This window comes from Bos indicus, chromosome 2 (assembly GCF_029378745.1).
Source record: "Bos indicus isolate NIAB-ARS_2022 breed Sahiwal x Tharparkar chromosome 2, NIAB-ARS_B.indTharparkar_mat_pri_1.0, whole genome shotgun sequence".
In the NCBI taxonomy this organism is placed as follows: Eukaryota; Metazoa; Chordata; class Mammalia; order Artiodactyla; family Bovidae; genus Bos; species Bos indicus.
In genome coordinates this window covers 69,393,126-69,681,483 of record NC_091761.1, presented here as the reverse complement: position 1 = coordinate 69,681,483, position 288,358 = coordinate 69,393,126, and the positions used below count along the sequence as shown (strand labels likewise).

The 288,358-nt window shown below is 43.3% G+C and overlaps 3 protein-coding genes and 1 pseudogene across 5 annotated transcripts; 2 read left to right on the top strand and 2 right to left on the bottom strand.

Annotated features, from left to right (window-relative positions):
* The first annotated feature begins 61,796 nt into the window (after positions 1-61,796).
* CCDC93 (coiled-coil domain containing 93) lies at positions 61,797-165,583 on the top strand. 2 transcript variants are annotated; one of them, XM_019973776.2, is made up of 25 exons: positions 61,797-61,926; positions 66,066-66,179; positions 68,158-68,252; positions 75,419-75,530; positions 81,492-81,590; positions 82,461-82,517; positions 95,310-95,410; positions 96,597-96,614; positions 102,788-102,824; positions 105,570-105,662; positions 106,041-106,091; positions 106,947-107,033; positions 126,827-126,943; positions 130,717-130,779; positions 140,012-140,085; positions 140,915-140,996; positions 142,149-142,220; positions 143,468-143,521; positions 145,108-145,170; positions 147,850-147,958; positions 149,939-150,021; positions 152,229-152,266; positions 153,961-154,045; positions 156,304-156,417; positions 160,892-165,583. In XM_019973776.2, the coding sequence occupies exons 1-25, from the start codon at positions 61,885-61,887 to the stop codon at positions 160,943-160,945; spliced, it is 1,914 nt and encodes a 637-aa protein (XP_019829335.1). In that variant the 5' UTR covers positions 61,797-61,884; the 3' UTR covers positions 160,946-165,583. The 2 variants fall into 2 exon arrangements, with proteins under 2 accessions (XP_019829335.1, XP_019829344.1); XM_019973785.2 differs by lacking the exon at positions 96,597-96,614.
* LOC139176482 (large ribosomal subunit protein eL42-like) lies at positions 107,040-126,817 on the top strand (annotated as a pseudogene).
* Positions 165,584-168,728: 3,145 nt separating the features above from the next.
* Positions 168,729-191,828, bottom strand: LOC109576642 (5-hydroxytryptamine receptor 5B). Of its 2 annotated transcripts, XR_011560987.1 has the most exons (3): positions 190,109-191,828; positions 172,835-173,329; positions 168,729-172,398 (listed from the first exon to the last, which is right to left on the bottom strand). XR_011560987.1 is itself a non-coding variant. In XM_019985306.2 (2 exons), the coding sequence occupies exons 1-2, from the start codon at positions 190,895-190,897 to the stop codon at positions 172,997-172,999; spliced, it is 1,122 nt and encodes a 373-aa protein (XP_019840865.2). In that variant the 5' UTR covers positions 190,898-191,828; the 3' UTR covers positions 168,729-172,996. The 2 variants fall into 2 exon arrangements, 1 of the variants encoding a protein (XP_019840865.2); XM_019985306.2 differs by having other exon boundaries at positions 168,729-173,329.
* Positions 191,829-213,923: 22,095 nt separating this feature from the next.
* Positions 213,924-230,534, bottom strand: DDX18 (DEAD-box helicase 18). The gene is made up of 14 exons (XM_019973765.2): positions 230,372-230,534; positions 227,642-228,199; positions 225,086-225,226; positions 223,584-223,719; positions 222,897-222,997; positions 222,578-222,777; positions 222,371-222,485; positions 220,398-220,537; positions 219,201-219,362; positions 218,712-218,864; positions 217,985-218,098; positions 216,573-216,629; positions 216,073-216,250; positions 213,924-215,611 (listed from the first exon to the last, which is right to left on the bottom strand). The coding sequence occupies exons 1-14, from the start codon at positions 230,454-230,456 to the stop codon at positions 215,469-215,471; spliced, it is 2,283 nt and encodes a 760-aa protein (XP_019829324.2). The 5' UTR covers positions 230,457-230,534; the 3' UTR covers positions 213,924-215,468.
* Between the last annotated feature and the right edge of the window lie 57,824 nt (positions 230,535-288,358).

Sequence of the window (288,358 nt, the reverse complement as noted above, 5' to 3'; positions counted from 1 at the left end):
ATTAATTACTCAGAATAAAAAGTAGCTTGGAATCATAAATCTATCAAAGAAAACAGAATGTTCTATTAACAGAACCACCTGAGGTTTTCAGCACCCTGGCATGAGCATCTAGGCAGATGGATAGCAATGTGTGAATGAAGGTAATCCACACAAGACAATAGTCATGACAGTGCATAAATGTTTAATGTAAAAGGAAAAGAAATGATATACACTTGAGGTATAACTGATTCTAGGAGGCTGGAAAATGGGCCAGGAAAAAAAAATGTAAAAGTGGTTATCAAGGTAAAAAGAAAAAAAAAACAAACACAACAAACAGACTGAATTCCAGGTAGGAAAATTTTCTAAGAAGGAAAGAGTAAAGTGGACCCCAAGTTTGGGAAACTGCCTAGTATCTCAGATCCTTTTAAGACAGGTCTGGTCAGAGGTAATGTCACTGAAGACTGAAATTAAGTCTCCATATTAGACTTACTTACATTTCAACATGGGTCCAGAGTTATTTTATAATACAAGTCTTAATTTTTAAAGTATCTTCATTCTTGCTCACCTTCAAAACTACTAAAGCTATTTAGTTGTGTCTTTAATGACCAAGGCCAAAGTATTTATTCAAAACTCATTTAATGATATTTTATTATAGATATTACATAATCCCTAAGTAACAGTGCTTGTTCCTCTATATCAGGATGAAATATCTCTCAAGTTTCTCCAGTATCATTATAAAGTAAAAGACATGAAAATATTCAGGAAACTAATCCTATATCAATCCACAGTAGCTACTCTACATTTTGTTATCGTTTAGTCACTAAGTTGTGCCCAACATTTTGGGACCCCATGGAATGTAGCTCACCAGGCTCCTCTGTCCATGGGATTTCCCAGGCAAGAATACTGGAGTGGATTGCCATTTTCTTCTCCAGGGGATCTTCCCAATCCAGGGACCAAACCCAAGTCTCTTATACTGGCAGGAGATTCTTCAACACTGAGCCACTTGGGAAGCACTACTCTACATTTGATATCTGCACAGATAGACGGCTCTGGGATAATGTATTACATTCTCACCGACAGCAATGCACTTTCCACTTGGTGATTATTTGTGATCATTAAGTACACACAGATATTCCTGCCAAGTAAATGGTATATAATGTTTGTTGTTTGTTTATTTATGTTAATCCACACAAATCACTGACTTTGAAATGTAGGTCATAATTTAATGAACTTGGAGTGTATGATGGAGTCATAATATACTTAAGACCAACAGTTAATGCAATTGCCAATTTCAAATTATTTCCTGACAAACTGAAATATCTGCTAACAGTAGTCTGAAAACCAAAATCATTTTGGCCCAGTTCATTAAATTATAACATCTCTTTGATTACTGCTGGTGTATTACAGTGCATACCTGGTAAAGCTATTGCTATTGGAAATCTCGAAAGCCAAAAGCTGAAAAACTGGTAGATGCCAAGCCCTTCAAGGGCTTCCCTGGTGGCTCAGACAGTAAAGAACTTGTCCGCAATGTGGGAGACCCTGGTTCAATCCTTGGGTTGAGAAGATCCCCTGGAAAAGGGCATGGCAACCCTTCATCCAACTCCAGTATTCTTGCCTGGAGAATTCCATGGACAGAGGAGCCTGGTGGGCTACAGTCCACGGGGTCACAAAAAGTCAGACACAACTGAGTGACTAACACACTTTAAGCCCTCAAAAGCCATTAGAACACTTGCCATCTAAGACTCCTGTGTTAGGATAAGTTGCTCACAGAAAGGGTTAGACTGACACTAGGTCACCTGCAACCTCAAGAAAGTTTCCATGCAATGAGGCACACTGTAAAACATCACATAATCCCCAACTCAGTGGTATTTCTCTCTTAGGTATGAGTTTGGTCCCGAGAAACCTAAAGCTTAGCTATAGAAATGAGATCCTTAAGTTCCAAAGAGTTGAGCATGCTACCTTCCAGCATACCTACTTACTTTATAGCTAAGAACTATGGTTCCAAAAGCTTTGTTTGTATCCATGCTTAGTCACTTCAGTCATGTTCACCTCTTTGTGACTCCCTGGACTGTAACCCACCCGGCTGCTCTGTCCATGGGTTTCTCCAGGCAAGGATACTGGAGTGAGTTGCCATAACCTCCTCCAGGGAATCTTCCCAACCCAGGGATCGAACCTAAGTCTCTTATGCCTCCTGCATTGACAGGCAGATTCTTTACCACTTGAGCATTTGGGAAGCCCTTCCAAAAGCTGTGGATATCTACAAAAATGTCAAAATATCACAAAGACAATCTATAAATACAATGGCCATGAAGAGTAGCATTCCAATTAGAAAAGATTACTTAATAAGTTTACTTGAAAGCAAGGACTACCAAATCAAACAAACAGAATGGAACACCTATTTTAACTGACATGCAAAAGCCTCTAAAAGGATTCAAAATTTCAAAACAGCTTTATTGAAAGATTCGTTACAAATGGCTAGTGAAAAACTGAAGACATAATAGGTACCTAAATCAAAGGACTGTAAGACTGACACCATTCCTACTACTCCCCTCTATCTTTCTTTACTTGAGTATTCATTCTACTAAGCCTTTTTCTGAATTGTCTTTATACCCTGAAGAGACTACTGCTGGGCTCAGTTGCTTCAGTCATGTCTGACTCTGAGACCCCATGGACTATAGCCTGCCAAGCTCCTCTGTCCTTGGCATTCTGCAAGCAAGAATACTGGAGTGGGTTGCCATGCCCTCCTCCAAGGGCATGACCCAGGAATCAGGCATCTCCTGCAGACAGATGTCTCCTGCATGCCCTGCATTGCAGACAGATTCTTTGCCACTGAGTCACCTAGGAATCCCATAAAGAGACTACTACATGACTATAAACAAAAGTCTGCCAAATTAGTGACCTTACAGATACTCCCATAACTACCCTCAAAAGAAGGTCCCTAGCCTGGGTCCCACCCTGAGCAGCTATAACCTGTCCCCTGTGGACAGAGACTCCATGATAAAGATAATGGCAGGAGGGAGACGGAGCTGAGTCCTACTTGGATAGAAGATAAGGAAACCACATATTTCTCATTCTTGAGGTCAAGGAGACCTCCCAAATTATGTATATGCAGAAAGGTTCCTCAGAGGTCACAGAAGGGAGGAGGCACCAGACCATAATATGTTCTTCTTCCCAGAATCCCTTGTGCTAGAATCTACTTTGGCTAAAAGATGTGTACATATGCAGTGGAGGGCCTTGAATTAGACCAAATAGGGACTCAGAGCTAGGCAAAGCAAGATAACTGGTCAGAGACTATCTGGAAGAATTGCCGCGTATAAATGATTTGAACTACTCTAAGGACACAACTCTTTCTCTAAGCCTGCCCACGTGTGTCTATCCCCATGCTTTTTTCCTAATAAACATTTTACTTCTGTTACTATTGTCTGTCTGTTGGAATTCCTTTCTCCAAAGTAGATGAGCCAAGGCTTTGTCACTAGCCACTGGTTCTCATCGTCTAGAGGTTAGGATTCAGTGCTTTTGCTGCCACAGCCTGGCTTTGATCTCTGGTCAGGCAACTGAGATCCTGCTTCTAGTCACTGTAGGCTGAGGCCACCCCAAAACACCCAGGGTTGGCAGAGCTCTGAGAAAACTTATGGTGAACTGCTACATCAGTCCATTATCAACTGTTGCCAAAATCTTGGCTCTCTGTGCACCAGTGCCAAACAGAAATACAGAGACAGAATTATGGAAAAGAAAGAAAAAGTGGCTTTATTACTTTGCCAGGCAAAGGGGGAACATAGTAGGTTAGTGCCTCAAGAACTGTGCCTCCCCTCCCTGGTGTGTAGGGAAAGGTTACATAGTCAGGCAGGAGTATACGATAAAGAGCAAGGCTGTAACAGTCTTGTATTCTTCCTTCTGCGGTTTCAAAAGGGTTGGGTTTGCTGACAAGACTGGGGTGTGTGCAGGGTCCTAGGTGGTCTGTCTTCTTTTCTTGATGAGTCTCAGCCTCAGGTAGTTTCATTGCCGCTGCTTCTTTGATTAGCAACTGTTCTGCTTTTAGAACTCAGAGAAGGTCATGGAGGCTGGAGTCTTGCCTACAAGGAATAGGGGACAAGAAGGCCTCTGTGCCCAGGAGTCCCACAGGGCCCTGCTTGACATCACAACCAAGGGGAAACTAATATTAAAATTAGTGGAAAATCTTACCAAATTCTGGAAGATGCTACAGCCTGAAGATGAGATCTTGGAAAAACTGGTAAAAGTGAGAGAAGAGTGAGAATTCTTACCAGGGTCAGCATTCCAGAATCTCTAGTGTCCTACTGAAAGAGAAAAATGAAATTTCATGTTGTCCCTTTATTTCCAAATTCACACCCACTGATTGACAGAGATTGATCCTGTGGCAGCTGCTGCCTTCTTGCTTGTTCTGTTTTGTGTCCTGAGAACTCAGCTTGGTAGCCATCAGAAATGTGGGTTGAACTCCATTTAGAGCTAGAAATCTATTGCCAGCATTCAGAGCAATTTTTTATTTGGCTATGTATGGAAGTGGCTCTGGACCTTAGAAGGGTAATATTTTTGCACCCTCTTTGGAAACACCCCTTGGGCCCAGAATCCCAGGGACGGGGGAGCCTCATGGGCTTCCAACTATGGGGTCGCACAGAGTCAGACACGACTGAAGTGACGTAGCAGCAGCAGTAGCAGCTTGGGCCTATGGAGTTGTGAATTTAAAATGCTGTCTGCCATATCAGTAAACAACATCAACATTGTTGCAACCATCAAACTACTATAGTAGCCCCCAGCAGTGCACTCTGAGAGAACTCAGGTTGGGAAAGAACAGGATACTGGCCCTAAATAACTAAGGTGCTTGTCAAAGGAATGATTTTGATGAGCCCAGAATTTCATATCTTCCCATACATGGAAACATGCTAATTTCATTAATTTGAGGTGTCTGATTTCTTTAATTAACAGTAATCTTTTGATGTTCTAACTACTGACTTTTGTTGCAAAACTCCTATATATCCTGCTTCCTCCCTTATCTCTTCAAATCAGTCTTTCAAAGTTATCTGAGAGACTGCCTCCCTGGCTTGAAGTCCTCAGAAAATCCACTGAATAAAAACATAATTCTTAACTTTTAGGTTTTGCTTTTTTTTCAGTCGACAGCTTTATTCAATACTCCCAGAAATATTTTTTGGCCTCTTCCCCTATACTAAACCAAAACTATGTACCCAGAGGAACAGAGCAAACTTCTGAAGCCTTTGTGAAAGAATTTACTGAAACATCCCAAAGACAAACAGCCCTATTCAGAACATAAAAATTTTTTGATTTCAATCTTAGTTGGATATCTTCCCCCTGATATAAAAAAGCAAATTAAAGATGATGTGGTTGGATGGAAGAATCAGCCCTATCAATTCTTTGAAGAGTTAAAGGCAACTCTCCTTATCTTACAAATCTTTGCAAGACCAGAAATGTGGCTCCAGAAAGAATTCAAAATTTACCTATGCTTTTTACCAAGCCCCAAACCTCCCCAGTACTTTGGCCACCTGATACAAAGAGCTAGCTCAATGGAAAAGACTCTGATGCTGAGAAAGGCTGAGGGCAAGAGGAGAAGGAGGAGACAGAGAATAAGATTGTTGGATGACTACACTGACTCCATGGACCTAAGTTTGAGCAAACTCCAGGAGATAGTGAAGGACAGGGAAGCCTGGTGTGCTGCAGTTCATGGGTTCATGGGGCTGCAAAGAGTTGGACAGGACTTACTGACTGAACAAAAAACTTCCGCTAATTTATCTCAAAAGGCTTGTAAATATTGTAAAAATTCTGGCCTTAGAAAACAAAACTCCTTCCTGAAGACTTGCATAGTTTCCCTGTGCCTTTGAGATGTTAAGTGTTCTATCTGGCCTTCTTCAGGAACTTTTATCTAGACCATCTCTTTGTAATAAAAATTTTAGGAAATAATTCTTATCAGAAGGAAAAGGGAACAGGTTATCTGGAATTTAGGTAAATGACAAATCTTAAGTGTTTTCTTCATAACTATTAGTAAAAAGCTTTACTATCTGAGTAGGTAAATTTATTCCATTTGCTAAAACACAATTTGAATCCAACTTCCTTTGTAAACTCTGAATTATCATACCCATCTCATGGCTATATAAGAAAAAACTGTAAGATCTCTGTTTGTGTCGGTATGTTTATGTATGCCTATGAATGGGTGTGATAATACAGTTTATAAAGGAAGTTGGATTCAAATTGTGTTCTGGCAAATGGGACAAGTTAAGGTTACGTACTCAGATAGTAAAGCTTTTTTACTAAGAGTTGCTGCTGCTGCTAAGTCGCTTCAGTCGTGTCCGACTCTGGGCGACCTCATAGACGGCAGCCCACCAGGCTCCCCCGTCCCTGGGATTCTCCAGGCAAGAACACTGGAGTGGGTTGCCATTTCCTTCTCCAATGCAGGAAAGTGAAAAGTGAAAGTGAAGTCGCTCAGTCGTGTCCGACTCTTAGCGACCCCATGGACTGCAGCCCACCAGGCTCCTCTGTCTGTGGGATTTTCAAGGCAAGAATACTGCAGTGGGGTGCCGTTGCCTTCTCCGTTACTAAGAGTTATGGAAGATAAATGTATGTTGGGCTTCCATGGTTGTTCAGACGGTAAAGAATCTGCCTGCAATGCAGGAGACTCGGGTTCAATCTCTGGATCGGGAAGATCCCTTGGAGAAGGGAATGGCAACCCACTCCAGTATTCTTGCCTGGAGAATTCCATGGACAGAGGAGCCTGACAGGCTCCAGTCCACGGGGTCACAAAGAGTCAGACACGACTGAGTGACTAACACTTTCACTTTAATGAATGTATGTTAAAGATGTGTGTTGCTAAAATTAATTTGTAAAAAGAGAGCTCTATTTAATTAACTTAAAAACAAGCACTGTATAACTTCAGTATATTCTCAAATATAAAACCTCTCCCAAATATTTTTCAAGTTCATTTGATTTAGAATAATCTTCAGGAAAGAAAAGCTATTTTAAATTTGTCGGTTTAATTAAAATAGACATGTCTTTAGAGTTATCAGCATCGAAAATAATGCAGACATACAACTTTTACTTACCTGGGTTTGTTAGTCAAATAAGTTTTCTCTGTTACAAAATGTTTCAGCAAGAAAAACAGCTTGGGGTGAATGCTGACTTTAATATCTCATGAAGGTTTTGTGGGTAGTCTAAATGTAATTGTTGGGAGTAAGTAAATTAAGTAAGTGTGAGAGGACCAAGAATTTTTAGGTGAGGTTTGCAGCAATAATTGTCTTTTATAGTATGTCTACTTTGTTTCCTTAAATTTTTTTAGTAACTTGAAACCTTAAAGTTTTACTAAGTTAAATTAAATTATGGATGCTGCTGCTGCTAAGTCGCTTCAGTCATGTCTGACTCTGTGCGACCCCATAGACGGCAGTCCACCAGGCTCCCCCGTCTCTGGGATTCTCCAGGCAAGAACACTGGAGTGGGTTACCATTTCCTTCTCCAATGCATGAAGGTGAAAAGAGAAAGTGAAGTCCGACTGAGCGACCCCATGGACTGCAGCCTACTAGGCTCCTCCATCCATGGGATTTTCCAGGCAAGAGTACTGGAGTGGGGTGCCATTGCCGTCTCTGAAATTATTGATAGTCTGTATTATTTCCTAATAAGCTAAAATATTGAAACATTAATTACTGAACATAAGTATATCCAGTGTTGGCTTCTTATTACCAAGAAACTTCAGGTATATAGTTCTATTGATAAACATGTTTTGTGCCACATTGAAATACTGTGCTATGAGAAAGCACGTTCCTAGAAATTATTAGATGTCTTTATAAATTTGCCAATTCACAGAATGCTAGTGTAGCAAACAGTCCACAATTACTTACATTTTAGCTTTCAATGGGAATTAAGGATTCTAGCATTAAGAATTTTAATTAATATGTGTAGTTAAAGCTACTTAGAAGTAATAAGGGTTAAAGGTGAAAATTGTATGAAAAGTAGATAAGAAAAGCGAAATGATGGATTGTCCCAGAATGAAAAAAAGGAAGAACATATGTTAAAATCTGAGGAAATATTTTAAAAGTTGTAGAAGTTTTGTGGAAAAGAGTCTTTGGAAAGGAATTTTATCTGTGGTCAAACTGGCTAAGACTGTAACAAATTTGTTTAAAAATAAATTTTAATATCAAAATGCACTACTGTGAAATTAGGATTTCATGCTCTCTCTCTGTTAAAAGAACAAATGTTTTGCTGGACTTTTGGTTTGTTTTGATAGGAAAATTGTGAAAGTTTGTTTATCTTTTGAGTAATCTGCCTAGACAGCAAAGATTTTCTGTCTTATCAAAATAATTTACTGTGCTTCATATTATCTTTATCAGCTCTTTGATTACTTAAGAAAATTGAATCTTCTCAATATTAAGAGCTAAGTTTTGTCCACAGCTATGTGGTCTTCTGTATTTGCCATTAACATCTTCTATTGTTACTTTGTTGAATGGATAATTTAGTATTGTTTCATAATTGTCTCTGATCTTTTTAGTCAAGGGTCCAATTTTTCTTTATATTTTTGATACTCTTGCCAAAATCAAATACTAAATGAAGTCTTTTTGACCTGAAACTAACTGTGATTTTCCAGAGGGATCCTGGAACATCTCAAAAGAACTGTTCTCTTATAAAAAGAGAGGTTAAGCTAATAAGGCTTATTTGATATGTTAAACTGCATGGGAAGCATCCACTAAAAAAGATGCACAGTGTGAGAGTTGTGAGTAAAGTTGTGTTTGGGGGAAAATGAGGACCGCAGCCCAGGACACAGCACCGCAGTTAGCTCTGAGAGACTGCTCCAAAGAAGCAGTGGGGGAAGGTCAATCAATAGACAAGATTTTGGTGAAGGGTGAGTTCAGCACAATCCAACACTCATTTTACAAAAGGTTTTCAGCTAGTCACGAGGAGCTGATGTCACCTGAAGGGATTTAGTGAATTTTAAGAAATGAGGAGATGCAAGGATTGGAATCATGAAACAATTTCTGAAAATATCTAACTATCCAAAGACCTGTTCCAATTTGGAAAAGGAGTACATGAAGGCTGTATATTGTCACTCTGCGTATTTAACATATGTGCAGAGTACATCATGCAAAAGGTCAGACTGGATGAAGCACAAGCTGGAATCAAGATTGCTGGGAAAAATATCAATAACCTCAGATATGCAGATGACACCACCCTTAGGGCAGAAAATGAAGAAGAACTAAAGAGCCTCTTAATGAAAGTGAAAGAGTAGAGTGAAAACACTGGCTTAAAACACAAGATTTGGAAAACTAAGATCATGGCATCCAGTCCCACCACTTCATGGCAAATAGATGGGAAAACAATGGAAACAGTGACAGACTTTATTTTCTTGGGCCCCCAAATCATTGCAGATGGTGACTGCAGCCATGAAATTAAACGATGCTTACTCCTTGGAAGAAAAGCTATGACCAACCTAGACAGCATATTAAAAAGCAGAGACATTATTTCAACAACAGAGGTCCATCTAGTCAAAACTACGGTTTTTCCAGTAGTCATGTTTGGATGTGAGAGCTGGATGATAAAGGAAGCTGAGTTCCAAAGAATTGATGCTTTTGAACTGTGCTGTTGGAGAAAACTCTTGAGAGTCCCTTGGATTCAAGGAGATTAAACCAGTCAATCCTAAAGGAAATCAGTCCTGAATATTCATTGGAAGGACTGATGTTGAAGCTGAAACTCCAATACTTTGGCCACCTGAAGCAAAGAACTGACTCCTTGGAAAAGACCCTGATGCTGGGAAAGATTGAAGGCAGGAGAAGGGGACAACAGAGGATGAGGTGATGCCATCACCGAGCAAGCTCCAGGAGTTGGTGATGGACAGGGAAGCCTGGTGTCCTACAGTCCAAGGGGTCGCAAAGAGTCGTACATGCCTGTGACTGAACTGAACTGAACTGAAAGACCTTTTCCACCAGTTTCCCTAGAGCACAGTGCCTCATTCTCAGCAGCTGCAGCATCACAGGCAGATGGCAAATGTTGATGTTGTTCTTCAGTCACTGGCAAATGCTCTTGGCAAGTGCCAATCTGTAGTCGACACTTCACTTCAGTTCAGTCACTCAGTCATGTCTGACTTTGTGACCCTACGGACTGCAGCATGGCAGACTTCCCTGTCCATCACCAACTCCTGAAGCTTGCTCAAATGCATGTACATTGAGTTAGTGATGCCATTCAACCATCTCATCCTTTGTCATCCCCTTCAATCTTTCCCAGGATGAGAGTCTTTTATAATGAGTCAGTTCTTCACATCAGGTGGCCAAAGGATTAGACCTTCAGCTTCAGCATCAATCCTTCCAGTGAATATCCAGGACTGATTTCCTTTAGGATGGACTGGTTGGATCTCCTTGCAGTCCAAGGGACTCTCAAGAGTCTTCTCCAACACCACAGTTCAAAAGTATCAATTCTTTGGCACTCAGTTTTCTTTACGATCCAAGTCTCACATCCATACGTGACTACTGGAAAAACCATGGTTTTGACTAGATGGACCTTTGTTGTTGAAGTAATGTCTCTGCTTTTTAATATGCTGTCTAGGTTGGTCATAGATTTTCTTCCAAGGAGCAAGCATCATTTAATTTCATGGCTGCAGTCACCATCTGCAGTGATTTTGGGGCCCAGGAAAATAAAGTCTGTCACTGTTTCCATTGTTTTCCCATCTATTTGCCATGAAGTGATGGGACTGGATGCCATGATCTTTGTTTTTTGAATGTTAAGTTTTAAGCCAGCCTTTTCACTCTCCTCTGTCACTTTCATCAAGAGGCACTTTAGTTCCTCTTTTCTTTCTGCCATAAGGGTGGTGTCATCTGCATATCTGAGGTTATTGATATTTTACCCAGCAATCTTGATTCCAGTTTGTGCTTCATCCAGCCTGACATATCGCTTGATGTACTCTGCATATAGGTTAAATAAGCAGGGTGACAATATACAGCCTTGGCGTACTCCTTTCCCAATGTAGAACCAGTCGGTTGTTTCTTGTCCAGTTCTATCTGTTGCTTCCTGACCTGCATACAGGTTTCTCAAGAGGCAGGTCAGGTGATCTGGTATTCCCATTTCTTTCAGAATTTTCTGCAGTTTATTGTGATCCACAGTCAAAGGCTTTGGCATACTCAGTAAAGCAGAAATAGATGTATTTTTGGAACTCTCTTGCTTTTTCAATGATCCAGCAGATGTTGGCAATTTGATCTCTGGTCCCTCTGCCTTTTGTAAAACCAGCTTGAACATCTGGAAGTTCACTGTTCACGTACTGTTGAAGCCTGGCTTGGAGAATTTTGAGCATTACTTTACTAGCGTGTGAGTTATTTTTGTAGTCTTAAAACTGTCCTTCTGAAAGGTTGTTGTTGAATCATGCGAATACACCGGGATTCTTGGCCCCCGGAGGAGAAGAATTCAATCCGGGGCCAGAGACGAGGCTTGATCGCTCAGAGCTTTTGTGTAGTAAAGTTTTATTAAAGTATAAAGGAGATAGAGAAAGCTTCTGACATAGGCATCAGAAGGGGGCAGAAAGGATACCCGCCTGCTAGTCTTCAGCTGGATGTTATATAGTCACTAGCAGTCTGTTAATCAAAGAAAGGAATGTCTTAAAATTCAGAATGGCACCAGGCCCCTCACCCATAAGATCATTTTGGGATAGTCTTGGCACCAAATGGTTTATCCTGGGCCATAAAATGATTAACTTGAATCTTGAAGAAGGACAGATCACCATACAAATAGTTTCATTTACATAGATTAGGAGAACAATATCCATACTGGTTTGTCAAGTAGGTTCTGGGCCAAGAGGTGGAACCAACTTGGAGACAGAGTTTGGGGTAAAGGCATAGTACATCAGCATAGCTTAACACGGACATTTCCATAAGAAAAAGGCATTGGTTATCTCTAGGCTCAAGAATAGCTAACTTCAGGCGAAACCAGGTGTCATTATGGCCACACAGTATTTTAAGAGAAACCTCCCTTTAAATTTGTATAGAGAAGGAAAAAATATTGCTAGTTTGTTTCTTCCTGACGCTTAAGAGAGATAACAATGTCTGACACTTGCAGGCTATTTCCTCCATTTGGAGAACCCTGGCCTTCCTGCCTGTTACCCTCTCACTTCCCTGAGATGGCATAGGATGAGGGGGACTAAAGATGGATAATTTGTAGCCACTGTTGAATGACCAGGCAGGTACTGATGCCAAGGGACTCATAGCGCTAACTCCCACAGCAGAAAGTTGTATTTAAAGCAGCCTGGGGAATAGAGCCTGAAGAATAATAGGAATCAGGTAGGCCACACAGGAGTTCCCTATTGTATATGCCTTTATCATGCTTTAAATAAACATGAGCAGCTATCTTTCCCAGTAAGAAACCATACTGTTTTACTGTCTGTGTAGACTAAGACATCAAGACCTGTAAATACCACACAGAGGATCAAGTAAAACTGCAAGGAGTTCAGAACAGTATCTGGGAGTGCTGCTAATGCCTTAAATTATGATCACATCTCTCAGACTGAGAGTCTGATCAACAGGATGAATTATTTAAAAAGATAAAACAGCCCCCAAATGGAGTCACCTATGCTATGCTGATTGTCACCAAACCGAGACTTGTTACCTAATTTATAGCTTCCGCCTCTCCCAGGAATGGAATCAAACCAGTCAAACTGGAATTACCTGGTCCACACTAGTGAGGTAATCACCTGATAGACCCTGCTGTCCCCTAAAGGAAGGTGACCTTGCCATAACCTGATCTTTACTAGTATAACTTCCTTGTACCTATAAAACTGCCTTCTGCCTATGAAAGTCTTTCATATATATATATTTCATATATTAATGAAGGAGGGCATGGCAACCCATTCCAGTATTCTTGCCTAGAGAATTTCATGGACAGAGAACAGTCCATATATATAAATAACTCAGTTCTCTGATGGCCATGATGCTAGGTTTTCTAATGGCAACTTGTTGGACTGAGTGGAGGGCATGGCAACCCATTCCAATATTCTTGCCTAGAGAATCTGAGAATCTCGTGGACAGAGAACAGTCCATATATATAAATAACTCAGTTCTCTGATGGCCATGATGCTAGGTTTTCTAATGGCAACTTGTTGGACTGAGTGGCCTGAGACCTATGTTCACAAGCAGGATGGCCCTGCAATGACCTAGTATTTTAATCCTGGAGGTGGCCTACATAATGAGCCTCTGCTGGATCAGAATACAAGAGGCAAACTCTTTGCATGTTATCTATTCTGAAGATTTCCCCAGCTAACGTTTGTCAGGGCAAATGAAAATCCTAAGCTAAAAGTGGTGAAAGAAGCCCTTTTCAAAAGCCAATAAGGAAATCCTCCTCATTATTAGCAGCTTTTACACACTTAGATGGAGTTAGATCAGTCACTCAAAAATGCTCATTTTAGTCAGTGCCAAGAAGTGGGTTCTGATGATCTGTGTGTGGTTGACACACACATAACTGCATTCTCATGACTCCCAGTGGTTGAATATGCTGGGCTGAGTTATGCATGCATGCTCAGTTGCTAATTTGTGTCTGACTTTCTGTGGCCCTGTGGACTGTAGCTGCCAGGCTTCTCTGTCCATAGAATTTCCCAGACAAGAATACTGGAGGGGTACACAGTCCCTTCTCCAGGGAATCTTCCTGACCCAGGGATCAAACCCACATCTCTTGCATTCCAGGCAGATTATTTACCACTGACCCACTGGGGAAGCCATGAATAAAATATGAAAAAAAAGAAACATTCTCAGAATTTTCCAGCTTCACCACTTCCATTCAGTCTGACTCATATTTGTTCCTGGAGAAATGTGAGGACTGGCTTCAGGTTAGATATGATGTGATCTTCCTCAGGTCTGGCCCTGGTTGGTGGCCCAAGCAGAAAGAGTTATGATTTTTCTAATGTGAAATTATAACAGCAGATATGTTCGAATGTATAGAAAGTTGCCCTTTTATAATACTAACAATCTTCCATAGTTAAAATTTTCATGTCTACTGGTTGAGAGGTGATAGGACTTATTCATAGCATTTACAGTCTAGTGGATTGATAAATATATAACATGTTGAAAAGGAGTTTTGCAGGAAAAGAAACATTATTTATCAGAGCTTTAGTTTCTCTTATGTTTGCCTTAAGCTGAGCAATACTGGAAGCTGTTTGATTTTTATTTATTTTACATTTATTTGGCTTTCTTTACCTAATCGAATCCAAATAAGAGCACCACTTAAGCACTTCTAAAGATGGTGTAGGGAGAAACGTGTATATCCTTGTCTTTATATTGTCTTTTGTCCCCATGCTGAGGACTTTGGAAGGCAGATTGTCGTGAGGTACTATTTTATAGCATGCTTAATGCTTATCAGTAATTTTTTCCCTCTGACCTTCTGCCTCAGACAATTAATTTTCTTGAACTGCTCACACACTAAAAGAACATTAGGGGGAAAAATAATGTTAGTACTAGTGAATATAATCTTGGAAGAAAAGCTGTGCAATTATTCAAAGACCTAATCTTATCTCTTGTTTCATTTTTATATCACAAGTCTACATTTAAAAGTATTAGATATACTGTTGTGCTGTCCCACACCTTCAAACCCCAGTAAATAAATGCTGCTAAATGCCACCAGGAGTGAAAGAGCTTGTAATGAGAAGTGTGAGGAGATATGTGCTCCATTCATCATTCTGTTCAGTCCAATATTGAGGCTCTTGTTATCAGCAGGATTCTTGGCGGTGTCATTGCGGCTGGCATAAATCTTCTGTCAGTGTGGGTCGGACTGATGCCCTATTAAAAGTCTGCTTTCACCTAATCACAGAATGACCTTTCGATGTCTTTAATTAACCTCTGACCTGAACCATGCCAAAGTCTTGTTGGTAGGTAAATCTATGGCATGACATTTGCTTATGACACTACATTTGTCTTGGTTTAATCATCCTACCCTTCATATGATGGCTTGAATGAAATACAGTTGGGATCCCTGCTAATAGTCAGATTAATTTTTAAAAGGTTAGAACATAATATTTTCTTCTGAGTTCCCAGTGATATCATTGCAGACTTTTCCCCCTGGGGAATTGGGGGTCTCCCATGAAAGTAAATGCAGGTGAGCCTTCAATTTCACCAATAATGTCATCTTTTCTACTCAAAGTTATTCCTTTAGAATGGCATAGGGAGCCTGAAGCATTCAAGATCCTATGAATGAGCAGAGGACAAAAGCTTTAAAACATGATCCATTCTTACTTGTTCAAAACAAGAGAATACAGCAGTGACATGGGATTAAAAAAAAACGAACGAAAAGAGGGAGGAAAGGAGAGAGAGAGGGAGACCTTTATCTCTCTTCTGGGAATGTGCTTTTCAACTCTGGAATCTGTGCTTCAGGCCCTGAGAATTCTTTTGATAATAAAATTTCATTCATATCTCATTCCTCCACTAAGAGGAACCCTGTAAGTGACCTCCTGTCTGAATTAGTAACTATCACAAAATATAAAATATTTATAAAGATATACACTTTTCTTATACACAAATGCACTTATACGTTGATTGGCATGGTTTCATTCATTTAATTCATTTAAATTGAGTAAGTCATTGTAAATGGCACATTGTGATTGACTTATAAATCATAACATTATTTGAATAAAAGTTTTGAGCTACCTAAGATTTATCTAATTTTATACTCAATCAGGAGCCCCATGAAGGGTATAGACTAGATGGTTTCTCAGATCTTTTTCAGTTATGAAAGTCTATGATTCAGTATCTCAGTATGACAAATTCTCAGTTTATTGGGTCTGAATTCAAAAGCTTCCTGCCTTTAAAATATAATTTAGAAGTTATATTGAAGACTTCAGAAACTGGAAAGTTTCCAAGTGTCCCACCTGCCTTTTCTCTCTTCCCAGCCTCTCTCTCCTACCTGAGCTTTGTTGACTTGCTTGTAATGTGAAGACAACAACACCTATCAGTAGAAATGCTTTAAAGAAAATGTGCATATAGCACTTAAAACAGTGCCTGGCATGCAGTGGATACTGGTGGCTCTGTCAGTATTGGCAGCGTCTGCTGATAGATTTTACCTCTTAGATTACTGCGCTGCATGCATGCTAAGTCACTTCAGTCCTCTCCAATGCTTTGTAGACCATAGTCCACCAGGCTTCTCTGTCCATGGGATTCCCCAGGCAAGAATACTGGAGTGAGTTGCCATGCCCTCCTCCAAGGGATCTTCCTAGCCCAGGGATTGAACCAGAGTTTCTTACATCTCCTGCACTGGCAGGCAGGTTCTTTACCACTAGCTCCACCTGGGAAGCCCAGATTAATGCACTAGTGTTAGTTGCTCAGTTGTGTCCAACTTTTTGTGACCCCACGGGCTATAGCCTGCCAGGCTTCTCTGTCCATGGAATTCTCCAAACAAGAATACTGGAGTAGGTAGCCATTCCCTTCTCCAGGATATCTGCCTAACCCAATCTGTTTTCTTCTAAATTTATACAGTTTAATGGTTAACAACTCTGGAGTCACTCCTGGGTTCAAATACCTGCTCTATCAGCAACTTTCTGTATTATCATGAGCAACTGACTTAAGCTTCCACAATTTATCTATGAAATGGGGAAATAATTGTACCTATTTAATGGACCTATTGAATGAGATCATGCACAAAAGTCACCACTTCTGATTTTGCTCCATATTTACCTTTATTGCCTCATATAGTACTTGGCATGCAGTAACCATTCCATAAATACTAAGATTTAACTATTAGGTATAATTATTCTATTATTTAATTACATATCAATATTACATATATATTAACTGTCATCATCATCAATGAACTTGTTCTATTTCTGTCTCACACCTTTGGTTTCACAATGGTGGTAACATTTTAACAAAAGTAAGTTTTGGTTAGGTCTTAAACTGAAGTGGGGAAGTGATGTTTATTAATGATATCATTCATTTTGCTTAATTATTCATTTATTTAAGAAGCATTTACTGAGCAGATGTTACATGTCAGGCTCTAGGGGTACAATGGAAAGCTAAAAGACACACAGTCCCTGCTGTCTTAGAGCAAGGAGTTTCTGAGAGAGAGAGAGAGACTGATATTAATCAAAGAAGGACACTAATAAGTGAAAAACTGTATAACTTTGGCAAAGATCATGAAGGAGATATATGCAATATTATGAGGGGTTTTCACATAGTCTGAGAAGTTAGGGGAGTTTGAAAGAGGAATAGCAGAGAATAAAGAAGCCTAACCATATGAGAGTTAATACGCTATGGAAGAAATTCCTTTTCTTATCCTAAATTTAATGGGAAGTAGGGGATAGTGCATGATGAGCTCCGTGTTACCAAAAGCTTACTTACTTTTATGACCATATGGAAAGTAAATCAGAAGGAGACCAGGACATAAAGGGAGATGTTAAATGTCAGTGATTTACATTGTATAAAATCCCAAAGAGTTGTCTCCATTATAAGTCTTTCTTTGAATCACAGAAAAAAATTAGGTTGATGCCTTCTTCATAGACACCAAAAGAGTAGAAAGAGAAAGGACCCCACTCCCTGAATATGTAAACCTTTCCTTTCACAGTTAGTATCAATAATAAGGACCAAGAAATACCACATAAGTCTCTGAATTCTTTCTTCTTCTCTGCTGCTTTGGCTATGACCAGAGAACAAAGCTATCTATGTTCACTGCCATGTATTACGAGCAGTCACATGCCCTCTAATTAGAGGGCTACGTGTCAAGTCAGTGACCTAGGCTCATAAAACCTACTGATTATTATACTGATGAGGCTAGGCAACAGTGCAATTTAAGTTATGAAACTCACCTCTGAACTCTAGGTCCAACGAAACCACCTCTAGCTAGAGAGAGCTCATGGCAACCAACCTCTGAAAGAGGTAAGGTGGCAAGTTTATTCATATTTCCTTCTGCAAATATTTTTTAAACTCTTATTATATAGTAGGTACTGCCTAAGTTTTAAATGGTGAACTAAGTCCAGCCTTGAGGGGGATATCTACTATATCATGTGGTTTAAAAGGAAAGACTATCATTTATGAAGCTTCTGTGTACTTAGTATTTACTATAGATTATCGGATTTGGTCAACTTTGGGAAGAGTTAGGATCTGAACCTAGACCAATCTACCATGAAGCCTTTGACCTTCCATCACACCATGCTATTCACCAAGGAGAGCCCTTTTCAGAGATAGCTCCCTGCCAAAGGCAAAGCTGGCAAGATTCACCCTCTCCCCAGTGCCCTTTTTATAACCATAGCAGGGCTTCTGAATCTCAGCACTACTGATATTTAAGACTAGATAATTCTTTGTTGTGGGACTTCCCAGGGTAAAAAAATCTGCCTGCCTGTTCAGGAGATGCAAAAGATAAGGGTTTGATCCCTGGGTCAGAAAGATCCCCTGGAATAGGAAATGGCAATCCACTCCAGTATTCTTGCTTGGAAAATTCCATGGACAGAGGAGCCTAGTGAATCACAATCCATGGGGTCGTAAAGAATCAGATACGACTGAGAGACTGAGCATGCATGAATTTTTTGTTGCATGGGGCTGTCCTGTGTATCAAAGATACTTGCCTCTACCCCTGGCTTCTACTGAGTTCCTCGCCATAGCATTCCACCTGTGATGACCAGAACTGACTTTGAACATTCCCAAATGTCCCTGGGTAGCACTATCATCCTTAGTGGAGAAACACTAATGGAAAATAAAAGCAACAGGCCAAAGGAGAGAATCTCCCTGAGGTGCACCAACATTTAAAAGGAAGGAAGAAAATAAACTATTGTGAAAAGCAAAGAAAGGAGAGCTTCAAGAAAGGGTTGAATGGTTGCCAAAGTCAGCTATTCCAGAGAACTCACATAAAATACAGATAGAAAAAAACAGCCTTTGAATTTGGTGATGAGGAGCATCTTGGTGACCTCAGGGAGATAGGTGTCAGGGGACGAAGTCTCAAGGGACTAGGAGAGGAGGGGCAGAAGCCTGGCAGGGATGTAAATGGAATGCATGGGATTGAGATAGTGAGTGACCTCTTCTTTCAGTTAACCTTGAAAATACTGTCCAAGTGATGCCATGCAAACGATGGGTGTAGAACTTAAGATATTAGAAGCTTCTGTTTTCTGTACTATGAAACACTCTCTCTGGGAGCCCCAAGCCACCATATAAGAAATCCGATCACCACGCTGTGATCACAGTCTCAACTGAAGTCAAAACTGAACGCTGCCTGCCAGCCGTCCCCGCCAAGTGGCAGGCCTGAAATCGAAGTCATCTTAGGAACTCTGGAGCAGCCCACCCACCTGAAGAATAACACTGAATCACCTATGGTAAAGCTACTTGCAGAAGAGCTCAGCCAAGTCCTGCCTAAATTCCTATGCCACAAAATTATAAGATACCATAGAATGAGAAATTTTGGGATGGCTTTTTACCCAGCAATATATACCTGGACCAGAGTGCAGTGCTAATCCCAGTTACCTTCTTCCAATTATGAGATTTAAAGGAAAAAGATGTTAATCTAACTGGCATCCTGTCCCACTGCTCTGAGAGTAACTTTAAAGGATGAGTTTTGTGTCATTAGCACTTGATGGCCAAGTACTCACGCATGCGTTCTCAGTTACTCAACTGTGTCCAATTCATTGTGACCCCATGGATTGTAGCCCAACAGACTCCTCTGTCTATGGGATTACTTAGGTGAGAGTACTGGAATGGGTTGTCATTTCCTCCTCCAGAGGATTTTCCGAATCCAGGGACTGAAGCCATGTCTCCTGAGTCTCCTGCATTGGCAGGTGGGTTCTTTACCACTGAGCCACCTTAGAAGCCCAGAGTTACACATACCCAAGTTTAATTCTTAGCTTCCTCAATGAACAAAATAGGGGCTATTAAAGCTCCTATGCATAGAAACATTGTCAAGATCCAGTAAGATGCATTTACTTAAACTTGCATACTGCCTGGAACAATAAATACTTGCTAAAATTTAGCTGTTATATAAAACAATGAGTTTTTCTATCAAAGGATAGAAAATCATCACATTCATTATAAAATAAACCTGACTTGGACACTTCATGAGAGTTTGCACTCACTTCATCCCTCCTAACAAGCAGGACCAGTGAGACCTTCTCTCACCTTCTGCTTCTTCACAAATACAACTACAAGGCTGTTTCTGTTGGTCTTCTTGTGGCTTTACCTGGTTCTCACTGTTCGACCTACAGACTTACATACACACACATACATATACACACCACGTGAGCAAGGCTCTAAACCACAAGTTATCCTGCGGGAAATGTGAGTATTAAAGGATTGACTTCTGAGTGTGTCTATAGCAACCACGAAAATTTCAGTTTCAATTTGTGTGACTTGTGATTCACTCCTGTTAAAAATAACTAGAAAGAAAGAGAGAACTAGGTGTTGAGTACAGCAAACAAAGAATAAAGGCAAAGGAGCCGTAAAGTTTTTGTAGTGAAACATTAGGAATTCTGAAGGAAACTGAAAAAAAAAAAAAAAAGAGAGAGAGAGAGAGAGAGAGAGAGAAAGGGACACCTATTTCTTCCAGAAAGCAAAGGGCTAAGCTGTGCATGAACAGGGCCAAGAGCAGAGCGAAGGCTGGAATCTTGGCTGCTGAACAGATATTTCAAATACACCAAATTAGCCATGAAGGTCACCCAGGACTTCTTCCATCTTAGGCACCCAAACTACTCTGCATTTCTGAACCCACAGGGGACCCAAGATCTTGGAGATGGGAGTTAATAATTCTGAGTCATAACATTAACAAACATTGAACAGATAGAGGATAAGACAGAGAGAGAAAATGCCCCCTAACCTGCATAGTACCCGAATAAACAATTTATAAATATCTCATTTATCTGCCCCAAGAGGGATTTCCCGTGAAGTCCCTAATAAACAATGAGTGTTAAGATAAAATTAATTATATAGCATCCATTGTAACTAATTTAAATGGATGAAACGTCACCACAAATTTTTGTGCACTCTTTATTGTTTTAAAGGGTGGCTCCTTGGCTCAGACGGTAAAGCGTCTGCCTGCAATGCAGGAGACCTGGGTTCAATCCCTGGGTCAGGAAGATCCCCTGGAGAGGACAATGGCAACCCACTCCAGTACTCCTGCCTGGAAAATTCCATGGACTGAGGAGCCTGGTAGGCTACAGTCCATGGGGTCGAAAAGAGTTGGACACAACTGAGCGACTTCACTTTCACTTACTGTTTTAAAAGAATAAAAATATAAGGTGAGTGACAAGCTCTGGCCTTTAACCTTAGTTTTCATACTGTCAAAATTCTTATCTTCTATGGGCTTTTTGAGAAAAAAAACTGAGGATTACCATCAGCATGTATAGAGGGAAGTCGGAGGAGGGGACGATAGTAGGAAGGCATGGACTTAACAGAATGGTAGCTAGCAGCCCCAGAACTCCATCAGGATCCTTCCAGCTCCATGGGTGGGAACATGCCAACTTTGTAGAAATAAATTGATTTGATGCCTTTTAAGTCAAAGTACTTAAGATGTGTCTGTCTTGCTGAGAACTATTCCCTGTGACCACAGGGCACAGAGCCACAGACCAACTGCTTTATATTTGCAGTGGTTCCTTCGAGTATTAAAATGCCTCCACTCACTCCCATTTAGACCTCCTTCCCATCAACCAGGGCTTTTCTTGGCAGAGGTCGAGTGTGAGTGGGAGGTAGGTGGGAAAGGAGCCAGATCACATGTTCATAAAGGGCCAGAAATTTATACTTTTGACATTTTCTCCAAATAAAATTATATAAACACTATACTTTTGGAATGCTGGAATACTAATTTTTAAAATGTAACCAATTAAAATCTACCATATGTGTATCAACTGTGTGTGTTAAATTACTTCAGTCATGTCCGATTCTTTGCAAACTTATGCGCTATAGCCTACCAGGTTCCCCTGTTCTTGGGATTCTCCAGGCAAGAATACTGAAGTTGGTTGCCATTTCCTCCTCCAGGGGAATCTTCCTGAGCCAGGGATGGAACCCACGTCTCTTATGTCTCCTGCATTGGCAGACAGGTTCTTTACCATTAGCACCAGCTTACTGCTCTTCCCCTCAAATGTTGAAACTTTTCAATGGAAGCCTAGATAGACACTAAGCTGAACATGGGAAGGATAAAAGAATATGTAGTAGGTACAGACATATGCAGAGGAAAATGCTAAAACCTATTCCATTGAGCTCCAATAGAAAGAATATCCCCTCAAGAGCTGGGGCTTAATCTTTCATCTTTGAATCCTTAATTCACGATATAGTGGCTAGAACACAGTAGGAACTCAATGCATGTGTGTCAAATGGCTGAATGAATGAATGAATGAACAACTCGAACCTGGACAGATTGTTCTTTATGCAATATATGATACTGTCAAATTCAACTGCCTGCAAGGGAATCATTTGTCTATGGAGTAGGCAAATTTTCAATCCGAAGCTGACTTCAAGTCATTGCTCAGACCAAGTGCCCGGCTAAAGGAACATAAATGATTTTTAATATCCTACCAAGGAAAGCCTATGTGGCAGAAGGAAATCTGCAGCTGCAAAAATGAGAGCATATTCCAAAACTAAAGAGAAATTCCTTTTGGATTGTCAATTGTTTGGGATTACCTGGGCCTGGGTTACAGATCATTGGTGTGGATAATCAAGAATCGACTGCAGATGTGGTTGTTAAGCCTGCCTGGACTCAGGCATCCCCCAGCAGCCTGATCACAGCCTCTTTCTCTCCCCAGAGCCCAGGGTAGAAATGGAGGTGTAAATACACAGCAAGCCTGGAGGCAGGACCCTCCTACTAATACCCGCAAAGATTAGTCCTTCCCAACCCCCACTTTAGGAATAAGCTGCTGCTGCTGCTAAGTCACCTCAGTCGTGTCCGACTCTGTGCGACCCCATACATGGCAGCCCACCAGGCTCCCCTGTCCCTGGGATTCGCCAGGCAAGAACACTGGAGTGGGTTGCCATTTCCTTCTCCAATGCATGAAAGTGAAAAGGGAAAGTTAAGTCGCTCAGTCGTGTCCGACTCTTAGCGACCCCATGGACTGCAGCCCACCAGGCTCCTCCATCCACGGGATTTTCCAGGCAAGAGTACTGGAGTGGGGTGCCACTGCCTTCTCCTTAGGAATAAGCTAGGGTTTGTTATAAACTCTGCGACTAGAGCAAAGAATGAATGAACAACATGCTACTGCTGCTGCTAAGTCACTTCAGTCGTGTCCGACTCTGTGTGACCCCATAGACGGCAGCCCACCAGGCTCCCCCATCCCTGGGATTCTCCAGGCAAGAACACTGGAGTGGGTTGCCATTTCCTTCTCCAATGCATGAAAGTGAAAAGTGAAAGTGAAGTCACTCAGTCGTGTCTGACTCTTCGCGACCCCACGGACCGCAGCCTACCAGGCTCCTCCGTCCATAGGATTTTCCAGGCAAGAGTACTGGAGTGGGGTGCCATCGCCTTCTCCTGAATGAACAACATAAGCCTGGACAAATTATTCCAGGAGAGAGGGCTTCATAGAGGAGAGAATCAGGATTGTTCATGCCCATTGCATTTTCCTGGGCTTTCCAGGTGTCTCAGTGGTAAAGAATCCACCTGCCAAGGCAGAAGACATGGATTCAATTCCTGGGTCAAGAAGTTTCCCTGAAGGAGGAAATGGAAACCCACTCCAGTATTCTTGCCTGGAGACTCCCATGGACAGAGGAGCCTGGTGGGCTACAGTCCAAAGGACTGCAAAAAGTCAAACACGACTGAGCACGTATGCACACACGTTGCATTTTTCTAAGTTACTACAACCTTCTAACACATCAAGTGTATGCAAAGCAGGGACAGCTATGAAGAAGTTGAAGAGTGGGGAATTCTGCTTTGGGCACTGCTGTCCCTTGTCATCACAGCCTGGTCCCTGGCACTTGGCCTCCACTTGAGTGTGCAAGCTGCTCAAGGTCTTTCCCTGATAGCTTCCCCTGGAGATGATCTACATTCCCAGCCTCTCCTCCTGCCCCACAACCAATCTCCTGATGTATACTCTGTTCTGCCAGAGGCTTGCCCTCAGTTCTCAAAGGTTAAAACTAGGATAATTTGATAAATTAATCTAGGCTTTCAGAGCAACGTGTTAACGGGCACTCCTAACAAGAGTGTTCAGAAGACCTTTCCCTATGTGTTTTGACCCACCTAATGGAGTGGTTCAAAAGGAGGGCAACAGGGGACAGGGCTGTGTGGAATCAGCCTGTGGGACAATTGGCTTTTGCGATTTCTGGTTTTCTGACTGAATCTGTCTAAGGAGGCAGGTGATGAGCAAAATTTCATGTGCTGAAGGACAAATCTAGGATGTCACTTACTATTTTTCTATTCCAGGGGGCTCCTGAGGGCATTTTGGAGGCTTTCCATTTTACTATTCTAGTTTCCTGAGAATATTTAAGCAAACACAAAGGGGGACAATTTGAGAAATTATACTTGGAGTCATAATCAATACAGAGAAAGAGGCCCACCATGAACTAAAAACTCTGTGGCCCATTCAGTGAAGCTGGGCATTGGGAACACATAAGCAGAGAGTTTGCCCCCCACCCCCGCCTCTGCTTGAGCTTTATAAAGGAGCTCTTAGCCTCACCAGGAAGAGTGGGATAATTTATAGGCTAACATTTTCTTTTAATGTGGATAGCATTTTCCTCATTTATAGTTAATTAGGTTAAGCATGCATGGGGAGCGAGGGAGAAAGGCTTTTAGTGATGCTCTAAATGATTAGTAATTTGAATAAAGTAAAAAACCTTTAAAAGATGGAGCATTGCCACATGTTAACCAGGCTGTCTTCTAAGTGCTAGAATCAGCCCCCTCTGGGGCTGAACCAGACCAGCTTCGAAGAAATCATTAAAGCTTTAAGATGAGAAGATACTGTGTTAAATATTTTAAACAGGTCTTAAACTGTGTGTATGTATGATATAAGAGACATTGAAACGAATGACTGTAGACGGAACGTATTGGATAGTTGGTGTCCTGACAGCCACCATGTTGAGCTTTGGCCCCTGGGTCATGCCAGCTGGCCATGACCCAGAGATAAAGTGGAAGTGATGTGCGTGAAATATTCTTTTTGAACTCAGTTTCCTCATTTGTAAAATGGAAATAATAATAGTCCCCCCTTAGTGTTGCCATTATGATTAGAAATAATGTATTTTACCTGGGACTTCCCAGGTGGTGCTGGCGGTTAAGAAACCACCTGCCAATGCAGGTAGATTTCAGAGACAAGGGTTGGATCCTTGGGTAGGGAAACAACCTACTGCAGTATTCTTGCCTGGAGAATCCCACGGACAGAGAAGCCTGGCCAGTGGGCCACAGTCTACATGGTTGCAAAGAGTTGGACACGACTGAAGCGAGTTTGCACACATGCATGTATTTTACCTAATGAATAAAGGGCACCAATAAGTTAATAACCAGTATTGTTATAAGATCAAAACCATTCCTCTTTTGTTGGACTATATTCAACAGCCTAGGCGTTACTTGTCTTCCTCCTCTTAACAAATCCAGACCTCTTTGGTTTATGACAGGTATCACAGACAAACAAGGTGAAACTCCTTCTATATAGTTTCCCCTCATGCTAATCCAACTGGAAGAGTTCCAAGTACTGTTTCTTTACTGAAAATTTTTAACAAGCAAAAATATAAGCAACCAAAAGCCTTTACCACAGTTTGCAGGACATCATTTGTTTCTATCACTCTGCGTTCGCTTTAGGCATTCCCATGCTGTGTGCTGTCTATGGGGTCGCACAGAGTCAGACACAATTGAAGTGACTTAGCAGCAGTAGCAGTAGCAGCATGCTGTGTGGGATAAGTCACTTCAGTCATGTCTGACTCTTTGCGACCCCATGCCAGGCTCTTCTGTAGATGGGAGTCTCCAGGCAAGAATTCTGGAGTGGGTTTCCATGCCCTCATCCAGGGGATCTTCCTGACCCAGGGATGGAATCAGTGTCTTATGTCTCCTGTGTTGGCAGGCAAGTTCTTTACCACTAGCACCACCTGGGAAGCCCCACCTGACATATCAACAAACCCTCATCCTCTGTGCAGACAGGTGAGAGGAGAGAGCCCAAGGACCTTTGTCTGTCCTGGCTTCGTCACCTCTCACCTGTGCAGCATGTGGCTATTCTTCAGACTCTCTGTACCTCTGATTGACTCTCTGCAAGATGCAGACTCTCTTCATGAACTAGATAAAATAACTTCGATGAATTAAGTCTCAATTCATGGGTCAAAGAATTGTTTTTCTAGACACAAGGTTCTAATGCCTTAACAGAAGCACCCTCTCCCCACATTTCTCTGGCGAGCTTCTCACTCTACGTCTCCTTCACCAGCCTCCTGGAGAGGGAAAACAGTGAGATGTTGAGTGGTTTTGGAGCCAGATAAGCTGACATTTGAATCTCAATGCTTCGGTTTACTGACTGTGTGAACACTGGCAAATTGCTTATCAGTCTGGGGCCTCAGTTTGTTCCCCTGTATAATTGGCTAAGGGCTTCCCTGGTGGCTCAGATGGTAAAGAATTCACCTGCAATGTGACAGACATGGGTTCAGTCCCTGGGTTGGGAAGATCTCCTGGAGAAGGGCATGGCTACCCACTCCAATATTCTTGCCTGGAGAATTCTGAGGACAGAGAAGCCTGGTGGACTACAGTCCATGGGGTCACCAACAGTCGGACACGACCGAGCAACTAACACTAACTACTGAAGTAGCACAGAGCCCACTGCCAATGTCAGAAGAAGCAGTGGATTTTCAAGACAGCCCCCGACCCGTGAACTGTCTCATAGGCCCCTGAAAATAGTCAGTGAAAAGATTATTTTTGTCTTATACACACACACACACACACACACACACACACACACCATCCCCTACTCCCATTTGCCCACTCTCCCTGGAAATGAAACCTGCATTAGACCAAGGCCCACAAGAGGGGAGATGGTTTAAAAGAGCACTGTTGAGGAGAGGGCATCACTTTCCAGATTTTTAGCCACCCTTCAGGCCACTGGCCTGATGAGAAATAAGGTGATTCTTTTTCTCCATTGTTTTAATTTAATTCTAATTGAATGAATGCCTGGAGATGCCTTAAACGGACTCTTTTTTCTGGTTCAATGTCCTCGGGGAGTGTACCCCAAGACCTCTCTCTTTGTGATAACTTATTCTGGTCAGCAGAGCCGGGGTCTCATTATTACATCTCCTGACCAGCCCCCTCCAAAGCCCGGCAGGAGGGGCCCGCTGCAGTTGCTGATGACTAGAGAATTACTCAAGTGTGAACTGTTTCACTGTCTGTCACTTTGCTCATTAGGCAAGTGAGAAAATGTATCTATGGCTCTGTCTCAGGGTCCTCATTAGCTTGGTGGCTCATTCTCACTTCCCTTATTTGTTTTAAAGATGAATGCATAAGAAACAATTTTCGGTCGGTATTCCTCAGTATAATTTTAAGGAGCAAAAGCCTGGATAATCTTATTATCTTCCCAATAATTGTGTTGTTCAGATGAGAGGGAAAGGGTAATTGCCTCTACTGCATTTCCAGCTAGGGTACTGGGGTGCAACTGTCTTAGTTGTACTAAGACTTGAAGTCCTCAGCACTGGGGTAAGATCATAGTGTTTTTGGAAAAATAATAAACAGATATGCCCATGAATCTGTTCCCTGATAATGTTGTTTTATTTGCTTCCAATACTCGAGTCCCTGTAGGTTAAAATTATATATATAATTAGCATATATATTACATACATATATATTATTAACACTACTTCTGTGTTAAATGCAATTCTATTTCCACCTGGAGATTTAGCAAAAGGTTCATTTTTGGTGGGGACAGTGATTTGGGAGGGATATGTGGGGTACATTTAAGATTTTATTTTTATGGACCATTCTTTACAAGTATTTATGGTTGTTTATCATCCCTAGATTTATTTACTGAGATGGTAAAAAAGAGCTGAGATCACCTAATATCATTCAAGAGTTTGACATCCTGGTTGCCTTCCTGATAGAAATGTGTCAGCCTATCTCTTGTTTGCTGTGTTTGACTTAGGGTGTTTAAGATCCATTTTTGTTCAGCCACATAAATGTTGTTTCAAATTCATTAGCATCTGTATGGAGTCCCAGCCACAGATACCCTGTGGCTGATGATTTAAGTGGGGAACATTCATCCCACAGGGCTAAAAGACAAAAGATGCTATGTCCTTTTCTTTACTTAAAACTTCTCACACGTATGCAGCATGTAAGAGTTGACATTTGCTGCTAGCATCAGTTCACACATAGGTATGCATGACCAAAAAAAAAAAATAGATGGACTAGATCTGCAAACATGCAGAGCATATTTCTGTTTCTTTACATTTTCAGATCTAGAGTTTAAAGTCTAAGAAGTGTGGAGAAAGAGGCATTCTCCTATTTTTTAAAAGCTTGATTCTTTTAGTAACAATGTGAGCTAAAATGCCTGATTTTCATCTCGCTCAACCATTTTCTTCATTCAGAGAAATGAGAATGCACATAACCCATTCAAGGGAAATATAATGCATTATTATAATATGACTCGGCCCAAGTAGCTAATCACTTTTTATTAACACTTTTTGGCCCAGGGAGTTGGGATTTCTCCAAGCTGACTGTCAGGGCAGGGATTCTGGGAGTCTATATTAGTAATTAGCATTACAAGATCTTGACTCCTGGGGTGATTCAAATTAATACAAAATAAAAGTGCAAATTTCCAAATAGCTTTGAAAGCCATATCTATTATTAAATTTATGTTATTAAAGCCCTTTCCAGTCAGTATGACAGGGGTCCAAAGCAGAGAGTTTCCTTAAATGTCTGCACCACTCGTCTTGGATCTTTAATAAATAAAAGAGCATACAATGAAAGATCAAAAGAATTTTCTGTACAATTGAGTTACGCCTTGGCAGTAAAGTTTTCCACCAAACCAAATCCCTACAAAGCAATATGAGTTTCATGGTCACAGTTGCTTTTGGACTTTCCTTGATACATTTGGCAGCTATCTTGAGAGCATCCAAAGAACCGTTGGCAACATCAATCACTCATTTCGTAAGCAGGCACTAAGAGGCGACAGGAGGGCGCTTGGCACATTACCATCTCTGCACCATGCAACCCCTCCCAGCTGGAGAGAAAAGAGGAACGAGAAACAGTTCAGCATAGAGACATTATGGAGTCCTCGTCTTCGAATAAGGTTCTACTAATGTGTAAATAACCTGCTTTCTCTAACCATGTCTTTAGCAGACTAAGTGGTTAATTGTTATTGATCAGCTCTGCCCACTGTTCCAATATCAGTCATTATTGAAAATAATCTCAGTATCCTTCATTAAGCATGCATCTGTTTCCATGGGAATGCATTTTAAACACGGAGAGCTACTTGAGTGTTATTGGTTTCACTGGTTGTGCAGCACCGAGGGCTGTGGTTGCCCAATCTGTCATAGTTAATCAACTCTCATCTCTTAACACTGGCTGCAGTTATCAATGAGGTAAGGATTAATATTCTGGGCGAAGCAGATGATAAATCATTTGTATATAATTAGTGTACAGCAAGGTTACAGCTGACATGAATTTTTATCTTAATTATGAGAGAAATTTGTTCCATTAATTTAATTTAGTTTGCATGAGTGGCTAGACACCTAACAAAGTTAATCTTACACCTGTCATTACAACATTAAAGAGAGAGCCTCAAGTAGAGGCGCCGGTCTCGGGTCCTCCCTTGATGAGGATAATGTTGTTCATCCTGATGTGAAAATAGATGATCGTAGACAGAAGATGTAAAGTCGACTCTCTTTAAAGTTGTCCCTGGGGATTTATGGGAGCATATAGAAGCAACTCAATAGATGTTGCAGCACTTTGGATACCCCAATCCCCTTTCAAAATTACTTTGCTCCTACCTTGTAAATCAGGTGGAAGATACCAGACGCAAGAAGAGATGTGTTATGTTTTTAATGTATATGCGTTAACTTCAGAGTTCTTGGCCAGAGAAAGCTTTGCCTTGTGACAAGCTATTATTGCATTTGTACCAAATGCACTGAATGAAGAAATGTCTGCTGTTCAGGTTGTCTACTCTAAGCACTTTGTATTTATGTTATAATTGGATAGAAAAATTCACATCACCCTTTCTACTGAATAAGAGTAATTAATTGTGCAGGCATCCCGAAGCTGCAGAATACTGCACAAATCTTAACCCTAATAATTCAGATGATTACTAAGTCTGATCTATCATATCTGATTGATAGATTAGGTGGGACTGTTCATGCAGCAGAATGTAATATTCTTTATTTTCCTAATGATTGGCTACACATTTAAGATTTTTTTTTAAGGGACTTGCTAACCTGGCTTATTTTAAATGGTTTCCTTATAGACTCACCTCTGTGAAAATTATTTGACCCTGAATGTCTGGTCTGAGGCGGGGAAATCTTTAAAGGGAGAGGGTAGGGATGTCACAAAGTCAAAATACAAAATCCTTGTGCACAGTACGACTGAGGAACAATTCCAGTTATGTTGAAACTGAGTCTTAGAAGAACCCATTTCTGAAATGGTGTATTTGTAACGTAAGTTCTAACATCCCAAAGAGTGGACGTTTGCATTTAAGAACCCCCAAATCAGCCTGCAACTGAAGCACTAATTGCACAGTAACTCAGATTAATGTATTGTAATATTAGTCCACAATTATCACTTGGAGATAGGGTCAAGGAGTGTGTAGTTGGTTATTCACAAGAAATGACTGATTTAAAAACAAAGAGCTCTAATGGAATTCAATAGTGCTTTTCAGTCATTCTGCTTGGCATCTCTATTACCTGAGATGATTCACAGTCCATTATGGGAGCTTCCATGCTAATAGAATGTCTATCTTCTGTAATACAGACACATCAGAGCACTAACTGGGAATCTGTCACAATGAATTTCATCTAGATTTCACTTCATCTCTTCATGGACTGTAAAATTTGCTCTTGTACAATGCCTAAATTTACTGTGGGTAATTGAGAGAGATCTATAGATGCAGCAGCACTCGGTAAAAAGCTGTTTTCCAAAGATCTATTGTAAATTGTGCAGCTTTGCCTCAGCTGGGGAAAGATTATGGTGAGCTGAATCTCGCCTTTACTAATGAGATGTTTTGGTGAGTTCAAAGAGAGGTAGGGGGGGTGATGCTTTAGGGGATTCTGCCACGTGGAAAAAGGAAAACAAGGAAGACACCTATCTTTCATTCCCAGGAAAGCTTTGCAAAAGGGACAAAAAAAAAAAAAAAAAAAAGTTTGGACACAGGCTTCATTACCTTCCATGGGAAGGATCAATCAGGGCTACAATACACATAATATTTTCCAAATCTAGCCGCATTTACTTGGCAGGAAAAGAATGTCTCATGCACGACGCAGCCTTCCAGAAGCTCACACTTGCCTCCTCTTCCAGCTGCAGGTAGAACAAATTCCATCTCTCATTTGCTAAACCTTCCGTTTCACAGATTGTTAATCCTAACTAAAATATTTGGTATTAAGCTATCTGCATGAATTGTTGATAAAGAATTAAGATAACACTTGAGCTATTAAATATAATGTGTGCTCATATTTTTTCAATGGATACTTGGGTTACTGCTCATAAAGTATACATGCTAACCTTTTTTTTTTTTCCTTCTTCAAACCATTTCCCTTTCTTTATTTTACTTATCCCCATCAAAAGCTAAACAGAATCACTGGGTGCCCTTAACAATCATAGCATTTAATATTTGTTAGCCAATTAGAATTGTGATATATTCTATAGCTTTTTTTCTAAGCCAGGAACTGAATAATAGCATCATGCTTCACTGGTAGTGAAGTGAGCTGAGCCTTTACATTAGGAGAAAATCAGAATGGTATGACTGCAGTTCATTACTGAAATAGGTAACTGATGAACTGAAAAGACAAAGGGCATTGTTAAATGAAATGTCATTATTAGAGGTGCTCATGTTTAACAAATGTACTGTAAGTTAATTCAGTAGTGTTTTCTATATAAAGTTCTTCACTGAATGTTCGCCACTCATTTTTACTGTCTCTGCATACCTAAAGTCTCCTTAAACATGTTTTAAAGGAAACGATGTCAACTCCCAATCATGGGAACTAATTAAACCTACATCACAACCACCTTCTGAGCACAAGTGCTTGTGTCACTGTCACTGAAGACCGCAATCAGAAACAATTGTGTTTCTGTTCCTAGATTTACAGGAGATCTGCTAGGATGTAAATAAGGCCCCCCCCAAAAAGCACAGTCATTTTGGAAAAGACGAGAAACATGTTTTCAGCTTAAAGAGAAACAAAAGCAATGAAACCCCTTTGGCATCTGTGCAAAACTGTTTGCTTGGCTCTAGAGGTGATAAAAATAATTTATGAAGGTCTACATTTTTAGCAAGAGGAAATGACCTCAGCTTTTGGCCATCTGATGCAGTTAGCAAAGCCTCTCTCTACTACTTTTATGGATTTCCTTGGGCTGCATATTCTGTGACCTGTATTTCAGATTTATTGGCAGATACATAAGCCACATTAAGTGATATAAAATGCAGTGAATGCATCAAACAACTCAGCAGGGACCAACTGACAGCAGGCAAGAGGCAGCCTCTTCGAAGAAGTCACTCCGAATCGGATACCTGTTTATGCGTCTGTCCAACCAGGCTCTGAATTTTTGTTTGAAATAAAGACATTATTTCCAAACTAAAAGAGTCTCCAGCCAAACACATAATATATTGGGTGGCAGGAAGAGGGTGCATGGCCAACTTAAAAATCTCAGCAAACTCTCAGGATTTAGAGTGTGAACACTCCAGTTATTTCCATTTGGAGGGGGAGCATGACTTCTCAGCAAGAAGCCCCCCTCACCCCCTGCCCACCATATATGGTGTTTGGTTCTGAGCCAGACAATAGAATGGCATTTTGATGCAGGAGATGTAGAATGACTGATAATGTCTTTTGGTAACTACAGACTGCCCTGATTAAGAGTAGAAATGGATCTGGAAGGAAATGGGTATCAAATAGGGCTGTACACCAAGCAGTTGAAACACAGCTGGAAGATTTTTTGTAAAACCTCTACTCCCATCTCTGATGCACTAAAAGGTAGGGGCCCAATGTGGCAAAGTGGAAAGAGGACCAGAGTGGCAGTCAGGAGGCCTGATTTGCTGGCTGGGCTCCCTGGGAATCATCTTGGGTAAACATACCCTCTCTCTGGAGCTCACGAGGGACTCCTAGCATCCCTTCTGAAACAGCATCCCTTGATTCTTGAAACAATGCAGTCCAAATGATGAATGTAGGAGAACTGAGATCACAGGAGGTGGGAGACACCTCTACCAGCAGTGAATTACTTGGAAAGATTCAGGCCCTGGCATGTGGGAAGTTTCATGGGCACTTCTGATGCACCGTCTTGTGACTGTTACATTTTGCTGTCAAGTAGTCCCTCATAAAGACAGCCTTGTGGAACTCAGATAACTTCTTCTAAAACACCTCCCAGGTGAATTCACCCTATGCTGGCCCCTCCATTCTCTAAAACAGACCGCTCTTCATACCACTTAATACTGCCCATGTGAGCAAGTAAGTAGAATGACGGCAGACTAGGATTCTCAAGTCGGATAGCCCAAGTTTAAGTCCTTGACTTTGGGCAAGTCTCCTGACCTCTCTGAGCTCCACTTTCTTCTTAAAACAGGGGTAACAATAAAACTGATTGCTTAATGAGTTCTTGTGATGATGAAATGAGGTCCAATTTGTACAACATTTAGCACAAAGCACGACAGAGTAAAGTCCTCAATTAGTATTAGGCACTATTATTATTGACATTATTATTATTCTCTTTCATGCCTTTTCTTAACAGGAGAGCAATATCATTTGTGTTCCCTGCAGTGTTGGGTTCCCATTATGTTTTCAACAAAAAAGTATTGATGGATAGAATCCTGTTTAAAGGTGGATTTAAACAAAGGACATTAAGCATAACAGCAGTAGAATAAAAAGTATTTGCATTCCTGTTGCTTGAAGAGCAGTTCTAATGATGGCCTCGATTATTAAACACTCAACTCATGCCAGATAATTTACGATATTTCCAACTACTACTCTGAGAGATGTAGTATTATCCTTGTTTCACAGAAACAAAAATTGAAGTTCAGAAAAGGTAAGCTGTATGAAGCAGGGATACATCATGGAAATGAAAGAATGGAATTCAAGCCCAGGTCAGTCAGCGGCCAATGTCCATTTCTATCGTATACCTTCTTTCACCACAAAATGCTGTCCAGTCAGACACTCAACTTCTAAGGGTGCCACAGAGCTGTTGTGTGGTGTGAAGGAATTAGAGATGAGGTCACCATAGGAGCCCTCAATGCTGAGTCACAGAGCAAAACATGTGGCAGGCAGTGGTGAAAGCTAAAAGTTAAGAGTCAGCCTTCAAAATGCACAGTATGGGGGGAAAAATGCAGAGCATAGTTGTGTGGGGCTCACACCATACCAATTATCATCACCAAGGTTCTCTTTGAACCCTAACAATGATGACTTAAAGACAAAAGGGGATAAATAAGATGGCATTGAATATGGATATTAAATAACAGTAATATGATGCCTTATACTTAGAAATGGGGCTTCCCAGGTGGCTCAGTGGTAAAAAAAAAAAAAAAAAAAAACCTGCCTGCCAATGCAGGTGGAGAAGGCAATGGCATCCCACTTCAGTACTCTTGCCTGGAAAATCCCATGGGCGGAGGAGCCTGGTGGGCTGCAGTCCATGGGGTCGCTAGGGGTCGGACACGACTGAGCGACTTCACTTTCGCTTTCCACTTTCATGCATTGGAGAAGGAAATGGCAACCCACTCCAGTGTTCTTGCCTGGAGAATCCCAGGGATGGGGGAGCCTGGTGGGCTGCCGTCTATGGGGTCGCACAGAGTCGGACACGACTGAAGCGACTTAGCAGCAGCAGCAGCAGCCAATGCAGGAGATGTGGGTTTGATTCCTGGGTCAGGAAGATCCCCTGGAGGAAGAAATGGCAACGCACTGCAGTATTCTTGTCTGGAAAACCACATGGACAGAGGAGCCTGGCGGGTTACATTCCATGAGGCTGCAAAGAGTCAGACACAACTTGGCAACTGAGCACACACACACATACTTGGAAATAACAGTCATGCGTTATACTCACAAAGCTCCTCTAAAGTGTTGACTGGCACTAAACTAAAGGTATTAAGATGGGGGGATTTACATGGGCAAAGTTGGGACATGGCCTGAAGAAAAAAGAGAGGTTGGGAGAAGCAGGCAAGACCATCCATAAAATTCCAATGCAAGTGTCAGTGCAGGTTGTGGCTTGGACTGGAGCCAGTGGAGAAAAATGCGATCCATGCAGGATATGTTGGGGACCGTACTTACAGAAAGGACGCAGTATCAGGAATATCTCTGTCTGATTGAAAGTACCTGGTCTTTCCAGGCAACTGTTTCCAGATCTGAATGTTGCCTACCCTTTAGAAATGTTTCATCCTAGACCTGAGTTATCCCCATCATTTACCCAACTGCCAAGTAGAAATGCTTGGGATGAGAAAACAGGCAGCATAGGAATCCATTTGCCTTGGGTACCCTTCCTTAAAGGGCTTCGCAACAAAGGAGTCCAGAGCTCTGCTGGCAAATTTAATGAGAGCCAAGAACCATCTTAAATAATTCAAAGCTAAAATTAGACATTCACCTGAAGAATTCAGGTAACCGAAACGAAAATGAGGGGGACTTTTGTTTATTTAAATTATGAGGATAATTGCCTCAATTCTCCAATTCCCCTCACTCGGTTAGACTTGGCTTGAGTATACCAGTATCCATGGTGACTCATCTAATAAGTAAACTGCATTAGCTCTGCTACTAGCAGAGAGGAAAGGAAAAAAGGTCTTGAAATCTATCTTTTGTGGCTTCCTTCCAGAGCAAGGGATTTCATTATATCCCGAAGACATGAGGCAGTTCAAAGAGATTTGAAATATGGAATGAGAAGAGGAGGAGGAGAAGTTTGGGCTTATACACTTGCTTTTTTAGTTTTGCTTTTATATATGAGAAGCAGACACTAGAAACAGAGACTCTAGGAGGAGGCTTTATTCTTCTGGTCCAGGATTTTATTTTTGGTTGTTCTATGGTTGGTATCTTTCCAGAGAGTTCTCACACACAAGGAAGCTTTCATGTTTACCCTTATGTACATAATTTCAAATACGGATGACAGGGATCCTTTAAAAAGATGCACATATATGACTTTATATTCTATGGCTGGCATGAAACTTGATGGAACAAACGCATAACGGTACCTGTTTAATAAAGCCAGACAGTGTGGAAAGATAATAGAAATCATTTCAGAAGAGACACTGTCATATCTTTCCAACAGGAGAACAATAACTTGCTTTGCCTCCGTCTACTTTTGAAAACCATTTTATGATTACAAGCGTGTAAGCTATTCCAATAATTACTGTAAATAATTAATCATTTCCTTTACAATCACTTATTAATTAGCTGTCATAACACTGTTGTGAATTAGGAGGAAGACAAGGATTCAATATCTCGTTATTAACACCTAATTAAAATATGCATTGTTTTCCGTATGTTGTTTATAGCTTTGCTTTCTCATGCTTGATCACAAAATTTCTTCTATTTGCTTAGCGACATCGCCACCTCTTGTCGGAAAGTGGAAAATATCCTTTTCTGGTTTTTTGTTTTGTTGTTATTTTTCACAGAAACAATAACTTAATTCTTCCTTACCTCTCCGCTTTTACTTGGAATTGAAAAAGTTTGATCCACAGTGTTCTCTTCCTGAAATATTTTTCTAGACTTTACTTGTCTTGCCACTGACTGCAGTATTCTGACTTATTTAAATAGCATCATCTCACTGGTAAAGTAAGTGAACACATTAAATTACAGTGGAATAGTCAAACTAAGCAGACACAGGTAAAGTAAAAGAGAGGGAATTAGCTAGTTAACTAATTGGCTTACATAGTCGTTATTCAAGGAAATTTATTATTGATACATCAGATCACCTACGGATTTACTCTATACTAACTCATCTTTATAGCAAAAGCCCACATTCCCTGATTGCTGAGTGCCCATCACTGTTCATTCTTGCAACAACCCAATGATAGAGACACTGTTAATGTGCTCATTTTGCAAATAAGGAAGCTGAGACACTGGGAGGTGAGAGGAATTTGCTGATGAAGTGTCAGCTACATAATTTGCAGCTCCAGTGCAAAATGAAAATATGGGGTTTCTTGCTCCAAAAGCAGGGGAAAGATGTCACTAAAGGTACTAAATATAAAGTTTTTTCCTTTCATCCCTGTCTCTCTCTCTCTCTCAACTTATGGTCTTTGTATTTGCTGTTTAATGTCATTTTAAGCAAAGAAAAATTTAATTTTAAGTCATCAGTATGAACTTTGCCATTCATTTTCATATTGTGCAATGCCAGTTTTAAATGTAAATATTTAACTCATATGCAAAATAACCAAAATTATACAAGTCATTATTTCGCCAGCTATACCTGTAGCATGTATTCTGCTCTTACCAGAGCAGTAGAAAGCCTGCACAGGACTAACTCAGCTGTTTTTACTTCACTTGATATGTGCATTCTACCAGTACTCTCCACCTGTGGCTTGCTGATGAGTAAGGAAAGACCGAAAGGGAAAGTGATTATAATTCTTTTTCCCTCTATGATATTATTAGTGTAAATGGTTGGCTGCTGCTGCTGCTGCTGCTGAGTCGCTTCAGTCGTGTCTAACTCTGTGTGACCCCATAGACGGCAGCCCACCAGGCTCCACCATCCCTGGGATTCTCCAGGCAAGAACACTGGAGTGGGTTGCTATTTCCTTCTCCAATGCATGAAAGGGAAAAGCAAAAGTGAAGGCACTCAGTCGTGTCCAACTCTTCACGACCCCATGGACTGCAGCCTACCAGGCTCCTCCATCCATGGGATTTTCCAGGGGAGAGTACTGGAGTGGGGTGCCATTGCCTTCTCCAGAGACATAAGAGAGAATGTGGTCAGGTTCCCTGTCATCCACGTTTCTTAGAATGTCACTACCTTCCTTGCATTTTCACAGCAAGTTCTGGTTCAAAGGGAAAGTCTGGCACAGACACAACACGCTTCTCTTGTCACAGTCGAAGTCTCTCTGAGTTCCCACGTGTGGCGGGTCCACCAGAAGCCTGTGCTCACGAGGCACCATGAGTTTTAAAAGGGGATGAGCTGGCAGGGAACAGCAGACACCCACACGCTCTCATCTACTCTACCTACATGCACACTCCATGTCTGGTCTGACTTCACTCACAACACATAAGGTCAAAGATAAAACTATCAAGAATTCCAAGAGATTCTGACCTAAGACAAATTAAGATGCACATTTGAGAATCATCATGTAGGCATTGTCACTAAAACCATGATGAGTGTGCAGGGTAAGGAGGTCTCTTGGAATTCTTGATAGTTTTATCTGACAGTAGAGCCTTAAACCAAGGGTGAGGCTCCCTGTCTGTGGGGTCCTATGAGACTGCACGGGTCACACAACCACAAAGTAGTCACCGAGATGATGGACACATGAAGAATCCCGGCAATCTGAATCCAGAGTCCGTGCTCTTAATCACCATGCTCTGCTGCCCCTCAATTGGTGCTCAGAGCACCGCCAAAAGATTCTATTTTATGTCCATTATTCATAGAATTAAAATAAAGATGATGGTAGCTAGAGTGCCTTAGAGATCCAACCTCCTCATTGTAAAGACAAGGGATAAAACCTCTAAAAAGCCAGGATAACAGCCCTGGTGTCCTGAATCCAGACCTCAAAATGAATGTAGTATCTCTTCTTCCCACCACATCACGACTTTCCCAGCCCACCTTTCCCTTGGGAACCCTTCTTCCCTAGGCCATATCCAGCCACTCAGTCTCTGTACCAGGCCCAGAGAAGGCACACAGGCAGGTCTGCAAAGCCATGTGCTTCACAAGGACCACATTCCAGCCATAGGGAAACAGACACCTGCTTTTTCCTCTGAGATTTGAGACACAAGGACCATGAAATGGTGGAGCATCCAGGTGCCAAACTGTCACTCTGTAGAGAGGGACTGTGGGACTCTGAGGTGGACATGGAGGAGAGGAGAGCTGAGAGACACAGAGAGAGACAAACCCCCATGTAAGTACAGCCTTGAGCATCTGAGTTGTCTCCAGTTACATCCACGAGCCAATAAATTCCCCCTTTTATTCTTAAGCAAGTTTGAACCAGATTTCTGCCTCTTGCAGCAAGGAGTCCTGCCCTAAGACAAATTAAGATGCAGATTTGAGAATCATCACGTAGGCATTGTCATTGAAACCATGAAGAGCGTTCAGGGTAAACAGGTCCAAAGGCAAGCTCTAAGGAAGTTCATGTGAGGACAGAGCTTAGGAAAAGAAGCCAGTAAAGGAGACTGGAGGAGCGATCAGGGAGTTTTCAAGAGACTCATCACAGGAGAGAATGTCCACCAGACAGGAGTGAAAATCAGATGTGGACAAGGCCAGGAAAGACAATTTAATCAAGATGGAGCTTGAAGAGTGTAGGGATCCAGCAATCAGGACAGTGGAGATACCCACCAGGAGTTCCTTGGATGGAAGGAAAGAAAGCCAGTGGGCTGGGGATTAAAGAGTTTATGTAAAAACTTTGTGTTGAAAACAGTAGGTTGGATCCATGTATTGCTCACGTTTTACTTCATCCTGAGACACGACTAAAATGGGAAAGGAAAAAAAAAGCTTAACCTGCAAAAACAATGAGCACAAAAGAGACCACAGTGAATGAAATTTGATGACTGTCAGTGAAAAATGTGATGACATTTTAGGAAGTGGGAAAACAGACAGAGAACTGGTGTCTGGTTTCAGAGTAGAGAGGAAGAGAGACCCCCTCCGAGCCCACTTGGGTTAATGTTGGGAAGTGATTTACCACCAAGAACCATGAAATCTGCAGGACTAAGGCACCAGGCAGCTTGGAGAGCAGGAGCAAGGCTCCCCGCTGACAACAGGAAGATTGTTTGAAGCCTATATGAGAGCAATTTGACATGTCCCCGGTCTCCCCCGTCTTTTACAGTTGGGTCCCTGATCCCCTGATTCCCTGATTCCCACGAGAAACCAGAGAATTAATGTCTGGAAACACTGAAACCCTGGAACCAAGGATCATGGATGAGGTTCTGTGCCACCATCTGAGGGATTAGGGTGGCTCATGGTTCAAACCCCATCTTGTCTCCTGTCTTTTACCAGGACACCAGTAGTTAGAGGTATATGCCCCAACCAAGACACTGAAAGAACTCTCCAGAAACAATGTAGAGTACAACAGTGGTAGTTTGTACTGTGGCACTTTAGCTAAGTAGGAACTACACTAAGGAGAACCCCTTGCCTGTGTGGTTCTGCATTAGGGTGACAAAAGAGGAGTCAGTGTGAAGTCTAGAAAAAAGAAAAGGGAAACAGCCCCTGTTATGCTCACCACTTTAGCCCCACACATTGTCACAGGTCTGCAGGCTCACCCTGCTGCTGCAGGGCAGTTCCTCCAGCCCCACAGATCTCCTCCGGCTTCTCCCAATTCAGGCTCATGCATGTACACAGCTCTGCGGTGGGAGGCTCCAACCTCTTTGACAGGTCACATGCATCGCTGAGGTTGAGGTGTCCAGAACCCCCACTGCAGCCACCCCGCCCCTTTTCCCATCTTACAGAGAGGGAAGTTAGGGAGAGGAGGGAAGGAGTCCTTGAGTCAAAGCTGCCTGGAAGAGTCCTGAGGACCTCTCCTGCACTCAGTCACTGGAGCGGGGTAGCGTGGGCCTGAGGCCAGTGCAATGATGGATCAGAGCCTCTGGCAAACTGCACTCACTGCAGTGGGGGATCCAGGAGGTGTGTTCTCAAAGGCACCACAAAGGTGCCCTCAGCCAGTAGGGCAGGGGGGATACCTGTGGTTTTCCTTCTTCCCACACTCTGTATTGGTTTTCTAGGTCTGCCATAACAAAGAATTGGGTTGGAGAAAAAGTCCTTTTGGGTTTTTCCATAATACTGTATGGAAAAAAAAAAAAAAACAGAAGGAACATCTTGGCCAACCCAATACAACAAGCTAGGTGCCTTAAAACAAAAGAAATTCATCATCTCACAGCTCTGGAGGCTCCAAGTCCAGATCAAGGTGTCAGCAGGTTCCTTTGAGACCTGCAGGGGAACCCGTTCTTGTCTCTTCCTGGCTTCCAGCAGCTTGCTGGCCATCTGTGCCATTTCCTGCAGTGCAGTTGCATAGCTGTATATGATTGGATTTGAGAATTTGTTTTAGCATTAGCTTCACTTCTTTATGTTCCAGGTTTTAATGCTATCCATAAAAGGAGAGAACTGCATTGCCTTTTTAAAAGGATTAACACCAACAACAATAACAACAACAACAAAACATTCCATTTTTCAGTAGAAAGTCTGGGTTCCTTCTCTTTGCCAAGCACAATCCTAAGCCCAAGGACATTCAGGCACTTGCTCTATAGCTTCTTGACGTTTACAGTATAGAAGGGATGAGAGTCAACACTATTTTTTTTTTTCAAGATTTACTTATATGTTTATTTTTGGCTGTGGTGGGGTTTTTGTGGCTGCACTCAGGCTTTCTCTGGTTGAGGCAAGAGGGGCTCCTCTTCATTGTCACGTTCGGGCTTCTCATTGCAGCGGCTTTCTCTGGTTGCAGAGCACAGGCTCTACGTGATCAAGCTTTAGTAGTTGCTTTTCACAGGCTCTAGAGTGCTGGCTCAGTAGTTGGGGCCCATGGACTTAGTTGCTCCACAGCATGTGGGATCTTCCTAGACCAGGGATCAAAATGGTGTCCCTTGCATTGCAAGGTGGATTCTTAACCACTGGACCACCAGGGAAGCCCCGAGCTGCTGCTGCTTCTAAGTTGCTTCAGTTGTGTCTGACTCTGTGTGACCCCATAGACAGCAGCCCACCAGGCTCCCCCATCCCTGGGATTCTCCAGGCAAGAACACTGGGGTGGGTTGCCATTTCCTTCTCCAATGCATGAAAGTGAAAATGAAAGTGAAGTTGCTCAGTCGTGTCCAACTCTAAGCGACCCCATGGACTGCAGCCTACCAGGCTTCTCCGTCCATGGGATTTTCAAGGCGAGAGTACTGGAGTGGGGTGCCAGTGCCTTCTCCAGAAGCCCTGAGAGTCAACAATATTTAGAATAAATAAACTGTGGTTCATTCATACAGTAAAATGCTACAGCAGTAAAATAAAATGCTGTTACACACATCAATCTGGGTGCCTCTCACAGCCACAGTGGAGAGCATCTGTAAGAAGTTCAAGAATAGGAAAACTAGCCTATGATGATAAAAGCTAAAATAGAAAATCATTTATGGAAGAAGAGAGCCCTGCCTTCTGGGATATTAGAAATGTTTTGTGCTTAACCTGGGTAGTGGTACTTTGGATTTAGAGACATGCAAAGATTTTTTAAGATTGGCCACTTCACTGGGTGTATGTTATACCACAATACAATGTTAAAAAACAACCCCATATATAGGGTGTGTGTGCCTAGTCGCTCAGTCATGTCTGACTCTTTGTGACCCCATGGACTGTAGCCCACCAGGCTCCTCTGTCCATGAGATTCTCCAGGCAAGAATACTGGAGTGGGTTGCCATTCCCTTCTCCAGGGGATCTTCCCAACCCAGGGATCGAACCCAGGTCTCCTGCATTGCAGGCAGATTCTTTACCATCTGAGCCAATAGGGACCTGTGGAGGGGTCTTCAGAGAGCCACATTATAGAATCTTTAGAAATCAGTGGGTGTTCAATGTACTTTTCCTACAGACTGAGCTGACAACTGAAGGTTTCTGTAGCAACACTTTATTTTCCAATTTGCATTTAGGGGATCCCCTGATTTAATACAGACACTCTCATTTAATATAACTTCTCTCCCACTTTTCCTGCCCATTCTGTGCATAACAACAGTGCTGTTGAGTCAAAGACTGACATGAGTATAGGATCATACATGCATGCCTCTCCCAGATACAACATCTGGGACATAAAAACCCAGACCAGCCTGCATGACAGCCAGCACAGTCCTCGAGTACACCATTGCCCAGCCAGGCTTCCATGGAAACACCAGTGCTCCAAGAGGCATCAGTCAGTCTCTACAGTCAAACACACCTGTGAAACAGACAAAACACACAGTTTTTCTATTGCAGGGCTTCCCCCGGTGTTTCCTGTGTGAACACGCATTTTGACTTTCTAAGGGTGGGTGGGTGGGAAACAATATGCAACATTTCTAAACTTATCTGAACCATGGAGCCCTTTTATGGAGTAAATAAGGTTGACAAGTCAAGGTATTATTCAATGGAACACACTCTAAGAAACGGTGATGTGAAGTCTGACAGCATAGTGTTTCAGTCCCTTTCACTAATTATGATTCATGACATTACAGCAAGCAATAGCCTCCCCATCTCAATTTATTTTTAGAATAAATACAAACAAATGACGGAAAACTAAAGTTGTTATTTTATTTTTGTCTTTCATCAAGTTCTAATCCTTCCTTCACCATCATCTGGTCATCTTCTGTATTTGTTCACTGGATGCTCATTCATCTGATTGGCTGTAGATTATTCTCCTCCTTGGTAATTTTAAGTACCTAAAAAACTTCCACCAACTCCTTATATTGTTTGAAAGAAAGTTTGTTGATCTTTAACCCTTTTTAGAAATTATCATAAAGCTAACTGGACTCAGATCCCCATCCTCTTAATGATGATACATAAAATAGTGTTTTTCATATCTCAAGTCCCAAATTGTGTTACCTGTTGTAGACAATTTTCATGAAACAGACTGAAAAAAAAAATCTAGAAAGGTTAATTCTGCTATAGCTGACATATTCAGAATTTTTAGTATTCAGCCTAAGCTTTGCATTTTCTTTGCAATTTTCAAAATGCAGAGCCTCACACTCTCTTTCACAGGCTCTGGTATTATCCAGAAGCAATTACGAAGAAAAACGAAATTACCTTTCGTCATTCTATCTACTCTGGGTCTTGGAAATGCAGACTGACAATGAACTGACAATTATATGCAATCCACTTTCAGTTAATTTCACCATAAATTGAGCCTGAGGACTGCTGACAAATAAAATATATTATTCTTCTGAAAACATTCTCTTTGGGGCTCCAGATCTTCAATCTATTTCATTAGTGGTCATGATCAAACTAAGTTGAAAACTGATTTATGCAATAGTTATCCTTCTGCAATAATTAATTAGGAAAATAATACTTTGGTGGAGCTTTGAAAAGGAGCAGTTTCTAAGGCTCTTTGATAAAATAGAAAACTTTTAAAATAATTATGAGGCAATGTTCCTAAGGGAGTAGATATGCATTGCCCTTGCCTATTTCCACAAGTCACTAGACTTAAATCGAAGTCAGAGATAGCTCCTTGAATTTCAATTCAGTTCATCTAACAATTTTTTGGTATGTGCTATGTGCCAGGCACTATATGCTAAGTCTTGGAGTATCACAGAAATGGAACACCTCAATAAGTGTACATAGGCAGGTAGCCATGCATAGTATTAACTGTCATGATAAATGTTGTAATAGACATAATAGCAAGGTGTTTGGCAGTCATAGAGGCTCCAGGGATTAATTCTACTTGAATCATTGAGGAAAGCTTCATGGGAGAAAGTGGCATTGGAACAAGTTCTAGGACAATGGGTACATTTTTTTAAAGGGGTACATTTTTAATTGGCTGAGATGAAGGGCTGGAGAGAATGTGAGTAGTTCAATTTCAGGCAGAGGGAACAGTACAAACAATTGCAAAGAATGAGGATGATTCCCAGTAGGTTTTGAGAAGAGGTGAGAAATCTAGGGTGGCTGTGTGTGGTAAGATGAGGACATGCTGGGATGAGACTGTGTAGAAGAAACAAAGTCCACAGACTACTTCTAATAAATGAGCTTTTAAATGAGGGGGCCACATTGTTCAAATGATAAATCTGGTGGCTGTGTCATAGGATGAAAGAGTACTGAAAGGTAATTGTTCTACTGAGAGGTGATAAAAAACTGTTGAAGAAGAAAATAAAGATGCAAGAAGGAGCAGAATTTAGGAATCATTTAATTCATCCCTTTAGAAGTCAAGGCATAGTGAGGTCTGAGGTTGGAAGGATCTTGGGGGCGTTGAAGTCATGGAGGTTGTGAGCCAAAGATGGTGAGGGAAAAGTATAAATTCAATGCTAAAGTCTTAAAGGAGGGAGGGAATATCATGGAAGATGATAGAGAAGGATGATATATCTTCACTATTTGACTCATTTATTCATTTAAAAAACTTGCCATTGAAAACCTACTCTACTGGGCATTGGGAATACAAGCACCAACAAAACATATTAAGACAGCAGCTTTGATCAAATGGGGGACTTATTTTCTTCAGGCAGAGGAAGGTTTCAAGGTTAGTTAACAGAAATTTAACTGAGCATATTTTTGCACCCAACAGGTTCTACTAGAAAGGAATCAAGGAAAAATGGACATCACAGTTGAGTAGCAAGTACACTTTGCATGTTTATGTTTATTTTTATTGCCCTGATTGATTAACATCTTACTGGGGTACAGATTCTATTAGATTAAAATAATTTTTCTTTAGAATTTTGAACATGCTGCTCCATTGTGATTTTAGCTTCCAGTGTTACTCTTGTGAAATCATGACATTCTAATTCTCATTTCTCTGTAATCTGGTCTTTCCTTCTGCAAAATCTTGGCATCTTCTCTTCATAGATAGTGTTCTCAAATGTCATTATACTGGGCTTTGATGTGGATCACTTTTCCATTCATTATGCCTGGCATTTGGAGGATCTTTCCGATCTTTTATTATTTCTTTGAAAATTCCATCCTCTATTGTCTTCTATTCCAATGTCTGCCCTCCTGGACATTTCCTTCTCTCTATCTTCCATCTCTTCTATTGAATTTTTTGCTGTTGTTCGGTAGTTCAATCGTGCCCGACTCTTTGTGACCCCATGGACTGCAGCACACCAGGCTTCCCTGTCCTTCACTATTTTCCAGAGCTTGCTCAAACTCATGTTCATTGAGTTGGTGATGCCATGCAACTATCTCATCCTCTGTCATCCCCATCTCCTCCTGCCTTCAATCTTTCCCAGCATCAGGGTCTTTTCAAATGAGTCAGTCCTTCCAATAAAGTGGCCAAAGGAATGGAGCTTCAGCTTCAGCATCAGTCCTTCCAATGAATATTCAGGACTGATTTCCTTTAGGATTGACTGGTTTGATCTCCTTGCAGTCCAAGGGACTCTCAAGAGTCTTCATCAATACCACAGTTCAAAAGTATCAATTCTTTGGTGCTCAGTCTTCTTTATAGTTTGACTCTCATATCCATACATGACTACCAGAAACACCATAGCTTTGACTATATGGACCTGTTAAATAAGGATAGCTCGGTGAGAAAATTTAGTGGAAAAAAGAGGCTAAATAATTCAGCCAGAAGGTGAGAGAAAGAACAACATGGGGAGACCAAGTTTTGGTGAACAAGGCCGCACTTTATTTTCCAAAGTAGTTTTTATACCTTAAGTTATGCATAGAGGATAATGGGGGAAGGGGTAGAGTCATGCAATAAGCCAGGCTTTCTTCCTGCAAACTTATCATATGCAAAAGCTTAGGTGATTTGCATCATCTTCTGGCCCGGAGGCCTGTTAACATTTTAAGACCCTTTCATCAGAAAACTTACTTTTTTCTAAAGGTAATTAGTCAGGCGCCACCCTCCAAAAGCATTAGATAAAGTTGCATTCCTACAGAGCAAAGGTGTGGTGGGCTATAACAAGAAAAAGAATTAACTCAAGGGTCCAAGGTTGCAAACATTAAAGCTACTACTTACACCAATTATATTAATCAATACACTGCCAGGGACACAGTAGGTAAGGAATATGGAGACTTAGCAGCAAACATTGACCCAACAAGTGAAAAACCCTTCCCCAATACAATTTCTAATCAATCTTTTAACTGATCAAAGGAATCTGTATTTAGACAGTTTAGAACATCTCACGCCTCTCACAGTTGGGAGGCTCTGAACAATCACATGTGGCCGGAAAAACCTATTCAGGCAGGCTAGAGGACTTCCAAAGGAGTTTGTAGGTTGAAACACTATCACACCCAGGAACTTTATTAACTGGAGCTGTAAGTTAACTCTTTTTTCAGAGAGAGGTAGTGGGGGACAGCCCCTGTAAAGTCAGAGGTGTAGGTGAGAGCACAAAGCAGAAAATAGGCAGACTCTGGTTTTGGGGGTACATGCTCGAGAATTTCCAGGGGGACTCCTGAGGCTCAATTCTGCCTTTGCGTATGCTGAGCCTCCTTCCTCATGACCTTTGCCACAGGCGGAGTTCCTCACGCTGGCTCCCAGCAACCAAGGAGCAAGCATCTTTTAATTTCATGGGTGTAATACTTTGGCCACCTCATGCGAAGAGTTGACTCATTGGAAAAGACTTTGATGCTGGGAGGGATTGGGGGCAGGAGGAGAAGGGGACGACAGAAGATGAGATGGCTGGATGGCATCACCGACTCAATGGACATGAGTTTGAGTGAACTCTAGGAGTTGGTGATGGACAGGGAGGCCTGGCGTGCTGTGATTCATGGGGTCGCAAAGAGTTGGACACGACTGAGCGACTGAACTGAACTGAACTGAGTCACCATCTGCAGTGATTCCAAGAAAATAGATTCTGTCACTGTTTCCATTGTTTCTCCATCTATTGCCATGAAGTGATGGGACCAGATGCCATGATCTTTATTTTTTGAATGTTGAGTTTTAAGCCAGCTTTTTCACTCTCCTCTTTCACTTTTATCAAGAGGCTCTTTAGTTCTTCATTTTCTGCCATAAGGGTGGTGTCATCTGCATATCTGAGGTTATTAATGTTTTTCCTGGCAATCTTGATTCCAGCTTGTGCTTCATCCAGCCTGACATATTGCATGACGTACTGGGCACAGAAGTTAAATAAGCAGAGTGACAGTATACAGCTGTGATGTACTCCTTTCCCAATTTTGAAACAGTCCATTGTTCCATGTCTGGTTCTAACTGTTGCTTCTTGATCTGTATACAGATTTCTCAGGAGGCAGGTAAGGTGGTCTGGTAGTCCCATCTCTTTAAGAACTTTCCACAGTTTGTTGTGATCCACACAGTCAAAGGTTTTAGTGTAGTCGGTGAAGCAGTAGATGTTTTTCTGGAACGCTCTTGCTTTTTCGATGATCCAACAGATGTTGGCAATTTGATCTCTGGTTCCTCTGCTTTTTCTAAATCCAGCTTGAACATCTGCAAGTTCTCAGTTCACATACTGTTGAAGCCTAGCTTGGAGAACTTTGAGCTTTATTTTGCTAGTGTGTGAGATGAGTGCAACTGGCAGTAGTCTGAACATTCTTTGGCATTGCCTTTCTTTGGAATTGAAGCGAAAACTGACTTTTTCCAGTCCTGTGGCCACTGCTGAGTTTTCCAGATTTGCTGGCATATTGAGTACAGTACTTTCACAGCATCATCTTTTAGGCTTTGAAATAACTCAGCTGGAATTCCATTACCTCTACTAGCTTTGTTGGTAGTGATGTTTCCTAAGGCCCACTCTACTTTGCACTCCAGGATGTCTGGCTCTAGGTGAGTGATAACACCATCATGGTTATCTGGGTCATTAAGATCTTTTTTGTATAGTTCTGCTGTGTATTCTTGCCACCTCTTCTTAATACCTTTTGCTTCTGAATTTTTAGTCAGCTTTTTCTTAATTGCTGAGAACTTTTTCATATTTGAATTATTAATTATAATTAATAATGAACTATAATTATAATTATATAATTACAGCATACAAGGTTGTTAAGTGAGGCTTTTAAAAATAAATTTGGAGTTGAAAACCCAGGTTTAAAACCCGGAATGTAATGTACGCCCATATTCCAAAGAGAGATGCTAGACCATCATACAAGACTCACTATGAGACAGTAAAACAGGTCTTGTTCTCTTAGTCTACCTCCCAACTCAAGTGCATATATGAAGAGAAAGTAAGAAAGAGGAGGGGAAGGAAGGGGAAAGGGAGGGAAGGAGAAATAGAGGTTGAGAGCATGGAAGAATGGAAAGAAGGAAGGAAGGAAGAGAGAAAGGAAGGAAACAAGGAAGGAAGAAAGGAAGGAGGGAAGGGAGAAAGGCTAGAGGCTTTACAGAGTGAGTCAAGATTTTTTTTAAAAAAATATATACATAGGAGTGGGAACGTGTGGATGGTTCTCCTCCCCCCACCCCCTCAGGCCCAGCAAGGAGACACTTCTCAACACACAATCAAGTCCCCTGGGATTGTCTGCTGTGTGTGGAGACCAGCATCTTGGGCCCCAGCCAGCTTCTGCTAAGCTGCAGGCCCCTGTGGGCTTGATCTACCTATGCTGCCACTTAGGCAACCAGCAAAGTTTGGGGAGAGAGAGCTTTACGGGAGAACTAGATCCATGTCCTCTGGACTTAGGGGGTCAGCTGGGTGGGGGCAGAGAGGTTAGTGCCTTCTGGTCACCTGAGACTGCCTGGTAATACTTGTGTAGGACAAATAAGAAAGTATAGTGGAAATGGTTTACATTTTCATACAAGAGAGAAGGGAAGGAAGTGGAACGGATGAGTCCTGAGTTTCAGCAACTAAGTGGAAAACCAGGCAAGTAAGAGCTTGAAAGGACCCCACCACCACCACCACCTAATAGTTCTGCACAAGCAGATGGAAACTTGAAAGGATCCCACCACCACCACCACCTAATAGTTCTGCACAAGCAGATGGAAGAACAGGGGTAATATCATGAGACATCGGCAACATGGTGTTCCTCTCAATGAAGTGTGGGAAGAACAGAACAAGGTCAAAAGTCCCTTGAAATTGTAGGCAAAAAGTACTACCAGAAGGGATCAGCTTATGTAAACCCATGGCTGATTCATATCAATGTATGGCAAAAATCACTACAATATTGTAAAGTAATTAGCCTCCAACAAAAATAAATACATTTTAGAAAATTTAAAAAAAAAGAAAACTAGTTCTATGTCAAGAAATAGTGATTGATAAAATTAAATTCTGATGCACATATTACATGTATTATGTATAAACATATGTGGTTACTAAAAATAAAGAAAAAATAATTTTATCTATGTATGGATACGTTTTGCTAAATATGGCTAGAGAAAACCATGGATGGCATACCACATTTAAAAACATGTAACCTCAGATATGCAGATGACACCACCCTTATGGCAGAAAGTGAAGAGGAACTCAAAAGCCTCTTGATGAAAGTGAAAGAGGAGAGTGAAAAAGTTGGCTTAAAGCTCAACATTCAGAAAACGAAGATCATGGCATCTGATCCTGTCACTTCATGGGAAATAGATGGGGAAACAGTGGAAACAGTGTCAGACTTTATTTTGGGGGGCTCCAAAATCACTGCAGATGGTGATTGCAGCCACGAAATTAAAAGACGCTTACTCCTTGGAAGGAAAGTTATGACCAACCTAGATAGCATATTGAAAAGCAGAGACATTACTTTGTCAACAAAGGTCCGTCTAGTCAAGGCTATGGTTTTTCCTGTGGTCATGTATGGATGTGAGAGTTGGACTGTGAAGAAAGCTGAGCACTGAAGAATTGATGCTTTTGAACTGTGGTGCTGGAGAAGATTCTTGAGAGTCCCTTGGACTGCAAGGAGATCCAACCAGTCCATCCTAAAGGAGACCAGTCCTGGGTGTTTATTGGAAAGACTGATGTTGAAGCTGAAACTCCAATAATTTGGCCACCTCATGCAAAGAGTTGACTCATTGGAAAAGACCCTGAAGCTGGGAGGGATTGGGGGCAGGAGGAGAAGGGGACGACAGAGGATGAGATGGCTGGATGGCATCACGACTTGATGGACATGAGTCTCAGTGAACTCCGGGAGTTGGTGATGGACAGGGAGGCCTGGCGAGCTGTGATTCATGGAGTCGTAAAGAGTCAGACACGACTGAGCAACTGAACTGAACTGAAACAAGCAAAATGTAGGACGTTTGTCTAAAACATTTACCCAATAAATGCCGTATTTATCTCTGTGGAAAAAAAAGAAAGAAAGGATCAGCTTGGGGCAACTGTCACACAAAGGCATCAGTGATAGGCAGGATCGCCCAATTAAATACAGTGTCCTTCCAATTTCGGCTTCCCTTAGGCATGATACTGGGAGGGGCAGAAGCATCAGTTAGTGGATGTGGGAATAAGTAGGGTGAGAGTGATAGAAGAATAGTCCATGAACCCTCACTTTCATTTTGCAGAATTCTGGGTCAGATTCATGCTAGGAAGGGGCAGAAGGTATGAATTGGATGAAAGACTGAAGGTGAGACTAGACTGAACTGTTTAATTACCCGAAAAGGAAATATTCTAACCTCCCAAAGTGCGCATAAGAGCGTATGCACAGATTTGATCCAGGTGTGGGGGAAAGGAACTCTAACAACAACTTAAAGAAGAGGGATAGGACGACACCCAGGTTGCTTCCTGCTTGCACCTTATTGAGTATAACTCATTTCATGACCTGGATATAATAGCATGTTTGTTTCCTCTTCCATTTTCTTCCATTCTCTTTGTCCTTGTGCAATCATACTCTTGCTATCATTTTATTTGGATTTCAGGGCAGAGAGAAGACAGGCACACATGTCTAGTCCCTTTTCCAACCACAAATCAATGCAACTGCATTTTTTTATTCCCAAAGCTTTTTCCAAGAATAAGCTAACCTATTGATATTTGAAATGAGAAATCAATAGATGATAGGATAGTCCCGAATTCCCATGTAAGTATTGGTGTATTTCACTTACATAAGCTTACCTCGGAGAACAGTTTTAACTGTGGTCCACCTGAACTCTTTTGCAAGATCATTGACTGTCACATCTGCCACCTGGTGGCCATTCTGATGCACACATTATGCTAATATTACCACGCCTGGCCTACAGCTTTTCTTGGTACACTTGTTCAAGGCAGGTTCGGGGTATGAAGATAAACAGAAAACACACATCCCCTGTCCTTCCTTGAGGAGCTGACAGTATAATGGGGAGACAAAAAATATGCATGCATTTTAGGGTGATTTGTAAGAGCTAAGGGACTAAGGTTCAATTCTGTATTTTTAACTTTTACTTTCTCAACTGGCTTTTCCCCTGCAATTTAATAAAAGATACTCATGTCTCTGCCATCTTTTTAAAAAATCCAAATAAACAAACTTTCCATCAATCATGTACTCCTTACCATCTTATTTCTTTCCTTTGATTCATAAGTAAACTTCTCCAAAGAGGAGTCTATACCCTCTGTCCCCTCTTTCTTGCTGATAGTTTAAAGTTTTTAATTTCATTTTCACATATATATAATATATATAATTTATTTATTTTAATTGAAGGCTAATTACTTTACAATACTGTAGTAGTTTTTGCCATACATTGACATGAATCAGTCATGGGTGTATATGTGTTCCCCATCCTGAACCCCCCCTCCCACCTCCTTCCCCATCCCATCCCACAGGGTCATCCCAGTGCACCAGCCCTGAGCACCCTGTCTCATAAATAATTAAAATATGCAGAAAATAATAATAAAGTTGCCAAATTATCACCCATCTTTATCAAATATTGACATTATATCATACTTGTCTTAGATCTTCTTTCCCCAAGAAATAAAGCATTAGAGATTGAAAAGATGCTCTGTGGTCATGCTTCCCACTCTGTTCCTGATCCATCTCCTCCCTGCCCCAAGAGAGAATCACAATCATGAGCATAATTCCCATGCAGACTTCCATGCTTTAAGTTCATATTTATGTATCCATAAGCACTGAATGACTTCCCTGGTGGCTCAGACAGTAAAGCATCTGCTTACAACGCTGGAGACCTGGGTTCGATCCCTGGGTTGGGAAGATCCTCTGGAGAAGGAAATGGCAACCCACTCCAATACTCTTACCTGGAAAATCCCATGGATGGAGGAGCCTCGTAGGCTACAGTCCATGCGGTTGCAAAGAGTTGGACACGACTGAGTGACTTCACTTTCACTTTCAAACATTGAATAATATTATTTTGAATGGTTGTAAATTCAGAAAATCATTATGAAAGTTGCTTTCCTTAAAAATTCAACTTTGTATTTTTCATATTTATCCATAGTCAAACATATAACTCTAGTTCATTTTCACCACTGGATATTAAACCATAGCATGAAGATATCCTGAATTATATATGATGAATATACATCATATATTTTGATGAATATTTGATTTTGCCTTCATTTGATGAATATTTAGGTCACAGTCAGTATTTCTATCCCAAACAATGCTTGCCATAAACAATCACGTGTATATCTCCTTGCTCACGTGTGTGGTTTTTGAAAAGAGGACCCTCTGTCTTGCCCCTGTTCTGGAAAGTGAGGAAGAAACTTCCCAAGAGTTCTCTCTATCGAGGGTCTTTGCCAGCCCATCACATCCTCTGCTGGAGACAAGAAATGTCACTGCCCTAAGCACTGGATTCAGTCCTCTATCCACACAACCTGAGAACAGAAGTTACTTACCTGCCAAGTTGATGCCACCGTGTAATGAGTCTACTTCTGAGCATCCAGAACTACAATATTATTTCTTCTCTCCCTATTAATATAATTCTGATTTCTTTTTTTTCTTACTTTTATTGCTATTAAGTAATGGTTCAAATAGGGTTTCCCTGGTGGCTCAGTTGCAAAGAATCTGCCTGCAATGCAGGAGCCACAGGAAACTCAGGTTCTATCCCTGGGTCGGGAAGATCCCCTGGAGGAAGTCATGACAACCCACTCCAGTATTCTTGCCTGGAGAATCCTGCGACCAGAGAAGCCTGGCAGACTATGGTCCATATGGTCTCAAGAGTCAGACACAACTGAATCAACTTAGTATGTATCCATGCAATCGTTCAAATAGAAGCCTATTAGAATGACAATTTTAGGATGGTATTTTATAATTTTAGATGATTTAAGTGCCAATCTTACAAATTAATGACTTCTATGTCATTCCGTTTGTAGGTGGAGCAGATTATTTTTGTTGTTTTAACAAATCCAACTAAACAATCCAGAAACATGGCTGCAATCTTTTGTCTTTTACAAGAAATGTAAAGGGTCTTAGGATAAAATTTCAGAAATATACAACATATTTGTGACTTTCACTTGTAAATTATTTCCACTTTATTTGATTTCAAGATAATGAAAGCATAATATATCTCTGCTACTGCTAAGTCACTTCAGTCGTGTCCGACTCTGTGCAACACCAGAGATGGTAGCCCACCAGGCTCCGCAGTCCCTGGGATTCTCCAGGCAAGAACAATGGAGTGGGTTGCCATTTCCTTCTTCAATGCATGAAAGTGAAAAGTGAAAGGGAAGTCGCTCAGTTGTGTCAGACCCTTCGAGACCCCATGGACTGCAGCCCACCAGGCTCCTCCATCCATGGGATTTTCCAGGCAAGAGTACTGGAGTAGGGTGCCATTGCCCTCTCCCAATATATCTCTGCTTATGACTATTTAAGAAGTCTCTCCTACTGACCCAGAAAAACTCATTTTTTGGTCTCTCTTCTAAAGTAATTTTGGATTTTCTCGTTTAGCTTCACATGGAAACTTGACGGAACTGTCATTCCTTGGAAAATGTTATATAAATGCAGTTTATTTAGAAGTATACTTCCTGAGTCAGTTGTTTCCTCTCCTACCACTTCCAGATGGTGTAAGGGTTGGGTTTCAGCTGTTGCTGTTTACTAGAATCCCCATAACATGAATGGCTTTCCATAACATAAAATGGTAGGAGTTTTACATGAGTAATCAGAGTCCATCTCTGTAGAACAAGAATTAAAGTGACTCTACTGATAAGATGAACATGTTTATGAAATACTTTTTCTTCAAACCTTCTGATACCTGTCCTTGTGCTTAGGTGAGATCCAAACACTTTGGGGTGGTCCACAAGGTACTGGGTGGGTGGGGAGTGGGGCCCCTCCATCACTGCTCTCGGGGCTCCAACCCTTCAGGCTCACCCAGCTCCTCCCTTCTCTGCCCACACAGGTGCCTCAGCCCAGAGGCTTTCCCCTGCTATCCTCTTACCACACCCAGGCTTCAGTGGATGTCACTGGAGTAATTCTCACTGACTTTCCACTTCAAACCATTCCTCCTGCTCCTCCTCTTCATTTCGCGTTTCCACCTACCATCGATGGCACTTATTTCACATACAGTCATGCAGTTTTGATGTGATTATTTGTTGACTGTGCACAGTCATCTCCATTTTGTTGATTTTATGTATCCACTATACTTCTGTCAGAGATTTGGGGGTGCTTGTGGCCTCTGGAGGGACAGTTCCTCCTTGTGTGGTGAATGTGTCAGACTACACTGTGAGGACAATGTTAGCAAACAACCTCCAAAGCTCACTGCTCACTGCAAATACTGACAGTCCTCTCAGGGCGTTGGCTGGGCTGGGTTTGGCAGGGTTGGGTCTCAGGTCCTCTCCCTTCTCTGTTTCTTGTTCAAGAGCCCAGGCAGAAGGAACGGTGACTGCCTGGGTATATTCTTATGATGGACAGAATGAACAGAAGGATTCTTAGTATCTCTGCCCAGAACCAGCACAACCTCATATCTTCCCACATTCTTCCAGCCAAATCAATTCTTTTGACTCAAAGTCAATACAGGACACTTGACATCCATAGTGGCTAGATGCTAAATTGTTGGTAATCCCTCCCAGTCACTGTGAAAACTGCAAATTCTCCTTGGGTGCTGAATCACAACCCCTCACCCCCACTGAGAACACTTCTCAGTGACTGGCACACAGCAGACATTCAGTGGATATTTGATATCCATTGGGGACAGTTTGGCAGAATTAACTTTGCCAAATTGCCCTCCAGAACCCTTGAAAATTTTACTCAATGATGAGGGAGTGTTACAGCAATTAGTTTAATGTCCTTACAACATTATTACTTCCATGCAAAGCTTACAACTTTTTAATGTGAAGCTTTGGATTTTTTTTTCTTTTCATGTACTTAGTAAAAATTGCTTTGAGTATTTCTCTATTCAAGTCTTCCGCTCATTTTTCTATTAAATTTTTCTTCCTCATTTGCAAGAACTCTTGTCACGGGTAAGGAATATTTTCCTAGTTTGTCTTTTAAATGTTTTAATGATTTTCTGATGGGCAGACATTGCTAATATTTACATAGCCTCATCTCTTACCCTTTTCCTTCCTGGTCTGCTGCAGTGAACATTTTTACTGACAACATGGTTTTGCACCAAAAGCGTATATACTATAATGTATTTGCCCATTCCCTTTTAGTGGGCTATTTACATGGTTTCCAGGTTTTTCTGTTATAAATAATATTATGATGAAGATCACCTTTTTTTTAAGGTTTCTTTTTAATGTGGACCATTTTTTAAAAGTCTTTGTTGAATTTGTTACAATATTGTTTCTATTCTGTTTTGGTTTTCCAACTGGGAGGCATGTGGGATCTTAGCTCCATGACCAGGGATCGAACCCACACCCCCTGCATTGGAAGGCAAAGTCTTAACCACTGGACTGCCAGGGAAGTCCTATGATGAAGATCTTGTACTTTAAGTCTTAGCAGTGGAAGCATCTTGTCCAAGGATATTTTTTTCAGTTCTTGATACAGTCTGTCAAATTATTACTGATACTCTGCTTTCCAGGCCCCACACTCTAGATTCCACACTTCAGATCTTCACCTCCTAGTCAGCCACACCCCAGGCCCTGCTGATGAACCCTTACCAGCCAGCCTTGTAAGGCAGCAGGCAAGGTGAGGTGGGGTGGGGGTGGGGTGGGGGAGAGTGGGTCTGGAGGGGCAAACAGAGGTTTCCAGAACACCCTAGATGCTCCTTCTTCCTGGAATGCTCTTCCCTGAGTTCTTCCCATACATAGCACCTTCTTGAGACTGGAGTCTTCCCTCAAATGGCTCCCAAGAACACTATCCTGACCCCTTTATCTAGAAGATGTACATGCTATTGGATCTAAAAGAGCCTCTGACGCCAATGCATTATTCCCTATCACATTACACTGTTTCTTTTTCTTGAAGACCACTTACATCTATCCAATACTAACTTATTAATTTACATACTTAATTGCTGTCACTAATCATCTCATCTGGTTTGCTAACTGCAGTATATCCACCATCAGGAAATAGTCTCTGGCACAAAAAGAGTGGTTCTTGGATTGGCTGCTCACCGAAGTCACCTGTGAAGTTTTAAAAATTCACTTCCTCCTCCAAATAAGAAATGTATAATGTTAAATAATTGGAGAAGGAAATGGCAACCCACTCCAGTATTCTTGCCTGGAGAATCCCGTGGACATAGGAGCCTGGTGGGCTGCTGTCTATGGGGTCTCACAGAGTCAGACATGATTGAAGCAGCTTAGCAGCAGCAGCAGCAATGTTAAATAATTTTATCAAGAAAAAGCTGGATATCATTTTCCACAGGAGATACAGAATATAACAGATGCTCTCAAGCATTTATTCATTGCTGTGTAGCTGGATCTTTGTCAAGTCCTTTCTAATGTTGCTAATAGAGTGTGGTTGTGAAAATGATGGAAACTGTTGGAATTCTTTAATAAGAGTATAATGCTTGGAAAGATGCAGTAGAACTCATTCAAGTGTGTGTGTGTGTGTGTGTGTGTGTGTGTGACATGCTGGGTTGGGTCTGAAAGCAGAGGGTGTTAGGTTTGCTTGTGCCTCTATTTTTCGTGCACAAAATAGAGTGCACTAATGGTGCACTGCTGGTCCCTCTATTTTTTACTATAGAAATATGACATGCTTAATATAGGATGTGTGTTGTAAAATTTTACTGTGTGAGAACAGATCAGCATACAATTAAGAATTTTCAAAAAGAACTCACTTAAAGACTTTTAGCTTGCTTACAGATCTTAAATTTTATGTGCCACAGTAATCTAAAAAGAAACCTAACAATAACAATGTAGTCACTAATTACTATCATGTTGCCCGAGTACATATACCTGCATTGTTTTGTGTATAAACAATATATTCCAGGGGAAAAATTCAATAGTCATGTTTCCTTCCAGATCAATTAAACCAGAATTTCTGGAGGTGGAACCCAAGGTATTGGTAACTTTTAAAACTCCCTTGGTGATTTTAAAGTGCAGCCAAGTTTGAGAGCCACTGATGTAAAAGGAATTCGGGGATATTTGTTGGATTGACGGTTGGATGGATGAATGACAGAAGGATAAAAGAACACTGTGAATCAGAAATCTGAGGCTCTAGTTCCAGCACTGCCAATAATGCGCTATGTATCCTAAACTGTGTCACTCTACTTTTATAAACACCCATAGCTGCCTTCCAAGTTCCTGCTTCAAGACTTCACAATTCCCCTTCTTGGTTATAGCAAGGGCCCTAGAGTGGAAAAGCTGCAAGAAACACAAGGACAGCGTGTTTGAGCCTTTATAAAAATGCACCCAGAATAGAGATGATCCTAACAGAAAGCTCTTTACCATGGCAAACTTTTACCTAGGAAAGGAAAGCATCTGCAAGGTTCTTGAGAATCTCACACTTAGAAGAACATCACACATCTCTGTACTGGATGTGCAGAGGAGGGACAAACTGATCCCTAATCCCCAAATATCCCAGTGGGAAGTAAAATGTGTGTATGGGTACCCTAAGCCAGAAGAAGGGGAGAGATGCGTTTATCTGTGTCCCCACAAACCTCTTTCTGATATAGTCTGTTTGAAGCCTTCTCCAAGGTAAACATGAGCTACTCAAACTTTCTTGACTGCTATCTTGGCTGACTTGCTGAATCTTTGAAAAAAAGGGGTGGGGTGGGGGACACACTGACTCTGCTACTGTTAGTCTACACAGACAGTAAAACAGTATGGTTTCTTACTGGGAAAGATAGCCGCTCATGTTTATTTAAAGCATGATAAAGGCATTTACAACAGGGAACTCCTGTGTGGCCTACCTGATTCCTATTATTCTTCAGGTCCTATTCCCCAGGCTGCTTTAAATACAGCTCTCTGCTGTGGGAGTTAGCGCTATGAGTCCCTTGGCATCAGTACCTGCCTGGTCATTCAACAGTGGCTACAAATTATCCACCTTTACTCCCCCTCATCCTATGCCATCTCAGGGAAGGACAGTTTTAAGACTACAAAAATAACTCACACGCTAGTAAAGTAATGCTCAAAATTCTCCAAGCCAGGCTTTAACAGTACATGAACCGTGAACTTCCAGATGTTCAAGCTGGTTTTAGAAAAGGCAGAGGAACCAGAGATCAAATTGCCAACATCCGCTGGATCATGGAAAAAGCAAGAGAGTTCCAGAAAAACATCTATTTCTGCTTTGTTGACTATGCCAAAGCCTTTGACTGTGGATCACAATAAACTGCAGAAAATTCTGAAAGAAATGGGAATACCAGACCACCTAACCTGCCTCTTGAGAAACCTGTACGCAGGTCAGGAAGCAACAGTTAGAACTGGACATGGAACAACAGACTGGTTCCAAATAGGAAAAGGAGTACGTCAAGGCTATATATTGTCACCCTGCTTATTTAACTTATATGCAGAGTACATCATGAGAAATGCTGGGCTGGAGCAAGCACAAGCTGGAATCAAGACTGCCGGGAGAAATACCAATAACCTCAGATATGCAGATGACACCACTCATATGGCATAAAGCAAAGAACTAAACAGCTTCTTGATGAGAGTGAAAGAGGAGAGTGGAGTTGGCTTAAAGCTCAACATTCAGAAAACTAAGATCATGGCATCTGGTCCCATCACTTCATGGCAAATAGATGGGGAAACACTTGAAACACTGACAGATTTTATTTTGGGGGGCTTGCAAATCACTGCAGATGGTGACTGCAGCCATGAAATTAAAAGACACTTGCTCCTTGGAAGAAAAGTTATGACCAACCTAGACAGCATATTAAAAAGCAGAGACATTACTTTGCCAACAAATGTCCATCTAGTCAAGGCTGTGGTTTTTCCAGTAGTCATGTATGGATGTGAGAGTTGAACAATAAAGAAAGCTGAGCACCAAAGAATTGATGCTTTTGAACTGTGGTGTTGGAAAAGACTCTTGAGTCCCTTGGACTACAAGGAGATCCAACTTGTACATCCTAAAGCAAATGAGTCCTGTATATTCACTGGAAGGACATATGCTGAGGCTGAAACTCCAGTCCTTTGGCCATCTGATGCGAAGAACTGGCTCATTGGAAAGAAAACACCCTGATGCTGGGAAAGATTGAAGGTAGGCGAAGAAGGGGACGATAGAGGATGAGATGGTTGGATGGCATCACCGACTCAATGCACATGAGTTTGGGTAAACGCCGGGAGTTGGTGATGGGCAGGGAGGCCTGGCGTGCTGCAGTCCATAGGATCGCAAGGAGTCAGACATGACTGAGCAACTGAACTGAACTTAAGAAGTTATGAAAGTGGGCACCTTAGACATTGTTTCCCTGGCTTCACAGTGGATAAGAGTAAAGTGCCACACAACACAGGCAAGACTGGTCTCATAACACCATAATTTGAATATTCAAATTTCTCAACTTACTAAATATCGTTAGCAATATTTACTAAGTATATTTTAAAAGGAAATGGTCGTTCATACGATGCTTCCAACCTCTTGGATACTCTCAGTTCAGTTGGTGATGCCATCTAGCCATCTCATCCTCTGTCGTCCCCTTCTCCTCCTGCCTCCAATCCCTCCCAGCATCAGCGTCTTTAACAATGAGTCAACTCTTCACATGAGGTGGCCAAAATATTGGAGTTTCAGCTTTAGCATCAGTCCTTCCAAAGAACACCCAGGACTGATATCCTTTAGAATGGACTGGTTGGATCTCCTTGCAGTCCAAGGGACTCTCAAGAGTCTTCTCCAACACCACAGTTCAAAAGCATCAATTCTTTGGCACTCAGCTTTCTTCACAGTCCAACTCTCACATCCATACATGACCACTGGAAAAACCATAGCCTTGACTAGATGGATCTTTGTTGACAAAGTAATGTCTCTGCTTTTGAATATTACTCTGGTTCCAGAGAAGTCTCTCCTCTGTCAAGAAAAGGCCCAGGAGGAGTGCAAAAGGCGCAGAGAATTTCTTCAAGGCAAACATTAACTGAGTACCTGCTTTTTAAGATGCTAGGGATGCAGAGAGGAACACATACGCACACACAACCTCTTTGAGTTCGAGGGACTCACAACCTCACACTCCTCACTCGGCCCCTCCCACCCAACACACTCACAGAGGAAACTTTTCTACAGGAAGAGTTTCACACGTCACCTCTTCCTTCATTGCTTAAAGAAGAAAAAAAATAATAATTATAGAGCCGGTGCCCAAGGCTTTTGGCTAGGTACATAACTTCTTTATATAAATGCCATTCTCTGGGACCAACAAGGTATGCTTCAGGTAAATGGTGTAACTACAATGACATCATTACAGGAGTTGCATCCTCAGAGATGACTTTCCTCTCAGCAGAACATGAAACGGAGGGTGGTTAGGGTGAGTGAACACGATGCACTCACTGGCTGAAGGAAGGCAGCGAGCCTAACAATCCTTTTTTGGGGACTCGGTTCCCTGGTCCGTATATCAAGAAGTTTGCCCAAGTGCGTGTAACTCAGGGGACACCCCGATTCTGAACTAGAACCAGCCCGGGTCTGAATAGCCAAGTTGATCATTGCTCAAGCCTTGATTCGGGAGCAACCGGGCTTCCGAAGTTCGGCTCACAGAGAGGACCAAACCCACTTGGGGCATCCGATGCCCGTGAGAAGCAGAGAGGGGAGGCAGGATACAAACCTTCCCCAAGATTGAGGAATAATCCTTTTATAAAGCACCTCGGATGAACATGCAGAGCCCCGGCGCGAAGCTACGCGGAACGTGGACAGCGTCAAGCGGCCCGGACTGCACCTCCTTGCCAGCGAGGGTCCGGGCCTTGCCCGGGGCTGCCCTCGCGCAGGCGCAGTCGCGCAACACTCCGGCCCCAGCGCGCATGCTCCACCGAGCTGCAGCGCTCCAGGCTCCCGGCGGCGGCGGAGGAAGTTTCCGCTCTGCACTCCACCCCGGTAGCAGCTTCGGGGCCGGGGACAGCTTCCTCCGGACGCTCGGCGGGCTTCGCTGCCGCCTCAGGGCGGTCCGACGGGATCATGGGGTTGTCAAAGGGGCCGGAAGGCCAGGGTCTCCCGGAGGTAAGGAACCCCTCCTCCCTCCCTGACACGTCCGGGTTTCCGAGCGAGGGCCGAGCCTGCGGGGTCGCAGGCACCGGGAGATCCAGCAGCGTTTAGGGCTCCCCGCCTCCTTTCTCAGATATGTCCGCTTCCCCAACACCGGCCCTGTCCTCTGGGGGCCAGGCTAGTTCCCCAGTGTGGACATGGGCGGAGACTAACTTCAAACGGTGCTGGGTCTCCTGGGACGGAGGGAGCCTTCCCTGGCCAATACCTGCCCCGACGCTGCCCCAGGCGCCCAGGAGCCTGGGGTCCCACCTCTCTGGCACCCTCCGGCAGTCTCTCCCCGACCCCCGGCTCCGCACGGCTCGCCCCGAGGACCGAGGCTCCTGCGTCCAGTAGTCACGAGACGCGCGCTGGGACGGTCCGGGCTCGGGTTGTGCAAAGGGCGGTGACCTTGTGGCGCCTATCGCCGCCTCCCCGGGCCCACGGGGTCCTGGCGGCCGGCACCCGCCGCCGTAGTGTCGGGGGGGATTGCCTCCCTGCGTTTGTCCCCACGCCGGGCCAGGCTGGCTGGAGGAAGTTTGGGAGCAGGGCGCGCGTCAGGTCGTGTCCGGCCGGGTCAGCGCACCGCGGTGTCCGCGGTGGAGACGCGCTCTCCGTCCGTGCGGAGTGGCCGGGCGGAAACGTCGCTGCTTTTCCAGAAGGTAGAGAGGCTGCCTCTCCTTCCAGAGGTGTTTGTTATTAAGCACTCAGTCGATCCCGAGGGACGGGGTGATCAGCGGTTTCTGGATTTATACACACATTATCTGGGAGGAGAGGAAAAGTGCATTTCCTTTTGGCGCAAATATTACTTAGCTAGACGTTTTGCATCTGTGCTCTCTTCCAGTTGATTTACTCAACAGCTAGTCTAGTTTACTAGATTCTTGAAAGAAATGGAGTCCATGCTGCGCCTCTGTCCCCTTCCTAAGGTTCTGAAGCAGGTATTTGTCAGAAGGACTGATTCCTTGACATGGTGCGTGGTCCCTTCACACTTAACTGCCTGGGGCCAGTCTTGCTTCTTTGCCTTCCTCCCCAAATCCTTAGTTCTTAAATCCCACTAGTACCATTTATTGAGGGATCACTGTTCTGTGCATAAAAGCTGGAGATGTAGTGATTGCAGAACAGAATTAATCTGTCAGTGTTTGCTCCCAGAATGCAAATCCATTTCATCATCTTCAGAAAACCTAGCAAGGGTAATGTCAGAACCCTTCTGTTAGGTAACACTTGACATGCGAGTTGCTTTGATGGACCAGGGTTTGTGAAGACTAGAATCTGTTCTGTGATTTGATTTTATATTTCTTTTTTGCCTTTTTAAATTCTAGGCTCTCATCAGGTTTTTTGCCTGGCACTTTGCTGTGGACTGTTTCTCATCTCCCAGGTTCTAATTTAAATCCCTTTAATTCTTTGCCCCAGTGTACCACCAGTGGGGTCTTTCTAGAAACAACAACAACAACAACAACAACTTGCACCTCCTTTGTCCTTTGTTTAACCCTTCACTGTCAGGAGACTGGGTCTAATTTGTCACTTTTCCAAGTTCCTGACAGGTAGGCAAACAGGATTCACTTAGTTCAAAGACTAGTATGTATGAATATGAATGGTATGTGTCATTAAGCTATCACTAGTCCGGTTATTTCATTAAATTTAACTTTGTAAAAGCTTGTATGTATGTGAAGGAAAGAGAGATAGCGAGACATGGCCCTGCCTTCCAGCTTACATGAACTATCGTCCAAGACAACTGACAGTTTAGTGTTCCTAGTTTAAGAGCTTACAGCATTCCTTTTTATTCGAATTTTAGTTTTAAGAGTTGGATGTGTTACCCAGCCTGGTGATGTTTATGACTTCAAGCTAGAGTATTCTTTCATTCACTGCATATTAGCTAGTGACCCTTTTGCATTTTGTTTTAATGTTAACCTATGAAGTGGATTTGGTGTCTTATTAACATTCCCCATTCATTGTCTTGTGCAAGAAAATTACTTCACAAGGTACATTGCAGAAGTACACTTCTCCATTCTGGGGTGGGTAGATGGGAAGTGTGGGCTGTATGCTCGCTAAGGTGTGGGCAGTGGGTGCCCATTAGGTACAAGGTGCGACAGGGAGGACCCTCCCGGGTTGTCCTGATGTATTGTCCTCTTCTTGGAAGTGTCTTCATGATACGTGATTGAACAAATGAAGGATTCCTTTTTTATATCCCAGGAATTTTAAGAAAATACTTATATTATCCCATTTTCCTTTTCTATTCTATTTTTGTGAACCATAACTGTTCTTTATTTTCTCTTATTTGAATCTCTCTACTTGTAGATGGTTCTCAACCATCACAGACCTTTTGCAAGGAAGAGAAGGTGTGAATAATTAATATTTATTTTTGCATATCTGCTAGGAATTAGTGAATGCTAATCTTCAGAATCTTTGCTAGCCTGGACCAGCGTCATTTGAGAGGGAAGTAAAATGAGCAGTGTCACAAGGCTTTCGCCTCCATCACCGCCTGTTGCAGGAGATAAACAGTCTCTTTAATAATTCCATGTTCAACTGTGTGTTAACATGTGTGCTCCTTCGCCTGAAAGTTTGTACTTTAAAATAAACTTGACTTTACATTATCAGTGTCATGACTATGAAAACATGTTGTTAATACATGACTGGCTTAGGTCATGGAACTTATGTGATTGATGGTAAGCATGTCATTCCATATTTAATAAGTGTGTTCTTGGAGCCTAATGCTGTTCAGAACAGAGAGAAAAACATGCGTGGCTAATAGATGGAATATATGCCACCACCCCCCCACCCAACCAGCTAATAGTCTATTTGGAAAGACAGGCATGCCACTCAGAAGAGGTTAGTAATTGTATGAATGACAGACTATAAATAAAATAGAAATGGAAAGGAATGACCATTTTAAGCTGCAGAGATGACATTAAATAGGAGCTGGAGTTTGAAGGCGGTAGCTGGGTGGTTGGAGAATATCAGAAGAGCGGTGAAGGAATGAGAATGAGCAGGGCTTGTTTAGGTTGGCCACAGCTGTGTCTGGATTGTTTTGGTGGGAGGTAAAGGATGGAGCTGAAAAGATAGTTTACAACCCAAGATCTGAATGCAAAACCAAGACATTTGGAATTTAGCTGGTAGACAATGAGTGATGCCTTAACGATGAGGGCCGGATGCTAAACTAAAGAGGGGTGATGGGAAAGCTGTGATCTAGGAAGGAATGAACAGGATAGACTATTAGGGAAGAAAGATTGAGAGGCAGTTGCCATTGTCCTGGCATGACATGCAAATGGAAGATAGGACAAATGTGAGTTGCATAATTAAGGAAGATTTATCAGGCACTGTTGGCTAAGGGAACAGTCAGAGGTGGATATGAGGCTATGAACCAGGGTATTTTGACATTGTTTTCTGTAGAGAGGAGTTGTTTATTTTCTGCAATAATGGAAGACAGGAAAGGCACAGTTCAGTAAAATGTATGGAGGCAAAAGTACTAGTGTATTTAGATATATTGAACTTGGAGTTAACAGCCTGGAGTGAAGGTAGGATACAAATAAAGACTGTTTAAATCAAATCCTATTTAAATGTATCAAGTAAATATTATTTTTAAGGCAGCCCTGTTACATGGTAGTAATAACCCTGTAATATGTCTGTGTTGAAAGCCTTCCTTGTATTTGCTGTAGAGATCAAAGTGCAGAGGGGGCCACATGATTGAATTCTTTGTTCTTGCCCCTCTTGTCAGTAACTTCTAGAACCAAGATGAGTGTAAAGTTCAAACAAAACAAACCACCTGTTCCATCTGAAAGGAGTTTATAATCCAGTTGAGAAGCTGCTATATAAGTCACATGTTAGAGAACAGGGTGGTAAATGTGCTGAAGTCTTCCTTTCCCTGGATTCCTTCAGCAGCTGCTGAACAGTCGATACACCTGTGCATGTCTTCTCCCCCATCTATGATGATTAACAGCTTGTTGAGCGGGGACCTTGTTCTGTGTGACTCTGGCAGCACTGTGTCTCCACGTTACTGCATGAACACAGTGATAATTTGCCAATATCATATGCTCCCTGGCAGTGAGTCTGTGGTATCAGGGAATATACCTGGTGTTCCTTTATTCAAGGTAGCTTTTACCAGCCTTTTGCTTTCGTTTTAGGTAGAAACAAGAGAAGATGAAGAGCAGAATGTCAAGTTGACTGAAATTCTGGAGCTCTTGGTTGCAGCTGGGTATTTCAGGGCAAGAATTAAAGGCTTATCACCTTTTGACAAGGTAAGAGGAAATCTTTCTAACCATTAGGCTAGTCTTTGTGAGGATGTCATGGTTTACCATGGCAGTAGGGTATTTTTTTGTTAGGATGGCATGGTTTACCATGGAAAAGAAGAAGAGATTGTATTTTTCTTTCTCTCTATCCATGTTGCATTTCTCCAGGATTCAGATTCATTATGGAAGTTTTTGTTTCCTATTAAAATAATCATGTATCAGTAAAATACACCTTCAGGTCATTTTGTGCACGAAGATTGAGAAATACAAATAAGCAAAATCAATAGTTTCTCCTTTCAAGGAGCTTAAAGTTTGGGTGGGAAAATAAAGCTTGTAAGATAAAGTAATTTAAGTTAATAGGGAGCTATCCCAAGTTGATAAAGCTGATAAAGAGTCTGCCTACAATTCGGGAGACCTGGGAAATCCCTGGGTTGGAATATCGCCTGGAGAAGGGAATGTCTGCCCACTCCAGTATTCTGGCCTGGAGAATTCCATGGACTGTACAGTCCATGGGGTCACCAAGAGTTGGACACAACTGAGCAACTTTAACTTTCACTTTCATCCCAAGTTGGGATGCTCACAGATAGTTGCCAGGTATTCTCTGGGCTCTGAATGCTAGGTTTGGAGAAGGAAGAAGTCGCTGTTGGATGAAGTCATTTAATTCGGCAGAACCTTGAACAGTTCTTACACATAAGGAATAGTAGTAGGGTTGAGAGCACAAGGATAAGAACAAAGACCTTGTACTCAAAGGGCCTGACTTATGAAGAGCAGGGAAGAGAGACAGTAAACCAACGCACGTAGAATAAATGGCACAATTCATTAAGTGCCACAATGAACTATGCACAGAAGTGAAGCATCCAGATCAACCAGGACATGCCAGGCAAACTTCCTGGTAGAAGGAAGCATTGAGTTCCCCCGTGGGCCAAAGCCCTGTCTGCATGTAACAGGTTCTTTTGTAATACGGATGTTTAGGTCTCAGCCTTTGAAATTCTGGTTTGCTAGGTGTGGGCTTGGGACTGGAATCTGTATTTTATTAAGCATCTCGCATGAGTCCACAGTATAGCCAGGGATAAGATTCATTGATCTTTTCTAAGATCAAGCTGTGTCTATAAAGGTTTTGTTTCAAATGGATTTTTAGCTTTGGTCTCATTTGCATCTCAGAGAAGTCCCATGACAAAATAGAGTACAGATTCTCATCTCCTTTAGGTAGGAAAAAAATGGGATGTATGGAAATTAAGTAATAAGCCACAGAATGTGCCCCTTGCTACCCACATATCTGGTCCATAAAACTCGTAACACTTCTGCTGTCTTGCACTTGACTGTAACTGGATTGAGGCTTCTCTCAGCTGAGAGTTAATGTCTGTCCCCATTGGTATAAAGAGAATCTATGCATCATACATCCATTTAATCTTAGAAGGCAGCTTCTCAGTCTTCTAGCCACATGTTTCAAGTGCTCAATAACCATGTGTGGCTGGCAGCACCATACTAAACAGTGTGGATCCAGACTGTTCCTGTCCTGGCAGAAAGCTTTATTCAGCAGTGGTGTTTAGATGGGAGAAGGCAATGGCAACCCACTCCAGTACTCTTGCCTGGAAAATCCCATGGACGGAGGAGCCTGGTGGGCTGCAGTCTATGGCGTCGCTAAAAGTAGGACACGACTGAGTAACTTCACTTTCACTTTTCACTTTCATGCACTGGAGAAGGAAATGGCAACTCACTCCAGTGTTCTTGCCTGGAGAATCCCAGGGACTCGGGAGCCTGGTGGGCTGCCATCTCTGGAGTCGCACAGAGTCGGACACAACTGAAGCGACTTAGCAGCAGCAGCAGTTTAGATGAGTTGCAATGGATGGAGCCAGGACACATATTGTCTCTCTCTGAGGATACACAATTTTGTATATAAAAACTGTTTCTATTTTATCTGCCTTGCACTTCTTCCCTTCTTCCCAAACTAGGAAGAGAAAATAGGTATTTTTTTTATGTCTTACAGGTGGTGGGAGGAATGACCTGGTGCATCACCACTTGCAACTTTGATGTGGATGTTGATTTACTCTTTCAGGAGAACTCTACAATAGGTCAGAAAATGTAAGTTATTGGGCTTTCCATGGATGAGCCTCAACAGTGAGAAAGGAGCTAAATCTTGAGCATTTGCTGTGTGCCAAAGGTTGTGTCAGATGCTTCACTCATGGACTAAAAGAAGCCAAGGTCACACAGCTAACACATGAGAGTCATCTAATATTATTATGATGTTAATAGGCTATTTCTGGTGTTTTTTGTTGATCAGAATTTCTGTTGATTGCTTGAATATCTCCTTCCAAAGGCATTGAATTTGGATGGAAGTTGGATAGTTGAAGGGAGGGGAATCTTTCCCGCCCTGTTGCCTCTGCATAAGGCAGAGCCTCACTTTGCCTGTGTCCTTGCCAATGACATCCTGGAAGGGTGCCCTGGCTGATCTTCTGTAGCTTACCAGGGACTTGATGATTTCGTGAGATCATTGGGATGCCAGTTCTGCCCAGCCCTGCCAGTGGGCAGCTGTGTGACCTTGGGCAAGCCTTCCTTTATGTATAGAAAGAGGGTTTGTGATCTCAGATCTATAGGATTCTGTGATTTACTTACTCATTTTTCTGAAGCCTTGTCCTCCCGTAAATGGATTAAAGATGGTTTATGAGCATGCATGGGGGAGCAATAATAGTGGAAAAGTTAAGCAAAGCAAAAAGGGTAAAAAAGGGAAGGAAAGGCAGAATTGAGGGTAAAGAACACAACTGTGAGGAGCCAGAAGGCCCTGTTTTCCTAAGGATGGGACACAGATTTGGCTGAAAAGAAGGAAAAAACATGAAAAGAAGAAAAAATAAATTATCCAATTTATACTTTCCATATGGTAGAAGAAAAACTAGTCCCTGGGAATCACCAAAATCCTTAACACTAAGACCAAAAGGCATTCTTGGCTCCTTGTTAAGGAGTTCATGCTGTTTGACACAGTAATACTGCTATCAGTGCCCAGCCATGAATAGTGGGTGCTGCATCCTGACACCTGTGTGTGCGGGCTATGGCATCATGTCCAGCCACCCACAGAGAAAAGTTCATTTGGGGGGTTGCAGTGGAGTCCAGGTGTGTGGCTCTGCTCCCAATGATCCAGTTCAACCCAGCAGGGGAGTGTATTCTTGTTCTTTTATTTTTATTGAGGTGTTACATACGTGAAGGTACAAGAAACATTCAGATACTACCAAAGGGAGCAAAACATGCAGTGGATGTCTCTTCCCTTTCCCATTTTACACCCTAGTTTTATTCCCTGGAAAGAGTTATCTTTGACTGTCTAGGTTTTAGATTCTTCATTGTGGTCACTAATATGTCTCCACCTTTGTATACACTGTTTCAAGTCCAATGAGAGGAAGAAGTTGGCTCACCTGTACCACTCACTACATCCCCTTTGTCTTCCAACTTCCACTCTTTTAATTATTGTCTTTCTTTTCTATGATTGCTTGCATAATTTTGCTCTATTTAAGTTTCTATTTCTTGACCCATTAATATAGTTTCTCCTGTTTATAGTCTGTTCTATAGTACCAGTTAAGTTGTCCATGCTTTATCTACAGGTAAATTCTAAAAGTAAATCTATTAACAGTATTTGCAATAAGAATTAAGATTTGTGATGGGGTCAGAAAAAGAATGGTAATTTTCTGGACCATAATGGTGGATTTATTGAACCCTTACATTCATAATGTTCTGGATGCATTAATGAAAAATGTGCTATCCTCATGGAGCTTAGAGTCTATTGGAGGAGACAGACAAAAACTAATCTAATAAATAAGTACCGTGTGTGTAGACATATGTGTTATGAAAAAAACTGAACCCAGGAAAGGGTATGAGGAGAGACGTAGGATGGCAGGCAGTTGTGGTTTAAGTTGGTGTAGGCTTCACTGAGAAAGTGATACTAGAGTTAAGACTTGAGAGATGAGGGTTCCAGGCAGAGGGAACTGCCAGTGTGAAGGCCCATGCAGAAGCTTGCCTAGAGTGTAGTGTGGTGGGGGTGGGGCTGTGGGGAGGGGGCAGCAGCAGATGGAAGTGCAGAGAGGTCATGGGACAGATCAGGTAGCACTTTGTAGGTCAGGTTTAGGACTTGGGGTTTACTCTGCGTCAGATGGGAAATCCATGGGGGTGGGGGGCGTTGAGCAGGGGAAGAACACAGTATGTTCTGTGTTTAAGAAGGACCCCTCCTCTGAATACTGAATTAAAGGAGTGAAGGTGCAAGCAGGGAGATTCTTTAGCGTGTTACAGTAATCCTCCCCTGGGCAGTGGGCCGGTAGTGGTGGCATTCTGGGTCTGTTTGAAAGGTAGAACCAACAGGGTCTCATGGCATATTTGATTTAGAGTGTGAGTAAGGGAGCGTGGAGGATGACTGTGAAGTATTTGGCCCAAGCGAGTGGAGGTGGTCACTGGAAGTCATTGAGAGTCAAGCACACTGCATTTTGCTTCATGTTTACAAAGCTTTTTTTCCCCCTTGCATTTCTGATTGCCTTTTTTTCTTGTTGACAAAGAAGCATGTACTTTTACCTGTAGCTGAGATCAGCCAGCTTCTTAATCAGTCTGTTGACTAACATGAATTCTCTGCCTTCTCGAGTACACTCTTGGTTGAAGCCTCTTTCTTTTCCAGTTTGAGCTGATTGCCTCTTACACCTGTGGCACCTCTGATGTTCTGGGATTTCTTTTGCATTCTTTGTAAGCTAGGATTCTCAGTCTGTATTTCTGAAATCTGAAAAACAGTGAAAATGTTGGTTTTTTTTTTTTTTTTCTTTGAAGTATGAATATAAAACTTTAATTGGAAGCAAAACATGACCCGACTGACTTAAGGTTATTTATGGTCTTTATTGATCCCACTTATGTGAATATTCATAAATTTTGCTACAGAAATACTCATTTCTTTGATGATAGGATGCTGCTATGGATTTCAGTGGGTCTTACATAATACATAGTGCTGCTGCTGCTGCTAATTCACTGCAGTCGTGTCTGACTCTGTGTGACCCCATAGATGGCAGCCCACCAGGCTCCCCCGTCCCTGGGATTCTCCAGGCAAGAACACTGGAGTGGGTTGCCATTTCTTTCTCCAATGCATGAAAGTGAAAAGTGAAAGTGAAGTCGCTCAGTCGTGTCCGACTCCCAGTGACCCCATGAACTGCAGCCTACCAGGCTCCTCTGTCCGTGGGATTTTCCAGGCAAGAGTACTGGAGTGGGGTGCCATTGCCTTCTCCATATAATACATAGTATATACCCCTTAATCTACTAAGCTACAACATCTAAAGAATTGTGAGTTCTGAAGCACATCTGCCCCCACAGGGTTTGGTTAAGGAGTTGAGGGTGTATTATTTTTCCTGTAAGTACTTGATGTGAAAGCAAAGCTGGGGACAGGGTTTACTTGTAAAGACCCAGCAGACTCCTAGCAGATTCATCAGGAAGTTGAGTCTCTATTATCCGTAGAAGTGTCATAGCCACAGTGCACTGAATTATCCAAAATCTTTTCTGTTTGGTTTTGGGATGTGTTCTGTGTTTGGGGTCCTCCCACAAAGTTTCTGGTTTGGTACAGTTAGTTCAGTTCAGTCGCTCAGTCATGTCCGACTCTTTGTGACCCCATGGACTGCAGCACGCCAGGCCTCCCTGTTCATCACCACCTCCCGGAGTTTGCTCAAACTCATGTCCATTGAGTCTGTGTTCTGTGTTTGGGGACCTCCCACAAAGTTTCTGGTTTGGTACAACTCAGACTAATATTGCCGTGTGCTTGCAGTGCCTCTGTGCATCCCAGCTGATGGGAGGGGGCAGCACCATCTCTAAAGTCCACACTTGCCTCACAGGGCATGCTTATCTTCCATTTGTGCTCCATTGGGGCACAGATGGGCCTCGTTTGTGGGTGGGCCTCCATTGGGCCCTCATCCTCCTTCTTGATCCTTCTTTCATGTGGGTTCCCTGAACTTCCGCTCTGCATCCCCAGTTTGTCCTAAAATCCCATCACCACAGAGTGCTATGTTCCAAGGTCCATAAATAAGATTTTAGGCTTGTAACCAAGTTCATTTCTACAACACACATCAATACATGTTTATTAGGCGCCTATGTAGAGAGCATGTGCACTTTATTATTTAACCTTCATAGCAACCTTTGAATAGGCAGGACAGGGATTTTCCCTCATGTTATGATGGTAGTGTTGGACCAGAAGGACCGGTGGCTCGCCAAAAGTACCACAGTGGGTGGTGGAGCTTGGAATTTAGACCCTGGTTTAACTCACTCTCTTTCACACTGTTTGCAGTGGAGGAGGAAACAGTGCACTGAACACTTAGAAAACGAAAGGAACCAAACTTATCTCCAGTAATGAAAAGTGGGTGTGTTAAAAGCATAGACTGGGAAACCTGTCTGGTGACCTCTGCAATTGTTATTTGCCCTGATTTTCAGAAAGTCAGAGGATCCACTTTGAGCTCCAGGGAAAAGCCAAATGGAGACTGGTAGGTTTCTGCAGGAAGTCTTTCTGACTTTTGCCCCCAAGCCGGCCTGTTTTCTCCCACATCCCCACCCCTTTGTATTAATAGTACCTTCAGCTTCTTCTACACTCTGCTGACACTGCACACTTGGTAGTCATTTCTGGGAGGCAGGTTTAACAGGGTTGTAAACCTCAAGATGATCCTGGGCATCCTTCCCTCAGGGCCTTTATGAACTGGGAGAGTGGGCCGTTTCTGAGGAGTGGCCAGGGAGAACCTTGCCTGAAGGTGGAGGGTTGGCTGGATGGTGTTGGTGTCCCAGCCTCTGATTTTTAAGCTTCTGAATGGTATGGGCTATCAGTAACCCTCCCTGCATAGAACCACAAATTTGTAGCCACTAGAGGGAGCTCACCTCCTGCCAAACCAGAACGTGACTTGGCTAGGTGGTCCCAGTGTGAGTGAATTCTTAGACCTGCCCAAGCAAGGACTGGAAGCCAGAGTGTGACCATCTTCACTTGCTAAGCTTGGAATCTGGGGAGCAGAGCCAATTAAGCACCCATTTCTTCCCCTCACAAATTTCAAAGAAATTAAGGAACAAGACATGGGAGTCTTATGGACATTAAATTAAAAAGTAAAACTTATCAGAGAGAGAGCTTTAGATAATGTTGCCAAATGAGTGTGTCAGTCTTTTCTACCAAACTGTCCCATTCGGACCCCAGGAGGAGCTGGGCAACCACAGGCTTCCCTGCTGGGACAGAGAAGATACTTGTGTCCTGAGGATGGGCTACTTAGAAAGGAGGACCCACAGGGCCTCTGGGAGTCAGATGACACTTTGCTTCCACGCCTCAGACCTTTTGGATGAATAACACCCTGCTTCTGTTTGCAGTGAACATGTCCTCTCGCATCCTCCCCTCCTGGAAGGTGGGTAGTCCTGCCTTCTGTGAGTGCATGCAGTAAGGGAGCAGACGTCTCCTCTTCACCTGTTTTTCTCTTAACGTATTGGACTTGATGTTATGATTATGACTGTTTCCACTCAGCAGCTTTAAGCTTGCTCCTGCCTTGTGAAGCTACTGTAGATATAAACATGGTTGTGTGGTGTGTTCTCTGGGGAGCCTTCTCTGGGAGCCATTTGGCTTCTGTTCCAAGGTTACTTAGTTCCTACCAAGAGCGAGGGCATGAAACGTGCTAAGGGAAACTTAAGTTAGATATTTTCTCTTATCCAGGCCTGAGTTAGGTGTTGGTCTTAAGGATGTCTGTCTCCTGGAAAGGATTGTGGAACTGCAGAAAGACAAAAGTGTGCAAGAATTCTTTGCACAAGAGATACCTTTTCGGTAGATAGACCCAAAACTTGCTGTAATTGAAGCCTCTAGTAAGAACCTGCTGACCTTATAACCATGGCCTTTATCTGTTAGAAAATAGTCTGATACTTGTAGATGAGGCCACTCTGGCTGAAATTTTTTAATGTCTTAGATGAGAATATAACCTAAACTGTCCATGTAGGCTAAGCCAGGAGCCCCCATTTCTCCGTATGGCCCCACAAGACCACAGCTTGGACTATTTCTCAGTTTCTAGGCTATGTACCATGGCTTTGTGGGTTAGCAAGCCTGCTGAAAACCTCTGTTCTCTCTCCTCTTGAATCTGATCCGACGAAGATACAAGAAATAGAAACCAGATAATCAGAGATCAAATAGCAGCTGATCACAGATTTGAATCTGTGGTGAAACGAACTTGCACACACGTCCTTTTTTCACTCCTGCCATAAAACTGTCCCACCCGGGCCAGGGCTCAGCTGGGCATCCAGTGGGGGTGGGTACTCACCTCCTGACTGAGGTCAGATATGCTCTGGGCTTCAGAGAGCCTGCCTCCTGCTCTCCTCCAGCCACTTCAGGGGAGGACCAAGCAAGGTGGAAGAGAGAGATCATGTCCCTTGTGAGAAGCTGAAAACTCGTCTTCTCTGGAAAAAGAGTGGTTCCTCCAAATCTAGGATTAATTTTAGAGTATCAAAATTAAAGGCTATTGCTTATTTCAAAAATATTTCTTAACAGAATAGAAACTTCAAAAATTTTTTTCCACACAAGCCTGAGACCTCATGTTTTGTCTTAATATTCTGGGCACCTGGCACAAAGTTTGGTAATTAATTTGTTGCCTGGATGATTTTTCAACTTCTGGTGGCTGAGACAGTAAAGAATCCGCTTGCAGTGCATGAGACCCAGGTTCAACCCCTGGGTTGGGAAGATCCCTTGGAGAAGTGAATGGCAACCCATTCCAGTATTCTTGCCTGGAGGATCCCATGGACAGAGGAGCCTTGTGGGCTACAGTCCATGGGGTCACGAAAGAGTCAGACACAACTGAGCAACTACGCACACACGAATGATATTTAGAACATTTTTAAAAAATGTTTAACCTAGTTGTTTCCAGACTTTTGGAAAAAGAAAGACAACAAAGTGAAATGTAGAACATGCAGCACTAATAGCATTTTATTTTACTGTGTAAGGATGTTTAAAAAAAATAGCTACCACCATAACATCATGAAGAAACAAAATATTTTCTTATAAAAAGTAGGATGAACATGATCTTGGAATTAAGGGTGAATGCAATTTACCTTATGTGGCCTTACATGCACACAGGTCTAAATTGTGCTTATTTTTCTGACTTTGCTGTCAGCCAGGAGAAATGTGGTCCTAGTCTGGTGTTGAGAAGCCCCGGATCCCTCTGGAATGCAGCCCAGTGGGTAGGGATGTCTTAAGAGCCACATAAGGCGTTCTCACTCTTGGCTTGTTGTTTCCCTCCGAGCAGAGCTCTATCGGAAAAAATCGTCTCCGTCCTGCCAAGAATGAAATGTCCACACCAGCTGGAGCCCCACCAGATCCAGGGGATGGATTTTATTCACATATTTCCTGTTGTCCAGGTGAGAGCGGCTGAGGGGTTTCTTGTCCTCTGAACATCGGCATTCCTGTAATGGGTCTGGCTTTTGGGCTCTCTGGCCTAGATCCTGGATCTGATGAGTGTGGCATGGATTTGGTGGCCACAGAACATGACTGCACTCCCTAATGTTGTCCTCAGAAGTTGCCAGTATTCAGTCTACCTTCATTCCACTCAGTCACCTGTTCTATCTTTGAATGTTTCCCACAAGTAGCTTTTCATTGCCCTTCTGGGAGGCCCCCATGCTCTGGTTCCCTTCTGTCTCTCCAGCCTCAATTTATTCTTTGTTTTCTTTGTTCTTTATGTTCTAGCCCCCTGGCTTTCTTTCCAGTTTCCTCCCACATACTACTTTCCTGTCGTGGGCCTTTCTCTCAGCCTGGGAAGCTCTTCCCTTCTCTCCTTTCCTTCATCCTTTCAGCTCTCAGTTCCAGGTCTCCTCAAGAAAGCTCCCCTGACCCCCAGATCTAGAGCAGGTTCTTTTGCTGTATTCTCTTACACAGCATAGTCCCTACCTTCACTGGGATCTTCCTTACCATATTTGTGACCATGTGCATCAAAGTGTCTGGTTATTTATCTCTGTCTTTCATGGGCAGGTATCAGGACTGTCCTGCTCAGTCCTGTGTCTTTGGCACCTCATGGAATGTCTGGCACTTTGTAGGCATTCAGTCCTTATTTGAGGACTAAATTTCTAATGAGACTTATCTCTAGCCTAGCTCTTTTCTGAGACCCCATAATGAAGTGGCTCATGCTGTACAGGTCCCTGTATTCTGTGTGGTTTTTGTGCCTCAGACTTTCCTCCAGGTACCACAGAGAGAGGAGGAGTAAAAGGACTCTCTCTGTTGCCTGCTATATGGACAGCACTTAGCCTCAGGTCCTAATAGAGTTGCTTGAAGCATCTGTTGTAATCCCAGTCTTACATCTGAGAAAAGTGCGACTCATAGTGGATAATCAGTTTGCTTAAGGGCAGAGAACTAGGGAGTGGAGAGGCAGATTCCTCTAAGTTTTTCCTTGTCCCTAAACCTGCACTTTCCCCCTCCACCACCGTGCAGCCACCCAGAGGAAAACCACACCGCCGCTGCTAGAGAAGTTCACTGATTCTGTGAAGGTTATGTAGTGTAGCGGTTAAGAGCCTGGACTCTGGAGACTTTTTGGGTTCAAATCTGACTCTGCCACTTTCCAGCTGTCTGATCTTGGGCAGATGTCTTAACTTCTTACCTGTTAAGTGGAAGGTAATAATAGCAGCTACCTGATAGAATGAAAGTTGAACAAGTTACCATGTGTAAAGCACACGGCTGAAGGGCTAGCGTGTTCCAGTCAGTGCTTTCTAAGTGTTATGTAGTTGTTTCTGTGGTAGTTACTGCTGCTGCGAATCTTCCCCTGAACTATTCAAATTAAATATGAAATTCGTAAATGAAATTTGTACATTTGAGGCTAGTACTTTGACTCAGGATTTGACGTGTATGTCCGTTAGAGGAATGTACCCCCATCCTTTTGTGAAAATAGGAAGTAGGGGCCCTGTGGAAATTCTTACAGAAACCTCCAACACTCTCATATTGTGAAGTTGTTGCCTTTTCCGCCTCAACCTGAATCTGTTGTGACTAGACTTTACTCAGTCCTGTGCTAGAACTTGGAGGACCAAAATGATAGTCCAAATATGAGAAGAGTGTGAAGGTGATTTTCTGCAGTTGGTTTGGGTATCCTGAGTCTCTGATGGTCTGTGTTCTGAATGGAATGCCTGGGTTTCCTGTCTGGATGTGAGAGCTTCAGCTAAATGGTTACCAGCCTTCTTAATTTTGTGGACCTGCAAAATTTTAAAGCAAAAATGGAGGTTGATCTGTGGTTGCCACCTGTATTTTGGCAGGCAAGGACATTGTTAAAAGTAACAGTTATTTTGCTTTTTCTATCATTTCTTGAAAGGCCATTTAACCCTCACTCTGAGAATAAAGAACAGTCTTTCCAACTAACTACATTTAGCACTGTGAGAAACTCACCACATGCCTGTGGTTTTGTTTCCTGTTTTGTTGGACACAAGTGAGAGAACAATTGTAGACCAGTCGCTGGGACCTGCTGAACAGCTTTCTTGTGTGGGTCTGAGGTCCACCACCCTAGTTCTTGCCATTTAGCACAGCTATGGTGACTCTGAATGCAGCGGGACAGCGGAATGACTTCCAGCTACTTAGTTCCAGGTCACATGTTTTTCTTCTACATGAGGCATGTGAATCCTGTGAAGGTAGATATTGTTCTTGAAAGCTAGGGCCCTGCGGCAGAGCTTGGCTATCCTAGAGGCTCCCTCCTCAGCTCTTCAGGTTGGGAACTCCGAAACAGAGCCATGGTGTCTCTAAGGGAATCCTGTGACTCAGTGGGCTTTGCCCTCCTCATCAGAGCATGTTCTCCAGGATCCAGCCAAGTAATAACTCAGTGTAGATCTAATTAACAGAGGCAGATTTGAAAAGGCAACAACTATGAAAGGCCAGAAAGTGGATCTCCAGGTGGGAAGGAAAGCAGAGTGAAATTGAGTTAAGCAGGAGTCAGCCTCCTGAGATGTCCAGGGTCCATGCTGGGGTGTGGGTGAGAGGCTGGAGTAGCCCCAAATGTCATCTGATCCTCAGCCCCTGCACCCCTGGATTTTAGTCAGTGCCTGAGGTTACTGTCTGGAGTTGGGGTGGAGTGGAGTGATAGAAACAGATGGAGGATTCTAGCAACAAAAGAGTACTCCTAGAGTTACTTCTGGCCACTGCTTTAAGTAGGAAAAACCACTAGACCATTCAGGTATGACCTAAATCAAATCCCTTATGATTATACAGTGGAAATGACAAATAGATTTAAGGGAATTAGATCTAATAGATAGAGTGCCTGATGAACTTTGGACGGAGGTTCGTGACATTGTACAGAAGACAGGAATCAAGACCATCCCCATGGAAAAGAAATGCAAAAAAGCAAAATGGCTGTCTGGGGAGGCCTTACAAATAGCTGTGAAAAGCAAAGGAGAAAAGGAAAGATATAAGCATCTGCATGCAGAGTTCCAAAGAATAGCAAGGAGAGATAAGAAAGCCTTCCTCTGAGATCAGTGCAAAGAAATAGAGAAAAACAACAGAATGGGAAAGACTAGAGATCTCTTCAAGAAAATTAGAGATACCAAGGGAACATTTCATGCAAAGATGGGCTCGATAAAGACAGAAATCGTATGGACCTAACAGAAGCAGACGATACTAAGAAGAGGTGGCAAGAATACACAGAAGAACTTTACAAAAAAGAGCTTCACGACCCAGATAATCACGATGGTGTGATCACTGACCTAGAGCCAGACATCCTGGAATGTGAAGTCAAGTGGGCCTTAGAAAGCATCACTACGAACAAAGCTAGTGGAGGTGATGGAATTCCAGTTGAGCTATTTCAAATCCTGAAAGATGATGCTGTGAAAATGCTGCACTCAATATGCCAGCAAATTTGGAAAAGTCAGCAGTGGCCACAGGACTGGAAAAGGTCAGTTTTCATTCCAATCCCAAAGAAAGGCAATGCCAAAGCATGCTCATACTACTGTACACTTGCACTCATCTCACACACTAGTAAAGTAATGCTCAAAATTCTCCAAGCCAGGCTTCAGCAATACGTGAACCATGAACTTCCTGATGTTCAAGCTGGATTTAGAAAAGGCAGAGGAACCAGAGATCAAATTGCCAGCATCTGCTGGATCATCGAAAAAGCAAGAGAGTTCCAGAAAGACATCTATTTCTGCTTTCTTGACTATGCCAAAGCCTTTGACTGTGTGGATCACAATAAACTGTGGAAAATTCTGAAAGAGTTGGGAATACCAGACCACCTGACCTGCCTCTTCAGAAACCTATATGCAGGTCAGGAAGCAACAGTTAGAACTGGACATGGAACAACAGACTGGTTCCAAATAGGAAAAGGAGTACGTCAAGGCTGTATATTGTCACCCTGTTTATTTAACTTATATGCAGAGTACATCATGAGAAACGCTGGACTGGAAGAAACACAAGCTGGAATCAAGATTGCCGGGAGAAATATCAATAATCTCAGATATGCAGATGACGCCATCCTTATGGCAGAAAGTGAAGAGGAACTAAAAGGCCTCTTGATGAAAGTGAAAGAGGAGAGTGAAACAGTTGGCCTAAAGCTCAGCATTCAGAAAACTAAGATCATGGCATCTGGTCTCATCACTTCATGGCAGATAGATGGGGAAACAGTGGAAACAGTGTCAGACTGTTTTTTGGGGCTCCAAAATCACTGCACATGGTGATTGCAGCCATGAAATTAAAAGATGCTTACTCCTTGGAAGGAAAGTTATGACCAACCTAGAGAGCATATTCAAAAGCAGAGACATTACTTTGCCAACAAAGGTCTGTGTAGTCAAGGCTATGGTTTTTCCAGTGCTCATGTATGGATGTGAGAGTTGGACTGTGAAGAAAGCTGAGGGCCGAAGAATTGATGCTTTTGAACTGTGGTGTTGGAGAAGACTCTTGAGAGTCCCTTGGACTGCAAGGAGATCCAGCCAGTCCATTCTAAAGGAGATCAGCCCTGGATGTTCTTTGGAAGGACTGATGGTAAAGCTGAAACTCCAATACTTTGGCTACCTCATGTGAAGAGTTGACTCATTGGAAAAGGCTTTGATGCTGGGAGGGATTGAGGGCAGGAGGAGAAGGGGACTACAGAGGATGAGATGGCTGGATGGCATCACCGACTTGATGGACATGAGTTTGAGTGAACTCCCGGAGTTGGTGATGGACAGGGAGGTCTGGCGTGCTGCAATTCATGGGGTTGCAGAGTCGGACATGACTGAGTGACTGAACTGAACTGCTTTTGTGGGCAACTGCTTCCTGGCATGTCCTTTACTTGAGTTGCCCACCGTTCCTGAGCAGGAGCCCTCTGCTGTGTGCAGCTGTGCCCTCTGAGGCAGCACAACAGCTGTATAGAAACTTCCCCTGAGATGTTGTAGCTCCCTGAAGAGAGCATGGCACACCTCCAGAAAGGTCTTCAGTAATAATGGGAATGAGTGCAGAGTCAGGAGGAAAAGTAAAGGTTGTCTTTGTACTTTGCATTCTCATGCTTAGAGTCCTTGGGCCTTCCCCAGGTTGTGGGGTGTGGGTGTGTGCAGGTAAATGTTTCAGCTCCCTGGAGCTGTAAGTCAGCAGACATGAGGAGTGGCTCCTTGCACATGTCAGCTCCGTAGATCTGGGAAGCATTGCACGAAGCCCAGACGTGCTATGTCCTGGTGGTGGACCCTCCGGGTTGTGGCCAGCAGCTGCTGGCTATGGATCACTGGACGGATTGATGTCGTCTCTCTGAGCTTCTAGTTCTGTAAAACGCGGTCAGTGCCCATTACCTTACAGTGTTGGATGAGTGCTGTGAGTGCTAAGCTACGTCTGAGGTCTGAGGCTTGTCCTTGGCACACGTGGTCTCAAATCTGAATATCCAAGGGATTTTTTCACCTATCAGACAAGGGTTACGCTGGGTATTTTCACTGGTTCTCTTTCCTTTCTCTGGTCTGTGGCACAAGCAGCACGAGATGGAGAGAGTCCATTAAGGTCTGCCATTAGACACGGGAAGCTTTGGGGAGCAGCTGTTGGGCTCCAGTAGTTACAGAGCCATCTGGGACTTGTGTCTCATTTGCTCCCGCAGTCGCTCTGTGAGGTGAAAGGAAATGATACTCTGCCCTCCACTTTAGCAGAGAAGGAAACTGAGGCCTGGGCACCTGGAGCAAGGCTCAAAGGTTCCTCTGAGGCTCTCAGCTCCAGTCCCCCTGATCTCAGCATCCAGATGCCCAGCGGCTGTTTTCCCTGCAAAGCAGTGCGTATTGATGGTTGCTTGTCACCTGGTTAGTTCATGTTCTGTGATTCAGGTTCAGGACCTGTGCCATCTCTGAGTTGGTCTTTACTTCACCGTGTTTCATCCCCATCAGCTCACATTTCTGCACTTTCTTCCCCAGTGGCTGGTGAAGCGAGCTATAGAAACAAAAGAAGAGATGGGTGACTACATCCGCTCCTACTCCATATCCCAGTTCCAGAAAACCTACAGTCTGCCTGAGGTCAGTGTTCTGCTCTTTTCTTGTCCAGCTGAGAACCTGAATGCACAGTTAGGGACCCCCTGGAAGAAACAGAATAAGTTCAGGCTCCCCTGTGCTCCTACCCAACTGTATGGCATCTCTGCACCCACCTGGTTGGCACTGAAACTGGACCTCCTGGTTCATTTGAATTGCCCTCTTCTAATGGGCACTGAGTGCCAAGCTCTGTAATTCTGTCCTTTTCTCTCAATTTTGGTACTTGATCCAGACCTTTTTTAAAATTACAAGAACATGAGCATGCTGCTGCTGCTGCTAAGTCACTTCAGTCGTGTCTGACTCTGTGCGACCCCAGAGACGGCAGCCCACCAGGCTTCCCCTTCCCTGGGATTCTCCAGGCATATTTCTGTATAATTGTATGAAGCGTTTCAAGAGACTATCTGCTTAGGATAAAACACCTGTAGTAGCAGTTGAGTAATAATCACAGCAACAATAACTGCTGATTTCTGTCAGATACCTGCTACATTCCAGTCCCAGCGCACTACATGCCTTCTGCTTCTTGATCCTTATGGTCGCTCCTGCCCCTGGAGAAGCTGAGGCTTAGAGGTGAGGTAACTTGCTGAGGTCTCAGAACTCAGAGGATTTGAACTGAGAACACTTGTCTTCGCCTCTACACTCTGTGGTTCCTTTTTTTCTTACCAGCTGTAGGGGTCTGTTTTGGAGCCATTGACAGAGGCCCTCACTTTTTTCATGCTCAGTGTATTCCAATTTGTTAGAAAATTGAGACTTTTTCAGACAAAGTTGTGATGAGAAGTCAACTAAGATTGCTGAGCAGTCTAATTGAGTCTCAGTCTTTACACAGGACTTGTTTTATCCCTGTGTATTCTTGTCTTGCAGGATGATGACTTCATGAAGAGGAAAGAAAAGGCCATCAGGACAGTTGTTGACCTCTCTGTGAGTTCCCTGCCCAAGTTCTCCTGTCAGGGAAGATCATAGGGTCATAGCTTCCAAGTAGCCCTTTGTTTTAAATTGCAGAAGCCTCTGCCCCACCCCCGACTCCCACCACTCCCTGAGGTTTCTGTCTGTGGGGATTGCCCAGCAGCTGACCTCAAGTGCGTGTGTGAGGGAGGCCCTGCCTGCTGTGCGTGCCCAGTATCTAATACTAGCGTTCAGGGTAGAACGTGCCACAACCACTGCCCTGTGTTTTCCTTACTTCCAATTTTCCAGACTCGGAGCCCTTCCTCATTTGTGCCAGTGGTGACTATAAACTTCAAACTTCACAGAGCTCCAGAGAACAGATGACGAACTAAAAGTGATACAGAGGTTATCACTGCCTTGGTGGCTTTGGAAAGGCAGCTTCTGAGCTTTGTGTGGGAAACTCCGAGTTGACCTTTTTCCCAAGTGCAGTGAGCCTCAACCACAGGGTCTGTATCCACATGCTCAGTTACCCAGCGCGAGGGCCAGAGAGAGCTTTGGGCCTTCTCTAAACATTCAGGGCCAGAGCCCAGCAGAACCTAGTCAGCGCCACCCACTCCTCACCCCCCAACCTTCCTACATGTAAATGACGCCTCAATGCCTAGGTGTAAGTTCTCTTTCTTTAGAAAATAATTTATTGAGTTATTTTGCCTTTTTTTTTCCTTTAAGAATAAATGTGCGATCTCCCCAGGCAGTTACTCTGAAAAGAGTAACAATAGCTTGATGATGAAAGACATGAAATGCTCATTTAAAAGTCTTGTCAGCTTATGGTTATAATTTGTATCTTCCCACAATTCTTTTGGGAAATGTGAGGTATGGAAAACCTTTAAGTTACATTCTGAAGCTGGATGGGGTTTTCAGATTTGGTGGCAGTATTAAGTATTAATAATAAGAATATATGATAGAACAGTAATTTTTTTTTTCCTGGTTGTGAAATAGATGTTCAGTTTAGAACATCTTTAAAGTTTTCTTTGAAAAAGTTGATCAATCAGAGGAAAAAAGGTCAACCTTAATCTAACAATACAGAAACAGCCACTTTTGGACATATTTCTTCTGTGTTTTTAATGTATATGTTTATAGTGAATTAGAATTATGCTTTGAATATAAATTTATAGTTTTTTCCCTTCTCACCAGTAGAGCATTATATTCTGTTAAAGATTTCTCCTGATCGCATTTTCATGACTAATAATAACCATTTGGTTGGGTCTGCTATTGCTTTCCCTTGTTTTAAGTGATGCTTCATTTCTGGAAAGAACTGAGAATGAGATGACAGTGTTACCTCAAATACAGGAAGCTGGGGAGCCAGGAGCAGGAGAGGAAGGGAAATTCTCTTTTCCCCATAAACTCTGTCCTATTTGAATTTTATACTAAATCTCTTATCACCTTTTCAAAAACAGTAAAGTGAAAAATTTGTTGTTTAGTTGCTAAGTCATGTCTGACTCTTTGCAACCCTATGGATTGTAGCCCACCAGGCTCCTCTGTCCATCAAATTTTCCAGACAAGAATACTGGCATGGGTTGCCGTTTCTTTCTCTAGGGGATCTTCCTGACCCAGGGATCAAATCCACATCTCCTGCATTTGCAAGCAGAGTCTTTACCACTGAGCCATCGGGGAAGCCCAAAAGTTAAAAAAACAAAATAGTTACTGTTTATTGAATATCTTCACGTATAAATCTCACTTGGAGCCCTGAAGAGAGAGTGAGAAACATTACATTTTCTGACTGTGTCACCAAGAATAAAAAGGCCAGTGTAGCTATTGATTATCCAATCAGTGAAACTGCACCTGATGTCCCTTTACCTATTAAATATTTCAGTCCTCTAGAGACATATTATTTCCTCTCTTCATTTGTAATGGAATTTTTAAAGAAAATTGTCTTCTGCTTAGCAATGTGACTTAAATTCTTAAAGGAATTTAAGGAGATAATGACAAATATGTCGTGTCCAAACATTGTTCTGAGCATTTGTATGTAACTTATCTAGTCCTTACAACAACCCTATGAAGTAACTGTATTTGTTTTTGACAGTTGAGGAAACTCAGGCACAGATTGGTTATGTAGGTTGCCCAAGGTCACATTGGTGATGACGGAGCCAGGATGCAATAAAATGCTAGATAAAATGCTGTCTGCAGCTCTTTAGAAAATAATATCAAGATACAGGAAAATGGAGAAAAAATTGGAGGTCTTCTTTGATTAATAGTTCAAATTGCTTAGTTTATTGCCTTTTTTAAATGTGTGAACTTACCCCTCAGTTGACTGCCAGTAGGTTTACTGTTGTTCAGTTCAGTTCAGTCGCTCAGTCATGTCCAACTCTTTGCGACCCCGTGGACTGCAGCACGCCAGGCTTCTTTGTCCATCACCAACTCCTGGAGCTTACTCAAACTCATGTCCATTGAGTCGGTGATGCCACGCAACCATCTCATCTTCTGTCATCCCCTTCTCCTCCAGCCTTCAATCTTTCCCACCATCAGGGTCTTTTCAAATGAGTCCTTCACATCAGGTGGCCAAAGTATTGGAGCTTCAGCATCAGTTCTTCCAAAGAATATTCAGGAGTGATTTCCTTTAGGATGGACTGGTTGGATCTACTTGCTGTCCAAGGGACTCTCAAGAGTCTTCTCCAGCACCACAGTTCAGAAGCATCAATTCTTAGGTGCTCAACTCTCACATCTGTACATGACTACTGGAAAAACCATAGCTTTGACTAGATGGACCTTTGTTTGCAAGGTAATGTCTCTGCTTTTTAATATGCTGTCTAGGTTGGTCATAGCTTTTCTTCCAAGGAGCAAGTGTCTTTTAATTTCATGGCTGCAGTCACCATCTGCAGTGATTTTGGAGCCCCCCAAAATAAAGTCTGTCACTGTTTCCACTGTTTTCCCGTCTATTTTCCATGAAGTGATGGGACTAGATGTCACGATCTTCGTTTTCTGAATGTTGAGATTTAAGCCAACTTTTTCACTCACCTCTTTCACTTTCATCAAGAGGCTCTTTAGTTCTTCTCTTTCTGCCATAAGGTTGGTGTCATCTGCATATCTGAGGTTATGGATATTTCTCTTGGCAGTCTTGATTCCAGCTTGTGCTTCATCTAGTCCAGCATTTCTCATGATGTACTCTGCATATAAGTTAAATAAGCAGGGTGATAATATACAGCCTTGACATACTCCTTTCCCGATTTGGAACCAGTCAGTTGTTCATTGTCCAGTTCTACCTGTTGCTTCTTCACCTGCATACAGATTTCTCAGGAGGCAGGTAAGGTGGTCTGGTATTCCCATCTCTTTTGGAATTTTCCACAGTTTGTTGTGATCCACACAGTCAAAGACTTTGGTGTAGTCAATAAAGCAGAAGTAGATGTTTTTCTGGAACTCTCTTGCTTTTTCCATGATCCAACAGATGTTGGCAATTTGATCTCAGGATCCTCTGCCTTTTCTAAATCCAGCTTGAACATTTTCAAGTTCTCGATTCATGTACTATTGAAGCCTAGCTTGGAGAATTTTGAGCATTACTTTGCTAGTGTGTGAGATGAGTGCAATTGTGCAATAGTTTGAACATTCTTTGGCATTGCCTTTCTTTGGGATTGGAATGAAAACTGACCTGTTCCTGTCCTGTGGCCACTGCTGAGTTTTCCAATTTTGCTGGCATATTGAGTGCAGCACCTTAACAGCATCATCTTTTAGGATTTGAAATAGCTCAACTGGAATTCTATCACCTCCACTAGCTTTGTTCGTAGTGATGCTTCCTAAGACCCACTTGACTTCACATTCCAAGATATCTGGCTGTAGGTGAGTGATCACACCATCATGGTTATCTGGGTCGTGAAGATCTTTTTTGTGTAGTTCTTCTGTGTATTCTTGCCACCTCTTCTTAATATCTTTAGCTTCTGTTAGGTCCATACCATTTCTGTCCTTTATTGTGCCCAGCTTTTCATGAGATGTTCCCTTGGTATCTGTAATTTTCTTGAAGAGATCTCCAGTCTTTCCCATTAACTTTGGAAGGCTTTCTTATCTTTCCTTGCTATTCTTTGGAACTCTGCATTCAAATGCATTTATCTTTCCTTTTCTCCTTTACCTTTCGCTTCTCTTCTTTTCAAAGCTATTTTCAAGGCCTCCTCAGAGAACCATTTTGTGTTTTTACGTTTCTTTTTCTTGATCCCGGCCTCCTGTACAATGTCATGAACCTCTATCCATAGTTCTTCAGGCACTCTGTCTATCAGATCTAATCCCTTGAATTTATTTGTCACGTCCAGTGTATAATTGTAAGGGATTTGGTTTAGGTCATACCTGAATCATCTAGTGGTTTTCCTTACTTCAATTTAAGTCTGAATTTGGCTATAAGGAGTTCATGATCTGAGCCTTAGTCAGCTCCTGGTCTTGTTTTTGCTGACTGTATAGAGCTTCTCCATCTTTGGCTGCAAGGAGTATAATCAGTCTGCTTTCTGTATTGACCATCTGGTGTTACATTACTGTTGTAATGATAAAGAATTTTTATGGATGGCCAGAGGTGGCCTTTGGGTTTTGTTTATTTATATTCTTCTTTGTCTACTGAAAGTACTTCTTATTTCCAGATGCTGCCTTCTTAGTTTTCTTAGCTGAACCCTGTTGCCATTAATTTCCTTCCTGCTCACCCACAGCTCTGCACACTCTTCCTTGCAACCTTGGAGTGAGGAACTTGTCAGAGAGTCAAGTGTGCATTCCTGTTATCTTCTTGTGACCCCTGTAAGACATAGAACAGCTTGCTGGGTTTTGTTTCTAGTCACTCTCCTCACAGAGAGTCCCTCCCCTTGTAAAAGAAATGAGTGTGAAGTGTGAAAGTTGCTCAGTCGTGTCCACCTCTTTGCAGTTCCATGGACTGTAGCCTGCCAGGCTCCTCTGTCCATGGGATTCTCCAGGCAAGAATATTAGAGTGGGTTGCCATGCCTTTCTCCAGGGGATCTTCCCAACACAGGGATGGAACCAGGTGTCCCACATTGCAGGCAGATTCTTTATTGTCTGAGCCACCAGGGCAGCAAGGAAAAGGAATGAAGTCTTTCCTACATTACCAGGGTGTGGTTCTTGGAAGTGTCAGGTTCTAAAGGATGTTTTCTTCTCCGCCCCAGTTCTGCCCTCCACATGGCTCATCACTGTTTCTTACCTGCCCCTTACAGGCCAGTCTATTCTGTAGAGTCCCAAATTTAAATTAAGGATTAAAATTCAGTTTAACATATGGTGGCAAGTTTCTAGACCCAGTCTTTTATAAAATACAAATGCAGCTACCATGTACTGATTGAATGCCTCCTGTGTGCTTGGCATGTAATTAGGTTTACAAGCATTATCTCATTTAGTTCTCATCAACACTAAAGGACTTATGTGTTATTTTTCCATTTTATAAGAAGTTGAAACTGAGAAAAGCTAGTAAAATCCCTGCACAGTTGCAGAGCTGAGAAGAGGCAGCCAGGTTTTGATTTTCCATCTGGCTCCTCAGGCACAACAGGTGCTGGTGCTTCTCTAGTTTGCTCACTCTTCACCTGGTGTCTTATTTCTCACATATCCCTGACACTAACTCTGCAGTCGTGTTCCTGACTGATTTCAGGACCTTGGGATAGTAGTCATCAGGGTCCCAGAGAGTCAAATGCATGCAGAGTGGTTGGGTGCGCTGCCCTTAGGAGGGCATCTGCTGTGCCTGCCCCACTGAAGACCGTTTGTCTAGCTGGAGAATGGATGCCAAGTGGAGACTGTTGGTTGTGTTGTCTTTTTTCCCATCTATTAACATGTTTCACTGTGCCTCAACAAGCAGACTTTACTCTTGCTTAGATATAATATCCTTTCAAAAATAAATATTAAACGTTTTAATTTTTTAAAAAATTTTTAGCTTATTCTTGTCTTTATCCATCTTTGTACGACTGTTCCAATTTTCTGCCTTTGCCCTTGGTTGTGTGGCTCATCTGTATTTTTTGGTGCTTGATTTTTAATTTTACAAAAGGTTGTTTTTCTTACATACTAGTGCTGTAGTAATAATAAGGAAAAATTAGGAAATGGAGAAAGAGTACAAAGACTAAATCACCCATGATACCACCAGCCACAGATAACCACTGATATTCAAAGTAGGAAATACAAGAGTTATGGATATTAATATAGAGAATTAGAGATTACAAAAAAAAATAGCATGATACTGTATGTTCTGTTTTATTGTGTGCTTGTTTTGCTCAAGAATATAATCAAGGTTATATTTCTATGCCAGTAAATAAGCCCCCACAGCATTTTTAGTGGTTGAACATTACACGTTGTGTGGTACTAGTTTAACTAGCTTTGTTTTTTTGGGTTTTGTTCTTTAGTTTGGGGTTTTGTTTTTTTTTTTGGCTATTATGTAGGACATCCCCATAGCTAACTTTTTTTCTTTTATCTTTAATTATTTACTTGGGTTACATTTCCTTGAAGTGAAATTGGTTCAGAGGTTATGCCCCAGTCTGTAGGACCTCTTGCCAGATTGCCTGGCAGAAAGGCTGTTGTGTGAACTTTTAACTTCTGAGCTCTTTTTGTCTTGGCCTCATTTTTCTTCCTCCTGGGGATTATTCTCAATACTTCTGCTTCGCCTTTGAAATGTATTCTTTTCTTGACTTGGTCATATCCCCGTTTTATAGAATAACTGACTGGTTTGTAGAAGGCCTGCTTGATGGGAGGTGGTATTTTCAAAGGATGTAAAAAAATGAAACTGTTGCCACCCAGGACAGTCCTCCCCTTACCCTTCCACTTCAGCATCATAATTGCTCATGTGTCTCACCTTATGTGCTCTTTTACAGCTTACTTCCTCCTTTTCTGAGCTGTCAGCCTTCCATATTCATGAAGTACCTGGGACCTGTGCAGTGAGATCTTTTACTCCCTCTCAACCTTGAATAAAGAGCAGCTATGAAATTTTATCCAGAGCCCCCAAAATATGTTTATTTACTGTTTGTTGAGCATTTTTTGGTAATGTTTAGAATTTTATATGAGACCAGAGGGGAGAGAATTTTTTTAAAAAAGAAGACTTTTTATTGGTTCTCTAAAAGACTATGTCATTTAAAACTCCACTGTACTCTTCCATAGGAAACACCATGAGGCAGGCCTTTCCACCCAGGACATAAAATGTACATATGGCAACATAAGAAAAAATACATATTAGTACATTTTATTAATAATAGAAAAACACACTTGTATGTATATCTTAACCCTTAATGTGTGTCAGATATGTTAAACAGATAGATTGACTAATCCTTATGTCTCTCTCCATATACCTGTTTCACAGGTGGAAAATGTCAGGGGTTAAAGTAATTTGCCCCAAACTGGAGAGAGAGCAAAGGGGCAAGGATTAAACCCTGTCTGTCTGACTCCATATGTTCATTCAGTAATAGTATTAATAACTAGGCATTCACTGTGTGCCCAGCTGCATTCTAGAGTGTGGGGTGAAAGTAGGGACACTGCAGCTGTAAGGGATGCAGGGGACTTTGGGGCTCATCAAGGGGAAAGATGTGATGGGTCAGGGTCAGTAGCACCACAAGCTCTGTTTAGGCAATGCTTTAACAGGTTTGCCTGCAGGGTGGGGAGGCCCTCCCAGTGTGCAGCCATCCTGAGGCCTAGGCGCAGGGGCCACAGTCCAGAAGGGGAGGAAGGAAAACAAGGGAACCTGGGGCAGGGGTGGGGGCAGGAAGCCCCTGGTGGGTTAGAGATATTTGAAGGGCAGCTGCAGTCTGGGGTTTGTATAGTCTCGGGCTTCTCCTATCTGTGGTTCAGAAATGATGGGGCAGTTTTGCAGAGCATGCAGTGTGGACAGACTGTAAACGGCCAAAACTCTGCTTAGTGGGGCATCTTGTGAATAATTGGGTGTGTAAAGAGTTGGAGGGTTTTGAGCAGTGCATCTCAGTATGCTGTGAAGAAATAAACCTAGAAGTCAATGTACAGAAGCCATCTTGGCTCATGTATACAAAACAGCAGCCTCTTTCTTACCTACTGAGTTAAGCTGTTTGGTACAGTTTGAAGGGGGTCTGAAGTGGAACTTTCGTTAGACCTCATAGAGCAGAACGCAGACCTGCATAGTGGAGCTCTTGTAAGAGAGAATAGGGAACGAACAAGATTTAAGGGATGTCTGGGGAAAACCTTCCTCCCCAGCTGACTTTCCTACCCATCGACATGACTACCATCCATCTATCTCACCATTCCATCCACTCAGTTCCCAGGGGCTTCATTTTTGTGGTGGTGGTAGTGGTGGTTTTATTAATGCAAAAATGAAGACAAACCTGTTTGTCTCAGAATAATTTTTTCTTAGAGGATGTTTTAGGGCCCTGTGCTTGCTGAAGGGGACATCAATGGAGCCCCTTTAGGTGGAAGGCAGTGTTTGTTCAGCGACCGGTGGGTGGAGGTGTCTGTTAGAGTCAGGTTTGGGCTGCCAGTTGAGCTCTGGGAAGATGAGATGTGCTTCCTGCAGAGTATGGTGTGGTCCGGCCCCCTGGAGCTCTGGAGGGCAGTGGCTGTCGGTGGCTGTCTTGCTGCCCACTGGTTATTTCATGAAGGGGTTGCCTGCCGTAGCTGAGGGGCAGTGACTGGAGCGTTGTTGCGGACACAGCTGTGGAGCTGAACTCTTCCCACCCCTTCCTTGCCATTTGGAATGTGACCCAGAGGAATGGCTCTGATGGGTGAACCTGACTTGTAGCCAGTCCTGAGAAGTGGAGAACTGGGCCACTCACTGTACACAAGTCTCTGCTTTACAGAGGGGTCACCTTAACTTTTTAACCCCAGCCACACTCGTGTTTCCTTTGCCATATGCTGAGCAGATGATCAGGGCCCAGCATGAAGGGTGATCACAGTTGAGGTAGGGCACATCATGCAGGTGCTTGAGAATCTCAGTTCTGAAGTCTTCTCTTTCATTTATTGCGTTTGTAACCATGGGCAAGCTGTTTAACCTCTGTGCCTGTTCCATCATCTGTTTACATAAAACAAGGATAACTGCCCTCATGGGTGTGAAGGTCAAGTGGGTAGCACATACAGAGCAGTATATGCCTGACACATACCACACATTCAATAAGTGATAACAATTACTATTACTGCCACTGTTAACTGCCAAAGATAAATTGATGTCATGTTTTTTAGAAAGCATAAGATCAGATCAGATCAGATCAGTCGCTCAGTCGTGTCCGACTCTTTGCGACCCCATGAATCGCAGCACGCCAGGCCTCCCTGTCCATCACCAACTCCCGGAGTTCACTCAGACTCATGTCCATCGAGTCAGTGATGCCATCCAGCCATCTCATCCTCTGTCGTCCCCTTCTCCTCCTGCCCCCAATCCCTCCGAGCATCAGTCTTTTCCAGTGAGTCAACTCTTCGCATGAGGTGGCCAGAGTACTGGAGTTTCAGCTTCAGCATCATTCCTTCCAAAGAAATCCCAGGGCTGATCTCCTTTAGAATGGACTGGTTGGATCTCCTTGCAGTCCAAGGGACTCTCAAGAGTCTTCTCCAACACCACAGTTCAAAAGCATCAATTCTTCGGTGCTCAGCCTTCTTCACAGTCCAATTCTCACATCCATACATGACCACAGGAAAAACCATAGCCTTGACTAGACGGACCTTTGTTGGCAAAGTAATGTCTCTGCTTTTGAATATGCTATCTAGGTTGGTCATAACTTTCCTTCCAAGGAGTAAGTGTCTTTTAATTTCATGGCTGCAGTCACCATCTGCAGTGATTTTGGAGCCCAGAAAAATAAAGTCTGACACTGTTTCCACTGTTTCCCCATCTATTTGCCATGAAGTGATGGGACCGGATGCCATGATCTTCGTTTTCTGAATGTTGAGCTTTAAGCCAACTTTTTCACTCTCTACTTTCACCTTCATCAAGAGGCTTTTTAGTTCCTCTTCACTTTCTGCCATAAGGGTGGTGTCATCTGCTTATCTGAGGTTATTGATATTTCTCCCGGCAATCTTGATTCCAGCTTGTGCTTCTTCCAGTCCAGCGTTTCTCATGATGTACTCTGCATAGAAGTTAAATAAGCAGGGTGACAATATACAGCCTTGATGTAGAAAGCATAGTTAAAAAATAACCTCTGACTTTAAATTACTGATGGAATTATGCTACCAACTCATTATCTTCTCAGGGTTAGGAACACAAAGAATGAGAGACTAGGAGTCTCCTTCAAAATCTGTTAGTCCAGCCATCATTGTGCAGATATGGAAAAAGGTCCACTGAGGGAAATTGCCTTTCCCAGGGTCATACAGCTTGTTAATGGCAGAGACGGGACTAGACATCAGTGTTCCTGACTCGTTTCTTAAAAGGGTGACTTAGTAATAGTTCTTTATACTTGGCCTGGGAACATTTAGGTCCTTTACTTAAGCAAAGCATTGTAATGATCCACGTGGCCACTTCACATTGTATAGTCTCATGAAAGGGCTCAGCTGGAGTGACTAGTGGCTGAGCCAAGTTAGTATAGTAGGAAACCTTGGGACTAGCAACCTGGGTACCTATTCTAGCAATCCTGGACAAATTATTTGTTCTCTGCTTGTTTAATAGCAAGGTGAAGGTAATAGCATCTGCCCTGCTTCTGCCCACAGTGTAGTTATAAAATGCAAAAAGTAAGATGTGTATGAGGTGCTTTAAAGTATAAGGAATAATTGCACAAAGGCCAACATTGTCATTGTTTGGCTGAATAAAAGGTCCTTGTGCTGTTGGTTCAAGTATGCTATTGTTTTGGAGTCATTCCTTTTTTAGAAGAACCCAACTTCCTGTCTGGGTCATTGACTCTATGAATGGTAACTAAAGAAGGTAGCAGTTAAGCTCAATTATATAGAGCTGCTGTAATAGTAGAGCTCCATGGAAATTAAATCGTACACAGTAACTGATGTCATACCAGTTTATTATGGTTTTCATTTCCTCATAAATCTGATTTGTTATTTATAGCTTCCTATTCATGTTCATGTAGGCACCAGCAGCAAACAGGAATACTTGTGGCAGCGAGTTATAACAACCCTCCAGGATCATCCCAGAACCCTGTTTCATTTCTTTTTCACAAAATAGGTGAAATTATAGATGTTACAGAAAGGATGTTTTTCTTTATGCTTGAAACTTTTCTTAATAAAAAGTGAGATGATAATAAAGTTAACCAGAATTATCAAGAGGGGAACAATTTTGATTAGCCTAAAAATACCACAGTCTGGAGAAGCCAGATAGTAGTGCTTGTCCTGGTGATATCTAAGTGGAGATTTTACGTATGTGTATGTGCTGAGTCGCTTCAGTCGTGTCCAACTCTTTGTGACTCCGTGGACTGTAGCCCACCAGGCTCCTCTGTCCATGGGATTTCCCAGACTAGAATACTGAAGTGGGTTGCCATTACCTTCCCCAGGGGATCTTCCCGACCCAGGGATCAAACCCGGGTCTCCCGCATTGCAGGCAGAGTCTTTACCATCTGAGCCACCAAGCAAACTCTGCCAGTGGGAAAGAAAAGATCCAGGGGTAAACTGAAATACCTTGCACAAACAACTGCCTACTTGTACCTAGAGCCCTGAACAAATATTGTTAAGGTATTATTTGATGCCAGTTTGCAGTCACGAAGGACATGTATTTGGGGTAGAATGGTAAACCAGATCATCTCAGGGTGACGACCTACATTAATTGAGCACCTACTACATGCCGTATACTTTGTTTAGGAAATATGTATATGCAGTTTTAGTATGTGTCCTACACAAGATGGATCTATATTTATTTCTATATTTATAACTAAATAATACTCTAATAATTTAAAAGTCATTGGAAGCTTATAATGCATTTTGTGTTTTATAAGTTTTTTTTTGAGGATAAACCTCAAACACTTCTGTAAAAATAGATATATCTCTGAAGGGTTTATATCAACTTTCCTTTTTTGGTATTAGAATTTAAGAATTTGAGATTTCTTTTGCCATGAAAGAATTTTTTTTTTTTAAGTATACTAGGTTAACATCTATATTGGTGATTGTTGCAGTTTATGTCTCTGGGTAGTAGAAAGGTCTGGATATGTAGTGTGTGTGAAAAATTTGTATTTCTTTCTGGATAATTTTATTAAGGGATGAAACAGATTTGAATAGAGATAAATCTTGCTTTTCAAGGCAAGATTCAGTATTATAGAGATGTCAGATCTTCCCACAGTAATCTATAAATTTGGTGTGATTCTAATCCAAGCTCAACAATTTTTCATAATGAACTTGACAAGCTGATACTGCAATTCATTTGGAAGAGAAAATGTGTAAGAATGTCCAAGAAATTTGAAAAAGAACAATGGATACAGGATACTCATTAAACAAGAAAAATTGCAGAGGATAATATTGGTACATGTTTTATGTGTGTATATGTTTGCCGTTTTAAATCAAGGAAAGGATAGACTATTAAATTTATGATGTTGGGGTTCTTAATTTTCCATTCAGAGAAAAATATATCTATACATACCAACTTTTCACTGTACCAGAAGAAATTCTAAATAGATTAAAAGGTTAAATATAATCTATAAAAGTAACATATAAAACAATCCCTGAGTTAGGAAAAAAGATGGTTGATGAATTTGACGGCATGAAATATTAAAGTGTTATAGGATAGAAAAAGCCCCAGCTAAGATAAAACAAAGTTGACAACAATGGCTTGGGTGGAAGTATTTGCTACAACACTTAAAAAAAAGGGCAGACTCCTTGAAGGCAGCCACCCCAGCCAGCTGTTTACCCACAGGGGAGCTGTACACCCACCACCACGGGGAGGAAGGCCCGCCCCTGACAGGCCAGATGCCTCTTCACCCTCGGTAATTCTCCACCTCATCCACTTCTTAGGATGCTTACAAACCTCGTCGGAAATACAAACGCCAGCAGGGAGCAGAGGAGCTGCTAGATGAAGAGTCGCGGATCCATGCCACGCTTTTGGAATATGGCCGGTAAAGAAGGGGACCCTGTTTATAAGCATCTATTTGATAAAACCATTGAAAAGAAAAGCTGATTTAAATCACTTCATTGGGATGAACTTGGTTAGTTCTCACCCGGTCAAGTTTACAATTTTGGGCCCGAGATTTCCAACACCGAGTACTTTTCCCTCCGGTGTTGAATGAGTCCAGTTTCTGTGGGTAGCTTCCCTGATGGTGGTAGAAGCCTAATCTCTGTAGTTCCTCCCCTGCCCCAGCTCTGCCCTCCTTAGGAAGTCAGGCCATGTGGGGGTGTTCATGGAGGCTTGGGTGGGCTACCGTCCTTGCCCCTGCCATTTGTAAACATGTTCAGGGAAACCGCAGTTAAAGCAGCTTTACTTTGTGTTAGATACTAGTTTTGGTTTCCTGTGAAGAATTGTCCTGAACAGAAAAATGAAGAATTTAGAAGTTGTTTTGTCACTTCTTAAAAATATCTCTAATTGAAAAAAAATTCTTTTGGCCTCAGTTTTCACTTAAACACACAGAAATGCCTCTCCTCGTTGGATTTTTTTTGCTTGACTCTGGATATTAACCTTCCTTTATGTCCTGAATTTTCTTTTTTTTTTTTTTTTGTTTTATATTTTCATAACACTTTAACATTTAATAGAAACTATGTACAATAATTTTTTATTTTATCTTACATAAGATAGCCACTACAGAAATTTACATAGGTTAGAAGCAAGATGGATTGTTTAGGAAGGCCCAATCCTGTGGGCTATTTTTTCAAAGACTATGGGTCAGAGTTCACTGAGGAGGAGCTTCAGAGTACCCAATAAGGATGGCAGGTGAGGAAAGGCTAAAATATAGGCTGCTAGACAGAGATAACCAACCACTGGGTCCCTCAACATCCCAAGACTTGGGAAACAGCATTACAAAAACCTCTCTTCCCTTAGGCACAGTCTCCAGGACTCTCAATCCCAGCAGCTCTGATGGGAATCACCTACCTCTCCCCCCTGCATGGAGTGGGAAGACATCCACAGCTTGTAGACACTATTGGTCCCTGCCCCCAACATTTGTTTGACTAGAGCACTCGATAACCCAAAAGAAAAACAAGGTAGTCTGGACTGTTCTTTATAGTGAGAGATGGGTCAGAAATACTTGTTTAAAGAATGGGAAATACAAATCCTCCAAAGTCAACTGGTTCCCTGAATTTTCTACTTAGGGTCACTGATTCCTTGATGTGAGTATGTCTCCTGGTGCTTTCCTCCTCTCTCATCTGAGTGGTTGTTGTGTGTTGCTCTGCTTATAACCCAGCCCTCATTGCGGGGCTGGAGCTAACGGCACCGCCACTAGCGTCTCAGAGTGAGCATCTATGGCTTCTCCCTCTAGGCTGCTGGAGAGAACCAGCAGGAAATTAAGGTTTAATTGCCTTACTAATTCCATCTCTCAAGTGGAATTGCCATTGCCACTTTTTGTTTGTTTTTGAGAGAGTAATGCTGGCTCTTAAGAATGAAAGCTAGTCCATTTCATTAAAAGGAAGTTGTTAGTTCTGGCCCTAATCTAGCTGTGAGGGCTGCCCTATGCTCACCATTTGCTGCTGTGAATTGAACTCCTCTTCTGAATCAGGTACCTCCAGACCAGCTCCTAATGTGCAGGGGCCAATATAAAATGAAAATGCAGGATCCCATGTTAAGAGTTATGAATAATGATTAATCGTTAAGAATTTCATGACAGCAACAACAACCCAAGTGTGGGGTCCTTTAGGGTGTGGGACCTTGTGCAACTGGACACTGTGATGGGGGCTTTCTAGCCACCCCCCAGCTGCAAGAGGGCAGACAAGGCTGTGCTGGTCCACATGAGCCAGAGCTGGAGAGACAGCCTCTGTGAGTCTCACATGTCCTAGAGCCAAAAAGAACTCAGGGAAATGTGTTTTTTGTTAGTTTGTATGGTTCATACCTTCATTTTTTCCAATATCCAATATGTGTCTCGGTACTCACCTTAGTTCTTGTTGGTGGGGTCATGCTGGCTCCTGATTTCTAAGCCTGGGGTAGCTGCTTGGTGAAGGCTTTTTTTTGTTTTTTAGGAGATGGGGTTATTTTGCCTTTTTTTTTTTTTTTTAGCTTTTCTGATAAGGAGAGGGTGAATTTGTGAAGGTGGGGAATTCTGATGGTTTATTCAGTTCATTCCCCTTTTTGAGAATGATGAAGACAGCTTTCACAGAGGTTAAAAAGTAACCTGCCCAAGGTCAACTGTTAACTAGTAAGAGCCTCATACTGGGAGTTGAGCTCAGGTCTGATGGACTGCAAAAGCATGTCATCATCATTATATAAAATGCGTTTGAGCCTCTGGTGATAATTTGGTTCTTGGTCATAGAAAGACAGGCCCAGTCTTTTTTGTTTGCTCTGAGACTGAACAACTAAAGAGTTATTACAACTGACAGAGCAAATTGGATGAAACTTACAGCCCAGAGAAGTCATTCATTTATTCCCCTTCCTTGGGAAGGCTCCTATCCTCCTATCTGGCTGTTAGACTCTTCTCTCAGGGTTCTAGTCAGTGCTCTCCACTGCATGGAGATCTTTCCCATTAGGTGAGGGTCATATAATAGGGTCTTTATGAGGGATTTTGATAGTCTGTTCCATGTAGAAAACAGTAAATGTCAACTATTAGATGCTATCACCACCACCACCACATCATCATCACCACCATCATCTTCATCACCACCACCATCATCTTTATTATCCTTAGCAGCAGCAGTTTTTGGTTCTCAGGCGCTCATAAATATGACTTTTGGATTCAAATGAGAATCCTATGCTGAGCCTCTCTTTTTCAGTTTTCCTTGTCCCTATGTTCTCATCCCCCCAGTTCTAGTTCTCCCTCAAGCCCATTTAAGACAAGCCTTACCCTCTTTGCCTCCCTTCCTCATCAAGCAGGGCTGGCCCCCTGCTGGTTCTGGGTCTCACTCTGCTCCTTCCAGCCTCTCCCTCACCATTGTGGCACCCCTTAATTGCTCCTCCCCACCTAGGAATCTAAATCCCTCATTTGTTGTCAGTGCTTGTTTTCCTCTTCATTTCTCCTCTTGATGAGAGGGAAAATATTTTGACTGCTACGTAATAAGGTCTGAAAACAGTGTATCCTCTTTGCAGTTAAAGGTCACTCAGCCTAGGTCCATAGAGCATCTGACTTTGAGGCCAGCATCCCAGTTTCTCCTCCCTTTTTTGACTTTCAGTTGCTCAAGGGTATATTTTGAGCCTGGACAACTATGCTGAGGGCCTTAAGGACTGTTCAGTTCAGTTCAGTTGCTCAGTCGTGTCCGACTCTTTGCGACCCCATGAATTGCAGCACCCCCTGTCCATCACCAACTCCCGGAGTTCACTCAAACTCACGTCCATCGAGTTGGTGATGCCATCCAGCCATCTCATCCTCTGTCGTCCCCTTTTCCTCCTGCCTCCAATCCCTCCCAGCATCAGAGTCTTCCAATGAGTCAACTCTTCGCATGAGGTGGCCAAAGTACTGGAGTTTCAGCTTTAGCGTCATTCCTTCCAAAGAACACCCAGGGCTGATCTCCTTTAGTATGGACTGGTTGGATCTCCTTGCAGTCCAAGGGACTCTCAAGAGTCTTCTCCAACACCACAGTTCAAAAGCATCAATTCTTTGGCACTCAGCTTTCTTCACAGTCCAACTCTCACATCTGTACATGACCACAGGAAAAACCATAGCCTTGACTAGATGGACCTTTGTTGGCAAAGTAATGTCTCTGCTTTTCAATATGCTATCTAGGTTGGTATGTCTTGTTAAAAACATGTTAAGGTATATTTCTTTAAATACTATGTTGTTGGAAAAACAAGACTCATAGTTTTGATTTTAGACTGAAACACAATGGTATCTTTGTAATATTTCAATTATATTATGGGTTCAGTAAACTTTTAGGAGCTAACTTACACACCTAACCACACTATGAAACTGCCAGTGTGAGGAAGTGCATTTTAAGTGCATGTAACATATCTCTTCTAACCTATGTCCCTTCTGAAGGCCCATGATATGTTCACAGAAGGTGTTTAGTAAATGTTCATTGAATGAACAAAGAACAGAATCCATTGTCCTTAGTATTTAGGGCTTTTTATGTCCCTGATTTGTTCTGGGTTCCAGATAATTTGATATCTGTCTTAATGTGCCCCAGGGAAGAAGACTAGAATGTTTGTTTTCTAGAATGATGATGTCCAATGTAGTGGTCACTAGCCACCTGTGACTGTTGAACACTTACAGTGTGACTAGTGTGGCTTAGAAACAGAATCTTAATAATGAAGTTAAATTTTTAAATACATGCTTTAGTTATTTGAGTATATTTAAATATGTTCAGAATAACTTGGGTAGGTGAATACTAAAGTTATATGTGTGGCGCAGCACTAGTTACACAAAGTAGTGAATACACTAAAAACTGCTGAAATATGCATTTTAAAATGAATTTTATGTTGTATGAATTAAACCTCAACTTTAAAAGTATAGAGAAAAAGAGTGAGTGGAGAAGATTTCCTCCCCTCCAGGGCTCAACAGACAGAGTGCATATAATACAGAATAATTGTACCCTATGGAGTGAGTGCGAATGCTTTTTTTGGTGTCAACACAGAAGCACATGTCCACCCAAATCCTGTAGGAGACTTTACTTAGTCAACATCCAGCATCTTTCTATCCTGTGCAGGCCAGAAAACAAGCAACTCTATTTTCCATATTCCTTTGCACCTAGAGTTGTTAATACTATTTAGGTTCTGCCCTTGAGATGCATTTTCTGGAGTTTTGAAAGTCCAACAGTTAGAGGAGGAGACAGTGAGAGCATAAGGGTAGACAGGCACAGAAGCCTAGTTTGGGGTGGTCAGAAAAGTCTTCCTGAGCTTCTGTCTTTAAGGAGAAGTAGCTTGGACCTGGGAATTGAATTTACTCATGTTTAGTTGTTTACTTCTTTATTTGGAAAATCCATAAAGTTCCCGGATCTTTGATAAGACCTGCCTGTCTGAGGGTATGTCTTCTGCCCTTAAAGGTCTCCAGAGACTGAAGGCTTGGGAAACAAAAGAATACCTGGGGTGCAAGGACACTTCAAGGAGTGGGAAACTTTGGAGAGACCCTCTGTTGGTCAGCTGGTTTGAGTCCCTGGTTCAGGACTCAGAACCCACCCACTAGTTCCAGCAGAAGGGATTGATTACGAGGGTGGATGGGAAGAGTTAAGGCATGTGATCTGGACTGAGCAGGGTTACTGCCCAAGATCACAGTAGATCTGGGCTGCCGAGGCTGCTGCTGCTGCCTCTGTGGTCAAGAAGCTGGCAGATAGCCTGTGGTGCTGGGAAGCTGGTACCACAGCTGCTGGCAAAAGAGCCACTGCTTTTTCCAAGATCAGAAAACCACTGTCACAGCTTCTGGCCCAGAATCAGGTTACTTCTGCTGTGATCCCCATGAGCACAGTGAACCCCTTATGCTCTCACTGTTTCCTGCTCTAACTGTTACACATTCAAAACTCCAGCAAATACATCTCATTGATGGAACTTAAATAGTATTCAGAACTCTGGGTACAAGGGAATGTGGAAAATAGAGCTGTTTGTTTTCTGGCCTGTACAGTATAGAAAGATGACTAAGCCAGTTCACAGAATCTGCCATTAGGTCTTGTACAGGATTTGGGTGGACACTCAGAATTGAACTTTGATCTTCTGCACTGTGGGCCTGTCGATCTGTGGATGGGCACAGTGTACCCAGCAATGACTTCTGGTCTCTCCAGTTATAAGACAGCCTATTGCAAGGACAGGTGATATATTTGGCTTCTTGATTTCTGCATTTTCTTGGAGAAGGATGCAGACATGCCAACAGTCAGCTGGACATGATTGCTGATCAGAAAGTAGGGGGAACACGTACAGGCACAGGGATAGATCAGCCAGGGCAGAGTGCTGCTGTAATTTAAAGTGTCCAACCCAAACTACACAGCCTGTAGTTTGTGTCTCCTTCTAACCCTCCTATACTGTCAGTGGTAATTTATAGAAATCATATGGAAGCTGTTTAAACAGGGCTGGAGATCATGTCTATAATACCTTATCAATGATACAGATAAGCTCAGAGAGGTGAAGCAGTTTCCCCCATGTCACAGAGCTGGCTGTCATCAGGGTGAAGAATCTAAACCCAGTGTCCTGACCTGCTACTACCCAACCTGTGCTGTGCACTAGACTCAACTATAAACTAAGCCTGTGATTTGTCAGCCCAATCCTGAGAAATCCTGTGCCCAAGTGTGTCTTTCCCTTCACACTCATCACATGTCTGGCAAAGCACTGGTCCTAGATTGAGATTTTCAGATTGAGTGGAACTGACTTCTGGAAATGACCAAAAGCATCCAAAGTGAAGTCTGGGCATGCCTCAAAGGAAGAGGTGGCTTTAGAGCTGAGATGTGAGGAGTGAGTAGAAAGGTAGGAGGAGACAGGAGAACAGCACAGTATATGCAGAACTCTGCTCGGCGCCGATGCCCAGGAGCAGGGGAGGTGAGCTGCTGGGGTGAGGCTCAGTGGTTGTTAGCTGGGTCCATGGAAAGGAGGCCCTGGTGACAGTGCCCACTAGGAGGGCTTCTGTTCTCTGCCTTGCCAGATGCGTATAAGGCCAGTAGGAGGTTGAATAAGGGATTGGGAGGGAGAGTGGAAGTGGAGGCTTGAGACAAGGGCAGAAGCCAGCACATGACCCAGCAAGTGGGGTGAGCTGTGAGTGAAGGCAGAGCAGGGTCCCTTAATTTGTTTTTCTTAAATGGTTGTGTGTAATTTTATTTCCTTATAAACCATTTAAAGGTAAGTGAGTTTGGGTGTTTTGCATTATGGTTTTTGTTTTAGATCGAATGGTTTTTGTATTGCTTAAAAGAAAAAGATATTAATTAGAACCTGAAAATAAGCTAGTTTAAAGTGCATCTGTGAGTGTCTTTGAATTTAAACTTGCGTGAAGTGAGCACACAACATTTTTGGCATTGTGCTTGGGTTGTGTTTGAGAATAAAAAGTGGGCTGGATGTGAGGTTATGAAAGTAGTCATTAGAGAGCATGTTAAGCTTGAGCAAACACATTCACATATACAGATATTTTTAAGGCTTCTAGCTTAAACTATGGATCGGTATAGTTCTGTATTCAAACAGTAGTAATCACACTTTAAGAGAATGGTGTGCTTTGCATGGAGAGTTCCCATTTATATTGATAGTATTTATGTGGCAAATTGAATGCTGGGCCCTTTATTCAAATACAGTGGAATATGTTTGTGGTTTTGGCACTTGAAACATGTTCTCCAGTCACCAAATAGCCAAAATTCTCTTTGGTGCTTTTCATATAAGAGTGCAACTAAAATTCATTTGATCACCTTTTTTGTTGTTTTGGAGTAATAATTGAGCTCCTCTCTTCTGTGGCTTGCAGGAGATATGGATTTAGCCGCCAGAGCAAAACAGAAAAGGTAAGAAATGCTTGGCTAATGGGAGAGCACATTTGAGATATGGAAGTATCCCTCTACTTTGCCTCTGTCTGACACTGACAGGCTCCCAAAAGGGATGGGACAACAAGGCTCTGGTCCTTGAGCAACCCCAGTCAGCAGGGGTGTACCAGCTGCTTTTGATCCCTGCATCTTCCTCCTGGTGTTCCCAGTCTGCTGCCTCTGCAGGTTGGGGAACTGCGACAACTCCTCATCATGGGACTGGAAATGAAGGGTGATTGAAAATCATGGCCCCAGGGTCAAACATGTGGGCTTTAATAACTCTAAAATGGGGGCCTGAGCATCCTCATCTGATGAGAGACACCCTAGATGGGTGTGAACAGCCTCCTGGCAGTGAGAGAGAGCACAGTGTACATTACAGGCTGGCTATGTACTAAGCCTGGAGTGGAAAAAACAGGAAGTCAAGATGGGGTTTTATAACTTCATAAAGGAATCGCAGAGTTTTCTCTTCATTCATATTTTTTTGTGTGTGTATGTGTTTATTCATGATTCTTAATTGCCAGCAGCAGGGAAGGCATATAAATCTTATAGTGCTACCCTTTCCAGTGTCCAGGCCCTTTGGTCAGGCTAAACAACTCTGTGAGGAAGATACTCATTCCTGTTTTTCAGATCAAAAAGCTGAGGTTCAGAGAGGCCCAGTGATTTGTCCAAGATCACACAGCTCCTAAAGTGCCATAAAAAGAATCTGAACGCAGGTCCGTGTGACATCAAAGCCTGTGCTCTTACCTACTGCCTTTTCAGTAATAATGTGCTAGCCAAAGCGGCTGGTGACCTCTTAAAGAGTCCATAGCCGAGGTCCAGTGAACCTGTTTTCTCACTCCCTACCCAACCCCTGGATTTTCTTAAGTGAGACACAGCTCCTCCCCCTACTCTCCTGCCGCCCCTCCGCTGTCTAGACCCCATTCCCGGTGCTTCCCGTGAGCCTTGCCTGACCCCAGCCTCCCTCTGCTTCCTGTGGTCATTGTCTCAGTCCTCAGAGGGCGCTGAGGTGCATATGTTCTAAGGCCAGACTGGCTGGTTTCAAATGCTAGTTCCTCCCTTTCACTGCATGATTTCCGTCAGTACACTTAATTGTTGTGCCTCAGTTTATGGCATCTGTAAAATGGGGGCAGAAGTTGTACTAGCTCACAACACTGTTGTGAAGATTAAAATGTAAAAGATGTAGAATAATCCAACTCAGAGTGCACATTTACTAAGTGTGAACTATCATCATTATTATTACCATTAATAATCATTTATGCATTCATTATGACATCTTTCTTGGTTTTCTCATTTTCGCATTTGTGTTTTCACTCAACCAAACAGCCATTTCTTCCAAAGCAAGGCGTTTCTGGATTAGAGTGTCATGGGGTAACTGTATTGTATATAAGAATTTGATATGTATGTATAATATATAATTTTAGGTCTGAAAACAATGTCTGTGTATATGACTGTATTCTGAAATAAGGCAATTTGATTATGGTTGGAAAAATTATGAGATGTCCATGAAATATTATTCACATTGGCCTTGCCTTATCATTCTCATGTCAGATGGTACATTTGAACTGGAAGTCTTAACCCCTGCAGATATACACAAGTGCTCAGGCCAGCCCCTGGAGCCACTCATATGCTTAAGCACATCCCAGAATTGGGATGGTCTCAGAGGGATATCTGAGGCCAATCCTCTCATTCAACCCCAAGAGATCCTAATATCCAGAGAAGGTAAATCTGAGATCAGTAGCTTGTGAATGGCAAAGATGGAGTTAAAACCAAGAACTCTAGACTCACAGCGCAGGCTTGGGGAGCAGCCATGATTCCAGGTGTCCTGAGTGTGGTACATTTTGAACCTGAGCTGGGTTTATAGCATGGAGCTTGAGCATCAGGACAAGCAGCTTAGAGTCTTATCCTTTAAACCTTTAAACTAGCGATTTTCAAATTTTGTTGACAGCTCTTGATAGTAGGAGTTATTTTCATCATGGTTTAGTAGACACACACACCCCCCCCCCCCACCCAAAAGCACTCTGATATGTTCTGTTATTTGTATTTAGATGCCAGTCATACCTGCTAGTGGAGACGGCAGGGGCACCCCACTCCAGTTCTCTTGCCTGGAAAATCCCATGGATGGAGGAGCCTGGTGGGCTGCAGTCCATGGGGTCACTAAGAGTCGGACAGACTGAGCGACTTCACTTTCACTTTTCACTTTCCTGCATTGGAGAAGGAAATGGCAGCCGACTCCAGTGTTCTTGCCTAGAGAATCCTAGGGATGGGGGAGCCTGGTGGGCTGCCGTCTATGGGGTCGCACAGAGTCGGACACGACTGAAGCGACTTAGCAGCAGCAGCAGCATACCTGCTAAATTGCTTTCATATCCACTCATGCACCTCAGCTGAAAAAAAGGCAGTGATCTAGTCTTAAAGAAATTAAAGTAGGGGAAGACCCAATCACAGTGCATGGATAAGTCTGGCAAAGGTCTATGGCCTGATAGGAATTTAATCAGCGAGTAGTTCAGAGACGGAGGCAGGCATTGAGCAAGCCCCAAGACTCCACCTGTTTGGCATGTGGTTGGAGTGGAGGCTGAGGTCTCTGGATTTTGCATCCTTTCTCAGGGGCTGGGTCATTTGTCCAGATCTGTGTGTTTTCTTTCACCGACTTATGGCTCTTTGCAGTGTTACCCTTTCTCTACTGTCTCCACCGATAGTGCTCAGCCACAGTTTTTACATCTTCCCTTCCAGGCTGAGGACAAGAAAACGGCACTTCCGACGGGGCTGTTGACTGCAGAAAAAGCTGATGCCCACGAGGAGGATGAGCTTCAAGCTGCTGAAGAAGTGAGTGATCCATGTGGCCCTCTAGGGTTTCTGCATAAATCTTTTGGAGAGAAATATCACTTTCTTTTTTTTTTTTTTTTAATTTAATTTTATTTTTAAACTTTACATAATTGTATTAGTTTTGCCAAATATCAAAATGAATCCACCACAGGTATACAATATCACTTTCATCTCCAGTTTTCCGGAATGGCCAGCTACCGTTGGCTGTTTTTTCACACTCTTTTCAGTCTCCTTCCATCACTTCTCATGAGACTCACCATAAAATGAGACTGGGTAAAACAGCCCTTGGATTCCACTGAAAAGCCCTGTTTAGATACCCAGCTTAAGCCTTTTGTGGGCAGACCTGCTCACTACTACTTCTCCCCATTCCTCTTTTAGCAGCGTATTCAGTCCTTGATGACCAAGATGACCGCCATGGCACATGAGGAGGTGAGGCGGGTGTGGCCACTAGGGTGGGCGTGGTGTGGAGAGGGAGATTTGGAACCAACCTGCTCTGTGGTGGAGGGCCCTCTCTTTTTAGCACTCTGCTTCTTGTTTCCTGGGATCTTTCTTTGGGGAACTTTTTATACATGCACGGTGTTGCCATTCATGGGAACCTCTCGGAGGGAGACCTGAAGGACCTTTGTGAAGACAGGATGTCCCAGCTGGATGGCATCACAGGACCCATGTGGGAGAGCTGTGGTTCAGTCCTGCTTGTCCACAACCACATGTGGCATTCAGGACAGGAGCCCCTGTCTCCTGTTTCTCTCCTATACCATCTGAGTAGATGGTAGGGCACTGAATTTATATTCCCTTTTCTCAGAGCTCACGACCTGTCCCGAAGGTTTATCCAGGTGCTTTGAAAGAGAATCCTTCTTTACGGTAGGAAAGATCTGTGACACTCAGAAGGTAGTTCAGGAATTCTGAAATCCCTTTTCCTCTCCCATTTCCACTTTCTTCCTCTGAGTCCTATGCCTGCCAAGTTCCTTTTAGGCTCTTTTTAATGATCCTCAGCAACAAAAACCATGGGATGGGGTGTAAATGGTGAAGAATGATTTTCTAGAGATACCCAGGGTCCGAGGAGAATCTTAACAGAGTTTGCTGAGTGATTCAGGAGGGAATGAGGTGAGGTAACCTTTGTCCTGAGGCTTGTTTTCTCCCTTCCTTGTTGATGAACACGTGAGGAAAAGCCAAATTACTTTTCCCCCAGGAATGTTATCTGTTTTGCTGTAGTCATGCTCAGGGTTTCCAGTGTGTGAAAGCCAGTGCATGTCCTTGAGAGCACACCCTCCCTTGTGATTGCAGAGCCGGCCGACCGCAAGCTCCGTGGGCCAGATCGTGGGCCTATGCTCTGCCGAGATCAAGCAGATTGTGTCTGAGTATGCAGAAAAGGTAGGTGGGAACCCAGCTGAAGCCATCTCCTCAGTAATGCCCAAGAATTTGTCCTTCTGCTTCCCTACCCCTCCCAGCACTGATGGAGGCAGGTTGTAATTCATCTGCCACATTTGTCAGAATATCCACCGTGTAGCGCCATCCACATTTGCCCATTAGCTAAATTCATTTTCTTCTACAGTGACTATTTTTCTATAAATATAAAGAGAAAACCTGTCTCTTGGAGCAATTATTGCATCTGATAGATGGATGCCTTAGGGACAGCACCCACATTTTTCCTTCTCTATCAGGCTTCCTATAACTTGGGCACAGTTTGGTGGATGAGGCTGAGGGATGAAGCTTTGCCACTTAGGAGATAAACCCCATAACTCAGCCAAGCCCAAGGCAAAATTTTGTGTCCTGCTTTATTAAAAGGGTATAGAATGAACAAAAGCCTGAAAGTCATATTTCAGCATTAGATTTTTTTTCCATCCTAAGAATAGGCAGCAGGACCTTGAATATTTCAGGGAGACAGTGATTAATCATTTTGCACATAACTGATTCTGGTCTGGCTGAGATGTAGTATCAGTAAAATCAGATTTACAGGGCCTTGTTTCACATCCTCCTTTCCCCAACCCTGCCCCCTCTGCCCGCCTAAAACGATGTCTGTTCAAGCATCCACTTTCAGTTTCCCTGTCTCAAAAGCCTTGACAACAAATGAGCTCTGCCCTGACCCTTTGTGCAATGGTCTTCTGAAGAGATTGCACAGATGATGGAGTTGGACAGTGGATGTCACCTGTAATCTGGGAGTTATAATCAGCTCTAAGCACAATAGTGGTCATCTCACACAAAGTGAGGGGCTTTCTGAGCAAGATTGAGTAAAATGGTACAGAGTAGTGTTTAGCAGAGGGGCAGGGGCAGAGGGAGGGTGAGATGGGTAAAGGGGATCAGTAGTATGGTGAAGGATGGAAACCAAACTTCTGTTGGTGAGCACACTTCCAGAAGTAGAAATGAAGTTGAAATAAAAATAAAAACTCATGTTACAAGTCAACTTAAGAAAAAACAGCATAGAATGTCTAGGGATGGGGTTCTCTTGTTTTCCCCACTAGGTTTTCTGACCCAACTTTCACATTAGAATCCAAAGTGAAAGAAAGTGAAAATCGCTCAGTTGTGTCCAACTCTTTGCGACTCCATGGACTATACAGTCCATGGAATTCTCTAGGCCAGAATACTGGAGGGAGTAGTCTTTCTTTTCTCCAGGGGATCTTCCCAACCCAGGGATCGAACCCAGATCTCCTGCATTGCTGGTGGATTCTTTACCAGCTGAGCCACAAGGGAAGCCCAAGAATACCGGAGTGAGTAACCTATCCCTTCTCCAGGGGATCTTCCCGACCCAGGAATCGAACCGGGGTTTGCTTCATTGCAGGCAGATTCTTTACCAACTAAGCTATCAGGGAAGCCTAATAGAATCCAAAGCATCCTTTATTTTAATTTACCACCTAGAAAAGGTGACAGTGGTTAGAGTGTCATCTGACATTTGACCAAGGATTTAGGTCATCCTGAAAGTACCAGTAGAATCAAGACTTGAAGACATAGGTGTGGAAAAGAGTGATTAATTCACTGCCCTGAGAAGAAGTGTCTTGCTTTGCTGTCAGCACACACAGACCTGGATGGCAAGGGGGTGAGCCTGTACCTGCCCATAGGTTGCCACATAGCATCACTGATTCAGTTTTTACAGAAACACAAACATACGGGGTACTCACTGCTCTTCCTCCGGGGACTCTGACTTTTATCTTTATACCTGCCCACTGTAAGTAGATAGGAGCTTAGATTATTATAAGAGAGGAAGCAAATAGGTCTCCTTCGTACACATGTCCTTGCCTTGTAGTCTTGAAGCTAACTTGTCTTCCCCATCAGCTCTGCAGTTCCATGATTCCTGCTGTATCCCTGGGCTCACTGGGCTTCCCGTCCCTCACCCTTGTGCAGTGATGTGATGGCTGTATTTTGTGTTCTGTCCCTCTGTTCTGCTCTGCCAGGAAAGAATGAAATTAGAAGTCGTTTTGGACAGGTCTTTTTCCAAGGATGTGTATAATTAAAATACTTTCCTGGTGGCTCAATGGTAAAGAATCCACCTGCCAATGCAGGAAACACAGGTATAATCCCTGGATCAGGAAGATGCCCTAGAGTAGGAAATGGCAACCCACTCCAGTATTCTTGCCTGGGAAATTCCATGGACAGAGAAGACTGTCAGGCTACAATCCATGGGATTGCAAAGAGTCAGGTATGATGGAGCACACACACATACATATAATTAAAACTTCTCATGGAGTTGGAGTTCACCAGTTCATTGCTTGATTATGTTGTTTGTATTGGGTAGATCATATATCATTAAATATGAGGGTTTTTGTAATTGAATTGATTTTAATTCTATTCCCATATGACAGTTATTTCACGTTTGCATATTTAATCCAGTATCTGTCCCAGATATCCATGGTGGCACCTAGTTGCAACCATCATGTGTGTGTAAAAGAGGCAAAACAGTGCAGTTACAAATACAGCATTCAAGTCCTGTCTTGGTTCACGTCTGTCTCCTCAGTTTCCCAGCTCTGTGATCTTGGCCACTTTATTTAATCGCTTTGCCCTAGTATCTTCATCTATAAAATGAGAATAATGTAACTCTCCTGGCAGGATGGCAGGGTATTGTGAAGGTTAAGTGAAATGTGACAAAAATGCCCAAAACAGTGCCTGGGGCACATTATAGCCATGCAGCTAATGGTAACCTTTATTTATACTTTTATAAACTGCATTTTTTTTTGTCACATTAAGTCCTAAATATTTTCCATATTTCTAGTCTTCATAATTATGTGAATACTAGATAATCTAGCACAATTCATTAAACATTTCCCTGTTGTTAGACTTTTGTTTGCCATTGTAGATAATCCTCTTGTAAAATCTGAACAAATGATTTCTTTGGAAAGATTTTGTAGGAGTCTAAAGATTGGATTCTGACTCCTCTGTGTTGCTTTATAAATAAGTTGTAGCGATATAAAATACTGCCTCCATGAAGGGGCTTCCAGGATGGTCCAAGCGTCTCCCCCTCTGTTCATTTGTCTAACTTGCTACCTTAGTGGCTATAAAATAGTACCTCTTTGGACCACTGAGTGGCTTGAACATAATTGCATGTTTTTGTTTGCTCTGTTTTCTGCTTATTTGACTGATCTATTGAAGCCTTTACTCACTTATCCTTTGGGTATCTGATGTTTTCCTTGTAAATTTGATTAAAGTCTCTATTGTAGATTTAAATATTTTGTCACAGTGATGCACATATTTCTCAGGCTGTTCTTTGATTTGTGTATTGCTTTTCTTTTCATGCAAGGCGTTGGTACCCAAATTGATCAGTCTTTTTGTTTCAAAATAGCAGTATTTTTTTTACATTGATCTGATAAGTAATTCATTACATTTCAGCTCATAATTTTTTATTAATGTTTAATCCTTTATGCTACATAGAGTTCATTCTTATTTAGTCCACAATCTGGATCCATCCTAGTTTTCCTGCTCCTATCCACTTACCCTAGTACTGTTTATCAAATAATTTCTTTATACTCATTTGGAGATACTTTGTTATTTTTTTATATTTTAGATCTAATTTAAGCTCTGTATTTTCTTGCTTTCTTGGTTTATGCTTCTGTTTTTATGAACAAACCATGATAAAATCATGTTTGCTTTTTGTTTTTCTTAATTTGCTTTGTTTGCTGTTGTCAGTGTCCTCCAGTCAAAGACCTCTGGGAACACACCCATAGTTAGACAAGTTGGGTTTATTGCTGGTTGAAGGAGACCACACAGCAGTGGGGAATCATACAGCATCTCAATAAAGAGGCCTTAGAAAAGACTTATGGGATTCAGACTTCTTTTAGGTGATTTAGGGGAAGATTAGAGAAAGTAGAGCTTTGCTCTGAGTTAGATGCATTAAGGAGGGATAATTCGATGAATCAGTGTCTAAAGAAATCTTCTCTGTGGGCCAAGGGAAAAGAATCACAGTTAAAGCTCTGTGTTCATATTAGCCAGTATAGGGGGATGTTTGATCATTTAGGGGATTTGAATAGTGTTCATGTTTTTGCCCATATACAGACATTACAGAGTGGTCATGTTTTTTTCCTTGAACCTTGTGACCCTGTCTGATGTTGATGTCCTCTGGAGTTATTTATATTTAACACAAAAGCCTCGTGTGAATGCAGCCCAGCTCCCAGCAACACCAGGGCCTTGCTGAGAGTGCCAGATTGGCTCTCAGATGTCAGGGGTTGCTTTTCTCTTTTTCTGTAAATTTAGTATGTGTTGCTACATAGCAATATTACACAAATACAGTGGTCTGAAATAACATCGTGTATTATCTCATGGTTTCTGTGTTTGGCACAGTATAGCAGGGTCCTTTGTTTCAGACTCTTACAAAGTTAGTGAAGGTGCTGGTCTGGACAGTAGTCTCATCTGAGGCTCGACTGGGGAAGGATCCACTTCCAAGTTCACATGGTTCTTGGCAGCATTCAGTCCTTTGACACCTGTTGGCTGAGGTCTGGCTGTCAGCTAGAAGCTACCCTCAGTCCCTTGCCAGCTGTGCCTCTCCAACGTTACCACTTGTTTCAGCAAGTGAAGCCCCTCCACACATTACAGTTTTATGTGACATTGATGTGCATGCAATCACATTCATCCCACCATGTTTGCAGAGACTGGGGCTCTGTCAGAGTTGTCCACCATGGTGTGTTTGTTTTTCTCTTTAATCTTACTGCCATAAATTGGACTGAAATAAGGCAATTCATCTAAAAATCCATGCCCCTACCTTCAGGGCCTCAGTAATGAAATGCTTGAAAGTAAAGATGGAATTGAAGAATGCTCAGGTGGAAAGCCTTTTGGTGGAACTTGAAAGAAACCCAAATTGGGCTGAGATCAGGATGAATTTTTGCTTAGTGAAAAAAAGGAACAATAATTTTTGGAAGATGAAAGTGTGAAAATGATTTTTGTGCCTCAGAAATGAATCAAACAGCCTGCTTGGTGCAAGTCATTAGACGGTCAGCACGCACTGAAAAATAAAAATGAAGTGAAAAACATATGCAGGCTTCTCTTTCACTGGTAAAGTTCAGTAGTTCTTATAACAGTATAACATGGTACCTAATTCATGTGTTTCAAAGCAAGTCCCTCAGATGTGTAACTCAATTTAATATGTTCCTGTAAAGCAACAGGGAAGAAGAACACAAAGAAGCTTCCATGTACATAATTCATGAGTATTGACAGAGTCCAGCCAGAGAGCTCCATCTCTGATTGTTTCCAGAAGGAGCACCCTTCCCAGAATGTGCTTGCTGAGTCATCACTGTGCCTTGTGGTACTGCTGTCTAACATGCTCCCTGCATCTTATCATTCACTGTTACAGGCAAGAGGAATATAGTACTGTGATTTGCAGAAAACTAAGGGTTTGGCTGTCCCCATAGTACTTGCACTCTACTATACCAGAAGGAAGGGGAAGGAAACAGAGCCAGGCAAGGGCAGGAAGGGACTCTGACTCAATGCCACGTGTCAACCAGCTGTACACCATTTTGACTCATGTGCAACTAAGTCTTTCCTGGTCAGCATCTCCCTGAGACAGGATATGAAAACATTTTGTAGGTCACAGGTCTGTTGGGGAATCAGAAGAATCTACCCTGCTTTTTTTCTGTGCCGTTATCGCTCTCGCAAACATGGTGAATGTTCCAAAAACCCTCCGGACTTTCTGTAAGAAGTGTGGGAAGCACCAGCCCCACAAAGTGACACAGTACAAGAAGGGCAAGGATTCTCTGTATCTGGCGTTATGACAGGAAGCAGAGTGGCTATGGTGGGCAGACTACACCGATTTTCCGGAAAAAGGGTGAAACTGCAAAGAAGATTGTACTGAGTCTTGAATGTGTGAGCCCAACTGCAGATCAAAGAGCGTGCTGGCTATTAAGAGATGCAAGCATTTTGAGCTGGGAGGTGATAAAAAGAGAAAGGGCCAAGTGATATAGTTTTGAGATTCATATTTTGTTTTATTATGAAGACAATAAAAATTTGAGGTCGTTTACTTCATTTAGTTTCAGTTGGTTTTTTGGGAAGGGAAATAAAAGTGCCATCAAAAAAAAAAAAAAAAGAATCCACCCTAAGTGCCATCTCATTGCCAGGTACTTTAAAAACACTTTATTAAATACAGTTGATTTATAATATTATATTACTTTCAGGTATACAGTATAGTGATTCAATATTTTTATAGACTGCTCTCCTTTTAAAATTATTACAAAATAATGGCTATAATGTATCCTTGATACACAAGGTACCCTTGTTGCTTATTTATTTTATAAATAGTATTAACAGTTTTGCCAAGAGAATGCACTGGTCATAGCAAACACCCTCTTGCAACAACACAGGAGAACTCTACACATGGACATCACCAGATGGTCAACACCGAAATCAGATTGATTATATTCTTTGCAGCCAAAGATGGAGAAGCTCTATAGAGACAGCAAAAACAAGACCGGGAGCTGACTGTGGCTCAGATCATGAACTCCTTATTTCCACATTCAGACTTACATTGAAGAAAGTAGGGAAAAACACTAGACCATTCAGGTTTGACCTAAATCAAATCCCTTATGATTATACAGTGGAAGTGAGAAATAGATTTAAGGGACTAGATCTGATAGACTGAGTGCCTGATGAACTATGGACGGAGGTTTGTGACATTGTACAGGAGACAGTGATCAAGATCATCCCCAAGAAAAAGAATTGCAAAAAAAGCAAATGGCTGTCTGAGGAGGCCTTACAAATAGCTGTGAAAAGAAGAGAAGCAGAAAGCAAAGGAGAAAAGGAAAGATATTCCCATTTGAATGCAGAGTTCTAAAGTATAGCAAGGAGAGATAAAAAAGCCTTCCTCAGCGGTCAATGCAAAGGAATAGAGGAAAACAATAGAATAGGAAAGACTAGAGATCTTTTCAAGAAAATTAGAGATAAGGGAACATCTCATGCAAAGATGGGCTCGATAAAGGACAGAAATGGTATGGACCTAACAGAAGCAGATGATATTAAGAGGTGGCAAGAATACACAGAAGAACTACACAAAAAAAGATCTTCACAACCCAGATAATCACGGTGATGTGATCACTCACCTAGAGCCAGACATCCTGGAATGTGAAGTCAAGTGGGCCTTAGAAAGCATCACTACGAACAAAGCTAGTGGAGGTGATGGAATTCCAGTTGAGCTGTTTCAAATCCTGAAAGATGATGCTGTGAAAGTGTTGCACTCAGTATGCCAGCAAATTTGGAAAACTCAGCAATGGCCACAGGACTGGAAAAAGTCAGTTTTCATTCCAATCCCAAAGAAAGGCAATGTCAAAGCATGCTCATACTACCGCACAATTGCACTCATCTCACACACTAGTAAAGTGATACTCTAAATTCTTCAAGCCAGGCTTCAACAATATGTGAACCGTGAACTTGCAGATGTTCAAGCTGGTTTTAGAAAAGGCAGAGGATTGAGAGATCAAATTGCCAACATTCGCTGGATCATCAAAAAAGCAGGAGTTCCAGAAAAACATCTATTTCTGCTTTATTGACTATGCCAAAGCCTTTGATTGTGTGGATCACAATAAACTGTGGACAATTCTGAAAGAGATGGGAATACCAGACCACCTGCCTAGCCTCTTGGAAATCTGTTTGCAGGTCAGGAAGCAACAGTTAGAACTGGACATGGAACAACGGACTGGTTCCAGATAGGAAAAGGAATACATCAAGGGTGTATATTGTCACCCTGCTTATTTAACTTATATGCAGAGTACATCATGAGAAACGCTGGGCTGGATGAAGCACAAGCTGGAATCAAGATTGCCAGGAGAAATATCAATAACCTCAGATATGCAGATGACACCACCCTTATGGCAGAAAGGGTAGAAATAAAGAGCCTCTTGATGAAAGTGAAAGAGGAGAGTAAAAAAGTTGGCTTAACGCTGAACATTCAGAAATCTAAGATCATGTCATCCGGTCCCATCACTTCATGGCAAATAGATGGGGAAACAGTGGAAACAGTGGCTGACTTTATTTTTGGGGGCTCCAAAATCACTGCAGATGGTGATTGCAGCCATGAAATTAAAAGACGCTTACTCCTTGGAAGGAAAGTTATGACCAACCTAGGCAGCATATTAAAAAGCAGAGACATTACTTTGCCAACAAAGGTCTGTCTAGTCAAAGCTGTGGTTTTTCCAGTAGTCATGTATGGATGTGAGAGTTGGACTATAAAGAAAGTTGAGCACCGAAGAATTGATGCTTTTGAACTGTGGTGCTGGAGAAGACTCTTGAGAGTCCCTTGGACTGCAAGGAGATCCAACCAGTCCATCGTAAAGGAGATCAGTCCTGGGTGTTCATTGGGAGGACTGATGTTGAAGCTGAAACTCCAGTACTTTGGCCACCTTATGTGAAGAGCTGACTCATTTGAAAAGACCCTGATGTGGGGAAAGATTGAGGGCAGGAGGAGAAGGGGATGACAGAGGATGAGATGGTTGGATGGCATCACCGACTCAATGGACATGAGTTTGGGTAAACTCCGGTAGTTTGTGATTGACAGGGAGGCCTGGGGTGCTGCAATTCATGGGGTCACAAAGAGTCGGACTCATCTGAGGGACTGGACTGAACTGAACTGAGTATTAATACTTCGTATCTCTTAATCCCATACCCCTATCTTGTTCCTCCCCCAACTCCTTTCCCTACTGGTAACCATTAGTTTGTTTTCTATATGTGAATTTGTTTTATTTCTTAGATTCTACATATAAATGATGACATAAAATATTTGTCTTTCTGGCTTTTTTCACTAAGCATAATACTCTCTATGTCCCTCCATGTTGTTGCAAATGGCAAAATTTCATTTTTTATGGCTGAGTAACACTCCTTTGTGTGCATGTGTATATACAGTGACATCATTTTCATTCATCTGTTGATGGACACTCAGGTTGCTTCCACATCTTGACTGTTTTAAGTAATGCTGCTGTAAACATTGAGGTGCATGTACCGTTTTTGAATTAACATTTATGGTTTTGGGGATATATACCCACAAGTGGAATTACTGGATTATATAGTAGTTCTGTTTTTAGGCTTTTGGCGAACTTCCATACTGTTTTCCATAGGTGCTGCACCAGTCTGCATTCCCGTCAGTAGTGTACAAGGGTTCCCATTTCTGTACATCCTCCCTGATATGTGTTATTTATAGGCTTTTTGATGATAGCCATTCTGATAGATGTGAGGTGATAGCTTTTTATGGTTTTGATTTACATTTCTCTAATAGTGATGTTGAACATCTTTTCATGGGCCTGTTAGCCATCTGTGTATCTTTTTTAGGAAAATGTGTGTTCAGATCTTCTGCCCATTTTTTAATTGGGGTTTTTTTTTAATATTGAGTTGTATGAGCTGTGTATTATGAACACTAATCCCTTATTGATCATATCACTGGTAAATATTTTCTCCCATTCCGACAGTTGTCTTTTCATTTTGTCAGTGGTTTCCTTTGCTTTGCAAAAGCTTTTAAGTGTAATTAGGTCCTTGGAAGGAAAGTTATGACCAACTTAGATAGCATATTAAAAAGCAGAGATACTACTTTGCCAACAAAGGTCCGTCTAGTCAAGGCTATGGTTTTTCAGTGGTCATGTATGGATGTGAGAGTTGGACTGTAAAGAAAGCTGAGCACCAGAGAATTGATGCTTTTGAACTGTGGTGTTGGAGAAGACTCTTGAGAGTCCCTTGGACTGCAAGGAGATCCAACCAGTCCATCCTAAAGGAGATCAGTCCTGAGTGTTCATTGGAAGGACTGAGGCTGAAGCTGAAACTCCAGTACTTTGGCCACCTCATGCGAAGAGTTGATTCATTGGAAAAGACTCTGATGCTGGGAGGGATCGGGGGCAGGAGGAGAAGGGGACGACGGAGGATGAGATGGCTGGATGGCATCACTGACTTGATGGACGTGAGTTTGAGTGAACTCCGGGAGTTGGTGATGGACAGGGAGGCCTGGAGTGCTGCGATTCATGGGGTCGCAAAGAGTTGGACACGACTGAGCGACTGAACTGAACTGAACTGATATAGCTAATAATAAGTACCAGGTTTGCATACATGCCTGTCTGACTTTGAAACCAGTCTCTGTGACAGAGTAGTGTCCTCAGAGGGCAGCATGACAGCCTCCTTAGCCATCCTTAGTGTCTGCCTCCCAGGCTTTTTTCAGTGACAAAACATCGTTAGACTCTCCCAATGTCTAACTGCCCACCTTGGGCTGAGTGGAGTGAAGAGGCCAGGTCATGTTGGAAACTAACCACAGAAACAAGTAAAAAGGAAAATGATGCAGCCCAAGCATTCACACACAGTCGCACCTAAGCTATTGAAAACTGTGGAATTTTCTATTTGGAGTATGTGAGTGGCTTTTCATATCACTGGAAAATGCCACATTGAAATGTTCTCATCCAGCTCTCCAGAGTGTAATATCCTAGCCAGAAGACTATCAACATCTCAATCTTATTTTAAGAAGAGGCATTTTGGGTCATCAGGAGACTTATTTTTAGAAGGAATTCTTTTTCTCGGTAGGTTCTGAAATTTTTTTCCTGTCCAGCAATTAAGAAATTCTGACACAAATTACTTCTGACCTTTTGATTCTGAGAGCTGTTCTCTTGGCAGTTCATCGGAAGCCTGTATTCTGTCTTGAAATTTTATTTTTCAAGAGCATTTGGGGCATCTCATTAGGTGATTAGGACCTGGGTGTAACCACAGAGAGGTAATAGCCATGGTCTGGTCAGGGATGCACATATAAAAACCCAACGGGAAAAAAACAAACAAACAATGGAAGGAAAGTCTCCTCTAAAGAAAGCAGACAGCCACGTTGGTAGGTGTGGTCTGCATTAAAGTAGGTTTTGTCCCCCCTCAACCATGGTCAGATTGGCTCTACATGATACAACCAGCCGAGAAAACTGCTGCAAGTTCTGTCACTCATTCACCTCAAGAGTAGCCTTCTAGGAGCCTTTTGGTTGCAAGTGATAGAAACTCTGCCTGGAATGGTGGTATAAGCAAAACAGAGCCTTTTTCAGCTCTCAGAACAGGAGGTGGGGGTGTCCATGAAGGTAGGGGTCCTAGGGACTCAGCTGCCTTGTCATCTCTCTCTGCCCTTGAAAACTTGCTTCACTCTGCCTCCCTGTCACCTGGGGGACCTCACCACAGACTGCTTCAGTCTCCAGCACCCTCCCATATATGTGTGTAAAGTCCTAAGAAAGGGTTCTCCTTTGTTGGTTACAGGCTTCCCTTGCGGCTGAGCTGGTAAAGAATCCGCCTGCAATGCAGGAGACCTGAGTTCGATCTCTGGGTTGGGAAGATCCCCTGGAGAAGGGAAAGGCTCCCCACTCCAGTATTCTGGCCTGGAGAATTCCATGGACTATATAGTCCATGGGGTTGCAAAGAGTCAGACACGACTGAGGGACTTTCACTTTCACTTGTTGGTTACGGGTCAGGTCACATACTCCTCCTCAGCCAGTTGCTCTGGCCAGGAGATGGGCTTATTGATCAGCAGCCCCTCTGGAACAAGAGAGAGAGTGGGAAACAGTGATTCCCCAAAGGTAGGGCGTCGCTGTTACTAAACCAGAGGGTGCTGAGTATTCATGATGGCTGTACTGCCATGAGCCTGTGTTCATAGAAGGTCCTTAGGGATTCTGTCTAACTACACTGGATGGCATTGACCCGCGAGAATCAATGGCTAATATGTCATCTGCCCTCCTCATGCTTTATTTCTCTGCTCTGGTGTTGTATTTCCAATTAATTTTACAAAGTCTTCTTAAAGAAAATAGCTATAATTTATAGGTATTTTAAGTCTTCAGCATGATTTCTTTTCTGCCAGACAGCTGACAGAAATAACCCCCTAGATGGAATGATCTTTTTCTTCAGCAACCATCTACTGAGCAGTACTAAGTCCCAGGCAGTTTCAGGTATAAGGACAGGGATAGAGTTATAAATTCTCACTGAGGCATGGTGCTCCCCTGAGGAGCCCCTGGGTAGGAGTCAATCAGCCTGTAAAAAGAAGAATTATGGAATAATGTAATTCATATGTTTTCAAATGGATGCCATTTGCTACTTGATTGGTGTTGCCACTCGAAATGTCAGTATCTGCCCAAAGAGAAGTGACAGTTGGGTATTTTTTATACCGAACTTTTCTCCTGTTAATAGGCAGAATGGATGACTTTAAAATTATACCCAACTGAGGTGAAATGGAAAGTAATTGTTCAAGAGGGCTGGGGACTGGGTGAAGATACCAGTCCCCAGGACCTTGCCTGAGTCAGAAGGTCATGGGATGCTAAGCAACCAGGAGTCCCTGACTCCTCTGGAGAATCTGTCCTGAGCTAGAGCCAGTGTGATTTCTGATAAGCTTGGAGGTGAATGTTTCTAATCTCATCACCTATCCCCACCCCAAAAGAAAAACCATTTTTCTAGCAACATTGGCATGCAGGATACAGGAGAAGAGCTGCCCTCTTGGGGCCCTACTACTGGGACACAGATAGAAAAACCAGGTTGGGATCATGGTGATGAGGGCTGGGGAGGGAGGGATTTTTTAAACCCCTTCCTCCTAGACTCCATTTCTTCACATAAGGTCACAGGTACTAGACAGGTCATATTCTAAATCTGTAAACTTCTGGAAGGCCAAGATTTCATCTTCCATCTCTGTTTCTGTTGCCTAACACATCATATGTGTATGCTGTGCTCAATCATATCCAACTCTTTGTGACTCTGTAAACCATAGCCTACCAGGCTCCTCTGTCCATGGAATTTTCCAGCCAAGAATACTGGAGTAGGTTGCCATTTCCTTCTCTAGGGGATGTTCCTAACCCAGGGATCAAGTCCACATCTCCTGCCTTACAGGCTGATTCTTAACCACTGTGCCACTTGGCAGATCATAACACTCAGCAGAAGCCTCTTCCAGTCATCCATCAGCCTCAGTGGAGACTCAGCCATAGCCATTACGGGTAACTCTCCCTCCTGTGGATCCTCTGATGCGTGGATCAGCTCCTGTTGTCTTCTTCGTAGCACTGCTCACAAGGCACTATTTCATTTGTCTCTGCCTCTTTCCCAGGACTAGAATGTATACTGTCAACCAGAGCTGGGAGCATTGTATATCACCTTTGCCATAATGGGGTTTTCATAAACATTTGTTGGAGGAAAGAAGGAAGGAAGGAAGGAAGAAGAAACCAGAAGACCATGCAAAACTCTCTCTTTCTCTGAAACAGGGAAGGCCTGGGGAGAAGGTGGCAGGTACAACACCTTTATTTATGAATGAGCAGGTATTACCTGACTAGACCGTGAGGGTCCAGAGGTGAGGTTTGTGTCTTTTTCCATGTTCCCAATGCTTAACACTTTGTCCTACATGTTATAGGATCTGAGTAAAGGTTAGTTGATGAAACAAAGGAAAGTGGTGAGAGAGATTTAAACCAATCCGAATTTAGAGATGAAGAAATTTCCCAGGTGGTTCAGTGGTTAACACTCCCACCTGCCAATGCAGAATATCCCAGGGTTGAGAAGATCTCCTGGAGAAGGAAAAGGTAACCCACTCTAGTATTCTTGCCTGGGAAATCGCATGGACAGTTACAGTCCATGGGGTTGCAAAAGAGTCAGATACAACTTAGCAACTAAACAACAATCAAAAAAACCCTGTAAATCTGGAAAGAATGATGCTGATAATATGTTTGTGTCTCAGAACTGCTCCAGGATTTCCTAAATTCTGACTAAGTTATGCAATATGTACAAACTAACAATGCAGGGAATGGTATTGTGGTATTAGCTAATGAATTGGCCTGGTGGGATTGTCCCAAGCCACACAGCCTATATAGCTTATACCCTTTCAGGTTCTTTAGCAATTTGGATGAAGACATAGAAATTAGCTTCATCCGATTTAAGTGTCATTTAAAGCTAGAAAAGAAAAGGTGGCTAATACATTAGAGAGTAGAATCAACATTCAAAAATATCTTAGATTGAAATTTTAAGCCCAAACTATATATTTTTTTTAAGTAAGCATGAACTCTTTTATTTCAGAAAAATAAGTTATACCAATTCAGGATTTGATGAGCATGCCATCTGACCTGACATTAGCTTGTGTGGGTAAAAGTGGGATGTTTGGGGTTTTTTACATGCCTCTGCGCATGGAGCCCAGACTTATGCTTCAAAAACTCAGCAAGGCTGCATGAATATGGGTCTTTGAAATTCATGGGATTTCATTAGTGGGAGTCAAGAATATTGAAAAGCAAATTTATGTATGCTGTTGCATTAGTGGGAGTAGAGTGTAGATAAGGGAAAGTGGGTGGTTCCATCCCAGTCTGCTGTGCTCAGATTCCATCAGGAATGCTTGAAAAGGATTATGAGCTAGCGTATATCCAGGGGAGAGCAGCCAAGATGGTGAAAGGAGCTGACATCTTCTTGTAAAGCTTGGAATGCTTCTGTATTAGAAAACTTGAACTGTTATATGAAAGTGATTATACTTTATCTCTGTGGCTTCAGGGAGAAATGAGCATGTATGTTTGAGTTTACATGTCTGTTTCTGCTCTTCGTTTCTGCTGACTTTTGCTCATGAAATTGTGTATGCTTTTGATTTTTGACTGTGAGTTCATTCTGCTTGGAAATTTCTCTATCAGACCTGGAATTGGAGCTCTATTCTTCCAGAGAGGATTTTCTTTTGCTCTTATGTGCACCTGGGCACACCCAGCTCAGGCCCACTGTGCATGTAGTAGGTTTTTGGTATCATTCAGGTAGTGTGTGTGTTTAGATTATAGAACTGCACAAGGGCATATCCGTTCTAACAAAATCTCATTGCAGACTTTTTTCCTTCCTACATCTGTGCCAAGGATTATGCAAAGCAGTTGTTGAATTCTAAAAATCAAAGCTTGAGATCAATTGGTTTTGGCAAATACTCTCAAGAAAAAGGGCTTCCCTGGTGGCTCAGATGGTAGAGCATCTGCCTGAAATGTGGGAGACCTGGGTTTGATCCCTGGGTCTGGAAGATCCTCTGGAGAAGGAAATGACAATCAACTCCAGTACTCTTGCCTAGAAAATTCCATGGACAGAGGAGCCTGGTAGGCTACAGTCCATGGGATCACAAAGAGTTGGACACGACTGAGCAACTTCACTCACGCATTCAAGAAAAAAGCCAGCCTCCATGGGTACACCTACCTCCTGGATTCTCACTTCCACTTTTTGGCTTTCTAGGATTTCTTACATATTCTAGCTCATAGATTTTTTTAAGATTAAAAAATGAATATTTTATATTGCCTGTTTACTTGTTTTCAGTGGGAGGGTTCATCAGGGTCCGACAACTGAAATTCGTCTGCTCAGTATGGAGAATTTGTGGCATCCTCTTGATATAGGGACCCCTTAATTTTTTAGGGATCCCTTATTATTGATAGCTTTAGTGGCCATATTTTAATGGGGGGACATAGGAGAGATTCCTATATCAGGAAGGTTCTGTTCAGTTCAGTTGTTCTGTCGTGTCCGACTCTTTGCGACCCCATGGACTGCAGCACGTCAGCCCTCCCTGTCCATCGCCAACTCCTGGAGTTTACTTAGGAAGGTAGATGTGTAGATATGACCCTTTGGGTGTCTTCCATTATGAAAGTATATAGTTTTAGCTAAAGTAATCATTTTTTGTTTCTCTTAGGAATTTACTTACATTGAACTGGACTAATATTATTGAATGACATTTATATCTGGTTCCCCTTAGAATAGAAGCTGCAAACCTCTGTCAGTTATTAGAAAACATTGAATCTGCACTAGATGCTATCTTAATCCACCCTGTCGTTTTGAAAGCACGTTCTTAATCTGAAATTGTTGAACAAAATTAGATTGGCATTTTAGCCCTTGCTCTAATGTAAACACAAATGGAATATTTATAGGTGGTTGGCATTCTTTGAGAGACATTGGGCTTTTCAAGTAGAAATCAGTTAACTTACCCCAAGGACTTAATTTTTTTCTGTCGAGGATTTACTATAAAGCCCCTTCTATTCTCCATCTGTCCAATGTAGTCTCATCCTTTAAGATCCAACTTGGTCAGTTCCAGTTTTCTTCTGAGAAGACTCAGTGAACAGAATGTCAAATGAGTCATACTGTTTCAGAGACCTTGGTCTAGTTCTCTTGGCTTTGAGGAGAGTATTTGAAAAATGAAAATTTTCAGTTACTTAACACAGAAAGTGTGTTTCAAATAGAGAACAATCAGCTTTCTGTTGACTAGATTAAGAACTCTCTTCAGTTCAGCTCTAGAATAAATGATTTTTTTCTGTTCTAAAACTAACTTCCCATTAAACAAGTTTGCATAGCACCATCTCTAGACCTAGGCAAATGGAGGAATTTGCAAATTTATATGCACTGTGAGCTTGGTCATGTGCATATTGTTCATTTTAATTGCACTGGAGAAATGTCAGATGTGGAAATGGCACTTAATATCCTGACATGAATGCTTTGCAGACACAAATTTAAGGGACTGCACAGAGCAATGAGAATTGCTACCTAGCAACAAGAGAAAGGATTTTGAAAGCCCATGTTTGCTTGGAACATATACTGTCTTAAGACTTGTTTAATATTAAGTTTATATGGAGACTTGAGCATCCTTTCTGTGAACTACAAATATTTTCTCTCTGGTTGGTTTGAAGCAGTTGTCTAGTAAAAGTGGAATCGGAAAACTATCCCCTCTTGGTGTTACGGATGGGCCCACTGCACTGGTAGAGCTGTGTTAGTGAGGCTGTCCCAGTTGGTGAGTTAGCTAGGCCCCTTAAAGTAACAGGACTCAAAATTTTTAGTTTCAAGAGCCTGTACGAACTCTTAAAAATTACTGCATGTTCATTCACTCAGTCGTGTCTGACTCTTTGTGACCCTATGGACTGTGACCCACCAGGCTTCTCTGTCCATGGGATTTTCCAGGCAAGAATACTGGAGTGGGTTGCCATTTCCTACTCCAAGGAGTCTTTCCAACCTAGGGATCAAACCTGCATCTTCTGAGTCTCCTGCATTAGTAGGCAGATTCTTCCCCACTGAGCCACCTGGGAAGCTAAAAATTACTGAGGAGGTCCTGAAAGCTTACATATTAATTCACTTGCAAACGATAATGAAAAATGTTTTACACGTTAGCATCAGAGCAGTGATACCATCACATGTCATATAGCAGCTGGAAAATTTCAGTGTATGAGCATGAGAGAATGAGAGAAAAAAAATCGTATCTTAGTATCATTGTGAAAAGGATTTTGACCTCAAAGAACCCTGAAAGGATCTTAAAGAACCATGTGACTAAAAATTTAAAGTGAGAGAGAGCAGGAGAGCCAGTGAGCCTGGAAGTCCTCTTTCCAGATAGCAGGATAGCTACTGATGTTCCTGTAAGAAAGTTTCTTGAAAGTGTCAAAGGCACAGTTTCCAACAAGGCTGTGTTTGTTGCCAGGTACACTGATAAGAGAGTGTGAAAGCTAGGTGGAAAATGTAGTCGGGACCCTGGCCATAAAAGCAGTTTACCAGCAGGAAGGCATGCCGAGAGTTGGAGACATCATCCAACTCATGCCAGGTACAGAATAGCACTGAATGTGTACATCCGTACCCCCTCACCCCTGCAGCCTGGAGAAAGCCTTGCTGGGAGGTGACTGAGATGGGGATACCCTGCAGCCCACTTGATCATAGCTTGGCCTGATCCAGAGGCAAAAGGACAGTCGGAGGAGGTCAGGGCAGTCAAGACATCATGATGTCAAACCTAGAGACACACCATGGGGGTAGTCCCTGTGTTGGGGAGTTAATTCCATTTCAGATATCAGTTAACCATGAGATAGAAGGTTTGTGTAAATCTTCTAGTAGAGTACTGAATAAAATGCTCCAAGGATATGCCAGTGACATTTTGGAAATCAGTATCAAGGAATCTAAGATGAAGGTTAAAACCCAAATCTGAAATTAACTATAAGAAGAAAGCTACTAAATATGTAACAAGCTAAGTGGACAAATTGATAACTTAGTTCAGGATGATGCAGTCAAAGTGGAGGAGATATAACTGGTGAGATTGTATGTGTACATGCTCAGTTTGCTCAGTCACGTCCGACTCTTTGTGACTCTATGGACTGTGGCCCTTCAGGCTTTTCCATCCATGGAATTTTCCAGGCAAGAACACGAGTGGGTTGCCAGTTCCTTCTCCAGGGAATCCCTGACCCAGGAATTGAACCCCTGATTCCTGCGTCTCCTGCTTTGTCATGTGGATTCTTTGCCACTGAGCCACCTGCAAAGCCCATGATATAATTAATTATAATTATGTTTCTGACAAGTGGCTTGAAAATCAAGGAGTGCTCTTTCCTTCCCCCCCCTTTTTTTATACTCTCAAATAATTTTCAGAAATAGTTCTTCTTCCCCAGACTACAGGTGGAAAATATCTTGATGTGCCCAATGTTACATTTTTAAAAGTTAACTCCAATATGAAGAAACTCAGATAAGCTGGAGTATGTTAGTTGACATTTTCCAAAAATTTCAGGTGTCAGGGCTAGCTGTGTTGTAATACCAAATGCTTCTTTTTTTCTGTTTCCTTTACGGCCTCCCAGCTCACAAGATGGAAAATGATGTTTCTTGCCATTTTAGGCAGCCACATCCTGCTGGTTGTCTCCCACCTCCAGAGTTGTTAAGCAGCAAAAACACTCATCGTCTGTTAACGGTGCCTCTGAATTATTCAGGGAAATTCTTAACCAATATAAATGGTGACTATACCGTCCAGTTCCTCCTTTTCACATTTCTGTCTCTTCCCCGTAACTTTCAAACTAATGATCACTGTTAAAACATGCACAGAGAATCACATATTCAAATAGTTTTGTTGCACTTGAGCTTCAGACCAGTGATTAACTTGGAATTGGGATGTTTCCAGTAAAGAAGGCAGTGCAGCTATAATGGGTGTTCATTGGCAGGTGAATGAAGCTGTCTATTCTGTGATCACCCGAGACAGGTTTTAAGGACTCCTTTTGAAATAGGGTCATCTTTCTTGTTTCTTCTTCCTGGGGCTTCCCTCTGGTGTCTTGAGGCAAGTGTTTGTTTTCATCATCTGCGCCAAGCTGCCTCCAATGGCCATCTGCCTCCTTGTTTGCATGGTTTCTTGGTATTGTTGCTCCATTCATCTCATCACCGCAACCAGAACTCTCTCCCTTCCTCCCCTCCAGTCCTGACAGTGTCTGTGTCCTGTCCAGCCCTTCTTCTTCATCCCCTCATCATTTTACACAGTTTCAGGACCTTTATCCTGGTCTCTCTCAGCAACACTCACCCCTTTCAAATCCATCCTCTGTGAACACCAGAATAGAAATAATACGTTGTCCCATGGATGGGGGAATACTTTGAAATGCTGTTTCTTTTCATTATAAGTGCTACTGAATGGTTAAACTCTTTAACCATATACTTATAATACTTTGATGAAAGTGAATCAGTTCATGATTTTTGATAGCTCCAGAATAATCTCAAGTAGATATTAAGATGACTATGTTTTTCTTCATATTTAAGATCTTATTGCTTATGTGATTATCAGCCTAACCCATTATATATCCCTGTGCTTCTGCACATGCTGTTTGCTTTGCCAGAAACGTAGATTCTCTGGATATGGCCTTTGGTCATTGTGTCACAGTCTTCGCTGGAGTGAGTTTTACACAGGACCCTGGGGCCCCATGGGCTTGGTTGTGGCCACCTGCCCAGCAGTGTTCCTCCCAGATGAGGCAGGCTGATTAGCCCACTGAGGTGAGCTAATTAAATCCTTTGGTTCTTCTGTTTGTTTCCCACAGCAGTCTGAACTGTCAGCTGAAGAAAGTCCAGAAAAGTTAGGAATCTCCCAACTACATCGGCGAAAAGTCATTTCCTTGAACAAGCAGATTCTGCAGAAGACCAAACAACTGGAAGAGGTTGGTGTTTTTTTTTCATAACTTCATTCTAGTAAAATAAAGCTATTCTTGAAGAAGGGAGAAACTAGCAAGGAGTCAAGATCTCTGAGTCAGAAAGATCAAAGGAGGCTGTAGAATAGGGGATCCATGTAATCTGGCCCTTGGGCAATCCAGCCTCCACCTGTTTTTGTAATGCATGCATGCATGCCAATCACTCAGTCACGTTCAACTCTTTGGGACCCCATGAATGGTAGTCTGCCAGTATCCTCTGTCCATAGAATTTTCCAGGCAAGAATACTGGAATGGATTGTTGCCATTTCCTACATCAGGGATCTTCCCAACTCAGGGATTGAACCTGTGTCTCCTTCATTGGCAGGCAAATTCTTTACCACTGAGCCACCTGGGAAGCCTGTTTTTGTAAATATTAATAGTTTTATTGAAATATATGCATATGCATTTGTTTACATATTTTCTGTGGCTACTTTTCAAGCTTCAGTGGGAGAATTGAGACCTACAAAACAAAATATTTTTCTACCTGGTCTTTACAGAGAACATTTCCCAACCTCTCCTCTAAAAGAAGATCACAGGGCAAGAAGAGCATTAATTAATTCACACAGATTAGCTGAGCACCGCTGTGCTGAGCACTGAAATAGGCCATGGTAGTGAAAGAAAAACAAGTTGCAATCTCTGCTCTCAGGGTCTGGAGGCAGTGATGGGAAGACATATGCCATCACTTTTTTCTGTCTTTATCAATTTAAATGCTTCAGCCCCCTTTTTTTAGATTATAGGGATAATCCAAGTTCCCTGTAAATAAACCAGCTACTATGAAACTGTATGAAGATAAAAATGAGACTCTCCTGGTACTCGTCCAGTCCTGCTCCTTAAAGCAACCCACTTTTCTAGGCTTTGCAAGCTCTTAAATCTGCTCATTCAGCTGGGGAAGGCGGGTTGTTTGGTTATAAAAACTGAGTTTGGTTTTCATTTATTTTATCACATATATCTCTCAGATATAGTAATGGCTAAAAAGGACTTTTTTTTTTTTAAGAGTAATTACAAAGTATTTTTCATAATTAACTCATTCAGTTCTCGTAACATCCTTATGAAGGAGATACTATTATTATTCTCATTTACAAGGAACCTGAGACACAGAGACGTGAAGTAGTCTTGCCTGTGGTCACACAGCTTGTTAGCGGTGGAGCCAAGACCGGAGCATGTAGATCTACCTCGTTCTTTCTGATGCTGCCTAGTGTGACGTAGTATATATGTGTTATGGCTTATTTAACCTGTTCCTCTATTCATGAGGGTTTTTTCCCAGGATTTTTTTCCCAGTTGTAAGTTTATGCTATGATAAACGTCTTTGTACAGTCATCTTTGTGCAAATATATAAATATTTCTGTAAAATGGATTTTAGGAAGTGGAACTGCTGGATCAAAAAATATATGCATTTTCAGTTTTTCTAGAAACTGTCAAATTATTCACCAATTATTTTACTAGTTTACACTTCTACACGTAATAGTATGTGAGAAAATCCAGACCCTTTAAGTCCAAGATGATCTGTAAGGTCATGTGGATCAAAGGCAACTGGGATACCCCTGCAGCCTTAGTGATGGGAGCCACAGAGCGAGTCTTAGGCCACAGAGAAGTGGGAGGAGGAGTACAATAAGGGAAGGAATGAAGAACATCTCATGGTCCAACAGGGGATATGCTGTAAAGGCAGAGAACAGGAAGGCAGCTAGTAGCTAACTGACAAGAAACCTGAGATTGAGGAAGGAGGACCCAAAGGTGGTGTTAACCAGTGGGCTAAGTGTTGGGGGGTCAGTATAGGGGTTCATGATAAATAAGAGGATGGAGGTGGCAGAATCATGGAAGACTCCAGCAAGACAAAAACTTAGCTAAGCTACTGGGACAGTTCCTGTTAGAGAAAAGATGAAGGAAGGTCTTATTAGTTTAGTTAATTAAAGAGAAGAGAAGAATCTTCCCTTCCTTAGCAAGTTCCTACTTCCCTGCCAGGATCCAGCCCTCATGGGTCTTTGTTGGTGAAGCCTTCCTTGATGAGCAAGCTGAATCTTTCCTTGGCTTCCCCAGGCCTGTCTCTGGCCAAGCTCTTCTTATACTTTAATCCTCAGCTTACTGGTTTAGCAACTTGAGGGGCAAGGTTTGTGCTGTGTTCTTTGTCTTCTACCATACACCTCATTTGAGCAGAACCTTGGGTAAATGTCAGATGGGTGGGTGGGGGTGGGTACAGGGTTGGGAGTTGGTGCAGGAAGATGGGTGAAACAGGTGGGAAATGGCAGGATCTCTTCCTGGAGCTTCAAGAGTTAAACCATTAGGATTTCAAGAGAAAAACAAACTTCCTCCAGAAATACTCTCATCCACCAGTGATACAGATAGTTTAGTAGGAGTCCTTATTGCACAGATGGCTCCCTTTGCAAAGGGAGAGGCCAAAGCTCCCAGCTTCCCCTGCCTTTATCTCTCCTGCCCTCTGCTTGTGATGGCTTCCTGAGAGGCCTGGCTGGAAATGCATCAGTCATGAAGATGGGTAACTCGAAGCACGATTTAGGAGTAATGATAGTGTAGGTGGTTTAATTCTAACTACATCTGTAGATGATGTAATTCTAATAGGTCGCTTACAGGCTCAAACATGGGCCAAGTTGAAAGTTCCCTGAAAATCCTGTGGGTAGGACTCCTTGCTCTATCTTCTGGGGCCTGGGTTCAATCTCGGGTTGGGGAACTAATAGTCTCACAGGCGGCATGACGTGGCCAGTAAATAAATGAATATATATTTTTTAATGGGATGAGTTATTTTGAAATAATTGTTGAGACATAAGATATAATTTCTCATTGTTAATTTGTATGCAAGTAACAACTGAAGTGTTTGATGAGTCTAACTGGTTTTCTACCACATCCCCTTTTCAAAAGTAGAAATGTACAAACCCTTTGAGCTTTGAATAGAATGTTTTCAGATATCTGTAAAAGTTCATAGACAGCATGGGATACACCTTTTTTGGTAAAGAAAAGGTAAATGACATTTTTGAGATATAAGTTTATGATCGTGTGATTTTGAGCAGTAAATGTAATTCACCTTCTTTCTCTTCATTGAAGTCCTGACTCCTTTCTCCAATCTGACATTATTTGCCTTCCTGTCAGATTTTATGCTAGGGCTTCCCAGGTGGCACAGTGGTAAAGAATCCCCCTGCCAATGCAGGATACATGAGAGAGGCGGATTCAATCTCTGGGTTGAGAAAATCCCCTGAAGTATGAAATGGTAACTCACTCCAATATTCTTGCCTGGGATATCCCAAGGATGGAGGAGCCTGGTGGGCTACAGTTCATGGGGTTGCAAAGAGTCACACACTGAGCAACTGAGCATGCACACACAAATTCTATGTTAGATTCTTGAGTGCAATTTGTATCCTATGAACCAGCATGTTCATTAACTGAATTGATTGTAGCCATATAGTAAACTCAGAGCTGAATTTGAATCTAAGCTTTATCAGTTATCAACTATGAAATTTTAATGATTTACCCCTTCTGAATCTTTACTTTCTCATTTGTTAAATAAGAATAATGTCTTCTTCCATTGAATGTAAGAATTCATTGTTAGGATTCATGCAGAATACCTAGTACATCACCTGACACATGGTTGGTGCTAATTGAATCTAAAATGTCCACATTTGCTCAGCTTAAATCTTTTTGAGCTCCCATTTTCTCATCTGTCAAACATGGATACTGCCAGTATCTGTGCTGTTGTGAGGATCAAATGAGAGCAGATGTCTTTTATCTTTCATTTACAGCTTCAGGCAAGTCATACTGACCTACAAGCCAAATACGAAGGAAAAAAGAAAACCCTGACAGAGGTGAGCAGATTTCCTTCCTCCATGTGTCTTGTTGGGAATTGTTTGACCTGCACTACTAACGGGACACTCACATCATCAGTCCGTGTGGAGGGGTCACGGTCTCTTTCTCAGGGCTCAGGTCCATCTGGACAAAGGGCAGTCACACAGTAGCATGTCTCGAGCCATGTTTATCCATGCTACCATGTTCTAAACCATCAGGGTCTTGGGTGGAGGGGAAGATTGCCGTGAGCTGCAGAAAAGCTTCCTGAGGACAGAGGGCCTAACAAGCAGGGTGGCCATGTGAAAGAACACAGAAGATCATTCATAGTAAATGACTCCTGCTCCCCAAGCCACAGGCTGGAGAAAGTACCAGAACACTGGACTCCTTGAGAGTGAGAAGGTCTCTTTTTGTAAAATGACACAACTACAGAGGGTATAATTTGTTGTTCAGAATTGCCAGTGATCTCCTGGTAGAATGGGGGAGGGAGTTTCTGGAGGAAAATGGGGTTGTATGTCTGTTTTGACCCCATGATCCATTTCCTAACCCAGATTGCAATGGTGCTGTCCTCCATCAGCATCACAGCATAGCTTACCCACCACTTCCAATTACCTAGGAAACCAGGTGAGAAAAGCAAATACACAAGATGCCAGCTCTGGCATGAGGGGAGTTTAGGTCTTTCTATTTCTGTCCCTGTTTCTATGGAAAGCTAGTCCTCATCCGGGTCTGAAAAGCTCTCCTCCCTGTGACTTTGGTGCTCAGGCAACAGCTATCCCTGTGAGGTCCCCACCTAGTACTTTCTGGACCATGTGGAAACAGGACTGATCTTCAGAGACATTTCTGAAGCTAAGACAGTCCCTATTTTTTTTATGTTTTTAATTTCGTATGAATTTGCACTTTTAAAATGGTAGTTTCTCTAGCAGTATGCAGCACTTAGTTCCCTGACTTATTATAAACCTGACAAAGCTTTGTGATTCTGACCTGGACTGGCCTCTTCAGTTATTGTCAGAATGTTTGAGAAGGCAGGCATGAGGATAACAAATTAGAGGAGTTTTTAAAAATTCTTTCTAAAGATGCCCGTGTTGCATTTGGACACATCCGCTTTCTTTACACTGTTCTGTGATTCCATTCCTTTCGGATTAGATGGGAAGCTCCTTGGTGGAACCCCTCCTGCTGTCTTCCTGTGCACACTCCCCAGTCCTGGCTTAAAGGATGCCAAGTCATGGACCCATCTTTGTATAACAGTCTGGAAAACATTCAAGGCAGAACATCTTGATAAAATCCTAAGTGGCTGTCAAGTCACTTTTGGTACTAAAGACTGAATCAAATGTTTTTTGAGCTTTAGTTTCCAAGCTCTTCCAAGACTCCAAGGTCTCAGTATTTCTCTTTACCTTCTAAGGTCTCATGGCTCAGGCTGGGGGCAGAGCGATGGTTTCTGCTGAGTCAGAGATCTCCATTGTATTCCTGTGCACTGGCTTTTGGAACTCAAGTAAAGGCCCTTTCATTTTGGGTGAAATTCCTCTTGGTAGATTGGATCTAGGCTGGTCTCTGGAGAGAGATCAAGCCCTGAGCCTTTGGAGTGGGAGTGCTGACTCCAAGACCCTAGACAACCAGAGAACTAATCCTAGGGAGTATCAGATAATGAGAACTCACACAAAGGAAACCGCTTGAATACAAGACCCAGCGTTACCCAACCACCAGTAGCACCATGTGCAGGACGCCTCATCTAAGCAACAAACAAAACAAAAATACAAACCCAATCATCAGCAGACAGGATTACTACCTCACTCAGCCTTGCCCATCAGAGGGAAAACAAACAAAAACTCAGCATAAATCACACCTATACAAAGCTTACACAAACCACTGGACCAACCTTAGGAGGGCAGAAACCAAAAGGAAGAAAGAATTCAAGCCTGGGAAAAGAAGCCCTCCAACACTATCAGTTACATATACACAATGGAGTATTACTCAGCCATTAAAAAGAAGACATTTGAATCAGTTCTAATGAGGTGGATGAAACTGGAGCCAATTATACAGAGTGAAGTAAGCCAGAAGGAAAAACACCAATACAGTATACTAACGCATATATATGGAATTTAGAAAGATGGTAACAATAACCCTGTGTATGAGACAGCAGAAGAGACACTGATGTATAGAACAGTCTTATGGACTCTATGGGAGTGGGAGAGGGTGGGAAGATTTGGGATAATGGCATTGAAACATGTAAAATATCCTGTATGAAACGAGATGCCAGTCCAGGTTCGATGCACGATACTGGATGCTTGGGGCTAGTGCACTGGGACGACCCAGAGGGATGGGATGGGGAGGGAGGATGGAGGAGGGTTCAGCATGGGGAACACATGTATACCTGTGGCGGATTCATTTTGATATTTGGCAAAACTAATACAATTATGTAAAGTTTAAAAATAAAGTTAAAAAAAAAAAAAAAAAGAATGAAAAGGCAGAGAAATACTACACAAATGAAGGAACAAACTAGAAACACAGAAGTCCAAATAAATGAAGAGGAAATAGGCAAACTACCTGAAAAAGAATTCATAGTAAAGATGATCTAAAACCTTGAAAACAAAATGGGGAAAATTCAAGAATCAATTAACAAAGACGGAGAAGAATTAAAGAATAAACATGCAGAGACGAACAACATAATTACTGAAATTAAAAATACTCTAGAAGGAATCAATAACAGACTATCTGAAGCAGAAAAACAAATCATTGAGCTGGAAGATAAAATGGTGGAAATAACTTCTGAAGAGCAGAATAAAAAGAATGAAAAGAACTGAAGATAGTCTCAGAGACCTCTGGGACAATATCAAACGCACCAACATTCGAATTGTAGGGGTCCCAGAAGAAGAAGAGAAAAAGGAAGGGTATGAGAAAGTTTTTGAAGAGATTATAGTTGAAAATTTCCCTAACATGGAAAAGGAAATAGTCCGTCAAGTCCAAGAGGCACAAAGAGTCCCATACAGGATAAACCCAAGGAGAAACACGCCAAGACACGTACTAATCAAACTAACAAAGACTAAACACAAAGAAAAAAGTACAAGGGAAACCCCATATGCTTAATAGCTGATCTTTCAGCAGAAACTCTGCAGGCCAGAAGGGAATGGCAGGATATATTTAAAGTATTGAAAGGGAAACATCTACAGTCAAGCTGACAGTACCCAGCAAGGATATCGTTCAAGCAAAATTGATGGAGAAATAAAAAGCTTTTCAGATGAGTAAAAGTTAAGATAATTCAGTACCACCAAACCAGCTTTACAACAAATGTTAAACGGACTTATATAGTTAAAAAATACAAGGGAAGAAAAAAGATCTACACCATGATCAAGTTGGGTTTACTCCAGGAATGCAAGGATTCTTCAATATATGCAAATCAGTCAGTGTGATGTGTGTATGTGTGTTAGTTGCGTAGTCGTGTCTGACTCTTTGCAACCCCATAGACCATAGCCCACCAGGCCCCTCTGTCCATGGGATTGTCCCGGCAAGAACACTGGAGTGAGTTGCCATTTCCTTCCCAAAAGGAACTATAGAAAGAAAGAAAGTGAAGTCACTCAGTCGTGTCCAACTCTTTGCGACCCCATGGACTGTAGCCTACCAGGCTCCTCCAACCATGGAATTTTCCAGGCAGGAGTACTGGAGTGGGTTGCCATTTCCTTCTCCACAATCAATGTGATACACTATATTAACAATTTGAAAGATAGAAACCATATGATAATATCAATAGAGGCAGAAAAACCCTTTGACAAAATTTAGCACCCATTTATGATTAAAACTCTTTAAAAAATGGGCATAGAAGGAACCTACCTCAACATAGTAAAGGCCATATATGATAAGCCTACAGCAAACATTATTCTCAATGGTGAAAAACTGAAAGCATTCCCCCTAAGATCAGGAACAAGACAAGGGTGTCCACTTTCACCACTGTTATGCAACATAGTTCTGGAAGTCCTAGCAACAGTAATCAGAGAAGAAAAAGAAATAAAAGGAATCCAGATTGGAAAAGAAGAAGTAAACCTCTCATTGTTTGCAGATGACATGATATTATATATAGAAAACACTAAAGATAGTATCAGAAAATTACTTGAGCTAATCAGTGAGTTTAGCAAAGTTGCAGGATACAAAATCAATACACAGAAACCACTTTCATTTCTATATACTAGCAATGAAAAATCAGAAAGACAAATTAAGGAGTCCATCCCATTCACCATTGCAACAGAAAGAATAAAGTATCTAGGAATAAACTTATCTAAGGAGACAAAAGAACTATACACAGAAAATTATAAGACACTAATGAAAAAAATTAAAAATGACATAAATAGATGGAGAGATATTCCATGTTCCTGGGTAGGAAGAATCAATATTGTGAAAATAACATATTACCAAATGCAATCTACAGATTCAGTGCTACCACTATCAAATTACCAAAGGCATTTTTCACAGAACTAGAACAAAAAATTTCACAATTTGTATAGAAACACAAAATATCCCAAATAGCCAAAGCAGTCTTGAGAAAGAAGAATGGAGCTGGAGGAATCAACCTTCCTGAATTCAGATTATACTACAAAGCTACAGTCATCAAGACAGTATGATACTGGCACAAAACAGAAATACAGACCAATGGAACAAGATAGAAAACCCAGAAATAAACCCATGCACCTATGGGTACCTCATTTTTTACAAAGTCGCTCAGGCGTGTCTGACTCGTTGTAACCCCATGAACTGCAGCACGCCAGGCCTCCCTGTCTATCACCAACTCCTGGAGCTTACCCAAACTCATGTCCATTGAGTCATTGATACCATCTAAAGGGAATGGCAAACCACTTCAGTATTCTTGCCTTGAGAACCCCATGAACAGTATGAAAAGGCAAAATGATAGGATACTGAAAGGAAAAGACTGTGATGCTGGGAGGGATTGGGGGCAGGAGGAGAAGGGGACAACAGAGGATGAGATGGCTGGATGGCATCACTGACTCTATGGATGTGAGTCTGAGTGAACTCCAGGAGTTGGTGATAGACAGGGAGGCCTGGTGTGCTGCAATTCATGGGGTCGCAAAGAGTCGGACACTACTGAGCGACTGAACTGAACCATCTCATCCTCTGTCGTCCCCTTCTCCTCCTGCCTTCAATCTTTCCCAACATCAGGGTCTTTTCAAATGAGTCAGCTCTTCACATCAGGTGGCCAAACTTTCAGCTTCAACATCAGTCCTTCCAATGAACACCCAGGACTGATCTCCTTTAGGATGGACTGGTTGGATCTCCTTGCAGTCCAAGGGACTCTCAAGAGTCTTCTCCAACACCACAGTTCAAAAGCATCAATTCTTCGGTGCTCAGCTTTCTTTATAGTCCAACTCTCACATCCATACATGACTAATGAAAAAACCATAGCTTTGACTAGATGGATCGTTGTTGACAAAGTACTGTCTCTGTTTTTAATATGCTGTCTATGTTGGTCATAACTTTCCTTCCAAGGAGCAAGCATCTTTTAATTTCATGGCCACAGTCACCATCTGCAGTGATTTTGGAGTCCCCAAAAATAAAGTCAGGACTTCCCTGGTGGCTCAGAGGTTAAAGCATCTGCCTGGAATGCGGAAGACCCAGGTTCAGTCCCTGGGTTGGGAAGATCCCCTAGAGAAGGAAATGGCAACCCACTCCAGTACTCTTGCCTGGAGAATCCCATGGAGGGAGGAGCCTGGTAGGCTACAGTCCATGGGGTCGCAAAGAGTCGGACTCAACTGAGCAACTTCACTCAAAAGTAAAGTCAGCCACTCTTTCCACTGTTTCCTCATTTGTTTCCCATGAAGTGATGGGACCAGATGCCATGATCTTAGTTTTCTGAATGTTGAGCTTTAGGCCAACTTTTTCACTCTTCTCTTTCACTTTCATCAAGAGGCTCTTTAGTTCTTCACTTTCTGCCATAAGGGTGGTGTCATCTGCATATCTAAGGTTATCGATATTTCTCCCGGCAATCTTGATTCCAGCTTGTGCTTCCTCCAGCCCAGCATTTCTCATGATGTACTTGCATATAAGTTAAATAAGCAGGGTAAGAATATACAGTCTTGACGTACTCCTTTTCCTATTTGGAACCAGTCTGTTGTTTCATGTCCAGTTCTAACTGTTGCTTCCTGACCTGCGTATAGGTTTCTCAAGAGGCAGGTCAGGTGGTCTGGTATTCCCATCTCTTTCAGAATTTTCCAAAGTTTATTGTGATCCACACAGTCAGAGGCTTTGGCATAGTCAATAAAGCAGAAATAGATGTTTTTCTGGAACTCTCTTGTGAAACTAGGCCATGCCGTGTGGGGCCACCCAAGATGGACAGGTCATGGTGGAGAGTTCTGACAAAATGTGGTGTACTGGAGAAGGGAATGGCAAACCACTTCAGTATTTTTGCCTTGAGAACCCCATGAACAGTATGAAAACCACCATATGACCCTCAATCCCACTCGTAGGCATATACCCTAAGGAAACCAAAATTGATAAAGACACATGTATTCCACTGTTCACTGCAGCACTATTTACAATAGCTGGAACATGGAATCCTCCTAGATGCCCATCAACAGATGAACGGATAAAAAAGTTGTGGTACATATACACAATGGAATATTACTTATCCACAGAAAGGAACACATTTGAGTCAGTTCTGATGAGGTGAATGAACCTAGAACCTGTTAAACAGAGTGAAGTGAGTCAGAAAGAGAAATACTGTATTCTAACGCATATATACAAATCTAGAATAATGGTACTGAAGAATTTATTCTCAGGGCAGCAGTGGAGAAACAGACATAGAGAATAGACTTACGGACATGGGGAGAGGAGAGGGTGAGATGTGTGGAAAGAGTAACGTGGAAACTTACATTACCATATGTAAAATAGATAGCCAATAGGAATTTCCTGTATGGCTCAGGAAACTCAAACAGGGGCTCTGTGTGAATCTAGATAGATGGCATGGGGCAGGAGATGGGAGGGAGGTTCAAAATGGAGGGGCTATAGGTATACCTATGGCTCATTCATGTTGAGGTTTGACAGAAAACAGAATTCTGTAAAGCAATTATCCTTCAATAAAAAAATATTTTTTGAATCCTTGCATGTGCTAGAAAGGTAGAAGTTTCAAATTAATAATAGGAGATACTCTCCCTATCCTCACATGATAATTGCAGCCAACATTGCGATGTGCTGGCTGTGCTGTGGGCACATCATTTGTGTTATCACTGAATCGTCCTGTCAACCCTGGCAGCACACCATTAATATCCCTGCTGTGCTGTTGGAGAAACTGAGGCAGAAAGGCCGTGCAGATTCCAGTGCTGGAGACCTGGCACCATGACCTCTCAGGGAGCTTACTATCTAGTCAGGCAGTCAAACTAATTCTTATCTGGGAAAATGGGAGGCTGTGCTGAACAATGTAGGAAGAAGCCTGATTTAGTCAAAAAACTGAAGACCGGGACCCTGAATCAGTAATGAGCTCTGCCTTTGGGCCTCAGTCTCCTTATCTGTTCACGACAAGGACTGGGCACATGAGCACTCTGAGCCCTTTCCTGCCAGTGCGCCAGGTTTTACCTCTTCAGCAAAACCTAGCGGCCCTGGAAAACAGGAAAGACCTGCCGTCCCTGGAATACAGGAAAGTAAAGCAGGGTGTGGAAGGTAGAGGGTGGGTGGCAGCCCTGACGTGTGGGGGAGGCGCTGCAGGCCCCTGCAGCAGTGGAGGGCCCCTTCTAGCCTGTGTGCTTTCTAATTTCAGCAGTCACAACTTTAATTTCTTATGTGGAGGTTGATTCTTTTTTTATATATGGAAGATCCTCTCCAGCCTAAGGGCATTGACTGTGTCTGAAGTTTTCCTTGATCTACAGACTGTCCCTTCAGATCAGAATTCATTTGTTGAGTTGATACCTTTTTTACAGTTTTGTCTTTCTTAAAATATGTGATAATTGTTAATGATGTGCTTATTTGTGATTCTGAAATTTTCTGTTATCAGCTGTGTGGATTCTGTATTCATTTTATGCAGCATGCTCCACAGAACTATTTTGGAAGGGGGGCCCTATTGTTTGGTGGGATCAGCCAGTGTAACTGATATTTGGGGTCAGGACACTGTCCCTCCTCCTGAGTCTTGCCAGCTCTCTGGGAGCTGCCTGCCTCTGGGACTCCTGCGCCAGCTCTTGGGTTAAGGGAAGCAGGCTTCACTGCACAGCCCACTGGCTGCTCCTGACACAGACCCCAGTCCTGCCGCCCAGTTCTTCCCACGCCTGCCAGATCCACACGGTGGTCCTCCACTGGCTGGTCTTACCTGCTACCATCTTTCTTGTCCCCAAGGTGCCCGCTCCTGTCATCAAACAGAATCACCTGAACTTCCCAGGACTTGAGAAAGAAGGACTTGCTGCCACTTGTTCTCAGCTAGAACTCTTGGAAGTTCTTTAACTTTTTTTTTTTTAATAGGTAGCACATTCACATAGTTCAAAATTCAAAAAGTACAAAGGGTGTCCCCCTGTAACCCAAGCAGCTACTCTATCTAGAGGGTAACCAATCACTTGTGAATCTTTTCAGAAAATTTTTGTGCATATACAAATAACGTGTGGGTTCTTTAATGCATGTGTATACAAGATATATACATGTATACCTTCCTTGATGCACATTGGAGTAATGGTTTTATGTGTTTTCTTCAACTTACAGTAAATGTTAGAGATCATCATAAAAGAACTGTTTATTCTTTTTTAATAGCAGCTTAATAGTCTATTGTATGGTAGATCTACACAGCTTAAAAATTAAAATCTGAGTTTCCTTAAAGTTTGCTTTTTAAAGTCTCCAGTGACTCAGAGAAAGAAAATGGAGTTTTTCAAGATAGGAGATTTAACCCTGCCCCTGTGAGTAGCCCCAATAGTGGTATCCTGAGATTGAAACCCAGGTCTGTCTCTCATAGCTGCTGCTTTTATTTACTTCTTCCCACTGAGAGGGACCTGCTGTCAGCATTACTTTGGCTTTCCACCCACTTGCTGCTGTGATTTAAAGGTATTGCCAAGGTTTCTTTTACTCACAACCTGTGTCAGGAAGGCTGTGGTTTTGATGTTTCTGTGCTGTCCCTCCAGCCCCATCCTGTTCCCCTTGTCCACCTGTTTTCTCAATGTACGGCCATGTCCAGTGGGCTGGGCCACCTGTTCAGAGAGGGCGCAGATGTGGGCCAGGAAGGAGAATGGAAGCCCTCGCCTCCTGTCCTGGCAAGTCTCCAGCAACGTACCTCCTTCTCTCCCATAGCTCAAGGGTCACAGTGAGAAACTGGACAAAGAGCAGACAGCTCTCGAGAAGATAGAGGCCAAAGCTGATCCGAGGTAGGAGATCTCAACACGTGGTATTTATTTTCTCTGTGAGTGTGGCTGGTGGTTAGAGAATGGGGCTGAGGAGCCCAGGTCATGGCTGCTGGCACTGTTCTGCCGGTTACTTCACTGCTGATCCTGATCCGGGGCTGCCTTCTTCCTCTTCCTCCCACTTCCCCCTGGGTCAGGAGCAGCTATGTTTTGTATTTTGTTTTGTCTGTTTTCTCGTTTTTAAAAAGTAAGTAATACATGCAAGATTCAGAAAGACATACACTGAACAGTCTTCTCCCGCCCCTGCCCCCAGCTACCCAGTCCTCCTCCCTTGGAGTCAACCATGGTTACCAGGTTTTAACAGCACTGATCTTACCCTGTCCTTCAAGAATGAAAATGTTCTTTTTTTGCCAAGACGCTGGGTTTTGGGTTGGTTTTTTTTTTTTTTTTTTTTAATTAATTGTCTTTAGACAAATTAAATAAAAGCATTTACATTTAAAATTTTAAATGGGAATTAAAATTCCGATTCTATCTGTGCTCTGAGTCTTAAGTAGTTGCTATCATTAAAAATATACAGTAATCTCAAAACACATTGATGTTTCTGCAGTTGATATTTTAATTCTATATTCTGTAACATTTGTTTGAATGTGACCCGATGGACTCAGTTTATAGATGAATAATAATGTCTGTTAAATGGTGGTCATTATCATTGGTGGGCAGCCTATTAGACACTCTTGGGAGAGACAAAGGAAATTAAGAAAAAAGTTCCTTTTTTTCTGGGGTCTTGGTTTTAAACTGTGATTCATAAAATCATAGTGATTTGTTGAAGTCAGTTGTTTTTTGGTCTTTTCAGCATCCTGCAGAACTTGAGAGCCCTTGTAGCCATGAATGAAAATCTGAAAAGTCAGGAACAGGAGTTTAAAGCACATTGTCGAGTAAGTGTTGCTTGGTGTCATCAGATGTTAACAAAGATTCTCATACAATCTCCTGCTTTCCCTCCCCTTGTGCTGCTGTGGGTCCTATCCAGGTGTGATAGGAAGAGGAGGTTCACCAGGCAGGTATGTGGTAGTGTGCACGAGGAGTAAGGTGCTATGATGTGATCAGAGGACACCAGGAATGACTTGGATGAGTAACTCTGTGTGCCAAACCCCAAACTGAGAGCACAGTCTAACAAACAGTGTTTTCTAATTTACAAATGTATTTAAAAGAAAAGTCTACAAAAGGAGTAGTATCTTAAGAAACTAGGGCTGCCCTAAAATCCTAACATGTCTCTGTGTCACTTGGTCCAATAGTCGGAGTGATGTGTGCACAGGTGACATGTGGGACACAGGAACAGAGGGCTGAGTTCTGTGCATCTAGGGGGAGAGAGGCTCCTGTGGTGTAGGAGCCCTCTAGAAGCTATATCTGACTGCAGATGAGGGTGACAAGTGGAGGAGGGCTGGATGAGGCAGGGCTCCAGGCTGGAAGGTCCCAGAAAAAGTGGAGAAGAGCTGAAAAAGAGAAGGAGGCTTGGGACTGACTCTAAGCCACTCATTCATCCCATGTCCCAGTGATTACTGCGAGCCTCACCTGCCCTTAGGGAAGAAAGACCCCTTCTGACTGAGATACTGCTGCCTCTACCCTCCTAAGAAGACGTTCCCAGGCTGAAAATCAGGGGCCTGGGGGGCTAGTTCTTTATGGACTTCTTATCCCCACATAAACTCACAAATGTGAAAATAAGACTCTGATGCTGCTGCTTCTGCTAAGTCGCCTTAGTCGTGTCCGACTCTGTGCGACCCCATAGACGGCAGCCCAACAGACTCCCCCGTCCCTGGGATTCTCCAGGCAAGAACACTGGAGTGGGTTGCTATTTCCTTCTCCAATGCATGAAAGTGAAAAGTGAAAGTGAAGTCGCTCAGTGGTGTCCGACTCTTTGCGACCCATGGACTGCAGCCTACCAGGCTCCTCCGTCCATGGGATTTTCCAGGCAAGAGTACTGGAGTGGGATGCCATCACCTTCTCCGAAATAAGACTCTAGATCAAGGTAAATTGTTACATCGAGTTACTAGCCTGTCCAGATCTTGTAAATGTTCATATTACTTTTAAAGGAGGAGATGGCACGGCTGCAGCAGGAAATCGAAAGCCTGAAGGCTGAGAGGGCGCCAGGCAGAGATGAAAAGGTACGGGCTGTGGAGGGGTGCTCCAGACTGCTGGGGGCTTTGTGACGTCCACCATGAAAAGGTTTCTAGAGGACTCCCCAGCAGAGTCTGGTGCTGAAAGGGACCAGACTTTTCCTCAGCCTTGTCCTCTGAACATTCATTTCTCAAGTGGTTTTTGTCAATATGTGTCCCTGAACTTTGTCTTCTTTTTGTGGGTTAAAGCAGCTCTGAGTGTGGACAGCAGCAAGCCCGGGGCACGCATTAGCCGGTTTACAAGCCCGGCTGCCCCTCCCCTAGGGATGGATGTTTCTGGGAACTCCTGAGCTCTGGTCCCATTTGTCCCATTTACCTCTCGACTGTGTGCCAGTTTGCCGATTTCACCCTGCACTCCTGCCCCAGGACATGGATGCTGCGGAGAGCAGCTCACTCGAGATGTGAGGTCGGGGCTCTGGTCACCTGGGAGCATACCTGGCTCAGAACATGCCCCATTGGCTCTCTGAACAGAGGCCTTGATCTTCCGAGGAACTGGTGTGGACGAAATAAAGTGTTTCTCTCACCAAATGAGACTGTAGGGATCACTGGTTTGTTTTCCCTTCTCATACTCCATTCAAAGCTTCTTTGCTGAGGCTCTCTGTGCTTAGGTCAGGGTATGGCCTCAGACCTCATTGACTGTACCCCCTTGCTTGGGGAAATGGGGAACTTGGGGCTCCGGGAAGGGAGGGGACTGGTCCAAGCAGCCAGGGCCTTCTGCCAGGGCTGGGCGTGGGCCTGTATGGACACTGCCCCGCTCATCAGGGAGACAGGCCACAGAGGTGCTGCCTCCCTATCGTGACAGGTTCTGTCACTTCAGCCACAGCCATGAGGACTGGTGCAGCAACAGCAGAGTATGGCTGGGCAGTGGGTGGTGAATTGGGACCACCCCATAGTGGGACCACCCCAACTTTCCAGTTGTTTGCAACACTGAAACTCTGAGTTCAGCTCAGCCAGCCTCTGGGTTTGTATAGAATTCAGACTTTAAGGGCGGCATTTCTCTTCTTAGCCATAACACCTTGCTAGAGGGATTGACTCGCATTCACAAACAGAGTTTAGCTTGTTAATGTGACTTATGGACATTTCAGAACAGTTTAAAATCTAGGGCTCATGTACGGGCTGTTCCCTGTTCAGACATGATCAGCAAACTGGCGGCCCACCCTTTCCTACTTCTGGACCCTCAGCTTCTTTCCTCAGAGATGATGTTTTCTTTTTTTTTCCACTTTTCCTCATTGCAGACCCTCTCTGGGGGAGAGTCACATGGTGCCTTAACCTCTGCGATGACGCACAATGTAAGTACCTGCCCATTCTCAGGACCAGTACTGTCCCCTGTGGGCATGGTGACCAGCTTTGTGTCTTCAATAGCTTCTCACACCGCTTTCCATCATCTCTGTGGCCACCTCCTCGTCTGCGGGCTCTCAGGGCCTGGCTCCGTCTTGCACACCTGCCCCTCAGGTGGAGCACAGCTTCCCTGTGGACAGCCCAGAGGCCCTGCACCTGGCTCAGGCATTCCATCTCCACCCTGGCCTCTGAGCTGCGAAGGGGAAAGCCCTGTAAGGGCCGCACCTGCCGGGCTGTTTGAGGGGCGGGCAGTGCACAGGGAGAGAGCTCTGTCTATGGGCCTGCGTTCCGAGGTCAGGGAGTGTTAAAGGGCCACTAGTGAATATTGTCAACCTTTTGGGCCAGTTTCACTCTGGTCCTCAGAGTCAATATATAAGTGAAAGGACATAGCTGTGTTCCAATAAAACTTTATTTATGGAACTAGGCACAGAGGGAGGTTCAGGGGGGAGGGGATATGTGTATACTTGTGGCTGATTCATGTTGAGGTTTGACAGAAAACAACAAAATTCTGTGGAGCAGTTGTCCTTCAATGAAAAAATTAATAAAAAAAAAACTAGGCACAGGCAAATTTGGCTCAAGGGCTGTTGGATTTAGCCGTTGGGCTGTGGTTTGCCAACCCCTGTTCTGAGTTAAAGGAGTGCTTCCAGGAGAAAGGAACAGAAAAGGAAGAGGAGGAGGAAGGGAAACACAGGAAAGCCTCTACCATTCACCTCCTTTAGGTTCCTCTTCCCTTCGTGCCCTCAGAGGCTCCCAGAGAGGGAACTTCAGGACTCCCACAGTGAAGGCTGTTGGGGTGTGCCTGCAGCTGAGCCCCATGGAGGAGCTGGTGGGGGTGTGTGTGTCTAAAAACACAGGGGGAGAGGGGCACCTCTGACGCCTTTGTAGCTTCCTCTAGCACAGTGAGCCATCCAGCCACATCTCTTACCTCACTGGGTTCAGTGAGGGGCTGGTTTCTGTCTTTTAATACTGTCCAAAAGGCCTTTCTGCAGTGGTGGAAGTGTTCTCGATCTGTGCTCTATCCAGTATGATGGCCACTAGCTGTGTATGGTTGCTGAGCATCTGGAGGTTGGCTAGGACAATTGAGAAATTGATCTTTTTCAATTTTAGATAATATGAATTTAAATAGCCACATGTGCCTGGTGGCATCACATTGGACATTGCAGCTCTAAACAGAAACATAAGCAAGCCAGCATCATCTAATACAGCAACATAGAACTGCAGGCCCTTTAAATATCAGCTATCTCCTCCTCATGGTTTTTTTGTTAAGGGAAGGAAGGGCACATGGATTTGGGGGATCCTTCACTTAAGAACCCTGGATTCAGCCTGGGTCCCAGAAGAAGAAAGAGTTATTACAAAGTGATGTGAAAGAGTGTCAAGGGTCTCACAGGATGAGGACTCAACACTGAACTCAGCCATTTCAAAAAAGAAATTTGGAGCCTCACAGTGAAGGAGATATATAAAAACTGTTCAACTTCAAAAGATTTCATCAAAAAAATAAAAATTTACAGATAATTGTGAGGGTTTTTTCCAATTTCAGGAAGACCTAGACAGACGGTATAACATGGAGAAAGAGAAACTTTACAAGATCCGTCTACTACAGGTGAGTAAAAGCAAGCTGATAAATCCATCTGACTAGCTTTGCATGTCCTATAGCAGAACAAGAGCATCTCAGTATCTAAGAGCCAGAGAGACTCAGTTATAAGGCTACTATTTGCTCTTCTGTCTGGAGTGTAACTCTGGATTGAGGTGTTGGTTATAATACCTCACATTGGTCTGTTATTTCACCAACATCTCACTTGACTTGATCATCACCTTTGCTGGAGAGTAGCTGTCAGCCTCATTTTCTGTATGAAGAAATTGACTCAAATCTGTTAAGTGCAAGCCGCTAGAAAGTGCTGGAGGCAGGATTCAAGGTTCTTGTCAAGCACTTTTCTTCAAAAATTAAGTGCCCATTTTAGCTGTTAGTTGATAACCTGGGGTGGTCAGGGGGTATATTGGGGCAGCGGGGGTGAGAAGGCTATCAGATATGGGAAAGTAAGCTTCAGAGTTGGCTTTAAATTCATGTAGAGTCAAAATTGTATTGTAAAATCTCTTCCGTTGCCTGATTCTGGCTCATGGACACTTAAAAGCCAAGAGTTAACTTGTGTTGCACTTTGACTCGGAACTTCTCTCTGCTCTCTGGGAAAGGAATGCCAGGTTCTGGTGGGAGTAGCCAAGGGGCTGCAGCCGTCGGTGCTGAAGCCTGGGCCACAGCTGGCTCAATGAGGGTGAATGGAAGTAAACTGATGGCCGAGAGGCTGAGCAGCTGTATCCATGGAACTTGGGATGGGTTAGAGAAAAAAGCAGAGTCAAAGATGGTGGAGAATTTCCAACTTGGGCATTAGCATGGATCCTTGTGTTATTCATTGAGAAAAAGCCTAAAGGAGAAAGGATAGGGCTGAAGGGAATGGGATGGTGAAGGGAAATGTTCATGAAATTTCTGTGGGGCTTTTAAAGGTTAGGGTACTCCAGCAAGTAGGAATAATCTGGGCTAGAGGTCTGGGGGTCAGCACTGTGTAGGTGGTAATCGAGGCTGTGAAGAGGGGAAGAAAGACTCCACCAGTGAGGCTTGAGACCAAGCAGGCAGCTCAAGGCCCAGGGAAAACAGGAGTCTGAGGTGTCCTGGCAGCTGAGCAGAGGGCTCAGTGGAAAGAAGGTTCAGTGTTGCCAAAAGTAAAGAGAGCTGGAGGCTGAAAATTGCCACAGGTGCACAGAGAAGGTCTGTGTGACCTTGGCGAGAGTATTTCCAGTGGATGTTTGGAGCAGCCAGCGGCAGTGGGTTGAAGGGGAGGGGAGTCAAGACGTCAGAGCCGTTTGAGTACTTGGTTTTGCGGTTTCCTTTTTTCTTTCTTTGTTTTCTGGCTGTCCTGGGTCTTCATGGTGGTGCATGGGCTCTAGTTGCAGTTCAAGGGCTTGATTGCCCCACGGCTTGTGGGTCTTAGTTCCCCAACCCGGAATCAAAGCCACATCCCTTGTATTGGAAGGTGGATTCTTAAGGACTGGGCCACAGAGAAGTCCCTGATCAGGGTTTAAGGAAGGGCCTTAAAGGGATGAGGGACTTCAGCATATTTAAATGCCAGTAAAAAGAAACCAGTAGAAAAGGAGAGGTTAAAGATGCAGTGAAAAGAATGAATGATTGTATCTATAGATTCCTGGAGGGGGGGTGGGCGGGGAAGCATAGGCGTCAGAGCCCAAGCACCTATGGGGAGTATAGCCTTGGCCAAAAGGAGAAATAGATCTGTCCCTCTACTCTAGCTCAAGCCACAGACCTGATTCTGGTTTGGTCACCAGAGCTCATAGTGGGTTTTACACTGGGAAGGGTTTTGCATGCAAATGAGTTAGAGGTCCCCATCTGCCACTGTGATAAAGTAGCTGGGAGAGGGAGGGACAGGGAGGCTCAGGAGAGGGCAACATTGAGACTGTGAATGTGTCGGGGAGCTGGACAGCCTTCTCCAGTGCTGCCCACAGGAAATTCCCCGCCTCGGAGCCCGAGATCTCCCCTGCACCCTCACGGCTCTGCCTCCCAGATGCAATCAGGAAAAGTTAGACTAATAGAGCCCAGTTCATTTCATGGGAGGGGGCAAATGCCATAAAGATGCTTTAGGAGCTTTTCAGGCAGGCTCGGGGATTTGGAAGTTGTATGGAGCAGCAGGGTGGCATCAGTTTCTCGTCATCTGGGAAGCGCTTCTGGTCCCCACCTGGCTCTGGGGAATCAGCTGCTCCAGAGTCCTTGGGGGTCTGGTGGGCTGGCCGGGGGTACCGTCCCATTCAGAATCTTCCTTCTGGACCTGTTAATTTGATGCCTCCTGTGGCTCCAGTTTAGGGGCTTCTCAGGTGATGCTAGTGGTAAAGAACCCGTCTGCCAGTGCAGGAGACTCAGAGATGCGGTTCGATTCCTGGCTTGGGAAGATCCCCTAGAGGAGGGCATGGCAACCCACTCCAGTAGTCTTGCCTGGAGAATCCCAAGGATAGAGGAGTCTGGGGGGATACAGTCCACAGGGTTGCAAAGAGTCAGACACAACTGAAGCAACTTAGCACACACGTACACTGGTGGCTCCAGTTCACAGCCACGCCTTCTCTCCGGGTTGCCAGGTGGGAGTCAGAGTCAGAGCCAGCTGGTGGTGTGTGCCTGCATTCCAGGGCTGGTTTGCAGGCACAGGGTGAGTGGGGGCAATATTTTGTGCGAACAAATAAGGCCTTTCATCAAATAGCGTTGTCTCCCCATCTCTTTTGCATTTAGGCTCGAAGAAATCGAGAAATAGCAATTTTGCATCGCAAGATTGATGAAGTGCCCAGCCGAGCCGAGCTAATACAGTATCAGAAGAGATTTATTGAACTCTACCGCCAGAGTAGGTGCATCGACCACACACTCTCCTGAGGCTGGCCCTGGGAGGGGCAGGGGACGAGGGGCTCTGACCCACTGTAGCGTGGTGTTGCTGTCCATGGAAGCCAGCCCTGGAAAGGGCTTTAGTTCATCATCAGGCCCACTCATTCCACGTAGCCCAGAATCCCAGGCACAGCACTGTGGAGCCCTGGCTCCCTCTCCCTGGACAGATGGCTTAAGCTGATTGAGCTCTTGGAATAATGCTTTCAGCCCACCCTCATCCGCATCAGCCATCGGGCTCCACTTTCCAACTTCACATGGAACTTTGTGACCCCAGCATCTCTAGATCAGTCCTCACTCATTGTCCTTCTTCTCTGTGAACCTTCTTCTCATGTGATCCTTGCCTTTAACAGCATCGTGTTCATTCAAGACTGGGTATCCCTCAACCTAAATCAGGGATCACGTCTCATCAGGTTCAGAGTGACCCTCAAAGCTGTCACTGCCTTTTTCTTCACAGTGCTTCTGCCGTATCTCTTCTTCCTTGTATCATAACCCAGTAACCATTCACTGGTCTTCAGCTGCTTCTCTGAATCCCTCTCATCCACCCATCTAGTTGTATCACTTCTCTCCTGTGACAAACCCTCACAAGCTCCCTAGACTGGAGGAAAGCTCTCTCATTCTATCCAGGATCCTCCCCAGTCTAGGTGGCCTGCCAGTGGGCCTCTTTCCTGCTCTCAGCCCTCTTCCTCCCCAGTCCACACACTGCTGTTCAGCACACCATGAACTTTGACATCCTAGGCCTTGACTCCTCCTGTTACCTGCACCTGGGACCCTTTCTCCATTCTGTTAGACAAAACCCTTCAAGAATCTCCTCACTTACCCTCAGTAAACAGGACCTAGACCGTCACCCCTTCCTTAGGCTCCACTCTTGCTTGTCTCCTGGGTACCTCAGACTTGGCAGGTACAAGACTTTGCCTCCCTCCCATATCTTTCTCCTCACTCACTGTGATTGCTCTCGAGCCCAGCTAGACCCCTGTCTTCTCTGACTCATGCTGCTCTGCCTATTCTGTTTCTGAATAGTATCATGTCTGTTTCTTCTGGAGTCCTGCTATAGCTACCTTCTCCTCACTCCTGCCTGAAGAGCTCTTTCTCACATAAGTTTCATCATTTTACACTCTTGCTTTAAAAGCCTTAATATTTCATAGCTCCCCATAACTGGATGGACAGTCTTCAGAATCCTGATCAGAGTCCTGCCTCGTCTGGGCCAGCTGGGCCTCTGCAGTCCCTGTGTCCCTCACCCCTGTGAGCTGGTCTGCGGGTCCAGGAGGCCAGGGCCCTCAGTTCCCACTTGGGAAACTCCCAGGCTTCTCTAAAGTACACCTAGTTTTCCCTTGAGATGTTGACCTTTCAGCCATCCTTCCTAGTTCTAGCTGGAGCACTGTCCCTACTCAGAGCATACGTGCTTCCTTTTATGTTTTACCCCCCACCCAGATGTTTTAGTCCTCACATTTAATTCAGATGATCAGGGTAGGTGTCAACAATGGCAGTTTCTCAGCAGAAAATTGTTTCTTCCCTAAGTTAAATCTTTCCCCTTAAGCACAGGGTTTACAAAAGTGAGCCGACTATGGCTCCTGCTCATGAGGAGCCTGGAAAGGGAGGGAGCCACACAGACAGGAAGAGCTGGCATGGGGCTGCTTCACCCCTGCCCCCTTTCTCCTGGGACCCTCACTTGGAGGAATTCAGAGAAATGCCCCATCCTGCACGCTGGCAGGGGGCTTCCTCTAGCTCCTGTCCTGGCAGGGCTATCATGGCTGCCACATGCTGCCAGCCTGCAGCAGCCCCGCACACACGGCCTCTGTGCACCATGGATGGGGTTTCCGCGCAAATGAAAGTGAGCGCCAGCCGGGCAGGTCCCAGTCCTGCAGCATCTCAGCAGGGAGAGGGCACTTGGGATCACTGACACATTTTCTCACCCATGTGCTTGCTGATTTCTCTGCATTTACAGTTTCGGCAGTGCACAAAGAAACCAAGCAGTTCTTCACTTTATATAATACCCTGGATGACAAAAAGGTTTATTTGGAAAAAGAGGTAAGAGCCTTTATAGAAAGAAGATAACATAGATGAGTGTGTGTCACGTGCCCAGTGCTGGGTACAAGGTCAGAAAGTGCATGATTCCTCGGGGCTGTCACCGTGCAGAGTGGGCAGCGGTTGTATGGTGCCCTGCGAGAGGCACCATCCTGAAAAGAAACATCCTGGAAGCACAAGAGGTGCATATGGAGAAGGGCCTGGAGTTGGTGAAAGTTGAGTTTGAGCTTTAAATGAAGGAAGGAACCAACTAAAGGAAATGGGGAAGGTGGGCCGTCAGAGCTGACCTGGGGAAATGGCTGTTTAGTCGTCAGCGTCAGACAGAGGCATGAACTGAAAGAACTGCTTTCAATTGTACAGTCGAGAGCAGGAGTGGCAGGGGTGACCATGAGCAGCTGCTCCATATTGCTCCGACTCTCACTCAGGTCAGATCTGCTGGTGATTCGGAGCTCTCTCCGTGGAAAGCAGCGGCTCGGGGCGGGTGTGCAGCTGTATTTAGAAACAAGCAGTGGCGTCTTCACAGCTGCAGCATGCAGCACAGTGTGGTGGCGGGGGTGGGCGCTCTGGAGTCATTGGGTTTGGGTTTTAGTCTGACCTCCTCACCCTCACCACATATCCTACAGTGATATAGAATGAATGAGACAGTGTCCCTGAAGTTCCTAGCACACAGTGATATGTATTAGTTCCTGCCTACCCCTCACCTTGAGGGTGACAGAATCTTTTTTTATTTCGTTGTCATCCTACAACCTGCACTAATTACCACTTTAATAAGAATACTATTACAGATGTATCTTTTACCTGAACACAAATGGAAGCCTCTGTGGCTATTGTTATCCTGACTACCTATTTTTTATTTTGGGTTTTTTTTTTTTATTGAAGGATAATTACTTTACAATATTGTGTTGGTTTCTGCCATTCATCAGCATAGTCAGCCATAGGTGGACATGAGTCCCCTCCTTCTTGACCCTCCCTCCCACCTCCCACTCCATCCCACCCCTCTAGGTTGTTCCATAGCCCCAGTTTGAGTTCCCTGTTGACTACCTGTTTTTGTCAGTCAAACCAGATCAATCTCTCTCCTCCAAGAGGCACTCCTTGAGGAGGGGTTGGGTTCTGTTTTCTCTGTATCCATGGCCTTGCACAGTGATAGACACATAACAAACATTTGATCAGTGTTTGAACAGATGAGTCCATTGAGAGGGTTTTCATCAGACCTGGGGGATCGCTCTGCTGCACACCCTGACTTGGGGGTCTTCCCACCTGGTAAGGGGAAGACTTGTCCCCTAACTCAGGGACAGGCCAGCTCCTTGTGAGAAAACCTTAAACCCCATTGACTTCCCTTCATTAGCAGTGTTTAAGGTTATTGCATTCCTTTAGGAGTGTGCAGGGTGGTGGTGGCTTTTTAATTCCAAGCCATATTAATGCAGTTAGAACTTTTCATTTGGGTAATTTGTACATTTTATTCCAAATCTATTTATACTTGTGATATTTTAGCTTTCAACATGCTTGTGGAGTCGAGGACAAGAATATCATCTCCATGTTTCAGAGTGTGAGCCTGAGTCCAAGTATAGTAAATGCTTAGTTTTGGGCTCACAAGCAAGGTCAGTGACAGAGCTGGAAAGACAACCCAGGTTTCTAAACTCCAGACTCAGAGCCCTGCCCTGGGCTGTCATCAGGGCAGATAAAGGGTCTTGGGTGCAGGCCATGGCATTTCCATGGGGGAGGGACCTTGAATGGGGCACGTACCCGTGGAGGCTCTCAGAGCTGCCTGGCAGCAGACACATTGGCAGAAACTCTGTGGGAAGGAGTAGGGTGGGCACAGTGTTCTCACCTTCCCTCCCCCACTGACTCTCCACTGGGCTGATGGCCCTGAAAATGAAGTTCAGTGTTTGGTGAGATCGAAAGGACAGTGGTGCAGCTTCCCCAAGGAGCCCTAATGTTGGCCTAGATGTGCCTCAGCTGGGGTTTAGGTCCCATCATGGAGCCCTCCTCCTATGCTACCAAGGTCTTGCTTGTTACAGCTGGAGGCTCTGGGGAAACTGTGAGGCTGAGAACACATTGCTCTTGTCTTTGTGTTACTTTTCATCTGCATGAACAAGGTGTGTTTCTTGCAGAAGCACTATCCAGAGACAGGCGCCAGGCGTTCAGTGGCTGGGGTGGCACAGGCATCTTTCGGCCTTTGCTTATTGTTCTTGTTCTTCCTTCCTCCCCAGATCAGCCTGCTGAACTCCATTCATGAGAACTTCTCACAGTAAGTGCTGTCCGTTCTCTTCCAGTCAGTATCCGTGTGCCCTACATGGCGTCGGCTCACCTCCGTTTTGCAGCAAGGCTCAGTGCCCAGGCTGGGATTCTTACACTTCCACCCCTGTTGCTGTGTGCAGATGTATCTTGGTTTATGCAGACCTTGAGTTCTTACAAAAACATAGTGATATTACAGCAAATTTTAAAAACATCAAGGAACAGCTTAGGGGGAAAGTTAGCTTTCAAATAATTTGACTATGCCTAACTACTATAATGTCTTTGTAGCTTACTTTTGTCCTACTAAGATTAGATTAATAACATTTGTTTTTGCAAACATAGAGATGCTTTAAAATTTAGATAATGAGGGAATTCCCTGGCCTTCCAGTCATTAGGACTCCGCTCTTTCACCATGGAGGGCCTGGATTCAATCATTGGTTAGAGAAAAAAGTAAATTAAAAAATAAAATATAGGTAATAAAATAATCTATATTTTTTTAAAATAGTTTTCAAATTTGGTGGTAGATTTTAAGTCATGTGCATACTCTAAATTACTGTGTTCAAATATAAATATTTTCTCTAAAAACTGAAGAGCAAAGCCCACCTCTACTCAAATCATACCAGCCCTCAAAGATGACCATTCCCTTGTCTGCCATCCAGGCAGCCCCAGGCTAGTTGTCTGTCCCGAAGACTTCATCCAGGCAGCCCCAGGCTGGCTGTCTGTCCAGAAGACTTCCTCTCTTACCAGCATGGACTCTGCTATGACCAGCAGCTAAGATCTTAATGGATTACAAGCTCTGGACTTCAAGTTTCACTTCTAATTGAAAACAAACAGCTCCATTTAATATTCAGATTCAGTTAGGGACTTACAGCCTTGTGACATTTCTAAAAATGATGCCTTCATCTGTATCTCCTGATCACTGAGAGAAGCTAGGTTGGAGTGTTTTTGTGGAAGTTCTGCTGTCTCTTGGCCCATCCTTTGAAAGATTTCTTCTCATCCTTGTATCGTGTGCTCTGATCCTTCTCGTGTCAGTCCCTCTGCAGGACTGGAAGTGAACAGGCATGTTTTAGGTCATCACTTGTTTAGCTGCTGCTCCTGGAAACAGGACCAGGTTTACCAGCCTGGTTTTAGGAAAATCTCAGAAAATGTCTCCCAATCTTGAACAGTGCCTTTTTTTAAAAAGTCTTTATTGAATTTGTTACAATATTGCTTCTGTTATTTATGTTCTAGTTTTTTGGCATGGGGGATCTTAGCTTCCCAACCAGGGATCAGACTCAACTCACTGCATTGGAAGGTGAAGTCTTAACCACTGGACAGCCAGTGCCTTGATCAGTGCCTCTAAATCTTCAGATTTTTAAAAACTAAGTGAAATTTATTCCTTAAGCAGTACCTGTCACCATTCAAAAATTTTTTTTAATTGTTAATTTCAGTCACATTTTATTTATGAAAGTACCTATTAGTAAGAAAAATTGTAGAGAGGGTTGGGGGAAAAACAGATTAATATTCATTTATCAGACCAAGCTAATTTTCATGCCTTGCTCACTGTTTAAAATCTCTGGCTGCCTGGGATCACAGGGGCCCCATGAGTCCTTCCTGCCTTGCAGAGGCCTGTCTGCCTCCTGGGGCATTATCTGGACTAACTCCTCGATTCCTCCCCTTTTCTTGAATCCTGTTTGCTGGTCATACCTCTGCTGGTCTGTCTTTCAGAGCCATGGCCTCCCCTGCTTCCCGGGACCAGTTTTTACGTCAGATGGAACAGATTGTAGAAGGAATTAAGCAAAGTCGAATGAAGGTCAGATTGCTTTTTTTCTGTAATGTGGCCAGAGTTTTACACTGGTGATGGGAGAAGGCCCTGGGGAAAGCAGGTCTCTTCCAGTTGTCCTGGGGATGTGCTCTCAATTCTGAAGACACATCTTCAGTGTCTCTACAAGGGGTCCCACTAAGGTCTCAGACCCTACCATGGGCAGGCCAGCTCCATAGGCTGCCTGCATCGGTCGTTAAGACTCTTAGCAACAGCTCTGTGGATGTAATACCTACCGAGTGTCAAGCACTGGGCTCATCCTCCCAGAAGCCCTCTTAAGTGAGTGTGTTCCCCCCGTTTCACAGATGAGGAAGCTGACTTTCACCAGCAGGCCTTCTCTCTTGCCCAGAATCAAGTCCTCACTGGCTCTCCGATTCCTGACATTCTGCCATCAGGGATCCATTCCTTACACCTCAAGAGCATTTTAGTCTCTAGGAGTTCCCTATAAAAATGCACGTAATTGTTGAATTCTGCCAAAGTGAGAGGATACTGAGCCTCATGAGAGAAAATAGGAACTGAAAGGGATGTGGGGGCTCCAGAGATCGCTTTGCAGAGAGTCGTCCAGGCTAGGGGCAGCGTGAGCATTTCTGCACTCTGGCTCCTCGCATGCACACTTTGTCAGGAGAAAAGAAAACTTGCTGATGGTCTGGAAGCCAGACATGCAGCCATAGGCTCCCACTACCGCAGCAGACGAATAAATAAATCCTAACACTTACAATGTCTCTTGCTTTTGGCCCTACTTTAGAAATGTGTCTACAGTAGGTCCTCGGGCATGGCAGTGAAACCTTCTGGGGACAAAGGGCATCTCCTTTCACAGTCCTGGGATGGAGTAGTCCAGAGAGCATGGCCAGAATGTAAATACATGAGAGAATTGCCTTAGGACCTGTCCTAAAAATCCACTCCTTCAAGCTGCCTGTAATCCCATCTCACCAGAGAAGGACTGCAGACAAAAGCTTGCCGTGTCCCTTTCCCTCTAGCAAAATATTCATCTCCTTATTAAGGATGTCAGCAAAATCATGTCCGAAGAGAAAAAAAAAGTGTCACTGGTGACAAGACTATTCAGCCACAAAAATGAGGGCAAAGTGAGACAGCAGCTGTCCGTGTGTGTGGCCACTTACCCAGGGCAGGGAGTCTGTCTTGCAGGAGAGAGTGGAGTCCCTTCTTGATGATCTGGGGTTAGAGGGAGGTGGGGAGCAGAGAACCTGGCCAACCACAGGCCTGTAACAACCCAGCCTCAGTGCAGGGACTTTCCACTCACTATGCTCATCCTCGGGGAGGTAGTCTTGCTCATAGTAAAGAACAAGAGGAAGTTATTGGGTTTTTTCCCCACTTTGGCTTCCCTTTCTGTTACTATCTGAAGCATTCCCTGGGAAGGAAATGGGCCTGACACCTTCATTCCCTCCATTCTGCCCTAAGCTTCATGATGAAGGCACCTTGGTGCTAGCCAGCAGAGGAGGCTGCTGCTGTGTCTGTACCCCCAAGAGGTGGCTGGGCACCAGGAGGGTGCTCAGGTCTCTGAATGGGGAGGGCTGTCTCCTCTCATGTCTGTGTTGCTGGTGGCTGGCACAGCACCTGACCCATGGTTGGCACCAAAGAACTCTTTGTTGAACGAGTGAATTCATTGAGTCTAAAAATAGTTCTCATTGAGGGTTCCAGGTAGGCTTTGAGTGTTGATTGGCACTGAAATGGATTAAGTCTGTCTGCTCTGCAGAACAGCACTTATTTGAATGGATGTCTTTCGTTGTGTTTGTTTAAATGAAACAAAAACACAGCCCCCTGTGTCTGGGTACCATGATGGGTTCTGCATAGATAGAGGTGGCAGGGGAGTGTCTGTGCCCCAGAGCACAGGTTCCCCCAGAACCAGCAGGTGCAGGGTGTACACAGAACAGACCAGCAGGGAGTGCAAGTAATAGAACAGGTGTCTGTGGCCTGTGGAAGGGTTCCTGAGTAAAGAGGAAACTGCCTACCTGTTTCTTGTGAAATTGTACTCACACATACACACACAAACACACACACACACAGAGTTAAATGAAGCAGTTAATGCTCAGTGATAGGACAATTGCTGAACAGATTATAGTTCCTATGCCGTATCATGCAGATAAATAAAAACAACCTCAGAAATGATGCATAGAAGGAAACTACTGGAAGGAAATCCATGAGAAGTTAGTAATAGTTTCCTTCTGGACCTTGTCAGCCACCCTTGGTCAGAACATGGCTTTTCATCACTGCTTCCCAAAATGTTTCAACAGATGGAGAAGAAGAAACAAGAAAACAAGATGAGGAGAGACCAGCTGAACGACCAGTACTTGGAATTGTTAGAAAAACAGAGGCTGTACTTTAAGACCGTGAAAGAGTTCAAGGAGGTAAGAGGGGGATGGGGCCCTTGAGGCTGGGCAAGATTCTTGTTCAGCACCACCCCCCACCAAGATGAACCTCTGCAAACCAGAGCATTTCTTTGGTTTTCCACTGGTCTGAAATGGAAATAGCAAGTGGGCAGTTGACCTGACAGTAAAGTGTACATCTAAGTAGTTCACGATTGTGTTGTTTTGTGGCCCATCTTGAAGCTCTAACTGAACTTCAGTTCTAAGAAACATCACTTCATCTTCTTGACACTCTGTAGCCACATTAAGCTCACAAGTAAAATGGCATCGCAGGGCCACCTGGAAACAGTGGTTGGTATAGATTCACGTCTAGCATTTCCCTTCCTCCCAATCTTAAGCTGCGGGGAACCTTGAGAAGCCATGTGTGAGGGGAGTGAACTGTGAGTGTGACAGGCTTGGGTTCACATCCTGCCACTGGCCTACTATGCACATGGGTAGGGACCAGCTGTGCACGTGTCTGGCACCTGTCACACCCACCCTCTGCCAAATGTTGACCCCTGTCTTTTCTCTTGCACTTGGGCAGGATTACTGTCCATCATTCCAGAAAGGAAAGTGCCCTTTTCTTAAGAGATTTTCCAGAAAGCAGACTTCATTCTGTCATTTGCCAAGATTTCATCAGCTTTATTTTCAGGACTTCTTTCCCCTTTTCTAATATAAATCTGTGTGGTTTTTTCTAATATAAATCTTTGTGGTTTTAGTGAATTTAGAAGATACAGGGAAGCTAAAGGTAGTTGTATCCTGGCATGTGGTCAATGGAATAAAAAACAGTCTTTCCATACCAACGTTTTTGTTCTTACATGTTTTCTGTGGCTCTTCGCTCTTCCTTCCTCCCTTCCCCAGTTTTCCTTCTCTGCTGCTTCTTCCTATTATTGTAACGTAACTTTTGAGAGCCACAACTGTAGGCATTTCAGAATGTCTCATCCTTTCAATAAACGAGTAATAACAAATCAGAAGTAATTCCACCCTTTGCCTTGAGGGGACTGATGTAGCGGGTATGGGCAGGGAAGGCCCCTCCCCAGTGAGAACTTGGTCTTGGGCAAAGTGACCAGGTGAACTGCTCCGCGTTTGGAAGCCTCTGGTCAGCAGGGGTTGGAGCCAAAGGGCCAGCAAGAGAGCTACAGGAAGTAAACAGGGACCCACCGCTCCCCACCTGAGCTCTTTTTCCCAAATAACACACAAAGAGAAAAGGCCCAGAGGAGAAGAGTTACACTTAAATGTTGCTTGGACACACCAGCACTGCCATTTTGACAGCAGAAGCAAAGAGCAAATGAATTGGGAGGATAAGTATAAGCTGTCAAAATCAAAGCAAATAAAAGTGAGATGGAAAAGCTCTTTACTACACTGCAGGCTCTTGGAGTGAAGACTGGGGGTCATCTCTGAAGGAAGCAGTTCCCTCAGGTATGTTAAGGTCAAGATTTCCATGTTCCCGCCTCCTTGGCACAGTTACTGTCACTCAGAGACCGAAGGTGGGTCTCTCAGAACCCATAAAGACCCCAGACCAGACCAGGTGTGCTGGCTTCTGTGTCCTTCAATCCAAAGCAAGATGGAAAAGGGGGAAGGGGAATAGAATATTTGCTGCAGATGGCTACATGTATTTCACTTAAAGGACTCACCTTTTTAAAAAAAAAAATATGTCTTATTTTTTGATACTACAATTGCCTCTCTTATAAAATGATGGTGACAGTGTGTACTCCTTTTTTTTTTTTTAAATCATCTTACTTGGTAAAAATTTAAAACCATGAGTTAGCATTCTAAAATCTTAGAAATTTTTTTCAAGCTCTTCTGAGGTAAGTTGGGGCCACCGCAGGTGTTAAGGCTTCCTTGCTGCTCCCTAGCTCCCACCGCATCCTTCCAGTTAGAGTAATTCTGCCATTTTACATGTTGCAGATTCGTGTAAGATCTCATTTGTGGGAGAAGAGCAGTTTGAAAAATCAGATTTTCATCCCAGGATGGAATCTTCTCCCAGAACCTCTGCTCCGCCTCCTCTGCTTGTTTTTCTCCGACCTGCTTAGTTTTCTTCTCCCCAGTTCTGAATTCTTACCGCATCCTGGTCCCAGCACCATGCTGGGCAGTAAGTATTCTTCATGCAGAGCAGTGCATCCAGAACATGGTCTTTGACACCACTTGGCATGCGTGTGTGCTCAGTCATGTCTGACTCTCTGCAACCCTGTGACTGTTGGCTTCCAGGCTCTTGTCCATGGGATTCTCCAGGCCAGAATACTGGAGTGGGTTGCCATTTCCTTCTCCAGGGGATTTTCCCGACCAGGAATCAAACCCAAGTCTCCAGCATATCCTGCATTGGCAGGCATATTCCTTACCACTGATCCTCCACAGCTTCCCCTTGACCACCCCAATCATCCCTTTATGGGGCACAGCTGACTCCACATTAATTGAGCTCCTGTGACCCCGTGGGCTCCATGAAGGCACTAGGTCATGCCCTCATCCTGACTCCAACCTCCTCTGGGATCAAGACCGTTTTGAGTAGAGACATTGAGTTATCTCTAAAATTCCATTGACTCGCTTGCCCTGGGAGGGTTTGTTAATAACAAGTCTGCCAGGGAAAAAACATATACTCTGAAAACACCTTAATGGCAGTATTACACCAACTAATCGTGTTTCTCAAAGCACAGTTTCTCACAAGTTGCCCAAACTAAGATTTAGTTAGTCTTGCCTGGCCCTGACGAAGCTAGCCATACATTTTTATGATGCTGAGTTTGGGCACATAATCTCGAGTGAGTGGAGCTCACAGTGTCTGGCACATAACAGGCCCCATACTGTCTTCAGCAGACGAGAAGCAGACGCGAGGAGAAAGACCTAAAGGACTTTCTCTGTATTTGCTTTGAACTGGCAGACAATATCATTCTGTCATCTCCTGAAAGGCTTCCAGGAGATTGCATGAATTAAGTAGTGCTCACACACCAGGCATGACTGCCTGAAATGTCTTTACCAAAAACGTGAAGCCTCGTCTCAGTGTGGTGTGATGAGAAGAACAACCCCTGCTGGGGATTTTGCCATAGCAGCAGTTTTGATGCTTCCGAGGTTTTTAGTTTTGGGGTTATTTTTTGTTTTTTCCTCCTTCATAAGGTTATGTGAATAACAATTAAAACTTATTTATTCCTTATTATATTGTTTATCTTTTTCTTATGGAAATTTTCAAAAACACACAGAACTAGAGAAAGCAGTCTACCAGTGTAATAGTAGGCCTCTCTGCCTGTTATATTCGTCTTTACTGCTCCCCACTTACGTTTTTTGTTTTTTTTGGTACTGGAGGCTTTTCCCCCAAGCAGATCTCAATAACTCATTTTAAATAAGAAAACTTTCTTCTCAACTTCTCTAACACAACAAATGTTACTCATCTTCACCTTCTTTCTCTTCCCACCCCCTAGAAGTTATCTCCCCCTCCAAAAACATGTGCTTAAAAAATGTCAGAGTATCTTGCTTCTGGCAGAACAACTCAGCTTCACACCCACCCAACCCTCCCTAGCTCTGAATGGAAGGTATACAGAAACCCTGAGGATGAACCAGGGTCACTACAGCCAAGAGCAAAGGGCCTCCAGAGAAGTGGGAGCATCTGGCCAGGCCCAGGGAGGTGGAAACATCTTTGGGGACTTTGGGGGTCTTGGATGCAGAAAGGGCCAAAGGTGACCAAGTTTTTCTTCCACACTAAGTGGCAGCATGGTGACTGAAGGCTCAACCCCTCGAGGTCCTTCCCCTTCCATGCTCACCTCTCACTGTAAACTGGGCTCCTTGCGGTCCAGGGAGGAAGTGGACATGATGTGCGAGCAGACGAAAGTATCCTGAGCTATCAAGGCCACTGCAAACGGGGAGGAGGACGCACAGTGAGATGCTGTGGAAGAAGGGGATTCAAAACAACACAGCCATGGCCTTGTACCCTGGATGCCAGACTCTGCACACAGGGGATGAGGCCAGTGACCTTGTCCACATCCTGCAGCACCCTCAGTGATGGGTTTCCTACAGCTCACTTTATGGGAGAGGTGTCCCTCGATATGTTTCTCTCCCTCTGTCTGCTGTGGGTTTCTCTGTTAAAGCTGAGGGTATTCTTAACCTTCGCTCTTGTGGAGTAAGAGCTCTTCTTCATGCTCCATCTGCTGTCTCTTAGGACTCCTTGGGCCGTGGTGTCCAAGACTTTCCCCTTCCTCACTGGAGGCATCCAAGATCAGAGAAGTGTCTGCTTTCTGCTTCTGCCCCTTGGGGATTGAAGTCTTTGGGGATGACAGTGCCTAATCTTCTCCTGTCCTCAGTCTGACAGTCAGTCTTTGTGACTGTTGGGGCCTTGAAGGTCAGCGTGTGTCCAGGAACCTCCCCTACACTGGTGGCAGTGGAAAAGGAGGCCTGTCCACTGATCCACAGGCCTCTCCAGGGACAGGGAAGGATGCAGAGGTGGGCGATAACACGGTCCCCACCTCTCTGCTCTCTCTTTCTGTTTCCCCTGCAGGAAGGCCGCAAGAACGAGATGTTGCTGTCCAAAGTGAAAGCCAAGGCCTCTTGAACATTCCCAGACATCATCGCACGTCATTGATGTCTTCGTCTAAACGCCATGTATCAGCTCCGAGATGGTGAAATGGTTCTGGACACTGCAGCAGAGATGTAGGTGTGATGATCTCAACACGGGATATTTCCTTCCTCCTGTTTGCTCACATTTCATCTCCATGGTGGCTGTTGTCCATGGGATCGGACGGTGCAGACATTGTGGCTTGGATAACACCCATCCTCCAGTGAAGAAATGTGGGCAGTGTTTGTTCTCTGTGTCGATTCTACTTTTATTTCTCCAGTAACATTGCACATATGAAGGTACCTGTATTTGAATGGACTCTGAATAAAGAGGAATTCATTTGTTCAGTAATGTTAATTGAGCAGCTGCTGAGGAGGAAGCACTGAGCAGGGGGACACAGACCCTGCACCCAGGCTTCCAGCACGTGGCCCCAGAGCTTGACCACGGGGACTTTTCTTTTCTTAGTAAACAAGGCTTTTAGCTGAACGACCAGCCCATGTGAATATTGGTCACTTGGGCCTCTCACTTGCCGTGATGCCTTTTGTTCCTGGTCCCTCGGGGGCTGCTCAGCAACCTTAATGGTGTAGCAACTAGAATGAAAACTCAGTGTCTGCCCTTGGCTTCATCACACTCACCCAAGTTCATCTCACCAAAAAAAAAAAAAAAAAAAGACCTCAGCTTGGCACGTAAGAATGACACCTCACCGCTCCCTGCTCTCCTGTGAGTCTCAGCCAGTCTGTGGGTGGTCTTGTGCATCCTCACTAGGAGTACATCACATGCTCCCTGCTGTGCATAGGTCAGGGCTGGACCCAGAGGCAGGCTCGCCCACAGTCACCCCCGTCCAGGCCAGTGTGTAAATCCTGGAGGGACCGGCCTTGAGCAGGTGCTGAGGGTGTCCGAGCAGGAAGAGCAGCCAGGTGTGCAGAGATCCAGGAGTTTTCACGGAGCCAGCTGGGTTGGGCTGGATCCGAAGGAGGAATCACAGTTGAATAGAGATTAGTGGAAAAGCCATTTTGGATAAAGTACAGATGTGATTAAAACTCAAAGAGTGCGGGGAGAGTATAAGGCATGCTTGTTGGGAGAGGGGTGGGTGGCCAGTCTCTGCAGGGGGCTTTAGAGACTAGTCCGGGAAGGTGGGCAGAGACTCACCCTTTGCAGAGCCTTGAAGGAAAGACAGAGGGCTTTACGGTTTCTCCCGGAAGGAGTCCATCCAAACAGCCCCTTCTGCCCCCGGCCCTCAGGAATCGCTCAGGGTCAGTGAACCCAGCATGAGCAAGGCTTGCACATCATTCCACACAAGCCTTGCAGGTACCAGTCAGCAGGTTTGGGCTATGAAACATAAAAGCTTAAACGTGCAGTGAGCATGCTGCGTGCAGCTGCAGGGACATTGTGCTCGGTTTTAGTTCCCTAATGTGTGGAGTAAGCAGGGCTGGTGTGTACAGACTTAAAGAATCTCATGCTGGATCAACGACCCTTGGCTTCTGTGCTGGTCCAGCAAGGCCCGCCCAGTGAGGAGGCTGCTCCCTGTGCCCCCACGTGCTGATGGCACTGTTCCTGACCATGGACTTCTCCGCCTGGGTGGGTGCTGGTAGCCTGTGGATTTTGAAAGGACTCAGTGAGGCTGAAGCCAGTGGTTGCCAGAGTGCAGGTAGAGCTCCAGGGGCAAGGGAAGGTGGGGACGGTAAAACTGTAAACTATCTCAGGTTCAGGAAAACACTTTGGTGATCTTGCTGAGAAGCTCACAGGCCTAACAACTTGTGAGCAGGTAGACTATTTGTGTGTTTTCCCCAGGTTGTGGGAGGAGAAATGGGTTATCCTGGGGATCATGGTGGCACCCCCTCTCTGGATGACTGAAGAAAGTTGGGCATGGCTAATCCAGAGGAACTGATGCGTCTTCTGGAAGTGGGGGTATTGACTTTGGGCTGTGTTTCCACAGAGTTTCATTCGGTTTTGGTATAGGGAGGTATCAGGAGATGATGTTTCCATTTTTTAGTCCCTTAGGACTAAGGGATAAGGCCTGAAAAAGATAATAAATCCGTTTCTGTTCCTTGAACATACCTTGAATTAAACTGCAGAAGCCAGTCTTGAGAATTCTGTTTGCTACAGATAACCCACAGCACGGATAGTGCCTTTGTGAGTAAAGAGGACGTTAAATGTGCTTTATATAGTCAGGCCTCAGAGGTCAGGGGGCCTCCCAGGACTCATTCTGTATGCGCAGAGGATGGCTGGCTGCTCTGCTGAGCCCACAGGCTTTTCTGGAGATGAAAAATACATCACAGTTGTAAAACATATGCTACCAGGAGGAGATTTCCCCAGGAGCAGTCTGTCCTCCCTGTTCAGTCAGGGCAGTGAGCTTGCTGGCAGCTGGTGCCTGGGATTCTCAGGAAGCCCCTGGGCTGGGCCCCCATTCCATGTGCACCTTAGGGAGTCAGAGCCGCTGTGAGCAGGACAGACTGACGACCTCCAGGCACCTGAGAAGACACTCGGGTTGCGTTTGTTACTGTCCTTGGCCTGGATTCAGGCTCCTAGGTCACTGCTCAGCTAATTGCACCAAGGGAGGTGCCGAGGTTACTCGTCAGGAGCCTGAGTGGGCACAGCCCAAGTGCGTCAGGCCTAAGCTCTCATTAGAGTCTGCAGGATGTGGTTTTAACTGGGTTCATTGCCCGTGTTCTGTGGAGAGCTGGCTGTCCTGCCAGCAAAACCAGAAGGCAGAGGGGCTGGTAGACAGGAGACCTTTGCCAGGCTGAGGATTCACTCCCTGACAATCCCTGCAGCTCCTGGGCCTCCTGAAACCAGGCGCAGGAGACAGGGGGGACCTCGAGCTGTCACATTGACCAGAGCAGTCTTGCCTGAGGGCACTTTGGGCCCATGGCCTGCAAACCTATGCCACCTGATCCCTGTCACCTCAGCACAGCCTCGTGTTGCCCTCTCTGCAGGTGATCAGGGAAGTGGCCTTTTAGCAACAAGTTACCATGGCTTGAGCCTGAGATGCAGTTAACTGACTTGAATGAAACTGAGGAAGGAAGTGCTCTGAGTCGTTCATGGCCATTGGTGGCCTTAAGCATGACTCGCTACACAGCCGGACAGTGAAGAGCCCCCGTAGGGCGAGGGCCCAACATCTGTCCAAGTGGCTGGCACTGGCCAAGAGAAGGGCCTTGTGTGATGTGTCCTCAGAGTCCCCAGGCCTTCTCTTGGTCCTTTGCCCCAGCCATGACAGTTCTGTCTCATAGCACACGGTGATAGGCTAAAAATGCTATATAAAAAAATAATGTTATAGTCTCCCTGTCCTCACAGTAAATGTGTAGAAATGTTAGCGGGGATTTAGCAGCTGGTCTGCAGCCTCTTTGAGGACGTGGGGAATACGATGGACTCTCCACGTCAGCCTTTCGTCAGTTCCTCAGAGATGCCAGGCTCACACTGCCTTGCCTCTGCCTGGACCTGTCTCCCTCCAAGACTGTGGACAAGGGCTTTCCCAGACACCTGATGCTCGCACAGATGCCTCGGTGTCAGCCTGCATCCCTGACCACACCCTGCCCTCTCCCCTGCTTTCCGTCTTGACGGCACACTCCCTTAGTCCTGTGCGACCCCTGTTGGCTGCCTCCACTCTGGGGTGTAAGCGGCAAAGGCAGGGACGTCACCTGTGGTGTTCTCTGCAGTCTCCCTGGCGTCTGACTAAAGTGGGTGATCAGGAAACTCTGGCTGGGTAAAATAGCTTCTACAAACCGCAGCTATGTGTCCTTGTATTAGCAGAGTTTAGATTGAACCTTTCATCTGATTTGTGCTTAGCTTGAGAATGAGGGGGTGATTTTATTCAGCCACTTTAGAGAGTCTCAGAGTGTTTGTTACACTGTAACCTTGATGGCTGAGATGAGAAGGGTGTCCCAGGTTTAGACCTTTCAAAGGCATTACTTTTTGCAGATGGTTTTTGCCCCCCATGCAGATGGGGGGAGTGGGGGGGAAACGGAACATACTATTGTCAGAGATTAGGTCAGGAGTATGTCTTGGCTCAAAGTAAACCATGCATAAAGGTAGCCTGGCTGGTTAAATGACTGAGCCACATGAAACCAAGCAGTGGGAAGCACCCTGGAAGCATACTGTGTTGGCGGAAGTAAGCACGGTACAACTGCATGGAGGTCAGTCAGACAGTGTCTATCAAAAGTGCAAATGCACAAACCTTTCAGGTCAGCAATGCTACGTCTAAGGATTTTTCCTATATACAAGGATTTGCATTTCAGCATTATTTGTAATAGCAAGAAGATGGAAACTGCCACCAACATAGGGCAGTGGTTAAATAAATTGTGGCAAATCCATACAATGGTATATTAAGCTATTCTCTATCTACTACCATGGAATGATCCCTAAGATGCATGGTTAAGTGGAGATAAAGACTTGGCTTACTAGTGTTTGTTTCTGAAAATAAAAGGAAGAGGGTAGGGAAAATGTGGCTGTATATATACTTCTTGTGTGTGCGCATAGTTAGAGAATCTCTAGGGGGATCCACAGGAACCTGACAGCTTCAGCTGCCTCTGGGATGAGCGGTGGGGGTTACTTTTCACAGTTTATGTTTTGTATCTTTTGAATTTTGTACCATGTACATGTAATATCTATTAAAAAAATAAAGTTTTAAAATTTTCACTTTGTTTACATTTTTAAAAAAAGAAACAAGGTGTCAGATTTTTGGTCAGTAAATCCGCTTTCCTTAGAAATTTAAAGTCCTTGAGCCCAAAGTAGTTGATCTCATTTTCTCAGGTCTTAGGGAAAACAGGGAAGTGAAGAGGGGGCCTCCTCTTCTGGAAGAACTCTGGGGAGATGAAGCAGTGGGGGGTGCTCTGCTCTCATTGTGTGGGTTGAGTGGCAGTGCGAGGGACAGTGGGGGATGGATGGTGAAGTGGCTGCATCCTGGGACAGACCATGGCTGCTGCACGGTCACCTCCGTCTCTTGAGGATCACAACAGAACCCCTGCTCCCCTGGCTTTGGGCTTTAATAACTGAAGATGGCACCTCTGAGCCATGGTCCAAGGGGAGCCCCACCTGTCTCGCATGGAAACCTGCTGTGGGTGATCCTTTCCCATCCCTTTGTTTTCCAAATGGTTTTTACAGTACCGATTTTGTTCAGCTCCAGGTGGCAATGTGTGCAGCCCCAGGAGAGGAATCATGACAGCCATTTGAAAACAGTCATGAATTCTATTTGCCAAGAATTGGTTTACACATGGGTGTCTAACCCAGTCATGGCCAGCACAGAGGAGACCTTCCCACTGATAATCAACTCGAGATGGCAGAGAAGAGCTTCTGTTCTGGCAGCTCGTTGGGGAAGGGCAAGGGGTTTGGAGCAGGCTTCACCATCTTGAGAGCATCAGAAAGGACCTCCCAGCACTCTGAGCTCAGCGGAGTGAAAGGCTGAAAAGAGCCTGGCTCCCTGAAGGCATGACACACTTCCAAACCAACCTGGGGACCACTTGTCTCCATATTTCTTGTTCTATGAGAAAAATCCCTGTTCACTCCTTCATTCAACCAACAAACATTTGAGGTTCTGCTCTGGGTCAGGCCCTGGGAATAGATCCAAGCAGGCAAAGGAACCTGTTTCCCTAGGGCTATACTCCTGTGGGGAAACACACATAAACAGGCAACGCACACACTGTGTCACATGCTGCTTCAATGTGCTGACTCAGCAAAGACGCGGATCAGGACTGGCCCGTACGGCGGTGATGGCTGCAATTTTATAATGAGTGGTCAGAGAATAAAACTTTACGTTCTTAACCGAAAACTGCGTCGGTTTATGTTCTGAAGTTTTTACCAGAGGGCCAGGTGATTTGCTGCCTATTAGAGACACTACACTTTTATCCGTCGCATCAGTGATTCTCAGTGTTCACAGTCTCCTGTTTTCATCTAGGCTAGCAGTAGACATTGCCGTAGCATTCTGCTTTGCAAAGTGTCTCCTGTCCTTAATTGCCTTTCTTTCACTTTTTAGACACACTGATTGTCTCTGAATTCTATAAACTGTTTACTTTTACTTGCTTTCATTTTATTTTTGTCACATATAAGCCAGATACGTTTTTTATGGTTTAATGCTACCAGTACTATTTTTTGCATGATTTAAAATTACTCTCAAAGTTGATATTCTAGGTGTTGTCAGGTTAATTCAGGGCTTCCCTGGTGGCTCTGTTGGTAAAGAATCAGCCTGCAGTGCAGGAGACCCAGGTTCAATACTTGGGTCAAGAAGATCCCCTGTAGAAGGGGAATGGCAACCCACTCCAGTATTCTTGACTACAGAATTCCATGGACAGATGAGCCTGGTGAGCTGTACAGTCAATGGGGTCTCAAAGAGTCAGACATGACTGAGCAACTAACACTTTCACTTTCACTTCAGGTTAATTCAGGTAAGAGAGAAAAAGTATTTTGCATTTTTCTAGATTTGTGTGCTTTTCTGTTTCAGAAGTTTGACTCACGAGTGTTTTCATTATGAAAATCCTATTTAGAAAAAATTGCTCTTTCTTAATTGTCTTCCCCTTCTTTAGGATATTTATGTTCTTAGCACTAAATAAATATTAATAAGCAAAACCTCACTATGAGTGAAGGAATGAGTCACATAGGTAGATACCCGTGTGAGGAGAGTTCCAGGCATAGAGAGGAGCAGGTATCAAGGTGTAGGTTGGAGCACACACAGCAGGTGAGTCTGGGGAGCAGGAAGGGGACCTGTGTGGGGAACCATGGGAGGGTTTTGACAAGATTTCAACAAAGACACCTCTGGTGGTATGCTGACTACAGACTACAGGGGAGGCAGGGGCAGAAGCAGGGAGCCCAGCTAAGCAATGACTGATAATCTACATGAAACACACCTGAGACAAAGTTTTAAGAGAGAATGCATACCCTTTCCATACTAGTCTAATGTTTTTCCTGTTCTACTTAATTTTTGAAAAATGCTAACTACTGTATTGGATTCCATTCTTCACTCCCCAGAGCAGACACCCTTGTCACAGCACCCTGGCAGGTGGAATGTGCTTTCTCACCCCTTGAGTTTGGGCTCAGCCTGGTCTTGGGTTGTTAGCAGCCTTGACAGGAGCAAAGGTTTGAGAACATGCTGTGTATTGGACTTGCCCTCTTGTAGCCTCTCTGGAGAAGAACTTACCCTGCTGGCCAGAGGAGGTTCAGACACACATGGAGCAGACAGAGACCAACCTGCAGCTTGCAGCTGAGCCCAGAAGAGCCCAGCCTGAACCAGTGAAATCCCAGTGACTCACAGACACCTCAGCAGAGGAGGCTTGTTGCTATACACCACTAAGATTCTGCAGTGATTGTGTGCAGATGTTGAGAACATAAGTGACTGAGATGATCACCAACTGATTTCATGGCAACTTGACCTGGAGTTTAAAAGACACTCCTCTGTACCATCCAGCTTCAGTGCAGAGGGAGCAGGTCAGGGGCCAAAGAGAAGGCTTCTAGGGTGGTACCCCCACATGGAAGAGATGTTCACAGAGGACAGCAGTTGTGAACAGAATCCAGATTTCCCTCAGACATGCCTGAAGAAACATGGGGGCCATGATAAATGGGAGAAAAATGGCATGCTTTATACAGGACAAAATTGATAAAATGAAACTGCCAGGTTAGCCACATCCACCCTACAGGCCTGGAACTTTATGGAACTGGATTTGGACATGAAGACCCTTCAGTGATAACTTAATCAGCAAATAAATCCTGACAAGATTAATTCCAGTTACAGCCTCCTGGCCTTGTCTCCCATGTCCTACAGGCAGAGAGATTTGAGGCAGAACAGAGACTAGGCTTAAGGAAGTTCCTGCAATATTTACTGTAAATCTGATATTTTGTCAATAGATTTCTATTTCTGATATTCTGTATTAAATTACATATGGATACATGGATATGTATGGCTGAGTCCCTTTGCTGTTTCAGTTCAGTTCAGTTCAGTCGCTCAGTTATGTCCGACTCTTTGCAACCCCATGAATTGCAGCACACCAGGCCTCCCTGTCCATCACCAACTCCCAGAGTTCACTCAAACTCACGTCCATCGAGTCAGTGATGCCATCCAGCCATCTCATCCTCTGTCATCCCCTTCTCCTCCTGCCCTCAATCCCTCCCAGCATCAGAGTCTTTTCCAATGAGTCAGCTCTTCACATGGGTGGCCAAAGTACTGGAGTTTCAGCTTTAGCATCATTCCTTCCAAAGAACACCCAGGGCTGATCTCCTTTAGAATGGACTGGTTGGATCTCCTTGCAGTCCAAGGGACTCTCAAGAGTCTTCTCCAACACCACAGTTCAAAAGCATCAATTCTTCGGCATTTAGCTTTCTTCACAGTCCAACTCTCACATCCATACATGACCACAGGAAAAACTATAGCCTTGACTAGACGAACCTTTGTTGGCAAAGTAGTGTCTCTGTTTTCAATATGCTATCTAGGTTGGTCATAACTTTCCTTCCAAGGAGTGAGCGTCTTTTAATTTCATGGCTGCAGTCACCATCTGTAGTGATTTTGGAGCCCCCCAAAATAAATCTAACATTGTTTCCACTGTTTTCCCATCTATTTCCCATGAAGTGATGGGACCAGATGCCATGATCTTCGTTTTCTGAATGTTGAGCTTTAAGCCAACTTTTTCACTCTCCTCTTTCACTTTCATCAAGAGGCTTTTTAGTTCCTCTTCATTTTCTGTCATAAGAGTGGTGTCATCTGCATATCTGAGGTTATTGATATTTCTCCCAGCAATCTTGATTCCAGCTTGTACTTCTTCCAGCCCAGTGTTTCTCATGATGTACTCTGCATATAAGTTAAATAAGCAGAGTGACAATATACAGCCTTGACGTACTCCTTTTCCTATTTAGAACCAGTCTGTTGCTCCATGTCCAGTTCTAACTGTTGCTTCCTGACCTGCATACAAATTTCTCAAGAGGCAGGTCAGGTGGTCTGGTATTCCCATCTCTTTCAGAATTTTCCACAGTTTATTGTGATCCACACAGTCAAAGGTTTTGGCATAGTCAATAAAGCAGAAATAGATGTTTTTCTGGAACTCTTTTGCTTTTTCCATGATCCAGCGGATGTTGGCAATTTGATCTCTGGTTCCTCTGCCTTTTCTAAAACCAGCTTGAACATCTGGAAGTTCATGGTTCACGTATTGCTGAAGCCTGGCTTGGAGAATTTTGAGCATTACTTTACTAGCGTGTGAGATAAGTGCAATTGTGTGGTAGTTTGAGCATTCTTTGGCATTGCCTTTCTTTGGGATTAGAATGAAAACTGACCTTTTCCAGTCCTGTGGCCACTGCTGAGTTTTCCAAATTTACTGGCATATTGAGTGCAGCACTTTCACAACATCATCTTCCAGGATTCGAAATAGCTCAACTGGAATTCCATCACCTCCACTAGCTTTGTTCGTAGTCATGCTTTCTAAGGCCCACTTGACTTCACATTCCAGGATGTCTGGCTCTAGGTCAGTGATCACACCATCATGATTATCTTGGTTGTGAAGATCTTTTTTGTACAGTTCTTCTGTGTATTCTTGCCACCTCTTCTTAATATCTTCTGCTTCTGTTAAGTCCATACCATTTCTGTCCTTTATCTTTGCCTGAAATGTTCCCTTGGTATCTCTAATTTTCTTGAAGAGATCTCTAGTCTTTCCCATTCTTTTGTTTTCCTCTATTTCTTTGCACTGATCGCTGAGGAAGGCTTTCTTATCTCTTCTTGCTATTCTTTGGAACTCTGCATTCAGATGCTTCTATCTTTCGTTTTCTCCTTTGCTTTTTGCTTGTTTACCTGACACTAAATCAAAACACTGATCATTTTTGAACTTTTTTTTATTAGGGTATAGCCATATACTCCAATACAAAATAAAAAGTTCAAAAATAAAAGGAATTACAAGTACATCCTTACATAAAGTTAATTATCAATTGATCTGTCTCAATAACCTCAGATATGCAGATGCTGCTGCTGCTAAGTCACTTCAGTCGTGTCCGACTGTGTGTGACCCCATAGACAGCCCACCAGGCTCTCCTGCCCCTGGGATTCTCCAGGCAAGAGCACTGGAGTGGGTTGCCATTTCCTTCTCCAATGCGTGAAAGTGAAGTCACTCAGTCGTGTCCGACTCTTAGCAACCCCATGGAGCCCACCAGGCTCCTCCATCCACGGGATTTTCCAGGCAAGAGTACTGGAGTGGGGTGCCATTGCCTTCTCCAAGACATGCAGATGACACCACCCTTATGGCAGAAAGTGAAGAGGCACTAAAAAGCCTCTTGATGAAAGTAAAAGAGGAGAGTGAAAAAGTTGGCTTACAGCTCAACATTCAGAACTAAGGTCATGGCATCTGGTCCCATCACTTCAGGGGAAATAGATGGGGAAACAGTGGAAACAGTAGCTGACTTTATCTTGGGGGACTCCAAAATCACTGTAGATGGTGACTGCAGCCATGAAATTAAAAGACACTCCTTGGAAGGAAAGTTATGGCCAACCTAGACAGCATATTAAAAAGCAGAGGCATTACTTTGTCAACAAAGGTCCATCTAGTCAAGGCTATGGTTTTTCCAGTAGTCATGTATGGATGTGAGAGTTGGACTATAAAGAAAGCTGAGCACCAAAGAATTGATGCTTTTGAACTGTGGTGTTGGAGAAGACTCTTGAGAGTCCCTTGGACTACAAGGAGATCCAACCAGTCCATCCTAAAGGAGATCAGTCCTGGGTGTTCATTGGAAGGATTGATGTTGAAGCTGAAAACTCCAATACTTTGGTCACCTGATGCAAAGAACTGACTCATTGATGCTGGGAAAGATTGAGGGCAGGAGGAGAAGGGGACGACAGAGGATGAGATGGTTGGATGGCATCACCAACTCAATGGACATGGGTTTGGGTAGACTCCGGGAGTTGGTGATGGATAGGGAGGTGTGGCGTGCTGCAGTTCCTGGGGTCACAAAGAGTCGGACACGTCTGAGCAACTGAACTGAACTGATCTGTCTCAGACATTGAGCATTTTGTAATTATAGTGAGTAGTCAGGGAAGGCCTAAGTAAAGAAAAATTTCAAGTCTGAAAGGTCCAACAGAAGTTGCCATCAAATTAGTCAGCAAACAACTTGCTTTTAAGAAGTACTCAATGTAAATGATTCCCTCTGCCCGGGCTGCTTCTATAATGATCTTACATTAAGTCAAGGCCCAGGTCAAATGAACACAATGATAAAGCATCCTATCCAATAGTGAGAGGAAGCCTAAAAATATCACTGCCCCCTCTTCCAAACCATACCTAGACTCTTCCTCTAAGGCCCCTTGCTGGAATCCAAGTAGAAAAGTACAAGTGGAACCACTACACCATGTGTGGGTCTCATGGTACAAAATGCAAGCCAACATTGAATGCAATCCAGTCAGATTTCGGTTGTGTTCTCTTCATTTTCCCATGTCAAGATTCAGGCAAACTTGAGTCCAGGTACTCGTTCTGCCACCAAACAGGTCACTGGGCCCTGTGCTGAGAATATGGTAATGAGATAAAGGAAGAGCAAATCAGCTTCAGATAAAGGACAGAGCAAATCTCAGTTGCTTCAGTCATGTCCATCTCTTTGAAACCCTATGAACTGTAGCTTGCCAGGCTCTTCTGTCCATGGGATTCTCCAGGCGAAAATGCCAGCATGGGTTATCATGCCTTCCTCCAGGGGATCTTCCCAATGCAGGGATTGAACCCATGTCTGTTACATTTCCTGCATTGGCAGGCAGCTTCTTTACCACTAGCCCCACCTGGGATGCCAGTCTTGTATGAATTCTGGCCAATTAGCAATAACTGCCGAATGCACTGTCCAGAAAGGATTCTGAGGCTGAGTTCCAGCTCAGTGGGAAGATATGCTGAGATCGATTAGCAATGTCTGCACCACTCGGTGAGAGGGCATAGCTGCACACTTGCCACCTACCTGCTGTCTTTCTGGAGGGCCTTTGGCATCGCTGCTCCTGTAGTCCAGGCCCAAGTGGTATGGTTCCCAAATGTCATTAATGCTCAGCGGTGCGACAGCTCTGGCCCAGGTCACAAATGAAGGGGAGAAATTCCAGTTCCCTCCCCTCTCCAAGCCCTGGGTTTATCTCTGCTTGGTGAAAAGGTTCTTGAAGGCATTGTTGTAGTTCTTGTTAAAAGCTGTGTAAATCAGGGGATTGAAGAAAGAGTTGGAGTAGCCAAGCCACAGGAACACACTTTTCCAGATGGGGGGCAGGCTGCAGGCACAGAGGGGGCCAATGAGCTCAGCCAGGAAGAAGGGGATCCAGCACAGCACGAACACGCCGATGAGGATGCCCACCATCACGGCTGCCCGCTTCTCCTTCTGTTCCCGCCACGAGGCTCCGCTCGTCTGGAAGGCCACTGTGGGGCGGCGGGCCGTGAACACCATCTCAGCCTCCTGAGGGGCCTCCTTTACCTGCGAACAGAGGAAATGCATAACTCAAAGATAAAATGCGTAACGCTGGGCAGTACAGTGACATACAATACACCCAACCTTGGCCAGCCCCCCACCCCCCCAGCCCCATACAAGATGCACTGATGCCATTATCATCGCATGTGTGTGCTCAGTCGTGTAGTACTCTTTGTGACCCTACAGGCAGGACTGTAGGCCCCCAGGCTCCTCTGTTCAAGGAATTTTCCAGGCAAGAATACTGGAGTGGGTTGCCATTTCTTCCCCCAGGGGATCTTCCTGACCCAGGGATCAAATGGGCATCTCCTGTGCCTCCTGCATTGCAGGTATATTCTTAACTCCTGAGCCATCAGGGAAGCCCAACTGATGCCATAATCCACCCCCAAAGATTAATGCTAGGTAAGAAAGTTCTTGAAACTGTAGGTTAAAATATGTCCTGAAGGTTCTTCAGAGACTGAGAGTGGTGGTGGTCCCCACAATGTCAGATATTAGAATAAATAATTCTTTACCATCTGAGCCACCAGGGAATTCCAATCAAATAATAATATGATCTAAAAAGGGGGACAGGGGGAGGCACTTAAGAACACATGCCTTGGTGTCAGACCCTGGCTTGAGCTCCAGCCCCACTGGCCAAGCCATTTCCTGTGTATGAAGCTAGGTGACCAGGCCCCCTCCCTGCCATAAGGCCATTGTGAATGAGCACTAGGAATGTGTGTATGTGCCCAGAACAACCCCCTGCCACAGGCATTCACAACTCAGTACTCATGGAGGTGGGTGGGGCTGGGACCCGGACCCTGAATGGAACAGACCCAGGCCTGCCCCTCACAAAGCTCACAGCCAGAGAGGCAGGCCGCCTGTAAACATCAATATTGCAAGAAATTAAATGATTACTGTGTTAAGTGAATTAGGAGATGATTTTAAATTAGGAGATAATTTTGTATTGCCTAGCTTAAAATAAACAAAGTGTAAGAGACTTTGTGGTGATAATTAGCTGCCATTTAAGGAGCCTCTGGCTGCGCTCCACCCTCTCACCCCCGGCCTTTGATCACTTCCTGTCTACCTCTTGAGTCTCAGCTTAAAGGCCACCAGCCTCAGAGCAGCCCTGTTGCCCCTTTAAACTCAATCACATCTCTCTGTGATCTGGTACCACGTTCCCCTCCTTTGTAGCCATGTGTGTGATCATGGTGTTACACGTGGTGTCCCTCTGGCCCAAGCTGAACCACAGCAGGCTGGGTTTTCCTTGTATAGCACCTGCCTGGCAGCACCACCTGACACCCAGTCAGTGCCTAGGAAACAGTTGCCACGTTGACTGATCATTTCAACCACATGCTCCTCACCTGCATGTCTCTTCCTTTCCAGAATGCTGCCAGTCATGATGCTGGAGAAAACACAGAGGCAAGGGGCTCCCAGGCAAGGACTGCAGCTGGTTTCTCTCCCAGACACAACTGGCAGCAGCCATCAGGAGAGCCACCCAACCTCGAGGCGCCAAGGGAAGAGACCGAGTTCCTCTCACCTGGAGCAGGATGGAGCTTAGAAGGCACCCAGGTGGTCTGAACTGTGCAAACCTGGGGCTCCTCACTCTAAGATCTACCCTCAAATTCTCCGTCTCTGCTACCTCCTCCCAACATTCATCTCTATTTATTTGGAAAATCACTAAGTCATCCTGAAACAGATCCTGGTGATATGAACAAAGTTGAGTCCTTTCTTTTCTGGGTGTAAACCCAGCCTCCTCCCACCTGCCACTCAGAGAGAGAGAAGGAAAAGGCAGGTGACTCCAGGAGAGACCAGCCAGCCCTTCACTCCTCCCCACCCCTCTGCCCCTTACAAAGCCCTGGCTCTGCAAACACACACCCTGTGCAGATCAGCGGGCACCCCCTCTTTAATGAGCCATCCCAAGGTTTCTGGTGCCCCCGAGGCAAGTGGGAGCTGAAGCTCATCCCTCCCCTTTAGAAGAGGTGACACTGACCAGTTCTCACAGGATGAATGACCATCATCCACTAATGGAAGTCTGAGGGGGAAAACGTGACATCCTGAAATCACCTATGAGTATTAGCAGTCTATTGCGCGCAGGAAGCAATATCATCAGGGCATGAGGGGCAGTGGCACGTGGTTTGCTTGTCTTCCTCCCATTCAGCTGATTAATGGGCACTTTTGAAAAGATTTCTCTGCCGACCTCAATGACCTCCCAAGCACTTGAATTCCTTCCTCGCTTAACACAATTCCAAATCCTTGTCATGCTACAAAAGAAACACATGGGGTCAATTCAGTTCAAAGGGATCCTGGGGGAAGAGAAACAGAAAAGGCGAATCCACTAATTAAATAGGTTTAGAGCACCTCAGCCTCCACCACTGCAGCATTCAGCAGAGTCCCCCTCTGCTCCACCTGAGCCTGCTGCACCCTGTGCAGAGGGACAGGACAGACATGGAATCTTTCCAGAACAGCCTCAAAGTCAACAAGTCAATGAGGTCAGACCCTGGTTTGCTAGAAGATTGACATGGCTTTTCTCATCTGAAGAAACAGAAAACCAAAAGACACAAAGAACAATTCCAGAAAAGCCACTGTAAAACAGACACTTGTAATGAATAACTCTGATTCGCCCTCATGCCTTTATCCAGCCCATCTTTGCATGAAATGTTCCTTTGGTATCTCTGATTTTCTTGAAGAGATCCCTAGTCTTTCCCATTCTGTTGTTTTCCTCTATTTCTTTGCATTGATCTCTGAAGAAGGCTTTCTTATCTCTTCTTGCTATTCTTTGCAACTCTGCATTCAGATGTTTATATTTTTCCTTTTCTCCTTTGCTTTTCACTTCTCTTCTTTTCACAGCTATTTGTAAGGCCTCCCCAGACAGCCATTTTGCTTTTTTGCATTTCTTTTCCATGGGGATGGTCTTGACCCCTGTCTCCTGTACAATGTCACGAACCTCATTCCATAGTCCATCAGGCACTCTATCTATCAGATCTAGGCCCTTAAATCTATTTCTCACTTCCACTGTATAATCATAAGGGATTTGATTTAGGTCATACCCAAATGGTCTAGTGGTTTTCCCTGCTTTCTTCAATTTAAGTCTGAATTTGGCAATAAGGAGTTCATGGTCTGAGCCACAGTCAGCTCCTGGTCTTGTTTTTGCTGACTGTATAGAGCCTCTCCATCTTTGGCTGCAAAGAATATAATCAATCTGATTTCGGTGTTTGACCATCTGGTGATGTCCGTGTGTAGAGTCTTCTCTTGTGTTGTTGGAAGAGGGTGTTTGTTATGACCAGTGCATTTTCTTGGCAAAACTCTATTAGTCTTTGCCCTGCTTCATTCCGTATTCCAAGGCCAAAATTGCCTGTTACTCCAGGTGTTTCTTGACTTCCTACTTTTGCATTCCAGTCCCCTATAATGAAAAGGACATCTTTTTTTGGTGTTAGTTCTAAAAGGTCTTGTAGGTCTTCATAGAACCGTTCAACTTCAGCTTCTTCAGCGTTACTGGTTGGGGCATAGACTTGGATTACTGTGATATTGAATGGTTTGCCTTGGAAACGAACAGAGATCATTGTGTCGTTTTTGAGATTGCATCCAAGTACTGCATTTCGGACTCTTTTGTTGACCATGATGGCCACTCCATTTCTTCTGAGGGATTCCTGCCTGCAGTAGTAGATATAATGGTCATCTGAGTTAAATTCACCCATTCCAGTCCATTTCAGTTCGCTGATTCCTAGAATGTCGACATTCACTCTAGCCATCTCTCGTTTGACCACTTCCAATTTGCCTTGATTCATGGACCTGACATTCCAGGTTCCTATGCAATATTGCTCTTTATAGCATCAGACCTTGCTTCTATCACCAGTCACATCCACAGCTGGGCATTCTTTTTGCTTTGGCTCTATCCCTTCATTCTTTCTGGAGTTATTTCTCCACTGATCTCCAGTAGCATATTGGGCCCCTACTGACCTGGGGAGTTTCTCTTTCAGTATCCTATCATTTTGCCTTTTCATACTGTTCATGGGGTTCTCAAGGCAGGAATACTGAAGTGGTTTGCCTTTCCCTTCTCCAGCGGACCACATTCTGTCAGATCTCTCCACCATGACCCGCCTGTCTTGAGTTGCCCAACGGGCATGGCTTAGTTTCATTGAGTTAGACAAGGCTGTGGTCCTAGTGTGATTAGATTGACCAGTTTTCTGTGAGTATGGTTGCAGTGTGTTTGGCCTCTGATGCCCTCTTGCAACACCTACCGTCTTACGACCCAGATAATCACGATGGTGGGATCACTGACCTAGAGCCAGACATCCTGGAATGTGAAGTCAAGTGGGCCTTAGAAAGCATGACTACGAACAAAGCTAGTGGAGGTGATGGAATTCCAGTTGAGCTATTCCGAATCCTGAAAGATGATGCTGTGAAAGTGCTGCACTCAATATGCCAGCAAATTTGGAAAACTCAGCAGTGGCCCCAGGACTGGAAAAGGTCAGTTTTCATTCCAATCCCAAAGAAAGGCAATGCCAAAGAATGCTCAAACTACCGCACAATTGCACTCATCTCACATGCTAGTAAAGTAATGCTCAAAATTCTCCAAGCCAGGCTTCAGCAATACGTGAACCATGAACTTCCTGATGTTCAAGCTGGTTTTAGAAAAGGCAGAGGAACCAGAGATCAAATTGCCAACATCTGCTGGATCATGGAAAAAGCAAGAGAGTTCCAGAAAAACATCTATTTTTGCTTTCTTGACTGTGCCAAAGCCTTTGACTGTGTGGATCACAATAAACTGTGGAAAATTCTGAAAGAGATGGGAATACCAGACCACCTGACCTGCCTCTTGAGAAATTTGTATGCAGGTCAGGAAGCAATAGCTAGAACTGGACATGGAAAAACAGACTGGTTCCAAATAGGAAAAGGAGTTCGTCAAGGCTGTATATTGTCACCCTGTTTATTTAACTTATATGCAGAGTACATCATGAGAAACGCTGGACTGGAAGAAACACAAGCTGGAATCAAGATTGCTGGGAGAAATATCAATAACCTCAGATATGCAGATGACACCACCCTTATAGCAGAAAGTGAAGAGGAACTCAAAAGCCTCTTGATGAAGGTGAAAGTGGAGAGTGAAAAAGTTGGCTTAAAGCTCAACATTCAGAAAACGAAGATCATGGCATCCGGTCCCATCACTTCATGGGAAATAGATGGGGAAACAGTGGAAACAGTGTCAGACTTTATTTTTCTGGGCTCCAAAATCACTACAGATGGTGACTGCAGCCATGAAATTAAAAGACACTTACTCCTTGGAAGGAAAGTTATGACCAACCTAGATAGCATATTCAAAAGCAGAGACATTACTTTGCCAACAAAGGTTCGTCTAGTCAAGGCTATGGTTTTTCCTGTGGTCAAGTATGGATGTGAGAGTTGGACTGTGAAGAAGGCTGAGTGCTGAAGAATTGATGCTTTTGAACTGTGGTGTTGGAGAAGACTCTTGAGAGTCCCTTGGACTGCAAGGAGATCCAACCAGTCCATTCTAAAGGAGATCAGCCCTGGGATTTCTTTGGAAGGAATGATGCTAAAGCTGAAACTCCAGTACTTTGGCCACCTCATGCGAAGAGTTGACTCATTGGAAAAGACTCTGATGCTGGGAGGGATTGGGGGCAAGAGGAGAAGGGGACGACAGAGGATGAGATGGCTGGATGGCATCACTGACTTGATGGATGTGAGTCTCAGTGAACTCCGGGAGTTTGTGATGGACAGGGAGGCCTGGCGTGCTGCAGTTCATGGGGTCGCAAAGAGGTGGACACGACTCAGCGACTGATCTGATCTGCCCTCATGCCAAACCTTCAGGCAATTATCTCCATTTGACAGCTGAGAAAACACAGAACCTATTTTTAGGATCACGTTTATGCTTGGGATGCCTTCAGAATGAATGACTCCGGCTTCCTGGGAAATGTCTAGGTGCTCTAGCAGTCAGCTCTGGGGCCAGCCCTGAGCTTCTCCATCTTTCCTCTTTGGTTGGATGTCTCCTTAGCCTCTTTGCCCTGACAATGCTCTCTAGCAGTTGGACACTCAGTCATGTCCAACTTTTTATGATCCTATGAACTGTAGCCCTGACAGGCTCCTCTGTCCATGGAATTCTCCAGGCAAGAGTTCTGGAGTGGGTTGCCATTTCCTTCTCCAGGGCATCTTCCTGACCCAAGCATTGAACCCCAGATCTCCCGCAATGCAGGCACATTCTTTACTGTCTGAGCCACCAGGGAAGCCCTGACAATCCTCTCTACACCTATTATAAAACTGACCATTTCTGGCTTCAGAGGTCTCAGACTCCTAGAATCCACTAATCTGAAGGTAAAAATACTGACTGTTGAAGGCACACAACCAGTAGCACCTGCCACCTTCTGTCCTGCTGCAAAAGGACAGGTGCTTTGAGTACACAGAAGTGTGGAGATACCAGATGCTACGAGCAAGGTCACATGAGCAGGGTAAAGCAGAACCAAGGTGCCTGCCCATCTGTCCGGCTCCAGGCCTCTTCGGCTTCTCTCTGCCACTGTGAGACATGACCTAAAAGATGAGTTCACCTAAACATTTCCATAGAATCTGAGGCTTTTCCATCTAAAATTAATTAGGGACCAAATCAGCCCGACAATATATGCTGACATTTATTAATCATCTACTGGGGCTTCCCTGGTGGCTCAGACAGTAAAGAATCTGCCTGCAATGCAGGAGACCTGGGTTCAGTCCCTGGGTCAGGAAGATCTGGAGAACGGAATGGCAACCCACTCCAGTATTCTTGCCTGGAGAATCCCATGGACAGAAAAGTCTGGCAGGTTACAGTCCCAGGCATCACGAAGAGTTGGACGTGACTGAGCAACTAACACTAGAGTAGACTAGTGCATATGGACTACGTACTGGAATTTTCCATGAAGTCCCAATTTCAAATATCCTGTCCCACTATTCTCATAAGCACTCTGATACCAAGGCATGGATTCTGAATCTTCATTCTGATTGTGAATATTGTGTCACAATCAACACTCCAGGAGGGCAGGGACATGAGTGTCCCGTCCACTGAAGCGTTCCCGGCACCTAGTGTAATGTATGGTCTATAGTAAAATCTCAACAAACACTAAATAAATAGTTATTTGGGGGAGACAAGTCTCTTTAAGTCTCTTGTGTTTCTACACATTTGCCAGCAAAGGCACTGACAGCTCTTGTTTCTGACCAGCCTGTCAAGGATGTCTGTATAACAAACAGCCTTGGAAGAGTGAGAGAGTATCTCCCGGTAGAAAAGAAGACAGATTTACTTGCAACCCATTATTAAAGATTCAGGTTTCTGAAAAGCAAAGGGCAGGTTTATATATTGTTCAGTCCTGGACAATACAGACTTGAGTTCCCTAATCTGGGAGTTTCCCTACTATTTGTGATGCAAATCCAGCTGGCCCACTCCATGTCAGTCGCATGGGACTTGGAAGGGAAGCGAACAAACGCACACATGAAATTCATGCTGCCTGTGTAACACAAGTAAGAACGTCCTTTGACTCTGACCCAGAAGTCTCGTGTCTTTTGTCAGTATCCAGTAAACTAGGGTAGGCTGACTTGTCAGCTTGCCAGCAGGGAAAAATCTCAGACTTTCAGAGTTCCTGACCGTCGTCTGCTACTTGGCCGTGTGGTTCCACACCCCACCTTACTCAGTTATAACAGTAGCCAGTCACTAAGGAATAAGGAAACCAAGGCTCAGAGCAAATTATTGATTAGACAGGATTCCAATCTGAGCTCCCATTTTTACATTTCCAGCGATGAAGGTCTTTATCTGTCATGTATGGTGGGCTTCCTGGAGGATGACAGTGAGACAATAATACATGGCAGGATCTCAGAAATGTCAACTTTATGTCCCCTTTAAGTAAAAGGAATGTCCCTTCCCTCCCCTCTAATTAAAAAAAAAATCCAGCTGCTTCAGAAAACACCCACAGACATTTGTAAACCGCCAATGTTTGGGGAAACAGTGGAAGCAGTGTCAGACTTTACTTTTGGGGGCTCCAAAATCACTGCAGATGGTGACTGCAGCCATGAAATTAAAAGACGCTTACTCCTTGGAAGGAAAGTTATGACCAACCTGGATAGCATATTCAAAGGCAGAGACATTACTTTGCCAACAAAGGTCCATCTAGTCAAGGCTATGGTTTTTCCAGTAGTCATGTATGGATGTGAGAGTTGGACTGTGAAGAAGGCTGAGTGCCAAAGAATTGATGCTTTTGAACTGTGGTGTTGGAGAAGACTCTTGAGAGTCCCTTGGACTGCAAGGAGATCCAACCAGTCCATTCTGAAGGAGATCAGCCCTGGGATTTCTTTGGAAGGAATGATGCTAAAGCTGAAACTCCAGTACTTTGGCCACCTCATGCGAAGAGTTGACTCATTGGAAAAGACTGATGCTGGGAGGGATTGAGGGCAGGACGAGAAGAGGATGACAGAGGATGAGATGGCTGGATGGCATCACTGACTGGATGGACGTGAGTCTGAGTGAACTCCGGGAGATGGTGATGGACAGGGAGGCCTGGCGTGCTGCGATTCATGGGGTCTCAAAGAGTCGGACACAACTGAGCGACTGAACTGAACTGAACTGAACTGAATGTTGTCAGATAAATACCCTGAGAAGAACTAGAAAAAGAAAAACGGCTCCTAATCACTTCTGAAACCAACTGGTCGGGGTGGTGACACACAGGTCAGGCATCCTGTACAGCGAGGCTCTTCATGAGGCTGGCGGTGGGGACACACTCCCTGGTGACTAATCAAGCCCTGAGACCTCTGGGAGAGGACAGAGGACATTGAGCGGCATCCAGTCTTGGCTGAACGCAATCCGGATTGTAACTGGAATTCCCCATTTCTATCCAGAACTCAAAGGGTCAGGAGATGGAGTACCCAGGGCACCATTCTCTCTGCCCATGCTGTACAGAGACAACCAAGCTCCAAGTTGTACTTCTCAAAGGCACCTTGAAGAGAAAACTAACCAAAATAGCCCTTCAAAGTAAACAGAAGCTGTCTAAAACTTGTCTAACAAACTACAACAGGAAGTTTTCTCAGCAGCTTCCCTTGTGCAAAAGAAACCAGAAAATAAAGACGTTTCCTTGTTAAAAAAAAAAAAAAAAAAAAACAGAGTAATAAAAGCAGAGCACTGCTGGGCTTGAAAAAAAATTACCTTTCCCTTGAGTGTAATTATATACACCACAAAGAACCGTTATGCTAAACTCGGGTATGATCATAACATAAAAGACAATCGCTACTATTATTATATTTGGAAAATATGAATTTGGTGGTGGGGGGTGCTTAATTACACTGGGATGGCTAAGGACTCACTGGAGTTAGTACTGAGAAAGGGAAACTGTAATCAAGTGTGTTACTTAAAATTACACCACATTTGTTTCAGTTCTAATATCATCTGATCTAGTCATCCTCTTTTACGGGTGGAGGACAATGGAAAGTCCTCTGTTAAAGTTCTATCTTGAAGTCCCCAAACTCCCAGGCCAAAGAGTCTTGGCATAGAAGGAGGGTATAATGGAGAGTGGGAAAGTTTTGCCTTTTGCACAGGCATCCTCCAGCCTCAGTGTCCTGACATGGCTGCATAGGGGGCCATGGCTCCCCTGACAAACACTGCCATGCTGTGGAGAGTCCCAGTTCCTACTGCACTGTGGGTTCCATTCTTCTGAAGAGTGGGAGGGAGGCAAGACTGAGGATCACCCTCCAAATGGGCTTCAGGCCGTGCCGTAGGCACACTGGGCAAGCAGGCGCCTACAAGCCTTTCTGAGCAGCAAGTCCAAAGCTTTCTTTAATTTTCAAGGAATTCTGTGACCCATGAAAGGGTTAATAACCATGGAATTTGAATCTCATTCTTCTACCGAGAAACTCAATCTTCTCCAAGAACTACAGGGATTTAAGAAGTAGCTTGTTGCAAGGTCACTGGGGAAGACACCTGATCCCTGCACCATCCCCCTTGTCTACATCCCGCTTCATCTCCCCTGCACTTTCCCCAACAATCCAACCAGGGAAAAGAGAAATAGAAGCAGAGATAAAGAGGCAGAATGAGTGTAATGATGGAAGAGAACAAGGAAGAAGTTTATAGCGAGGGGAAAGCCAGGGATATTTCTAAAAAGTCTAGAGAAAATGCTCCTTTGTCCACGCAAGTAGTTCTGGAAACTCTCAGACAATTAGATATCAGTCTTAAAAGAATCAAATGATAAGCCAGATGTATTGTTACCATACAATTTGATGAACAAACTTCACTTTTCTAAAGTTAAAATAACCTTACAATTTGATGAATAAAATTTACTTTTCTAAGGTTAAAATAGTCTTGCATGCTGGCATAGGACTCGTTTGAGTCATATTTCTTTTAATAGATGGCATCAGAATGAGGGTGGTGATTTTCCACCATCCTCTTCCCAGAGCTTAGCTCTGACTGAACTCTGGTCCCACACGTGGCTAGGTCCACAAGACCAACAGCCCCTTAGTCTTTGGGGTGGAACAAATGACGAGTAAACATTGAAGATGTGACAAAAACATCAAGTGTTCTGTATAGTTTTTAGGTAACTTAGGGCTTATATGCTGTATGCTTACAACACAAATCTAATCTGAAGGATTAGTTTGGAGAGGCAAATATTTTGTAATATGACATTATGTAAAACTCAGGTCCAAGTCGTCACAAACCCGATAGTTCAATATTACGCATTTATTTTGACTTTTACAGGTTACAAAGTGTTTTTCCAAATATTGTCCATCTTTCAAGACCACTGTACTCTGGACAGAACACCTGTAAGACATTACTGTAGACTTCCCTGGTGATCCAGTGGTTAAGAATCTGACTGCTAAAGCAGGGGACACAAGTTCAATCCCTGGTCCAGGAAGATCCTACATGCTGCGGGACAACTAAGCCTGTGCGTCACAGTTGCTGAGCCCAAGCTCTGGAGTCTGCAAGTCACAACTACAGAAGCCTGTGTGCCCAAGAGCCTGTGATCCACAACAAGAAAAGCCACTTCAGTAAGACCGCACACCGCAACTAGAGAGTAGCTCCCGCTTGCCACAACCAGAGAAAGACCTCGTGCAGCAATGAAGACCTAGCACAGATGAGAAAATAAAATAATTTAAGACTTTATTACATTTATAATTCTGTAATTGTAGTTTACTAACATGAATCCCCGGAGAGCAGAGACCACTTCTATGAAACCTCAGAGGCTACCATGTTGCCTGGTACACAGGCCAGTACAAGTCAAATAACCGTGAATACCATCTGCGTGGCCTTTTGTGGTGATTTTAAAATACATTCACAGGTTCATTCACTCATGTCCCAAAAGTGGAGCCTAATTCGCCTTCTCTTGAGGGTGGGGTGGAGTTAGTGACTCACTTCTAATGAATAGATTTTAAGGGAAGTGATGGAATGTAGCTTCTGAGACAGATCATAAAAGGCATTGCAGTTTTCCCCTTGCCTCACTCTCAGACTAGGGGAAGCCAGCTACCATGTTGGGGATGACACTCAAGCAGCCCTTTAGAGACCTCCCACTGACAGCCGTGTGAGCCACAGCTATAAGCACAAAACGCCTTGGACCAGACCACCCAGCTAAGCTGTTCCCAATGCCAGACCCACAGAAACTGAGTTCATACATGTTTGTTGTTTTAAGACACTAAAGATAGGGGTAATTGTTAAGAAATAAATAACTAATCCACCTATAATGGTGAGTAACAGCAGTAAGAGGTATAAAATAATAATTTATTATTTATAACTTATAAGTTAAGTTAGTATAACTTATAAGAAAAATTGCAAAAAATAGTAATGAAAATAGTACAGTGGCCATCATTTAGGGTTTACTATTTTAGTTACTCCATATACACTGTTATCTCATCTACCCTTCATAAGAATGTTAAGAGGCAGATAGCAATATTTCTATTTTACCTACAGGGAAATGCAGATGGAGTTGAACTCACTTGGCTAGAGAGTTAATAAGTGGCACAAAAAGAATTGAAATCCAGGTCTCCTTGTTTCCAAATCCCAGGTTCTTAACCAATGTGCACGCTGTCTCCCAGCACATGTTTATTGATTGAGTGAATGAAAGAAGGTATCAACCAAGGCTGCATTATAACCTTCTTGAGCCTGAGGCATCCGTGCCTCTGTGGGCCATTCTTCCATTAAAAAATATTAAAAAGTATATTTTATGATCATATTATTATAAAGACTAATATAATCAAGGCTGAACTCATTATTACATATTCATTACTGTTATATTCACTTTCCCTCTAAAAGAAATTAAACAATTTCCATGGGCCCCTAAAAGTCTGGCGGCTCTCGGTGGTGTACCCACTATGCCTAATAAATAAGCATGCCCTGGTATCAGGCACAGCTATCAGACAAACAATTAAAATGAACAAAATGTTTGATGTTGCATTTTAAAAATCAAACAAACAATCTCTATTGACTTTGCTTTTTTCCTCTTCTAAGCAGTAAAGAGTATAGGATAGTAGGAAAGAATTATAACCCATGGGGGATGCATTAGGGACCGCAGAATATGCTACATCATGGTGTCCCATCTATGAGATGGGAAAAAGGATGCAGATGGGAATTAACCCTCACTCCTGAGAGAAGTGGGTGGTGCCTCTGTATTCACTTGTGTTCAACTCTCCTACAAAGGCGTTCACAGTTTTGAGATCCTGCTTCCTATGGATGGGCTTCTGCAATGGCTCAGGAGGTATAGAATCCATCTGCCAATGCAGGAGACACAGGTTGGATCCCAGTGTCAGGAAGATCACCCGGAGAAGGAAATAGAGACCCACTCCAGTATTCTTGCCTGGAAAACCCTATGAACAGAGGAGCCTGGTAGGCTACAGCCCATGGGGTTGCAAGGAGATGACACAATGAGTAACCTCAGAGCTATCTGAGAACCTGTCTTCCAGGATGAAGTTCTCAGAAAGTCTGCCAAAGAAAACAGAATTCTCAACTTTTAGGTTGTATTTTTTTTTTCAGTTGACATTCCCATGACCCACCTGGACTGGGATATGACTGTCTCACCCCCATGAAGTTCTAGATGCTTGTGACAGTGCTCAGAAATTAAATTCCTGGAGAAAGCACATCATAATGAAAAAGGGATGAAAAGAACAGTGATTTTATTGATAGATCCAGGACAGACTTTAGCTTCTCCACTCAGTAACAGTGAGGTCATGGATGAACTCACTTTATGGCACCTGAATTGGATCATCTGAACTGTGGTGCTGGAGAAGACTCTGGAGAGTCACTTGGACTACAAAGAAATCAAACCAGTCCATCCTAAAGGAAATCAATTCTGAATATTCACTGGAAGGACTGGTGCTGAAGCTGAAGCTCCAATACTTTGGCCACCTGATGTGAAGAGCCAACTCATTGGAAAAGATCCTGATGCTGGGAAAGATTGAGGGCAGGAGGAGAAGGGGATGACAGATCATCCTCTGTCACGGTTGGATGGCATCACAAACTCAATGGACATGAGTTTGAGCAAGCTCTGAGAGATAGTGAAGGACAGGGAAGCCTGGCATGCTATAGTCCATGGAGTCACAAAGAGTAGTACATGACTTAAAGACTGAACAACAACAAAAATGAGAGCTATGAGGCAAAGATGGTTAATGCTCACCAAAGAGCCATAGGTTCCCCTAGCCTTCACAGCCAGCATCTGGCCAATGGACTGTGAACAGAAGGGACTCTTCTGGGTAAGGCAGGTAGAAGCTGCTGTATTTCCAGGTCTCACTTCCTCTTCCACAGCAACCTCAGAAACCACATGTTCAAGACAGCATAACTTAAAGATGACAAGGGGCCTGGACCCACAAGCCTGGAGAAGAGCAGAGAGCAGGGGGAGGGCCACCGGACCCACACTGAACTTTGAGTGAGACCGGGTTAAACCATTAGTCTGGGGATTCTGTTACTCAGCGTATCTTAGCTTATCCTGACAAACAGACACTGTATGGCCAATGTGTCTGGAGCCTGAGGATTAAATAAGAGGAAGAAGGTAAAGGGTCACTGTGCCTGCAAGAGGGAACTCACTCAGTCAGCATTTCTTTCCATGTCTACTTTCAAAACTTGAGGCATGATTGCAGATCCCTCCCTGATCCTATTTTAGTGTGGGGAACCTAGTCACAGCATCCTGAAAAAGGTGAAGGGTGTGCACAACCTCATGACCAGAGGCCTTCTGCCTTCCTAAGTGCTCCCATCACCCACAGAAAGCAATAAAGACATTTTGCAGGACCTAAATTCAGCTCTACTCATTTCCCCTGGAATGCAGAGAAAAACAGGTTATACAGAGTGAAATGAGTCAGGAAGAGAAAAACAAATATCACATGTTAATGCATATATATGGAATCTAGAAAATGGTCCTAATGAACCTATTTGCAGGGCAAGAATAGCAACACAGATGTAGAGGATGGTCTTATGGACACAGGGGTGGAAGGAGAGGGTGGGATAAACTGAGAGAGTGGCACTGACATATATGCACTAGCATGTGTGAAACAGAGCTAGTGAGAAGCTGCTGTATAACACACGGAGCCCAGACCCGCCTCTGTGATGACCTAGAAGGGTGGGATGACCTAGAGGGGTGCAAAGGAGGCTCAAGAGAGAGGGGAAGTATATATACTTATGGCTGATTCATGTTGTTGTACAGCAGAAACCAACACATCATAAATCAACTATCCTCCAATTAAATTGTTTTATAAAGCAGGTGGGGGAAGGCACAGACAGAGTATTTCTGGCACATTAGAATTAATGTATTTCTGGCAGGTTAAAATTTCTGTTTGGGTGTGGTCAACAAGCTTGCAACTGCTGACTCTGTAACATTACCCAGGAGTTTGACTGATGGCTTGCTGGAGCCTAAAGAAGCAGGATGTTCTGGAACCCATCTCATCTACAACCTCAGCATCATATGATTCAAGACTCTTAGCCATGACTTAGACCAATGTTGTGTCTTAGAGGAGAAAGCTTGCAGCCCAAAATGTGAAAGAAGCTCATTGCTGGCAGGTGGCTAAATCACCAGGCTGCCCTGCCTCCCAGAGAACTTTCCCCCTACAAGTGACCATCCTGATTGTCCAGGTCCCCCATCATCCAGGCACATCTGCTTTGTTATCAACTGCTTGAACAGGGTCTGTCAAAAATGAATACTAAACTCAGGCATGGCAAGCCTTTCTGGCATCCATTTCACCATGATTTCTCTGGGTGCACCCTGGATCGATGTAGCTAGTAAAAGTCTGCCCTGCCTTGGCAATCAGATAGAAAAAGGATAATCACCCCAGGCATTTCCAAGGGACCTTTCAAAGGATATCATTAATTCTGAATAAAGCTCTCCCCTAACAACACTTTCCAATTATAGACTTGACATTCCCCGTTTTATCCGACAAAACTCCTCTGCCATTTCATGAAGGGTGTCGGGGGCGGGAGATGCCTGCTTTTAAAAATACACACATTTGAATAACCTAAGCATCTGAGTTAACTTACAAAATTAAAACAAAGCTAACAAGAAAAAAACTTACCCTCTTTCTTTCCCTCCTCATGTCCCCTTCCCCTGGTCCATACGTTGTATTAGGAAAGAGGCAATAATTCCTAAGCCCACACTCACCCAAAAGAAAAGTTCGAGGCTTCCAGGGTGAGGAGGGAGTTAGGATCTATTAGGGTCTGGCAAAAAGGCAGAGGGGCTTCCCAGGTGGCTCAGCGGTAAAGAATCTACCGCTGTGCAAGTTCGATCCCTGGGTTGGGAGGATACCCAGGAGGAGGAAAAGGCAGTCCACTCCAGTATTCTTGCCTGGAGAACCCCATGGACAGAGGAGCCTGGCCGGCTAGAGTCCATAGGGTCTCAAGAGTCTGACAGGAATTACAGACTAAAAAACAAAAGCAGAAAGCCCCCATTCTAAAGACAGTGGAGAGAAGTTCTGCCAACTGCAGGTTCCTTCCTCTCATTCATTCATTCGTTTCCGGCGCCCATTGTAGATTGCCCGGCAACGCCCTGGCCTTGAGGGTCCCCTCGCTCCAGGCAGCACTGCGACCCCTCCACCCCCGTTTGCCAGGCACTGTGCCAAGTGTCTGCATTCTTTATCTCACGTAAGCCAAGAGCCCCATTACGTCTAAAGAGGAGGAAACAACGCCCACAGAGATTAAGTAACTGCCCCAATGTCTTGTCACTGAAGGATACCACTGAGGTTGAGACAGTGAAAGAAAAGTGATACTTGGATTCATTTTTATCCTCCCTTTCCCCTTGGCAGGAAGCTGGCCAATAGAGTGAATAGTCTCGGGACTGCAGGGGTGAATGAGGGTGCAGTGGAGACAAAAATACGCGGCGAACGGTCACAGAAGGTTCAACGGCAGGACGAATTTCCAGCCTCCTGCGGTAACGCTTGGTCTAGCCGCGGCTAGGAAACTGGCGACTGAGGACTCCCACGGATACAATAGCTCCAGAAGAAAAGCAACGGAGGGCACAGGGGATCCGTCGCGAGCTCAACGCTACCGAGCAACACTGCTCCTGCCGCCCCTCTCAGCCGCGTGGTGCCGCGGTGCCCGCTCCAGCTCCAGTCCTAGTGGGTAGGTGCTGGAACTCCTTCCCCCGCCCCGCCCCTCCCCGCGCACCATCTACTCATGAACCCTTCGTGTGCACGCCAGGCGCGAGTGCTGAGCTCCCCCGCGTGCGCTGCAGCAGAGCAGATGGCAAACTCAGGGTGCGCTCCGAGTGGCCAACCTGAAAAGCTTCCGCCAAGTGTGCAAACTTGCACCTCCAGCTCTCCCTTTCGCCAGGCTTCCTCGTCCCTCAGCGACCCCTTTCCCAAATCCCCATTCCCCAACCCGCGCCTCACCTGCACGGTGGAGGGCAAGGGCAGCACAGCCCTGCAGCGGCGACCGAAGCGAAACTTGGCCGCCTTATATATCTTCCAATAGACAAACAGCACCACGCCAAGCGGCAGGTAGAAGGCGCCGCAGGTGGAGAAGACGGCGTAGGAGGGTTCCTGGCTCACCTGGCAGCGCTGGAGTCGAGCGTCGTACGCCTCGCCCCAGCCGAAGAGCAGTGGTGCGAGGGCGATGAGAGCGGAGAGCGCCCAGGTGAGCGCGATCATGAGCATCGAGGCGCGGCGGCGGGTGCGCAGCGTGTACTGCAGGTGGCGCGTGATAGTCCAGTAGCGGTCCAGGGCGATGGCCGCCACGTTCCAAATGCTGGCGGTGCAGCACATCACGTCGAAGGAGATCCACACGTGGCATAGACTCCGGCCCAGCAGCCACCGTCGCCCCGCCGACAGCTCGCTCACCAGGCTCAGGGGCATTACCAGCGCTGCCACTAGCACGTCCGACACGGCCGTCGAGGCCACCAAGTTATGCGGCACACGGTGAAAGGCGCGGACCCGCAGGATGGTGACCAGAACAAGCAGGTTCCACAGGAACGTGGCCGCTATCAGCAGCACCAGCAGCGTCACTACCAGTACCGAGAAGACGGAGAAAGGCGGTTCTCGACCCGGCGGGGCCGCACCACCTGGGGTCGATCCGATGACCCCGCTAGGGTTTGGGCTACTGCTGAAGGCTTCGGGTCCCAGGCGAAGGGCGACGCCGGTGGAGGCCACAGAGAGGTTAGCTGCTTCCATAGCGCGCGGCATCCCGGCTCCCCCGCGGGGACGCAAGCGCGCCCTGGGCTCGGGGTGGACGCGGCGAGTGAGGGCGTGGAAGGGGGCCTTGCGTGATGGGGAGGGCAGAGAGGAGTCCAGTTCGCCCTACTCTGGTCCCTTATTGGGCCGCAGCTCCCCACCCCTCTGGCGCCTCGCCTTTGAGTCCTCCTGGGTCTCTTTTCCAGTGGAGAAAAAAGTGGGCCCCCTCAGGAGTCCAACTCCTCCACCTTAGTCCCTGAGCCATTCCCTCCTGCCTTGCCTCGCTGTTCCCAGGGGAGCGGGCTGTCATAGGGCTGGGAATCCGAGGGTATGGCGAGTGTCCGCGCGCAGAGTGGGTTTGGAGAGTGGCCAGCGACTCCGAGCCCGGCGGGCCCTGAGCAGAGCTGCACCCGGGATGGGCGTGGGCGGCGTTGTCTGGAGAACCAGCCGACTGGAGCAGGGCCTTCAGGCTGTCCCGTGGGTTTCCCTCTCCCCTCTGCGCCGAGAGAACCCTAACGCGAGACTCCCCGAAGGTTCACAATCGCCTAGGAATTCCGCAGCCGGACCCCTGGGACTCGCCTGAGGTACAGTTTGACCTCTAGAAACAGAGGGATCCGCCCTCTACGGGACAGAGAGGTTCTGCTTTCTTCGATCTCCATCCTAAGTATCTGTGAATAGGAGACTCGGGTGTTAGGTACGTCAAGGAGGAAGCGCCTCGACCCGGCTCCATCCTGCCTGCGGCTTCCCTTACTACACTTCTGCCCCTCTGAGGATTCGTGCTGCCTTGAGAAGTTCTCTCTCTGGCTCTACAGAGAAAGAACTCGGCTTCAAAGCTTTTTGGCCGAGGCCCTGATGAGGGCGTGTCCACCACCTCCTCTCTGTCTCTAACCCAACCTTACTCGCTTTCCACCCCGCCCTCCCTTAGCAGTTGCCCAAGTTCCTGATCCTAGCGCACGTCTTCCAGTTCTTCATATCCAGGGTGAAGATGGAGTTATATTTTTTTGACCCCTGGACAAAGGTGGAAACCAATGAGAAATGAAATTCCCCTAACCCGCCCCGCCGCCCTCGTTTTCAGTCTCCTACATTTTAAAAAATAGTTCAATCATAATGCAATCAACTTAAAGCTGCCTTACAGCCTGTTCCTGGGAGTAGAATAGAAATGTAAAGAACACAGAGCCCAAACTGTCCCATCTCTTGTCAGAGCAGCTTGGTTTCTTATTAACCGTCAGCCACTGGTTTCTTATTAACACCTAGCCTCAGGCTGAGCAGGGTCCACAGAAGGGGCTCTCTGTGGAAAAATGCCCTAAGCTGCAGTGGGTGATGGGGGCTCTTCCCTGGTCCTCTGGGCATCCCACCCCCTGGCATCTGGAGAAATCTTTGGGGATCAAGGACAGCAAGAATGTCCTTGCTCTCCCTTCCTTATTCATTCAAAGACTGGGGACGTTTGCTCTGCATCCTGTGTGGGACTGTTCTTGGTGACACACACAGACTCAATCCAGGCAAAGGAGTCAGAGTAAAAATACTTGGACTTTCAGGCATAATGATCAAGTGGTTGATAACAAGTATCGGAAATTGATGAACTGTTCAGGGATCACAGAGGGGTGATGCTGTGGTGGGAGAAGCCTTTGCTGCTGCTGCTGCTGCTGCTGCTAAGTCGCTTCAGTCGTGTCCGACTCTGTGCAACCCCATAGATGGCAGCCCACCAGGCCCCGCCGTCCCTGAGATTCGCCAGGCAAGAACACTGGAGTGGGTCGCCATTTCCTTCTCCAATGCATGAAAGTGAAAAGGGAAAGTGAAGTCTCTCAGTGGTGTCCGACTCTTCGCGACCCCATGGACTGCAGCCTATCAGGCTCCTCCGTCCGTGGGATTTTCCAGGCAAGAGTTCTGGAGTGGGTTGCCATTGCCTTCTCCTGGGAGAAGTCCTTAGGCTTAGTGAATTGTTAGGAAGGCATTTCAGTGTTGCACAGAGATAAATGGAGGATGGGACCTGGCCAGAGTGTGAATAGCTGTGTGAGTAGTGTGAGTGTGAGTAGTAGTGTGAGTAGTCAAGCCACCAGGAGATGGACAAGCGGGTGTAAATGCTGAGGAGCAGGGTTTGCATGAAACATGGAAAAAGCTGGATTTGGGATGGTGTTGAGAAAATTGACATGACAAACACCATCCTTTAGAAAGAAATGGTGACTAGTCTTTGAAATAGTTTCACAAGAATTTTCTCCCTCTCTTATTGGGCAAACATTCTAACAAGAGCAAAAAATATCAACAATGTAAAAGTATTCATCTTGCTCCAGTCAGATGCAGGGCATGCTTTTGTTTTCCGTTCTTTGCATCTATCCACATACATTTTTCATGCCTAAAATCAATTTTTTATTTTGCAGATTTTTCTTAATATTTTTCATATTGCTATATATACTCTCTTCATAGTTATGTTTTTTTATGTTGTTCCATGTATTAGGTCAGAGACTTGAGCAACTTAAGCTTTCTGAGACCGTTTTCTCATTTAAAAAATGAGGATAATTATATCTGTCATGAGATTATTATAAAGCTATAGTTTAATAGTTTACTAAGAGTTCAATAAATGATGGCTGCTGCTAGTATTTTAAATTTCTATTTCAAAGCTTAAATTCCATTTTCTTGTGACCTTTTGATGTAGATTGTGTTTTTACAGTGGTACTCTCTCAAGTATTTGTAGCCACAAAATACATTCACACCTTTTATTTCACTTGATCTTACCCACTTGCAGATGGAGAAACAGCAAGAGGTTTGTTGCCTGTTAACTGATGGTGGGGGCAAAGCTCAGCTCTTCTAATCCCCTCCCGCATCTGTCCTTAATACCAAGCAGACCTCCATACACTGGACTGGGGGTTCAGTTTGATGGTTTTTATTGAACTCTTTTTTAAAACTTATTTAAGATGATTTAATTGAAGGATAATTACAATATCGTGTTGGTTTCTGCCATACATCAACATCGATCAACCATAGATATACATATGTTCCATCTCTCTTGGGCCTCTTTCCCACCTCCCACCCTACTGAACTCTTTTTAATAAATTGTTTCATGTGAAAAGTCTGTTTGTCATTTTAAAAAGCTATATTGTCCCCATTACAAAACTGTATTGTCTCTTGGGCTTTCCTACTCTCATCTCTGACTACTCTCCCCTGCTCACCACACTCCAGACACCCTGGCTCTTGTTCCTTGAAGGTGACAAGCAGATCCCATTCCCAGTGCTATGGGGTGTGGGTATACTGGTCACTGGGATGCTCTTCCCTCAGGTAGTCATGTGGCTCATTTGCTTATTTCCTTCTGGTCTCTGGTCCAGTGTTACCATCTCAGACCATCCCTGATCATCGGATCTACAATCCATCACTCTATCTAAAGGCAACTCTGCCCCAATCTTCATAATGTCTTCACAACAGTTCATGTAAATCAGGTTATTTATTTAATTCCTTTTTGATATCTGCCTCCCTACTATGTAAGCTCTTTTTGAAAGAAAAGTGAAAGTATTTGTTAGTTGCTCAGTGGTGTCCAGCTCTTTACAACCCATTGACAGTAGCCTACCAGGCTCCTCTGCCCATAGAATTCACCAGGCAAGAATAGTGGAGTGGGTTGCCCTTCCCTTCTCCAGGGGGTCTCCTGCATTGTAGGAGGATTCTTTACTGTCTGAGCCACAAGGGAAGCCCAAGCTTTTCTTAGGCAGGAAATATATTCACCACTGTATCCTGAGCATCTACAGTTGACGCTGGGGCTGGGGATTCGGGGTGCTGCACTGTGGAAAATCTACCTATAACTTTACAATCAGTCATCCTATCTGCAATTCTACATCCACTGATTCAACCAACTGCTTGGTTGAATGGTACTGTAAGAGGTATTTATAGGGAAAAAAAAATCTGTGTATAAGTGTACCTGTGCAGTTCACACCCCTATTGTTCAAGGGTCAGCTGTATTTTAGTGCCAGGTACATAGAAGGTGACAATAAATTTGAATGGATATATTGAATGAGTAAATGAAGCACAGTTGGGAGAGGTGATCCAGGGCCCTAAACCCCCTGCACATTCATATAGGGCAGGCCAAGGTTATCATGATTCATTATCATCCAGGCTATCTCTTAGAGTTGTTTGTGCAGCAAGCCACCTTACAGGGTGAAGGAGTCCCTCCCCCTGGGCCAAGGGCAAGCTTGCTTCCATTACTATGACCCTGAGGAGTCCCCCAAGCTAAGTGTTCCTCTCTGTAACCCAGCCCCCTGCCTATGCAGGCTCCAGCCTGGGGCCCTTTCTAGAACCCCATGGACTTGGGAAACATGGAGAGCAGTACACATGAGCATGGAGCTCCGGCTGCAGCTTCTGCCCAGAGGAATAGTCTTCTGCCTTTGGCCTGGGATGACAGCATCTATGAAAAAGTTACATGGTGGCTTGTTAGCCTGCAAACAGGGTAAACTCCTAGGCCCTGCCCAGTTCTTGTCAGGTCTTTGGTTTGCTGATTTTCCAATTACAATTAGCAGGGCTTCCCTGGAGGCTCAGTGGTAAAAGAATTCGCCTGCCTATGCAGGAGATTTGGGTTCAGTCCTTGGTCTGGGAAGATCCCACATGCTAAAGAGCAACTAAGCCCATACATAACTACTGAGCCGGTGCTCTAGATGCCTGTGAGCTGCCACGACTGAGCCCACGTGCCACCACCACAGAAGCCTGCATGCCGTAGAGCCTGTGCGCTGCAACAAGAGAAGCCAGCACACTGAGAAGCCTGCACACTGCAACTAGTCCACTCGCCATAGCTAGAGAAAAAGCCTGAGCAGCAGTGGACGACCCAGCACAGCCAGAAATGAATAAACAAATACAATTGTTTTAAAAATTATAATTAGCAGAATTCTTTCACCCTTTTGAGGTTATTTCCTTGATATATTTTCCTCCCAAATTTAGTAACTGAGTAGAACTGTAGGAATTGTGTGATTGCTCTTTTTACATATTTTCAAAGTGTACCCTAGAGAGATTTAATGGATTCATGTTGTGTTAGCTCTGGCATTGGAGAAATAAGAGAGAGACCTAGAGTCCTGCCAAAATCAATTTTTTATTAGGGAAAAAAGTGTTTAATTGGGGTATAATATTTTATTTTAATTGTTTAGTTTGCTTTTCTTCAATGGCTAAAAAAACCCTGATTTTTCCACATGGTTATTTTTATTATGTATATATTCTTGTGTAGAAACTGTTCATCCCCTTTAACTACTTTGTATCAGAATCTGGATACTATTGATCAATTTCAGTGTAATTAAAGAGCAGATTTTCATCCTTGTTATTGTCATATACTTTTTTTTCTGTCATTCCTCTCTTTGCATTTATAATTTTATTACATTTTGTTGAGTAAATTTTTTTCTTTTATAAGATAAGACCCATTGATTTTGTCTCCACCAATGTTCTTAATTTACTTTGTAATGATGTTACTTTCCTGCCCTTTATTTCTGTTACTAAAGTTTATGTATAGATTTAGGAATTTAACTTTTTGATTTCTCTGGACTCATTGTTGTGTGTGTCCCAGCAGGAATTGGTGATCTGCCTTCTCATACCTGGGTTGTGTGTGATTCTGTGCAGCAAAGCCCAGTCCTGACTCCTGGGGGCAAGACATTGGGAGGTTCAGAGGCAGGTGAGATGTTATTCTGACCCTGAAGACTTCATCCAACACAGAACAAAATCTATCTGTGATGGGACTAGAATGCAGCAGAATGTGCCAACAGCTGATTAGAAGTAGAAACAAAGGTATCTGGTTTTGCTGCGGGAGAGGAGTCACTTCCAATGAGAAGGAGCAGAGAGGGTGCAGCTTTTGACCTGGACACTAAAAGACAGGAGGACTTTCCCTGGGGGAGGTGGAGGAGGAGGACGGAGGCATAGCCATCTGAGGAAAAGGGGTGAGCAGAGGCTTGGAGACAAAAGAACAAAAACAAAGCAAAGGGACCGGCAGAGACTGATCTGCAAGTGCCTGCAGTTCATTCACTTCTGGTTTGTCAGGTGTTGCTTTTAAAGAAAACAGAGGTGGAACATTTCCTTCATCTTTAATCAGAGGATTCCATGCTTTAGTGCTTCCAGGCATCTCCCGCAATGACCTTCTTCTGCTTTTATTAAAAAAGCCTTTGTCCCTTTGTATTATTGCCCTTGTGCTCTCCAGATGGTTTTTAACATTATTTTATCAGGCTCTTTTCCTATCCGATCAGTTCATCAACTCTCAGACCTATTTAAGTGTCACCTCCTTTGAGAAGCTGGTCCTGGTCCCCACCTCTGCCTCAGCCCCAGCCTCAGCAGTGACCTTGCTCTGGCTGGACCCTGAGGCAGTCCTGGGACAGGACTGTGTTTCTGCCTCTTACTGAAAGGCAGCAGGGATCCTGAGAATATGGCTGGGTTCTCCTTGCCCTTGTTCCCATGGCTCAGTGAGCATCTATGCATGCGTGAATGAATGAGCGAGTGAAGGAATGAGAGTCAAGAACTCACTGAAGGTGTGTAAACTGGAAGGGTTAATTTTGAATTTATGCTGAATCTGCTTCTGTGACTTTAACCCGCATCCTGTCCCTTTTGTAAGCCTACATGATGGCCTGCCTCAGGGAGATAACCAGAGAAGCCCACCTGAGCAGGACTGTAAGGAAATGAAACTAAAACATTCCTCTGCCTGAGGTTTGCCATTCTAGGGGATGTTTGCAAGGACTGAATAGTTTTTTTAACTTTGTTTTCTTCACCTCTTACTCCCATGCCTGATCCATGAAAGAACCTGGCAAGCAGGCCTGGAAAAAAATGGTTATTTTGAGGTGCTAGCCTTCCATCTTCTCCATCCATGGGTCAGCTGGATAAAGTCCTTTCCTGAACCCAACACCTTGCTCAGATTCATTGGCTTATCTTGCGGGAGCAGAGCGATCTCAGACTTGGTAACAGGTGGAGAGCAGTTGAGGGTGTGGAAGGGTATCAAGGAAGATACCTGGTCATAGATGGTAAGGAGAAGGGATCAGTCAAGAAGCCAAGCAAAAGTGAAGAAACAGCAAAAGGGAAGGGAGGAAATATAGAGTTCCAAAAAAACTGAAAAAACAAAACAGTTTGTAGTTGGGGAGGAAGTTAGGACTGGGTAAAGAAGCACTCCCGTGTCAGCCTAAACACCACTGCCCTCAGAAGGGTCTCATGCATGAGTTCTTGAACTTCAACCTGTATCAGAATTACCCACAGAGCTTGTTGAACCCAGATGCTAGGGCCCAGTCCCAGAGTTGGGCCTGAGCTGGGGGCAAGGGCTTGCAATTTTTAAATTAAAAAATAATTTAAAAAAATTATTTATTTTGGCTGTTCTGGGTCTTCACTGCACAGTCACATTGCACAGTCTTCAGTGCACAGGCTTCTTAAGTTGTGCGAGGGCTCAATAGTTGCTGTATGTGGGATCTTAGTTCCCAGACCAGGGATTGAACCCTGGCCCCTGGCACTGGGAGCATGGTTATCCCCTGGACTACCAGGAATTTCCAGGAGCTTGCATTTCTAAAAATCTCCCAGATGTTCTTGCTGATCCTATCATCACACTTTGGGGGCCACTGGTCTAAAGCAGGTTTTCAGCTCTTCTCTCTTCACTTTCCTTACATGACTTATTAACTTTCACTATGTGCAAACACTTCTATCAATCAACATATTTACTTTTCTCAACAACTTTCTGTGATACTTTCATTATGTCCATTCTACACATAAAAGAAGAAGCAAGATAAATTAAGCTTCCAAAATCACATAGCTAGTGAAGCTCTAAAGTCTATTTGATGATAAAAACAATTTTAAAAGCTATAAAGATTGGGACTCACTGTCAGCAGTGGGACTCTGGACAAGGTACTTATGTCCATAGGCTTTAGTGTCTTATTAAATGGGTTATTATAGGAGCACATATTTCACAGGGTTATAGGGAGAATTCAATGAGTTAATTCACAAGCGCCAATAGCATAATTATGATCAGAAACATACACGATTCTTAGGGGTCTCCTCTCCCAACTATAAATTCCACGAGGAAAAGAAGTTTGTCCTATTGGCTTCCGGAACCCCAAAACACGTGACAAAATCTGACACATGCTAGATCCTCAACAGACACATTTATTTGTGTTGTTTTCTTGCCAGACAACCTTTTCTTTTGGATTATTAAGGACTCAGCTTGCATTATATTTGCATATGAACATCCAAGTGCATTTACTACCTCTGTCTAAGCCAGAGTTCCTCAATCTGAGCACTGTTGACATTTTGGGTTAGATCATTCTTTGCTGTGGGGGATGGGGTTAGTTGTTATAGGATATTTAGCGGCACCTTTGACCTCCACCCACTAGATACTAGAAGCATCTCTCCAGGTGTGACAACCACAAATGTCTCCAGACGTTCCCTGGGGATCAAAACCAGTGCAGCTAAGAACCACTGACTTGGGTGATTCAGACTTGTCTCTCTGGCCAGCATCTGCCATCTCAAATGTCCTGCTCCACCACAGAAGTCTTAGTCCTACTAGTTTCCCTTCCTACCTCTTTCCAGAGAAAGTTCCTCAACATTGGCATGGTCCCCTGGCTTAGTTGCCCAGGAATCACACAGAAGACAGCACTGAGCATTGGATATGGCTGTTCCGAATCACCCTATTGTAGGTGATAAGGTCCCTCCAAGTGGGGGCCCACGAGGAGTTCGCACCAGTCTGGGGTTCCAGCCTCAACCCCTCAATCTTCACAGCCCACCCCATTTTTGGGGTATCTGGCCCTTAGGATGTCTATTCCGATCAGAAACAAACCGTCCTCCTAAGGCCTTTCCTTAGTCTCTGTCCTCACTTAGGCAATATGAAAATCCAAAGAGATACCTTCCTTGGAAGCAGTTATTCAGTCACAATGACGCTTTGTGTGAAGCTTTATAAAGCAAGTGTGAAATGAAGACGTCTCACTGTGTCCTTCCTGTTACTGTCCCAGCTCCTTTTTGCTCCTAATACAGCTGTTAAATTCTTGAACAAGAATGCTTCCTCAAGAGCATGCGCTCTCACACACACACACCTCAAGAATAAACAAAATGTAAGGATAGAATAGTCTAAATCCATATTTGGAGAATATTTGGGGAATGTGACCAGGAGTTCACACACAGTGAACATGCTCTTTTATGAAACCATGCAAACCAGTTTCCCTCCTTGTGGTTCCTAAAATTCTCTGTTGAAAGGATTGTGCTCCTGTCCTGGCATAACCAAAATGCTCAGAGGAGCTGCCTGCCAGCAAAGGTGAAATTCAGGCCTGCTCCTCCAAAGAAAGCAATAACTGCCTGCGACCTTAAAATACCCATCTCTCCTCCTCACACCCACTGCTGGTCTTTATCAGGGTTTTAAAAAGCATGGGGGCTAGTCTCAGCCAGGTACCCCATTATATCTATAGTTAGAAATACATCTAGAAACACATCCTCTGTACATTAACATATGCTATAATGCCATCTGCCTTTATGAAACTATTTTAAGGCATATTTCTTCAATTATATTTTAGATTGAAATCTAACAAAAGCATATTCCTCTCCTATGCTATGAATGACTATCACTGGTCCTCAGCCACCCAGAGATTTGTGTTCTATCTGGAGTTGAAACAGGTATTTTTTCTCACCTCACACACAAGGAGGAGTTAATCTGGGTTTGAGTTGATCCCACTGTCCCCACTGCTGGTGGCTTTGCTTTAGAATAGAAGTGAGTGAAAATAATTTTTCTTATCTGCAACCCACTATTAAAGTAACATTAACGATCAGATGGAGATAGGGAAGAGAAAGCTTGTTCAAGGAAACATCCAGGCATAATTGATGTTTGTTTTTCCACCATGTGGGTGTTGAAGCTAATTTGTTTGCTGGAACGTGGGAGAGATAGTGCCTTATGGTAATTGTTCCTCCTACAAGTCTTAAGAGTTTTAATTAGCAGGTGGGCTCCATGTTCTCCCTAGCTGCTTTCTTTTCCATGGTAAACAAGGTAATGTTTTTTCCCCATTCAAACCTCAACCCTTGAAAATCCTTCCTTTCTTACTAAAGCAAGGACTTCTAGCAAAGATTCTTGGCCTACAGCTAAAAGTTCTCCAGTGTCAATAATGATAATAAAGACTACCACCAGGACCTTGCACCAATAGGTCACATCCCAGGTTGGCCCCACTGAACTGAGAGCTCTGCCCTCTGGCTCATGTTCCATAGGCTACCTCCCCGCATGGGAAGGAGTTAAAGCAGAATAAGGAGAACAAGGGGGAGCATGGAAGAGAGCGGTTGTCTTCTAGGTGGACTTCTTCTACATTTTAAGCAGAAAGGCAAAATTGAGATGGAGGGCTGTAATGAGATCTGGAATTACTCACATTCCTCCCTGCAGGCTAATTTTTATCCTTCACCCTATCTGAGCTTCAAGGACCAGTTGATTTAATTCTGGATCTTCCCAGGTGGCTCAGTGGTAAAGAATCAGCCTGCCAATATAGGAGACACAGGAAATGTGAGTTTGATCCCCTGGAGGAGGAAATAGCAACCTGCTCCAGAATTCTTGCCTGTAAAAATCCCACCAACAGAAGAGCCTGGTGGGCTACAGTCCATGGGGTTGCAAAGAGTCGGACACAACTGAGTGACTGAGCTCACACACACCTGTAACTGAGCCGTCAACCCTAGAATGACCAATGGTTGCCATTTCTAACCCCAGAGGAGCAAAAGAAAACTGTGCTTAGAAAACAAATCAAAGGTCTCCAAGTCTCTTCATTCAGAAAGGTGAACTAGGAAACACCCCATGGAGAGAAGTATAGGTTAGAAAAATAGATCAAGATCAGATGATATTTGGTAAATTTAATTTACAGCTTTACAGGATGAATACAGAGAGCCATAAAGAAATATCCTACCAATCTCTAGCTTGCTGGTGAATTTTAACTGCAAAGTGTGAGAGAAAAGCATGAAATATTTTGAAAAAGGCATGGATTTAAGTACAGATTCTAGGAAAAATCCCTCACTCACTGTCCTGCCTCACACTCTTGGATAAAAACCCCAATTCTGCCCAAGATCCTTGGGGGAAGAAGGTTTCATGATTTCTAGAAGCCTTGGACTTTAATTCTTTCCCAGTGTGGGGGGAAGCAGGAGAGAGGAGTGGTGTTCTCAGTGTTGTTCTCATAAACTCAGATTCTTGAGCTTCAGGAATGGCCTCCGTGGTCCCTATTCTCCTGGTGTGATAACTGACCGCTAAATGAGCTTTGGAAGTTGGAAGCGGGAATACTACTTTCAAGTTGCCCAAATCATGCCAGCTGGGCTCACCTCTGCCTTCCACTTCCTCCTCCCTGCCGCTGTGGTTCGGATCTTTCTTGTCACTGGTATTTGATCTTCTTCGAGTGGTAATAGGGAGTCATTATCATGCCTCCGCCATGGACTTTCTTTGATGTTTGTAATTTCAGATTTCCAGCATATTCCAGGCACACTCTTTATATCTCAAAAAGTTTGAATTCTTTTCTGAGCTTTACAGAAAGTCTGGTCTCTGGATATGCTCATTTTAGGCAATGTTTACCTTTCAGAAATACCTCTATCATGCACAGAATTATTTTCCTTCTGTGAACTTTTTCTTTCAGTCTCTAAGGATTACAAAGAAAGCAGAGGATTTGCAAAATTGTCTTTCTTGGTTTTGCGCCCACTTTTCCTTCAGCATCTCCAGATACTTTCCAAATGATGATGTTACTGTTACCGGAGGCTCAGTGTGCCAACCAGGAGGACAGTGAAGGGGGACTCAGGCTGGGCCTAACACTTCTGGGCACAAATCCTGGCTCAGCCAGTGACCAGCAGAGCCCCTTAGACAGGACAACTTCACCACACTGCATGGTGGTTCTCTCGCCTCCTTGCAGCTCGTCGCCCTAATAAGGGAGTGACTACCTTATTACATCTGGCTCCAAACAAGACGCAAAGTAAACTGATGGACCCCTCCCCTTTTTCCTCTTTTCCATTTGTCTCCCCTTTTCTTTCCTGACTTACTTTTAGCCCTCAGGGTTGACACCCAGTTCCACTTTTAGGATAGAAGGACTCGGTCCTCTGGCTGCTGGGGAAGCTTCTGCCAACAGCTCTCTATACCCCTGAGATCCTCTGGAATTGCCTTCACTGAAGGAATCTCCTGGCCCAGGTTGCGGCCCCTGCCAGGACCCTTCAGCCAAGATCAACACGCAGTATAAAGTCTCAGCCCACATTTCCCAACCTGAGACTTAGATGGGTCATCTCAGCTTCAGAACCAAGGGGCTTAACTGTGACTTCTTGGAGATTGCGTCTCAGCACAGCTTCTGCTCAGCCCCAGAAGGTGATGTTTTCCTCTGAGTCACACCCCAGTAAACTTCCTGCACATCAGTCTCCATCCTAGCATCTGTGTCCTAGGGAACCGCACCTGCAATATCTGTGATGAGGTAGAGTGGCGAAGACACAGTTTGATGGATGAAAAAGTGCACATTCAATAGGTTGAGAGCAATACAAGATGATTTCTAACAAAGAGTCATAAGTCACTATTCAAAACACACAGGAGGTAACTTCAGTAGGGAGAGAGCAGTGAGGTGGGGCTTCCTGGAGGAGGTGTTGTAAGTATTGGGACTTGTTGGTGGGTAGGCTCTGAAAAGAAGAAGGAAAAACACAGGAGGCTAGGATAGAAACTGCTTTCCACAGCAACTGCACCCTTTTACAGTCTACCCAGCAAAGTGTGAGAGTTACAATTTCTCCACATCCTCACCAGCACTTGTTTTTAAAACTATACACATCCTAGTAGGTGTGAAGTGGTAACTCATTGTGGTTCATATTTCATTCCTAATTGTAGAAATATGTGTATATTTCTTTTCCCTTTCTTTGCAACAGTTTTAATAAACTAGCTCTCTATTGATTTTTTTTTTTGCAAATCTTTTAAAAAATAGATAAATTTGACCTAAGCTGCCTTAAAGGAGCTCACATTTATAAAGCTCTCCATTCAAATTGCTTTTCACTTCCCCGATGATCTTGTCATGGAGGATTTTCTCTGTTTTTCTTTCTCAAGTCTCTTGTGTTATGCCTGTACGGTCCAGTGGAGATTTTTTTGTTTCCTCAGTAATTTGACAGTTGAATTCATCTAGTCAAAAGAGCTGCTAGTCCTTGTTGTATCTTTTGAATAACATATATATTCTGTTGGCAAGATATGAAGCTACCAGTATCATAGTGTTCTTCATTGAGGGTGAAATGATACAGGAATGAGGAAGTCATTACAATCAGACCCACCCGTTTCCCTGTCATGATTGATTCCATGACAAATTCTGGAAATCCTCAGACTGTCTTTGTTTAAAAACTTCCCCAGCCAGCCAAATACTAGCCGTTAGTTTCCTTACTGACTTTAAGAAAGGCTAATGGCAGTCAATCACGGTGGAAAATAAAACTTTCTTTTTTTGGTATGTTTTAAACATGAACTCGAGAATAAATATAGGGTAATCTTTGAGTGTTGTTCCCAAATCTTTAAAAAAATTATGCATGCAGGGGAAAAAAGGCATTTGAGGAATTTATCACCCTTCCAAGATAAAAAAATACATAAACTAGGATTAGAAGAGAACTTTGTTAACATAATAAAGGATATATATGAGAAACCCATAGCTAACATCACATTCAATGATGAAAGTCTAAAAGCTTTCCCCCTGAGATTAGGGACAAAACAAGGATGCCCACTTTCAATACTTCTGTTCACCATAGTTTAAGCCACAGCAATTAGGAAAATATATAAAAGACATCCAAACCAGAAAGAAAGAACTAAGACATGTCACAGATAACATGGTGTTATATGAAGAAAACACTAAAGAATTTACAAAAAACTATGAGAACTAATAAGCAAATCCATCAGAGTTGCAGGCAATAAGATCAACATGCAAAAATGAATTATATTTCCACACCCAAGCTATGAGTAATTCAAAAAGGAAATTTTAAATTTCATTTACAATATCATTAAAAAGGATAAAATACTTAGGAATAAAATCAACCAAAAAGGTTCAAGACTTGTAAATTAAAACTACAAAATATTGCTGAAAGAAATTTCAAAAGACTTTAATAAATAGGGAGACATCTTATGCCCATGCGTTGGAAGACACTATTGTTAAGAAAGAAATACTTCCCAGTGTGATCTACAAATTCAACGTAATCCCTATCAAAATCACATCGACCTTCTCAGAGAATAAAAAACCTGATCCTAAAATTTATACAGAATCTTAAGGGACCCCCCCCCCATAGCCAAAATTATTTTGTAAAAGAAAAGTAGAGTTGTAGGACTCATAATCCCCAAGTTTAAAAGTTACTATAAAATCAGAATAATCAAAATAGTGTGGTACTGGCATAAGGAGAGGTAAAACAGACCTCTGGAATAGGGAGTCCAAAAATAACCCCATATATTTATGGGCAGTTGGCTTTTGACATCGATGCCAAGACCATCCAATGAGGGAAAGAACATCCTCTTTAAAAAGTGGTGCTGGAACAGCTGGTTATCTACACGTGAAAGAATGATGTTAGATCCTTATTTTACACCATATACAAAAATTAACTAAAATAGATCAAAGACCAAAATGTAAGAGCTACAACTCTGCAATTTTTAGGAGGAAAATCTTCATGACATCATTAGTTAACAAAGAAATAAAAATCAAAACCACAATGAGACATCACTTTACACTTACTCAGATGGCTACAATCAACAGTTGGACGTTAACCAGTGTCGTCAAGGATGTGAAGAAATCAGAACCTTCGTGCAATGCTGTTAAAAATGTAAATGGTGCATACACTTTGGAAAACAGCCTGGCAGTTCCACAAAAAAATTAAACATGAGTTACTATTTGACTCAGCAATTCTACTCCAAGAGAGATGAAAATTTGTGTCCACATAAGTACTTGTACACAAATGTTCATGACAGCATTTTTTATAACACCCCAACACAGAAACAACCCAAATGCCAATCAATGGACAAATGAATAAATAAAATTTGGTATATTTGTACAGTGGATTATTATTTGGCCTTAAAAGGGAATGTAGTTCATGTGAGGGTGCTCAGTCACTCATGCGCAGCTCTTTGTAATGGCACAGACTGTACCCACCAGGTTCCTCTGTCCATGGAATTTTCCAGGCGTTGCTATTTCTTCCCCCAGGGGATCTTCGCAACCCAGGGATCAAACCCGGGTCTCTTGCATCTTGTGCACTGGCAGGCAGATTCTTTGCCACTGAGCCACCTGGGAAGCCCTGAAAAGTTTGTGTGATAACATGGATAAACCTTGAAAACATGCTAAGTGAAAGAAGCCAGGCACAAAAGGACTCATATTGTATGATTCCAATTATAAGAATGATACAGAATAGGTACATTTATAAAGACAGAAAGTATATTAGTGATTGTCAGTGACCAGAGGCAGGGAGAATGGTGGAACTGCTAATGGGTACAGGTTTACTTTTGAGGTGGTGACAATGTTCTAAAATTGATGGCGGTGATACTTGCACAGCTTCTTGAATACATGAAAAATACTTTCAGGGGGTGAAACTGTATGGTACTAGAATTTTATAGTAATATACCTCTATGAGTGTGTGCCCAGTTGCTTCAGTTGTGTCTGACTCTTTATGACCCTATGGACTCTGGCCCGCCAGGCTCCTCTGTCCATGGGGATTCTCCAGGCAAGAGTACTGGAGTGGGTTGCCAAGCCCTCCTCCAGGGGATCTTCCTGACCCAGGGATCAAATCCGAGTCTCTGACATCTCCTGCATTAGCAGCCAGGTTCTTTACCACTAGCACCACCTAGGAAGCCCAATATGCCTCTATATTATATCTCAATAGAGCTATCAAAAAGAGTTCAAAGCAGCTAGACTCCTCCAGCCCTTCTGACTTTGCCCTTGCTCACGATAGAGTGGGAAAACCTCGTTTCAGCAGCTGGTCGCAAATTGCCCCCTTGTTGGTTATTTTGGGGGTGCTCCTGTTCTTAGGTCCATTGGCTACTGCATGGTTTCCCATCATTTCCTCCTGCACTTTGCCAATAACAAACAGGTCTGTGGCTGTTGGCTGCTTTGTCCCACCCACTTGTGCTGTGGGATTCAACAGGATTCTCTGTAACCTACTTTTTGTTGTAATTACTGCCTGTGGCTTTTTCTTTTTTTTTTTCCTGTGGATTTTTTTGCTCTTTGGTTGCTCCCTTTTTATGTGGGTATGCAGAAAGATCCAAAAATTATCCTGGCATGATGACCACCACCTTCCCAGGATTCCCATAGGAGAGCTTTGTCAAGTACCCATTGTGGATATGAATTTCAAAGATTCCCCCTCTCCTCATTTGTTTTTAGCATTTGAGCTTCGTGGATGGGTGACTTGGAGATGAGGAGGTGGGGATTTGGGGAGTGATTCACAGTTGCCCACACAGCACTTGATTCGAGCTGGGGGCTACAGTGTTTCTGATCGATCACAAGGGAACCCATTGAGCCCCTTGTTTTAATAGTCTTGACGCTCTGCAGCTCGCTGGACTTTCTCAGGTTGTTATTTCATATTTTCTCCTGTGAGTCTTCAATAGTGCAATTCAGCCCACCTATTGCTCAGAAAATATTGCTATGGTAACCTATTCTAGCATGTAAAGCAGTTACTTAGAGTTGAAGGAAATGAAGGTGAGCTAAAAAACTGAAGACTTCAACCACTGCGCTACCGTTTATTCCCCAAAGGCACTTGAAAGGATTAAGGGAAACAAACATGTTAGGGATGTTGCTGTGCTCTGTCCTCACAGATGAAGAAGGTTCAATCCAGCTGCAATTCTCAGAGGACACTTCCTCGGAAGCAGAGAATGCTGGTGAATTTAATTCTTTGCCACAGTGGGGTCTGCAGAAGAGTCTGTAATGAGACTGCCAGATGCCTAATTTGAGGTCAAAATATAGCTTGTTTTAAAGCATCTTTAATTCCTGTGGAGTTCTATTAAGATTTAAACTCCAGTTTCCACAGCTGTGAAACCTGTTCCAAGGTTGAACGGAGAAGTCCAGTGTTTTACAGATTCTGTCTTCTAAATGGTCACCAAGATCCCGTGAAATGTGCACATGTGCAAAAAAGTCTTTCAACTGGAAATGGGGAAAGATGCTATATTAGTTTCCTACGGCTGCTGTAATGAATTACCGGACACTTAGTGGTATAAAACAGCACAAATTTATCCTACAGTAATCAGAAGTCCAAAGTGGGCGTCCCTGAACTAAAATCAACTGTCAGCAGAGCATTTTGGAGGCTCCAGGGAGAAGCTTTCCTTGCCTTTTCCAGCTTCCAGCATCTGTCTACACTCCTTGGCTAACAGCCCTTCCTCCATCTTCAAAGTCGGCTGGGCAGTACCTTCAAATCTCTCCCCGACCCTCTGATCTCTGCTTCTGTTGTCACCTTCTCTGACCCTCTTGCCTTCCTCTTATAAGAACCCTGTGATGACGGCGGGCCCATCCTGGATAATTCAGGATAACATTGCATCTCAAGATCATCACTTAATCACATCCACAAACTTCTTTTCTCATGTAAGGTAATGCAGTCATGGTTTCTGGGGATTAGGATGTGGGCATTATTGGGGGGGGGCATTATTTTGGCTGCCACAGATCCCAACATATCTTAGGTACTCCTGTCCTAACCAGAACCTGGTCTTTTCACCTGGATTCCTATGGAGCAGAAAACCCTCCAGGCCCTCATGCCAGGGGAGCTAGAATGCCACCTTACACCTCAAAGCCAAGTATGCTCTGGGACACTCTTAGGAAACAAACATTTCTTAACTTTACTTAGAGTGAGGAAGACATCCAACAGCAAAGTGTCTTACTTAAATCAGTTACTCACCTGCCAGCCTTCTCTGCCAAACTTCTTCGTCAACTACCCTCACTTTCTCTTTTCTATCTTCAATCTCTCTCTCTCTCTCTCTCCTTTGCCCAAGGATATGGTTAAGCCTTGTCTATCCTAAAAAAGTAAGCAGCACTACCTTTCCAGGACACTACAGCAGCTCTTAGACAAAGTGGCAGTTCAAGAACTCTTTTATTTAACAGGAAATTGGGGCTCATTACACAGGATACCACGTGGCTACTGTTCAAAACTCTTCACCACCCTCTTTCTGTCCATCCACAAATGCTTCACCCTTTTCCAAATATCTGCTATTCCCCACCACACACCTCAGTCCTCACCATCTTTTCATGCAGCTCAGCCAGGCGTTGGCACCCTTCTCTCTTGGCAAGAGCAATTCCCATTGCCTGGAATATCCTCCAGTCTCTCTCTTCTTCTTCACCCAGGCGATGTCTCCTGGTCCCTTGTATCTCTGGTCAATGTTCACACTATCCATGAATTCCCAGGCAGCATTGGTGGCCCATCCTCGGGGCTCCCACAAGCTCTGCTCCTACTGGATTGACTTCTCTGTGTCTCTACCTCCTGTGGACCATGAATTCTTTACAAGTAAGGATGGGGTTGCTCAGCTCTGATGCCACAGCATCTAGCACAGCACCTCATACAAAGCAGTTACTCAACACCATGCTCATGGGTGGTGGAATGGCTCAAAGGGTCCTGCTCCAAATTCTCTTTTGACTTCTGGTCCCCCATGCCTCTTTCCCTGGGATCCTGCTGAATTCTCAACATTGACTTGCTCCAAATGAAGTCCCTCTTCTTGCCCGTAAATCATAAATTTCCTGATTTCTTTTCTATTTGATCCTTGTTTATTAAGCCCACATTCTGTGCTAGAACCAAGGGGTACAAAGATAAATAAGATCCAGCCATGCCCTCAAGGAGGGTCTAGATCAGTGATTCCCATTCCTGATGCTACTGACATTTGGGGCTGGATAATTCTCTGTTGTGGAGGCTTGTCCTGTGCACTCTTGGATGTTTAGCGCCATCTCTGGCTCCTGCCCACCAAGTGTTGGCAGCATCCTCCCAATCGTGACGACCAAAAATGTCTGCAGACATTGTCAAATGTCACCTGTGAGACAAACTCACCTTCGTTGCAACCACTGGTCTAGATGCAGAGACATCAGGAAACAGAAAGAAGAAAATTTCCATATGAAATAGGTGTAAGCACAAAGTACAAAAATGATCAGCAAGAAAATTGGAGACTTGGAAAATATTTGTATGTATGCTGATGAACTGGCCCAGAAGCTAAAACTTTGCCACATGAAATAATTACAAGGCAAGACAAGACAGCATTTTCATAATGGGAGACAAGAGGGTTAAAACATGTTCAGTCCTTGCTGTGTCAGAAGCTGCTTTGCATTTGTTGATTTATTTCATTCTTACAACAACCACCGCCTTTCTCTCTGCTCCCCTGTCTTTGTGGTCAGCACATGGTCTTTTTCGAGCTACTCGGGTTTCACCCTTGCCTCCTTTGGTGTGTGTCTGGAATGACAGTGTCTCATATCTGTGCTTCTTTCCCTAATTCCCACCTTTCCCCACCTCCAGTTTCACCCTGGTCCTCTCCATTCTAAGCCACCCTGGTGCCTCCATGGTAATGAATCTGTCTGTAGTGCAGGAGACGTGGGTTTGATCCCTGGGTCAGGAAGATCCTCTGCAGGAGGAAATGGCAACCTGCTCCAGTATTCTTGTCTAGAGAATCCCATGGACAGAGGAGCCTGGGTACAGTCCAGGGGGTCAGGCATGACTGAGTGGCTAAGCCACAAGGGAACAATATCTCCACCGTAAACACCCATTAGCCAGCACGAATCCTGATGCCCAATTTGATATAGCACCTGCTTTTTCTCCATTGCAAACCAAATTGAAATCCAAACTTCATGGCTTGGCTTTCCAGCCTCCTTTCTCTGACTTCTGCCCAGGTTCTCCGCCTGGACTCTCATTGCTTCCGAAAGTACATGTCCTTTTCTGCTAATAGCAGTGAACATTTCTGAAAGGCTTATCATATTGGTTCATAGAATCCTTGTGTGCTGCTGCTAAGTCACTTCAGTCATGTCTGACTGTGTGCGACCCAATAGGTGGCAGCCCACCAGGCTCCCTGGTCCGTGGGATCCTCCAGGCAAGAACACTGGAGTGGGTTGCCATTTCCTTCTCCAGATCATCTTCCCAACCTAGGGACTGAACCTATATTGAACCCAGGTCTCCTGCACTGCATGCAGACTCTTTACAGTCTGAGCCACCAGGCAAGTCATAAAGTGAGTCACTCAGTCCTGTCCGACTCTTTGCAACCCCATGGACTGTAGTCTATGGAATTCTCCGGGCCAGAATACCAGAGTAGATAGTCTTTCCCTTCTCCAGGATCTTCCCAACCCAGGGATCCAACCCAGGTCTCCCACATTGCATGTGGATTCTTTACCAGCTAAACCACCAGGGAAGCCCAAGAATACTGGAGTGGGTAGCACATCCCCTCTCCAGAGGATCTTCCCAATCCAGGAATGGAAGCAGGGTCTCCTGCATTGCAGGCAGATTCTTTACCAGCTGAGCTACCTGGTCTAGTTATTACCTGGTTTACCCTTATTACATGCTCAAATAGTTTCTCTGAACAAAGTTGAGACCACTGCTCGTGCGGTTTCTGACCTTTAAAAATATTCCTCTATCACCCTGCGTGCTCAATCACTAAAGTCGCGTTTGACTCCGACTCCATGGACTGCGGCCAGCCAGGCTCCTCTGTCCATGGGGATTTTCCAGGCAAGACGGCCCTGGTTAACAGGGCTGCGAGCCACGCCTCCTGTGCCCTGGCCAGCACCGCCCGCTTTGTCGGGGATCAAGGGCGCAGGCTCGCTGCTGTGTCCCATCTGCATCTAGGGACACACGCGCCTACCCTGAGCAGGATGGAGCCTGGCTAGTGGCCGCCCCCACTCTCCCCCGGGTAGCGGTAGGGACCTCCCTGTCGCCCTCTTGTGCCAACAAATTGAAGACGATCAATCCGGGGATCCGGCGCAGAGGGGTCTGCCGGCTGAAGGCGCTCCCTGCTGGCGCGATGCGGACTCGCAGGAATTGTATGACACCTCCCTAGCTTTACTGGCCTAAAGCATCTGAAACCATGACGTTTTCATCGTGGGGAGAGGGTGTACAACAGCAAGAAAAGTCCGAAAAGACATTGTTCTGTTTCTGACCCATCCGATCCCTTTTCTGTTGTTCTCAGTTCAGGGATTGAACGCACGCTCTGTTTCCTGCATTGGCAGATGGGTTCTTGACCACCTGGGAAGCCTTTCCGTTTATACATAAATTATAGCCCTTCTGACTACAGGGGAGGCTTTTCTGCTTTCCAATGGGAGGTGATCCTGACAACCCAGGAGGACTTACATGGCATGCTCTCTGAACACAGGCAGGAGATCAGATGATCCTCGGCCCCTCGAACAAATGAAGATGCTGGGTCCTAGAGAGAAGAATGGCTGTCTCTATGTGACATCTCCTGTGTGAACACCAACCAACTGGATCCCAACTGAATGGAGCACTGTCAGGGAATCTTGAGACTCTGCCTGTCTAGGGGAGACATGGGGGCCAAGGCTGCCCTAAGCTGTGCTTTCCCACATGAGGCATTCAAACAAAGGCACAGCTGTTTCTTACCAGAAGTCTTAGGTGTTTCCTCTTGCCACCCTGCTTTGTGGATAACTAAATACACTAACACCATTTCCTGTCTTGGGCATTTTTATTTTGCAAGATGATAGCATTACAAGGTTTACCAAGATCGTGTATGTGTTTGTATTCTAGACTGGATGTTCTCACACCCAGCGTGCTGAGAATCACCGATTCCTTTGCTCTGCTAAATCTTTTGGGCATGGGGCAAGAAAAATCTTAAAATTCTCAGGGTTTCTTGTGTGGTACATTGTGTGGCATTTGGGAACTCATGTCCCAGAACAACAGTCTGTCATCCATAGATGGAGAAGGTTCCAACACCTTTTTCAGCTGAAGTCTGCCAGAATCCAAGGATGCAATTTCCAGGCTTAGAAATAGCTGGGATATCTCTATGTATCTGCATCTGTCACATGACTTGGAAAACAATGTTACAATTGCTCATGACAACTTCTCTAGACCTCCAAGGTTCCTAAGAGCTCAGCCATATGCATCTGTGTCTTCCACAGTTTCTGGCACCTAGCAGGCTCTTAATTCATAAAGATTTATGGTTTATGAAGTCATTGTTCGACCAGAATACCTAGTCTGAAGAGTAGCCTTGAAAACTGCATCAATCTACCTGATGGTTGTCTTAAGAAGGTATGACAGGATTGGAACACTTCCCAAAACCTAGGTCTGATCAGAATTCCAGGGGACCTGGACTGTCAAAAATCCTTGGTCTATTCTCCAAAAGGCCCAAGCTGGTTCAGGCTTTTCAGAGTCCGTGTACCTACTGCTGTTGGGAAGCGGGCCTTCCGTGTAGGATTTATGTACTGATAAAGACAGCCAACAGGTACCGAGTGCTTTATACTGGACACCATCCTAGTACCTTACATGTTACTACATTCAATTCATACCACCTTACAAAGCAGGTTTTGGTATTCTTTGTTCTACTCATTTAACAGGCCCAGGAAAGAGAACTGGAATTGGAATCCAGGCATTCTGGTCCCAGACTTTTTAACTACTACGAATTTTTGAATAAACAAGACCCTTTTAAATTTGAATTCAGCTTGCACCTGGGCAGTTAAGACCAAAAGAAATCTAGAAATTGCAATGACGACACCACCTGCAGCCCGCAGGACCTAAAGGTTCCTACTTGGATAGTGATGCTGCCTGGCCTTGCTGGATCAAGAGACCATTCAATCCTGTTCGTCAAATTAATGGCCCCACACACGCCACCTGCAGCTGTGCTCTTTGCACAGGGACTTAAGCGGTCTTCTCTGTGTGCAAATGGGCCTTGCAGATTCTGGTGACTGGCTCCCTCCCATGTGAATCCTGGCCAGGCAGGTTGTCTGGATGTCCCTAGGCTGGACTGGCCTTGTGAGCATAATCTCACATAGGACTCCCAGCAAGTCCTGAGGTTAGCCATTATAGGAGTAAGAATAATCTTTCCACTTTCTGTTTATATGCTTTTCTCACAAATGGCAAGACCAATGGACACCAGACACAATGTAACAAGGAGAGACAGGCTGGGTGGGATAGGCAGGCATCCAGGACTCAAGTCCAGGCTGGACCAAGCAAGGTGAAAGCAGTAATAAATGATACAAAGTTGATGTAATTGTTTAATGACACAGGAAAATAAGTTATGAAACAAGATGGTTACAAATACTGGGTAGAGGATCATTTAACTTCACTTTTGATAAAAAAAATTTAAAAGTACATATACAAAACACTGGAAGATTAAGTATCAAAATATTAACAGTATTTGCTTCTGTTCAGTGATTAAATATTCTTCTCTGCTTTTGTGTACTTTTTGAAACATGATTATTTCTGAAACAAAGAAAAGTCACTGTAAAGAGAAACAGGTATTAAATGCTAGGAGTCCAACAATCAAGGTCTGAAGCCCAGGACATGTCCAGCGAGGGGGACGGTGGTCAAGCCCAGATGTGGGACAGTATCATTCTTTACCTACTGGAATGCTGTTTACCAGACTGTTTCTTCGACATTTAATATTCTTAGCACATTTAATAGGAATCTGAATATTAACTGGTACAACGGTAAAATGATGCTAGCAACTTTGGTTTTAAATTACTACAAAATGTAATAACCATTTTGTAGTTATAAAACACACTAGAAATAAAACATCAAACACACCAGAAATCAAAAATTACTACAACAAAAATCCCATCTGACCAAACCACTGCCTTTGCTATTGTGCTGTGTGCTCACTTTCAGTTTTCACCATAAATCTATTTTCGTTTTACGGGTCTGGAAGAGGCAGTTTTTCTCAAAAAGATGCTTTTGCCTTCTAAATACTGTTGGAAGTATTTCCAGTTGGAAGGACTCATCAAAATCGAAACCACTTCAAAGAAACAAATCTGACTGAGGAGTGCCACCGCTCTTTGGGCCTCAGTCTGCTAAGTGACCAAATGGAGAACAGCAGAGACTACACTTGTAAATGAAACTGAAATATCTGGGATTTCCCCCAACCTCCTCTCAATGTCAGGACTGCTATGGCAGCTTTATTCAAATAACAATGACAACCCATATTTCTTACTCCTGAAAAAGTAAAATGGAGAAAGGCTCATTGTTTCAAAGTCTGGCATATAAAAGCCCAGTGCCCCCTTACCTGAAGGTGCTTCTTAGGGATTTCCCAAAGCTCTCTGCCCTTTCACACAGCAACATTTTCAGGAGGGGTCAAAAAACTACTGTTAAGGTCCAAGAAAAAACTGAAACCAAAAAAACAATTGAGACAATTTTTCTGCACCACCACCACCTGTCCAGTGTCCGGTCACCTGCCCTTTCTGGCGGGCTGACACAGCAATCCAAGTCACAAGAGGCTTCAGACACTAGGAAGGCAAGGTACCAGAAGAATTACATTAAAACAGTAACAAGTTTGGGGAAAAAAAAAGATTTACACTTAGAAATATCCTATCATCACAAAGACTAGAAAGATGCGTTGCTTTGCTCTTGGGCAATCAAGGCATCGCAACCTGTTTTATTTTATATCCCCAAAAAGGAGACTCACTGGAAACCTCAGTGCCGGCAACCCAAGTCAATTCATACTCGTTAGATGAGTCCAAATCCTAAAGTAACACAAATTCCTTTCTTACAGCAAGAAAAAGAAAATCCGTTTCAGGACAAAGGTATGTCTTCAGTGAGAGAACTGCCTGCTGTCAGATGGCTTCTTGCTTATGTGTTTGAATATCTTGGACTTCTCGACTTTCTTGGCTTTCTGGTAGCCAAATCCACCGCCACCGCCTCGCTTTCTAACTTTGCCGTCATTGGTGTTCACATCTAAAGGGGGCATTAAGGAAATCCAGCAACACAAAGACAACCAACTCCAAACCACCACCTAGGGGAGAACCAGCCAGCTGTATACCTGGGGCCCCACCACCCCTCCCTGAGCCACCACAATGTGAACACTCGAATCAGGAGTGGCCACATGACTGGGGGCTAAAACTAGCAGGTAGGATTTTTAAACCCCGTTAATACTTAACATATTACAACTTCCCTGGCTCTCTTTGCCACTCAAATTCCACTGTCCTTTTTTAAAGCCATAAACTGTCTCGTCTCTGTCGTCTCCACCCTGACTACCCCACGCGAGCACTGACACGAGGTCAGTGCCTGAGATGACCATCTGGGCCCCAGGCCTCAGCCAGAGCACAAGCCAACCTGAGTGCTAAGCCCCAGAGCCCCTGGTCAAGCTTCTGGCCCATAGTTCCTGGACAAATTTATAACCACACAGAAAAGGATACTCAAATCAACAAAAGGAGGCACCTTGAAGCCAAATGACAGAGCAACCTGAGGCAAATTTAAGTTATTAACATTGAAGATCTGTTTCAGGGAATGGGAATCATAGGCTCGAATGTATGACTTATATGCTTCCTGGGCTGACTTATGAAGGAAGTAGTTCTTTTCAATCAGTTTTTCAAGCTGAAACAGAAATAAATATTGGCTTTAATACAAGAAAGCACAATTCATCTATAACATTTGTTCCAAAACACTTGCTCCAAGCTTTGTAATATCTGCAAAATCCGGGTGCAGTAAGAATAATGACAAAATTCATGTAAGGTACAGGCTGAAACCAGGTAGACGGTATAGGAATGTGCTCACCAGCACCGCAGGACACAGCAATGGTCACTCAAGTCCAGAATTCCCACTTATGGAAAGGGAGGCTTGGGGGAGAGTGACTGTTAATGAGACACCACAGAGGCAGGGTTGGGATGCCCCCCCGCCCTCCACCCCTCCCACATACCTGAGACTGAATGTCAGAAATTTTAGACCAGGAAAACTCAAATTCACTTAATGGAACCTAGAAAACAAAAGCATCCAGGTTAGTAAACCGGGTTGGTCTGATGCAACTCATCAGTCACTGATGAGACGGAAGGGAAAAGGCTTGTGGAACTTCAATTTCATGGGCCAGACACCTGTTTCCCTGTCTCCCAATGCCAATGGGAGAGGTATACCTCCCCTCTCCTAATGCACTCTGAATGGAACCCTCCTCAAAGAAAAGCTGTGAAACTAAGTGGGGCAATGATATGCACTGATGCACTCTTCTCTAAATAAACATCTCTGTGGATGCAATGTGATGAAGCAGCTTTCAGCTTCTAGTTTACAGAACCACTAGCTCTTCTCTCAGTGCTGGGAAAGCTGCCCTGACACCACACTGCCCTGTGATGGGGGTCTGTGACACCAGGGTTTCTGAAACTGGTGTTTGTGACCACCAACTCCTACAGGAGGGATTTCTTACCAGTCATCTCTTATGAGACAACTGGAAAAGTGCCCATGCAGGTGCTGGGGAAAAAGAACAGCCACCCGAGTCCCAGGCCCTGGGTGGAGACAGGTGAGTGGGCAGACAACTTGATAAGCACCTGTGCTGGGGGCACACGAAGGAGGGATGAGATCAGCAACACCCTCCCAGAGGAACCAGGAACCAGGTAGCTAGAGAAAAACTGCAAAGGCGGGATGGCAATTTCTAGGACCTGCTGCTAGTTGGGTGGTGGGGGAAAATCCACCAGGCAACACTGTGCCAACAAGGAGGCAAACGCCAGGAAAGACAAGGCCGACAAGCATTCACAAGACTCAGCAGCACAAAGGCCAAAGTCAGAGGAGGGTGGACTGAGCCCAGAATCAGAAGAGTTAAAACAGAACCCACTTTTCAAAACAGCAGACTAAGGAAAGGCAATATGCAGCAGCCATGCTGGAGCTCATGACAAAAGGGTGGATTCAGGGCTGAAGTTATCTTTTTGGTCCGAGATTACAGACAGTAAAGCGCTAACTGCCAGGCAAGGACTGGGGCCCGGAAGGGGAAGGGGTAGGAGGGGATGGCCTCCCTGCAGCTTTGGGTGAGGTGAAGACAGGAGGGGAGCAGGAGCAAAGGAGGCTTCCAACAGGGCTGTGGGAAGACTAGGGACAGGGACGCCCCCTGAGTGACACAGGGCTCAAGCACAGTGCTTTGTGGGTAGTTTTTGGCTCATATTTCCTGGACAAGACCCACAGAAGGCTCATTTGCTAAACCGCTGCACCAACTGTCCTAACAGAATGGTAACAACTAGGAACCCCTTGGACACACCTAGAAACAGTGCCTGAGGCCATGTGCACCGGCAAACAATTCTTGCGTAGAGGAATCTGTCCCTAGTGTAAGGTTTTCCACGTGAAGATCTTTACCTTGGATTGCTTCAGGTAGCGAAGGAAACCCAATTCTTCAGGGCGCAAAATGAGCAAGGCGTGCCCTCTTCCATTCAGGCCTCTGGCTGTTCTGCCCACACGGTGAATGTACTCCTTTGGTGGAGAGAGAAGACCTGAGGTAATACACTGGCTTGCACGGCAACCTTGGTGCTTGCCACACAGCCTATCGCCGTGCTCCCCAAAGCTAGTGGTCCCCCATCCCTTCTGTAGGCACCATCCCCACAGAGATAGTACCGAGGCCAAGGAGAGCTGGACAGGACATTCACATTAATTCTATGATCCAATCAAATGACTAGTAAGTGTGCTTCAACTTCATAAGGGCTTTTGCAAACATTCAAATGGCTGACAACTTATATAATCTACCTTTTGTTGAAAATACCTAAAAAAACTTATTTTACTACATATACTAAAGACTGGCATCTATCTCCATAAGCACATTTTATTCCTCTGACATCTACTGCTCTTTAATAGACTGCCCCAAGCAGGCAATGTTCCTAAGTCAAGTCCCACTGATGCCTCTCAAATTTCCTTGCACACACCCTCTCTGGGTCCTGTGAAAGCCTTAAACGCTGGGAGCATCACTGAGATACTGCAGAGTCGCTGTATGGCTGTACGCTGAAGCATGACTGGAGCAGCTTAAGGAATAATCTGTGGGATGGGGTACTTCTCAGGGAACCTGGGGAGATAACTAGAGGATGCCAGTTACCTTGGGGTCATCTGGAGGGTCATACTGAACAATCCAGTCCACTTCAGGAATATCCAGCCCTCTAGCTGCCACGTCTGTACACAACAAGATCCCTGAATCTGCATTGCAAAACTGGAAGAACGTGGTCGTACGCTTATTTTGTTTTTGCCTTCCCTAGAACCAAAACAAAACATCCATTGGAAGAGGAAATTTGAGACTATTTGTGGGAGATCTCGGTGTAGAACCCCTAAACTGTGGAACTGTTAGCTGCTTTATTTCAAGTTCAGTACCCGGCCTGTTTCCCCAAGCGATGGCATCAGTTCCTCCTTTCAGGTTCCCAATGCTTGCCCCCACCCCCGGCAAAATTCCCTCCTCACAGGACCCATCACCTGTTATTTGTCCAAACTACTCAGAACTATGTTTGGAGGCAAGGACAATACCGTAATCCCCACAACCTACATAACTCGCTAAGTGTAAGCTGTTTGTAATAAGCTTATCATAACCACTTACATGAATGGCCAGGACAGGCAAATCGATGTAGTTCAGCAACTCATAGTGGTATTTCACGGACTTACAGGATGAAAAGAAAACCATTAGTTTCTTCTTCCGGTTCTTCTTAAGGAATGTGAAGAGCAGGAGGAATCTCTTTTCAGAAGGACAGACAACATACCCCTAGAAGAGGTTCAAGTGAACAGACACAAAATAATCGAATGGACACTTTCAATTTCATGAACCAATATAATCTGATGGAGAGAACAGATTAACATGGCGTATACACTGTTAAGCCTCACCTATAGCAAAATTACTACCTTCATTATAATAATGCAGTCCTAAAATAAGACTGATTTTAAATCTTTTGATTCCTTTTATTGGCTACAATCACTGGATACTAAATATTTTCCATATTTCTGAGACTACTGGTTATCAAGTTCTTGTAATCATAGTAATACCAATACCTCTATTAACTGGAACCTTCAAAATGTATCAATGATTCATTTTTAGAAGGTCCTTAAAGGCAAGATCCTAAATAACCACAGCTGAAGTGCACTATCCTAAACAACATCACAAAGCTGCTGCTGCTGCTGCTAAGTTGCTTCAGTCGTGTCCGACTCTTTGCGACCCCAGAGACGGCAGCCCACCAGGCTCCGCCGTCCCTGGGATTCTCCAGGCAAGAACACTGGAGTGGGTTGCCATTTCCTTCTCCAATGCATGAAAGTGAAAAGTGAAAGTGAAGTCGCTCAGTTGCGACTCCATGGACTGAAGCCCACCAGGCTCCTCCGTCCATGGGATTTTCCAGGCAAGAGTACTGGAGTGGGGTGCCATTGCCTTCTCCGATCACAAAGCTAGGTGAATATATTTTTTAAAACTAAACAACCAATGAAAGGTTTGTAAGCTAAATTGTTACAGGAAAGAAATATTTTACTCATCAAAAGACTCAATCTTAAAGTTCTATTTTTAATCAAGCTGTTTTGGCTCTTTGTTACCTCATTTCCACAGTTACATGCTTGAAACCAGCCTCTCTACCTTCTAACTCACCTCACATCTTAGCGCAAGATATTACTGAACAACAAAATTCATTTTACTCCTATAAACTTGGTGGTATTTTATTAAGTTCGTTAACCCATTTGCTTTTTAGAGGATCCTCCAAACACTTCCAAGGAAACATCAAAGGATATCCTTAAAATGGAAGGCAGTGACAAGAAGTACCTGCTCAAGACCGTCTACAGTTGCATTAGCTTTATCATCATCAACACCAACATACAAAGGCTCCTTTTTCAGAGAAATCCTCGCCAGGTCTTCAACTTTTCGAGTTTGTGTGGCAGAGAAGAGCATGGTCTGTCTGCGTGCTGAAAGACAACCATAGAAAAATAACCCAAATTTTCCAGGGAATTTTTAGAACTGCTTCACAACTAAAGATGCGCTAAGTAGAACTTTCAGAAAATAGAAACATGGTATCACTATAGACAGTAAGAGAGGAACAGCAAGGGCAACTTTATGTCTATAGATTTGACAACTGAGTTGAAATGGACAATTTCCGCTAAAGCTCACTTAGGACAGCTTTCCAACTCATCTTTAACAAAATTTTAGCAAAGTGAATTCAGAAATATAAGCATCTATCAGAATTTAACATTTATTCCTGATTTAAGAAACAGCAGACTAGGAACGAAAGGGATCATCCTCAGTCTTATACAGGGCATCTAGACGTGCAGCATCTGCATCACACTTAGTGCTGAGACCGAATGCTTTCCCACCTAAGACCAGGAGTGAGATAAGGATGTGTTCTTTCGCCAGTTCTACTCAGGAGTACACTGGAGGGTCTGGCCAGTGCAATCAGACATGAAAACAATAAAGGGAAAATTTTTACATGTAAGGTATGAAAAAACCTGTACAGTGAAAACTCTGAAACACTTCTGAGAGAAATTAGGAAGCTGATAAATGGAGATCTACCTCATTCATGTGCTGAAGGACCCAACTTTATCTTCCACCAATGATCGATATTACAGAGACTGACAAACATTCTAACATTCATACAGAAATGCAAACGATGGGAACAGACAAACAAATTAACAAAGTTGGAGTATTAACACTACCTAATTTCAAGACTTAACAGGAACGACTGGAACTTCCATACTCTGCTGATGGGGATGTAAAATGATACAAATTAAACATAACACCCGTCACTCCATTCCTAGATAATCACACCACAGAAAAGGCGATATACACCCATAAAGAGTTGTAGGTGGATGTTCATAGCCACCTTATATGTAACAGACCAAAACTGTTAACAACCCAGTCATCCATCAACAATTAAATGGATAAACAAGTTGTGGCATATTTAAACAATAGAATGCCAGGGAGGAACAAAGCAAAGAACTATTGAAAATGTAATGGCACAGACAAATCACAGAATTTGCTGAGCACAAGAAGAGACAAAAAGACAGTAATACCATATGATTCCATTCATACGAATCCCTGAAAAATGCAAACTGATCTACACTGACGGAGGGCAGACCAACAGCCACCTGTGAGAGAGGAGACCTGTGAGCAGTGGTTGTAAGCAGGGGAGGGCTGTTGCTACTGAGGGAGAGAGGGAGGGACCACAAAGGGACATAAAGTGCTCTTTGAGAGTTATGAGAATATTCACTGTATTGACTGTGGTGATGGCTTCAAGGTGTAAACAGGACAAAATGTATCAAGTTATATACTTAAAACATAACAATCTTTACATGTAAAAACATGTACAGATTATGATGTTAATTATACCTCGATGAAGCAGTAAGAAACAAATCGTATAAGGCACGGAACCACACTGTTATCGATATAAGCAGTTTATAAATGTTTCAAGTACTATAACCGAGGTACATACGACTTAAACATAACACAGAGGGCGCCAAGTCGATGACTACTGGAGGATGAGAGATGGGGTGGCAGGGATGGACAGGAACGAGACATACGTTAAAACTGTTTAACTTGCACTGTAAGCTCTCAAATGGCAAAACCATTGTAGTAAGTTACCAGTAAGATCGATGTATATATTGCAAACTACCTCTAAGGCTGACCGGCACAACACCTCACTTGGTTAAATTAAAATGCTGACATTAATAGTTTTCATACAGGAAAAATTCTCAGCTACTTCCAACAGCTGCTGTGCAAACCACATGAAGATGCAACCCACTTACTTGGCAGAAGTTTAATGATTTGCTTTAATTCCTCTTCAAACCCAACATCCAAGATACGATCAGCCTCATCAATAACCAGACACTGTAGGTTTTTATACATAAACCCTGGGGTATTCTGACAAGACAAAGGACAGAAAAAAACTGTTAGCTGCGAAGTGTACGTTTCACACAGACAGAAGATGGGGCTTCACGACAGTGTCCTCTTACCTGCATGTGGTCCAGGAGACGGCCTGGTGTGGCCACGACGATGTTGATCCCATTGGCAAGCTTCTGAGCTTCAGCAGACCTGTTACTGCCACCCATTATTAACCCGTATGTGTGAACATGGTGTGTCATCAGCTCCTTAAGGACACCAAAAGTCTGCATGGCCAGTTCCCTAGTAGGTGAGAGAATAAGGACTCCTGTTCCTAAAAAGCAAAACAGGATATATGGTCAAAGTCAAACTGTAGTTACACCAGGAGTGCGCCCACAGTCATGACAGACTTCTAGTGAGATTCTCACAGAGACAGCGGGCTCACAGGCTTACCATTCCTGGGCATGAACTTTAACTTAACAATGAGTTCAACTGCAGGGATGAGAAATGCCAGCGTTTTACCACTGCCTGTTTTTGCAGCTGCTAGAAGATCCCTAAAAAATAAAATGGAAAAGGAGAAACATATTTGCTCTACTCATGCAGCAAGTATTTACTGAATACCTACCATGGACTACGACACATGTTTGAGGCACTGAGGCTAGATTATAACGAGAAAAGAGTCCCCACCTTCTCTATCACTGAAATCAATCATGTGGGTTAAACACTTAACTCAGAAATAACAATTGTGCTAAAAACAGAAGTGAACAAATTTCTCCAAACATCAATAAATAACCTAAAGCCTTTAACGAAGGTTAGGTATATTATCAAACACAATGTGAGATCCATAGAACATACTGGTATTTTTCCCCAAACTACTGGCACTAAAAACAGAGATATTAAGTGTGTGTATGTGTGCGTGCTCAGGCATGTCCAACTCTTTGTGACCCCATGGACTGTAGCCCACCAGGCTCCTCTACTCATGGGATTTCCCAGGCAAGAATTTCCCTCTCCAGGGGATCTTTCCAACTCAGGGATCAAACCCGCATCTCTTCCATCTCCTGCACTGGCAGGTAAATTCCTTACCACTAGCGCCACTTGGGAAGCCCAGGACCAATGCCCAAACCTCAATGTTAACCATACCTGCCTTCCAGAAGTGGTCTGATACTTTTATGTTGAATTTCAGTCATGTTTGTAAAGCCCATTTCTTTTATTGCCTTCAGAGTGTTCTCATTGACAAGATTAGTCAGAGAATCAAATGAAGTATCCTCAAAAGCTCCTAAACAGAAGACAGTTTATCATTAACAAATTTACCTTTTCTGAATAGTTAATATTGCGTTTCCTAAATTTGTTTTGCTGATTGAAAACATTACTGGGTTGATGTCAAGCTTCTTTAGAAGAGCTTCTTCCAATAAGAAAAGACTAAACACCAACCATTCCTATATAACAAGAAAAAGATCTTATACTTGTTGCAAGTTTCTCCACTGCTAATGGCTGTGTAATCTAAAGCCTATACTGTAATGAAATAACAAAGAGTTGGAGAGGTGGTACAATCAAGGGACTTATGTGAAATAAAAATGCCAAGGTGGGGGCACACTGGGGCAGAGGTGGTGGTGTGAGGCTTTCAGGGGAAAATTCAGAGAGAAATGAAATGTTTAGGAAATCTGAAATAAAGAAAGAAAACACTCAGTATAAAAACTGAGTATGAAATCAATCAAAATAGCAACTCTCCAAAAAAGACAACTGAGAAGAGTCAGAGATGGCCCCAGATGGTGAGAATGTACCTATACATCAGGTGTGCGGTGGGTCACCAGCAGGGGAAGGCATCAGACTACCTGGGAGCTCCCTGCTCAACACACACCCCAGCTATAACCCAGGCGCTGGCAACCCTGGCACCACTGACATCTTGGGATGGATAATTCTTTGCTGAGAGAGGCTGTCCTATGCATTATAGGAGGTCCTGCAGCGTCTCTGACCTCTACTCACCGGACACTTGTCACCTGCTCCCATTGTTTACCTGGGACAGAGGAGGTTGAAGGGTTGCACCCCCTTAAATGGGAAAACTGGGATGGGTCCCCCTACTTAGGAGGTAAAATTACCCTGCTTGAGAACCACTGCCATATTGCAAAGGTTGGGTTGTGGGCTTCACTATTTTAATAAACAAAAACCTCAAACCAAATAACTCAAGTAACTGCTAGATGTTTCTAGAGAGGAGCAATTGATTCTAAACTCTTGACTTTACAGATAAAGAAATGGAGGTCAGAAGAAGTGACCCTGGCACAAGCCCCTCAGTAATGTTAATTTCATCCTCGTCTGTTAGTAAGGGAGCCAGCATTAAACCTCTGGGCTCCAGACTTCCATGCCAATGACTTTCCTACTGTAACATGGAAAGTGACAAACCAAAGACATAGAGGACCCTGAGAGCTATTTGTGTGCATGTCAAAATATTTAATGTTAGGAATAAAGAAAAAGGAAAAATAGAGAAAGAAATAAGAACTAAAGCACACAATGTGGAAGATAAAAAGCAGCAATTAGATATAAAACCATGTCTTGTCAATAAATGCTACAACTGAACCTTTAAATTCTATAATCCAGGGAGGTGTGACACTTTAGAAATCTACCTGGAAAAACACTTTGATAATCACCTGTCAGTCCCAGGGGCAGGCTGGGCACTTCGCTGTCCTCACCCTCGTCATCTGGCTTCTCCACACGGTTTTCTGTTTCTTCAGGAGCCTGGGCACCATCTTCAGCCTCTCCTATGTCCTCAGCTTTTGCTTTTTTGGAATCTTTGGTTTAAAGGACAAATACCCCCCAATTTTTTAAAAACAAGAATACCAAATGAGATCATAAAATAACAGATGTGTGATGCAAAAATAAAAAAGCCTATTTTCAAAAGCTTAACACATTTACAGTTTTAATTTGCTAAGAACCTCTTTTTCCTGATTAAAAAAAATCTGGCTGTATTAAAAAACTCAGCGGGACACGCAGATCTGCTAACAAAGCTTTATTTTTTAGGCTTCTTTGTGTATATATATACACATATATACTACATACAGTATATGTATTTATTATAGTTGATTTACAATATTGTGTTGGTTTCAGGTAAACAGCAAACTGATTCAGTTATGCATACATTATAGGTATATGCATTACTGATATTTAGAAAAAAATCCTTCATTATATTGAATGGTTCCCTGTGCTATACAGTAAATCCTTATCATCTATTATAGATGGTAGTAACACCTGTTAATCCCATACTCCCAACTTATTCATCCCCCCTTCCCCTTTGGTAACTATACATTTGTTTTCTATGTTTCTGAGTCTGTTTCTGTTTTGTAAGTTCATTTGTACTATTTTTTCAGATTCCACATATAAGTGATATACTACTTTCTTCTCTGACTTACTACTTATTATACTGTCTTAAGTAAGAAATTTTTTATAAGCTGAACTAAACACTCCCAATTCTATAAAATTCATTAAGGAGACAAGGTCAAGTGATTAAAAAAAAAACCCATAACAAGCACTTTTTCCTCTCATAACACAAATTTTCTATAAAAGCTAATTTTGTCTTAAAGGGGAACAGAAACACAAAAGGCTCTTTATACTACTTGAGACAGATTACAAAGCAAGGGCAACAACCTACTCAGCTGGGTGACAGAAACTGGCTGGCTGCTTCCTTGAATGTAAGTGGTAAGAGGAGAGGGAAGGTTTCCTAGCTCTTCATTCTTAGCATACATTCACAACTTTCAAAACACAGTCCCCTAAACTACCTTCCTAGTCCTACCTCCCATCATGCTCTTAAATGTTCTACTCTGGGCCAAATAGGTTAACTCCATGCTGTGCTTTTAAAAATTCATGGCAGTTAGTGATGTTAGTTAGAACAGAATTGACCTAAACCGGAACTCAGGACTCTGTAACCCAGGACTGGCCTCTTCCTTGGACCTTATGACCACCTTTCTGGGAAATGATCAACTCTGTACGACCCACACGTTCAAAGGCCATGAATACCATCAGCTGGACTTCAAGGCTTATGACTTCTCTTCTTGTTAAAACAGTTCTTCAAGGTTATCAATAGGATTTAAATTTCCAGTCCTGTGATTCAGTGCTTCAGAGTAGAAATTTCACTTCCTCCCGCATACTCAGAATAAGAATCCCAAAGGCACTAACAATTTTAGAACAGGATTACAATCACTTTAAATCAAAATTGTAATGTCAATCCTCACGCTTTAGTCTCTGTCTTGTTTCACTTTCTGTTTAAGCAGTTTCTCATAATTTACAAACGCATTATAGTCTGTAGGCAGTAAAAACACAGCCAGGCATGTCTGAAAAATCCAAAGCATCTTTCTAGATGAAAACTTTATTTCCGACAAAAGGTGAATAGGACATGCTAACACAGGAGTTGGCAAATGTTATCTACAAAGAACCAGATCTGTAAACACTTTAGGTTTTGTAGGCTGTATGGTCTGTCATCACAAAGGTCAAGTAAACAAATGGGTATCACAGGGTTCCGGTTAAGCATGTCTGCAAAAACAGGCAGAAGGCTGAACAGTTTGCTGATACCTGTTCGACCCTCCCCTGAAATCTCTGCCTACTCACAGTTCAATTAAAATGCCTGTTCTTTCACCTAAACTTATTCAGTCCAATAATCTTCTAAATGAAAGTACCCCTCTTCCCCAATCCTGGCCATTCTACTCACTAGGAAATTAATGTTCCATTTATTCAGAAGTTTCCCAGTTGCTATTTTTGCATACTTTAATTATCATTATGCTGCTTTGAATAGATAAGAATTTATTGTGGGGAAAAAGGAACCAGGGAAAAAAAGAGGTGAGTGAAAGAATCATTAATGTTAAGTCTCTGATTCATAAAGACTCAAGAAGATGGATTCTAAACCAGCCCGGATTTCTTTAGTGTCAGTAATTCCACAATTCTCTTTGGAAATAGGTAGATCTAAAATATTATGTCAGAGTACACTTTATAAAAAGCTCAGACAGTTAACTGCCAAAGAAGAGCAGTATTCTGAGAAAACTTAAACTGCACCTTCCTCTGATGTTTCCTCTAGCTACCAGGCTGGTTTCTTGCATGCCAGTAAGGGTTGGGGGGGAGCCTTGCATGTCATGTGGACATTACAATAAAAAGAGGAAAGGCAGAATGATAACTTGAAAAACTTAATGGCTTAAGTTAAAAAAAATAAAAGTACATACCAGGCCCAGCATCATCCACTACTTTTCTCTTTTTCTTCTTCTTCTTCTTTTTTGATTCTGAATTGGGAGACTGCATTGCTGCTTCTCCACTGGTCAATGTGGTGGATTTCTTGGAGGCTTTTTTAACTTTGACATTTTCCCCTGTTTCTTTAAAAACATCTCCATTTTGGGCTTCTGACATGCCTACATTTACAGACTCTTTCACAGATTTTTTAGCTTTGACATTTTCCGTGGCTTCCCTAGGCAGGACTCCATTGCTGGCTTCCGACACGCTTGCATTCATAGATTGTTTTCGGGACTTCTTCACTTTTCCACTTACTCCTGCTTCTTCAGATGTGTCTCCATTTTGGGTTTCTGCCAACCCAGCACTCATAGGTTGTTTTAGGGACTTTTTAACTTTTCTGCTTCCTACTGTTTCTTTAGCTGTATCTCCATTTGGGGCTTCTGACAAGCCCACACTCACAGACTGCTTTAAGGACTTTTTAACTTTTCCATCTCCCACTGTTTCTTCAGGCACATCTCCATTTTGAGTTTCTGACAGGCTCACGGCTGAGGCACCTGTTTAAAAAGGGAAAACACATCATGACAAAGGAGAGGCTTGCTTAGAGACCCTGCAATCCCTCATGGAATGCCATGGCTTCCAGTACTGAAATGATCTAGCTTTTACTTTCCTGTTGTGTACATTAAAATGAGTTCCAGTTTTATAGTATTCCACTGCAGCACAAATAAATTAAAAACAGGGAGGGAATGCTGCATTGATTTTGTAACTTCAAAAAAACCACCTCTCTGTTCATAAGGAGACAAAAGTCTGAAACAAGAAAACTTCAATGAGGTTAAATATTTAAACAGATGGGACCAAACAATGGTACTTACAAAACATACATATTAAGTATTTGACAAATCTTTCTCACCTGTCAGCGAACTGAAAATTCTGTTGATGAAACTACTTATTTGCCTTGATATTTATTGTACATAAATGCCTAACAATGTTTTACAAGTTTCTGTTTATACATTGACAAAGTACTACCTTTTGTTATCTTAAACTACCAAGACGTAGTCAGCTGCTGCTGCTGTTGCTAAGTCGCTTCAGTCGTGTCCGACTCTGTGCGACCCCACAGACAGCAGCCCACCAGGCTCCTCTGTCCCTGGGATTCTCCAGGCAAGAATACTGGAGTGGGTTGCCATTTCCTTCTCCAATGCATGGAAGTGAAAAGTGAAAGTGAAGTCGCTCAGTCGTGCCTGACTCTTAGCGACCCCACGGACTGGAGCCTAGGAGGCTCCTCCATCCATGGGATTTTCCAGGCAAGAGTACTGGAGTGGGGTGCCATTGCCTTCTCCGGACGTAGTCAGCAATGCTTTGTTATTCCATAGGAAATGTAAACATTAGGGGACTTAAAAAACATTATTCCTAAAATTCACACACTTGTTCCCTCCTCCAGGATTTCTTTCAATCAACTGATCTCTGTACAAAACCAACTACTGTAAGGCAGTATGCCTCCAACATTGCCCTAGGGGGTCTTAAGTCTAACAGGGCAGAGGTCCCCAACCTCTGGGATCTAATGCCTGATGATCTTAGGTGGGAGCTGATATAACAATAATAGAAATAAAGTGCACAATAAATGTAATTCGGGCTTGAATCATCCGGAACCGCTGACTCCCACCTCCCCGCCCCGGCCCCACTAATCACCATGAAAAACTGTCTTTCATGAAACCAGTCCCTGGTGCCAAAAAGGTTAGGGACTGCTGTTATACAAGACCTAAAAAGGCTGACATAACTAACTTCAAGATGTCTGCTCCCCTGTAAGGAAGTTAGGACCGCAACCGAGGTAGGTAAAGAAACGTGCTGCTGCTGCTAGGTCGCTTCAGTCGTGTCCGACTCTGTGCGACCCCAGAGACGGCAGCCCACCAGGCTCCCCCATCCCTGGGATTCTCCAGGCAAGAATACTGGAGTGGGTTGCCATTTCCTTTTCCAATGCATGAAAGTGAAGTCAAAGTGAAGTCGCTCAGTCGTGTCCGACTCTTAGCGACCTCATGGACTGCAGCACATTCAGGTAAAATGCTTTGCAATGGTCTTTGTTATGGACACAAATACGCAGAAGCTCCCAAGAAATGTGTAACTTAAAGTGAGGAGTAGCGGGAAGACAGGGCACGAGCATATGTATCACGCGTATGACCGCGCATGAGACACTTTAGGAGAGGAAGTTCTGCAGGAGTCGAGACAGAGTGCAGGTAGATAGGCGAAAGCAAGGGTACCAGGCATGTCCGTGAAGTGAGAGACAGCCAGCTTGTTTTGAAAGGATACACACAAGAAATCGATGATGTGAAAGGAAGATGCGTGGGGATGAGAAAGTCCCACGTGTCTGCTGGGAAATGGGGGTTGGGGATGAGGTGGATCCTAGAGGTCGTGAAGGAATCGGAATAGGGAGGGTGGAAATGGGGCAGCCTGGTTCAGCTGCAAGCACAGCTGGAAAGAAAATCAACCGGGGTCCTGTCCGCGTTCTGAAAGGAGAAACTGATGTTGAAAGATCTGGGCAACGCAGAGTCAGCACCTGCGCTGGGCCGGCACCTGCGCTGCCCAGGGTTGCCTCTCCCCGCTCCCCAAACACGCGTGCTCTGGGGGAAGCTGCCAGCGCCACACCGGGGCCGCAGTCACCAAGTCCGTAGCGCGCCACGGCCCACGTGCAGGCTCCCTCCACAACCCGGGCCGCCGAGAGGTTCAGCGCAGCTCACCCTGGAGCTTTAGGTTTCGTTGTCGCAATTTGAGGTTCCGCTTCTCGATCTTCCTGCGTAGAAGTTTCATCGGTAAATGAGACATGTTGTAGATAAAGAGCCTTCACCGCGGCGCCACAGCCCAGCTTTTCGGCTCTCCCAAATGACGTTACTTCCTCCCGAGTCACACGTGCTCAGTGCAGCCAGCCGGAAATGCGTCATGGGAGCACCCTTGGTGCGTAGAGGAAATGCGTCCGGGGTGGAAGTGCTTCCGGGCGCGCGCGCCGTCCTACCCTTGGAGAAAGGATTCTGTGCAGCGCCCTCTCGGGGAAAGGAGGCGCGACCCGGCACGGGGTTCCCATTGTATCTGAGCCAGCTGCGCGCACCCTTGCTACTTGGTTTTGTTTGAGCTTCCCTGGGGGAAGAGTGAAGAATCAAGGCCTTAGGCAGTCTACTTTCTCCGTTCTGTTCCTATTCTTTTCGGATTCTGGACGATTTAAGTTGAGTAATACCTAAGTCTCACAGATATGTGTTTCCAAACTTGTTGACCACTCTCCTTGGTGAGAAATACATTCAATTTCTATGTCGCTTGCTACTCCGCAATGTAAATATAACATTTCTCAAAGCAATCTAACTTGTTTCACTCTTATGTTTTTCCTTTGATACCATTCATCCCATCCTAAATTCTGAATTCATTAAATATTCTGATTGAAGTGAAGTGAAGTCGCTCAGTCGTGTCCGACTCTTTGTGACCCCGTGAACTTGTAGCCTACCAGGCTCCTCCGTCCATGGGATTCTCCAGGCAAGAATACTGGAGTGGGTTGCCATTTTCTTCTCCAGGAGATTTCCCGACCCAGGGATCGAACCCGGGTCTCTCGCATTGGAGGCAGATGCTTTAACCTCTGAGCCAATGATTAGTGTGCATTAAAATTGATTCTACTACTCTACTAACTGATTAGCTCCAGTTTGAAAAGTTCAGGTTTAAAACCCCCAAAGCTCACATGCATAGACCCTTTAGAAGTGCTGAACAGAAATTACAATCTGATTGGCTAGTAGACCTTTTTATGTGTGTGTGGAGGAGGGTACATTTTAAAAAAAATGGTTACTAACCTTAAAAATTTGAGCTAGTTCATGGAGAAATTCATATTTTTTAAAAAAAATTGGTCTTGGTGGGCTCAAATTCCTCTTGGCAATAATCAGTTTGAACTGAACAATAATTGGAAGGGTTAATGAAAGCTAGAATAATTTGTTTGGTGGAGTGGCAGGACCTGAGCTAGTAGGGATTAGACATAATTATAGAGAAGAAGGGAGATGAAGAAAACTTGGGAGGGAGTTCAAACAGAATGTAAGTAAATTGAGAAATCATATTGAATTGTACTAGAAAACAGAGGCAACCCATGATGTGCTTAAGTTGTTACCGATTAGGCAGGTTAAAGAATGAGTCAGAAATTTAAACTGACACACACATACAGATATATACACACATATCTCTCAGGTTGTATATATACACACATATATACATATATGTATACACACACACACACACACACACACACACACACACACATGGTGAAGAAAAGTTACACAGCTCAAAACAGCCCCCTCCGAGTCCTCCCCACCATTCTATGCAAAACAAAAAACTCTTTCACCCAAAGAAAAAAATGGACATTAAAGTTGATTACGCCCAGCTCGCATCCGGTCCCAGCCTCTGGCAGATCTCCAGAATTGCTTACCCCAGCTGTTTAAGAGATAACTAATCCGAACAACCTTGGAGAAGAATGGACCCCCTTAAGACAGTAGATTTCCACATATATGCCTATATATACTTACTCTTTTCTTGGGTTAGTGCAGCAGCTCACTAATCTGACTGCTGCCCCTTCTGGCCTCATTAAAGGTGATCTGTTCCTGTAAAGTGCCGTTTTTCAAACCTCGCCTTCTCTGACTCCCTTACCCTACATTTTTGGCGCCGAAACCCGGGTGGGCAATTGAGGTTCCTTCTCGTTCTCCACAGCCAGCTCTTCGGAGTGTGGAAGCCTGATGAGCTCACTTTCCTGCCCGGGCTTTCAAGACCTCCTTGAGAGGACGCCCTGTGCCTTCGTGAGCAGTACAAGTCCTGTGCAGGGCTTTATTGGTTTTCCACGTAACCCAAAGAATATTGGCCTCTCTCTCTTTCTTCCTCTTCTCTACACTTTATTTTCCACGAGACCAACCAACTGCAGGACAGAGGCCTCTTGCCATTCGACCTCCCTTCATCCACCAGGAATTCTCTCCTGACCCAGTAGCCCAGGTAAGCTCGGATGGTACTGTAGGGCGCCATAGACTATTGTCCTTTCTGGGTTCCTGAGGAATGCTCTGGCCAAAAGGCCTTCTGGGGAGGTTTGTGGGGGATGCCTCTCCCTCCTTCAGAGTCTCTCTCTCTCTCTCTCTTTACCCGGTCAAAAGATTAGGTGATGATCTTTTCTCTCGACCGGACAGTCACTAGCCATTTGCTACGGGGTCAAGCCAATCTGTCCTGTGGGACTCTCCCTTGGCCTGTGTAAAACAAAACCTCAAACTTCTACTCTTGACCAATCTCAAGGTTCATAAACTAGAGTCACTTTGCACTCAAATTTGGCCTCGATACAAACTGGATAACCAAAACCTCTGGTCTGAGTTCAGGACTTTCAATATTTTATCAGATCTCACTAACTTCCTCAAATGAAATGGCAAATGGCCAGAGGTCCCCTATATTCAAGCCTTCTGGGATCTTAGAAGCCGTCCTTCTCTCTGCAAGGACTCTTCTCCCTATCAAATCCTGTTCTTCTCTCTCTCCCCCTCCATTACAAAAGAATCCAAATCTAAAGCCCCTAAAAGGCCCCCTAAATCCTGAGTCCCCAATTTTGACCTGGCAGATGAGCCTCCTCCCTACTGCCCTGGAGAAAAAACTTCCAGAGACAGACCCCATCCTCTAGCCCTTCCTCCTCCAAAACGGGAAGCCATGACTCCAAAACCCCTGAAGAGATTTCCACCCCCTTCCATTGGCCAGGACCCGAAGCAAATACATGTTCCCTCTCAGAGAGGTAGTGGGACCAGAGGGCCCTACATGGGTTCATGTGCCTTTCTCAATGTTTGATAAGAGCCAAACTGAAGAAAAATTGGGATCATTTTCAAAAAATCCTACTAGATATAGAAAAGGATTCCTCCACCTTACACAAGCATATCATTTAACCTGGAATGATCTTTATTACGTCCTAAATGCCACTTTAACTCCTGATGAAAAGGAACAGATATGGCAGGCAGCCCTGACTCATGCTGATCAACTCCATAACCAAGGTAGGACTAATCTGGTAGCTGATGATGCAGTCCCTTTAACTAAGCCACGGTGGACATTTCAAGCAGGTGATTCCGGCATCCGGTATGATCATATGATCACCTGTTTATTAGAAGGAATGCTGAAAAGCTCTCACATTCATGTTAACTACAATTAGATTAGGGAAGTGCTTTAAGAAAAGTATGAAAATCTTGCCCTTTTTCTTTCACGACTTACTGAGGCAGTCCAAAAATACCCTAATGTAGATATTTCCACCCCTGCCAGACTTCTGTACCTGCACATCTAATTCATAAGCCAGGCAGCCCCTGATATTTGCCAAAAACTATGCCAGTTAGAGAAGGGCCCCGAAACCCCTCAGCAAGATCTCCTAGAAATAGCCTTTAAAGTTTTCAACAATACGGAGGAAGAAGTTAAAAACGAAAAAGAAAGAAAGGTCAAATATGCTTTATTTGCTGCAGCTATCCAAGAAAAAAACTCAACGCCTTTGGCCCATCAACCTTGGCCCACCTGTATGGGACCTAACCCTTCAGGCCCCTGCTTCAGATGTAACCAAACAGGACACTGGGCTAAGTCCTGCCCAAACCTCCAGCCACCCACCAAACCCTGCCCCACCTGCAAACAATGGGGTGGAAAATAGATTGTCCTCACACAGATCAGATCAGATCAGATCAGTCGCTCAGTCGTGTCCGACTCTTTGCGACCCCATGAATCGCAGCATGCCAGGCCTCCCTGTCCATCACCAACACCCAGAGTTCACTGAGACTCACGTCCATCGAGTCAGTGATGCCATCCAGCCATCTCATCCTCTGTCGTCCCCTTCTCCTCTTGCCCCCAATCCCTCCCAGCAACAGAGTCTTTTCCAATGAGTCAACTCTTCGCATGAGGCAGCCAAAGTACTGGAGTTTCAGCTTTAGCATCATTCCTTCCAAAGAAATCCCAGGGCTGATCTCCTTTAGAATGGACTGGTTGGATCTCCTTCCAGTCCAAGGGACTCACAAGAGTCTTCTCTAACACCACAGTTCAAAAGCATCAATTCTTTGGTGCTCAGCCTTCTTCACAGTCCAACTCTCACATCCATACATGACCACAGGAAAAACTATAGCCTTGACTAGACGAACCTTTGTTGGCGAAGTAATGTCTCTGCTTTTGAATATGCTATCTAGGTTGGTCATAACTTTCCTACCTACCAAATCTCAGGGTCCACCCCAGGCCCAACAATAATGGGCCAGGAACCAGACTCAAGGGGGCCCTGGCACCCTAGACCATGGTTTCTCAGATGAAGTGAGGGATGATTCAACTGTGCCTGAATTGTTCCAGTGATGGAGCCCAAGCTCCAGACCCCAAGTCTGCCCCATACAGACAGACTTGGAGCTTCAGGTCTGGCACGGCGGCCGGACACAAAGTCTCGTTCCTAACAGACACTGGAGTGGCCTTTTCACTTTTAACCTTTAAGGGCCCTCTCCAACCTTCAGAAGTGGCCATCGAAGGGGTCTCAGGCATCTCTTTCTATCCCAAAATAACCCCTCCACTCTTTGTTCCTGTGGTAAGGCAACACTAATACATTCTTTTATACTGGTTCCTCAATGCCCAATGGCATTGATGGGACGTGATCTTCTGGCTAAGCTACAAATTCTATGAACCTCCAATTCTTAGATTCCATATCAATTCTTTGCATCCAAATGACACCAGAACCCTTGGCCAGCCCTCACTCCCAAAACCTGCCCCCTGACCTTCCCCGATAGATCCTCAGGTCTGGGACACTGAAGCCCTGTTGGTAGCCTGACACCATTCCCCATAAAGGTGTTTCTTAAAAATCCTTCTTAGGTAAGAACCCAAACTCAATATACCCTGACCACACAATCCCGACAGGGACTTAAACCAATAATCTCCCAACTGCTCAAAGCCAGCCTTTTGTGGCCTGTCTGTTCTCCTCATAATACCCCTATACTGGCAGTCAAAAAGGGACCCCACTCCTGGCATCTAGTCCAAGATCTTCGCAAGATCAATGAGGCCATAGTATCCATACACCCCATGGTCACTAATCCCTATACCCTTTTCTCACATATTCCTCCTGACATACTCTATTTCATGGTATTGGACCTCAAAGATGCTTTTTTTTTTTTTTTTTTTTTTTACTATACCTCTACACCACTCTTCACAGCCCCTATTTGCCTTCACCTGGACAGACACAGACACATATCAATCTCAACAATTAATTTGGACTGTTTTACCACAAGGGTTTAGAGATAGCCCTCAATTTTTCGGTCAAGCCCTTCAACTGCTACTACTGCTAAGTTGCTTCAGTCGGGACCTACAAACTTTAGACCTAGGCTCTACTACCTCACTCCAATGTGTAGATGATTTATTGTTATGTAGTTCCTCTCACCATAACTGCCTGGTGCACACTGCGACAGTATTAAATGCGCTAGACAACTGGGGCTACAGAGTCTTGCTCTCCAAAACACAAATTGCTTCCAGCACTGTCAGTGGTGGATTGGACCACTGGATCCCATGGATTACGTGGGATTGCGTCTCACTCCCACATCCAAAATAATTCCAGCAGAGACTTCGAGCCTTGACACAGACCCCCAGGGCCCAAAGCAAGAGGGAACTGCTTTATTAGGTCTATTAAACTTCTTCCGAATATGGGTCCCAAATTTTGCCCTCCACGCAAAACCTCTCTACCAAGCTACTCAAGGAAACTTAGATGAACCCTTGTTGGCCCCCACCTCTCTCCACACCCCAATACAAACTCTCATCAGACATTTACTACAGGCCCCTTCTCTTTACTTACCTGATTATGCCAAGCCTTTTTTCCTTTTTGTACATTCTCAACAAGGACATGCCTTAGGGATTCTGTGCCAAAAAAGGGGGGACATATGGGGCCCTCTAGCTTACTTATCTAAACAACTCGATCTTGTCATGCTCGGATGGCCACCTTGTGTAAACGTTTACACTGTAAACATTTACATTTACAGTGTAAACATTCACACTGACTCCAAGTATGTCTATAACATATTACATTCTAACATTATAATCTGGAGGGAGAGGGGATTCCTGACTCAGAAGGGCACACCTATTCTCAATGCTACTTTTATTTCTGAACTCCTCCATGCGGCTCAGCTCCCAAAACAAGCTGCTGTAATACATTGCCAGGGACATTAGCGACATGGTCCTATCTCCTTTTATAACAATATAGCAGATCACGAAGCAAAACAGCAGGCCACCTCTGTTAGTCCTGTCTTTACTATAGCCCAAATTGAAGAGCCTAATGTCCGCACATTACTTTCATATTTGCATTCCCTTTTCAACCACTCTGCAAAAGTACTTAAGGCTTTCCTTCAGAACTTTATTGAACTGACTAAGGACGATGTGACTTATTTAAATAATCTGACCCAAACTTGTACCATTTGTCAGAGGACAAATCCTAATGCTAACATTCACCCACCTCCTTTCCCCACCCACCAAATTCGTGGACATCTTCCTACAAGACTGGCAGGTAGATTTCACCCACATGCCACCCGTAAAAAGGGTTAAATTTCTCCTAGTCTTCGTAGGTACATATTCTGGATGGATCGAAGCTTTCCCGACTACCAACAAACGAGCCTCTACTGTGGCTCGCCTTATTCTTACTGAAATCCTCCCCAGGTTTGGAATGCCTTCCTCCCTCCAGTCTGACAACAGGCCCGAGTTCATATCCCAAATCACCCCAAATATTGCACGAGCCCTTCAAGTTCCTTGGAGGTTTCACATTCCTTATCATCCCCAGTCTTCTGGTAAGGTTGAGAGAGCCAACTGAGTCCTAAAAGAAACTCTGACCAAATTAACAATTGAACTTCATCAAGACTGGACTAAACTCCTCCTTTTAGCCCTCTTAAAGGTCCAGGCCTTACAAAACAAAACAAAACAAAAAAACAACCCTTAAGTATCAGTCCATTCCAGGCCAGGTATGGGAGGCCCATAGTACCATTAGGCCTCCTTCCCTCCCAGGATGGTCCCCAACTGCCACGCTACCTTCCTTTTCCTTTACTTGCCCAGATACAAGATGCCCTTTGTCAACATATGGATGACCTACTCCCTCGACCACATTCCAATCTTCCATACCCATCCCTTCAAATAGGAGACAAGGTCTATATGACAACGCAGTCCCACTCAGATCTAACGCCAAAATGGCAAGGTCCCTATGTGGTAATTTTGCTGACCCCTACTGCTGCAAAATTAAAAGAAATCACCCCTTGGGTACACATCACTTGGTTAAAAAAGGTTATGCAGCCCCAATTATGAAAATTGTTGCCAGACTAATACTTAGCAAGTTTCTCACACAAGCCCTACAACTCCAAAGTTCTCACAGCTTCCACCGGCCCCAAATGGTGATGGATGAGCCAATAGGTCTCACAGCTGCAATTATTCCTGGAACAACTTCTGGCAGATTATCTGGGTCTCGAGTCCTCAAGGATCCATGTTCGGACATGTTAAAGATTACATCTCCACCCTGTGGCTACAAGGAACTTTTTATAACTTTTACCCCTTCTCGGGCCATTCATTTTTATCATCCTCCTACTCACCTTTGGGCCTTGTTTGTTTAATCTTTTCCAGGGATTCCTCCAAGACCGAATATGAGCCATTTCCTGAGACCAAGTCAAGACTGTTCTTTTGCTGGAGACCCTGATGGCTAGAATAGAAGATCAACACTATGGGCCTTAGACTTCCTTCCTCCCAGACCACAAACCCCTGACCCTCATTTATCAGCATGAACAAGCCCTGAATATTTATGACGCCCACTTCTCTTTCTCTTTTTAAAATATTCCTTAGGGTCTGGAATGAAGGAAAGTTGCAAGGCTCAAAATAGCCTGGAGTTAAAACTCCCCTCCGTGTCCTCCCCACCACTCTATGCAAAACAAAAAACTCTCTCACCCGAAGAAAAAAATGGACATTAAAGTTGATTACATCCAGCTCCCAGCCAGTCTCAGCCTCTAGCGGATCTCCAGAATTCCTTGCCCCAGTTGTTTAAGAGAGAACTAATCCGAACAACCTTGGAGAAGAATGGGCCCCCTTAAGACAGTAGACTTCCACATATATACCTATATATACTTTTTTCTTGGGTTAGTGCAGCAGCTCACTAATCTGACTGCTACCCCTTCTGGCCTCATTAAAGGTGATCTGTTCCTATAAAATGCCAGTCTTGTTTTTCTGAACCTCACCTTCTCTGACTCCCTTACCCTACATATGGCAGTTTAAATAGATGTATATCAGTTTAAATATATTCATATATATATTATATTGTTTATATTTAATTTTTTGTATATTATGAAGTTTTGACATATTAAAAAACATTTTCTGACTGGACAGATTGCTCCTTTGGGGACTAGCCAATTTTTAGAGATATAGCAAATGACTTAGCCAAGAGCATGCCTATAAAACGCAAACTAACTAATGCAGAGCTCTACTTCTTCCATCTGGCTTGTGTATCCCTGGAGGTGATATTTCTCTACCTTAATCATCCCAGAGCCAGGCACCAAGAAACTAGGGGCCACTCCTATAGATTGTGTGACCTGCCTCTTGAGAAATCTGTATGCAGGTCAGGAAGCAACAGTTAGAACTGGACATGGAAAAATAGACTGGTTCCAAATAGGAAAAGGAGTACGTCAAGGCTGTATATTGTCACCCTGCTTATTTAACTTATATGCAGAGTACATCATGAGAAACACTGGGCTGGAAGAAGCACAAGCTGGAATCAAGATTGCTGGGAGAAATATCAATAACCTCAGATATGCAGATGACACCACCCTTATGGCAGAAAGTGAAGAGGAACTAAAAAGCCTCTTGATGAAAGTGAAAGTGGAGAGTGAAAAAGTTGGCTCAACATTCAGAAAACGAAGATCATGGCATCCAGTCCCATCACTTCATGGGAAATAGATGGGGAAACAGTGGAAACAGTGTCAGACTTTATTTTCTTGGGCTCCAAAATCACTGCAGATGGTGATTGCAGCCATGCAATTAAAAGACTCTTACTCCTTGGAAGGAAAGTTATGACCAACCTAGATAGCATATTCAAAAGCAGAGACATTACTTTGCCAACAAAGGTCCATCTAGTCAAGGCTATGGTTTTTCCTGTGGTCATGTATGGATGTGAGAGTTGGATTGTGAAGAAGGCTGAACACAGAAGAATTGATGCTTTTGAACTGTGGTGTTGGAGAAGACTTTTGAGAGTCCCTTGGACTGCAAGGAGATCCAACCAGTCCATTCTAAAGGAGATCAGCCCTGGGTGTTCTTTGGAAGGAATGATGCTAAAGCTGAAACTCCAGTACTTTGGCCACCTCATGCAGAGTTGACTCATTGGAAAAGACTCTGATGCTGGGAGGGATTGAGGGCAGGAGGAGAAGGGGATGACTGAGGATGAGATGGCTGGATGGCATCACTGACTGGATGGACATGAATCTCAGTGAACTTTGGGTGTTGGTGATGGATAGGGAGGCCTGGCGTGCTGCGATTCATGGGGTCACAAGGACACGACTGAGCGAATGATCTGAACTGAACTGAACTGAACTGATGCTCAGTCACTCAGTTGTGTCTGACTCTTTGCAACCCCATGGACTTCAGTCCTTTCAGGCTCCTCTGTCCATGGGATTTCTCCAGGCAAGAATACTGAAGTAGGTTGCCATTTTCTTCTCCAGGGGATCTTCCCGACCTTGGGATTGAACTCATGTCTCCTGCATTGCGGGCAGATTCTTTACTGTTGAGCCAGCTGGGAAGCCCCTGCTACAGCTTACATCCAATTAAATTATCCAAACTAGTCAACTGCAAACTGCCTATTTTGCCTTGCCATGCTTTTCCTGAAGAGCAACCAGTAAAGACTGTGGCCTATGCTCCCACTTTGGTCCTGCTGCTTCTGCCTGTGTGGGGTGCTGGTGCTTTCCCACGTGGCCTTGCATGGTATGGCATACCTCCTGATTCTAGTACCAATGAGTACAATAAAGTTTACTTGACCCTCTCCTGTGCCTTCTCTTGTGGTTGAATCTGACCATCGCATAGAAGAGCACAGAATCTATATACATATATATCTGTTTCTGTCTATATATACACACACACACACACACACACATACACACACACACACACACACACACACACACACACACATGGCTATACACCTGAGTATTGGGTCTGTGACTTTGAAAATCACTTGAGGGATTTTCAAATCCTTCACTCATTAGTTGATGCAACAATTAATACAGATTTCATCTTCCCTTAAAGTGCATGGGAATGCTCAATTTCAGGGATTGACAACCTTTCAGTAGTCACATATAAGGCTACTGATGCCATTTTTTCTAGATTATAATGAAAGGATGAGAGATGATAACCTTACATCAACCTTTAAAATTAGAGGTGGATGTTTTAATAGAGTGAATTTCCAAGACAGGTCTTTTAAACAAATGAGCATCACTGAATTGGACTTCAGAAAACAATCTGTGAGATTTGGGGAGGTGGCAATTAAAAACATTTATCTCTGAAAATTCTTTGGTCCCTCACTGCTAGAGCCTATCTTAGTATCTATTTAGTATATATTTTTAAGTCATTAAAACTTTTTGCCTGTGTTCCTCATCTTGGGTATCTTTCTCCCCAGAACATATTCACTTCTCAGTTAACTTATTTTGCAATTATTTTCTGAGCATATTTGTGCCAGGAATATGTGATTGATGAGTGCTAAGCTCTGGGAGTAGAACTGTGGATAAGATTGATGTGGCTTGCCTCTGTGGAGCTTACATATCTTGCGTGCAAAACAACTGTGATAAACTGCACAGTGAGAAGGGAAGCACGTGACAGGTCTGGGAATGGGGTTGGGAATAGACTTAATTTGTTCATTTAATGCTCACTGTGCACATGCATTGGGCTAGAGGCAGGAAGAACAGGGACTAGAGATGCTGTCTTTTATTTGCCTTCTAAAAATATTTAAATATAATGTGGATCGTGCCTTCCCCCTACTGTTCTTTCGATTTCATTTGAGATCCTTAAGCCTTAGACAAATGTTTGTAAAATAAAAAGCAGATTTGTGTGTACAAAATTTCTTCTGATTCAAATAAAAACAAGCTCACTTCACTGAGAAAAGAAATCAGTCTATTTCACAAACCCCTTAGAATTTAATCCAAAATAACTGACTCACTCTCTAATCACTGCATTTGGAGGCTTGAAATAAATTTCTAGAAAATTTTAGATGCTATTCTTTGTAAGGTTCAGTGAGTTCAGTTCAGTCGCTCAGTCGTGTCCGACTCTTTGCGACCCCATGACTCTCAGGACGCCAGGCCTCCCTGTCCATCACCAACTCCTGGAGTTTACCCAAACTCATGTCCATCAAGTTGGTGATGCCATCCAGCCATCTCATCCTCTGTCATCCCCTTCTCCTCCTGCCCCCAGTCCCTCCCAGCATCAGAGTCTTTTCCACTGGGTCAATTCTTCGCATGAGGTGGCCAAAGTATTGGAGTTTTCAGCTTCAGCATCACTCCTTCCAAAGAACACCCAGAACTAATCTCCTTTAGGATGGACTGGTTGGATCTCCTTGCAGTCCAAGGGACTTTCAAGAATCTTTTCCAACACCACAGTTCAAAAGCATCAATTCTTCAGTTCTCAGTTTTCTTCACAGTCCAACTCTCACATCCGTACATGACCACAGGAAAAACCTTGACTAGAAGGACGTTTATTGACAAAGTAATGTCTGTGCTTTTAAATATGCTGTCTAGGTTGGTCATAACTTTCCTTCCAAGGAATAAGCGTCTTTTAATTTCATGGCTGAAGTCACCATCTGCAGTGATTTTGGAGCCCAAAAAATAAAGTCTGACACTGTTTCCACTGTTTCCCCATCTATTTCCCATGAAGTGATGGGACCAGATGCCATGATTTTCATTTTCTGAATGTTGAGCTTTAAGTCAACTTTTTCACTCTCCTCTTTCACTTTCATCAAGAGGCTTTTTAGCACTTTCTGCCATAAGGGTGGTGTCATCTGCATATCTGAAGTTATTGATATTTCTCCTGGCAATCTTGATTCCAGTTTGTGCTTCTTCCAGCCCAGCGTTTCTCATGATGTACTCTGCGTATAAGTTAAATAAGCAGGGTGACAATATACAGCCTTGACATACTCCTTTTCCTATTTGGAACCAGTCTGTTTTTCCATGTCCAGTTCTAACTGTTGCTTCCTGACCTGCATACAGGTTTCTCAAGAGGCAGGTCAGGTGGTCTGGTATTCCCATCTCTTTCAGAATTTTCCACAGCTTATTGTGATCCACACAGTCAAAGGCTTTGGCATAGTCAAGAAAGCAGAAATAGATGCTTTTCTGGAACTCTCTTGCTTTTTCCATGATCCAGCAGATGTTGGCAATTTGATCTCTGGTTCCTCTGCCTTTTCTAAAACCAGCTTGAACATCTGGAAGTTCACGGTTCATGTATTGCTGAAGCCTGGCTTGGAGAATTTTGAGCATTACTTTACTAGCATGTGAGATGAGTGCAATTGTGCGGTAGTTTGAGCATTCTTTGGAATTGCCTTTCTTTGGGATTAGAATAAAAACTGACCTTTTCCAGTCCTGGGGCCACTGCTGAGTTTTCCAAATTTTCTGGCATATTGAGTGCAGCACTTTCACAGCATCATCTTTCAGGATTTGGAATAGCTCAACTGGAATTCCATCACCTCCACTAGCTTTGTTTGTAGTGATGCTTCCTAAGGCCCACTTGACTTCACATTCCAGGATGTCTGGCTCTAGGTCAGTGATCACACCATCGTGATTATCTTGGTCATAAAGGTCTTTTTTGTACAGTTCTTCTGTGTATTCTTGCCACCTCTTCATAATATCTTCTACTTCTGTTAGGTCCATACCTTTTCTGTCCTTTATCGAGCCCATCTTTGCATGAAATATTCCCTTGGTGTCTCTAATTTTCTTGGAGCGATTTCTAGTCTTTCCCATTCTGTTGTTTTCCTCTCTTTGCATTGATTGCTGAGGAAGGCTTTCTTATCTTTTTCTTGCTGTTCTTTGGAACTCTGCATTCAGATGCTTATATCTTTCCTTTTCTCCTTTGCTTTTTGCTTCTCTTCTTTTCACAGCTATTTGTAAGGCCTTTCCAGACAGCCATTTTGCTATTTTGCATTTCTTTTCCATGGGGATGGTCTTGATCCCTGTCTCCTGTACAATGTCATGAACCTCATTCCATAGTTCATCAGGCACTCTATCTATCAGATCTAGGCCCTTAAATCTATTTCTCACTTCCACTGTATAATCATAAGGGATTTGATTTAGGTCATATCTTAATGGTCTAGTGGTTTTCCCTACTTTCTTCAATTTAAGTCTGAATTTGGCTATAAGAAGTTCATGATCTGAGCCACAGTCAGCTCCTGGTCTTGTTTTTGTTGATTGTATAGAGCTTCTCCATCTTTGGCTGCAAAGAATATAATCAATCTGATTTCAGTGTTGACCATCTGGTGATGTCCATGTGTAGAGTCTTCTCTTGTGTTGTTGGAGGAGGGTGTTTGCTATTACCAGTGCATTCTCTTGGCAAAACTCTATTAGCATTTGCCCTGCTTCATTCCATACTCCAAGGCCAAATTTGCCTGTTACTCCAGGTGTTTCTTGACTTCCTACTTTTGCATTCCAGTCCCCTATAATGAAAAGGACATCTTTTTGGGGTGTTAGTTATAAAAGGTCTTGTAGGTCTTCATAGAACTGTTCAACTTCAGCTTCCTCAGCGTACCGGTCGGGGCTAGCCACCTATAATATATAGGAAAGTGTTACATTACTATAAATAAGCAGGGTATTGCATCCTTCAATTGGCTTGATCCTGCTGCTGCTGCTGCTGTGTTACTTCAGTTGTGTCTGACTCTGTGTGACCACAGAGACGGCCCCCCACCAGACTCCCCCATCCCTGGGATTCTCCAGGCAAGAACACTGGAGTGGGTTGCCATTTCCTTCTCCAATGCAGGAAAGTGAAAAGTGAAAGTGAAGTCGCTCAGTCGTGTCCGACTCTTATCGACCTCATGGACTGCAGTCTACCAGGCTCCTCTGTCTATGGGATTTTCCAGGCAAGAGTACTGGAGTGGATTGCTATTGCCTTCTTCAAGTCTTGACCCTGGTTCTCTGTATTTCTGTAGTGTCCTAAACAGATGGCAGGTGCTTGAGAAATGTCTTCTTCAGTGAACTGACAGATGTGAAAATGAGAGAGCATTTTAGGGAGCATTGTACAATTCAATTCTCCAAGTCATTATTGATTATTGACGTATATGATTATTATAGCTAGTTCTAGGGACTGGAGTGGGTATAAAGCATATAACAAAACTTTCCCTCAATAAGTATTCATTTGTTACTGAAAAAAAAAAAAAATTAGGGCTTCGCTGGTGGTCCAGTGGTTTAGAATTCCCCTGCCAGTGCAGGGGACATGACTTTAATCCCTGGTCTGGGAGGATCCCACATGCCTTAGGCAACTAAGGCAGTGCACCACAACTACTGAACCCACACTCTAGAGCCTTTGGGCCACAACTACTGAAGCCTGTGAGCCCTGGAGCCCATGCTCTGCAACAACAGAAGACACTGCAATGAGAAAGCTGGGCACCGCAGCTAGGGAGTCGCCCCGTTCACTGCAACTGGAGAAAGTCCATGTGTAGCAACAAAGACCCAGCACAGCCAAAGATAAATAATTAAAAAGAAAATCTACTCTGAGCCAGGTACTGCTTTGGGCCCTGAGAATCAGCAGTGAATAAGACAGGCAATGTCCTTGTTTTTAGGGAGCTTACTGCCTAGAGAGGGGAGACAGATGTTAATCAAGCAAATAAGTGAACGAACAGGATAACTTTACAGGCAGCTAAATGCTGGAGAGACATTAACACAAGATGATGTAATATAATAGTGAGAGATGGGTGGGGAGCCAGGGCAGTTTGCTGCTCAGGGTGGGAGGTATTTTTGTGGAGCCAAAGTCAGTCATGCAAAGATCTGAGGTCAGAGAAAAGGCTGGCAAAGACGGTCTTAATATTTCATTAATAACTGTACAGGATCAGAAGAGCAGTGGAGTAGAGTGGAGTCCAGCCCTGGGGCTAGGCTTGGGGAGCGAGGCTTGAGTAGGGATTGGTGGTGTGGGTGTGAAGGAAGTGAGAACTTCAAAAAGACAGTTTCCTTTGACTATCTGCCTCCTGAGCCTTCCAGTCTGACCACTGATCCAGTCTGTTCATTGGTGATTGAATCGTAGACTCATCCTTGCTTATCCAGTACCTAGTGGAAATAAGAGTTCAGAATTGGGATTTACTTTAAGACCCTTTTTATTTGTCATGAATTTTTCTGTTTGTTTTTGTTTGGCCACACTGAGTGGCATGTGGAATCCTAGTTCCCCAACCAGGGATTGAATCAGTGCTCCCTGCAATGCAAGCCCAGAGTCAACCACTGGACGTCCAGGGAAGTCCCAGCATGACTTTAGATCTACAAAAATGTTGCAATGATAGTATGAGCCAACTAGCTTTCCTTATGTTAACAGCTTATGTAGCTTTAAGACGTTTGTCAAAATTAAGACATTAACATTGGTAAATTACTATTAATTAAATTATAGGTTTATTCAGATTTCACCAGTTTTTCCATTACTGTCTGTTTTCTGTCCCAGGATTTTTGCCATTTTCTAACTAATCCATGTGAGTAAATGAGTGTAGTGGCTACCAGCCAGAGCTGGTAAATTCTACATCTTATTTCCCAACATGTCATTTTTACTGGTTCTTTATTTTACAGGAGTGCAACCTAAGATTTCCCTTTTCGCCATGCTCACTTACCCCATCTTTCCCAGGGGTGTGTTGCGATTTATGTGATAATTTTTTTTTTCATAATAATTTCAACAGCCACCAGGTCAACGAATTTTCCTAAAATATTTAGAAAATGGACCACTTTCAGAGGGTGAGTTTAGAGAAGCAACTGCTACCTCCAACCATCTGTTTTACTGCAGTGAAAACTGTGAGAAGTCTGACTCTTCACCGACTGGTTTTAAGCAATTTATCAGATACCTACCTGTGTTGCACCTATTGTTTGGATCTTTGCTTCACAGCTAATTTTCCTTTCTTGAAGACAGGAATGTTATTTCATTCATCTTTAGAGATTGTGTACACTTAGAACTTTTCATGTATTCACTAATTCTTTCCAACTAGTATCTATTCATCAATGATTAAATGACAGGTAATTGGCTAGGTGTTTGGTAATATAAAGTTAAATTAGCCAAAACTCCCACACTTTTGGTGAAAGTCAGAGATGTCTTCCTTCTCATTTGGACTTCCAAAACCAGCACAGTACCTGGAATTATGGAGGCCCACAATAAATGTTTGACACCCTGCTTCAAGAATACCTCTCTGACACAGTGGAGAGAATAGAGGCAAGATGATCCATGGTGGCTGTTGCAATGGTTCAGTAGCGATGTTGTGAAGGTCATGGATTGGAACAAGGGGAGTTTGAATATACTTTCTGAGAAAGAATGAACATAACTGGGTGACCAGCTGGATGAGGCAGTTAAGAGCAAGGGAAGAGCAGAGAAGATGCTTCTGAAACTTCCAGCTTGAGATGTGCAGCATAGAATGCAGGAAGAGAAAGAAAGCTTGGAGGGCAGTGGTGGAGAGGAGAAAGGGGAAAGGGAAAATGGGTTTAGTAGGAACATTCAGTTTAAGAAGTACATGTAATGGAGGGGCTTCCCAGGTGGCTCAGTGGTAAAGAATCCACTTGCCAATGCAGGAGACAAGGGTTTGATCTCTGATCCAGAAAGATCCCTTGGGGGAAGAAATGGCAACTCACTCCAGAATGCTTGCCTGGGAAATCCCATGGACAAAGGAGACTTGTGGGCTACAGTCCACAGAGTCGCAAAAGAGTCGGACATGACTGAGAGACTAAACAACACTGACAACATATAATAGATGGCCCACAGATATCTTTTGAATGAGAGAAGGTAGGGATGGATTGACACTTGGGTACCTATGGGCAGATGGAGAAGACAGACTCAATGAGGCAAATGTTTTTGCTGTATAAAATTCTTAGCCTGTGATGTCAATTGCCCAGTGGTTTTGGCAACTGGAGCAGGTAAAAGAGGGACAGTAACACTTGGCCCTAAGTGTCTATAGGTTTGGTTGTGGAATAATGTAATGGATGTGTGAGGTGTGGTTAAACTTAAACCTCCTATCAGCAAGGGAGTAGGCGGAGTCATTAGAAATTTTTAAGAGCAGTTGAGTAAGTTACAGGGAAGATAAGGAAATATGGGTATAGACCATTACGGTCCTTAAATAAGAGATTTAAAGCATAATTTATTACAATATAGACTCTTGGGAAAGGTGTGTGTGGGGGGAGGTGACCAAAGTTATGCTTTTGGAGGATTTTGTTTTGTTTTGTTTTGGTCAGTAATGTTCAGGAGGAATTGGATAAGGGAGAGAATTTTTAAAGAATATTTATTTATCTATTTTTGGCTGTGCCTGGTCTTTGTTTAGTTGCTTTCTCTAGTTTCGGTGTGCAGGCTTTTCACTGCAGTGGCTTCTCTTGTTGTGGAGCAAAGGCTCTAGGGTGCAGGCTCAGTAGTTGTGGCGTATGGGCTTAATTGCCCCTCAGCGTGTAGGACCTTCCCAGACCAGGGATCTAACCTGTGTCCTCTGCATTGGCAGTCGGATTATTAGTTTGTGGCTGTTTTGCTATCCAGGAATGAAGTGATGGGATTTCACAGTGCTTGTTTCATGCCCTGATGTGATCTCTGTTGCCTGGCACACCCGTCCCTCCTTCCCTGCCTCTGCTTCGTTTTGCCCACCCATCAGCTTCCTTCTTGTCATCCTTCAAGACTCAGCTTCAATGCGGCCCCCTTTGCGGAGCTCCCCCAAACCTCGGGGGCAGGGCTGCTGACTCCCTCCTGGAGATTGCATGTGTGTTGTGTTTCTGCTGGTACTTCCTTCACCCTGAATGTACTGTGTTCTCTGCACTATCTTTCTTTCTAGTACACTGTGAGCCACTTAAAGACAGAAAGACTGTCTTGGGGTTCCAGAACTCTTGCCTTGTACATAGTAGGCACTCAGTGAATTGATTTAAATTATTTAGATAAATTAATGACAGGGAAAATGGAAAGAAAAGTAAGAATCAAGGGTAAATTTGGAGGATAAAACTGTTGAGATTTACTGGTTAATATTATCAAAAAGAGAGCCGTTACCTATAGAAGGTGATACCTATAGAGGGTGTTCATTGAAGGTACAGTGGGGGTGGTAAGCTATTATGGGAGTAATAAATTAGTCTCTAACAGTATCATATGTCTATAAATATATAACAATTTATAATGTATAAATATATTGAAATGACATGTAATATAATACGTGTGTTTGTGTGTGTGCTCAGTCATGTCTAACTCTTTGGAACTGCATGGATTGTAGCCCACCTGGTTCCTCTGTCCATGGAATTTTCCAGGCAAGAACACTGGAGTGGGTTGCCATTTCCTCCTCCAGGGGACCTTCCCAACCCAGGGATCAAACCTGAGTCTCTTGCATCTTCTGCATTGGCAGGTGGAGTCTTTACCACTGAGCCACCAGGGAAGCCCTATTTAGTTTATATAAAATACCTCCAATACATCTTGAGGTAATACTTATAATACCCCTAGAAACTGAAGGACATAATCAGCTATTATTCATGCACATGGAGCAGAATTAAAAGCGAGTTCAGTAGGAATAGGGACAACAAGTTAAGACCAAAAACTGTGGGGAAGACCTAGAGCTGAGGACTGGCATTTCTACTAAGGTGAAAACATGAGAGGCAAGGGAAATGAATCCCTCACATATTCATGTCATTGTTTTTGAGTAAGTTTAATTAAACTGCACCCATCAAAGCATCTGGTGGAAGGATTTCTGTATTTTATACTGGAAATGTGAGTTGAAATTGTAACTACATTCATGTGACTGATTGGGAAGAACATCTCTAACTGGGTCACCTTTCTTCATCAAAGGAAAGAGGATGCATTTGCCCTAGGTGGAGGGTTATGATTATGGAAATGATATTCTCTTGAAGTGCCACATTGAAAACCGATGCTGCTTATCCATTTTTAGAGTTATAGTTATTGAAAACCTGAAGGAGTGTATCTTCATACACCTTAATTGAACATTATACTAAAAATATGAAATTTATGAGTAGCTGGCTTGATTCTTCAGCCTATTATGGAGAACAGTCTGCTGCAAACTTCCAAAGTTTTCCTCACTTGGGTTTATGTGAAATTGTGCACAGACTCACTCATCCTTTTTGCCAGAACATCTGACTTGTTTTCCAGACAGGGCTCTGGGGGCCCGATCTGGGATGGAGGAGGCAGAGTTATTGTGTCTGGAAAGATTCATAGAATGCCAGAGCTGGAAGCAATGTTGGGATATCAGCTTTCTATATAGAGGCTCAGGGGAACTGTGACAGCTTTTCTCTTGGAAGAAGGTGCAGCTGGGTCCCCTCTGACACAAACACTAGGCATGCTGATTGATGAGAAATTTAAAAGAAGAAATGTATTCTTCTTTTAAAAATTATTTATTTATTTGTCTGTGTTGGGTCTTAGTCACAACACATGGGATCTTTGGTGCATCATATGGGGTCTTCTGTTTCAACGCTTGGGCCCTGTAGTTACTCTGACATGGGGACCACATTTTCTGGTTTTATACAAAGAACACAATTCCACTAAAACATAGGGGCCAAGTGGCCCCCGTATCAGGAAAGGAGAATTAGGCCCAACATTGGTGGGATCTCCATATACTGTCCTGGGAGGCCTGACCTTAGCCTGTGTGTTGTTGTTTAGTCCCTAAGTCCAGTGTCCAGCTCTTTAGCAACCACTGTAGCTCCGCCAGGCTCCTCTGTCCATGGGATTTCTCAGGCAAGAATACTGAAGTGACTTGCCATTTCCTTCTCCTGGGATCTTCCCGACCCAGGGATCAAACCACGGCTTCTCCTGCATTTCCTGCATTGTAGGCGAACTCTTTACTCCTGAGCCACCAGGAAAACCCGATCTTAGCCTGTACTTCAGGTTAAAATATTTTTTTGAGGCAGAAAAGAAACAAGAAGGTACATTTCCTTGGGATGACTTATCAGTCTATTCACAGAGAAGGCAATGGCACCCCACTCCAGTACTCTTGCCTGGAAAATCCCATGGATGGAGGAGCCTGGTAGGCTGCAGTCCATGGGGTTGCTAGGAGTCGGACACAACTGAGCGACTTCACTTTCACTTTTCACTTTCACGTACTGGAGAAGGAAATGGCAACACACTCCAGTGTTCTTGCCTGGAGAATCCCAGGGACAGAGGAGCCTGGTGGGCTGCCATCTATGGGGTCGCACAGAGTCCGACACGACTGAAGCGACTTAGCAGCAGCAGCAGCACCCTTTAAAAGTTATTTCTTAATCACTCTATGAAACATATGAGCTGAGAAATACCAAATACTGATGATGGCTCAGTGGCCAATCTGGCTCAGGATTCAGGCACAAATCCAAGTGAAAATCAGTTATTTCTTTAGAATTTTGATATTTAGTGCTAATCTCATCTGTCTTATAGGCATTAATTGCTTATCTCTGTCCAGTACACATGGTATATTTTATACTCGCTATTTATTAATTTTTAAAATAAACTTCATGTTTCACATCAAGTATTCATTGATAGTAGTAGATCATTTATAATTAGCCATTGAATTAGCCTCAAACTTGAATTATTCAGCCTAGGATAATACAAAAATGTCTCATATTTTGGACTTCATAGTTTAAGATATATCTTGAGATTATTTTCATATTAATTGAATATTTTTTTCAGACTATTATTAGTTTAATGGGCTTCCCAGGTGATTCAGTGGTAAAGAATCCACCTGTCAATACAGGAGACACAGAAGACCTCAGTTTGATCCCTGGGTCAGGAAGATCCCCAGGAGGAGGAATGGCAACCCACTCCAGTTTTCTTGCCTGGAAAATCCCAAGGCCAGAGGAGCCTGGCAGGCTACAGTCAGTGGGGTCATGAAGAGTCAGACACGACTGAGTGACTGAGCATGAGCATAAACTGGTTTGACTGAGGATCTCAGGCTCACTGAGGTGCAAACATTTTACACTTTGACTTTTTAAACTCTTATCCTGTCCTGTCAGATCCTTGTATCTGCTGTTTTGTGAGGTTTCCTTAGACATAGTTCAGCTTGATTCTCTAACTTTTCATCTTTACTTATTAAAAAAAAAAAAATCTACGTATTGAGTATGTCAACGTCTTATTCAGTTCAAATGTCCCTTCTCCCTCTAGGGCAGTCTAGGTGTTCCTCTCCAAAGATCTAAGGGGAGAAGCAAGGCAGCTGTCTGCTATTTTTCTTCTTCCCTCTTCTTGTGCTTGTTCCACGGGTGGGTCAGTGAGAAGGGGGAGGAAAAAATGCAGAGCCATTTGCTTTCTAGATTTTCCATGGCAAATTGGTTCTTCTCCTTTAAAAACAATCGTTTTATTTATTTATTCAGTTTTGGGTCTTCGCATGTGCGGGCTCCTCCCTAGCTGTAGTGAGTGGGAGCTGCTGTCTCATTTCAGTGCATGGGATTCTCATTATGGTGGTTTCTCTTGTCGTGGAACACGGGCTCTAGAGCACAGGCAATAATTGTGGCACATGGGCTCAGCTGCTCCAGGGCATGTGGGATCTTCCTGGATCCAGGATCCAACCCATGTCTCCTACAATGACAGGCAGATTCTTTATCAATGAACCAGGCCAGAGAAGCCTGGTTCTTTTTGTTATTGTCGTTGGTTGAAAGTACTTTCTTCTTAGGCAAACAATCACATATTGACAATGGGGAGGTTACTCGACCTATTTTTCCAGTCACTGTCCCTTACTGAGCTCTCTACCACATGGCCTGAACAGGGGGAGGCAAACTGCCCCAGAAGTTTCCATGGACAAAGAACTTTCTAGGACATTCCTGTAGGCATTGCTGGTCCTTCTGTGACGAACCTGTGTGTTCTAGTTGACTCCTAGGGGGCAGCTGCATGTATCTTCCTGCCACGTGCATGGCTCATTGTCCCATGCAGTAGACGTCTCCAGGTGCAATGGAGCTGAAGGTGCTAGAACTGTATACATGGTTAGTCATTTTCTCTTGCTTTTCCCCACCTCCCCTCCCTTCTGCCCCTCTTTCTTTAAATCTTCTGTGCTCAACTTGAGATGACCACATCTTACACTTAGTGCTGCACTCTCATGGGCTCATTTTTGCAAGTAGTTGGCTATGAATTCACAAGCATGTGACTTCCTAAGGCGACAGGACAGATGTGGACAAAGGAAGGCTTGCATGAGCATACTGTGTTAGCTCAGTGCCAATCTAGGCAGCTATATTGGTGTTGATTCTCCCCTTTTTTGGGGGGAAATTCACTGTAGCTATGAAATAAGAATGTCTCTTAATTCTCCTCCACCTTTTTACCTGGTTTGCCTTATGTCTGTGTGAGAAGGCTAATCAACTGGTATCCCCAACACTTACAAAGTCATAGGGTCAGGCTGTGTAAACTTGGGGTCAGATACTTATATTTTTGTGTTTTGTTTCCTTATCTGTAAAATGAAGATGATGTTAGTAACTACCTAGCATGGCTGTTGCAGAGAAGGCAATGGCACCCCACTCCAGTACTCTTGCCTGGAAAATCCCATGGATGGAGGAGCCTGGTAGGCTGTAGTCCATGGGGCCGCTAAGAGTCGGACACGACTGAGAGACTTCACTTTCACTTTTCACTTTCATGCGTTGGAGAAGGAAATGGCACCCCACTCCAGTGTTCTTGCCTGGAGAATCCCAGAGACGGGGGAGCCTGGTGGGAGCCTGTCTATGGGGTCGCACAGAATTGGACACGACTGAATCGACTTAGCAGCAGCAGCAGCAGCATGGCTGTTCAGAGAATGAAATGAATAAGTACACATCAAATGCTTGGAACAGTCCTATCAATAAATATTGTATAATGCCAATAATACATAGTGAGTTGGTCCATAAAGAAGGCTGAGCTCTGAAGAACTGATGCTGGAGAAGACTCTTGAGAGTCCCTTGGACTGCAAGGAGATCAAACCAGTCAATCCTAAAGGAAATCAACCTTTAATATTCATTAGAAGGACTGATGTTGAAGCTGAAGCTCCAATGCTTTGGACACATGATGTGAAGAGTTGACTCATTGGAAAAGACCCTGATGCTGGGAAAGATTGAGGGCAAGAGGAGAAAGGGGCAACAGAGGATGAAATGGTTGGATGGAATCACCGACTCAATGGACTTGAGTTTGAGCAAGCTCCGGGAGAGAGTGAAGGACTGGGAAGCCTAGTGTGCTGCATTCCATGGGGTCTCAAAGAATCAGACACAACTTATCGACTGAACAACAATAACAACAATGCCAATAATGTGTTCCTCTGGCTTGCTATGTAGTGTCTGTAAAGGAAGCCTTATACAGGCTGGAAGTAGCCAGAGAGCTCATCAAAAATATGTTTATTGTACTCTGAGCTTTGGGTGTCGAGGGCACATGTTGTATTTGTCTTCCAGCACACAGTGTGGTGCCTGGCATGTAATCAGGACTCAGTAGGAAAGACTGGAATGAATGAACATGCTCTCAGTCCTACTTTAGTTCTTTGCATGGCCTCTTCCCAGTACAGCTCAGACACCTTGGGCAGGGGAAGAATGAAGCCTCTGAGAGGCACAGGATTTGAACTATAATGCACAAAGTCCTGTTTACTAGATCACCTCTCCACAGACCCCACATTTACTTAGAAAGCTTCAAAGAATTTTGTTGTTAAGAACCTACTTCCATTGTTGCTACTTCAAGCATCATTAGCACTGCAGATCTTTATACTTACTGTGAAGGCTACAATAGGGTCAACTAAATAGTGAGCTGATTAATCACAGCTTCAGATGCTGCTTCTAACTCATGACTTACAGACTGACAGGCTCATCATTCTGAAATCATAAAAATCCCTGTTTTCCCTAGGGAACAGGGTTTTTCTGTAACAAACTTCTTTTTTCTTTCAACATGAAGGTTCTCAATAAAAGAAACACAATCTCTCTTTTTTTCAACAGAGTACACTGCAGTTCTTTATACCTATTCAACTATATATATATATATATTTTTTTTTTTTAAGAAGTCACAATGAGATATTGATTCATGCACACATACCGACAAAGAAAAATATGGGCTAAACCTGTAGACTTCATTCACTGCTTTCAGCTTTTAAGGTAAGTTATGGTCACAAAGTCACCCAGAAATGTGCAGTTTAGCTTAAGTCATAATGGTTGTGAGTTTGAAGTTTTCAGTTCACAGTCTGCTCCTAAAGCAATGTCTGAGAAAATATAGCAATAATTGCTCAAGTTCTGCACTTGTACTTGAGGTCTTGAGAATTTGGATTTCTGTGACTGAAACAGTGTACTAAATCATACTACTTTCAACAAGGTTCAGAATGGGATAAATATTTCCTTTAAAAGCTTCTGTGGCTCATTCTCTTTGGTTACTGACCTTCTCAGAAGCTTAAATACTAAAAAGTTATTAAGATAATAGTAGTAAATAATAAAAAGAAAAAATATCTTGACATTTGCAATAAAAATAAGTCTCCTACTTCAGTCTTAATCCCAATGGCAACTTCTTTTAATGTGCTAAGCTCTCTCTTCTAGTGAACAGCATCTTGTTTCTGAGAAACTTATATATTGCTATATCTTAGTCTAAAAATTTTAGGCTTTCCTGGCTTTTTATAAAGATAGGAGTTTTCTCCTATATTAAGTAGGATCTCCTCTTAATCCTTCCTGACATAGTCATGCTATAGTTCTTAATTATTAGTTAATGCTTACTTCACTGTTCACATACAAATATGACTTGACAGAGATGTTATTTTACTTGTCTTGTTTTTCATGTAAATAATTTAGTATCTTTTTTATTTTTTTACTATCTGTTTTAACTAAAAAAAATTGTAATTATCATGAATATTTTCTTACCATGGGATTATATTTTTTTCCCCAGAACCATCCTTTCTGGAAGTCTTTATCCTGTTGCTTCAATCTTGTCTATTTGCTCTTTGGACTTGTTCAGTTCAGTTCAGTTCAGTCACTCAGTTGTGTCTGACTCTGCGACCCCATGAATTGCAGCATGCCAGGCCTCCCTGTCCATCACCAACTCCCGGAGTTCACCCCAACTTATGTTTCTCAAGTTGGTGATGCCATCCAGCCGTCTCATCCTCTGTCGTCCCCTTCTCTTCCTGCACCCAATCCCTCCCAGCATCAGAGTCTTTTCCAATGAGACAACTCTTAGCATGAGGTGGACAAAGTACTGGAGTTTCAGCTTTAGCATCAGTCCTTCCAAAGAACACCCAGGACTGATCTCCTTTAGAATGGACTGGTTGGTTCTCCTTGCAGTCCTTGGGCTTGTTACCTAAGGTCAATTTTCTGTATAACATAAGAAGCTCAAATCCAGTGCTCTGTGAAAACCTAGAGGTGTGAGATGGGGTGCGAGGTGGGAAGGAGGTTTAGGAGGAAGGGGACATATGTATACCTGTGGCTGATTCATGCTGATGTATGGCAGAAACCAACACAATATTATAAAGCAATTATCCTTCAATTAAAAATAAATACATTAATAAAAAATAAGAATGTAAATAAACTGGGACAGATTTATGTGATTTGATGATATCTCCTTCTATATCATAAAAAATATGTTGACAGGAGAGACTCAAATATATATCACTTATAATGAGGAAGCTCTTAAGATCTGATATAAAAAATATTTATCTTTTTTCTCTTCTGTGTCATATGCCTGTTCAAACCCTCTTTTAGCCCATGGTGAATGGATTTGGCTAGTTTCCAGTGAGTTTTGTAGTTTGGAGTAACTCTTTCTGTCTTTGATAATCACATGTGAAATAAAGCAATTGTGATAACTTGAATATATGAATAATTTCCAGGTGCTTAATTACCCTGACCACTCATATTAATTGTGAATAACCTGAAGACAGTAAGTTGAACCAGAAGCTCTCTGTTTCTACCTCTTCCAGATTAGCTTTTATGACAACCTTTTATTCTGGCCCTTTCATCTATATTTGAGGGCTTATCATGAACCATGTGGTTTGGCTCTTACTTCGGTATTACTGTAAATGAGAGCACAGACTTAACTTGGTAATTATTAAGGAAAAATGTATTCAATTTAACAAGTGTTATGGACCAAATGTTTGTGTTACACCTTCTAATTCATTTTTTAAACTTTCTATTTTATATTGGAGTATAGTTGATTAACAACGTTGTGATAGTTTCAGGTGGGCAACAAAGTGATTCAGTTATACGTGTGTATGTATCTATTCTTTTTCAAATTCTTGCCCCATTTAGGTTGTAAGGTAATATTGAGCAGAATTCCCTGTGCTTAGGTTCAGTAGATCTCTGTTGGTTATCTATTTTATTTTTTAAAAAACGTTTTATTTTGCATTGGGTATACCTGATTAACAAACAATGTTGTGATAGTTTGAGCTGAACAGCTAAGGGACTCAGTGATACATATACATGTATCCATTCTCCCCCAAACTACCTTCACATCCAGGCTGCCATGAACATTGAGCAGAGTTCCCTGTGCTATTCAGTAGGTCCTTGTTTGTTGTCTATTTTAAGTATAGCAGTGTGTCAATACCCAACTCCCTAACTATCCCTTCCCCCCATCCTTTGTGTCACTCTCCAATTCTTATGTGGAAACTCTACAGCCCTCAAGGCATTAAGAGGTGGAGCCTTTGGGAGGTGGCTGAGATTAGATAAGGTCATGAAGGTGGGGTCCTAATGAATGGAATTAATTCACTTGTAACTATCTGCCCTTGTAACTACTTAGAAGAGATGGAGTAGCCCTCAAGTCAACAAGAGTCTGAAATGCAGTCAGATCAGATCAGATCAGATCAGTCGCTCAGTCATGTCCAACTCTTTGCAACCCCATGAATCGCAGCACACCAGGCCTCCCTGTCCATCACCAACTCCCGGAGTTCACCCAGACTCACGGCCATCGAGTCAGTGATGCCATCCAGCCATCTCATCCTCTGTCATCCTCTTCTCGTCCTGCCCCCAATCCCTCCCAGCATCAGAGTCTTTTCCAATGAGTCAACTCTTTGCATGAGGCAGCCAAAGTACAGAAGTTTCAGCTTTAGCATCATTCCTTCCAAAGAAATCCCAGGGCTGATCTCCTTCAGAATGGACTGGTTCGATCACCTTGCAGTCCAAGGGACTCACAAGAGTCTTCTCCAACACCACATCAATTCTTCGGCGTTCAGCCTTCTTCACAGTCCAACTCTCACATCCATACATGACCACAGGAAAAACCATAGCCTTGACTAGACGAGCCTTTGTTGGCAAAAAATGTCTCTGCTTTTGAATATGCTATCTAGGTTGGTCATAACTTTCCTTTCAAGGAGTAAGTGTCTTTTAATTTCATGGCTGCAGTCACCATCTACAGTGATTTTGGAGCCCAGAAAATAAAGTCTGACACTGTTTCCACTGTTTGCCCATCTATTTCCCATGAAGTGATGGGACTGGATGCCATGATCTTCGTTTTCTGAATGTTGAGCTTTAAGCCAACGTTTTCATTTTCCACTTTCACTTTCATCAAGAGGCTTTTTAGTTCCTCTTCACTTTCTGCCATAAGGGTGGTGTCATCTGCATATCTGAAGTTATTGATACTTCTCCCGGCAATCTTGATTCCAGCTTGTGTTTCTTCCAGTCCAGCGTTTCTCATGATGTACTCTGCATAGAAGTTAAATAAGCAGGGTGACAATATACAGCCTTGACGAACTCCTTTTCCTATTTGGAACCAGTCTGTTGTTCCATGTCCAGTTCTAACTGTTGCTTCCTGACCTGCATACAAATTTCTCAAGAGGCAGGTCAGGTGGTCTGGTATTCCCATCTCTTTCAGAATTTTCCACAGTTTATTGTGATCCACACAGTCAAGGCTTTGGCATAGTCAAGAAAGCAGAAATAGATGTTTTTCTGGAACTCTCTTGCTTTTTCCATGATCCAGCAGATATTGGCAATTTGATCTCTGGTTCCTCTGCCTTTTCTAAAACCAGCTTGAACATCAGGAAGTTCATGGTTCACATATTGCTGAAGCCTGGCTTGGAGAATTTTGAGCATTACTTTACTAGCGTGTGAGATGAGTGCAATTGTGCGGTAGTTTGAGCATTCTTTGGCATTGCCTTTCTTTGGGATTGGAATGAAAACTGACCTTTTCCAGTCCTGTGGCCACTGCTGAATTTTCCAAATTTGCTGGCATATTGAGTGCAGCACTTTCCCAGCATCATCTTTCAGGATTTGGAATAGCTCAGCTGGAATTCCATCACCTCCACTAGCTTTGTTCGTAGTGATGCTTTCTAAGGCCCACTTGACTTCACATTCCAGGATGTCTGGCTCTAGGTCAGTGATCACAGCATCGTGATTATCTGGGTCGTGAAGATCTTTTTTGTACAGTTCTTCTGTGTATTCTTGCCATTTCTTCTTAATATCTTCTGCTTCTGTTAGGTCCATACCATTTCTGTCCTTTATTGAGCCCATCTTTGCATGAAATGTTCCTTTGGTATCTCTGATTTTCTTGAAGAGATCCCTAGTCTTTCCCATTCTGTTGTTTTCCTCTATTTCTTTGCATTGATCACTGAAGAAGGCTTTCTTATCTCTTGGGTGCAATCTCAAAAATGATAGAATGATTGCTGTTTGTTTCCAAGGCAAACCATTCAATATCATAGTAATCCAAGTCTATGCCCCAACCATTAATGCTGAAGAAGCTGAAGTTGAATGGTTCCACGAAGACCTACAAGACCTTCTAAAACTAACACCAAAAAAAGATGTCCTTTTTATCATAGGGGACTGGAATGAAAAAGTAGGAAGTCAAGAAACACCTGGAGTAATAGGCAAATTTTGCCTTGGAGTACAAATGGAGCAGGGCAAAGGCTAATAGAGTTTTGCCAAGAGAACACACTGGTCATAGCAAACACCCTCTTCCAACAACACAGGAGAAAACTGTACACATGGACATCACCAGATGGTCAATACTTAAATCAGATTGATTATTGCAGCCAAAGATGGAGAAGCTCTATACAGTCAGCAAAAACAAGACTGGGAGCTGACTGCGGCTCAGATCATGAACTCCTTATTGCAAAATTCAGATTTAAATTGAAGAAAGTAGGGAAAACCAGTAGACCATTCAGATATGACCTAAATCAAATCCCTTATGATTATACACTGGAAGTAACAAGTAGATTCAAGGGATTAGATCTGATAGGTAGAGTGCCTGAAGAACTATGGAAAGAGGTTCGTGACACTGTATAGGAGGGAGTGATCAAGACCATTTCCATGAATAAGAAATGCAAAAAGGCAAAATGGTTGTCTGAGGTGACCTTACAAAAAGCTGAGAAAAGAAGAGAAGCAAAAGGCAAAGGAGAAAACGAAAGATATACCCATTTGAATGCAGAGTTCCAAAGAATAGCAAGGAGAGATAAGAAAGCCTTCCTCAGTGATCAATGCAAAGAAATAGAGGAAAACAACAGAATGGGAAAGACTAGAGATCTCTCCCAGAAAATTAGAGAAACTGAGGGAATATTTCATGCAAAGATGGGCACAGTAAAAGACTGAAATGAATCTAAGAGAAGCAGAAGATATTAAGAAGAGGTGGCAAGAATACACAGAAGAATTATGCAAAAAAGATCTTCATGACCCAGATAACCATGATAGTGTGATCACTCACCAAGAGTCAGACATCCTGGAATGCAAAGTCAAGTGGGTCTTAGGAAGCATCACTACCAACAAAGCTAATGGAGGTGATGGAATTCCAGTTGAGCTATTTCAAATCCTAAAAGATGATGCTGTGAAAGTTTGGCACTCAATATGCCAGCAAATTTGGAAAATTCAGCAGTGGCCACAGGCATGGAACAGGTCAGTTTTCATTTCAATCCCAAAGAAAGGCAATGCCAAAAAATGTTCAAACTACCACACAGTTTCACTCATCTCACATGCTAGCAAAGTCATGCTCAAAATTTTCCAAGCCAGATCTCAACAGTACATGAACCATGAACTTCCAGATGTTCAAGCTGGTTTTATAAAAGGCAGAAGAACCAGAGATCAAATTGTCAACATCCGTTGGATCATCAAAAAAGCAGGAGAGTTCCAGAAAAACATGTGCTTTATTGACTACACCAAAGTCTTTGACTGTGTGGAGCACAACAAACAGTGGAAAACTCTTAAAGAGATGGGAATACCAGACCACTTGACCTGCCTTCTGAGAAATCTGTATGCAGGTGAAGCAGCAGTTAGAACTGGACATGGAACAACAGATTGGTTCCAAATCGGGAAAGGAGTATGTTAAGGCTATATATTATCAACCTGCTTGTTTAACTTATATGCAGAATACATCATGAGAAATGCTGGGCTTGATGAAGCACAAGCTGGAATCAAGATTGCTGAGAGAAATATCAATAACCTCAGATATGCAGATGACACCACCCTTATGGCAGAAAGCAAAGAAGAACTAAAGAGCCTCTTGATGAGAGTGAAAGAGGAGAGTGAAAAAGTTGGTTTAAAACTGAACATTCAGAAAACGAAGATCATGGCATCCGGTCCCATCACTTCATGGCAAATACATGGAGAAAAAATTAAACAGTGAGAGGCTGTTTTTGAGGGCTCCGAAATCACTGCAGATGGTGCTTGCAGCCCTGAAATTAAAAGATGCTTGCTCTTTGGAAGAAAAGCTTTACCTACCTAGATAGCATATTAAAAAGCAGAGACATTAATTTGCCAACAAAGGTTTGTCTAGTCGAAGTTATGGTTTTTACAGTAATCATATATGGATGTGAGAGGTGGATTATAAAGAAAGCTGAGCGCCAAAGAATTGATAGTTTTGAACTGTGGTGTTGGAGAAAACTCTTGAGAGTCCCTTGGACTGCAAGGAGATCAAACCAGTCAATCCTAAATGAAATCAGTCCTGAATATTCATTGGAAGGACTGACGCTGACACTGAAACTCTAATACTTTGGTCACCTGATTGAAAGAACTGGCTCATTTGAAAAGACCCTGATGCTGGGAAAGATTGAAGGCAGAAGGAGAAGGGGACGACAGAGGATGAGAGGTTGGATGGCATCACTGATTCGATAGATATGAGTTTGAGCAAGCTCAGGGAGTTGGTGATGCACAGGGAAGCCTGGTGTGCTGCAGTCCATGGGATCACAAAGAGTCTGACACAACCGAGCGACTGAACTAAACTGAAGCAAACTATCTGAGCTCACTTCCACCTTTTGTCTACACATAAGGATACAATGAGACGCCAACTCTGCAACAACAAGAGAGTCCTCACCATGCTGGCAACCTGAACATGGAACTTTGAGATGTCAAATCTCTGCAACAGAAAGAGGGTCCTCACCATGCTGGCAACATGAACTTGGACTTTCATCCCCTAGAACTGTGAAAAATAAACTTCCATTGTTTATAACGCCACCTAGTCTACGGGATTTTGTTATAGCAACCTGATCTAAGGCAACAGGAAAGATACATTTGAACTCTAATAATCAAGGTAACAGTCCTGTTAAATGTTCTGGACTCCCATTAGTACCCTTTCTGGCCAGCACTCAGCACCAGAGAAATCATGTTCAGTCACTCATTCAGCAGACCTGATTGAGTTTCCACTCTGTGCTGGCACCATGCAAAGAACTAGGAACACAATGGTGAGCAAAATACAGACACAGTCACTGTTCTCTTGGCGCCCTGAGTATGAAGGTGTCAGACAATAACTGAATATTTACATGGGGATGTGTCATGACAAAGGAAAAGCAGGGTTCTGTGAGGGCACAGGGCTTGTGTTAAGTACTAAAGTCAAAGGCTGCTGTTACTCACCTCTCATGGAGGCAGTACTGCCACCAAGGAGGATCTTTGGAAATCCGTGGGAGCATTTTTGCTTACATCCCAAAATGATTGGAAGCATTTAGCAGGAGAGGAACAGAGTGTTATCCTAAAGCTCACAGGACAGTCTTCTATACAAGATATAGAAATTCTCACTTCAAACAAGACTTCTGTACATATTTATGTGTTTAATCATCTGAGCTTGGAACTGAACTCCATTTTACATAGAAACACAAAGTATTTTTGCATGACTTTTAGCATACACAGTAGAGAAGGAAATGACAACCCACTCCAGTATTCTTGCCTGGAGAATCCCAGGGACAGAGGAGCCTGGTGGGCTGCCGTCTATGGGGTCGCAGAGTCGGACACTACTGAAGCGACTTAGCAGCAGCAGCAGCATACACAGAATTTTCCAACAATGTAACTTCAATATAAACTGTGGTGAGATTACACTTTTGTCAGGTGAGTTTATTTCTCTGCTTCAGTTCTTGTTTTAACAAAAATATGGAATAACAGATTAAAAGATTTAAGACAACAGAGAACTAATAGTTCCCATTCAGCTCAAGCAGACAGATCTTTTATTAGACAGACACTCCCAAGACATGGAAGCAGCCCAGTCCCAAAGGAGTCATCATCCTTAACTCTCTTGGGTTCCCTTTTTATACTTCCTGTTTCCTACTTTTGGTTGTGCCCTGTGCAAAATAGGGCTTGAACCCACCACCAGTCAATGAAAGGAGATGCAAATGGGCACACACTCAAGGCCAGTTGACAATTGCAAGTTGTATACCAGCAGGCTCTTTGTGTGTCTTCCCATAATTCAGCCTGTTATAATCATATGTATATGTTTATGAACCCTTAATGGGCAGGAAGGCCTGGAGTGCTGCAATTCATGGGGTCGCAAAGAGTCCGACAGTACTGAGCTGAGCCACTGAACTGAACTGAATGGGCTCCTAGCTGCCTAAGGTTACTTGAGTAAGTCTCTGTGGTTAGTTTGAATCCACTGTGTGCCTAGGGCAGGTAGTCAGGAGTTGGAAAAGTCTCTGTAGTAACTTTGTAGTGTATCTGCCAGCTCTCCTGGGTGTGTCTGGGTTGGGGTTTAGAGATCAGCTTGCAGCCTTTTCTGCTAGGCCACCCCTCCTTGCTCATGCCTAGCTTCCTACCTAACACCTTATTTTGTTCGCAACTTGAAAAAGACAAGTAACCCTTTGTAGTCTGGACTCAGCCACAAGCAGACATGCCCGCAGCCGGACTGACTGCCTGGCTTGGAGCCTGTGGGAACAGTGCAGGGTTTCTCAGCCCTGACTGTCCTTAAGAATAATCTGGAGAGCTTCTACAAAGTACTGAAGTCCAGGCCTCACTCCAAAGCAATTAAACCAGAATCTCTGGGAGTAGGCTGGCTTCCTCATTACAAAACACTTCTCAGTTGATTATAATACTTGGCCAAGTGTTGAACATGTTGTTTAGTTTCTTTGATGAATTCATTGTGCGTGCTGAGTTGCTTCAGTCTTGTCCAACTCTTTGTGACCCCACGGACTGTAGCCTGCCAGGTTCCTCTGTCCATGGGATTCTCCAGGCGAAAATACTGGAGTGGGTTGCCATACCCTCCTCCAGGGGATCTTCCCAATCCAGGGATCGAAGCTGTGTCTCTTATGTCTCCTTCATTGGAAGGTGGGTTCTTTGCTCACCTGGAAGGCCACCTGGGAAGCCCTTTGGTGAGTTCAGGCTCTACTTAGGCCATATACCTCTCTGTTAGATTTAGAAGAGTGGTTGATTGGATCAATCTCATCTGGCTAGGTAGACCATTCCAGATTTAAGAGGTCATTGATTAGCTTCCTTTTTGGGGGGTTGCAGTTCTTGGTCAACATCATTATATACTCCTTTCTATCCTATTAAATCCACTACTTCTGACAACATATTGACACTTAAAAGATTTAAGTCAACAGTAATTCATTTGCCAGTGCTGAGAATAAGTAAATAAGTAGACTCCATGCAGATTTATGTTTGTATTGTACAACACTAAGCACAGTATTGTACAATATGCTTTTGGTTAAAATTTTCTAAAGAGGGAGAGGGAGAGAGTTATTTGTGTCAAGGCACTAAACATTTTTTTTTTTAAAGTTGTATCAAGTTGAGAGGCATGAAAAAACACTTTAACTGTGGGAGGCTACATGTCGGGAGATTGAATCACCTCTGGCTGAGATAGACAAACAATACACACACAAATGTTAAGCGTCCTGGAGAGGAGATATTTGTTTGTAGAACCTGGTCTTGGGCCCTGGCTGTTTTGATTTATTTGATTCATAGTCGTTTTCATCTGACATCCAAGGTCTGTAAATCACCACCAGGGGGCCCTGAAAGCGTTTCTATCTGATTTCAAGGACTATAGTCTCTTTCAGTGAGCAGAGCTGATAAAATATCCTCGGTGCAAATTGGAGGGGTGCCTTGGTCCCTGTTTAACATTTGGCTTTCTCCCATGGATACTGTTGCCCAGAACGTAGCAGCAGCTGATGAAATGGCTTTGATGTACTATGGGTTTTACAATTTTTTACTGTAATGTTGAATAATCTTTTATGCCTTGGCTTCTATGTGATGAGCTAAGGTTTTGTGTAAATTTGATATTTGTTGTGGTAAGAAAAAAGATTCTCTTCTTCTTAAATTAAAAGCAAAAAGCAAAAAAAAACTTTTTTCCCTCTACCTTTCTACTGAGCTAAAATAGCTGGGAATTCACAAAGTCTGTTCTGAGTGTGTGGTGAGTTTTCTTAACATTCCATTCTTTGCATCAGATCTATCCTGAATTTCCCTTAGTTATATGTCAAGAACCTTGAATTATTTTCAAATGAATAATTAATTGTGGTACCTGCAAGGCAACTGTTAATTGCTCAAAGGGGATATAATTTGTAGCCTTAGTTAAAAAAAAAAAAATTAATCTGGGCAATTTATTTAAGTTTTTAGAGAAATATTTCTCACAGATAGCTATCAATAGTTTATGCATCATTTAAAAATGCTGTTATTTTTTATTTAAATGATCTCTTTTGGGGAGAAGGAATTCATACTATTTAAAATTAGATAGAGGAAGTAAGGCTCTATTTACTGGGAAGCTATGAAAGATTATTTGTTTATACTGCTTATATTTTGAATTAATTTTTGTAGGTTTAGCATCACTTACCTGAGGTATACGTGGTCTCAAGTATTTTGAAGAATTTTATAGTTTTACTGAAACCTGCATCGAATTCAAAATTAAAATTATGCCAAATACAAATATTTAATAATACATGAAAAGATTCTAGTAAGGCTTGAATAAATATAGAACTAATCCAGAAAGTTCTCTGGCCCTATATTCAATGATAAACAGATAACCACTTGGCAAGAACTGGAAGGAGAGATTCAAGTAACATAGATCTGGTGAGTAGAGAAGTCTTCTGAGACATTGTCCACATTTTAGATTTTATACATATGTGAAATCAGATACTACATTCTGTTCCATTAAAACTGTGGTTTCCCAAACTCTGAGCTTCCCTGGTGACTCAGACAGTAAAGAATCTGCCTGCAATGTGAGAGACCCCGGTTTGATCCCTGGGTGGGGAAGATCCCCTGGAGAAGGGAATGGCTACCTTCTCCAGCATTCTTGCCTGGAGAATCCCATAGACAGAGAAACCTGGGTGGGCTACAGTCCATGGGGTCGTAAAGGGTCAGGCACAACTGAGCAACTAACACTTACACTTCATCTTCTAAGTTGATACATTTAGCAACCTGGAAATTAGAAAAACAGATGTGTAACTGTCAAAATAGATCACTCAAGGTCCAGAATCTAAAGCCCATGGTATTTATTCAAGAAGGAGCCTCTCTGGAATCTTGATCTACCCACACTCCTACGAAGACTGCTGTGATTCTTTTGATTTCTCATCTGCAGAAACCACAGTACTGAGGGCGGGTGAGCAGAGGAGAGTAGCTACAGGGAGTCATGCTGATAAGCAGCCATTGCCACCATTGAGAAGGACACTATAAAGCACATTCAGACTTAAAACAAGAGAGCAATTTTGGACAGTAATTTAGGATCATTGAACACAGGAGTAGTCTTTTATCTTTCATCAGCCTTTGAAAGTGTTACTCTGGTACCACTTTGAAAGTGGTACCAGAGGTTTCTTGAAATAGGAAATGGCAGCCCACTCCAGTATTCTTGTCTGGGAAGTCCCATGGACAGAGGAGCCTGGTGAGCTACAGTCCATAGGGTCACAAAGAGTTGCATATGACTGAGTATACCAGAGGTTTCCAATGATAATTCCTGAAGTGTTGGTTTTCTGTGTTGTTCCTGGAATACCAAGTGGGGTGGGGGAAGTTGCCACACTCCTGTTTCTCATTTCAGCTTTTCTTTTTATCTATTTCATATATATATGAATTATACATATAATTGTATAATGAAGCTTCTCAGTTAAAATGTATAGCCAACATTTTAGAGTACAGTTTGGTTCCATAATGAGGTTGAGTCATTAAGAAAAGATTAAATTATACGCAGTCTTCTTTGTGTAAAAGGCAGAAAAAGATACAAAATATTTCAGAAATATTTGCATTAAAATGGTGAAAATAAAAGTTTTGGCATGGTGTGCTCTAGGGAAATGTTTGTTGAATGGATAAATTACTGAATGCAAAGAAAGAAACTCAATGTATCAGAAGAGCTACCTTCCCTCACATCACTGAATAAATAAGGCAGTACTGAATGTGGCTCCTTTGTTGAATATTTTTGTGTTTATAGATTCCTGGGTTCAGTCTTCTATTGTTCAGATGCTCAACTGTCTCCAAATCCCTGCAAGAATACTGGAGGGGCTTACCATCTCCTCCAGGGGGTCTTCCTGACCCAGGGATTGAGCCTGAGTCTCCTGCATTGGCAGGCAGATTCTTTACCACTAGTGCCACCTGGGAACGCCTAAGAACAGCTCAAGTAGAGAAGTGACAACATTTGGCAAGGCATGTCTCAAAAGTGCCTTCAAGTATCATCCTGCAGTCTTAAAATGTCTTTACGAAACACATTATCAAAGTATTTGGAGTGAAAGCTGATGATCCATTCTCTTGCAAATGTGGAAATTGAGACTGACATCAGCTCTAGAGGAAATACAATTTATTTTGTTTATATAATTAATATGTTAATTGAAGAGAAACATACTTTCTAAAAGGTAACTGATTCATTTATTTTGTACATTGAATATCTAGTGCCAAGAAGCAGACTTAAACATGGAATATGTGTATATACATGAATATAAGTGTATTTTACAGTTTTTAACTATATAACTAGAATTATAAAACATAACATGTATGTATATAAACACCACGTATACATAAATATGTGTATATACATTGGTTTTATCTCTTGACTGCACAACCTAAAAAATTTTAGTATTTGACCCTTTACAAGAAAAGTTTGCCAACTCCTGTTCTACAGTCTCACCAACAAACACTTGGATGTTGACAGTCTTTTTAATTTCAGTTATTCTGATAGATCGGTAAATACATCACACTGTAATTTCGACCTTTATTTTTCTAATTTCCAAATACACTGGGCACCTGCCCATTTGGACGTCCTCTTCTAAGGAATGTCTGTTGAGGTCTCTCGCCCATTTTTCCTTTGGGCTGTCTTTTTCTTACTGATAATTCTTTACAAGCTCTGGATATGAGACTTTGTCAGTTTTATGTTGCAAATTTCTTCTTCCACATAGTTTGCCTTTTAACTTTACAGTATCTTTTGCTGAACACAAGAGCTACACTTTTATTTACCTATCTTTTCCTTTATAGTTATGTTTTGTTTGGGAAGCCTTTTTAAAAATGTTTTACCTTGATCATGCAAGCATTCCCCTAAATTAGCATCTAGAACGGTGGCTCTCAAACTCGCCTGTGCATCAGTGGCAGCTGGAGAGCTCATGTGAGCCCGGCTGTGTGGGCTGCATGCCGCTTTCTTGCTCAGGGAGTGCTGACCCTGCTGCTCTGGGCTCTACACTCTAAGAACTCTGATCTAGAAGCTTTGTTGTTTTGACTTTCACATTTATGTCTATAATCTGCCAGAAATTATGAAGCATCAGTTTTCATTTCTCTCATATGGAAATCCAAGTGCCATTTGCTGACCAGATAGTCCTTTCTCCACTCTTCTGTAAACCAAGTGTCCAAAAGTACATGAGTCTGTTTCTGGGCCCTTCAGTCTACACTGGTCTCAGCCTGCCCTGGGCCAGGCCCACACTGTCCTGCTACTGCAGCACTATGGTGAGTCTTGATACAGAGTACACTGCTTAGCCTTCCTTTCCCTTCAATGTACATGTATGACCATCTTGTCAGTTTACACACACACACACACACACATATACACTCTGTTGGAGTTTTCATTAAAAGTGAATTAAATCTATAAACTGGTTTAGAAGACTTGGTATATTTATATTATTGCATCTTCTAATTTAGTACTTCTCAACATTTTTTTCCCTAATATTCCCCTAAAGAGTCTTTCTTAGATTTTCCCTCCCTAATTACCCTTCTACCTTCATGAAATGATAATGCCACTGATATATTATATATTTGTGCCTTACACACAGATAAGGATAGTGAGATTTTTCATCCCTCCTGAACCAATTTTATTCTCTTGAGGGGATATTTTACTCCTGTTGTGACTAAGTATCCCAACCCATGAAGGGTATCCATTTATTTACATACACCTTGAAGGAAATCAGCCCTGGGATTTCTTTGGAAGGAATAATGCTAAAGCTGAAACTCCAGTACTTTGGCCACCTCATGCGAAGAGTTGACTCATTGTAAAAGATTCTGATGCTGGGAGGGATTGGGGGCAGGAGGAGAAGGGGAAGACAGAGGATGAGATGGCTGGATGGCATCACTGACTCGATGGACGTGAGTCTGAGTGAACTCTGGGAGTTGGTGATGGACAGGGAGGCCTGGCGTGCTGTGATTCATGGGGTCGCAAAGAGTCGGACACAACTGAGTGACTGATCTGATATGATCTGATTTCTCTTAATAATGTTCTAATTTCCTGTCTAGCAGTCAAACACACTTATTTTTAGATTCAGTTCAGTTCAGTTCAGTCGCCCAGTCGTGTCTGACTCTTTGCGATCCCATGAACCGCAGCACGCCAGGCCTCCCTGTCCATCACCAGCTCCCGGAGTTTACCCAAACTTATGTCCGTTGAGTCGGTGATGCCATTCAGCCATCTCATCCTCTGTCGTCCCCTTCTCCTCCTGCCCTCAATCTTTCCCAGCATCAAGGTCTTTTCTAATGAGTCAGTTCTTCGCATCAGGTAGCCAGAGTATTGGAGTTTCAGCTTCAACATCTGTCCTTCCAATGAACACCCAGGACTGGTCTCCTTTAGGATGGACTGGTTGGATCTCCTTGCAGTCCAAGGGACTCTCAAGAGTCTTCTCCAATACCACAGTTCAAAAGCATCAGTTCTTCAGTGCTCAGCTTTCTTTATAGTCCAACTCTCACATCCATACATGACTACTGGAAAAACCATAGCCTTGACTAGATGGACCTTTGTTTGCAAAGTAATGTCTCTGCTTTTTAATATACTGTCTAGGTTGGCCCTAAATCTCCTTTCAAGGAGTAAGAGTCTTTTAATTTCAGGGCTGCAATCACCATCTGCAGTGATTTTGGAGCTCCCCAAAATAAAGTCAGCCACTGTTTCTCCACCTATTTTCCATGAAGTGATGGGACTGGATGCCATGATCTTAGCTTTCTGAATGTTGAGCTTTAAGCCAACTTTTTCACTCTCCTTTTTCACTTTCATCAAGAAGCTCTTTAGTTCTTCTTTACTTTCTGCCATAAAGGTGGTGTCATCTGAATATCTGAGGTTATTGATATTTCTCCCGGCAATCTTGATTCTAGCTTGTGCTTCTTCCAGCCCAGCATTTCTCATGATGTACTCTGTGTACAAGTTAAATAAGCAGGGTGACAATATACAGCCTTGACGTACTCCTTTTCCTATTTGGAACCAGTCTGTTGTTCCATGTCCAGTTCTAACTGTTGCTTCCTGACCTGCAAACAGGTTTCTCAAGAGGCAGGTCAGGTGGTCTGGTATTCCCAACTCTTTCAGAATTTTCCAAAGTTTATTGTGATCCACACAGTCAAAGGCTTTGGCATAGTCAATAAAGCAGAAATAGATGTTTTTCTGGAATTCTCTTGCTTTTTCGATGATCCAGTGGATGTTGGCAATTTGATCTCTGGTTCCTCTGCCTTTTCTAAAACCAGCTTGAACATCTGGAAGTTCACAGTTCATGTATTACTCAAGCCTGGCTTATTTTGAGCATTACTTTACTAGCGTGTGAAATGAGTGCAATTATGTGATAGTTTGAGCATTCTTTGGCATTGCCTTTCTTTGGGATTGGAATGAAAACTGACCTTTTCCAGTCTTGTAGCTACTGCTGAGTTTTCCAAATTTGCTGGTGTATTGAGTGCAACACTTTCACAGCATCATCTTTTAGAATTTGAAATAGCTCAACTGGAATTTTATCACCTCCACTAGCTTTGTTTGTAGTGATGCTTCCTAAGGCCCACTTGACTTCACATCCCAGGATGTCTGGCTGTAGATGAGTGTGAGTGATCACACTATAGTGATTATCTGGGTTGTGAAGATCTTTTTTGTACAGTTCTGTTTATTCTTGCCACCTCTTCTTAGTATCTTCTGCTTCTGTTAGGTGTATACCATATTTGTCCTTTATCGAGCCCATCTTTGCATGAAACGTTCCCTTGGTATGTCTAATTTTCTTGAAGCGATCTCTAGTCTTTCCCATTCTATTGTTTTCTTCTATTTCTTTGCATTGATCACTGAGGAAGGCTTTATTATCTCTCCTTCCTACTCTTTGGAACTCTTCATTGAAATGGCTATATCTTTCCTTTTCTCCTTTGCTTTTCACTTCTCTTCTTTCACAGCTATTTGTAAGGCCTCCTCAGACAGCCATTTTTAGATTGACTCCTAGGGATTTGGTATTTTGGGTTCATGCCCTCCAGGGTTGGCTGTGTAGCTCCCAAGCAGTTTCAGGTGAACAGATGTGGTCACTGCTGTGCAGGGCACCTTGGCTCCACATCTAAGAGCTGGCCAGCTGGCTCCCCACTTCATCAAATCTTGATTTGTAGGCTCCACTTTTCAACACCTGCTGGTAAAAGTCCTACTGTAATTCCAAACCCATTTGTCATTTGCTCTATAAAAGAAAATAATATATATGGTTTTAAGAGCAGAACAGACATTTGGAAAGTGTTCATAACTAAGGTGTAAAAACAACAGTAATTATTTTTTCCACGGTTTATACGAACATTGTGAAAATGTGTCAGTAGATGGCACTGTTTCTTAATAGATAGAGAAAGCTCTAACCCGGTGGAGTAGGTTTGAGGAAAATATTTTTTTGTTAAATTGGAATTAAGAATAAAATAAATAAAACTAAAGAAAGTTCTGCAGAGTCCCTTGTGATTTACTTCTCTGGTGAGCTTAATTAAAGTCAATGAAGAAACTTAAGCTCTTCCACCCCCTCACTTGTGATGGGCTGTTGCTCTAATTGTGTCTTTTCCCTGGCCAGGCTGAAGTAAGTGATGGCGTATGGTGCACTCGGCGTGGCCAGAATAAAATCACCGAGAGAGAAGCCCCGGGTGCCTTCCTGCTTCTGCACAGAAGGTGATTCTGGTTGTTACCAGAACCATCTGTGTGGAAGACAGCATGAAACATGAAAGGAAGAAAACCCAGAGCTTCTCCTCACTGTATTTTCTGTTCCGCAGAGTGGAAGATCTGGTTGCAAATCCCGCCTCTGTCACGTTCTGGTTATTTGATCTTAGCAAACCGTTTAACCTCTCTGACCTGTTTCCTTACCTAGAAAACGGAGATAATATCCACATGAGACAGGAGGCTGTGAGAGTAAATGAGGAAATGTTAATGCAGAGCACTTAACCTGGCACCAAGGAGTGACCATGTGAGGTTGGGTTTTTAGTCCCTGCTCTTTGGAGCTATGAAAGTGGCATAGAGGGACTTCCCTGATGGTCCAGTGGAAGTGATGGAAACACTCTGTGCTTCCAATGCTCAGAGCCCAGGTTCGATCCCTGGTCAGGGAACTAGATCCCACACGCCGCAACTATAGATCCCACATACTGCAACTAAGATCCCGAATGCCACAACTAAAAAAAATCCTGTATGCGGCAACTGAGACTTGGGGCAGTCAAGCAAATAAATAAATATTAGAAAAGAGTGGCATAGAAAGCAGACCTTGTGGGATGTCAGTGGTAACTGTCACGTGCCCAGGTGACAAATGTCATTGAACCTGGTGACTTGCATTGTTGTCAGGTTTGAACTCTGCAACCCAGGAGTATGACACTAAGCAGTAGAACCCAGACCTCTTTGCTTCCTGGCTCCCCTGAGGAGCTTAGAAAAAGCAGCGATGATCCAGCCTCAGAGATTCTGATTTAATTGGCCCCAGGGGAGGAGGGAGTCAGGTCTGAGCTGACTAATGGGGAGCTGTGTTGAGATGCCCATTTACAGGGCACGGTCTTTACCTGGTGTCACCTGCAGAGGTGAGACCGGGTCTCAGGCTTGGGATGTGGTTGCAGGTTAGTATGTATCTGTGATGGGTTGGAGCTGTTCCTTTCCTCCTGGACACTGTGCAGTCCACTCAGGCAGTTGGCTCACAGGCATCTTTGGCAGCTGCTTCTGACTGGGCAGAGGTGCATTTAAGATATAAGGGGAATGTTTTCCCCTCAGATGTACTCCTGAAATAGAGAAATAAAGCTCTGTGAGCACGTCATAGAGAAAAGCTTGAGCTACTGTATTTTTTCTCATCTTTTTCCCGTCTTCGTGCTTCTGCCTCTGTGTGTGTATCTGTCTGTGTGCATGCCTATCTGCTGTTTTTCTCTTTTGTGTGTTTGTTTGTTCTGTTCCTTTCTATTGCTTCTGATGTGTGTCTCTGCTCTGTACCTGTTTGCATCTGTTTCTGTCTTTCTCTATCTGTCCATCTGTCTGTCAGTCACTTGATTCCTCTGTTGAAACAGGGGCTGATTTATCCACCTCAAGGTTACTAAGAATGTTAGTCAGGGTTCTGCAGAGAAACAGAACAAATAGGAGATCATGTTTGATTATGTAACATGCATACAGTTATATAATCCTATGGATTGGCACACATGATCATGAACGTTTGCAAGTCCCAAGGTCTGCAGTCAGCAAGTTGGAAACCCAGGAGAGTAGATGGAGTAAGTTTCACTTTCAGTCTAAGTCCAAAGGCAGGAGAAGACTGACATAGCAGTTTGAAGATGGGCAGAGAGAAATTCTTGGTTATTCAACCTTTCTACTCTATTCAAGACTTCAACAGATTAGATGGGATCCACCCACACTAAGAGGGCAATTTGCTTTACTCAGTCTACTGATTTAAATCTACTCCAGCAACAGATACAACCAGAATAATGTTTGACCAAATATCTGGACACCCCATGGCCCAGTCAAGTTGACATAAAATTAACTATCACATTATAGAAGTCTGTATGTCCACCATCCTAGAACTTCTGGGTCACAGAAGTCTTAAAACAGGCTGACTGAGGGTCAAATCCAACTCTCAGGCATGTCCTGTTGGTCTCCCACCCTTATGCTTATGTTACATCCAGTGATGCTACATCCAAGGAGCTTCACTCTATATATTACCTGCCTTAGTGATGTTTTCTAGGTCATGACCAGGTATGAGGTCACTGAATATGTGACCCCTTTCCTATCTCTTCTAATAGAGTATAACAGCACTCGGATGGTTTATTTACATCACTGAGAATATCTAAACACATTTCCAAACTTGTGCTGGCAATATTATACAGCTGAAAGAATTCAGCAATTTGACTACGCAGCTACCTGATTTCTTCCCTGTCCTGTCTTGAGAACCCCTTCCCTGATTGACATCTGTGGAAAGAAGAGGATTTCAGTCATTGGCACTGTTTGCCAGGGTGAACCCCAGGGCATTTCAGTTGTTGCTGTTGTCCATCAGGAAAGAGGGTTTTCCCAAACTTACTGTCTCTCATCCTAGCTCCTTCTTTTAGGTCATCTCATGCTCCTTGCTCACTGGAATTTTGCCTGACATCCTCAGACATCTAAATCCTTTATCAGCCAGGGCATAGACTCCAGGGCTGCTCCAGATATAAACTGTCTTGTGGAAATACCTTGGAGTTTGAAAATACAAGTTTGTTAGTATATACATTCTAGGATGAATCAATTTGTAGGGCAGGAACAGAGGCACAGATGTAGAGAATGGACTTGTGGGCACAGAGGGGGACGGAGGGGGAAGAATTGAGAGAGTAGCATTGACAGATGTACGCTACCATGTGTAAAATAGATAGCTCGTGGGAAGCTGTTACATAGAACAGCGAACTCAGCTCAGTGCTCTGTGATGCCATAGAGGGATGGGATGGCGGTGGGTGGGAAGGAAGCTCAAGATGGAGGGGATTATGTACACAAATAGCTGATTCACAGTGTTGTACAGCAGAAACTAACACAACATTGTAAAGCAATCATATTCCAATAAAAAAGCAGAACTTAGGAATAAAAGAAAAGGCAGGTCTGTACCTAAATATATGAAAGTGAAAGTTGCCTAGTCGTGTCTGACTCTTTGCGACCCCATGGATTATACAGTCCATGGAATTCTCCAGGCCATAATACTGGAGTGGGTAGCCATTCCTTTCTCCAGGGTATCTTCCCAACCCAGGGATTAAACCCAGGTTTCCTTCATTGCAGGTGGATTCTTTACCATCTGAGCCAACAGGGAAGCCCAAGAATACTGGAGTGGGTAGCCTATCCCTTCTCCAGAAGATCTTCCCGACCCAGGAATTGAATTGGGGTCTCCTGCATTGCAGGTGGATACTTTACCAGCTAGGCTATCAGGGAAGTCCAACTAAATATATAATAGAAATATAACACTCTGAGCTAAAGACTATGTAAATATGCTAGTGTTTTACATTCTTTTCTGAAAATCTTTGGGACAAATTATTGCAATTTTCTTGTTTTATATGGCACATCTAAGTATTTTCAACAGTGCTGTGTTTTGGAGAGTGTAGGGCAAAAAGTAGTCTCAAATATTAAAAAAATATATAATAATTTCTGTGCTATTTTTGCTTGGCAGGTTGGAGACAGAGGTGAGGCCTCTAGCACAGAGGAGACTGGAAGAGATACAAGTGTACAGAACTGGTGGTGGAGGAAGCAGAGGACGTGAGGTATGGACAATAGGAACCTCTCGAGGCTTCTTCCCTTGGGATCCTCTTGGCAATCCTGGTCAGTGATTAAACAGCCCCAGAAAACCTTCATGTGCCTCCAGTCTCTAGGAGCAATTTCAGAATCAAGTTGGGCCATTTCCAGTCAATCTGGCAGTATATCCAGGTTTGCTTTGGGAACTGGGGTAAACCAGCACCATTAATTCTGCTGGAGTTCTTAAAGCCAGTCAATTTAGGAGCAGATTGCTTTTGGCCCTTCCAAGGAATCCAGATTTTAAAACAAAAATAGAATCAAGAGGCAAGGATGGTCCCACAGCATCCTGTGCTTCTGGCCTGGCTGAACACAAATTGTGAATTTGGTTAGTGGCCCCAAGGAAACAGATGAGAAGAAAAACAAAGATTGTGTCATGAAGAAATGACTGATTTGCTCTGAGGAAACCTGTATGGGAGGCCTCTGGGGATAACTTGGATTTCTGAAGCTACTGAGTGTCAAAAAGAAGTGGAACCTGATCCATGGTCAAGATCATTCTCAAGTGCTTCCAGTCTCCTGACCATGACATCACCAGCTTGGCTTCAAAAAGGGTACCTACAGCACCTCCTGTGCTTTTCTCTGCCAAATTTCAAAACCAGAGTATATGGGCCCAAAGACTTTTTTCTGAGAACTGGAGGAAGCCTAGTGATTTGCATGGAATAATATCCACAGATTTATCTTGCCACATTGCAATTTGGTCACTGGTGTCTTTCTTGTCGTTAAACTCTAAGCTCTTTGTAAGCAAGGTAGCAAAGACTCTCTCCTTGACCCAACTTTAGTCAGGCTCCTCTGAGTCCTCTTCTGGTCTAGACTTTGATTTGGACCCTGTCCTCAGGCCATGTAGTCCAGTTTAAACAAAAATCCTGCTGGGTCAGTCTATCAAAAAAATCCCCTACCCTTCATATCTAATTAAATCCCCCACACTCAACATCTTATCGCACTGCTCTGTCTCTGGCAAGACTACTTTTGAGTCGGTCTAGCAAGGATTCTTATCCCTACTGTTACCTCTTAGTAATTTTTTATCCTACTCTGGCTGTAAACCCCTATGTCCTTGATATAGTCAGGGTTGATCCTGATCTTCTCTCCTGTTGCAACTGCCCCCTCGTACCCCACAACATTGCAGTGGTTCCTTGAATAAAGTCTTCCTTACTATCTAAGATAGTGTCAGAATAATTTTTTCTTTGAAAAGGCACAGCTTGACTTTGCACCCCTAGGGTCACACATAGAACCTGGATGATATGGGTGCTCAATTAATAATTTTTGAATGGACAAAGGAATGAAAGAAATAGGTGGCTTGGTTTAGCATTGCAAATGGAAGCTTTGAAGTCCACAGACCTGTTTTCAAATTCTTATGATTTTCACTAGCTATGAGCTGACGGATAAGCTATTGAAATTGCTTGTGTTCAGCTTCCTTAGTTGTAAAGAATGAGGAAAATATAATCTATTTTATGGAGTTGTTTTGAGGAGCAAACATGATAAAGTGAAATATCAGGTACTTGATTTTTGGTCAGTGATGGTTATTATTGTCATTGCCATTTGTAAGAATAATGATCAAAAGACCACCCGTCCTGGGGCACATAGGAAAGGTATATTTCTGTCTAGATCTTCTCCACTTTCCCCAAGGATTCCCAATTTCCCATTCTGTTATGGACTGCATTGTGCCCTCTTAAAATCTGTACGTTGACGCTTTAACAAACAATGTGACTGTATTTAGAGATAGGGCTTTTAAGGAGGTAATTAAGGTTAAATGAGGTATAAGGACTGAGGGCTAATCTGATAGGAATGATATCCTTATAAGAAGAGAAAGAGACACCAGATCTCTCTCTCTCTCCAACATGTGCAGAGGAAAAACCATAATAAGAAGGCAGCTGTCTTCAAGTCAAGAGGAGAGGTCTCACTAGAAACCAATCTTGGCACCTTGATCTTGGATTACCTGCTTATAGAACTTCAAGGAAACATATTTCTGTTGTTTAGGACACCCAAGTCTGTAGCATTTTGTTACAGCAGCTGGAGCTGACTGGTGAATACACTAAGGCCCACTGTTTGCACTTAACTCCTCACTATGTAGACAACCCCCTCCCACTCTTATATGGTAATTTTTCTATCCATCATTGCATTCTTTACTTATTCAATCTGATTTTTTTAAAATCAATTCCATCTAAGCCTTTATACATTTTCCCCAGAATTTGGCTTTTCAAAGACTACAGTTATCTTCTCACCAAACTATCTTTCAAAGGAAAATCAATATCCAATATTTTGATCTTGTATTTTATGTAACTAAAGGGATAGTTAATTTTGTAAATAAGATGAGATGATTGGAAAAAATTGCAGAAAATTAATGTACATTGTGAAGGCTTCATGGAGAAGCTATACCATGTATTAAGAAAAAAGAATTTCATTATTTCAGCCAAAGAGATGGTGGAAGCCTGCATTTAAAAGAAATTAATTACTTTATTTTAATTGGAGGCTAATTACTTACAACATTGTGGTGATTTTTGCCATACATTGACATGAATCAGCCCTGGGTACACACTGTCCCCCATCCCAAACCCCCCTCCCACTCCCTCTCGATCCCATCCCTCTGGGTTGTCCCACTGCGCTGACTTTGAGTGCCCTGTTTCATGCATTGAAATTGGACTGGTTATCTATTTTACATATGGTAATATACATGTTTCAGTGCTATTCTCTCAAATCATCCCACCCTCGCTTTTTCCCACAGAATTCTAAAGTCTGTTCCTTATATCTGTGTCTTTTTTTGCTGTATTGATATAGGGTCATCATTACCATTTTTCTAAATTCCATATATATGTGTTAATATACTGTGTTGGTGTTTTTATTTCTGACTTACTTCACTCTGTATAATAGGTCCAGTTTCATCCACCTCATTAGAACTGATTCTCATGAGTTCTTTTTAATAGCTGAGTGGTTTTTCCAGTGGTCATGTATGGATGTGAGAGTTGGACTGTGAAGAAAGCTGAGCACTGAAGAATTGATGCTTTGGAACTGTGGTGTTGAAGGAGACGCTTGCGAGTCCCTTGGACTGCAAGGAGATCCAACCAGTCCATTCTAAAGGAGATCAGTCCTGGGTGTTCTTTGAAAGGAATGATGCTAAAGCTGAAACTCCAATACTTTGGCCACCTCATGTGAAGAGTTGACTCATTGGAAAAGACTGTGATGCTGGGAGGGATTGGGGGCAGGAGGAGAAGGGGATGACAGAGGATGAGATGGCTGGATGGCATCACTGACTTGATGGACGTAAGTTTGAGTGAACTCCGGGAGATGGTGATGGACAGGGAGGCCTGGCGTGCTGCAATTCATGGGGTTGCAAAGAGTTGGACACGACTGAGCGACCAAACTGAACTGAAACTGAGTATTCTATTATGTATATGTACCACAGCTTTATTATCCATTTGTCTGCTGATGGACATCTAGGTTTCTTCCATGTCTTAGCTATTTTAAACAGTGCTGTGATGAACATTGGGGTATGTGTGTCTCTTTCAATTCTGGTTTCCTTGGTGTGTATGCCTAGCAGTGGGATAGCTGGGTCATATGGGAGTTCTATTTCCAGTTTTTTAAGGAATTTCCACACTGTTCTCCTTAGTGGCTGTTCAGTTCAGTTCAGTTCAGTAGCTCAGTCGTGTCTGACTCTTTGTGACCCCATGAATTGCAGCACGCCAGGCCTCCCTGTTCGTCACCAACTCCCAGAGTTAACCCAAACCCATGTTCATAGAGTCGGTGATGCCATCTAGCCATCTCACTCTCTGTCGTCCCCTTCTCCTCCTGCCCCCAATCCCTCCCAGGATCAGAGTCTTTTCCAATGAGTCAACTCTTTGCATGAGGTGGCCAAAGTACTGGAGTTTCAGCTTCAGCATCATTCCTTACAAAGAACACCCAGGACTGACCTCCTTTAGAATGGACTGGTTGGACCTCCTTGCAGTCCAAGCGAGTCTCAAGAGTCTTCTGCAACACCACAGTTCAAAAGCATCAATTCTTCAGTGCTCAGCTTTCTTCACAGTTCAACTCTCACATCCATACATGACCACTGGAAAAACCATAACCTTGACTAGACGGATGTTTGTTGGCAAAGTAATGTCTGCTTTTGAATATGCTATCTAGGTTGGTCATAACTTTCCTTCCAAGGAGTAAGTGTCTTTTAATTTCATGGCTGCAATCACCATCTGCAGTGATTTTGGAGCCCCCAAAAATAAAGTCTGACACTGTTTCCACTGTTTCCCCATCTATTTCCCATGAACTGATGGGACCAGATGCCATGATCTTAGTTTTCTGAATGCTGAGCTTTAGGCCAACTTTTTCACTCTCCTCTTTCACTTTCATCAAGAGGCTTTTTAGTTCCTCTTCATTTTCTGCCATACGGGTGGTGTCATCTGCATATCTGAGGTTATTGATATTTCTCCCTGCAATCTTGATTCCAGTTTGTGCTTCTTCCAGCTCAGCGTTTCTCATGATGTACTTTGCATAGAAGTATAAACAGGGTGAGAATATACAGCCTTGATGTATTCCTTTTCCTATTTGGAACCAGTCTGTTGTTCCATGTCCAGTTCTAACTGTTGCTTCCTGACCTGCAAACAGATTTCTCAAGAGGCAGGTCAGGTGGTCTGGTATTCTCATCTCTTTCAGAATTTTCCACAGTTTATTGTGATCCACACAGTCAAAGGCTTTGGCATAGTCAATAAAGCAGAAGTTGATGTTTTTCTGGAACTCTCTTGCTTTTTTGATGATCCAGCGGATGTTGGCAATTTGATTTCTGGTTCCTCTGCCTATTCTAAAACCAGCTTGAACATCTGGAGTTCATGGTTCATGTATTGCTGAAGTCTGGCTTGGAGAATTTTGAGCATCCCTTTACTAGCGTGTGAGATGAGTGCAATTGTGCAGTAGTTTGAGCATTCTTTGGCATCGCCTTTCTTTGGGATTGGAATAAAAACTGACCTTTTCCTGTCCTGTGGCTACTGCTGAGTTTTCCAAATTTTCTGGCATATTGAGTGCAGCACTTTCACAGCATCATCTTTCAGGATTTGAAATAGCTCAACTGGAATTCCATCACCTCCACTAGCTTTGTTCGTAGTGATGCTTTCTAAGGCCCACTTGACTTCACATTCCAGGATGTCTGGCTCTTAGTGAGTGATCACACCATCATGATTATCTGGGTTGTGAAGATCTTTTTTGTACAGTTCTTCTGTGTATTCTTACCATCTCTTCTTAATATCTTCTGCTTCTGTTAGGTCCATACCATTTCTGTCCTTTATTGAGCCCATCTTTGCATGAAATGTTCCCTTGGTATCTCTAATTTTCTTGAAGAAATCTCTAGTCTTTCCCATTCTGTTGTTTTCCTCTATTTCTTTGCATTGATTGCTGAGGAAGGCTATCTTATCTCTTCTTGCTATTCTTTGGAACTCTGCATTCAGATGCTTATATCTTTCCTTTTCTCCTTTGCTTTTCACTTCTCTTCTTTTCACAGCTATTTGTAAGGCCTCTCCAGACAGCCATTTTGCTTTTTTTGCATTTCTTTTCCATGGGGACAGTCTTGATCCCTGTCTCCTGTACAATGTCACGAACCTCCATCCATAGTTCATCAGGCACTCTATTTATCAGATCTAGTCCCTTAAATCTATTTCTCACTTCCACTGTATAATCATAAGGGATTTGATTTACGTCATACCTGAATTGTCTAGTGGTTTTCCCTACTTTCTTCAATGTGAGTCTGAATTTGGCAATAAGAAGTTAATGATCTGAGCCACAGTCAGGTCCCGGTCTTGTTTTGCTGACTGTATAGAGCGTCTCCATCTTTGGCTGCAAAGAATATAATCATTCGGATTTTGGTGTTGATCATCTGGTAATGTCCATGTGTAGAGTCTTCTCTTATGTTGTTGGAAGAGGATATTTGCTATGACCAGTGTGTTCTCTTGGGAAAACTCTATTAGCCTTTGCCCTGCTTCATTCCATATTCCAAGGCCAAATTTGTCTGTTACTCCAGGTGTTTCTTGACTTCTTACTTTTGCATTCCAGTCCCCTATAATGAAAAGGACATCTTTTTTGGGCGTTAGTTCTAAAAGGTCTTGTAGTAGCTTGCATTCCCACCAACAGTATAAGAGGGTTCCCTTTTCTCCACACCTTCTCCACCATTTATTGTTTGTAGACTTTTTGATAGCAGCCATTCTGATTGGCATGACATGGTACCTCATTGTGGTTTTGATTTTCATTTCTCTGATAATGAGTGATGTTGAGCATCTTTTCATGTGTTTGTTAGCCATCTGTATGTCTTCTTTGGAGAAATGTCTGTTTAGTTCTTTGGCATATTTTTTGATTGGGTTTATTTTTCTGGTATTGAGCTGCAAGAGCTGCTTGTATATTTTTGAGATTAATTCTTTGTCAGTTGCTTCATTTGCTATTATTTTCTCCCATTCTGAAGGCTGTCTTTTTTCTTGGTTATAGTTTCCTTCATTGTGCAAAAGCTTTTAAGTTTAATTAGGTCCCATTTGTTTATTTTTGTTTTTATTTCCATTAGTCTGGGAGGTGGGTCATAGAGGATCCTGCTGTGATTTATGTCAAAGAGTGTTTTGACTATGTTTTATTCCAGGAGTTTTATAGTTTCTGATCTTACATTTAGATCTTTAGTCCATTTTGAGTTTATTTTTGTGTATGGTATTAGAAAGTGTTCTAGTTTCATTCCTTTACAGGTGGTTGACCAGTTTTCCTAGCGCCACTTGTTATAGAGATTGTCTTTTCTCCACTGTGTATTTTTGCCTCCTTTGTCAAAGATAAGCTGGCCATAGGTGCGTGGATTTATCTCTGGGCTTTCTATTTTGTTCCATTGATCTATATTTCTGTCTTCATGCCAGTACCATACTGTCTTGATGGCTGTAGCTTTGTAATATAGTCTCAAGTCAGGCAGGTTGATTCCTCCAGTTCCATTCTTTTTTCTCAAGATTGCTTTGGAATTTCAAGATTTTTTGTATTTCCATACAAATTGTGAAATTATTTGTGCTAGTTCTGTGAAAAATACCGTTGGCAGCTTGATAGGGATTGCATTGAATCTGTAGATTGCTTTGGGTAGTATACTCATTTTCACTATATTGATTCTTCCGATACATGAACATGGTATATTTCCTCCATCTATTTGTGTCCTCTTTGGTTTCTTTCATCAGTGTTTTATAGTTTTCTATATACAGGTCTTTTGTTTCTTTAGGTAGATTTATTCCTAAGTATTTTATTCTTGTTGTCACAATGGTGAATGGGATTGTTTCCTTAATTTCTTTTTCTGTTTTCTCATTGTTAATGTATAGGAATGCAAGGGATTTCTGTGTATTAATTTTATATCTGCAACTTTACTTGTTTGTTGATTAGCTCTAGTAATTTTCTGGTGGGGTCTTTAGGGTTTTCTATGTAGAGGATCATGTCATCTGCAAACAGTGAGAATTTTACTTCTTCTTTTTCAATCTGGATTCCTTTTATTTCTTTTTCTTCTCTGATTGTTGTGGCTAAAGTTTCCAAAACTATGTTGAACAGTAGTGGTGAGAGTGGGGACCCTTGTCTTGTTTCTGACTTTAGGGGAAATGCTTTCAATTTTTCACCATCGAGGATAATGTTTGGTGTGGATTTATTGTAGATGGCTTTCTTTTATTATGTTGAGGTATGTTCCTTCTATGCCTGCTTTCTGGAGAGGTTTTTTTTTTTTTTTTTAATCATAAATGGGTGTTGAATTTTGTCAAAGGCTTTCTCTGCATCTATTGAAATATGTATTTTATCTTTCAATTTGTTAATGCAGTGTATCACATTGATTGATTTGCAAATTGAAGAATTGCAAATTGCAAATTGTATTGAAGAATCCTTACATCCCTGGGATAAAGCCCACTTGGTTATGATATATGATTTTTAAATATGTTGTTGGATTCTGTTTGCTAGAATTTTGTTGAAGATTTTTGCATCTACATTCATCAGTGATATTGGCCTGTAGTTTTCTTTTTATGTGGCATCTTTCTCTGGTTTTGGTATTAGTGTGATGGTGGCCTCATAGAATGAGTTTGGAAGTTTACCTTCCTCTGCAATTTTCTGGAAGAGTTTGAGTAGGATAGGTGTTAGTTCTCTAAATTTTTGGTAGAATTCACCTGTGGAGTCATCTGGTCCCAGGCTTTTGTTTGTTGGAAGATTTTTGATTACAGTTTATAGTTCCATGCTTGTGATGGGTCTGTTAAGATTTTCTATTTCTTCCTGGTTCAGTTTTGGAAGGTTGTACTTTTCTAAGGATTTGTCCATTTCTTCCAAGTTGTCCATTTTATTGGCATATAATTGCTGATAGTAGTCTCTTATAATCCTTTGTATTTCTGTGCAGTCTGCTGTGATTTCTCCATTTTCATGTCTAATTTTGTTGATTTAGATTCTTCTCCCTTTTTTTCTTGATGAGTCTGGCTAATGGTTTGTCTATTTTATTTATCTTCTCAAAGAACCAGCTTTTAGCTTTGTTGATTTTGGCTAAAGCCTCCTTTGTTTCTTTTTCATTTATTTCTGCTCTAATTTTTATGATTTATTTCTTCTACTAACCCTGGGGTTCTTCACTTCTTCTTTTTCTAGTTGCTTTAGGTGTAAAATTAGGTTATTTATTTGATTTTTCTCTTGTTTCTTGAGGTAAGCTTGTATTGCTATGAACCTTCCCCTTAACACTGCTTTTACTGACTCCCATAGGTTTTGGGTTGCTGTGTTTTCATTTTCATTTGTTTCTATCCATATTTGATTCCATTTTTGATTTCTTCCATGATTTTTTGGTTATTCAGAAGCATGTTGTTCAGCCTCCGTATGTTTGTACTTTTAATAGTTGTTTTTCCTGTAGTTGACATTAATCTTACTGCACTGTGATCAGAAAAGATGCTTGAAATGATTTAAATTTTTTGAATTTACCAAAGTTAGATTTATGGCCCAGGATGTGATCTATCCTGGAGTGTTCTTTGTCACTTGAGAAAAAGATGAAATTCATTGTTTTGGGGTGAAAAATCCTATAGATATCAATTAGGTCTAACTAGTCCATTGTATCATTTAAACTTTGTGTTTCCTTGCTAAGTTTCTGTTTGGTTGATTTATCCATAGGTGTGAGTGAGGTATTAAAGTCTCCTACTATTATTGTGTTACTGTTAATTTCCCCTTTCACACTTGTTAGTATTTGCCTTACATATTATGGTGCTCCTATGTTGGATGCATATATATTTATAATTGTTATGTCTTCTTAGATTGATCATTATGTAGTGTCCTTCTTTCTCTTTTCACAGTCTTTATTTCAAAGTCTATTTTATCTGATATGAGTATTGCTACTCATGCTTTCTTTTGGTCTCCATTTGTATGAAATATCTTTTACAGCCCTTCACTTTCAGTTTGTATGTGTCCCTTGGTTTGAGGTGGGTCTCTTGAAGATAGCATATATAGGGGTCTTGTTTTTGTATCCATTCAGCAAGTCTTTGTCTTTTGGTTGGGACATTCAACCCATTAGCATATAAGGTAATTATTGATAAGTACGATCCCACTGCCATTTACTTTGTTGTTTTGGGTTCGAGTTTATAAACCTTTTCTGTGTTTCCTGTCTAGAGAAGATCTTTTTGCATTTGTTGAAGAGCTGGTTTGGTGGTGTTGAATGCTCTAAGCTTTTGCTTGTCTGTAAAGATTTTGATTTCTCCTTCATATTTGAATGAGATCCTTGCTGGGTACAGTAATCTGGGCTGTAGGTTTTTCTCTTTCATCACTTTAAGTATGTCCTGCCATTCCCTTCTGGCTTGAAGAGTTTCTATTGAAAGGTCAGCTGTTATCCTTATGGGGATCCCCTTGTGTGTTGTTGCTTTTCCCTTGCTGCTTTAAATATTTGGTCTTTGTGTTGGATCTTCATTAATTTGATTAATATGTATCTTGGGGCGTTTTGCCTTGGGTTTATCCTGTTTGGGACTCTCTGGTTTTATTGGACTTGGATGGCTATTTCCTTCCCCATTTTAGGGAAGTTTTCAACTATTATCTCCTCAAGTATTTTCTCACACCCTTTCTTTTTGTCTTCTTCTGGGACTCCTATGATTCGAATGTTGGGGCATTTAACATTTTCCCAGAGGTGTCTGAGGTTGTCCTCATTTCTTTTAATTCTTTTTTCTTTTTTCCTCTCTGCTTCATTTATTTCCACCATTCTATCTTCCACCTCACTTATCCTATCTTTTGCCTCAGTTATTCTACTGCTGATTCCTTCCAGAGTGCTTTTGATCTCATTTATTGCATTGTTCGTTATTGATCGGCTCTTCTTTATTTCTTCTTCTTCTGCTGCTGCTAAGTCGCTTCAGTCGTGTCCGACTCTGTGTGACCCCATAGATGGCCTCCTACCAGGCTCCTCTGTCCCTGGGATTCTCCAGGCAAGAATACTGGAGTGGGTTGCCATTTCCTTCTCCAATGCATGAAAGTGAAAAGTAAAAGTGAAGTCGCTCAGTTGTGTCTGACTCTTAGCGACCTCATGGACTGCAGCCTACCAAGCTCCTCTGTCCATGGGATTTTCCAGGCAAGAGTACTGGAGTGGGGTGCCATTAGGTCCTTGTTAAACATTTCTTGCATCTTCTCAATCCTTGTCTCTAGTCTATTTATCCTTAACTCCATTTTGTTTGCAAGATTTTGGATCATCTGTACTATCATTATTCTGAATTCTTTTTCAGGTAGACTCCCTATCTCCTTCTATTTTGTTTGGTTTGGTGGGCATTTATCATGTTCCTTTACCTGCTGAATATTCCTCTACCTTTTCATTTTGTTTATATTGCTGTGTTTGGGGTACCCTTTCTGTAGGCTGGAAGTTCGTGGTTCCTCTTTATTGGGGAGCCTGCTCCCTGTGAGTGGGGTTGGACTAGTGGCTTGTCAAGGTTTCCTGGTTAGGGGAGCTTGCATCTGTGTTCTGGTGGGTGGAGCTGGATCTCTTCTCTCTGAAGTGCAATTAAGTGTCCAATAGTGAGTTTTGGGGTGTCTATGGGTTTGGCATGGCTTTGGGGAGCCTGTCTTTTAATGATTAGGGCTGTGTTCCTGCTTTGCTGGAGAATTAGCGTTTTATGTCTTGCTCTGGAGCTTGCTGGCTCTTGGGTGGAGCTTGGTTTCAGTGTAGGTATGGAGGCTTTTGGGTGAGCTCTTGTCTATTAATGTTCCTTGGAATCAGGCATTCTCCAATGTTCTCAATTTCTGGAGTTAAGCCTCCTGCCTCTGGCTTTCAGTATTATTTTTAAAGTAGCCTTAAGACTTCTCCATCCATACAGCATAGATGATAAAACATCTAAGTTAATGGTGAAACAATTCTCCACAGTGAGGGACACCCAGAGAGATTCACAGAGTTACATGGAGAAGAGAAGAGGGAGGAGGGAGATAGAGGTAACCAGGAGGAGAAGAGGGGGAGTCAAAAGGGGAGAGAGCAATATAGCCAGTAATCAATTCCCTAAGTGCTCTCCACAGTCTGGAACACCCAGAGAGATTCAGAGTTACACAGAGAAGAGAAAGGGGAGGGAGGAGATAAAGGTGACCTGGGAGAGAAAAGGCAGAGTCAAAAGTGAGAGAGCAGTCAAGCCAGTAATCACACTGCTAAGTGAAAATGGATACTGAATATTAGCTTCTTAAAGGTACAAAACTGATAACAAATACCAAAAAAGCAAAGATTAAAAATCTAGAGTAGAGGTTATATTCTCAAAAAAACAATATTAAAAATACGAACAAAATCAATCACAAAAATTAACAAAAATATATATGTGAAATTTGCTTTAGAACTAGGGTCTTCTTTTTGCAAGATAATAGTATGTTATAAAAATGAAAATTAAAGGAGTAATAAAGAAATTTAAAAAATTAAAAAGTGATAACAGTAAAATATATCTAGGAATTTCTCTGCAGCTGTTGTGGGCAGTGTGGGGTCAGTTCAGTTTCAGATAGTTCCTTGTTCCAGCCTGTAGTTGTCCTCAAAGTCTATAGGCCCCCTCCAATGCTTAGTCAGTGTCAACCACAGGGTTTTAATCTGTTGCCCCTGTCACTTCCAGAGCAGTTCCCTCTTCTTTGTGTATTTTGGCTTCCTTTTTTGCAAGTCTCTTCAGTGTCTAATTTCAATCCTGACACAAGCGGGTGAAGGTGGTCACTTATTTAGGCTAACTTGTTCAGTTGTGTTGTGGGGAGGGAGAGACACTGAAAACAAATATCGCTTGTGTGTGTGGGGAGTGTTCACAGTGTCTGGACCACACTGGGTTTGCCCCAGCTCACTGTGGCATGTGCTTCCTGGGTCTACACTGCTCAGGCTCTAGGGTGCTCTGCAGGGGCACTGTCCAAAGTAGGGTCTGCATTTCATGCACTTCCCAGGTCTAAGCTGCTCAGGTTCTCGGGTACTTTGCAAGGGCACAGACTCAGTTGGGTGTGCGTTTTGTGCTCTTCCCAGGTCTGAGCAGCTAAGACAACCAGGTGCTTGGTTAGCACACTGTCCCAGGTGGGCTGTGCATCTTAATCACCTCCTTGTTCCCAGCCGCTGGGTTTCCCGAGTGTGCCGTGAGAGCACCGTCTCAAGTGTGCTGTGTGTCTCCTCTGGGGAGCTGATCTCAGGCTCTGACCCTCCTGGCAGATGTCAACCGTCCAGGGTCCCAGGAAGACATGGTTAGCAACCG

What these genes read in the sequence shown, in the direction of transcription:
- CCDC93 (XM_019973776.2), top strand. Translation starts at nt 61,885, where the DNA reads ATGGGGTTGTCAAAGGGGCCGGAAGGCCAGGGTCTCCCGGAG. An exon ending in ACATATTTCCTGTTGTCCAG is followed by an intron (nt 75,531 to 81,491) that starts GTGAGAGCGGCT and finishes TTTCTTCCCCAG; the next exon opens with TGGCTGGTGAAGCGAGCTAT. An exon ending in CGCCAGGCAGAGATGAAAAG is followed by an intron (nt 142,221 to 143,467) that starts GTACGGGCTGTG and finishes TCCTCATTGCAG; the next exon opens with ACCCTCTCTGGGGGAGAGTC.
- LOC109576642 (XM_019985306.2), bottom strand. Translation starts at nt 190,897, where the DNA reads ATGCCGCGCGCTATGGAAGCAGCTAACCTCTCTGTGGCCTCCACCGGC. An exon ending in CCTTGCCCTCCACCGTGCAG is followed by an intron (nt 173,330 to 190,108) that starts GTGAGGCGCGGG and finishes CTCTGTTCGCAG; the next exon opens with GTAAAGGAGGCCCCTCAGGA.
- DDX18 (XM_019973765.2), bottom strand. Translation starts at nt 230,456, where the DNA reads ATGTCTCATTTACCGATGAAACTTCTACGCAGGAAGATCGAGAAGCGG. An exon ending in ACGAAACCTAAAGCTCCAGG is followed by an intron (nt 228,200 to 230,371) that starts GTGAGCTGCGCT and finishes CTTTTTAAACAG; the next exon opens with GTGCCTCAGCCGTGAGCCTG. An exon ending in CCTGCCCCTGGGACTGACAG is followed by an intron (nt 223,720 to 225,085) that starts GTGATTATCAAA and finishes TCTTCTGTTTAG; the next exon opens with GAGCTTTTGAGGATACTTCA.